We start from the raw sequence: 288,358 nt of genomic DNA on the forward strand, positions 1-288,358 counted from the left end.
CTTTGAACAACGTTATTGTTATGCAAGGGGCCAGGTCTCTGCAATCCCCTCGCCTGATCAGCATCCAAATCTGCTGGTGGAGGATGGATTGCTAGGGGAACAGTAGGATTGCGGACCGGGCTAATAACAGGAGGGATCAGGGATAGAGAGTTGGGGGCTTTTGTAGCACTACCTCCCGTCACTTTAGGGATTGCTAAACTATTTTGAGGGGGTAAGGGATTCACCTGAGAGAATTTAACCAGCTGTTGATCCAGTAGACCTCCAAGTCTTTTAATCTCCGCATTTGCGATGTCCAATTTGACTGTAAGACAGTCAATGGAAGCCTTAAGTTTTAGGTCTACCGCTGCCTCAATACGTTCAATTAGCAAATCAAACTGCTCTGGGCACAGTGTAATATTGGGTTCCTTCGTGATCTCTGCGTTTGGTTTGGATTTGGGGGAAATGTAACTATCCGGCCGGTGATTTTCCACTCTTCTCCTGTGGTTGGTCTTACCCCCCCTCTTGCTTTGTTGCCTTCTGCATGATCTAAAAGGTCTCTTTCCCCTAGTTTCTTCCAGTATTTCTGTCTCTTCCTCAGAGTCAGGGCGTAACGTATCATTCATTGTAGAGACCATTAATGCATTATCATGCTCCTGGTGAATAGGAACTACTGTATTACAAGTTGGTTCAGTAGCGTTATGGTCTTCTGGCGTACAGTCCAAGATTCTATCGCCATCTAGGAAATCCTCCAGTGTAGCAGCTGTAGCTGGGGAGGGGGCATAATCCGGAGCGTCTACTTTGCCCAAGGAAGCTCTTCTATCCTCGTTGATTTTGGTCACCCTCTTCACTAGAAAATTATTCATGGAGCCAACCCCCGTGACCACCTTATTTTTCTTAGGGCCAGACATCATAGAATATGGCCGAAATTGACTGTCCCCTACGGCTAGACCCAGATTACAGCCACAGTACACTAAATCTGAACACCTCCACAGCAACGCTCATGGGACAAGAAAGTAAATGTAACAAACGGCAGCAGTACCTGGAGTGGGGCAGATGTCCTGGAGTCCGATGTCAGGGGGATGGCCCCGCCCTGCCTCCTTCTGCCCCTGACGGCCACAGACGGCCCGCCCTTTGCCCGGGCTTAGCCCGGCGTGTCCCGCACGCGTCCCGCGAAGCGGGTCTCTCTGCAATTTATTGCGCCTCCTGGCGCTTGCGCCGCGTCAGCTCGTCGCGCCGCCGCTGAGGTTGCCGGGAGTTGCAGTCCCGGGGCGGCGACGCGGAAGATGGTGTTTGTTGTGATGCCCCCTGGACTCTTGGCGGTGGCGGCAATGGCGTGTCGGCAATGGCGTGGCTCACAGGTGAGTAGTAGATCTGGCAGCTTCCCCCCGCTCCGCCGGTCTCTCTGCAATTTATTGCGCCTCCTGGCGCTTGCGCCGCGTCAGCTCGTCGCGCCGCCGCTGAGGCTGCCGGGAGTTGCAGTCCCGGGGCGGCGACGCGGAAGATGGTGTTTGTTGTGATGCCCCCTGGACTCTTGGCGGTGGCGGCAATGGCGTGTCGGCAATGGCGTGGCTCACAGGTGAGTAGTAGATCTGGCAGCTTCCCCCCGCTCCGCCGGTCTCTCTGCAATTTATTGCGCCTCCTGGCGCTTGCGCCGCGTCAGCTCGTCGCGCCGCCGCTGAGGCTGCCGGGAGTTGCAGTCCCGGGGCGGCGACGCGGAAGATGGTGTTTGTTGTGATGCCCCCTGGACTCTTGGCGGTGGCGGCAATGGCGTGTCGGCAATGGCGTGGCTCACAGGTGAGTAGTAGATCTGGCATGCAAGACTATAGCATGGCCATGCTGGGCCCGCATAGCACACAGTGCTTAATTTGCAAACGAATAAGTGCCGTGGGCCCAAGGTTTCTCATAGGAGTCCCGCGACGGGGGTGTCGGTGGTGCAGTAGTCACCAAGGCTATGTAGTCGTTATTCCCGCTCGTTGACTCGTCAGTCCACGATCATTGATGTCATTTAACATGACATGATTGATGTAATATGTGAAGTCATAAGCAGTGCATGTCAGGGGCACAAGTAACAGTTAACTCAGTAACTATGGTGATTTTCAGAGGTTTTTAAAATTATTCTTTTATAAATGTGTTTATTCGTTTTATAGAACTTAACAATCAGTAAAAGAAAATCAATATACAATAACGATAGAAGAAAGCTGTAATAAGTCAGCTCTTAGAAAACAAGACAAAAGTAGATATCAAAAAGATCATACGACTGATATGAGTGATTCTGATTTCCCATATCTGATCATGCTTGGCTGGGCACCCTCTGGATTTATAAACATATGTCTCGGTCGTACGTAGCAAAGTCCATTTCTCATAGTATATTTCAGAAAGGGTGGGGCATTTTGGGATCACCAGTGCCGAGCAATGTCACACTTTGAGCCAGTAATGTCCACCGAGACCTGCATGCAGATGCTGTGTTCCCCCCCACATGTACAACATGACTGATCTGTGTATGATGTCAGAAAATGTAGTGCAATGCGTAGCCAGTAGGCTTGTGGGCATTGCCATCTGATAAAAAGAGCCCAATGGGTGCCTGCACCTCCAGCACTGTGGTGCCGTCATGCTCCCCATACCGTGTAGGTGCAATGGGCGGTAGTAGACGTAGTGAAGATACTTTAATTGGATAAGGTGGATCCTCAATGATATCGCCAGGGATCTAAGGGCCATTTTCACTTCCACTCAGTCCTTGTCATCTAAAGGGCCCAGGTCTCCCTTCCAACGCTCCCTCAGAGTACTCATGGGGTCTGGAACATTATTCTCTAATGTGCGATAAAGTCGGGACATGAGTTTCTCAACATAATGTGATTCAAACAGATGAGCCTGTAGGGGATTAGATTGAGGGAGGGGCTTCAAAGGATCTAGCAAGGCCTCAAAGGCATGTTGCATAAGGAAGTTATAAAATTGTGAATTATGCACTGTAAAGGTGGTGGCCGGATGCTGGAACGTGCACATGGCAGAGCCCTGCCACATGTCTCCCAGCGTTGTGATGCCAATAGAGTCCCTTCCCTGAAGCCCTCCAGTGCGGCAGGCTAGGGGAGCCAATGCCAGCCCAAAGTGGCATCATTGTTGTTGGGACCCAAAGCCATCTAACCCACCTTAGGAATTGGTGCTAGGACAGTAGAGTCAAGCAGGTGGCTGGGCTGAGGGATATGGAAAACATATGTCCAAAGAGTAAATTAGGGGTACTCCATGAGTTCTGACACAATAGGGGGATCTCTGCAGCCAGCGAAAAAACAGTTGGTGAAAGGGAGAAGGTGTCTGCCCCAAAAGTATAGTTGAATATTAGAGACCCCAGTCCACCTATATAGGGGCCCAACACACATTTATGGAATGAGATACGCGGGAGGCCTCCCATCCAGATGAAGTGTGGTACCTCAGCTTGTAGTGTGCGGAAGATAGGAGAGGGAATGGGGTGGTGGTAGTTCTGAAAAGTGTAGAGAAATCTCAGCAAATAGATAATTTTGAATAGTGCACCTCTGCCGGCCATGCTAAGGGGGAAAGTGGCCCATTGAGCCATGTCCTTCCCATCTGAGGTGACGAGGGGTGTGATATTGAGATACCATGCTTGTTGTTGTGAAAAGGTGATTTCCATCCCCAGGTAGCGGAAGTGCTACATGGACCACTGAATGGGGCTGTTACTTGTATATCATCGTGGGGGTCCAGGATCCGGATGTACTTAGACTTGGACCAGTTCATCGCCATACCAGAGGCATCAGCATACACCTGTAACATATGTAAGAGACAAACAATCGCGGCCTCAGGGTTGCCCACATAAACAAGCAGATCATCCGTGTATAGTGAGACTTGGACTTCGCAACCGTCAGGCCTACAGAATCTGCGTAGTTGTGCGTCCCATCAGATCCACTCCGCTAAGGGTTCAATAGTGAGTGCAAATTAAAGTAGTGAGAGAGGACAGCTCTGACGTGTGCCCCACTCAAAAGGAATGGTGGGGGAGGTTGACCCATTGATTCGGATGCACGCCCAGGGATTTGAGTAGAGCGTCCGCACCCACGGGCAAAAAGTACTTCCGAAATTCATTTGCATCAACAAACGAAACAGAAAGTGGTAACAGACTGAGTCAAAGGCTGTTTTGAAGTCGATTTATACAAGGGCTCGATGTTCTGCTGTCTCTTCATAGAAGGCGATCACATTATGCACCCTATGAAGGCAGTGCCATGTGCTGCAGTCAGGAAAAATAGCCATTTTGGTCCGGGTGGACAAGAGATGTAATGACCTTTACCAGGCAGTTTGATAAAACTTTCGCCAGTATCTTAACATCCATATTGAGAATGGAGATTGGCCTATATGACCCGCAGTCCCCGGGGTTTTTTCGTGGTTTAACGATGATATTGTAGCACTACGGAGGTCATAGAGGAGCTCGCTCACCTTGAGTGACTCCTCGAACATTGCAAGTAGGGAAGTAGATAACAAGGAGGCATATTTTGAATACACTTCCAATGAAAAGCCATTGGGGCCATGAGTTTTCCTACTTTGAAGCACCCCAATGGTCGAAAAAATGTTGACTGCCATGATGGGTTCGTCCATTACTTCCCTGTCACCACCAGTAAGCTGGGGAAGAATAAGGTCATCCACAATAGGGTGGAGGTGTTCGGCCTCTGGCATTGGGCGGTCTGCATAGAGGTAAGTATAGTAGAGGGCAAATTCCTGTGCTATTGAGTGTGGGTCCTTCACTTCTCTGTCCGCTTCCGTAGTAATGGAGGGGACTAGACAGAGAGCTAGGTTTCGGCTCACCAGCCAATGCAAAGGTTTCCCAACCTTGTTCCGGACTTCGTAATAACGACCTTTTGAGGCAAGGTGGGCAGAGGTTGCGGTGTCCAGTTGTTAATGGCTGATGTTAGGTCTGCGACATGTTTCAGGTGGGCAGGTGTGTTTGAAATGTAGGCCTCATTCGCGGAGCAGAGGTCTCATTCAAGGTCAAGACCTCAGTGAGTCTACAGGAGTGGACTGCTAATTGGTAGGAGATTATATGGCCATAGAGGATGGCCTTCAGGGCCTCCCAGAGCGTGGTTGGGGAACTGGCGCTCTGTGCATTGATTTTGAAATAGTTTGAGATGTGTGCCAGAAGGAAGTCCACATAGTCGGAGTCGGTGAGGCACCAGTGACTGAGATGTTGGTGTGTGGAAGGTCTAAGAGTCAAGGTGATGGGAGCATGGTCTGGTAGTGCCCATGGGAGGATGCATGAAACGAGCAGCCTGGTAACGTCAGTGGATGGCAGATAGAGATAGTCGAGTCTAGTGTGGGATTTATGGGAGTGTGATTAAGAAAGTATATTCCTTGGCCTGGGGATGGATTATGTGTAGGCTCTCCGGATTTTGGTTTAAACCGACTCTGACCGACAGTACCCTACCGGATGAAAATCAGTGACCCCCGGTTTAAACCGACTGTCACTGATTTTCATAGTTGACGGGGGAGAGGAGCTGTTGTGGTCTGCTGTCTGTCTGACTGCGGCCGCACCCGAGTACTTCACAGGTCTTTAAAAAGACCATTTACATAACGAGGCTTTGTTCTTCTTTCGCCCCTTCTCAGAGCCCCTGGGGGCTGGGGCTGAGCGCAGAAACAGTCTTCGTTGCTTGCTAATTAGCAAGGATGGCACCTAGAACCAAACTATCTCTGACATTTCCACATCGCCTACTGGGCTGTCATTTTCCACAGTTCGGCGTCTAAATGTGTCAGAACTAAACAATACCAGAAAGACCAGTCACATTAGTTACAACTAATTTGTAGCCACGTTTCCTGTTTACTGATAAGAAACGGATTCGTGTCCACGGTGCTGTTTTCCTGAAATACCTGTTCAGATAACAACCTCCTCAAATGTCATTCTTCATGAGATAAAACACTTAAATTGTATTTATTTTATCAAATCCCTTTATGCCTCTTCGTTTGACTTAACTAGAGAGCCCTCAGTCGATCTGCATATGCCCTGCCCTTCAAGGGGGTTTCAAAATGTATTTATCCATTGACAAGTTTCCTTTAGGCCGCCTCCTTAAAGTAATCTATTCCAGCGGTAATAAGCAGGGGCGTGGCGATCACTAATGCAGCAGGAGCAGTGGCACCGAGGCCTAGATGGTTCCTGCCTTTCGCTGTCCGAACGGCAGTCAGGGACCGGGGGTTCCCTTGCCGGAACTACGGCGCGTGAGTCGTGACGTGGGTCTTTACGCCACTGGTAACAAACGCATGTCTGCTTGTAGCACACTCACAACGAGAGCTCGGGGCGCACTGCCCATAGGCACGCAGTTCCGTGAAAGGGGAGGGCCCGGGCCTTTGTTTGGTAACACACTGGGGAAGTGTAGGGGGACGGGGAAGGACATTGGGGCATGCCACCAACAGCCGCGAGGTGTTCAGAATACACGCTTGAAAGGGATTAGCAATGGATGCCCCTGGAGGAATGCGTGGCATCGGTCAGTGTATACGTAGCAGCAGGGTGCAGACTAACCTATTCACAGCTTTTCCTCAAGTGCTCAAGTTCAAACGGCCGACCTTGTTCCTTAGGATAATGAATATCACAACAAGTGCAGATTGCAGCCACATCAAAGTGTGACAGTGTGTTCATTGTTTAAATAAAATTAGCTTGGCAACAGAAAGACTTCCTAGGTGTGAAGCTTAAGGAAATGCTGACCTCTCCTCACTGTACAGGTCCTATCGAAAGATGTAAATGCATTTCCTGTGCCCACCACGTGGATTTATAAGAGGCAAATAGAAATATATCAGGATTGATACGTGACAAGGGCCGAAAATTGTTTTCAAAGTTCGACTCTTATTTTGCAGAGCTTCTATTGTATCATTTGAAATATGACTGAGGGTTCCAACTCACTTTTGCATTGCAATGCATTGAACACAATTACCAAGCTAATCTGGCGAACGGTGGTCAGAGTCTCGGTAATGACGCTCAACATCCTGTGATTCTGGGCAACTCATGTAATCTACCCGTCCCTAACAAAAATGAATGTGCCCTTGTGTAACGCAACAGGTGCTCATGTGAAGCGCTTCAATACCTTCAGGTCGAGTTAGCACTATATAAATCTCAGAGTGGAAAAAAAACAGCAGTGAAAACCAGCCTAGCTTTACTCAGAGCCGTGCCATCATGCTACATGATTTGTGAGGAGTGCCCAAAACCATGAACATTTCACCAAGCTCTCACTTTCTTCAAATGACAACAGATTGATTCTAAATGAACTATGAGAACTGCCTGCCTTGCCTACAACGCCCAACACCCCCAGAAATCTCTCATTTCCAAAACGTTCTCTCTGTATCCCGCAGTTCAAGAGGTGTGCCTTGCACAGAGCCACCCTTTTCAGGCAAATTTCAGAAAGTGCTGACTTAACCTTCGAATTGTAAAAATGTATTTGGACCTCATCTACACTGTACGTACACTCTCTATATACCATGCATCAATGATGAAAGCAAGCAATAATAAACGCAAAGCGTTCCATAAACACCTGTAAAACACAGTTTCTGTTGTTTTTTATGGTGCGAAAATGAGTAACCACTGAAAAGCACTGTTTTTTTCAGGTTTGGAAATCACTGGAAAACACTGAAAAAACACCACCAGAATTCACCAAAAATAGAAACTGAACACAGGAAAGCCTAATTATGTGCCAGGAATCAGAGAAGGCCAAAGAGGAGGCCCAGGGAGCCACATTGTATGTTCGGTGAGCTGAAGGGTTGCTTGAGTCCAGGTGCGGGGCCATCACAGAGTTGAAGTTGCCCCTAGAAGGGTAGAGTGGTGGAGGGATTTGTAGGAGGAGGGGAGGGAGGGCCTGTAGTATAGGGGCCACTATCATACAGAGGCAATAAACAGAGGCAACCATCCAATGAACCCCCTTCATGTCCCCTTCCACCAGAACATATCGATTGAGGGCATCACAGTGCGAATGTGTTACATTCAGTAGGAGCAGTTTGTGAAGGAGAATGGGGTCCTCTTTGTAGCATGAGCAGTGGTTAACTAGGAGGTGGGTTTCTTGAAGGAGTATCACTTGTGGAGTTTGGCGTTTGAGGTATTGAAAGACGGCCTGTGCCTAATTTTGTGGTTAAGGCCATTTACATTCCAGGAGAGAGAGGGCAGCAGAGTATTAATGTATGTCATGGGGAGTCAAAAAGGGGATTTGCAGGACAAAGATTTAGAGTGCAGCAGTAAACTGAAATAAGCAAACATACAACAAATAAACGGATATCCATTAAACTTTGACAACAAATGTATCAATTTCATTACACATATGCTGTCTCAATAGACACATTCCTCCCATTTTTTGCCGAAGGGAGTGTTCTTGCTTCAGAATATAAACTGAATTCTGCACCTATCGTTCAGCCACAATATTGAGAAGACTTGGCCATGAGACCGGCGCATGGGGGTATGCGGCATCTGATAAATGGTAATCGTGGCTGAACAAGTCTGAAAGTGTCTATTGAATTGAATGGGTTATATGATTGAGGCATTTGGTGGCCCGTACCTATTGTGGAGAGGAAAAATTACTGAAGAGTGAGGGATGAGCAGTCCGTTTTTTTATCCATGACTTATCCCCCAATGAGAGTGATCTGAGACTTGCTTAAAGACTTGCTTTGTGACACTTATTGCGAAACCAGCATTGAGAAAGGCATTTTTGACGAAATACGTTTGCTTGGTGCAATGAACTGGTATTTGTAACTTGCTTAGTGCGCCGAGATGTTGTTTTGAAATGTAATTAAGTGGGGCCACTCCCACGATCGATGCACCTGTTCTGAAAAGAGTTCAATATCATCAAAGTGGAATTTGAAGTCCGCTCTCTATGACCACATAGCATTCTACAATGGGAGTCAACAAGAGAGCATTTCAAAACCCCAGTGATAACAACCTTTTTCACATGAAGCTGGCATTGAGGAAGGTATTTAGCCAAAACGCGTCTGCCAGGTGTTTTAGAATAAGAACTTTTAATGTGCCAAGGTGGTGGAATAAACCTTACCTGAAGTCAACCCGAGCTATGTCAGACCCGTTTTGATTTTGGAGCTGGAGTGGAAGTTGATGTTTGTCGGGGCAGTCACGTTGGAAAACTGGCACGCCTCTCGGTCTGGTGCACTGCGGTTTGCCGGCAATTCTGGGAGAGTGTACGAAGCTACACACCATGGCGCCCACCGGTGGTGATATATACATTGTTGCAATGGGGAGGGAGCAGCAGATTGACTGCTGAACGGGACGCTTCTGTGTGAGGTAAACCACCATTGAGTCTGCCGCAGCAGTGGAAATGCAGTCTGACAGCTGACGGAAGTCAAGGCATTATCATGTGCAAGAGAGTTTATTTAACCTTCCTCGCGGATTTGGACTGTCTTCATACTTAAGTGGCTGGACATGAGGCGCATTATGCTGTGAGCCCGGGGCAATGAAATCATGCGATTGAGAGGGGACAGTATTTACAGCTGACAGAGATTCTGCAGTCCGCTCTCTATGACCGCATTGTATTGTCCAATGGGAGTCAACAAGAGAACATTTCAAAACCCCGGTGATAAACAACATTTTCACACAAAGCTGGCATTGAGGAAGGCATTTAGCCGAAACGCTTCTGCCAGGTGTTTTAGAACTGCGTTTGAATAAGAACTTTTAATGTGCCAAGGTGGTGGAATAAACTTTACCTGAAGTCAAAACGAGCTGTGTCAGACCCGTTTTGATTTTATAGCATAAAACATCACCTTTTAGACTAAACAAAACACTGAAATTCATCAATAATACTTTACTGAGCTAACTAGAACTTGTGCATCGACCATGCCCATTGCTGTACTGAATGATGTCATTTGAGATGCTATCAGTGATGTCATCAATAATGTCATTGAACATGTCATGAGTGATGCCATCTGTAATGTCATGCACATTGGTGGGGGCATACGTTCTAATTAGCACAGTAAACTATAATTTGTGATTTTCTGTGTTTTTTTATTTCAAATGTTGAATTTTAACTGACTTTTTTACCTAACTATAAATCCACTTTAATCCTTGGTTGATTTTTGCAGTGAATTTATGATTTCTTTTTTTATGTAAAGTTAAATAATATTACCATACCTAACTATAACATCACTTTAACCTTCGTTTTTTCCAGTGGATTTGTACGTTTTTTTAAAGATAAAGTAAGATTTTATCGCCATGCCCACCCACCCCCACCATCTCCTGTGGGCAGCCAACCCCATAGTCCATGTGTGGTACAGTCCTGCACCCATCCATCTGCGGGCTGCCAAGCTCCTGCCGCGCACACCCATTGTCCATGCCAAGTGTGATGTTGGGAAGCTAACCCCAAAGGACACCCACTCCACATGGTTTTGTAGTTCATTTTCCCGGTGACTGAGGAGTCCCACATGATCGCGGTGTCTCCCCCAAATATTTTTTCCGTAATGTTGGGCCCAGGGGAGTCCCTTTAGGATCCCTCCACCATTACGAGGGACTCAGAGTACTCCTACCCTGCCCTCTTATACAGTAACTTTTAAACATATTCAGGACCGGGGACCAGGTCCCCGAGTTCTGTAATGGCCGCCACAACATTTCTGCTCAAAAGAGCCCCTTAGCCAATCAGAATGTTTGAATTTTGGAAAATCAGCCCAACTATCAATATATCTATACATTTTGAAGCTTAATTTCTTCAAAACAGCTGAACTAATTTACACCAAATAACAAAAAGTACACTTTCTGGGTAAAGAACTAGTTTTCTAACAATGTTGGTGTCATTCTGTTCAGCTATTTTGGCAAACTGAATGCCTCAACCTGAAACTATAGAGTGTGGTATATTGCAGAAATTGTGAGTTTGTTTCCATGTGAATAAAGCAACAAGTCCTCTTATACTCACTGTGGTATCGAGAGCCACTCCTGATCTTGTACCATTCATCACTTGCATTCTGGGGCATGCAGTGTTTCTTAAATCATTATGAAATAGAGCTTAAAAATCGCAACATACAAAAGTGTTGCTGGCTAGAAAGCCATACCAAAGGGGATGATGGATGGAGCGTATGAGCAAATCAAACACTCACTCCCAGTCAACTGATCTGGGTTTAATCCATCATCCACCATGTCTGAACTGGGGTGCTGGAGTGAGCTAAAGAATGATGATGGATTAAACCCAGATCAGTTGACTGGGGGTGAGTGTTTGATTTGCTCAAACGCTCCGTCCATCATCCCCTTTGGTATCGCTTTGTTCGCCCTAAGTTGGCAGGGTATGCCCAGACGTGGGTCCCTTGCTCACTTTGCCACTGGATTCAAGATAGCCTGGCTGATGAGGGTTATGAACCCGAAACCGGTCCCAGGATGCTTGTTTCCGGTCCAGGGAAGACATGGCTTGGCAGTTCGGGCTGGACTCTTCCCATCAGGCACAGGGTCAGACTGATTTGCATATGGCCATGTCTGAACTGGGGTGGTGGAGTGAGCTAAAGAATGATGATGGATTAAACCCAGATCAGTTGACTGGGGGTGAGTGTTTGATTTGCTCAAACGCTCCGTCCATCATCCCCTTTGGTATCGGCTAGAAAGCCATGGCGGATGGAGGGTGCCATACATGACCCCAAACCGCTTGGCGGCATTCTTATGGATCGCAACATTCAGTAAATATTTCACATGTGGTAATGCAGTCGAATTTTCTTGACTTCTTCTATTTAACTAAGGGAGAATGTACAGATGGTTGCAGTTTTCCATACATTAATCAGCAGGAAGTTTCACAAAATAATGAGGTGAAATTTGTGATCTTCTGGAGAGGGGTTGTGAACACTTTGCGACAGTGACGCGCATATTTGCTCGCCATGAGCAGCTAGTTCTCATTAGGAACATAATTTAAAAAATGGAGGTCAAAGTCTTCGATCCTTAAACCCCAGTCTGTCAGCATGTAGCAGCCTCGTTAAAAGGGGCTTCTGTGCTAATGTGACTCTTTTTGGCACACGTGAGCTCGATGCCTAGATATGGACTGGACTGCAAATGAAAACCAGGCCTGGCAAAAATGTTCAAACCAGCAAGTCAGGAAGCAGCAGGGTCTTGGGGGCGTGGTTGGGTCATGGAAGCCCCTGGCCTCCATCCTATTTAATAAATGTTAGAGTGGCAATATGGCCAGTCCAGGCATGCCTTGCATCTGTTTGCACTTAACATAAAAGGATTGTATTGTATTGTAATTGCATTTATATAGCGCTTACTACTCCTGATGAGGCGTAGAAGAACTTTTTCGGCGAGTAGCACGCTAATCCACAACCCATAAAGGATTAGTGTTGAATTAGTATAGTGAAATATGAAAGTCATTTGAGTGGTGGGTAGGTTAGTCAGTTATTTGGATTGAGACGGATAGCGGAGGGGTAGAATAGGGAAAAATGTTTGCATTTATATAGCGCTTGTTATCCCTGATGGGGTGTTGAAGAGTTTTTTGGCGGTAGCAAGAAAGAGCTTTTGCCGTTTTTAGTGCAATTCCTAGTTACTTTGGAACTGACCTCATACATATGTTTTGTAATTGTTCTGCACTAGAACGGCGTAGGAATTAGATCAGTAGGTTTTTTGATATCAGGTTAAGAACTAGATTCACCTTAACCCCCTAACTTATTTTAGTGGTCGTACATTGCGATATGGTCCTGAGTCAGCTGTTCACCTTCATTGCCATGGCCGTGCTCCATCTTTGTATTGCACCAGCCTGGCTGGAAAGTAGCCCCCCCACCTTCCACAATGGCTGGCGCATCTACTAGCAATGTTTCATCCCTAAGATGATAAAGAGAACTACACTTGGCACTTTACTATATGGGGTTTCTAAGGTTGATTGGCTCAAGGGGAAAGATGGGGATTACCGATGAGAATAGGAGTGGAAAATGTTTTCTTCTCCCACTCAAGCACTGTACGCACTTTTGGTATGTTTGCATTGTATAATATTACATGAATGGGTTGGGGCTCCCTGATATGATGAAGTCAAAGAAGGCCTCCCCTCTTCTTCCTCTTTTTTTTCTTTCTTTACTCAATTGCACTGTCTTTCTGAACATAATCTTTGGTATCTTTTAATGGTTCTGTCCTCTTGTGTTATTTTTATATTAAAATCTGCAATAAAACATTTTTTTTAAAAGGACTGCTTCCACAGCCCTATCTCAGGTTGCCAGCACATTAGTCTTGTATAGGTATCACATTCCCCTCTCTTTAAGTTCGCCATGTTCATTATTTTCTCTAAGAGGCAGTTGTGCACACTGCATGAATGATCCTTGGCTGGTGTGGAACATGGTATATCTTCTCTGGTTGAATATGTGTTTGGGTGTGTGTTTTTGGGTTCTTAGAGCGTCTACAGGCTTTAACACTCTGTAATAACAATTTACCCTCAACTGCCTATTGGCTTGAACATAACTGCTTTTCACTATGAAATTGTCAAGCTACAGCCCTTGTCATAACTTTTCATAATAAACACATCCAACCTGTGTCATAGTGGTGTCCAACGCACGTAAAGGAAGACTGTATCCTTCACAGATGTTAAAGATAATAATACACAATACATTAACATACTATGAAACAATGAAAATATGTCATGGATCAGCCCTTCCTAGATCTATATTAAATACTCCTAACGTTACAGATCGTTAATATGAGTTCCTGCAGAATTCACTGGTCTACTATACAGGTCGGATCCAGGAGACCTTATTGTATATCTCATTTCATTGCACTTGTTGTTGTGTAATGAGATAAGTTTCTGTTTATGTGCATATGTTCGTCAGTTATGTTATATATATACACAAGGGGTAGGTATATATACACAAGGGGTAGGTACAATTTACCTTTTCGCTTGCAAAGGTTTACGAAGGTTGTAAACTTTGCACTTAGTAAACTTTACAAAACTTTGGTTGCAAGCTAAAATTCTTGTGAAATATGTTATTTTTGCAGTAGACTCCCCCCACTAAAAAAAATGTATTGTGATTTTGCAAAACGTAGTTTTGGGTTATTTTTCTCGCAATTTAAACTTTGCAACCAATTTGAAGGTAGTTAGCCTTGCACATTTTTTTTTTTAGAAAACTTGACAAAATTTGAGCAGGAAAAATGTCATAACTTTGCAGAACCATAATATCCGTATAACTTAAGAGTTTAGAGCAGGGTTGCCCACATAGGCTCTAGTGTTCGAGATCCATTCCGGATTTTCAAGATGGCCGCTGACTAAGCATATAACGCCCAAGTAGATTAACTGCATGGATCCTTGTGTACCAACACTCCTGGTTTAGCGGAATCATAACAATGAGCAACCCTTAAGGGCCGATGACGGAGTGAAGTCCCTCCAGCAGGCTCAGTCCACACCTCTCATTTTACCCTCACAGAGTGTGATCTAGTTGTTGAAGCATGAATGGGAAAGCTTGCGTTTGTTTGCTTGCCTTTCCGTGAATCATCACATACGGTAAATGTGCACGTGCGGTGGGGTGTGGTGTTTGGGGCCCTAGGCCCTCATGCTAGAAATGACTGACGCAGACACATACTTAGATGGTGGGTTAACTGGCCACGAGCACGTGCGCTCAGCCCTTTTATTAGCCTAGTCACCTGACCCAGTGACGTAGGTGGTGGGTGGGTGTAAAGTGTAGAGCATACACTTATGAACACTAGAACGTGTCCATGCTAGGACACTACATTCCTCCCAATCTTTAATAACAAAAACCCGGAGTCAAATGTCCAACCTAGGGGAGAAAAGACATATATATACAGATGTAATACAGTGACTAAACTTCTGCAGAGTCGCTCACGCTTCAGCAGCCTGGAGTCACAGACGATGTTCTTCCTGTCGCGGACGATGTTCTTCCTTTCGCGGGCGATCACCAGTTTACTGTGGCACCAGTCATGGGTGCTCGATGGAGTTAGTCTGTTTGACGGCTCTGCCTTGAAGTTGCTCTCACAGTCTTTCTTCGCTTTACTTTCTTGGCGACAAACGCAGTTGTTGAGTTCTTTTGGTTCAGCGCTAGATGTTGCCATTTATCTTTTTAGTCCAGTCCTTTTCTTTATCTGTGGCGTGTGTTCTGTTTTGCAGAAAGACGGGTTATTCGCAAGACACCCCTCTCACCAGGATGCCCCTCTCACAGGTGTTCCCCTGCCACGGGATATCCTTGAGGCCCTCTTCCTCAGATCTGGCCTGGGTTCAGTGTCCTGTATCGTGTACCTCCCATGCCGATAAGTACGGGTGCGGAGGAGACGGCAGGTCTCACCTCAGATGCCGCAGTCAGACCTGGAGGGTGGCTGTTGGCTCCTGTCTTTAGCACGCGAAGTCTTCGTCCTCCTCAGACCTTTGCTGAAGGGCGGCTGATGACCATCTCTCGTCGCGGGGATACTCTCTCTCACCGGCATCCCTGAGGCCTTTGCCCCTGAGTCACCACGGCTGGCATTGACCAGTGTCCGTGTAACCCCAAAGGTGGGTGTTTCGAATGGTCCGGCCTGCTCACCTCTGCAGATCCCAGGTGTGCTGAAAGCATCATCAAACAGATGGTCTTTTCTCCGTGCCACGGGTGTTCTTTAGGACTTGCGCACTGTGTTCTGACGCTTGTCACCTTCCTTGTCTTTGAGGTGTGAGTAGTCTTGCCACACTCTTCTCCTTGTCCTCTATTTCTTTCTCCGTGAGGCTGTCATGTCACTCTGACTTCTTCTCCTTCTTACAGTGGCAACCGTGCCACTCAGATCTTTCTTTCCCCTTTTTCCTTTAAGTGGCAGACGTGCCACTCTGATATCATCTTCCTTCTTGTAGTGGCAAACGTGCCACTCAGACATCTTCTTTTCTTGTAGTGGCAAACGTGCCACTCAGACATCTTCTTTTCTTGTAGTGGCAAGCGTGCCACTGCGATTTCTTCTTTCTTCGTAGTGGCGGACGTGCCACTCTGGTCTCTTCTTCTCTTCGCTTCACGACCTACTCTGGACCGTTTCTGTTCTCCTCTTATCTGGCCAGGCTTCTCCATGCAGCGCGCGCACTCTGCACGTGTTCCCCCTGGTCTTGTCCTCGTCCGAGAACACTCTCTTCATCTTCCTCAGCATTCCGAGTTAGGGTCGTGACCTTCTCTTCATCTTCTCCTTTCACCAATTACTTTGGTTGAAGTTCGTGGGGCCATGCTCATGGTCCGCTTCGTTCTTCTCCCTTTTCACCAGTTACTTTGGTTCTTCTTGAGCTTCTTGGACCACTTGACGGTCCGCGCTGCCGATCACTGGCAGGATATCTTCGGTCTTGCGTCAGACCTCTTTGTGCAACTCCTTGCGAGTCGGCTTCTTTGGTGCGACCATGTGGCAGGTCGGCTGGGCCTTTGTGGTGCGACCGTTCGGCTGGTCGGCTTGACCTTTGTGGGGCGACCGTTTGGCAGGTCGGCTTGGCCTTTGTGGTGCGACCATTTGGCTGGTCGGCTTGACGGGGTGCATCACGTCGTGTGACTACCTTTGTCCGCTGCCTTGTCAGGCGCTGGTGCGTGCTACTCTTCGTACCGTCGTGGTACATCTCCAGTGTAGCGTTGCTCCTAGTATCATGATCACTTGATGTGGTGGCTTCTTGGCGCCACTGGGTGGGGCTCGGCATCCTTGCCCGCCAGTGTTGGATCCTTGCTGCGCCCATCCTCTTCAGTGGGTTTCTCTTGTGTAGGCGCTGCAGTGTACTGTCCGCGTCCGGGGTACCTCTGCGCTGAGTCCGTTTGTTCTCTCGAGGGTTCGCTCCACTAGATGCGGCGACAGCGCAGTCCTCGCTGGGGTGGATGTGGCTCGACACCGTTCTTCTTTCTTCCTTATTGCTGTGGGATTGCGCTGCATCCCTGTGGCACACCGTCTCTTCTTCCTGCAGTTTTGTCGCATTCCTGTGCCTCTGGCACATTCCTATGCTTCCGTCGCGTGCCTGCGTTTCTGGCACATTCCTGTGCGCCTCCGTCGCACTCCCGTGCGCTCACCATCGCGCCTCCGTCAGACCTTGCGGCACTTGCCTTGCTGCCTCTTCTCCCTTGCGCTGCGAGCCGTCGGTCTCCTGTGGCTGCTGGACTTCCTTGGCTTGCTGTATGCTTGTTGATTTCCTCTTGCTGCAGTACTGCCGGTGGCCACTGGGTGGCAGTGTTGCTTTTCTTTGGCTTCAGCAGCAACCACTCTGTACTGCCAGAACTCTATGCCTTGTTTTCCTTTCCACTCCTCCAGGCTTCACTCGTGCTTAGGAGAGCTGGAGGGGAGCTGGAGCCAGGCAGACCAGTGGAGTCCAGATGGGGCTGGAGCAGTGGAGTCCAGGACATGGCAGCAGGTAAGTCTTTTTACTTTTATTCTAAGGCAGGTGAGGAGGCCACAGGCATTTCAGTCACTGCAGATACAAAGCATTATCCCGTGCGTGTGTGTGTGTGAGTTTGGGGGATACAAAACTCACTTGCCACGCTGTGTGTCCCAGCGCATTCGGGACTTCTGGGGCATGGTGACAGTCAGTCCCATTGTGCCCTCAGTTACAGTTCACGTTTGGCGGCGCTGGCCGCTTGTCTCCCGTGTAGGCGCTGCTGGGGGTCCTCCGAGTTGGGGGTATGCTTCTATGGCCGGCGGGGGCCATTCTACACATTACGATCGCCCTCCCTGCCACAGCTCCGTGCAGTGTTCACGCGGCATGGAGGGGATGGGGTGCGCTCGTTGAGCTCCTTACTGCGGCGGCAATTATCTATTTCTTACCGCGAGCAGCTCTGGCCGCATGCAGTTCTTGGGCAGATTTCCCTCCCTCCCGCGGCAGCCTCGCAGACTTCTCCTGCTGCGGGGGGGGGGGAGTGTGTCGGCATATCTGTCCCTATGCGGGGTAGGCACCCGCGGGTTCCGTGAGACCGGCGCTCCTCTCTGGTGTGGTCCACTTTATGTATTCAACTTCGACCGGGCTTCTTCTCACGCGGGTGGGCTCCGCTTTTACCATTACTTAAGGTCCGCCTCTTCCCACTCGGCCGCCGGGTGGACTCCTGCGGACCGTGACCGTTCCTCCTCGTGCGGGTGGGCTCCGCCTCCGATGCTTAGGCCTCATCGGGCCGCAGGGCTTCGCCACCAGCTGGTGGGTTTCGGCTCGCTTCCGCCCTGCTGGGTTTTGCTCAGCGCGGCTCCTCACCTTTTGGCCGGCGGGCCTTTTCTTCCACGCGGGTGGGCTCCGCGTGGAACACGCCACTCACGGGGTCGCGGCCGATGCGGGTGGGCTCCGCTCGGACCGCTGGTCACCACGGACTCGCTCTTCACAACCCAGGCACCGTGGCTGGTTCGACGGGGTCGGGGTGGCACCCGACCTCCCGCGGCGTCGCGGCCGATGCGGGTGGGCTCCGCACGGCTCGCACTTCTCTTCCTGGGCGCTTCTAGGCACAGCGGCAGGTCGGGGTGGGCACCCGACTGCCACGCTTCTACCCAGGGGCACTGTGCACGCCCGCGGCGGTGCTGAGGGCTCCGACTCGCCCGGCTGACTTCTCGGCGCGTTGCGCCTTCTTGCAGAGGGGGGGTGACCTTAGTGGGAGCACTCCTCTCCCCCTCACGAACGGAAGGGCTGCTGCGGCACGCTGGGGCTCACAACCCTCGTCGCCATTGTGGTGTTTGGGGCCCTAGGCCCTCATGCTAGAAATGACTGACGCAGACACATACTTAGATGGTGGGTTAACTGGCCACGAGCACGTGCGCTCGGCCCTTTTATTAGCCTAGTCACCTGACCCAGTGACGTAGGTGGTGGGTGGGTGTAAAGTGTAGAGCATACACTTATGAACACTAGAACGTGTCCATGCTAGGACACTACAGTGGGGGTGGTTGAACTTGTTTGACTTTGTGTATTTGTCTAAGGGATAAGGTACCGCTGGCTATGATTTACCATGAATGATCAACAGGAGAATTCATAGACTGATGAAGTGAAGTCGATTCACTTTCATTTCTTCAGGAAATGGGGTTTCCCTTCGCAGAGTTGACACTGTCCGAAGTAGCAAGCTTCTTGACGTAAAAACCCACATTTCAGTGCACTAAGGTATACTTTGTGATTCCCTGAGGGAGCTGCAAAGGGAATTCCTCACCATTTCTTTTGACATACAAGGAAATATATCAATGTGTGCCGATTTTTGGACTAAGAAATATTTTCTTTACCTCTACTGTGCATCCTCCACTGAATCAGACATGCCAACCCTCCCGATTCAGGCGGGAGACTACCGATTTCAAGGCTAGTCTCCCGCCTCCCGATTCCTGCAAGCAAAAACCCGATTCCTCGGGGTTTCAGCAGACAGGGGGGCTTGGTATTGTGTAACCTGCTAATTCTTCCAGCAATAGTCATCAGAGTGGCGATGCAGGGGCTCTAGAAGGGGTGAAAAACCAACAAAGCCCCATTCACAAGCAAATGGTCTTTTAAAGACCTGTGAGGTACTGGGGGGGGGGGGGGGGAAGCGGCTGTGTGTGTGCCCGGGCTGCCACACAGGTGGGGGGAGATGGTATATGCACTGCCAGCAACCTGCCAGGCCAGTGAGTGCAGAACACTTGCATCACCCTCTCTCTGCCTGCCATTGCGCTCCATGCTTCTGAAAGGTAAGAAAAAAATGTGCATTTGCGTTTCGAATGTCCGATCCTGCAGCAGCACACTTCCAAGGCCCATGCAGGACAGTAACCCGATTCAAGGCCCCATTCTCCCGATTTTTTTTAAAGATCCTCCCACTTTGCTCTTCTGAAATGTTGGCTTGTATGCTGAATGCAGGGCCGGACTGGGAACACTAGCCGGCCTGGGCAATTAAGTGTGACTAGCCACGGGTAGGGGATGGGGGGGGGGGGGGCGGTGCTGGTGGGAAACACTGCTGCTGCTTTTGGTACAGGAGACCGATATTGCAAAACCAGACCCCTATATCCAAAATGGCCCCCAACGGTCCAAAACCGGCCCCCAGCCTTCCAGCCCACTGGGAAAACTCTCAGTTCCTGCTACCGCCAGTCCGGCCCTGGCTGAATGTTGTCTATCGACTGTTCTGAAAGATTCCCACCAGAAAGTTCCATGTAAGATGGCTCCTTCAACTGTTTCTCCTTGGCTTCTTTGGTGGTGCTCTGTCGTCAACAATGAAAAGACTACTTTTCTTCTTCAGAAGAAAAGGGGTTGTGAATGCTCTGGTGGCTGTAAAAGACTAAGGATACAGACAGCTTATGCTTGGCAGTAATTGTTTGCCTAGGGGAACCCGTCCAAGAGGAATTGTTATGTGTCTGAGGTAGGCCTACATAGAACCAACGCCATCTTTCATCATAAACACATTTTCTTAAGTTGCCTTCCCCTTTACACAATAACCTTTTACACACATTTGCGTGCGTGACAATGTTGGATTAGTTTCTTCGAAACTGCTTTGCTTACAGATTCAGCTTCGCCTAACATTATCACGATTCATTGAACACCACGTACAAAGTCTTGAAGCACATTGTGCAAATGTCGTTCTATTTTTCATCCACGGGGCGACATGGTTATCTATAAACTAAAACAATGCTGGCTTGCACAGGACTTGCAATGATGCTTTTCTTTAAAAATAAACAAGCATTTCTGGGTATCGGCATGGGAGTGCTTGCTAATCTTGGCGAGGTCTCCAGACGCTGATGTTTCAGCCCAGCAAGTTGCTGACTTCTTCTTGCAAGGGTGTCCAGCTCGTGACCAAGACAGAGACTGCATCATGAGTGAAAATTCCATTTGAAATGTGGAATCAATGCAGTCTGGAGAGCTCTTGAGATATGCAGCAACACCGCCAGTCTTTGCTTACTGCGAAGTTCCCAATTTCCGCTCCCTTATTGTGATAGCTGCACTCAAGCAAGTTGTAACAAATGCAGGGGTTCATTGCTGTGACTCTAAAAGGTGCATCACGTGTGAATACCTTTTGCAAACATCATTAGCAACTAGTTCTGTCATGAGAAGGACCTATGGAATAGGACAGCATCTTACACGTCGCACAACATGCATTATTTATGTGATTCAGTGCCAACGCCAAAGCTGTAAAAACCAATATGTAGGCCAAACAGTGAATGACCTCCGTACACAATTCAGGAACCACAAAGCTGCAATAGTCAATAAGAAAATGGACCCGCCTGTAGCCAATCATTTTATCCTTGTGGATCATTTACTATCAGATTGGAATTTTCTTCCCTGTGGAACATGTCTTAAAGGAAGAACTACTGGACTCCAGAGAGAACTTCTGGATGTACCGTTTAAAATCACTGCATCCAGATGGGCTACACATCACTGACAATACCACATGATTGCTGTATATCTCAAGAGCTCTCAAGACTGCATTGATTCCACATTCCAAATGGAATCTTCACTCATGATGCTGTGTCATCTGTGCAGCCACTGAGCAAACCATCTTGTACTACCTGACTGAGGAAGGCGGAAGCTGAAACATTGTAGTGGAAATATATTCTTGTTCTTTGGTGACTCCATCTGGTTGAGTTACTTCTTTCTTGGATATATATATTATCTACTGGCGGTTGCCAGTAGATAGTTATAGTTAGGACCGTGTTTCCATAGGAAATCTTAAAATTCTATTTTGAATAACTTTGGCGCCGGTTGACGAATCTTCGCGAAATTTTCAAAACTAATGAAGCGCTCCGTTCAGCTCCTACCCTGAAAGTCTCGGGGGGATTCGTCAAGCGGGGGCCAAGAAAAAAGGGGAGTCCCAATACGTGTTTTCCCCATGCATTTTCGCATAGGACCTTTAGTCGAAGGTACAGCCCGAACGGCTGAACAGAATTACTTGAAATTTGGCAAAGAGGTAGTCCTCAGGTCAGGGAAGTGCCTTTTGCATATATGGAGTCAATCTGTTCAGTAGTTCCTGAGAAAATTGAGTTAAAAGCACATAAATATCTATAGCCGCGCACCGTGCGCGCACCCTAACGTGCGCGAGCGTAATTCTGATTGGTGGTTAAATGTCAGCCAACGTTCGAATCGGTCGAAATCAGGAAGTGTCAGCCGCCATTTTGTTTGTTTTGAGTGCGAGAGAGAAAAAGGAAGGTGGCGAACGTGAAAAGGGGGCAGTGTAGAGAGTTCCTGACCCCCTAGCCTTTGTCAGGGGGTCCCTGAAGGACCCCGAAGACAGAAAAAAACATTTAAATTTTTTTCAAAAAATCGCGGGGTGCGCGCACGGTGCGCGCACGGTGCACGCACCGTGAAAAACCCTAAAAAAAATAAAATAAACTTTTTAATACGTAGTTTATTGTAAAATAAATATATAAAAAATATAATAATACATACATAACTTAGCATTTAAAAAACCGTACAAATTCACTGAAAAAACCATAGGTTTCACACACGTTATAGTTAGGAATTAGCATTTAAAAAACCTTGCAAATTCACTTAAAAAACCATAGGTTTCACACATGTTATAGTTAGGTGGACATTTCACTTGTAAAAAACCAATGAAATTCCCCCGTTATAGTTAGTTCAGATAACTATAACTCGCGCGACCGCCACTCTATCACAAGGATGATGTCATCAGTGATGTCATGAGTGATGCCACTGACCAAGTCATGAGTGATGTAATATGTGACGTCATGAGCAGTGGATTGCGGGCGCGCGGGTTATAGTTATCTGAACTAACTATAACGGGGGAATTTCATTGTTTTTTTACGAGTGAAATGTCCACCTAACTATAACATGTGTGAAACCTATGGTTTTTTTAGTGAATATATATATATATATATATATATATATATATATATATATAGTTGCGGTTTTCCTATGGAAACAGGGTCCTAACTATAACTACCTACTGGCGACCGCCAGTAGGTAATATATATATATATATAAATATATATATATATAAAATAAAACTTGCTTTCAGAAATGACCATGTAATTAAAGGACTCCTTAATTAAGTGATTCACGGAGCCTGAATGTCGTTTACATCAGCATGCGCAGTGAGTTTGAATCGGCACTAGAATACTAGTCTAAATACATGGTCATTTCTGAAAGCAAGTTTTATTTCCCCATGAGCAAGGCTCGGAAGTAGAGCTGAAATGCGTTGGGACAGATATTTTTACTGGCTACTTAAGGATTATATTGTGTTAAAGCACTTGAACTCCTTGGAATTTCACAAAATACTGCAATGGTAGTGAAACAGTCGCACATCAAATTCTAAACATTCCTCAAGTTCTGTACTATCCTACGAGATTACGGTGCCCATCGGGGTAAGGAGGACATCCCACTACCAAAGATGTAAAATGAACAGGACCTTCCAGGGAGAGCCTGTTACTACAAATGTTTTTTATTAAGATATACACCGGCACTCTAACGTTATAGTTGAAATGTCAACCAGTACTCTTGTACCAATAGATTTATTTTTTGTATAGTTGGTGTTCTGTCCCCTGAGTGAGAGACCATATATATCATAAAAATTCCCTTGAGAGAAAAGGAAAACTGAAAAGAACATCAAAGAGCAGACATTATTTGCATAGTTCGTATCCACACTGTTTAATGTGGTATGTTCAAGGAGTAGTATCAATTACATATAGTTTTGAAGCACAACATGTGCAATTTCAAGGTAATAACGGCACACTCTATGTGGTTCCAAAGTGATTCTACATACACTGTACAAATTTCAGGTACACCATTTCAATGTTCAAATAACTCATTTGCAATGTTCCAATAATGTATTTTTCTTTTTTGATTACACCACAAATATACAAAGTAAAGATCCAATATGGAGATCTAATCCTAAAGGTTTCTCAAGATTGTTGTTTGAGAAAAGGCCAGAGAACAAAAAACCCCGTCGGGGGAAACAGTCCAAATCCGCCACCCCGTCGGGGAAACAATCCAGGACAGCCGACACGTGTTTCGTTACAGTACGTAACTTTATCAAGGCTGTGAACACAAATTCCACAAAGAAAAAACAAATTACCATTCATTGAACATATGGGTCTGAGGTCTGTATATATAAATCCGTGCAGCAAGGCAAAAATAGATTTCTTAAAATCCTAAAAGAATAAGTGCTGAGATGTTCTTTTGAAATGAGTTGGAAAAGTGAAAGTGTTATTATTTCTTTTAATCAACCAGTGAAAGAAGGCAAGAGTTAGGAAGTTTAAAAAGTACCCCAGAAAACCGATACAAGTGTGCGAAGGATATCCTAGAAACAATGTGAGGAAGAGTAAAACTTTTGGCAGAGAATTAGGAACGCAGAGAAAGATGGATAGAGTATCATGTGCAGTAGAGTCATCTCCCTCAGATTTAGTAAGTAAAGAATACCAAAGCTCGGATGAGACAACAAGTACCTTAAATTCTGGGTGAGGCAATTTGTAAGTACATCGAAGTCCATAAATTGATAACAGTTGCCAAATCATTAATCCAATGTGCTTGAACAATCCTGTATATGTAAGAGAAACAGACACATGGTCTGTTTGCATGAAAATTAGTCGCTAGCGAGTCGTGTTATCAATAGTTCGTAAAGTCTCGTAAATGGTTGTCACAGTAATTCATACCTTGATTTTTTCACAAACGGTGGTATGTAAGATTATATTCCGGCATATAGAGTCGTCAAACATATGTCTATAAGAGACAAGGAAGAGACATATGAGATAATGGTACTCTAATTAGTGCCAGAGTAGTCAATATAGGCGATTCTCAGTTATGAACGGGAAGTTAATTAATAGTCCCTCTAGTCATAGGAGATAAACAAAAGAGGAAGATTCATTTTAAACTATGGAAATATCCATCATGAGTTAAAACGAAAGCGTGAGTATAGGGCACACTCTAGCAGTCAATATGAGCACAAGTTATGTCAAAAATTACCCCCAGTAGGAAACTTACTTGGGGGTCTCGTGTGCTATTCATAATTATAGAGGCTAAGTATCTGCCTCTATCGAGAAGAGAAAACAAAGGGAGTTTATGAAATTCTCTTCGAGGACTGTATAAGTCAAGCGATATTTATTGTAGAGTAGCTAACATTATACTCACTTGCAGCAGTTAGATGGGTGTGAAGGCACTAGGTGGACTATGATAGGTCCCTATGAAAGATCGAACGACAATCAATTAGAGAATCGTCCTCAAATTTACATTTCTAAGACCTAACATTAGAAACGGTCTTTCAAAAATCCTCGGAATTTCGCTTCAAAAGCTTTTCTTTGCCCGAGAAGCGTTCTGCAAACTTGGATTTGAAGGCAGGTTGTTCCGTCCCTGCCACTTTGAAGCCGCCCTGCTAGGGTCTGGGGCCCCTTTCACGGAGCAACTTGGTTTGTGATATATATATATATATATATATATATATATATATACATATATACTATTATTGTACTGTGTGACGGGACACTACGGTCAGATCAGGGGGCACAAGGAGGTACGGACTGGTGGACACCGGTATCGCGTGTTCCTAACGTTCTCCCCTCTCAACAGGACGAGTGGGCATCAGATACAGAAGACCGTCTACTAATAGCCAATGCGGTGCCCTTTAACTGGGAAGATCTGGGAACACAAGCCCCGCCCCTAGAGGACGTCACGCAGCCCGGAACACCAAAAAGGGGAGGAACCAGGAAGTGGACGGACGGCGATCCCAGGAGGAAAGACGGAGACGAACGGAGCGGCGAAGGAGACGAAGACACGGACGAGGCAAGAGAGCGAGAGCAGGAGGAGAAAGGAGGAACGAGAGCAGAGAGGACCAGCGGCTACGGACACGGCGAAGCGCCCAGCCACGTTCCCAGGGGAGGAGCGTGGCTTGGACAGGTACGGGACCGGGTAGCGGGTTGGATAGGAAGGCGGGAGTGCCCGCGTTAACCGAACGACCCTTGGTTTAAAGCCATCCCAATATCCTTTAGTTTATGAACCCCTCACCTTTACTGACACTCGAGTAGACGTTTTTGTTGTACACACTGAAGGTGATCCTCACTCCCGGGCCCTGGTGGTAGGCGCGACGCGCCTATATAGAGAGACTAATATCGTCCCTTGTCTTTCTCTTATTCTGGGGAATACCGGGAGCCGACCTCGTGACAGGAGAAAAGGCCGACCGAGGGAACCAGACTACCCAAGAAGCCTATGGAGGTCTAAACACCACGGATCCCGCCACCTTTGCGAGGGAAAGGCTAACCAGCCGGACAAAAAGAAAACTTGGAACAATAAAACCACAGATACCTAGACCTCGTGTAGTGTCCCTCCTTGACAACCCGTCACATACTGTATATATTATTATGCACTGATATGTACTGTTATGCCTTTTTAATTTTGAAAGGGCATAGGATTTTAGTGGCCATGTTTGCGACATTTATGTTTTGTATTAACGGCCATTAGACACAGCAAATTGTCCATATAATTGCTATTGCACTTGCACTTTAAAAAGCAAGCAAAATTGCTGATGAGTTGTCATGTGATCAAGGGCGGTATCGCCCGAAACGCGTAATGGCGGATTTGGCAGAATAAATATATGCACAAGATACCTGGGTCCACGCTCGTTTGTTCTTGAAAGCAGGAGAAGTTGAAGACGAGTTGGGGCAATTTGTGCCGGATTGACCCCCTTCCCGGACGTGGCTCCGGGTGCGGCAAGTCTTGTCCTAGAGTATCCGTGTACAGCCACCGCAGGCTCGTGGTGTTCTTTGGCGGGGACCCCTGGGGCACCTAGCAAAAGTTTCCGAGAACGGAAGAAACGGAGCCTCCTGCTAGCCGAAATTGGAGAGTGTACGGACACGGAAGACGGTGATTGACTGCGGCGGTTTGCCCCATAACCGGTGGAGCTCGGAGGTGGTTGCATCGACAGAGGGAGTAAACGAGGCAGGACATCGTCAAAATCAATATAAGGTACGACACCAACGACATTAACGGCAATCTGCAGGTGGGATGGTGTGCAATGCGGTAGAGACATCTCGGGGTATTCACCGACAGAGAATCATCTACTGCAACACAATATTGGACTGGTCAAATATGTCCGCGGAAATACTTAAGGATCGCAAGCTGGCGGCCGAGGGGATGTTCTCAGATTCCCCGGAGGACACACAAGGGGCCAGTAAAGTGACGAGTGAATAACCCAGTAACAAGGGCAAAGGGCTCAGGGACAGTTTTCGTGTGCTCAAAAAACTGAAGCGCCAGTGGTGGGAGGCAAGATCTCTTCAAAAATATCTGGACGTAGGGAGGATACCTAGGGGCCTCTGAATTATGATTGCCCCCAGTTATGAGACTCCGAATCCACTCATGATGGCGGAGTGGGGGGAGTGTAATTTATAATCATCTCGTCGGCTTGTACAAATATTGGTTAAATATGCTGAAATAGATAGAAGTGCGCTTCAGGAAAAAATAGAGCTTTTAGAAAAATAAATTGAGCCACAAGGGGGTCCACAATTCAAACAAAAAATGGTGGAGGAGATGACTGTTCGTCTTAGCAAGGAGGAGGAAAAAATTAAAAATCAAAAAACCTACAAGTTTAGGCGGGACCGTGATGACTACGCAAACGGACAGATCTTTACGTTCGCAAAAAGATATGACTCAATGCGTGTGGCCACTGCAAACAAACGTATGGATAATGTGAATGATAATAGGGGAAGCCAAAAACCGATTGAATCCCCCACAGCCTCAGACTTGAGTTCCGCTGTGGAAAGTGGCTCGGAATCAGATCATTTGGGAGCAAGGTCGGAGGCCAGTAATATCAAACTAACTTTGAGGGAAGAGCTGGAAATTTCAAAACGCAGTCGGAGGGAGACACTAAGGCCACTCAACAAAGTGCCCATCAGAACAGGGCAACCCGGAGAAGAAGGGGGCGCCGGCAGACAAGGAGAAGGTGCCAAGAAGCGTGGGCGAGGCAGGACCCGCAAATAGAGGTCGATATGCGGTGACATGAGGAATAATGATTCCAGTGCTAGTACCTTGGAAAGTAATACCATTATCAATCTAGCGGGTATTGACCTCACTACTGCGGAGCAGCAGCTCCTATCACTTGGATTGTCGTATTGTCCTGAATCTAATTTTAATTACACCCAGACTAGGGCGGACATATACAGGTTCATACGGAAATTGAAATGAAAAAAGTACCATTACCAACGTGGCAAGCAGGGCGGACTGGATGGGGTGGAAACAGCATCGCAGGTCCCTGAGTTGTTAGGGCTGGTGGGCTCTGATTATGAGTTGCTACATGATCTACAGAATCTAGAAAGAGGAGATGTATTATCAGCTGATGCCTCTACCAACCCACATGAGGGAAATGAAATAGTAGGCCCAAATGTACAGCAGTCACAAATACATGGGACTAATGTTAAGCCACGGACCCCTTTCAAAACGAAATCTAAATTTGTACCTATCATGGCTAGAGACTCCATAGATGTTTTTAATGAACAAGTGGTTGCACAAATAAAGAGATTGAACATCACCACTAATAATGCCAAAAGGAAATTTACCAATCATGAGAGGAAATATCGTCAACTTGTAAATAATCTTAAGGACAACCATCAAATCATAATACGCAATTCCAACAAAGGGGGGAATTTGGTATTATGGCCCTTAAAGGATTATTTGGAAGAAGCGCACAGCCAATTGAACAATATTGAATGTTATAGAAAGGTTTCTCCCACAAAATTTAAGAACACACAGGAGTTATTGTTTTCCCAATTATTAGCCTGGAAAAGTATGGGCCTGTTAAGTTGGGAGGAGTTTAAATACCTCAAGAAGGAGCATGCTACTATCCCGGTGATTTATTTTATACCTAAAGTACATAAAAATATCAATTTAACACCAGGACGGCCCATTAAAGCAGCATGTGATGGCCTGTTGGAGAACCTTTCTGGATACATTGATTTTTCCTTGCGGGACTTTGTTAAAATTCTCAAATCATTTGTGCAGGATACGTGTGACTTTCTGAGGAAGATTCAAAACATCACATGGAAGTCCACGTTTTTGCTGATAGCGCTCAATGTGTCCGGCCTATATACATGTATTAAGAATAAGGACGGAATGAGGGCGGATGAATACTTTTTGATGAATAGGCCAATCGTATTTTCTCAACACACTACTATGCTGCTTAAGATGTTATTATTCTGCTTGGAAAACAACTTATTTTTGTTTGATGGCAAAATGTATCAGCAGACTCAGGGAGTTGCTATGGGGGCCAGCTTCTTCCCCAGCTATGCCTATTTGTTCATGGGATGGTGGGAGGAGCTGGTCCTCATGCAACAACGTGAGCGGATTTTTAATAAGAGTGTGGTAACATGGCTGCGCTATATTGATGATTTATTTATAGTGTGGGATGGAGATGTTGAGAGTGCAACTGCTTTTATTGAGTTATTAAACAATAATACAGTAAACCTACATTTTACTTCTGACATTAGTAAGGATATGGTCACGTTCTTGGATGTAAGAGTCCAAGTAATTAACAACAGTTTATCCACTACCCTTTTTAGGAAACCTACAGCAGGGAACACACTCCTGCATGCCTCCAGCGTGCATCCTCCCCATCTTATTAAGAGCATTCCATATGGGGAGATGCTGCTCATTAGAAGGATATGCAGTGAAGAGGTTGACTGTAACCTTAAACAGGGGAAAGTCGGAATAGGTTTCTAGCTAGGGGGTATGGACCAGATGTTATTGATTCGGCAATTGCCAAATCTAAATCTTTGGCAAGACAGGACTTATTGAAATACAAGGAGAAACATGCCAGCAATGATGCAGGTGATGAACCCACAAGGTTGATTCTAGGTTTTTCGCAACAGGAAAAACAGATAAGGGCAATTGTGAGGAAGAATTGGCCCATTGTAAGGGACGACCCAGTGATTGGAAAGTTGCTACCTCACAATCCAGCAGTAACCTTTAGAAAGGTCGACAGTATGGGTAAGGCACTTGTTAGAAGAAACCTTGAAGTACGAGGCAAGGGCTCATGGCTAATGGCGCGGAAAGGGTTCTACAAATGCTCTGTATGTAAGGCCTGCCAATATGGTGTTAACACTACAACATACACAACTGCATTTAGTTCCAGAACTTGCAATACAGGTCAACATCTTACATGCAAGACTGAGTTTGCGGTCTATGTGTTAACATGCAGCTGCAATTTGAAGTACATAGGCAGCACTAAATTGCCAGCGCATAAAAGGATCCTTCAGCATATCCGGGCAATTCTTAATAATGATGAGAGTTATCCGGTTGCAAGGCATTTTAAGATCAGCCACAATAGTGATCCAAAACACCTGAAGTACTATGTTATAGAGGCCATAACTCCCCAGAAAAGAGGTGGGGACAGGGAATCAAAGTTGAGGAGGCTGGAAACAACTTATATCCTGCAATTTGATTCTAAATACCCCAGGGGCCTTAATGCCAGTGAAGATTTATATACGTTTTTATGAGGATGTAGGTTGACTGAAAGACGATAGGAACTATATGGTAATTGTAGGCATGAGGGTTTTGCAATGAGAGAAATATATACCCTCCAATATGATTTTAGAAATCGTTTTTTTGGAAAGTGTATTTTTATACTTCCATTTATATACCGTGATTTTCTAAGGGATCTACCTATTGTATTTATTGATAATATATATTGCTGTCCTTAAAATGTTTGCACTTTAAAGATTGATGTAGTTTGCACAACTTTATCCGTACACAGTGGATGTTGTTTTGGCAACGTGCATTGTCTAGAACGGAAACTTGGATCTTTCAGTTGACAAACAGGGACCCTTTGGGAATTTTGCTTCAGGGAGGTCACTTTACTGGAACAAGGAACTATAGAGTGTTTGTATTTTGTTTTTAAGGGATTCACATTGAATGTTATTATTGCACTAATGTTGTTAAGCACTATATATGGTTTGACTGGTTGTACTGTATATATTATTAGGCACTGATATGTACTGTTATGCTTTTTTAATTTTGAAAGGGCATAGGATTTTAGTGGCCATGTTGGCGACATTTATGTTTTGTATTTACGGCCATTAGACACAGCAAATTTGGAAGTGTTTCTTCTATGTCCATATAATTGCTATTGCACTTACACTTTAAAAAGCGAGCAAAATTGCTGATAAGTTGTCATGTGATCAAGGGCGCGTAATGGCGGATTTGGCAGAATAAATATATACAAGATACCTGGGTCCACGCTCGTTTGTTCTTGAAGACGAGTTGGGGCAATATATATCTACATATATATATATGAAGAGAAAACGCCTTCAGGTAACCAAATCCTTGGCAAAAGACGAAGCGTACCCAATATGAATTTGTGCCAGCGTTTATTTAGTGCCCAACACCAATGCCGCCATTACGCGTTTCAGCCCTCGTGGGGCCTTGATCACATGACAACGTTTGAGGGCGTGACTGAAGTATTTAAAGTGAAAAAACCTCATTATCAAATGCATCAGGTGTGTAGTTAAGCAATGGACATAGAAAACATCCTCCGATCGCACCACAGCATATCGGTTAATGCATGATAGATCAGAGCATAACATCAATGTAAAATACATGATTTGAAATCACCATAAAATACGGGAAATGGGGTAAAGAACAAAAAACTACACAGATTATATATAAATATATAAATATATAAATATATAAATACATAAAAACAGATGTATTTCAGAATCCTCCACATATTCTAAAAAAACTTCTTTTTTTATAAAAACATATGTGAATTCTAAAATATATAAAAAACACGATATATGCCTAAATAGATATAGATAAATAAATAAATAAATAAATATCATATATAAATATTCGGATATCTGTTTGAAAAGATTAACTGTTGATCATTAGTTACTTCAAAGATAATACATGTGTTCATGTTCTGTGTATGATATCTCAGATGTTATTGGACATTTCGTCGATAATAAGAGACAAATGCCAGTCATTCCCTCCATTAATGTCCTATTGCTATATGTGCAAAGATGCAAAGATAAAACATCATAAATATGTGCAAACCAAGTGTATATATAAAAATACTATAAAAAATAAATCTAATCATAAAAAGACCCTATAGGTCACGGGAGAAGGCAGCCTTACATGTTTAAATACTGAATTTAAAATTTTTAAAATTATTTAGAGACAGGTAAAAAAGTCTTCACTAGCATTAAGTCCATTTGGTGTTTTGCAGTCCATGAGAATAATGTGTCTTGTTTCCAATTTACGAAGTAATGACTCTCGATTACCACCTCTTCTTAGGGGCAGGACTGTGTCTATGGCAAAATATTTAAGGCCTGCTGGGTTTCTATTGTGAACCTCATTGAAGTGCCTGGCAACTGGGTACGTGGCGTCTCCATTGTTAATGGCTCGTAGGTGCTGGAGTATCCGCTTGTGAACCTGCAACTTGGTACTACCCACGTAGCGCAGGCCACACGGACACTCCAGCACATACACCACGTACTCAGTCTTACAAGTAAGTTTGTGCTGAATAGGGACAGGACTCGTACTCAGGGGAGTAATGTATTCTGTTTTGTTGACCCCATTCTTACAGGCCTTACACACTGAACATTTAAAGAAACCTGTGCTGCTGTTAAGCCAGGAACTATTTGTTCTGATTTCTGGGCTACTAGATACTAGGCAATTGCTTAAAGACCTTGCCCTCCTATATGTAATACTAGGGGATCGTGGTAATTGGCTCCCCAATACCGGATCATTCACAATCAGTGCCCAGTTTTTCTTTATGATCTTACGAATAGTCTGATGTTGGCTATTGTACGTCAGAATTAATATTGACTCCGTGTGTTCACCAGAAACCAATTCCTTTCTGCTTGAGAGTGCTATTGCCCTGCCTGGTTCATTGGCTTTGCAAATGGCCTTATCAATGAGTTCCATAGGGTAACCTCTACTCAAAAACCTAGTTTTACACTCTCTTTGTGCAACACTACAGTCCATGTCATTGCTACAAATTCTTCTAATACGAAGCATTTCTCCGTATGGAATACTCCTAATCACATGTGCCGGGTGATGACTAGTAGCGTGTAGTATAGCGTTACCCGCCGTGGGTTTTCTAAACAAACTAGTCTGCAATACATTGAAACAAACCCGAATTTCCACATCCAAGAAACAGATAGATGTATCACTGATCTGCCCAGAGAAGCCAAGATTCAATTCATTGTTATTCAGATTGTCTATAAATTGCTTAGCTTCACTTTCTGGTCCATTCCAAATTATTAAAAGGTCATCAATATACCTATACCACTTTACAACATTTTCAGACATGATTTTGGAGTACGTGGGTATGAGGACATGTTCTTCCCAGTACCCCAAATGTAGGCAAGCGTAACTAGGGGAAAAACATGCCCCCATAGCCACGCCCCTCACCTGCTGGAATACTTGGTTAGAAAACAAGAAAAAATTGTTCTCAAGGCACATGTTGATCATTGATAGTAACATTCTGTTATGTTCATGAAAATGGATGGGTCTCAAATTCAAGTAGTATTCTATGGCTTTCATACCATCCCTGTGATGAATGCTAGTATATAGGGAGGATACATCTAAGGAGATAAGAAGGTACCCTGGTTGCCACATTAAACCCTCCATTTTCTTCAATAGATCACCAGTATCTAGAATGTACGATGGAAGTCTTTTTACAAAATCCTGCAGAAAAAAATCAACATATTTGCTAGTGTTTTCCATGATGTTGTTACAGGCTGAAATGATGGGACGGCCTGGTGGTTTCACGCTGTTCTTGTGAATTTTAGGAATAAAGTAAATTATCGGCATCACCGGATGGTCATGCTTTAGAAATTTGAACTCGTCCATTGTTATTAGACCCATGCTTCTCCAACCCATTAGCTTTGTATGGAATAAATTCCATGCCTGTTTCACCTCAGTCATTGTGGATCTCTTGTAACATTGTCTGTCATTCAATTGGCCCAACGCCTCCTCCATGTACATGTCTCTTGGCCATAGTACCACGTTTCCGCCCTTGTCCGAATGGCGAATAACAATATTAACATTATTCTGCAACTTCTTGACGAGTTGGTGATATGCAAAGTCACGATATCGATGTTTCTTATTAATATTTGTTTGTTTTAGGTGCAGATTCTTTAATTCTTGTGATACTTTGTCTTGAAACATATCAATGTTATCTTTCAACATAAGGGGACAGAATGTTGATTTAGGTTTAAATGGGGTAGGTACTATTATTCCTCCATGTCCCAAACCAAAATTAACTGAATGTGTTGCGGTATCATCCTGCATATGCAGTAGGTCCTGTAGAAGCTCAGCGTCCCCTGCTGTTAATAAGGTGGGACTTAAATTAGGTTGTGCAGGTATTGTTGTTTTGGTAGATTTGTGAGTTGAAAAGAATTTTCGCAGTTTCAATTTACGAACAAATCTAAACACATCGATTTTGGTATTTGCATAATCGAAATTGCTTTTGGCACTAAAAGTTAGTCCTAATGCCAGAATGTTATTTTCTTGTTCACTTAGTACGGTATCAGTGAGATTTATGACAGTCAAAGGGTCGCTCAGTTTACACAATGAGTTTACCTGCGTTGCCACTGCTTGCGGGTTTTGAACCAGAATTTCCAGTATTATGTATTTTATTCTTCATTTGTCTTACTTATCTATTTGCAAGACAACAGGGCCTCATTCACAATGGTATATATATATATATATATTCACTGAAAAAACCAAAGGTTTCAGGGGCGTTATAGTTAGGGATTGGCTTTTAAAAAACCTTAGAAATTCACTGAAAAAAACATAGGTTTCTGTGGTGTTATAGTTAGCTGGACATTTCCCTCGTACAAAACCCTAGAAATTCCCCTGTTATAGTTAGTTCAGCTAACTATAACTCACGCCCCCGCAATGCACTGCTGATGACGTCACATATTACATCACTCATGACATGGTCAGTGACATCACTCATGACATCACTGATGACATCTCCCCTGAACCTATGGTTTTTTTCAGTGAATTTCTAAGGTTTTTTAAATGCCAATTCCTAACTATAACGCCCCTGAAACCATTGGTTTTTTCAGTGAATTTCAAAGGTTTTTTAAATGCCAATTCCTAACTATAACGTGCATGAAACCTATGGTTTTTTCAGTGAATTTCAAAGGTTTTTAAAATGCTAATACCTATCTATAACTTATCTCTGAAGATATCATGAAAACCATTCTTTTTTAAAAGTAGGGTGCACATTTGTTTTGTGGAAAAGCATCTTTGTGATTGGTTAAGAAAAAGCAGTTTCAACGTGGAGTACATATCATAGGATAAAATTTGCTCAGCTCAACCACACCTGCTACTTGCATTTGGAAGGCACTGTTCGAACTTAAAACAATCCTCAACTTTTATCCTGCACATGTCGTTAAATGTTCAAGAAAATGTTACAAAAGAAATCGTAAAGTTTTAAAAAATTTATGAACTTTTAACCTGCACGTATTGTAGAATGTTCTAGAAAGTGTGTTCATAGAATACGTTGCACTTCTGACTTCTATGTGTTGTTAAATATTAAAAAAAACGGTTCATATGGAAAATTAAAAAGAAACCAATAGAGAAGTTTTGAAACCTAAAAGAATCAAGGAACTATTCTAATTTATTCTTTACATGTATTTATGTGTGCAGCAACAAAATTATAGACACAACAGCACTAGGAAAAGGAAGAAGCAGGGAGTGGGGGGAGGAGGGGGGGAGATGGGCAGAATGGCACACATGCACAATTAAGTACAACACACATATAGACTAACAATGGCCAAAATGATACACACCAACAAGGAGCACAAGTCACACAACCTGCCAACATCACACCACTGAACGAGCATAGAAGTGAAAACCACGCTGCATTCATAGAGGATGTGTACAAAGGCCAGTCGTTGGTGTTGTGGGATGTCTGCGACCGTGGTCATCATGGATGAGATGCCCAGCATGTGGCACATGGTCGAGTTCACTGTGTGTTATGTTGCCAAACGGCTGCTCCTCCCTCCCACAAGCCCCACACTTTTGTACGGTGAGCTGTTGTATCTCGTGCACTCGTACGGCACGCCATTGTAATGCCTATTTGCGCATCTCCTGCTACATTCCAACTACAACATCACTGTGCCGTTTGGAGGTGGTGCATGCCACTTTACAACATCGACTGCTGCGGCTCTTGTAACAGGCCACACCAGAACACAGAGACACACTTACCGCACTTCCTGTACACGGACATGTCCGAGACACCCCGTTCCCCTTGCCGGATAGGCACACCCCTGCACTGACCTGTGAACGACAGACCAGCACACGCCAGTTGTGCATGCAGGAGGATGCGTACGTAGCTACACATCCAGGCTCACTGCCAACGCTGAGGTGACAGCACACTGTGATGTTGCAGGGCTCGTGCCTATCATGCTAAGACAATGACCACAGGGACACACTTACTAAGATGTGGGTTTGGGGGGCATTGGCGGTCCTGCAGTTGTTGAGATGAGTCTTCTGGCCCTCATGGGTATCCCTGTATCATGCTCATTGACTCTATGGCACCTGTGGGTGTTCTGGTGTGGCTCTTGGCTGTGTTCCCTTTCATGGTGCAGGTAGTTGTCCTGCTTAACACCAGCAGAAAGCAGGTGTAAAATCCCTGGTGCTAACGTGTCTTATCGCCGGAATTTGTTTCGCATTGCAATTGGTGTGAAAGTTGTGATTTTTTCGTGTGCACAACAATATACGAACTGAGCAGTGTATCTCGTCAAGATCCAGCACCTGGCACACTATTCCCAATCAATATAAATACAATGAGATTTCTTAATAGATTTTGTGTGTACACTGTAAGTGCAGCCAATACCTCAGTGCAATACAATACAGGATTTTAGTATTTAGAATAAATACCAAAGGTGCACCTCGTGTCTTTTTGCACGGGAACGGCTACTCTCCATTTCATTATCAGCACTTTAACGGAAGTAAAGTTGAGATAAATCTAACACACTATTCAGAAGTTGGTGCAAACTGCAGATATCACCAGTATTCCAGCGATAAGTGCCCCAAAATTTAACACCATGGTGGACTCCATCAAATAACAGTAATAAGAACAAGAAAGAGTCACACAGCAGTTAAGAGAACAACCAAAAACATTATTAATTTTTTTCAAACTTTATTTTTTATAATAATAAATATATAAACGATAAATCATTTTCAAACTTTTTTATTAACATAAATATAAACAATAAACTAATAAACAAAATGTAACAACAATAATACAAAACAACAAGGCGGAACACTCCTGTAGGAACCACAGATGTCGACGACAGACCTGGAAAATCAGAAAGATTGTTAAAAAAAAACCAACATGATATTCTCAACAAAATACCGCAAGAAAAAAAATAACAGATATATAAAATGTATACAGCTAACAAAATTGTATAAGTTTAACTGTAAATGTTGCCGCTTTAAAATATTTACAGAATCTGAGGAATTTTTTTTGCAGAAGGCACCACGCCCACAACGTTTTTCTTCAGTGGTGAAGACATTTTTAACTTTTTCCAAGGGGCAAACAAAGACCAATGCCACCTTCTTCATTCGCAAGATTTGCCAAAGAGTTCTGTTACGAGGGGATCCTAACAAAAAATACTCGTGCGGCACAGCAAGTATGATGAAACACCTAAGGACCCTTCATCCAAACAATCTTGCACGGGAAGAGTGCAAACAGATGAGAAACACTCCTGTTCTTTATCTGTAAAAAAGAATCACAAATAAATATATATTAATAACTTTCAAATTTATACTATTCCATTACTGTACAAACACATTTTATATAAAAACTGACTAAGAAACTATAGCCCTGAACCACAAGTGTGACGATCGTTAAAACACTACATGCATAGTGCATACTACTTTGAAGCAGTTCATGCCCTAAAGCCTACCTCACTAAAAGACTACATGCTAACTGACTAAATGATTACAGTACTATAAGGAGACACACTGGGTGAGTGACAGGGTGTTTGCTAGAAGAGTATGAATACTAACGAGGGAATTGAAGGTGTGAAACACAACTGTGTAGGTGATTAGAGAACTGCATCCATACTGCATAGGCATTTAAAGCAGTCCATGTGCTAAGGCCTGGCTCACTGCATGACTACTTGGGTACTGACTGAATGATTAGAGTACAGCAAGGAGAGTGCCTAGGTGAATTTATAAGTGCTAGGCTTTTCGCACAGGGAATGGATTAGTACTTGGTACTGAATGGGTCACTAGAGGAGTGCAAAAGCAGTCACAAGTGCTGGACTGTATGGATACTGACTAGGAAATTTGAAGTGTGAAAGACAAGTGTCTAGGTGGTTAGAAGACTGCATGCATAGTGCATAGGGGTTTGAAACAGTCCATGTGCTAAGGCCTGGCTCAGTGTATGAATACTTGGTAGTGACTGAATGATTAGAGTACTGCAAAGATAGTATCTTGGTGAATTTATAAGTGTTTGGGTTTTAGCACAGTGAATGGATTAGTACATGGTGCTGAATGGGTCACTAGAGGACTGCAAAGGGAGTGACAGGGTATTTCCTGGAAGTGTATGGATACTGACTAGGGAATTGAAGGTGAGAAAGACAATTGTGTAGGTGGTTAGAGGACTGCATGCATAGTGGATAAGGGTTTGAAGCAGTCCATATACTAAGGCCTGGGTCACTGGATGAGTACTTGGTTACTGACTGAATGATTAGAGTACTGCAAGGAGAGTGCCTGGGTGAATTTATTAGGGTTTGGCGCAGTGAATGGATTAGTACATGATGCTGAATGGGTCACTAAAGGAGTGCAAATGGAGTGACAGGGTGTATGCTGGAAGTGAACGGATACTGACTGGGGAATTGAAGGTGTGAAAGACAAGTGTGTAGGTGCTTAGAGGACTGCATGCATAGTGGATAGGGGTTTGAAGAAGTCTATGTGCTAAGACCTGGCTCAGTGCATGAATACTTAGGCAGTGACTGAATCATAAGAGTACTGGAAAGAGAGTGTCTTGGTGAATTTATGAGTGTTTGGGTTTTGGCACAGTGAATGGATTAGTACATACTGTTGAATGGGTCTCTAGAGGACTGCAAAGGAAGTGACAGGATGTTTCCTGGAAGTGTATGGATACTGACTAGGGAATTGAAGGTGAGAAAGACAATTGTGTAGGTGGTTAGAGGACTGCATGCATAGTGGATGAGGGTTTGAAGCAGTCCATATACTAAGGCCTGGGTCACTGGATGAGTACTTGGATACTGACTGAATGATTAGAGTACTGCAAGGAGAGTGCCTGGGTGAATTTATTAGGGTTTGGCGCAGTGAATGGATTAGTACATGATGCTGAATGGGTCACTAGAGGAGTGCAAATGGAGTGACAGGGTGTATGCTGGAAGTGAACGGATACTGACTGGGGAATTGAAGGTGTGAAAGACAAGTGTGTAGGTGCTTAGAGGACTGCATGCATAGTGGATAGGGGTTTGAAGAAGTCTATGTGCTAAGACCTGGCTCAGTGCATGAATACTTAGGCAGTGACTGAATCATAAGAGTACTGGAAAGAGAGTGTCTTGGTGAATTTATAAGTGTTTGGGTTTTGGCACAGTGAATGGATTAGTACATACTGTTGAATGGGTCTCTAGAGGACTGCAAAGGAAGTGACAGGATGTTTCCTGGAAGTGTATGGATATTGACTTGGGAATTGAAGGTGTAAAAGACAAGTCTATAGTATGTTAGAACACTACATGCATACTGCATAGACATTTGAAGCAGTCTATTTGGTACTTAGAAACTGACTAAATAATCAGACTACTTCTAGGACAGTGCATAGGTAAAACTTTAACATTTTCAGTTCTGCCACAGTGAACAGAATAGTACATGGTACTGCACCTTAGTGTCAAACCCTGACTCATTTTATCAATGCAAAAGCAAAGACTAGCTTCTAATGCTACTAAAACTTGACAACATGAGAGGTTTTAAATTAGTTATCTGTCAGCAAATACACGATGTTACCAAATGCTTCTCTCACAGTGGTTCTCAAATGCACACAGACTCACAGAGTAATTCTAGACAACAACCACTATACCTAGGAGTTTACCAAAAATCATTCACTACTGTGGAAGTGGTAAGCGAACTGCACACAATCTTCATATTTCAGGACTGCACTTTTGTGTCAAAGCCTGACTCATTTAATCAAAGCATAAGCAAAGACTGGCTTCTAATGCTACTAAAACTTCACAACATGACCGGTTTTAAAACAGGTATATGTCAGCAAATACACGATGTTACCAAATGCTTCTCTCACAATCCTTACCCAAAGGCACACAGACTCACAGTGTGATTTTAGACAAGGAACACTATCCTAGGAGTTTACCAAAACTCATTCACTACTCTGGAAGAGTTAATGGTACTGTACACAATCTACATATTTAAGTACACCACATCAGTGTCAAAGCATGACTCATTTAATCAACGCATAAGCAAAGACTGGATTCTAATCCTACTAAAACTTCACAACATGACAGGTTTTAAAACAATTATCTGTCAGCAAATACATGATGTTACCAAATAATTCTCTCACAGTGATCCCAAATACACACTAACTCACAGTGTGATTCTAGACAAGCACCACTATCCCTATGAGTTTACCAAAACTCATTCACTACAGTGCAAGTGGTAAAGGAACTGCACACAATCTACATATTTCACGACTACACTTTAATGTCAATGCCTGACTAATTTAATCAACGCATAAGCAAAGACTGGCTTCTAATGCTACTAAAACTTGACAACATGACAGGTTTTAAAACAGTTATCTGTCAGTAAATACACGATGTTACCAAATGCTTCTCTCACAATCCTTACCCAAATGCACACAGACTCACAGTGTGATTTTAGACAATCAACACTATCCTAGGACTTTACCAAAACTCATTCACTACTGTGGAAGGGGTAAGGGGACTGCACACAATCTACATATTTAAGTACAGCACATCAGTGTCAAAGCATGACTCATTTAATCAACATATAAGCAAAGACTGGATTCTAATGCTACTAAAACTTCACAACATGACAGATTTTAAAACAGTTATCTGTCAGCAAATACATGATGTTACCAAATAATTCTCTCACACTGATCCCAAATACACACTAACTCACAGTGTGATTCTAGACAAGCACCACTATCCCTATGAGTTTACCAAAACTCATTCACTACAGTGCAAGTGGTAAGGGAACTGCACACAATCTACATATTTCACGACTGCAATTTACTGTCAATGCCTGACTCATTTAATGAAAGCATAAGCCATAACTGTTTTCTAATGCTACAAAACTTGACAACCTGACTGGTTTTAAAACAGTTATCTGTCAGCAAATACACGATGTTACCAAATGCTTCTCTCACAGTGGTTCCCAAATGCACACAGACTCACTGTGTGTTTCTAGACAAACAACACTATCCCTTGCACTATATCAAAACACATTTCTTCATATAGAAGTAGTACTACATTTTAGTATAGAAACAGAACATAACTCATTTCACAAATTCATAAACAATGACTGGTTTCTAATTCTACCAAAATATAAAAACTGCACAGTTATCTGTCTACAAACACATGAAAAACACAAATGCCAATCACAGAATGGTTTCTACATGCACACACATTGTAGAGAAAAAAAGTACTCCCTACACTTTAGCAGGAAAAATACATTAGTCTGATTAAAATCAAAATAGTCTACATACATCCCCTCACAATTAAATACCTCATCTTTCAAGTTCTTTTGTAGATTAAGGAGTATATCAATCACTTTTCTTTTACAGAATCTCTGCACTGTGCACCTCTCAGCAAAAGCAAAGAATGAAAAAGTTTCCCTTTCATTTTCCACACATATACATGTAAACATCAAATCACAATCCTTCACACATAAACTCAAAAGCAAACACACATTTCTATTGGTTAAACTTTTCAACCCTTTCCCACCGAAATACATTACCAACCCTTCCCCCAATCTGCCTTCTGCCTGTTACCATAGAAACAGGTTATGGAACACTGCACTGAGCTCACAGGTCACAAGTTCAGCACACAATGTTCCTACACAAGACAGGAAGTGTGCTTGACTTTTCAACATATCAGCTTATCATATATAATGTTCCTTACAATCTGTTTTTGTTAACCAATAACAATCATACCTTTAAAAAACAAAAATATACACCCTACCTTTTAGTGTAGAAAGTTGTTATACAACCAATGATTTCTTGTCGTTTTTCAAAAAACGTTGCCGTGGATCCGCGCACCCACCGCGAGAGAATCCGTGCATCTAACGCGATTGGATGCGCGCAACGCGCGCGCATTTCGCCACTTTTTTAAAAAAAATAAAGGGGTGCCACAGGGGGTCCTTCTGGGACCCCCTAAGCATATCTAGAGGGTCAGAGTATTTCCACTCTGCCCCCTTTATATCTTTTACACACTTATTCCCCTTCCATATTCAGCCTCGCTTCTACCTAGGCAGAAAATGGCCGCCAACAGTTCCTGGTTTCGAATGTAGAGAGACGCTCGACAGCCAATTAGCATTCAGTGCACGATCGGGAGGGTGCGCGCTCTGTTCGGGGAGGGTGCGCTTACGGTGCGGGTACAGTCCGCGGATCCTCCGCGGCCATAGATATCACTAACTTTTTTACCCTAATTTTCTCAGGAACTACTGAACAGATTCACACCAAATATGCAATAGGCATGAGTCTGAACTGAGGACTACCTCTTTGCCAAATTTGGTGTCATTCCGTTCAGCGGTTCGGGCTGTAGCTGCGACAACAGATCCTATGGGAAATTGCATGGGGAAAACGTGTTTTGGGACCCCCCTTTTTTCTCGGCCCCCCGCTTCACGGATCACCGCAAAACTTTCAGGGTAGGAGCGGAGCGGAACTGGCCACAAGTTTGGAGAATTTCGCGAAGATTCGTCAATCGGCGTCAAAGATATTCCCAATAAAATGTTGCGGATTTCCTATGGAAAATAAGTCCTAACTATAACTATCTACTGGCGACCGCCAGTAGATAATATATATATATATATATATTGCACTGTGCTAATTAATGTCTCCACCTGTGAACAAGGCAAGACGCCGAAACGCGTAGGGAAATGGAGAGGCTTTTGCGCTGCTAAAACCTGTGAATAAATGCCTTTATTCCGGTATTGGGCCTCATGTGTTGCTGTGACGGATGTTTAAAGACAGGCTGCTCCGTGCACGTTGTTCTGAGGCCACCCTGAAGGGTCAAGGGCTCCTTTGCTCGGAGGCTGTGTCTAAATATTTATCTGGAGCACGACCCACTCGCCAATGTAATCCTAACCAAGGAGCCTATTTGAGCGAAAATACACTGGCTGCAGGAAGGGATTCAGAAAGAGGGATGACGTTTCTCTTTCCGATCGTGCTGGAGCTGAGGCATTTACACAGGCAAATATGGAATAACAGCACCATGCCAGATATCGACGTGACGGTGAGAGTAATAATATCCACTATAATTGAGAAATGCACTGCAACGAATTGAATATTTAAAGAGGAACATAATCTCTAAGATTCTATATACTGGATTATGAATATCAGTGCAAATGCATCATGGGGACTGTATTTCACAAAGACTGTCACGTGATTTTAACCTTTTAAGCGCGCACGTATGCACTGTGCTAATTAATGTCTCCACCTGTGAACAAGGCAAGACGCCGAAACGCGTAGGGAAATGGAGAGGCTTTTGCGCTGCTAAAACCTGTGAATAAATGCCTTTATTCCGGTATTGGGCCTCATGTGTTGCTGTGACGGATGTTTAAAGACGGGCTGCTCCGTGCCCGTTGTTCTAAGGCCACCCTGAAGGGTCAAGGGCTCCTTTGCTCGGAGGCTGTGTCTGAATATATATATATATATATAAAATAAAACTTGCTTTCAGAAATGACCATGTAATTAAAGGACTCCTTAATTAAGTGATTCAAGGAGCCTGAATGTCATTTACATCAGCATGTGCTTTCACGGAGCAACTTGGTTTGTGATATAAATATATATATATTTTTACAATGATTTTTTCGTAACTGCACGATCGATTAATTTTACAATCACTTCCTCCACTTATGCTAGGGAATTATGATTAAATACAACAAATGGAAACAAACAAATAAACAAATATTATTTTGAACTTTATTAATAATTTCAAATGAACAAACACATGTGGTTGTGTAGAAGTATTTCTTTTATGTTCATTTTGCATGCTGCATCGTGTGTGTATACTGCACCTTTAAATATATGTGAAACTCACCTAAGGTCATGTGACCAAGATCTCGGCTGAGATCGAAACGCGTCGTTTGTCTGCCAAATAAACCTGCAATACTGAGAACATAGAACTGGAGTGGCTCATTTTTTCTGCAATATTTGTGGAAATCTCTATGCGCATATTTAGCGGTGGCGTCCGCTTAACGAGCCCCGACTCGCTAGGAAGGGCAGTGCCTGTTACCGCCAACCTGACTTTTGGAACCCGAGAAAACACGCCCGCCGGCGCAACCAAAGGCATTCAACATCAAAGAGCTGAGGCTCAGAATTGTAACGTTTGAACACGGGGAGTCAACGAAAAGCGAGCGAGAAAGCAGGTGAGAGGAGAAAAGATCGAGTATCTATCCTGAATCGCCAGATATGTGCTCGTAATTCCGAAAACGCCCCAGTTGTTATTTGTCCATTCGTACGTTAGTATCAGGTACGAACCGCTATCCGGTTGCGCCAGAGTCCGTGAGTGAACGGAAGCGCAGTTCGGAAGTGTTCCATTGAGGTCTATGTGACCGGATTGACAGCGGAGTTGGGAATGGCAGAAGAGTGGTTAAAAGGGCAGGAAGCGTCTGCCAATCTAATTTTCAAAAGAAGAAATGCCGAAACCAGGGATATTACCGGTACGCAAGGGACAGTGTTGCCTGAGGCTTCAACAATTAAGCAATTGGGAAATCAGCTTGAGAGACTGCGCAAAAAGGAAACGATAAGATGGTGGGAAGCAACTTCCTTACAAAATTACATAGAAGTTGATAGAATCCCACGAGGCCTGAGAATTTTCATCATTCCCACATTGAATCGCCCAAAGCCACAATTACTTAAAGACTGGACTGAGAATACCAACACTTGTTCAAAAAATATGTTACACATGTTGATAAAAAATGCATGGGAGGAACATAAGGAATTGACACAACAAATTCAAATATTGATGGATGAACTAGATAAAATCCCAGACCAGAATGAGGTCAAAAATGTCCTTAAATCAGTGGATTAAAGAATCAAATCGTTTGAAAATGGAGTGATAGAAAGAAAACTAAGATAATTCCAACGTGATGAAAGAGACTATAGACTTGGGCGAATACTAACTTTTGCAAGACAGTTTGACAAAATTAGAGCAGATATGGCAAAAGATAAAGCATTGGGAGTAATTGATAAAGGCACAGATGGCTCAATAACAGATTTGAGTTCTGATCAAGAATCGGTCGACAGTGGCGCATCTAATCAGGGGGAATTATCGTCTTTTTCCGAGGAAATGCGCCTCATATAGAGGAACCACGAACAGTCCTACAGAGGAAAACCGGGGGGAAAAGGAAGAGGCACCAACATAAGATCAAGAAAAGACAGTGCAGGAGAACAAAGGAAAAACAACACTGGTATGGGGACAAGAAGCCAGGACAACAAGAAGAAATAATGGAAGACACCGCTCAACAACTAACGGTAATGAATCTCTCGATTAGACCTATAACAACCACTGAAGAACAGGTCTTAAAATTGGGGTTATCTTTCTGTCCCAATAACCATATAGATTATGCTCAAACTAGAATCGATCTCTATCATTTTGTACGTAAAATCAAATTGTTTAAACTGCATACACTACGTGGTAATGTCACCAATAGCGGTATCAATTTACAAGAGTCTAACCCTAATAATGCACAAGCATTAACAATAGCCAACATTCCAGCTCTTATGACTATGCAGGATTTACAGGATTTGAACAACACTGCCACGAACACACAAAATCCACTAGATCCTAACAGTAACGACATTACTCTACAAACATTGGGAATTGAAACAAGTGCTCCAGGTCTGACCAAATTCAGAGCTCCATCTAAATATGTACCACAGGCACCTAAAGATAATATCGATCTATTTCATTAGACGGTTAACCAGGATTTGCTTAAAATTATTGATACAAATCCCAAACCCACTAATCTGAGTAAAGATCATTGGGAAGCAGTTTCCAATCTACAGAAAGACAACACAATAGTTATCAAGTCATCAGACAAAGGTGGGAACATTGTGGTATTGGATAGGGAAAAATATATACAAGAGGCCCTAAGACAATTGAACAATCCCATTTGCTATGAGAGAGTAGACAAATCATATCTAGACACACTACTGATCAGGTACCATGTCTATCTCAATGATTGGTTTGACCAGAAACTGTTGAACTGGGATGAAAGAAAGTACCTATTGAATGAAACTCCGACCACGCCCACTTTTTATTTGTTACCTAAGGTACATAAAGACCCTGTCAATCCCCCTGGTCGTCCCATTGTATCCTCTAAAAATAGTCTACTAGAGAAGACATCTGAATATATTGACCATTTTTTGTTTCCTTATGTCAAAGATCTCAATTCATACTTAAGAGATACAAAAGATTTCTTACAAAAAATCCAAAACCTACACTGGGAGAACAAATACTGGATGGTCTGCTTAGACGTAGAAAGCTTGTACAGAAGCATAAAACACACAGATGATCTTAAGGCATGCCAATATTTTCTAAAAGCAAGAAATATCGAATTATTGGAACATACACATATGCTCTTGCAAATGATTGAGATCTGCCTAACTGAAAGTGTATTCATGTTCAATGAGAGGTGGTATAAACAACTGCAAGGTACTTCCATGGGTACCTGCTTCGCCCCAAGCTACGCCAATCTTGTGGTGGGCTGGTGGGAGAAGCAGGTACTCTGGAGTGAAGAGGTGGAGCCATGGTCAAATAACATCGGACTGTGGCTCAGATTCATAGATGACATATTGTTTGTGTGGGAAGGCAATGAGTGTGGTCTCCTTGAATTTGTTAACTATTTGAACTGTAACACTATGAATTTAAAATTTACTATGCAATACAGTCAACAGAGTATTGACTTCCTTGACATCCGGCTGACAATAGAAAATGGCGTATTGACCACAGACCTGTACAGAAAAAAGACGGCAGGTAATTCCATTCTCCATTCAGCTAGTTGCCACCTGCCCAACTTCAGATGGAGTGTGCCATACAGTGAGTTTCTGAGACCCAAAAGAAATTGTAGCACAGAAGCACTATATGAAAAAAACAAATGAAGCATGATGACTAGATTAAAAAATAGGGGATACCCTAGCAAGATGCTACAGAGAGGTGCCAGAAAAGCAGATTTAATCAGTACACAATGATGCTCTCTTCTCGCTTCCAAAGACATCCAACAGAAGAGACAATACTGACACACCATTCAGATTTATTACTACTTTCAGCACACAGGCAGGTGAACTGAGAAAAATCATAAAAATAGAGATGGCATATTCTTACACAAGACCCTCTTCTTTTAACTAAGCTAGGACAGTCACCAGCTATTACGTACAGGAAGACCTTATCTTTTTTTTTTCTTTTTTTTTTTTTCTTTTTCTGCTGTGAGCGGCTCCCGCGAAGCGGGGGCCGCGAATCGTTGCCTGAATGATGGTGGGGGTGGAGCAGGAAGAGTGACCAGCTGCGCCGTGAATGGTTGAGGGGGCTGGTCCTTGCAGTCCCGCTACCGCAACTCCAAGGGTAAACTGCTACGCACCCAGCAGCAAGGAATCAGAAAACAGGTGAGGCATCGCAAGTCCAGAAGGCAAAGAACGCTTTTATGCGCTGTGAGCGGCACCCGCGAAGCGGGGGCCGCGAATCGTTGCCTGAATGATGGTGGGGGTGGAGCAGGAAGAGTGACCAGCTGCGCCGTGAATGGTTGAGGGGGCTGGTCCTCGCAGTCCCGCTACCTCAACTCCAAGGGTAAACTGCTACGCACCCAGCAGCAAGGAATCAGAAAACAGGTGAGGCATCGCAAGTCCAGAAGGCAAAGAACGCTTTTATGCGCTGTGAGCGGCACCCGCGAAGCGGGGGCCGCGAATCGTTGCCTGAATGATGGTGGGGGTGGAGCAGGAAGAGTGACCAGCTGCGCCGTGAATGGTTGAGGGGGCTGGTCCTCGCAGTCCCGCTACCGCAACTCCAAGGGTAAACTGCTACGCACCCAGCAGCAAGGAATCAGAAAACAGGTGAGGCATCGCAAGTCCAGAAGGCAAAGAACGCTTTTATGCGCTGTGAGCGGCACCCGCGAAGCGGGGGCCGCGAATCGTTGCCTGAATGATGGTGGGGGTGGAGCAGGAAGAGTGACCAGCTGCGCCGTGAATGGTTGAGGGGGCTGGTCCTCGCAGTCCCGCTACCGCAACTCCAAGGGTAAACTGCTACGCACCCAGCAGCAAGGAATCAGAAAACAGGTGAGGCATCGCAAGTCCAGAAGGCAAAGAACGCTTTTATGCGCTGTGAGCGGCACCCGCGAAGCAGGGGCCGCGAATCGTTGCCTGAATGATGGTGGGGGTGGAGCAGGAAGAGTGACCAGCTGCGCCGTGAATGGTTGAGGGGGCTGGTCCTCGCAGTCCCGCTACCGCAACTCCAAGGGTAAACTGCTACGCACCCAGCAGCAAGGAATCAGAAAACAGGTGAGGCATCGCCTTATCACTTAAAGACAGATTAGTGAATAGTCATTTACAGACTGAAAAGAAAAAAACCTGGCTAGAACAGAGGGTTGGCTTCCACAAATGCAGTAAATCCAAAGCCTGCAGCCATAGTGTAAATGTAAAAGAAGTTACACTGCGTAGGTCAAAAAACAAATGGAAGATTAGTAAATCCATCTCTTGCGGTACTTATTTTGTAGTTTATGCTATCATCTGCCCGTGAGACAAATGGTATGTGGGGTCAACCACGTTTCCAGTTAAAAAAAGAATTCTGAAACACTGGCGGGCCATCACAAACCGTGATTTTAGCTACAGCACATCGAGACACTTCAATGAAATGCATGAGGGTGACTGGACCAAAGGTAAATACGTTGGTCTAGCAACTGTCCCCAAGCATCCCAGAGGAGGTAATCGAATTCAAGCTTTGCGTCGCCTTGAGTCAAGGCTGATCCTGCTTGCCGGTAGTATGTTCCCAACAGGCATGAACAATGATGAAGAGCTATATGTGCATTTGTAAACTTGTTAACGCTTCCCGCAACCAAATCAGGAGTTTCCAGTTTGTATTATTCTAGTTGAATGATACATTTTAAATCACTTATTTTACCTGTGTGTTGTTCTAGTTTTCTTTTCATTCCCTTTTGAATCGTCACCACAGTGGATGTAATATCTGTTAATAAATGCATGATGAGGACTATGTAAATGTTATAGATTGAATTACGAATTGTCATATTGATGGAAATGATATGTATAAGTCATATGCTATATACTTTAATTCTAATGTTATATTTTCTTTATTTTTGACAGATTGATAACGCAAGGAGGATAGCCACTGATTTATAGTTAAGAGCACATGAGATTCAGCAAGTTCAATTGAACTATCGTCTCCACAGCATCACTCTGATTATTTATCATTAGCTTCACAAATCTATCACCTAGTCAATATCCAAAAGAATATCAGTCGATGATGCATTGGATAATGAACAGCTATACAACTATCGAGTGCAATTGATCACAAGGTACTATACCTTTTATTCTCATTGTCACTCTGTGTCTTATCAGTTTTCAGTAATACTTAGACACCACGTCCTCATTAGCGCCCAATGAATCGTGATTAAGTACTATACAATGATTTTTTCGTAACTGCACGATGGATTAATTTTACAATCACTTCCTCCACTTATGCTAGGGAATTATGATTAAGGCTCCCGGTTTTCCGTTTAAACGGATTTTTACATATAAATACAGACGGAAAAACATTATTCTTCCGTCTGTATTTATAAATAGAAGCGGAAAAATACAACCAAATTGGATTCTCAGATTCTGAGAATTGTTTAGCAATCCGTGCTCCAGCCAGGCTTGCCTGCCACAACCCTCTTCCTGATTGCCGTATGGCTGCCCACATTAGCACCTGCAGGGCCATTAATCTCTGGTAGGCGCGGGAAATTCCTTCAGCTGTTCCTTTGACATCTCCGTAGCCCCGGCGCTGAGCCTGCACCCCAGTGAGTTTTAAGTCACAGGTTAATGAAAGGGAGGGAGTGGACTTGTATTTCACTGTTTGCACTACTACAGGTGTTAAAATTTGAGGAGGCGGGGGCGTTGTTGGTAGCGTGAATACTTGGAGCTAATGTAAGACTGGCAGAAATGTGTGACCCAAAGAGGTCAGATAGACCAGCAGAATAAACACATTAAGAAAATTAGGTTGCATTCACTTTCAGGCCTTAAATTGAAACTTTCCTCCGTGACTTGGGGCAGCATGAAGAAACAACATTCCTGAGAGACAGAGACAGCCGGGGCATATCTGTAAGCCCCTTTTCAAGTTAAATTGTTTTTTTTTTCTCCAGGGTGTGAGGAAGAACTGTGGCTGTAACTACACTGTGTGGGATTACAGCATTAAAGTAAATTGTCCAAATACTACGGGGCAGTACAAAGTAAAATAAGGGAAGTGATACACGCCCAATCTCTTAAAAGCGGAGACTGTTTAACTTATGGAAAAAGGGTTTTGCATAAGCGAAGGACCTAGTTTAAAAAATGTAAATCAAAAGCTGCCAGCTCGTGGGTGTTGTTGGATATTTTAGGCTTCATGCTTCAGGATTGTGAGGGGAAATAGAGCCTGGCAGGACTAATGTAAGGGCCTTTATTTTTTTCTGAATTGAGAGCTTGCTGCCGTCTTTGGCTAGGGCACTGAAAGTACACAGGTGCACTTGTCTAAATTCTAAATGCGTTTACATTTAATAAAAATGGCTAGTGACAGTGTTTTCAATATTGTAACACAGCATCAGATCACTAATATTACTGCAAGTAATCTCTGTGACACCACTCCCATTTCTCATATGTGATTTCCTGTTTTGATCTAACAGAAACGTTTTTGGGTGGATGTTGCATGAAACATATGTGGCGCATACATACATATAGCTAAACCTATAACAACCATTTGCACTGTCTATTTAAATAAATGTGGAAAAATACTAGCTGCAACGTCTTTTTTTGCTTGCGACAAAAATAAATACAGATATATACAGATAAAATGACATAAAAATAAATATGGATAAATACAGACGGAAATGTTAAAAAAATAAATACCATAAAACCGGGAGCCCTAATTATGATTAAATACAACAAATGGAAACAAACAGATAAACAAATATTGTTTTGAACTTTATTAATAATTTCAACTGAACAAACACATGTGGTTGTGTACAAGTATTTCTTTTATGTTCATTTTGCACGCTGCGTCGTGTGTGTATACTGCACCTTTAACTATATGTGAAACTCACCTAAGGTCATGTGACCAAGATCTCGGCTGAGATCGAAACGCGTTGTTTGTCTGCCAAATAAACCCGCAATACTGAGAACACAGAACTGAAGCGGCTCGTTTTTTCTGCAATATTTGTGGAAATCTCTATGCGCGTATATATATATATATATATATATATATATATATATATATATATATATATATATATATATATATATATCCAAACATCACAAGTTGCCCTGCATAGAGACGCCAACATGAAAGTAAGTATCACCTTCTTTATTTGCAGGCAGTAGGCAAAATGCGAAGAAGCATTTACAGCAAGACGCCAAACGTTTCGGGCTCCATGCCCTTGTTCACTGGCGTATGTTGAAAGTCCCGGCAGCTGTGTGGACTTATTACCATATAACTCCGCCCATATTGGGACTTCGAATTGCAGAATTGCTTTGTGGGACAGGTAGTCCTACTTAACCTAAGGTGGGTGCTCCGGGACTTTTCAAACACTAAAAATGTCTTTCCCAAGTGAGTGCCAAAAAAGAAAAAACACACTGTGCCTGCCAATGTTCATTCCTGCAAAAATCGGCACTTACTTCCCCTTAAAGCGCCCGTATTGTCAGGCGCTGTAGGCCCGCTGAATATGCGGGGGGGCATCTCTGCGGCGAGGCGCGCCGCTCTTTAAATCCAAACATCACAAGTTGCCCTGCATAGAGACGCCAACACGAAAGTAAGTATCACCTTCTTTATTTGCAGGCAGTAGGCAAAATGCGAAGAAGCATTTCCAGCAAGACGCCAAACGTTTCGGGCTCCATGCCCTTGTTCACTGGCGTATGTTGAAAGTCCCGGCAGCTGTGTGGACTTATTACCATATAACTCCGCCCCTATTGGGACTTCGAATTGCAGAATGGCTTTGTGGGACAGGTAGTCCTACTTAACCTAAGGTGGGTGCTCCGGGACTTTTCAAACACTAAAAATGTCTTTCCCAAGTGGGTGTCAAAAAAGAAAAAACACACTGTGCCTGCCAATGTTCATTCCTGCAAAAATCGGCACTTACTTCCCCTTAAAGCGCCCGTATTGTCAGGCGCTGTAGGCCCGCTGAATATGCGGGGGGGCATCTCTGCGGCAAGGAGCGCTGCTCTTTAAATCCAAACATCACAAGTTGCCCTGCATAGAGACGCCAACACGAAAGTAAGTATCACCTTCTTTATTTGCAGGCAGTAGGCAAAATACGAAGAAGCATTTCCAGCAAGACGCCAAACGTTTCGGGCTCCATGCCCTTGTTCACTGGCGTATGTTGAAAGTCCCGGCAGCTGTGTGGACATATTGCCATATAACTCCGCCCATATTGGGACTTCGAATTGCAGAATTGCTTTGTGGGACAGGTAGTCCTACTTAACCCAAGGTGGGTGCTCCGGGACTTTTCAAACACTAAAAATGTCTTTCCCAAGTGGGTGCCAAAAAAGAAAAAACACACTGTGCCTGCCAATATTCATTCCTGCAAAAATCAGCACTTACTTCCCCTCAAAGCGCCCGTATTGTCAAGCGCTGTTATATATATATATATATATATATAGCAATTGTTCTTCAATCCATTGCTGGAGAAAAAACCTTATATATATATATATATATATATATATATATATATATATTCACTTAAAAAACCATAGGTTTCACACATGTTATAGTTAGGTGGATATTTCACTCGTAAAAAACCAATGAAATTCCCCCGTTATAGTTAGTTCAGATGGAAAAACATAAATGTACTCCAACACAGTCATAGAGAAAAAAAAGTGCATCAAACATGACCAACCACTGGAACTGCAAAGCACTCCAATACAAATCAGTGGAGGCAGGGAATTAAAGGAACACCCCGTAGGAACTAATGTTAGATCCACATTAAAATGTACATCTACACACAGTTTTAGGTGATTACAAAAGATATATAGTGATTATTTTTTTATTTGATATAAACTTAATTAAAAAAGTATTACAATGAAAAAAATAATTGTTTTAATTAATTAACTATATAACTTTTAACCCAGCTTACTAAATATTGAATATAATAAAAAGTTGGTGAGGATGAGTTTTTTTTTTATTATTGTCTAAAAGTCAACATTAATAGATTTCATTTCTAGATGTAATTTATTGTATCTATTTAATACACATTTAATTTTAAAAGTTAGAGTGCTGTATATTTACATTTTATTATTTCAAGGTTAATAATAAATATTGCAAATTAATTTACATTTATATCATACATTAACATCTTTTTATTTATTTTACATAATACATTTTATTACATTTCACTACACGTTCCTTTAAGATTTCCACTTCTGAGGCAGAGTTCTCTGTCCCAATGACAGACATCTCAGCCAACTAGGCAGAACGTAAAATAGAGTTGTAAAGGTAATTGTAGTAACGTTACAGTTGTAAGTACAACCGTAGGATGCTCCACTGCTCATTTAAGGGGCTAGAGATGCGTAAGCCTGCACCTAGGTGCAAATATCCACTTTGAAATCGGAAAAGAAAGAAGAGAATTACAGCTTGGTGCAGTAGTATATGACCACATGAGTAAATATATATATCTATACACACATACACACACACACATGTATATATATAGTTCGTGCTTTCTGACACACCCGATTTATAAATAATTAGGCGCCCTCCGATGGGCTGCTCAAATGAGTAGTTTGCTTGGCCCTCTGGAGGCCACAGGGCTAGGAATCATGGCAAAGCCTGATAAGTGGGATGACAACTACCAGGATTTACAGCTGTACTCTGAGGTCCATCAAAGGGCTTTTGAAAAGGGGGCAAACAGTGAAAATTATGTGCATCCATTAAGGGAGTAAATTATTCTGATGTACACTACAAGGCCCAGAGGGCCAAGCGAACTATTCATTTGAGCAGCCCATCGGAGGGCGCCTAATTAATTATAAATTGGGTGTGTCAGAAAGCACAAACTGAAATGTCGAGCCTCTGAAGAAAGAGCAGGAGCTCTGAAACGCGTCAGGCTCATATCGGCATGCAGGTTGTGGGTGTATTCGGAATTCAGGACTCAGTTGCCGTCTGAGTGCGTCCTTGCCTGGGGCATCTTGGAACTTTGATATATATGGAACAGGAAGAAAGCATAGTAAATACAGACACCACTAATACAGCCGTAAACTTGTCGCCCATGGTTTTAAAGAAAGCTGAAATTCAACTGTTGGAACTTGGTCTGTCATATTATCCAGAGAAGAGCTTCAGTTATGCACAAACTCGTATGGACATATTTAGATTTATCCGCAAACTAAAATTGAAAAAGTATCATGAAACCAATCATAAAGCAAATAACTCAACCATGAACCCAGTGGCAGATCCGCAATCAGGCGATTATAACCTCACTGCAGGGGATGCTGAATTACTGGCAGATCTACAAGTACTAAGACAAGAGAGCAGCAGTGGAAATGTTATGCCGGCCAGACCAAGTATTACATCCTACGCAACAGTAGCTACGAAATTCAAACTAAAATCCAAGTTCCAACCCTCAACAACACAAGACTGTTTAGACATTTTCAGTGAATTAATAAACAGTGAAATTAAAAATCTCAAAATACAATCAAATAGAAGTCGCAAAAAGTACAATTTTCAAAAAAATGCATATCATAGACTCATGAAAAAACTTCAATCTAATGATCAGATAATCTTTAGAAACTCGGACAAAGGAGGCAATCTGGTAATATGGCCAAGGAATATGTACATGGCAGATGCTAATTTACAATTGGATGACAAAAACTGTTATAAAAGGAGCAAACGGTACGGGCATCATGGAATCAATATTATTCTAAATTGAATGTTTGGCGAAGTGCGGGCTTACTCAGTATAGACGAGTTTAAATATTTAATAAATGAACATCCTGTGATGCTCGTCATATATTTTATACCAAAGCTGCACAAAACATTACAACACCTCCAGGTCAGCCAATAACATTGGCTAACGGCAGCCTATTGGAAAATTCATCAAAATATATAGACTTCTTATTACAGGACCATGTCAAAAGCCTACCATCGTTTGTACAGGACACCAGTGACCTTTTAAGACGTATTAATAATTATGTTGGGCAACCGGATGATTTACTAATGCGTTTAGATGTAACATCGCTATACACAAGTATATATCATAAAGATGGCGTACGGGCAGTGGAGCACTACCTGAATTCTAGACCAATACAACTTGCCCAACATAACAAGATGCTAATAACAATGATCATGTACTGTCTGAACAATAATTATTTTCTCTTTCAGAACCAAATCCTACAACAAAGTAGAGGAGTAGCTATGGGGACATGTTTTTCCCCTAGCTACTCCTGCCTCCACATGGGATGGTGGGAAGAGATAGTTCTGAATAAACAGCATAAACAAGTTGTAGACAACCACATAAGACTATGGCTACGCTATATAGATGACTTATTTGTCATATGGCGCGGAACAAAAGAAACAGCAGAAGAGTTTGTCGAAAACATTAACCAAAATGAGCTGAATCTCCAATTTACAGCCACTATAAGTGACTGCTCAGTATACTTCCTTGATTTGGAAGTATACATAGAAAATCAGAGAATTGAAACCTGCCTATATCGTAAACCAACAGCGGGCAATAGTCTTCTGCATGCCTTTAGCCATCATCCTCAGCATTTGATACATAGTATACCATATGGAGAAATGCTATGGATTAGAAGAGCATGGAGCAATGACAAAGATTTGAGGGAAGCCCAACAACAAAGCAAACAACGGTTTATTGAGAGGGGCTGCAAAGCTAATATCATTGATACAGCCAGAGATAAAGCAAATTCATTGAACAGACAAGTATTATTAACAAAGAAAGTCAAAGAACCAAAGGATCAGGATAAGGAGAAAAAAGAAGAAACTAGGCTCATATTGACATATAGCCAACAGCATAACTCGCTGCACAAAATTGTGAACAAAAATTGGTCAATAGTGCGCAGTGACCCGCTAATTGGTAGGATGACGCCAAAACATCCTAGCATCACCTTCAGAAAATCACAATCCATGAAAGATTCTATAGTGAGCAGCAGTCCAGAAATTAAACCATCTGCAAATTGGTTAACTGCTCGCAAAGGGTTTGTGAAGTGCAACATTTGCCGCGCATGCAAATGTGGGATTAATAAGACTGTGTACAATACACCATTTTCACAGCATTCCATCAAGATATCTAAATTCATGACCTGGCGTACGGAGTATGAGGTGTACGTATTGGGTTGCCCTTGTGGGCTTCAGTATGTGGGCAGTACTAAATTACAGGCAAACAAACGTATAATGCAGCACATGAGGGCAATCGCCAACAGTGACCCCACATACCCGGTGGCACGACATTTTAAAGAGAAACATGACAACCAATTGGACTTACTAACGTACTTTTTAATTGATTTTATTCCAGTGTCCAGACGAGGAGGCAACCGAGAGGCTAAACTCTGTCTCTTGGAGACTAAATACATATTAGAGTTAGACACAAAAACTCTGAATGGACACAACTCCAGTGAAGACTTTCATACATGCTTATGAATAAATCAAAGTGGGCAGTATGCTATAAAAAACATTTATATGATAAGTAATATATATAAAATATTTTTCAAACTTCTTCGCCGTAATGACATTAGGTCATGAGAACAGTAAAGAAAACCTTTTAACAGTACACATTTTTTTTAAACACCATCATTTAGTGGTAGCACCGTTTATTTTTAGCCCTTGCACTTTATTTCAGGACGTTCAACATATAGAGAAATGCGAGTATGTGGTGAAAGCAGAGATTAGTATCAATATGCACATCTAAAAAATTTCAAAGAAATCTGTAAAGCAATGTACAATACAACAGAACTAATATGTAGATCCAGTTAAGTGAAATAAATGAGGGATGGTTAGTTAAACATTCTCGAATTGACGGTTAGGTAAAAATAAGAGACCTAATTGAGCAATGAATGGCAGAGGAATAATAACACAACCCGTGGAAAGCATGGAAGGATATTAATCCCAAAATCATGGTATACAGCGGGTTGAGTAATCATATGCCATTTTTGCACTCAATATGTTTGTATATAATCAATGGAGGCCTACAGTTGAGAGGTTTTTTAATATGTTGTATGTACGAAACGCAATTGTCTATAAGAAGGGTTTTTAATATAATGAAGTTGGTATATTGCCTAAATTATTCTATGAAATTAATTTTATTATTTAAATCTGTTTTTAAATAAGTTAAATTCTTATTTATGGCAGTAAGTTGCACATTGAAAATGCGAAATTGCACGAACATCGAGATGCATTCAAAATATGTTGTTTATGTCTATGAAAGTACGACATCCCGTGTGGTTACACTGTCACTTTAAAAACAGCATGGTAACTCCTTAGCACGTATGTGAACAAGGCTGTGAGGCCGAAACGCGTCATGATGGAAAAGGTGGCTGAATAAAAATTAAATTGCAGCACGAAGTTGTGGTCTCGCCGCCCGTTTTTCCCAGAGGAAGGGAAGTGCAGGGAGCGGCGCTGTGTGATATGTGATCGTCCTTACCGTCTATGACACCTTGTGTGGAATAAAGCACTTTTGATTCAATTGCCGGTTGTGGGGCTGCGATCCTTCGCCGAAGCTTTCAGGAGACTGAGAAGATGGTGGAAGGAATTTCAAGCATAGATATATATATATATATATATATATATATATATATATATATATATATATATATATATATATATATATATATATATATATATATACTCACTGAAAAAACATAGGTTTCAGGGACGTTATAGTCAGAAATTAACATTTAAAAAACATTAGAAATTCACTGAAAAAGACACAGGTTTCAGGGACATTATAGTTAGTTGGACATTTCACTCATACAAAACCAGAGAAATTCGGCCGTTATAGTTAGTTCAGCAAAGTATACCTCATACCCCCGCAATGCACTGCTGATGCCGTCACATAATACATCATTCATGACATGGTCAGTGACATCACTGATGACATCTCAAATTACATCACTGATGACATCATCCAGTGACTGTGTGTTTCTATAAAGTTTAAATATGTTTTATATATATATGCCAAGATGTATTGAAATATGAGTGGATGTATAAGTGTCTGGATGGATGATTTAGTAGGTGTGTGACACTGTATAAGTGAGTGATTAAATGTGTCTTACTGAAGGCATGGATTAGTGACTGATACAGACATTCACACAGTTTAGTTTGTCAGTTGGTGTGTAAGCGGTTGCATGGGTTGGTAAGTAGCTAAATGAGGATCTATATGGGTTATTGATTGGTTGTCTGAGTATCTGTATGAGTGCCTGAGTGTCTGTGTGGGTGGGTGAGGATGTGTGACTCTATGCATAGATGTGTGAGTCGATGATTCACTGGGTGTATGGGTTAAAGAGTGCATCTGTGAAGGGCTGTATGGGTGGGTGAGTGTGTGTATGCTTGTGTTAGTGAGTGAATGGATGCCTCAGTGGTACATGTGTAAGTAACTGCATATGTGAAAGGCAGTATATGTGAGTATTGGAGTGTACAAATGACTGTATGTGAGAGTGAGTGATTGTGAGAGTGGCTGTATGGATCAGTGTGTGCTTGTATTAGTTATTGTATAAGAGTGTAAGTATGTGTTAGTATATGTTTGAATAAGTGAGGTGGTGTGTGTATAACTGTATAGGTGAGTAAATGGGAGTATGATTGATTCTTTGCATGACTGACTAGGTGTGTGAGTAACTCTATGGATGAGTGGCGGTGTGTGAGTGTCTGTATAGATATGTGAGTGCATATGATAAAGCCGTATTGATGCGTTGCAGAGTGTTGTAAAAAGGGGCGTGGCCTCTGAACAACTCTCTGCAATGCAGCTCCCTGGCGCATACTGGAGGTACTTGGTGGGCTAGTTGGCCCCCAGGGGACCGCAGGATTGAAGAGGAATTAATTCCCCAACTTAAAACGCGCCACAAGGCATGTTTGCACACGTCACCTCAGGCCCCGCCCCCTTCCTTCATTGTACAAATATTCCTCTTAAATCAGCCGAACTACAAATTCCGATTTACTCACCTGTTATCAGGAGAGAACCCAGTGCTGCATATTTTAGCCCAGCACTGACCCTGAAAAGTAATTCTAAGCGTACTTACCAGTAACTTATATTTCCTTGCATAGGAATCCATTGTGTGGTTTTCACCAGAAAAGTTTCTAAGTGTCCAATTTTGAAATGTACAAATATTCCTCTAAAATCAGCCGAACTACGAATTCCGATTTACTCACCTGTTATCAGGAGAGAACCCAGTGCTGCATCTTTTAGCCCAGCACTGACCCTGAAAAGTAATTCTAAGCGTACTTACTAGTAACTTGTATTTCCTTCCACAGGAATCCATTGTGTGGTTTTCAGCAGAAAAGTTTCTAAGTGTCTATTTTCACAAACTAAAAATATTCCTAAAAAATCGTCTGTATGACTTAAACACATTCTTTCAACTGTTTACAGGAGATTCACCAGTGCTGGATCCAGGATCCACCACTGTGTAAGAAAAAGTAACGATAACACTACTTACCTGCTAAGTGAATTTTCTGCCATAGGATAACATTGGTGATTCTTTGTGAAAAAAGTTCTGTGTCAACTTTTAAAATACAAAAATATTTCTTAAAAATCACTACTGTAACCAAAACGCTTTTACTCCACTGTTTACAGGAGATGTCCAAGGACAGAATCTAGGATCCAGTCCTGTGGTTAGAAAAGTAACCCATAAAGTAACTAATTGCATTTGACTAGAAATTCACATTCAGCTCAATGTTGCATTGTGGTTGAAATTGTACAACTATAACTACTGTACTTAAAAGTCTATTGCCTATTTGCAAAGTATTTAAACTAAAGTAATTCATTCTGAGAAAGTACATTTTGTATTGTAATGTATAATGTAATTATAGTGTAATTTAAAAAAAATATCTAAAAATACATAGTTAAAAAAATGTAGTTAATCAGTATAAAAAAAATCAGTATAACAGTTAATACATTAAAAATTGTCATTTACAAAACCTTTGAAATTCACTGAAAAAACCATAGGTTTCAGGCCTGATATAGTTAGGAATTAGCATTTAAAAAACCTTAGAAATTCACTGAAAAAACAATAGGTTTTAGGGGTGTTAGCTGGACATTTCACTCGAACAAAGCCATTGAAATTCCTCCGATATAGTTAGTTGTACTAACTACATCTCGCGCGCCCGCAATCCACTGCTGATGATGTCACATATTACATCATTCATGACATGGTCAGTGACATCACTGATGACAGCTCAAATGACATCACTGATGACATCACTTTCAAAATTTGTTGGAAAAATTACTAACGTGGCGGCCCTGCTGTAGAAAGGCGAGCCATCTCGCCAATGAAGAGAGGCTGGTGATCGGAACGCTGTCCAGGTCATAACAGTGCAGGAAGCCCAGGCGGTAAAGAGAAAATAAAAGAGAGCCTCATCTGCGGTCATTTGGAACAAGCGAGCCTATGAGGAAGAGGATTTTATACCTCGAAAAGCGTCAAGCCAGGAAAGAATCCTCGAGATGCCATGGGGGAGTTATTAATGTATGGCGGGTGAACTGCTGAGTGCCCTTTCAAGGCCTACGGGCATTTGTTGAAAAAATTACTAACGCGGTGGCCCTGCTGAGGATTGGCGTGCCATCTCGCCAATGAAGAGAGGCTGGTTATCGGAACGGTGTCCAGGTCATAACAGCGCAGGAAGCCCAGGCGGTAAAGAGACTCTCTGTGACATCCCGAATCTTACTAAAGGACAATTGAAAGCTTTTAAATTGCCAAGAGACACAGAACCTACCAAGGTATTATTATATGTTCGAAAAGGGACTACATTTCCCAATGTACAACATTGCAGTCAACTATTGATGGCAACGCCCACTGAGGGTGGAGAAATAAGTAAAATTGAAAATAAAAGAGAGCCTCATCTGCGGTCATTTGGAACAAGCGAGTCTATGAGGAAGAGGATTTTATACCTCCAAACGCGTCAGGCAGGGAAAGAATCATCGAGATGCCATGGTGATTTATTAATGTATGCCGTATGGTGGGTGAACTGCTGAGTGCCCTTTCAAGGCCTACGCGCATTTGTTGGAAAAAAAAAAAAAAAAAAAAAATATATATATATATATATATATATATATATATATATATATTACCTACTGGCGGTCGCCAGTAGGTAGTTATAGTTAGGACCTATTTTCCATGGGAAATCCGCAACATTCTATTCACAATAAGTCTGGCGCCGGATGACGAATCCTCGCGAAATTTTCCAAACTTTTGGCCAGCTTCGCTCCGCTCCTACCCTGAAAGTTTCGTGGTGATTCGTCAAGCAGGGGCCGAGAAAAAAGGGGGGTCCCAAAACGCGTTTTCCCCATGCAATTTCCCATAGGATCTGTTGTCGCAGGTACAGCCCGAACCGCTGAACGTAATGACACCAAATTTGGCAAAGAGGTAGTCCTCAGTTCAGACTCGTGCCTTTTGCATAAATGGTGTGAATCCGTTTAGTAGTTCCTGAGAAAATTAGAGTTAAAAGTACATAAATATCTATGGCCGGGGAGGATCCGCGGACCCTACCCGCACCGTGAGCACACCCTCCCCGAACACAGGGCGCACCCTCCCGATCGCGCGCTGAATGCTAATTGGCTGTCGAGTGTCTGTCTACATTCGAAACCAGGAACTGTTGGCGGCCATTTTCTGCCTCGGTAGAAGCAAGGCTGAAGAAGCAAGGGGAATAAGTGTGTAAAACATATAAAGGGGGCAGAGTGGAAATACTCTGACCCTCTAGAGGTGCTTAGGGGACCCCTGGTGTCCCCTTTTACAAAAAAAACCAGCGGAATGCGCGCACAGTGCGCGCATCCTACTGCGTTGGGTGCACGGATTCTCTCGCGTTGGGTGCGCGGATCCACTGATTTTTTTTTTTAAAAGACAAGAAATCATTGGTTGTATGACTACTTTCTACACTGAAAGGTAGGGTGTATATTTCTGTTTTTTAAAGGTATGATTCTTATTGGTTGACAAAAACAGATTGTAAGGAACATTATATATGATAAGCTGATATGTTGGAAAGTCAAGCACACTTCCTGTCTTGTTTAGCTACATTGTGTGCTGAACTTGTGACCTGTGTGCTCAGTGCAGTGTTCCATGAGCTGTTTCTATGGTAACAGGTATAAGGCAGATTGGGGGAAGGGTTGAAATGTATTTCAGTTGGAAAGGGTTGAAATGTTTAACCAATAGAAATGTGTGTTTGCTTTTGAGTTTATGTGTGAAGGATTGTGATTTGATGTTTACATGTATATGTGTGGAAAATGAAAGAGAAACTTTTCCATTCTTTGTTTTTACTGAGAGGTGCACAGTGCAGAGATTCTGTAAAAGAAAATATGGTGAGTGACTGATATACTTCTTAATCTACAAAACAACTTGAAAGGTGAGTTATTTAATTGTGAGGGGATGTAGGTAGACTATTTTGATTTTAATCAGACTAATGTATTTCTCCTGCTAAAGTGTAGGGAGTACTTTTTCTCTCTACAATCTTATTGACAGTGTGTGTGCATGTAGAAACCATTCTGTGATAATCATTTGTATTTTTCATGTGTTTGCAGACAGATAACTGTGCTGTTTTTTATATTTCGGTAGAATTAGAAACCAGTCATTGTTTATGAATTTGTGAAATGAGTTATGTTATGTATCTATACTAAAATGTAGTACTTCTTCTAGATGAAGAAATGTGTTTTGGTATAGTGCAAGGGATAGTGTTGTTTGTCTAGAATCACACAGTGAGCAAGTGTGCATTTGGGAACCACTGTGAGAGAAGCATTTGGTAACATCGTGTATTTTCTGACAGATAACTTTTTTAAAACCTGTCATGTCGTCAAGTTTTAGTAGAATTAGAAGCCAGTTTTGCTTATGCATTGATAAAATAAGTCATGCTTTGAGACTAATTTGCTGTACTTTAATATGTAGATTGTGTGTAGTCTCCTTACCCCTTGCACAGTAGTGAATGAGTTTTGGTAAGCTGCTAGGGATAGTGTTGCTTGTCTAGAATCACACTGTAAGTCTGTGTGCATTTGGGAACCACTGTGAGAGAAGTATGTGGTAATATCAATCAATCAAAGAGGCTTTATTTCGACAAAGAACATGTCTTAAAAAGCAATACATAAAAGGAGACGATTCATAGCAAAAAATGCATACAATTCATAGTACGAAGGCGCCAATAAATTACATAGAAAAGATACATTGTAAAACCAGGATTAAACAAGATACAAAAGCCTATTTGATCTGATCAGCCATGCCCAGCTTAAAAACTTCGCCAAGCCACAGGCAAAAAGGGGCCGTGAATCCGTTTTCAAAATTCGCAAGGCCTCCCAATGGTGTCTGGTGCCTAATTCTCTACAAAGAGGTTTCAACCACCTGCGACGTGGAGCTTCATAGGCAGGGCATTCGAATAGGAAGTGGGGAACTGACTCTATCCTTGTCATACAATGCGGACAAGAGGGAATCGTCTGGGCCGGTACCTTCCACCTAGCAGTCAATTTCCCCCACGGGAAGTAATCCTACTCTAAATTTAAAATACAATGCCCTGTCTCTGGGTTTTGATATAATATCAAGGTAGGGCTCGCAAAATGGGACCTCCTTCACTAAAAGAAATTCAGCAGGGGACCTACATTGTTTGGGATTAGTGTTTCGCCCATCTAACACCCATCTCCAGTACAGTTTTTTCAAGACAGACTTGGGGGGAGCAGTCCTTAACTGCCAAGCTTCTTCTAGACCCAATTCTACCAGTAGTCGCTTGACTTCCCTCAACCAGCTAATCTTAGGCCAACCAGGCATCGATAGGACCTCTTTCAAACCGTCTGCGTAGCTGGGCAGTTCGGGGACTCTCCAAATGCGAGCCCAAAGAAGGAGAGGACGCAACCTTGCCTGATCACTAATGGGACAACTACCTATGTCAAGCAGTAGTGGTAAGGTTGGAGTGCTGTATGGGAGCCCCATTAAGTCCTTGAAAATTTATTTTCTGAGCAAGACAGCTGGTCCACATTCTGCACACCCCAAAGTTCCGCCCCATAAAGCGCCGCACTCGTGCCTCTTGCCCTATATATATCAAGTACCGGAGCAATTGGTTTAAGGGAGGAGGCCCGTTGTTCTTTAAGTAGTGCCCCCGCCACCCTCTTATGGCTCAACAGCATCTTGTGGAGGTGGCAATTCCATCTCATGGTGTCACAGAGGCGAATTCCTAGATAGTCAAATTCTTTGACCCTTTCTAGGGGGACTGATTTTAGTGTGGGTGGCCTACCAATCTTCTTTGGGGGATTCAGGACCAAATACTTGGTATTTCCAGTATTAATTTCCAATCCCCTCGAATCACAGAAAGACTGGAAGCTAGTTAAAAGGCTCTGTAGCCCTGCCGGGGTCTTGGAGATCAGGAGGGTATCGTCTGCAAACAGAAGGGTGGGTACCCTCCTGCCTGCCAACGATGGGGCATCTGAAGGGATTTGTAAAAGGTGGTCCACCACTCCATTAACATACAATGAAAACAGAGTGGGGGCTAAAACGCATCCCTGACGGACACCTCTGTTTACAGGTATTCGTGGTGTCTTTTGACCCTGGTTTCCCCACCTGATCTGCGCCAAATTTACAGCGTGCAACTTGATTAACAGGGACAATAAATATGGGGGCAAACTTGCCCAGATAACACCCTCCAAAGATGGCTACGGGGGACCAGGTCAAAGGCAGTCCGCAAGTCTATAAATGCAAGGTACAGACTGCCTTTGCCCAGTACAACCACTTTCCAATAGCGCATCATCAACCGGAATGTTTGCTCGATGGTCCCAGTACCTGTTCTAAAGCCTGCCTGGAAATCGGACAGGATACCCTTCTCCTCTGCCCACTGCAAAACCCTCCCCAGGACCACCTTTCCTGCTACCTTCTGCGTGGAGTCTAATAAACTTATGGGGCGATAATTTGCTGGGTCGTCCCGACACCCTTTCTTGAGAATCGGGACGACCTCAGCACCCCTCCAGGATTCTGGGAGAGCTGCATCTGCAAAACTAGCATTTAATAATGAGGCAATAAGTTTTCCCCGTTCTATCGGGTTAATGCGTAACAGGTCCCCTGGTAGGCCATCAGGCCCCGCAGCTTTGTTGGGGACAAGACACTTAATTGCGCCCACCACTTCCTTAACCGTAAACAAAGAGTCTATGCTCAGCTCAAGGTGGTCTAATAAAGGGGCATCAATGGAAACTTCCCCATTACCCGTTACCACATTATATAGATGGGAAAAGTGGTCGAACCACGAGGCCTCAGGGATATTGCATGTTATGAGCGAGTCCACAGGTTTGTCTCTAGCTCTAATCAGTTCCCAAAAGACCTTCGAGTCCCTAGCGGAGCTTGCCAGTTTCAGATCACACCAAAACTGGTTCTCCCACTCTAGCTTTGCCCTAGAGATGGCACCTCTATAACTTTTCCTAGCAGTACTAATCAAACCATCGTCCTTGAGTTTAACTGCATTGATTAAGTCCCTTTTGGCATTACGACAGGCAGGCGAATACCAACCAGGATTGAACTTAGGGCGACATCTGTTGTTGGCCCTCGGGCTGCTTGCATTGCGAACTGAAAAGAGGTCGCCTAGGGCTTTAGTAGTTTGGACAAACAACATGGAGATCTCGTGGGCGCTAATTGTGGCAAGGTCCAAACTGGACAGGACGTTTGCCATGATTGATCTTGCTTCCAGCATCTTGTCCTCATTGCCAACAATATTCCTCCATTTTAGCCGCCTCCCACAATTTGAAGAACATACTTCGCGTGTTGACTTCCAATCATGTGGAATTTGTTCATTAGTCCCTGCCGTCCACAAAGGGGACAGTGACAAGGACAGGGGATTGTGGTCGCTAGCAGTAGAGGGGAGAACCACCATATCCGACCAGTGACCCCAAAGTTTGTAGTTCAACAGGATATAATCAATTCTGGAGGATTGACCTACCCTGTTGAACGTATGTGCCCCGCAAGAATCTGACTTTGTCCTGCCATTTGCAGCCCTAACACCGTGTTCCAAGGAGAGGGCATTAAGATCAATGGCGCTTTGAGTCCATCTCTTAATTGGTGATACTGAGAGATGGGGGATGCCTCTACTAGCGTCGTCCTCCTAGGTGCCCAGTATATCTTCCGCTGCTAGGGGTTCAAAGGTACAATTAAAGTCCCCAGCAAGCATGACGAATGAGTCAGCACCACAAGATCTAAGCTCGTCATCAACGCCCATAAGGGACAATGTCGGCATACCACCCCTAGTACCTCTAACATAAATGTTAAGAATCTCAAGCGCCCTCCCCCCACGTGGCCCTCTAACTGTTAGTCTCTGTAAGTCCAGGGACTTAGTATCTATGCGCCGAATGGAATAGCCCAAGGAGATGTTTACCCAGATTAGTAGGCCGCCGGAAGGGGCGACCTCTCCCTCCGGGCGATGGGATAGCCGGTACAAAGTAACTAGTATAGCCCACTTTGTATCGGGGCTCCAAGCACCAGGTTTCCTGGAACATACATATCCCGAATGATTCAATAAATGAGTTCCATTCGGGTATATCAATGGTGCGTGCCAAACCAGCTATGTTCCAGCTGACAACCTTCAAGGCCCTGTTGCCATCTACAGCCTGCCCCGGTGAAGACCCTTTTACAAAAGAGCTATCCCGAGGGCCAGAGTTAGATGTCACACCTGTAACTAGGCCCTCCCCGCTAGGGACCACCAAGATGGGCGTAGCAGGCTCAGGATGTTCAGTACACTCCCTTTCTGAAAGGCCGACAATAATAACGGGAGGTAAAAGATGGTAAGTAAATGGCCTCACTACTTCCATTCTTGTGGCTAGACTACCGCAATCATCCTCCCCAAGCACTTCGAAAGCCTTCGCTGTTGGTTGGCAGACAGCGTGTCAATAGCCATGCCATGACCAATTGGGCGGTGGACATGGATTATTACGAAACAGGCTAAATTGTGACAGGTTTTGGTGGGCTTGTCTACCGGCCCATCCCTCCCAAATGGGGGTTCCGACTGGCCTAGCAAAGGTTTTTCGGGGATTAAAGGGGCTGAGGTCATACATGCCAATACCTCCGCTACCTCCAATTAAACTGCCCTCTCTAGTGGAAAGACTACACACATAGCTGGCAACCCTAGGATCATCAAAGTTAATTATAATACAGTCCCCCCTTATATCTTTCGGCCTAGTGCCAATCCAGTTGACCCTCCTTACGTGGATGACCCGGCCACCCATCGAACTAGGCAAGGGTCTATTTTCCTTTAGCCAGAATACTGTTTTGTTCTTAAGTTCAGCATAAGTCTCATATTTGCCTGGCTTAAACTGGCACCCCGGTAAGAACTGCCACAAAAGGCTGGCAGTCAGGGGGTAAATTGACAGTAAGGGCCGGCCCTGCGTCAGAATCCATTCCTGGCTGTGGGGTAGAGATTATCATTGGATTGTCTATACTAGCATTATTCGTTTCAGGGCCATTACTATTTCCAGAATTCTTTGAATTGGCTGGACAACTGCTACCAAAGTCCTTTGACCGTGCGGTCCTTTTAGTAGGGATGGTACTAGCCTTAGATGTCTTGGGTCGCACTATGCCATCCGTTTTGGCCAACCCTGACTTCCGGGCGGCCCCAAAGGAAGCCACAGGATGTACAACGGGAACATTTGCCACTACCTCCCCGGGTACTGATACGGCTACAGTGGTGGGGCCTTGTAGGGATGTAGGTGTCGCCCAGGGTACAGATTCCCCCCCTAGACCATCTTCCCTGATTCTTGAATGTAGTTTAATAAGGGATTTTATGGAGAAAAAATTGTCTAGGGTTACCTGTTCAAACCTATCCAACCGCTCTGTGAGCCCCTTAACTCTCTCCAGAACCGGAATCAATAATGAATTCATCATTTTCTCCAAATTGGCAATGGAGAGAGATTCGTGGGATGGAGCCTCAACAGAACCAGCCGTCAGGTCAACACAGGTATTCTCCACTATAACACCTTGGGGTACCTATCCCTTCTCCCCCTGGGGGCAACTAACACCCTGCCCTACTCTCTTAAGGGTCCCGCCCCCCCCTAGCACCTGACCTCCTAGGCTTCTTATAGCGTTTGGCATGACTTCCTTTGCATGGGCCAGTAGTTTTTTTCCTTTTGCTAGGGGCTGGATTGTTTACTGCCAGCGATGCCAATACTGGCTGAGGGAGGGAAACCTCATTGCTAGAAGGAATAACAAGAGGGAGCATGGGGACTAGGGTCTCACTAGGGAGTGGGTCTAATGCAGCACTATCATCATTAAGCTGTACTGTAGCTGTTAAATTTTCCAGCCTGTCCAAGCTGGCCCTTAGAGCTGCAACCCGTGGATGATCTAAAGGGGGTGAAGCAGCCACCAAGGGATCAAGTGGACGTACTAGGGATGGCACTAGAGCCAGCGGACCCAGCGATGACCGTTTGACAGCAAGATGTTCCCGGGAAAGACGCCGCTCTGTCATGGCGATTTCCTTCTCGATAACTGTGACAACACGGGTGATAAACTGGTCCATGGTACCCGTTACACAACCAGGGCCTCCCCCACCACCCCCTCTCAAACTCTTACCCGAGCAGGTAGACATTAGCTTAACCACTCTAAGCAGTATGTATGGAATGTGCCTATAGTAGGGACCTCCTAGCTAGAAGACAACAAAGCACAGAAAATCACTAACTGAACATACAACCGCAAACAGCTTATCAGGGGGGTGGCCCAGCCCAGCCTTGGCCAGCCCCGGACGGCCACAGACGGCCCGCCCTTTGCCCGGGCTTCACCCGGCTCGGCCCGCGTGCATCCCGCGCAGCGGTAAAAGTGAGCTGGTTTATTAGGAAGTGTGGCGGGCTGGGGTTGGGGCTAGCAGGGGGCGCTGACCAGATGTCTAAAGGCCGCGCAGGGACTCCTGGGAAAGTGAGTCCCTGGAGCGCTCTACCCCTGAATCAGCCTCTCACCGCCACAAACACGCAGAGTCCCCAAACAGCATCTCCCAATATCCAGGCCGCGAAGTGGCACCCGCGAAGCGGCACCCGCGAAGCGGGTGCGCAAGAAGCAGCGGCGAATTGAATTTGCCAACACCAGCGGGGCTAAGGAACCAGAGCAGCGTCCCAAGTCCGGTCAGTACCTTCAGTAAAACCACTTATTCACAGCTTCAAGGGTCCCCAGGATACTGCAAAGGCTACTAACAAAAACCTTATGAAGGGGTGGGGGGGACCACACGAAGAAGACATCATGTCTGATCCAGAGGAAGTTGCATGGCGTGGGAACGAAGACAACCACAACATAGACAGAGCATCTCTGGCTCCAGCGCTTTCCCCGTAGCTGATGTGGTAATATCGTGTATTTGCTGACAGATAACTGTTTTAAAACCTGTCTTGTTGTCAAGTTTTAGTAGCATTAGAAGGCAGTTTTTGCTTATGATTTGATTAAATGAGTCAGGCTTTGACATAAAAGTGCAGTCCTGAAATATGTAGATTGTGTGCAGTTCCCTTACCACTTTCACTGTAGTGAATGAATTTTGGTAAACTCCTAGGGATAGTGGTGCTTGTCTAGAATCACACTGTGAGTTAGTGTGTATTTGGGAACCACTGTGAGAGAAGCATTTGGTAACATCGTGTATTTTCTGACAGATAACTTTTTTAAAACCTGTCATGTTGTCAAGTTTTAGTAGAATTAGAAGCCAGTTTTTGATTATGCTTTTATTAACCCCTTCGATGCGCGTGACGGAGTGGATCCGTCACATGCGTCGGTCGCGCGGTGCAAGTGACGGAACCACTCCGTCACGGCCCCGCCCGCGCAAGAACCCTTCAGCACAGCGCGGTAATCCGCACCGCGCTGAAGGGGTTAAATGAGTCAGGCTTTGACAGAAAAGTGCAGTCCTGAAATATGTAGATTGTGTGCAGTTCCCTTATCAGTTCCACAGTAGTGAATGATTTTTGGTAAAGTGCTAGGTATAGTGGTTGTTGTCTAGAATCACACTGTGAGTCTGTGTGCATTTGGGAACCACTGTGAGAGAAGCATTTGGTAACATCGTGTATTTTTTAGCAGATAACTCTTTTAAAACCTGTCATGTTGTCAAGTTTTAGTAGCATTAGAAGCCAGTCTTTGCTTATGCGTTGATTAAATGAGTCGTGCTTTGACACTAATGTGCTGTACTTAAATATGTAGATTGTGTGCAGTACCATTACCTCTTCTAGACTAGTGAATGAGTTTTGGTAAACTGCTAGGGATAGTGTTGCTTGTGTGTAAATTTGGCTAAGGATTGTGAGAGAAGCATTTGGTAACATAGTGTATTTGATGACAGATAACTGTTTTAAAATTGGTCATGTTGTCAAGTTTTAGTAGCTTTAGAAGCTATTCTTTGCTTATGCATTGATAAAATGAGTCAGGATTTGACACTAAAGTGCAGTACAATGTACTATTCTCTTCACTGTGCCAGAACTGAAAATTTAAAAGTTTTACCCAGGCACTAAGCTAGCAGTAGTCTGATGAATTTGTCAGTTTCCAAGTACTCATGTTGTGAACCATGCATTACCACATAGATTGTTTGAAATGTCTATGTAGTATGTATGCAGTCTTCTAGCATACTATACACTTGTCTTTCACATTTTCAATTCGCTAGTCAGTATCCATACACTTCCAGGAAACACCCTGTAACTCCCTTTGCAGTCCTCTAGTGACCCATTCAGCATCATGTACTAATCCATTCACTGTGCCAAAACCCAAACACTTATAAATTCACCAAGATACTATATTTGGAGTACTCTAATCATTCAGTCAGTGCCTAAGTATTCATGCACTGAGCCAGGCCTTAGCACATGGACTGCTTCAAACCCCTATCCACTATGTATGCAGTCGTCTAACCACCTAGACACTTGTCTTTCACGCTTTCAATTCCCTAGTCAGTATCCATACAGTCCAGCAAACATCCTGTCACTCCATTTGCACTCCTCTAGTGACCCATTCAGTACCAAGTACTAATCCATTCACTGTGCGAAAAGCCTACCACTTATAAATTCACATAGGCATTCTCCTTGCTGTACTCTAATCATTCAGTCAGTACCCAAGTAGTCATGCAGTGAGCCAGGCCTTAGCACATGGACTGCTTTAAATGCTATGCAGTATGGATGCAGTCCTCTAATCACCTACACAGTTGTCTTTCACACCTTCAATTCCCTAGTTAGTATTCATACACTTCTAGCAAACACCGTGTCACTCACCCAGTGTGTCTCCTTATAGTACTGTAATCATTTAGTCAGTTAGCATGTAGTCTTTTAGTGAGGTAGGCTTTAGGGCATGTGCTGAGAGAAGTATGTGGTAATATTGTGTATTTGCTGACAGATAACTGTTTTAAAACCTGTCTTGTTGTCAAGTTTTAGTAGCATTAGAAGGCAGTTTTTGCTTATGCTTTGATTAAATGAGTCAGGCTTTGACACAAAAGTGCAATCCTGAAATATGTAGATTGTGTGCAGTTCCCTTACCACTTGCACTGTAGTGAATGAGTTTTGGTAAACTCCTAGGGATAGTGGTGCTTGTCTAGAATCACACTGTGAGTTAGTGTGTATTTGGGAACCACTGTGAGAGAAGCATTTGGTAACATCGTGTATTTTCTGACCGATAACTTTTTTAAAACCTGTCATGTTGTCAAGTTTCAGTAGAAGAAGCCAGTTTTTGATTATGCTTTTATTAAATGAGTCAGGCTTTGACAGAAAAGTGCAATCCTGAAATATGTAGATTGTGTGCAGTTCCCTTATCAGTTCCACAGTAGTGAATGATTTTTGGTAAAGTCCTAGGTATAGTGGTTGTTGTCTAGAATCACACTGTGAGTCTGTGTGCATTTGGGAACCACTGTGAGAGAAGCATTTGGTAACATTGTGTATTTTTTAGCAGATAACTCTTTTAAAACCTGTCATGTTGTCAAGTTTTAGTAGCATTAGAAGCCAGTGTTTGCTTATGCGTTGATTAAATGAGTCATGCTTTGACACTAATGTGCTGTACTTAAATATGTAGATTGTGTGCAGTACCATTACCTCTTCTAGACTAGTGAATGAGTTTTGGTAAACTGCTAGGGATAGTGTTGCTTGTCTAAAATCACACTGTGAGTCTGTGTACATTTGGGTAAGGATTGTGAGAGAAGCATTTGGTAACATAGTGTATTTGATGACAGATACCTGTTTTAAAATCGGTCATGTTGTCAAGTCTTAGTAGCTTTAGAAGCTATTCTTTGCTTATGCATTGATAAAATGAGACAGGGTTTGACACTAAAGTGCAGTACCATGTACTATTCTCTTCACTGTGCCAGAACTGAATATTTAAACGTTTTACCCAGGCACTAAGCTAGCAGTAGGCTGATGATTTAGTCAGTTTCCAAGTACTCATGTTGTGAACCATACATTACCACATAGATTGTTTCAAATGTCTATGTAGTATGCATGCAGTCTTCTAACATACTATACACTTGTCTTTCACATTTTCAATTTGCTAGTCAGTATCCATACACTTCCAGGAAACACCCTGTAACTCCCTTTGCAGACCTCTAGTGACCCATTCAGCATCATGTACTAATCCATTCACTGTGCCAAAACCCAAACTCTTATAAATTCACCAAAGATACTATCTTTGGAGTACTCTAATCATTCAGTCAGTGCCTAAGTATTCATGCACTGAGCCAGGCCTTAGCACATGGACTGCTTCAAACCCCTATCCACTATGTATGCAGTCTTCTAACCACCTAGACACTTGTCTTTCACACTTTCAATTCCCTAGTCAGTATCCATACAGTCCAGCAAACATCCTGTCACTCCCTTTGCACTCCTCTAGTGACCCATTCAGTACCAAGTACTAATCCATTCCCTGTGCGAAAAGCCTACCACTTATAAATTCACCTAGGCACTATCCTTGCTGTACTCTAATCATTCAGTCAGTACCCAAGTAGTCATGCAGTGAGCCAGGCCTTAGCACATGGACTGCTTTAAATGCCTATGCAGTATGGATGCAGTCCTCTAATCACCTACACAGTTGTCTTTCACACCTTCAATTCCCTAGTTGGTATTCATACACTTCTAGCAAACACCCTGTGACTCACCCAGTGTGTCTCCTTATAGTACTGTAATCATTTAGTCAGTTAGCATGTAGTCTTTTAGTGAGGTAGGCTTTAGGGCATGAACTGCTTCAAAGTAGTATGCACTATGCATGTAGTGTTTTAACCATCGTCACACTTGTGGTTCAGGGCTGTAGTTTCTTAGTCAGTTTTTATATAAAATGTGTTTTTACAGTAATGGAATAGTATAAATTTGAAAGTTATTAATATACATTTATTTGCGATTCTTTTTTACAGATACAGAACAGGAGTGTTTCTCATCTGTTTGCACTCTTCTCGTGCAAGATTGTTTGGATGAAGGGTCCTTAGGTGTTTAATCATACTTGCTGTGCCGCACGAGTATTTTTTGTTAGGATCCCCTCGTAACAGAACTCTTTTGCAAATCTTGCGCGTGACAAAGGTGGCATTGGTCTTTGTTTGCCCCTCGAGAAAAGTAGAAAATTTCCACATCACTGAAGGAAAACGTTGTGGGCGTGGTGCATCCTCCAAAAATTCATCCTTAGATTCGGTGAATATTTTAAAGTGACAACATTTACAGTTTTTGTAAGTTAAACTTATAACATTTTGTTAGCTTTATGCATTTTATATATCTGTGATTTGTATCTTGTTTTTGTTTTTGAGAATAGCATGTTGGTTTTTTTTTAACAATCTTTGAGATTGTTTTTTTTTGCCCACTGTTAAGTGATGAGTACGATTGAAATCACTCTTTTTAGTGAAATTTAATATATTCTGAGAACAGCAAAAAAGGCAAAAAAATTACTTGGAAATTATGCTGTGTTGTAAAAAATGTATTATTAAATGTTATAATTTTTTTTTCCTTTTCTTTCACAGATCCAAATTTTAAAATAAGCAATTTTTATGAATTTAGATTGGAATGAAAATGTGAAAAAAATGTGTACCATTTTTTATTCCTATTACAGTGAAGGTAAGTTTAACTAAGTCTCAATATGCAGAATGAGGAGGCCTGCAGGAAGCTACAAAGTTGAAACATGTTTCTAAATACACTCTGTTTATACCTTTGTAGTTTTGAAATCTGACAATAATCAGATATCATGTGACCTGCAAAAAAAGAGATTTGAGGGGTTCATAATATTTCCTATTTTAGCTATTGAAGGACTGCAATTATTTCAATCATTCTTCTTTGAACATCTTTGCAGACAAAACTCTGTGCTTACCTTTTATCATTCGCAAAGAATTTTAAAAATGGAAATATGTCACTTTTTGTAACATAGTTATTGTGTAAGATACTCTTTCATATTTACAAAGAGAGGAAAAGGCACTCTGTGCACTTTTTATACTCCATGTAAATACAACCTCATCATGCAGACCACTTTGTGTTGAAAGGGTGTTCTATAAGTGTTGTTGTGCATGATTGCACTTAATACTCATAGAACAAGACACATGTCTAGATTTATCAGAAACCATAAATCTCGATATGTGTGTGAATAGTGCACCATTCTAAAATTGGTGTAGGAAAGCACAACAAGGAAGGATTGTTTTAATTTCTCCACATTTTTATATCTTCAATGCATGCTGAAATGTTCAGCATACATTGAAGGAGAAAAATGCATTTTCTCATTGTTTTTGTGCAGGAAGGTGTGCCTGTAGAAAAACAAACAGCACATGACACAGATACCCTTGCACTATGGTGCAAGGGTGCCTTTGTCACCACATGGCTGCAGTTTAAGCAGCCGTGCAGACAGAAGCATAGATTTGCAACATATTTATGTACATATGTTGCATCCCTGTGCTTCAGAAGTACTGCAGCACACTGCAGTTAAAGAGGTTACTGTGTGATGCTGCAGCACTTCCTCATAGTTCTGCACTTATACATTCACCATACGCTACTAATGCATTCATTCAGTCAATTACGTACTACACATACATTCATCTAAACTAACACTAACAAAGAAATTTTGCTCTTTTTTTAAACCAGGAAAGTTAGTTCTTACAAGAACAGTTTTTTTCTTCTTTCTTCTTTTATAATTTTTTTGGAGTTTTCTGAACAATTTTTATTTATTTTTTGGTTTTTCTGCAAAAAAAACCCCAAAAAACAAAACAGGAGAAACCAAACAATGAACTTCAGGGAACAATAAAAAAAAACAAAAAAAAAAACCTGGCAAATGTGACTTTCTTGCCGTCGGCAGATCAGATCGATCGACTGCTCACCATAGCACAAAGTCATTGTACTTAGTGCAGAGCACTTTTAAAAATTGAAATTGAGGACGGATGTCCAAGGTTTGGACTGATGGATGCACTCTTGAGGTGCTCGGCTGCGATGAGGTGGATGGCACAGGAGCAGGAGTGTTTCTCATCCGTCAGCACTCTTCTCGTGCAAGATTGTTTGGATGAAGGGTCCTCATGTGCTTCATCATACTTGCCGTGCCGCACGATTATTTCTTGTTAGGATCCCCTCGCGACAGGACTCTTTTGCAAATCTTGCACGTGACCAAGGTGGCATTGGTCTTATTCTGCCCCTCGGGAAAAGTAAAAAATGTCCACACTACTGAAGAAAAACGTTCTTTGGGTGTTGCCTCCTCCAAAAATTCATCCTCAGAAGTATGAGGTGATGCAGGTGATGCCTGCTGCCCTGAAGCCATTTTTGGTTGAAAAAAGTTAGAGCTAAGTGTAAACTTAGTCTAAAAAATCTTCTTCTCTCCAAAGAGATGGTGCTCTAAAGAAGGTCAAAGAAGAATGATTGAAATGAGTGGGGTCTTTCAATAGTTAGAAGAGGAAGTGTAATGAACCAATCAAATCTCTTTTTTTGCAGGTCACATGGGATCCGCGCACCCTGCGCTTACGCAGCACGCACCCAGCGCGCATCCGCGAAATTGAATTAAAAAAAATTATAGGATTAGATGTGAAAATATATTAGTTTTAAGACTAGTTTAGAGTTTGTCTTCAATTAATATTCACATGAAATACATATATATATGTTTTTTTAAATGTTAAATATTTCGTGGGATCCGTGCACCTACCGCGTCATAGACGCATATGACGCATCGCGGAAGCGCGTAAACGTCGCGTTACGTACATCGAACATGTCGCGTATATTCTGGGAGTCGCGTACCGGTCACATTGCAATCGTGCACTAAACACGTACCCAATGCTTACCATGCACGGATGCTATCGCGTAGGGATCGAGAACGGTGCGCTTAGGGTGCGCGGATCCAAAAACATTGAAAATATATATATAAAATAAAGTTTTGAACATATAGTTAAAAAAATATGTTTGAAAAACCCATTAAGTTCAAATAATATTTTTAAATTTTTAAAAGAATTAATTGAAAAAATAAGTTTAAAAAATGGTGATAAAAAAGTATTTTTTTTTAAAAAAACGTAATTAATGAAATTGACACACTGAATTTGAAAAATATACAAATCCAATGAAAATCATTAAACATGATATCTTCAGAGATAAGTTATAGATAGGAATTAGCATTTAAAAAACCTTTGAAATTCACCGAAAAAACCATAGGTTTCATGCACGTTATAGTTAGGAATTGGCATTTAAAAAACCTTTGAAATTCACTGAAAAAAACAAAGGTTTCAGGGGCGTTATAGTTAGGAATTGGCATTTAAAAAAACGTAGAAATTCACTGAAAAAACCATAGGTTTCAGGAGTGTTATAGTTAGCTGGACATTTCCCTCATACAAAACACAAGAAATTCCCCTGTTATAGTTATGTTCAGCTAACTATAACTCGCGTCCCCGCAATGCACTGCTGATGACGTCACATATTACATCACTCATGACATGGTCAGTGACATCACTGATGACATCACTGATGACATCTCAAATGACATCACTGATGACATCACTGATGACATCATCCATGTGATAAATTACTGCATCTTCTCACACCCTAATTTAACAGTTGATACACCAACTCAAAATTTCAGACGTACATTCTGAAAACCATAGATACTCCAATACCAATAACTACATACCCACTCATTAACTCTTAGGTCTACATACACCTCCACTCACTCACCTGTACAGTCACTCATACTTACAGTCACTCCGTACAAGACTATCATATGCATTTATACACCTACATAGACACTCACACACCACCAATCATCCATAGAGGTACTCTCACACCTAGTCAGTCATGCAAATAATTAATCACACTCCCATTTACTCACCTATGCAGTTATACACACTCAAGTTCACTTACTCATAAAAATAGTACCACATTCTTACGCTCTTATACAATCATTGATACAAGCACACACTCATCCATACAGCCACTCTCACAATCACACACTCTCACATATACCCACTTATATACTCTTACACGTATATATACTGCCTTTCACATATGTAGTTACTGACACATGAAAAACTGAGATATACATTCAATCCCTAACACACCCATACATACACTCACTCAACCATACAGTTCATCACAGATGCACTCTTAAAAACATGCACCCATAGAATCACCCAGTCACACATCTATGCACAGTCACACACACCCTACCCACACAAACACTCAGGCACCCATACAGATACTCAGACAACCAATAAATAACCCATATAGACACTCATATAGCTATTCACAAAACCATGCAGCCACTTATACACCAACAGACAGACACATACAGACCTTCACACAGTTTAGTCACTAGTCTGCAGTAAGATATATTTAATGACTCACTTATAGAGTCAGTTACGCACCTAGAAAATCATCCATTCACACACTTGTACACCCACTCATTCTTCCACAGGCCTTTCACTATAAATATATAAAACATATTTAAACTTTTCAGAAAAACACACAGTCACTGGATGACGTCATCAGTGATGTCATCAGTGATGTCATTTGAGATGTCATCAGTGATGTCATCAGTGATGTCACTGACCATGTCATGAGTGATGTAATATGTGATGTCATCAGCAGTGCATTGCGGGGGCGCGAGTTATAGTTAGCTGAACTAACTATAACAGGGGAATTTCTAGGGTTTTGTACGAGGGAAATGTCCAGCTAACTAAAACACCCCTGAAACCTATGTTTTTTTCAGTGAATTCCTACGTTTTTTTAAATGCCAATTCCTAACTATAACGCCCCTGAAACCTTTGGTTTTTTCAGTGAATATATATATATATATATACCATTGTGAATGAGGCCCTGTTGTCTTGCAAATGGATAAGTAAGACAAATGAAGAATAAAATACATAATACTGGAAATTCTGGTGCTAAACTAAAGCGCATGTGGCCTTTTGACTTACATTGCCATCAGAAAGAGGTAGCAGCGATCGATTTCAACATCTGGGAAAAAAAATGGCCTTGTTGTGGAGGGGGAGCACCCAAATAGTAAAATGTAATTTTGACCGTTGCTTTGAAAACCATTGTATAGGAGCCGAACATTTTTTCCTGCTTAAGTAAACTGTTCACAAAGGGCTACTCTAAGTGAGGTGCTAGGACACTATCAATGCGTTTTCAATTGATATTGGTCTGAGACTTTTGGAAGGGGGCCTCTCTTATGATCTTCTTCTGGGCCTGTGATGGGCTCCCAGCAGGAAGGGGAACTGATGCAAGTGTAGGAGCAGACCTATGACAAGGTGCTTGATATTTTGGATACGCTCAGGCATATCGGACCTTCTTGCCTAGTATGTCGTTTTCATAATCAAATTTATGGAAATCAGTTTAATACATTTAATCAAGAAATAACTTTAACATAAAAGGATCTGAAGGATAGGTGTGGCTGAGATTGTATTCAATTAATGTTAATGTAAAAGAAGCTTAATAAGATTCTGAAAGCAGAGGAGGGCGTTTCATTAAAGTATTCCTATCATTTGATTTGATGGCAACGCAGATAGAAGTGGAAAAGGCGGAGATCCAGACTTTTCAAGGCAACATAAAATATGCATTAACTACATTTTCAAATGTTGCATGCTAATGCTGCTAACAGACTACCATAAATATTATAAATTGGGCGACTGGCAATAGCATACATTGTCTGGCAAGGTGATCTCCATTGACAACTCTGGGCCATATTATCAAGGAACGGCGATAACATTATCGCCCCTTTAGCGGCAGGAAACTGCCGCTAAAGCGGCGATAATGGGCTTGATAATATGCCCTGGAGAATTCCCATGGAAGCCCAGGTTCACACCAGAACCTGGGTTTCAATGGGAAGTCACAAGTCATAATGTTATCGCCGTTCCTTGATAATATGGCCCTGTGTTCGTTGTGTTGTTTGTATGTTGTAGACTCGATACGCACAACTGGCATCCTTGGGGAATCATAAAATCAGTGCTTCCGATTTTTTTTTCATTTAATTTAAATTTGCTTCCTAGAGTTTGTTACCGCTTGTAGATAACAGTTTAGTTAGGCCATGTGGACAGGGCACTCCTGTATGTTCTATTAACAACAAATATATAAATAATGAGTTTTTAACATATCCACTGTTGTTTGGAACAGAGGAGAGCAGCCCCAAGGCTATGCCTTTCATGTGTGAAGATGGGCTTGAAGGTCCAAACCACTGGCTTTGATTGGATGGGGGTGGTAGTGGTGGGGTGGGCTCTTAAAACAAGAAACTTAAAATGGTTCTATCATCTGCCATTTCAGAGTTGTGTTTAGCGACAATATGGTACTAATATTTTTTCAATGAAAAATAGAATAGGGTTAGAGCTATAGCCAGTGGTGAAGTGGAGGGTGAGTGGGGCTGCTGTTTTCAGTGAAGTCATGGGTTTGGGAGCCTTCATGATGATATGGCATAATTTCCCCACTCAGTCAACATATTCTTTCTGCACTGTTGGCTCTGTCTTAAAGTGGGGGGTTATACATGGCTATGCATTTTGTTTCCTGATTGCCACCATATCTACCTTTTTTTTTTTGCAGAATTCTATAGCGCGAACTCAACCCGAAGGTATTGGAGCGCTTTACATGAGCACCGGTTACGTTACACAAGGACACATTCATTTTTAGGTCTCGCCTGACCCAGCGCATGCGCTGGTCTGGCAAGACTTTTAGTGTGTGGGTTTTCAAAGGGCTGCCACAGGCTTTTGGTGGCCTAGCGTTTGCGTTCACGCGAGTGTGTCCGCGCGCAGCCGCCATCTGTCTTTGATCGCGATCACTTTCGCGGTCCGCGCAGCCATGTCACTTTCACCGCCGCACGGCCAATGCTTGTTATATGCTTACTTGTGAGAATCCCCTCCTATAATAGTTGACTGGGGGCTTATTTCCGCCAATGTGTTGATTGGCTGTAAATGTGGCAATATTTACTTTCATTGTAATGACAACCAATGTACTGCGCACGATGTAATTAATGGTAGTACACCATAGAAACGTCTCCAGTTTAAGGTTTGAGAGAAAACATGCAGTGTTTTATATGCAGTAAAACAGAAATTACGCTCTCATTTAAACTCTGAATGGTAAAGTCACCTTGTGGAAAGAAGCTAGAGGCAGTGACGTTTTTTCAGAATAAGTGCTTTGGAGTTTTCTCACCGATATCTGTTGTAGGTGGAGTATTCACTAGACTTCATTCATTACAGGATAATTTGCGTTCTGATCAGGTCCTTTTTTGCAACCATGCACTCCTGTGCATATTTATAAATGCTTGGAAAACTCGAGGAATGCACAGAATACTGCATAAAAAACACAACTGCACCCAAGATGTGTGTACTTGCAAACTTCGTAGTTAAAACACAAATCTGCAACACACAGTTAGATACAGCTTCTTGGTTGCGCTGTCCACTTGAAGCAGGCACTGCATTCCATTCCTTGGTTGGGCTTTTGGGAGACTGCTATTAGAACTGCATAGCGCTGTTCAGTGAGCTAAATGACAATAAGGTGATTTCTGGCACATGGCTAAACACTTACAAGGTCCCAAAGGCGAGACCTATTGTCTATGCCAATGCTTGTTTTTGTAGGCACTGAGAGATTGCCCAGAATCACAGGATGTGGACGCGACCCCGAGGCTCGAACCTTGATTTCCCAGACCAAAGTCGGCAATCTAGCCATCCGACCACATCCTCTAGTGGGACCTCTATTATCATTGTGGCCGAGCTCTGCCGTGAGTGAGATCTCTGTGGTCTGGATAGGGGTGGTGGGTAGCAAAGTCATTATTAAACATGACTGTGTGCTCGATGAACATAGTATGGAGGTGAAAGGAGTCCAGGCCATGATTGTGTTAGATATGCCAGGCACTCTTGACACCACTGACCATCACTTCTAATGATATGCCTCTTTAAAGCAGGAATTCAATACCCGACATTGAACCAAGTAGGCTCTTTCAAACCATGCACCAACATTGCCTTTTCCTCCATTCGAGTCTTGGCTAGACCTTGTAAACTTGGGGTCCTTCTGGATTAGGCTACCTCGCACCTCGTGTTTAATTAATGCTGAAGACCGTAGGCTGATACTGTACATGGATTTGTGATGAGGTTCTTTAAGAAAGTTGGTGCCACCCAGCTGAAAGTAAAGATGTGCCCAACAACAACATGAGTGTGGTACTTAATGTCAAACGTTGGTGGATGTCAGAGAACGTTTTAAAACATATTCTGCTGGGAATGCACCTGGTAAAACTGAATGTGTTTCCAAGGCTAAAAGGCACCAAAAAAGGAAGAACATGTAGTGTTTGACCTGATACCTCCTGGGCCCACATGTTATTCAATTTCTAGGACTGAAACCTTGTGATGCTCACTTCTTGACTTGGGTCAAGAAGGACAAGAATGTAATTAGTGACCTTTTTTGGCACAATTTAAGCACAGACTACCTGCAAATCTTTGCATACCCTCCTTTTAGACTAGAAGGCTCACCAAATTGTATCCAAGAACCTCATTGATCTGCTCTTTTGTTAATGCTTTCTCTCTTGTATTCACTGATCAATCTGTAAAGTTAGATCTCTCAATGGAGCACAAGTACCCAAAAAATGTAGCAGAGGGTCCTTAATATCATATCTCAACCCACTGAGAAAATGGGTAGCCAAATCCAGATCATTCTATTCAGAATCTGTAGCAAGATTTGGGAATTTTGCAATGTAAGCAATTTGTCTATACCTCTTGTCAGAGATCAAGTAGTTTGCTTTGGGGGGTGTGGCTGGATTCCGTGCAAGATGGCCGCAGCTCCGTATAACTCTGTGTGGCTTCGGCACTTCATGACTAAATTGTGGGGCTCAAGCTAATCCTCCGACTTGACAGACGGCTCGGTGTGTCAGAACACAGCAGCTTTCCAACCATGCCCACATTGTCCATTTTGAGGAAATATTTACTCTGTTGCAGCTCTGGGGACTACGATTCCTGTTTTGCCACATCCATGCATACACAACGTCCATAGTCCATCTTTCTCTGTCTTTGTTTCTTTCCTTTTGCTATCCTGTTTCTTTCCATTTTCTTTTCTTTTGTAAAATTGATATGCCTGTTTTTTCTTGGTTACAGCAGTTGTATATTAATATTTCTTGTTATGCAACGTAGAACAGTTTCTTGGAACGTCAAGTGGCTCAAACATCCCATTAAACGACAGCGTGTCTTATCTCATATAGCTCATTTGAAATGCCACATAGCTTTGCTGCAAGAGACACATCTTAATGACTCTGAGGCAATTAAGCTTGAAAAAAACAATGGGTGGGTGTCACTTTTTATGCTCCCTCCACCACAAACAAAAACAGGGTAATTATTCTCTGGCATAAATCTTTCTAAATGAACATAATTACACAAGACCAAGATACAGAAGGCTGCTGGATTCTTGTTACACTTACAACTGACAACATTACTTTTACTATCCTTAACCTATATGGCCCCACCCACCGAGATCCGAGTTTCCGGAGGAGTCTTTCACATACTATCTCTGAACATGCCTCGGACAATTTACTAATAGGTGGAGATTGCAATCAAATCCTTGACTTTTATTTTGGCAAATGCTCCACTTCACTTTTTGTTCCACATCCCACCCACAAAGCTTTCAAAATCTTTATTTTACAGCATTCACTGACTGATTCTTGGAAATTATATAATCCTGACCTTTTGGAATACTCTTTTTGCTCCTCCTTGGAGCACTCTCAATCTAGACGTGACTATGTCTTTTTGAATAAAGGCTTATTGCAGCATATGGTCAATTCTGAGATTGGTGCTATTTTGATTTAGGACCATGCACCATAAATCACTGACTTAGACATTCTTACTAGTAGATCTAAAATATCCTCCTGGAGCTTAATAATTCTTTACTTTCAGGTGCTACTTTTATCATCTCATACAATGCGTTTATAGAGTAATACTTCCACATTAATCACACTCATGAATTGCCAAATCATTCTGTTTTGGATTAGTTTAAAGCAGCCTCAAGGGGTTTCATCATAGGCTATGAGCACTCAAAAAACAGAAATTCTGCACAACAAAAATCAGCTTACATTCTCACAAATATAAAATCCCTTGAACATGATTACTATACTCAAAAAACCAGTAAGTCGCATCTCAAATCCTTGGTCTCAGCTAAAATGGAGTTTAACAGATATACAACTGAACAAGAATGTGGTACACTCCTCAAAGTAAATGGCAGGTATTATTGTGGTAAAAATAGAGCAGGATCTCTTCTAGCTGGATACTTGAAACACACAAGAGAAAAATCAAAATCTATTACAGATAATAATGGTGTTCAACACATTAGAGACTAGATATTGCAACATGTTTTGCTTCTTACTATAAGGAGCTATACACTCCAGAACACACACCATCAGTTGAATCGCTTAACAATTATTTTTCTAATCTCAAACCCAGGGAATTGTTGCAGATTGATCTCTCTTCTTTAGATCAACCCCTTCAACTTGCAGAACTCTTTACAGCCTTACAGGCTCTCCCCAAGGGTAAGACACCCAGCCCAGATGGCTTTACAGTTGAATGTTATCTTCAGTTTTCTAAATTTCTCTTATCCAAACTCTTTACGTTACTTAATCATTTTATAACACTAGCCTCTATTTCTAGTTCTTTTACAGAGTCCAGGATATGTCTCATTCTCGAAAAGCATTGGGATCTGACCAAATGTTAAAACTACAGACCCATTTCTTTATTTCACACAGACTGTAAACTTAATGCCAAAGTTTTAGCTCTCTGTTTACTCTCTTACATGTCTGATCTTATCGATCTACATCAATCTGGATTTATTCCTAACAGGAATGTAGCAGACAGCTCTCAAGCTTTTTTAAACATTATTAACAACGCCTCTAAAATTAGGATTCCTCTGGTGGCTTTTATCATTGGACACGGAAAAGGCCTTTGATAAGGTTAACTGGTGTTTCCTATCGAAGGCCTTGGAATGGGATGGACTTGGCTCTAATTTCCATCATCTTATATCCATACTTTACTCCTCACCACGTTCCTCGGTTTTAACAAATGGTATTCGATTTCCTTTCTTTCCTCCTTATAGGGATACTTGCCAAGGTTGCCCACTATCTCCCCTAATATTTGTTTTGTCTCTTCAACCTTTTCTTCATCAATTAAAAACTTCAGAGGATTAAATATCTTTACAAATTTCGGCAAGTACTCGTGCTACGCCATTAATTGTGAAAAGTCAGTGATGTTTGTTCTTCACGGCCCTACGCCTAGGCTACCCAGAGGATATAATGTCGAAGTGACGGTTTTCGATATCTAGGGATATTTATCACACCGGATCCAAAAACTTTTTATGACAAGAACCTCATAGCCCCCCTACATAAACTAAGGGATGATGTCAAGCATTGGAGGTCACTGCCACTAGCGTTGCTAGGTCGGGCGGCCCTATTTAAAATGCTAGCACTGCCACAATTCCTTTAGCTGCTTTAGAACGGTCCATATTGTGTCCCTGACTCATATTTTAACAGTGTCGAGGCAGAGGTTCGTACTCTATTGTGGGACGGTACGGCACCACGGATTGCCCTATCGAAACTGACAAAGTGGTGGTATGACGGAGGCATAGCACTCCCAGACATGTTGCTTTATCATTGGGCGTCCCACCTGGTAGTGGTAAATCATTGGCTCTACAGCCTTCCGACGGACCCGGCGTACAGGTTGGAGCGATATCAGACCAGACGAGAGGGGTATCTGGGAGCCTTATATACTAGATTCCGCAAAGGGAGATATTTGGGACCGATTGCTCACACGACCTCCATCTGGCATAAAGCCACTAAACGCCTGGGTTGGATGGGAAAACTGACGAGGGCGACACCCCTATGGTCTTCTCAACAATTGGGGATGCTCTGCTAACACGCTGGATTTGATAGGTGGGACACCATAGTAATTTCTATTCTTGGCAATCTCCTACAGAAGGGGAAGATTCTCACCTTTAAAGACTTGCAAGTTAAGTATGAATTGATGCAGGGGGAGATGTTTCGCTACCTACAAATCCGCCATGCGCTTAATTCGGCCCTCACAGATCTGACAATCATACCAGATGCGTCCCCCCTGGTGGATCGACTCTTATCAGAACCTCTCTTTACCAAGGCCGTCTCCCTTACATACCGTAAATGATGTAATAACATACCAGACCTCTTTCATATTCTCAGGGACAAATGGCAAACAGACTTGGGGCAGATTGAGGATGAGGACTGGCAAACCGCCCTGATGTCCCCAAGAGAGGCGGCCATAAACCATAATTTTCGGCTGATCCAACTAAAAGTCTTACATAGGACCTACATCACTGGTGTGACCTTAGCCAAGGTAGGAACCAGGCAAGATGCACTTTTCCTGCGTGGATGTAATCAAATAGCCACATTTTACAATATATTATGGGACTGTCCCCTGATTCGACACTTATGGGCGAGGGCCACAGGAAAAATGCAGGACACGCTGGGGAAAAAACTCGTTTTAACACCTTCACGGGGGATTCTGAATATTTGGGAAGCAACCGACTTCACGGATATAGAGCAACAATTCACTACCCTGGGATACAACTTAGTGAAAAGAGCCATAGCTATGAAATGGGGGTCAGTTGATCGCCCACTGACAATAGGGTGGGTGGCAGAAATGGGCAGAAGCATGGTGGCCGAAAAGGAGGTTTACAAATCCAGAGGCTGTCCTAAAAAGTGGGATAAAAATGGGGTGCCTGGAATGCTTATCGGGGAAATCTGTGCATCTCACCAACAGTTGAACTGGAATTGTCCAAAAGGGGCCCATGGAACCGTAATGTTTAATTGCGACATTGTGGACATCATTGTTCATCTTCAAGTCTGTAAAGAAATGTGTGCTACTGTGATTCTGCTAGTGACGACTGTTAAATTAATAATAAACATATTATTTTTTTTTTAAAGTCAGAGGAATTTTCGAGTTTTAAAATTTAAAACACACACATCAAATTTACAGCTTATGCTGATGATATTCTTTTGTTTATGTCACACCCTGACTGATGTCTTCCTGCTTTTCTTCACAAGCTTCATTTATACTCTGCTGTTTCAGGCTACAAGCTTAATATAGAGAAAACTGAGGTTCTACCACTTAATGCTCAGTGTACTGGGTCGGTTTTCACTGACATGGGTCTTTCTTGGATTTCTTCTAAGATTAAGTGTTTGGGTGTATGATATTGCAATATGCTGAAGGACAAATTAAAGGCTGTAAGACCTGGGGTCTCCAGGCCCTAAGGGGGTAACGTGACACGAGCGGCTGGGCACCCAAAGGCTTGTGTGTAAAGCGACCATACAACACACGCATCCTCTGAAGCAAGGATCGCACACAATAAGGGACGCCACACTGTAGAGATTTATGCAAATAACTCAAGTTTATCCAAGCAGTTCGAGATAAATGCAGTTCATGGGATAACAAGGCAATTCATAAGATATAAATGCACTTCATGAGATATAAATGCAGTTAATGAGATGACAATGGCAAGCTTCACTTATATTAGCATTGGGTTCGCCAGCACCATATTCACCGGCATGATATTCACCAGTAGGATATTCACCAGTATGATATTCACCAGTATGATATTCACCAGTATGTTTCCTGAAGGCTCTAGGCCACTCTCGTGTTTCTCACTCCCCGTGGTAGGGTTGGGGAGCGCAGCGCCACTCCTGGGGGCGTGCAGGGACCTAGGGCAGACCTCGCGGGCCTACCGCTACCTTGGTTACCTGTAGCGCCTCAGTGGCGATCACCGCGCTCTACGCGCTAAGCAGGCCTTGTACACCTCCGGACAAATCTGACGAACACAGTACTACTCGCAATAACTGAGCATTTGACTTCTGAGGAGAGCCCACGATCATACGCTCCTCGTAACCTTTAATTAGGGACACCTTCAGAGCAGAGCATTAGAACATAGCGCCACTCGTAACCAGCACGCAGTGCATACTTCAGAGCAGAGCATTAGAACATAGCGCCACTCGTAATCAGTAAGCAGTGAATACTTCAGCACTGAGCATTAGAACATAACGCTACTCGTAATCAGTAAGCAGTGAATACTTCAGCGCAGAGCATTAGAACATAACGCTACTCGTAATCAATAGCAATGAATACTTCAGAAGGGAGCATTTAGAACATAGCGCTACTCGTAATCAATAGCAATGAATACTTCAGGATGGAGCATTTAGATCATAGCGCTACTCGTAATCAATAGCAATGAATACTTCAGAACGGAGCAGTTCACGGAGCACAACGATTCTTACGGAGCGAGCCTCTCGCACTCCGGTGCAGTTCGTGGGGCACAGCGCTCCTTGACAGTCTGCAGAACAGGGGGCAATCCCTCGGAGGGGTCACAGTTCTGGGTTAACGGGGGACTCCCACGGAGGGGGAACCAGGGTCTCAGGGTGCGGTGCTGCTCCCGGTCGATAGGGGGCGCACCGGGGTCCTTCCCAAGCCTCCCGGCTTACCTTGATCACGATGTCTTGAGGCGTCTAACCCAGCTCCGGCCTCCGCAGTTGATCCTTCCACTACGGGGGCAGGCCACGGCCTCACACACCTCTCTCAGCAGCTGCGATGGCAGCAAAGGGGCCCCGGGCTTCTCCGCGGGCCTCGCCTCGATGAGGGGGCACACTTCAGGCTTCCGGGACGCGAACGGGGGGGGGTCAAATTAAGCGGAGAGTTCCGCGCTCAACGGGGCTTGCTGCAGGGGATCCCAGACCAGGACATGGAGCGAGGGGTCACAGCGCTAATACCTGGTCGATCCCCAGCAAATCCACAATCAGCTTGGCATCTGGTTTCAGTGTTCAGTCTTGACACGAAGTCACAGCATTCAGTTTCAGTATTCAGTTGTTCTATAAAGTCTTAATGGCGCAGATGTCTCTGGCGCCCTTGGGGGTTCTGTTCCGGGGGGGTAGGGAATGAGTTGGCGACTAGGTCCTTCCTAGTCAGGCTGGGCAGAGGTTCCCTGGGCCCTCCTACTGCTGGGCAAGATCAGTGGGTTTCACAGGATCCCTCGCTCACTTAAGAGGCAGCACCTAAATCCTGTCACTCTCAGAGGCATAAGTCCCTGGCTAGGCCCTACCGCCTACACTCCTGCGTGGATTCTCCAGCTCTGCTTTACCCCACTGGCCAACTGACTAGAAAAAGTTCCCCCCCTCACTTAAGTAGCCCTAGGTCAGGTGACCTCTAGCCAAGGCGGCAAAAGTAAAACCACACATCCCTTCTAGAAGGTTCCAGCACATTCCAGGAGCTTCCCCATTCTACCTATGGGACAAAAAAGGCGGGCTGGTGTCGCAACATTGTTGTGGGGTTCCAGCCACCACCTGGCAGCTAGGGTGCTACTAATAAAGACCACTCTGCAGTAGCAGGGGTCTGTGGCAGCCATCTTGGGAGAAGGGAGCACCTGCACCTTAACACTGGTTGGCAATGAAAAGGCGCCCGGAGACCTAAGTCCAACATCAAAATGAGGGTGGAAAAAATGAGGCACGATCAAAAATAGATGGGGAGACCACCATAGGGCTGACAGGTCCAGCACGCGTCCCCCCCAGCCGAAAGAGGGGAGAGCTACCCAACCTCTAGGGAGTTCTCATCGCTAAGGCGGAAAAACCTGGAGAGACCGTCAACATTGGCGTGGTCAACTCCGGGCCGATGTTCCACCCGAAAGTCCATCCCCTGTAGGGAAATGGACCACCTCAACAACTTGGGGTTTTCGCCTCTCATCTGCATGAGCCAGCGAAGGGGGCGGTGGTCGGTCTGAATGAGGAAGTGAGTTCCAAAGAGATATGGCCTCAACTTCTTCAGAGCCCAGACCACCGCGAAGGCTTCTCTCTCAATGGTGCTCCATCGCCGTTCCCGAGGGAGGAGTCTTCTGGATATGAAGGCCACTGGTTGATCTTGGCCCTCGGTGTTGAGTTGCGAGAGCACCGCACCTATGCCGTGCTCTGAGGCGTCTGTCTGCACAATGAATTCCTTGCTGAAATCCGGTGTTGCTAGTACTGGAGCGGTACACATCGCATGTTTCAGCGTGTCAAAGGCTTCTTGGCAAGCAGCTGTCCATATGACCTTGGGAGGTTGCTTCTTTGAGGTCAATTCCATCAAGGGGGTTACGATGGTACCATATCCCTTGACGAACCGGCGGTAATACCCAGTGAGGCCGAGGAAAGCTCGGACCTCTGTTTGGGTCTTGGGGGGCTCCCAAGCCAAGATGGTCTCTATTTTGGCCTGGAGGGGATGCACCTTACCTCCGCCCACCAGGTGTCCCAGGTACATGACAGATCCCTGTCCAATCTGGCACTTGCTGGCTTGAATGGTTAGGCCAGCGCGTTGCAGCGCCTGCAATACCTCCTGGAGGTGTTGCAGATGGTCCTTCCAGGTGCTACTGAAGACAGCTATGTCATCCAGGTAGGCCGCTGAGAAGGACTCCAGACCAGATAGTACCTGATTCACTAACCGCTGGAATGTGGCCGGAGCATTTTTGAGCCCAAAGGGCATCACTCGGAACTGGTAGTGGCCCTCGGGGCTGGAGAACGCTGTCTTCTCCCTTGCTCCTTCGGCCATGGCAATCTGCCAATATCCGGATGTCAGATCAATGGTGCTGAGGTATCGGGCTGCTCCCAGCCGGTCCACCAGCTCGTCTGCACGTGGGATGGGGTGAGCATCTGTCTTCGTGACAGAGTTCAACCCCCGGTAGTCCACACAGAACCGAAGTTCCGGCGTCGTACCCGGTGGGGCTGCTTTCGGCACCAACACCACTGGACTAGCCCACGGGCTGCTGGAAGGTTCTATCACCCCCAGCTCCAGCATCTTCTCCACCTCACGCTGGATGCTATCTTTCACTCGGTCAGAGAGCCGGTAAGACTTGTTCTTCACCGGGGGGCTGTCCCCTGTGTCCACATCATGGGTATATAGATGAGTGATTCCAGGCGTGAGGGAGAACAACGAGGCGAACCGTCCCAGGACATGGCGACAGTCCCTCTGTTGCTCTGGGGTCAAGGATGGGGAGAGGACTACACCTTCCACCGAACCATCCTTCTCTTGTGCCGCTAGAAGGTCAGGAAGAGCTTCACTCTCTTCCTCTTCGCTCCCATCCGTCACCATCAGGAGAGCAAGCTCTGACCGCTCATGGTGCGGCTTCAGGCGGTTGACGTGGAACACCCTGAGGGGCTGTCGGGGGGTCTTCAAATCCACTACGTATGTGGTCTGGCCTCGTCGCTCCACAATGTCGTACGGACCAGTCCACCGGTCCTGGAGGGCACAAAGCTCCCCAGGTTCCATGACCCACACCTTCTGTCCAACGTCCAACTCGACCGTCCGAGCGTTGCGGTCATACCATTCCTTCATCACGTCTGGCTGGCCTCCAGCTTCTCTGAGGCCGCCTTCCACAGCTTGGCCATCTGGCTGCGGAACGCCAGCATGTAGCTGACAATGTCAGGGGGAAGCTTCTGCGAAGTCTTCTCCCACCCCTCTTTCACTAAACTGAAGGGACCCCTAACGGGATGGCCATAGAGCAACTCAAACGGGCTGAACCCGACTCCCTTCTGCGGTACCTACCGGTAGGAGAATAGCAAGCAGGGGAGGAGGACGTCCCATTTACGCCTCAAGCCCTCTGGCAGGCTCCGGATCATTCCCTTCAAGGTTTTGTTAAAGCGCTCTACAAGTCCGTTAGTCTGGGGGTGGTAAGGAGTGGAGAACCGGTAGGTCACTCCACACTCCTTCCACATGGCCTGCATGTAGGCCGACATGAAATTCGTGCCCCTGTCCGACACCACGACCTTGGGGAATCCCACTCGGGTAAAAATCCCCAATAGTGCCCGCACCACCACCGGTGCAGTGATGGTCCTCAGAGGAATAGCCTCTGGGTACCTTGTGGCGTGGTCCACTAAGACCAGAATGAACCGGTGTCCCGCTGCGGTCGGAGGGTCCAATGGCCCAACAATATCGATACCGACCCTCTCGAAAGGGGTCCCGACCACGGGGAGCGGTTCCAATGGGACTTTCAATTTAGTCCCAGTCTTGCCACTTGCCCGACAAGACTTACAGGTCTTACAAAAGGTGTCTGAGGCGATTCTCATCCTGGGCCAATAAAAATGAGGGACCAACCGTGCAAAGGTTTTGTCCTGACCCAGATGTCCGGCTAAGGGTATCTCGTGCGCTAACTCCAGCAGGAAGGCCCGGTAACATTGGGGGACCACTATGGCCCTCGAAGATCCATGTACCGGCACCCTGGGCTCACTGTATAGGAGACCATCCTCCCAATACACATGATATCTTCCCATCTCCTGACTGGCCACTTGGGCTTCGGCCTGTCGCCGCATGCCTTCAAGCGTGGGGCACGCCCTTTGTGCCTGACAAAATTCCTCCCGGGTAGGCCCTCCTCCCACATGCCAGTCAGCAAGGGTCGGCAAGTCCTCCACGGGAACGACATCCACCTCCACGGACTCCGGGGGCACCTCTGCGGCCTCCCCATCCATCTCACGGGGCGTGTCCTCTACCACCTTCTTCTTTCCTCTTCTGGGGTTGGGTTGGGCCTTGATTCCAGGCTCCAACCCAGGGTGAGTTCTATGCTGGGCAGCCATGGACCGCGTGACTACGCAAGTCCACCCTGGTAATCCCAGCATCTCGGTGTGAGCTCGAAACTCGACATCTTTCCACTTGGTGTGCTCCAGGTCGTTCCCTAGCAAGCACCCCACAGGCAAGGCAGGGCTCACCGCAACTCTTAGTAGGCCTTTGACTCCTCCCCACTCAAATGGAACACGAGCCACTGGATAGTGACTCACACTGCCGTCAGCCAATACGGCCAGATGGAACTCCTCGGGGACTACTTGGTCTGGGGACACCAGCCGCCTCACTACAGTGGTCATGCTGGCACCTGTGTCCCTCAGAGCCTCCACCTCCTCCCCGTTAATTCTCACCCTCTGCTGATATTTAGCAGTGTTCGGGGGCAGGGACACTATGGGGACCACCTCTCTATCCCCGAGTGAAACCAGGGTCAGGCCTGTCCACTCCCCTTCCCTATCTAAGGGCAGCTCCACCCCAAGCGCTATACTACTCACCCCGGGACTTTTCCCGCCCGTTGGGGCTGGGGGTCGCTGCGACACTTGGGATCTCCCTTGTAGTGTCCAATCTCCCCACATTCGTAGCACCGCACAATCCTTGGCTGCTGACTCCTGTCAGGGTAAGTGGGTCTTGTGGAATTGGCGGGGGTGGGGTTCCTACTCCCTTCCCAAACTTATTTTGGGTTCTTTAGAGAACTCCACCTTTTTATCTCCCCCCTCTTTCTTCTGGGGGAAACCCTGTCCGCCTTTCGAGCCATCTCCCCCGGGGCCCTTGTGAGACACCCGGGTGCTCACCCAAATATCTGCCTCCTCCGCAAGCTCACGGGGATCCATCAACTTGCGGTCCACCAGATGTTGGCGCAGCTCCGGAAAGCACTTATCCAAGAGGTGCTCCCGTAAGAAAAGATTGTACACCCCTTGGTAGTCCTGCACCTAGCTGCCACGCACCCAACCATCTAGTGCCTTTCTCGCATAATCAAAAAAATCCACCCATGTCTGTGTGGACAGCTTATGGCTGCCACGGAACTTCTGCCTGTACCTCTCGGGGTTAAGACCACATTTTTTTAGTAAGGCCTCTTTCATGGGGGCATACCTGACCTGATCCGCCTTAGCCAAATATAGCAGGGTGTCCCTGACATTGGGAGGTATATACCGATATAAACCACCTCCCCAATTACTCTTGGGTACCCATTGGGCAGTCAAGGCTACCTCGTATGCCTCCAACCATTTAGCAATGTCGTCCCCCACTGTGTAATTGGCAATGACTTCCTTAGGTAGGTAGAATTTTGACTCGTGAGACTCTTTAGGTATCCTGCCACCATTGTCCTTATTGGACGCATTCAATTGGAGGGCGCGCAGCTCCAACTCTTTCAGCTGAAGCTCGTGCGCCAGCTTCTTGTCCTCCATTGCCCATCTCTTGTTCTCTCTTTCTCTATCCCTTTCATGTTCCAATTTCGCTAGATCCCACTTTAATTGTCTCTCTTCCCTTCTGTCCTCGTACTCCTCTGGAGACGCGCTCCTCCTAGACCCTGTCCTACTACTGGCCCCAGAACGTCTCCCTGGGGGCACATTTTCAGACATATCCACATTAAGTATGTCTAGTACTTCCTGGGCGCTCTCCTCCTGAGGTGCATCTGGCGCCTCCTGTCCCTCATCCTCTCTCCCTTCTGGGTGGGCCTCTACCCATGCCCTTATGGCGGTACGGAGTTCCGGTCCTTTGGCCCTCCGCACCCCAGGCACCCCCATCCCCTGCCCGAACTCTCTCAGTTGCTTCACCGAGTACCCCTCGAGGTCAGCTAACCGGAATTCCATCTTGACAGGTGGGGACCTAGATACTAAGGAAGAAATTCCTAGGATCTGGGTGACAGTTGCCAGCTAACCAGGATTCTCTTACACTCTCAGCCTGGACAGTGGAATCAATAAATGCAGCAAATAATAGTTGCAGAGCTTTGAAACAACAGGCGTTTAATTGTGGCGCCCTCCGCTTCACGGAAGGGTGCTGTATGGTCACAGGTCCTAATATCCCACCGCTCGCCAACAATGTAAGACCTGGGGTCTCCAGGCCCTAAGGGGGTAACGTGACACGAGCGGCTGGGCACCCAAAGGCTTGTGTGTAAAGCGACCATACAACACACGCATCCTCTGAAGCAAGGAACGCACACAATAAGGGATGCCACACTGTAGAGATTTATGCAAATAACTCAAGTTTATCCAAGCAGTTCGAGATAAATGCAGTTCATGGGATAACAAGGCAATTCATAAGATATAAATGCACTTCATGAGATATAAATTCAGTTAATGAGATGACAATGGCAAGCTTCATTTATATTAGCATTGGGTTCGCCAGCACCATATTCACCAGCATGATATTCACCAGTAGGATATTCACCAGTATGATATTCACCAGTATGATATTCAGCAGTATGTTTCCTGAAGGCTCTAGGCCACCCTCGTGTTTCTCACTCCCCATGGTAGGGTTGGGGAGCGCAGCGCCACTCCTGGGGGCGTGCAGGGACCTAGGGCAGACCTCGCGGGCCTACCGCTACCTTGGTTACCTGTAGCGCCTCAGTGGCGATCACCGCGCTCTACGCGCTAAGCGGGCCTTGTACACCTCGGGACAAATCTGACGAACACAGTACTACTCGTAATAACTGAGCATTTGACTTCTGAGGAGAGCTCACGATCATACGCTCCTCGTAACCTTTAATTAGGGACACCTTCAGAGCAGAGCATTAGAACATAGCGCCACTCGTAACCAGCACGCAGTGCATACTTCAGAGCAGAGCATTAGAACATAGCACCACTCGTAACCAGTAAGCAGTGAATACTTCAGCACTGAGCATTAGAACATAACGCTACTCGTAATCAGTAAGCAGTGAATACTTCAGCACTGAGCATTAGAACATAACGCTACTCGTAATCAGTAAGCAGTGAATACTTCAGCGCAGAGCATTAGAACATAACGCTACTCGTAATCAATAGCAATGAATACTTCAGAACGTAGCATTTAGAACATAGCGCTTCTCGTAATCAATAGCAATGAATACTTCAGAACGGAGCATTTAGAACATAGCGCTTCTCGTAATCAATAGCAATGAATACTTCAGAACGGAGCATTTAGAACATAGCGCTACTCGTAATCAATAGCAATGAATACTTCAGAACGGAGCAGTTCACGGAGCACAACGATTCTTACGGAGCGAGCCTCTCGCACTCCGGTGCAGTTCGTGGGGCACAGCGCTCCTTGACAGTCTGCAGAACAGGGGGCAATCCCTCGGAGGGGTCACAGTTCTGGGTTAACGGGGGACTCCCACGGAGGGGGAACCAGGGTCTCAGGGTGCGGTGCTGCTCCCGGTCGATAGGGGGCGCACCGGGGTCCTTCCCAAGCCTCCCGGCTTACCTTGATCACGACGTCTTGAGGCGTCTAACCCAGCTCCGGCCTCCGCAGTTGATCTTTCCACGATGGGGGCAGGCCACGGCCTCACGCACCTCTCTCAGCAGCTGCGATGGCAGCGACGGGGCCCCGGGCTTCTCCGCGGGCCTCGCCTCGATGAGGGGGCACACTTCAGGCTTCCGGGCCGCGACGGTGAGCGCGCTCTCGCCCCCGCGATGGGGGGGGGGGGCAAATTAAGCGGAGAGTTCCGCGCTCAACGGGGCTTGCTGCAGGGGATCCTAGGCCAGGACATGGAGCGCAGGGGTCACAGCGCTAATACCTGGTCGATCCCCAGCAATTCCACAATCAGCTTGGCATCTGGTTTCAGTGTTCAGTCTTGACACGAAGTCACAGCATTCAGTTTCAGAATTCAGTTGTTCTATAAAGTCTTAATGGCGCAGATGTCTCTGGCGCCCTTGGGGGTTCTGTTCCTGGGGGGTAGGGAATGAGTCGGCGACTAGGTCCTTCCTAGTCAGGCTGGGCAGAGGTTCCCTGGGTCCTCCTACTGCTGGGCAAGGTCAGTGGGTTTCACAGGATCCCTCACTCACTTAAGAGGCAGCACCTAAATCCTGTCACTCTCAGAGGCATAAGTCCCTGGCTAGGCCCTACCGCCTACACTCCTGCGTGGATTCTCCAGCTCTGCTTTACCCCACTGGCCAACTCACTAGAAAAAGTTCCCCTCCTTACTTAAGTAGCCCTGGGTCAGGTGACCTCTGGCCAAGGCGGCAAAAGTAAAACCACACCTCCCTTTTAGAAGGTTCCAGCACATTCCAGGAGCTTCCCCATTCTACCTATGGGACAAAAAAGGCGGGCTGGTGTCGCAACATTGTTGTGGGGTTCCAGCCAGCTCCTGGCAGCTAGGGTGCTACTAATAAAGACCACTCTGCAGTATCAGGGGTCTGTGGCAGCCATCTTGGGAGAAGGGAGCACCTGCACCTTAACACTGGTTGGCAATGAAAAGGCGCCCGGAGACCTAAGTCCAACATCAAAATGAGGGTGGAAAAAATGAGGCACGATCAAAAATAGATGGGGAGACCACCATAGGGCTGACAGGTCCAACAAAGGCTATTTCAGATATCTCATTTGCAAAGCTTGTAGACCTCGCCCAGAAATCGTCTCTGTTATGTCTCTCTTGATGGTGTTGCTTGGACACCATCAAGAATGATGCTTCTCTCGATTATTAACGTCCTTGTTATGATGCTTCCTATTAAGATACCTAAACTCCTAGGTGGAGTCAATTTTCCTGACTTCTCAAGCCATCACAAGGCTTTTGATATTAAGCAAATACAACCCTACATATCTACACTGGCTGATGTTCCCCACAAGGTGTGGTTCTCTATGGAAAAAGCATTTATTGCTTTTCCCATAATCACATTTTTTGTATGCCCACCCCCCCTCCCACCCCCCAAAATTCTGGTTACCTAGAACTGTCTCTCATTCAACCAATAGACTGAAGCCATTTTTTATCTCGCATTTTACCCCCCTTAACCAACTTCCTTAACAGTCCTATCTGGCATAACAATTGTTTTAGGAAACAAAGCAGGGAATACTTATCTCACAATTATATAATTTAAACTCCCTCATCTCTTTTTTCTACTCTCTCATCAACCTACAAACTCCTTATTCACAGTTGACCTCAGTACCAGGTACTTTCCACTCTGGTTCAAGATGCCTCCAATGAACTTATATCTCCTGTTACTCCACATCCTACTTCATCTCCACAGCTGATTGTAACTTCCAGGCACCCTAGAGCAGCTTATAGATATACATTTTTTAGAACGTCTGATAGAATATGGAATAAGATACATTCCACTGCACGCACAGCCAGCCTCACACAGACCGTATATTTCTCTTATACCAGACTTTTCACACTGATGAACGTCTTTTTAAGCGTAAACTCATACAACATGACACTTGTTTGCATTGCCACATCCAGCAGGGTACAGATTTCCACAAGTTTTCATCCTGCCCAGCTTTGTCCACTTTTTGGTCCTTAATATGGGCTTGCATTGGAGCTATTACCCAGATTTACATAGCTATGTCATATGATTTACTATTTTTGGGTGGCTTGCACGAAATTTGGAGTTCACACAAACTCCTTAGGGAAATTGGTTGATCTCTTGTTTTCTGTAGTAATTTGTGTGATTACCTCTAATTGGAAATCCACAGAGAACATTACTCTTAGAAGGTGGTGGAATTCAGTATGTTATCATCATAGACTTGATAGTTAGAAACCTGATATGCTGAAAATCTTCTTTAAGCGGCATCAGCGCTGGATGCCACATTGTAATTATCTGTCAAAACTGTCCTTCCTAAATATTAATTGTATTATCTGTTGTACTTATTATGATATATACTTATTTTATTTTGTAGTTGCTGTACCTATGGTTTTCTTCTTTTTTCCTTCCAAGTCAATCACTTGATATCTCTCCTCTCCTCTCCTCCCCTCCCCTCTCCTCTCCCATCCATTTCTTTTTTTTTCTTCTCTATTCTAAATTCGTGTTTTGATACTACATTGCCATATCTGCTTAACTCATTTATATATTTGATATACATTTATAAGTACAATGTTGATTATCTGTCTGTAGTCACAACTGCCTATCTCTGTTTCCAATCTTATTTTTAATGTTCTTGGACTTGGCTCAATAAAATGTTCTGTTTTAAAGTAATTTTCTTTCAAATGACTCAGAAGTCTGACTTGAAAAGTAAAGCAAAAATATTTTTTCAAAATGTACAAACTGTGACAATAATCATTGCTAGGATTTAGCCTATAGAGAGGTTCCCATAAATCTATATCTCCGTTGAGGTTTCTCGGTACAGGTGACCTTGTCTTGATCCGAAAAGAAAGTCGCATATTTAAAGACAAACTGAATTTGACACAGGTTTGCAAACCCACTTGATTTTTTTTAGTGGTGGCACCAAAACTCATGGGCAGGAGAAACGGGAGGCTGGGACTTGCAATGCACGTCCTTTAGCTTCCTGTTCAATGCATAGTTTTGTAAATCCAGTGCCTCAATATTATTTCTTCAAAGTTCTCTATCTTGTAATTTCCTTGAGGCCGGTCCATCGCAGGCTACTGGAAGAGCAAAGTGCCAGGTCATGGGGCAGCATGCAACAACCTTCACTCCTATGCAGCGTGGAGTGCATCTCCTGGTATGGAACAGGTAGGATGACTTACCTTCTGGATCAGGGCAGTCGGAGTAAACAGTTAATTAGAACCAATGGGGTGTGGCGTGGAGATATTACTCAAAAACTATAAAGTTGTACTGACTTTTCGAGGCAAGGAGTCGTATGCTTAGCATAGCTAGGGGAAATGGATTGAACAAGGGAAATTCAAGCATGCGAATCAGGAGCAGTCAGGTTAACTGAAGAGCATAAGAGGGATGGCTGGGCTAACCCCGGTATTAGTCTGGAGGCCAAGGTGCAAATAAGGCAGACCTCTGAAGAACAAAAGGCAAGAGATGGGATTGCAGATCCCAGTAGACAGACACGGGAAACCTGTGGACACAGTTTCAAAGCTTGTACCAGAGGAGGTGGTCATAGTGGTTGAGAGCTCGTCCATGCACAGTTAGCAGTCTGACTAGCGGTGCTTGGAGGAACTGCTTGTTTCAAAGACTGGGAGTCTGTATCAGGCTCTATTTGAGTATGCCTGAGCAATACTTCAATTTCCAAGAAGGAACAAGATGGCGTCCTCCGCTGTTGCGCATGCGTTTGGTGTTATGGAAGACTTGCCGACTGGCAGGAGCTCGACGATACACACCGAAGAAGTCCACCCACCGAGGAGAAACCTCTGTTCCGCTGTCGTGCACCTCTTAACCAATTGTAAAATCTGGTACGGTTTAGTAACAGTCTGTCATGAGGCACGGGTCTGACACCAAAATACTCTCTGGTGGTGACATGATGCTGAACATTTTAAGTCACATAAAATGTATAGAGTTGAGAGGTCATGATATTCATTCATCGCGTTATAGGTTACTAATTATCCACTCCTAATGGTTAATGGTGGATGTATGTTTTTCAGTTGGACTTTGATCGTCTTTCAGTACTGTTGCATTTATTTTTGTTTTTATGCAGATGTCACTTCCTGTGATGCCACTGCTGTTGACGTTTTTTGTCATGCAAACATAGAATGCTAATTAGTCACCTCAATTTATTTGGGTCTGGACTTCGGATTTTAGCCATTTACATGTGCTGGCTCAACCCTTGTTGTTGTCTGTCTGTACGACAGAATGTGGAAGTTGGATAGAATTTATTTGCAAGATTGTATTTGTTAAATGAAATAGTCACGTTTCCCTGGCTCATATAATGGAAATTATTGCACGAAGCACCACATTGCGTGTCAGCATTTAGTTTTGAAGTAGCCCTGGGTTGGGTAATAAAACAACTCATATCAGGAATGCGCACTGTTATCCAAGTACAGACGAATCCACGCAATATTTGCAGGCAAACCAGTTACTGTGTAAATGATTCACACTTAGCTTTAATATATGTAACTTCCCATGTATACATACTGAAAATTTGGCATGGATAGGTTACTAGCAAACTGATATTAGACCAACATGATGGTGATGGCCTCTCTTGCAAAGCTTGATTTGTGCCGGTGGGTGTGGTTGGTGGGGACTAGCATTACTTGTTTGGGGACCAGGAATCATTTTTCATCAGACTTAGACCCAAAGCACGAAAGAAAAAAGTAGAAAAGGGAAAAAGAAGGAAAACGAGAAAGAGAGAAAAACACTGACAAAGAGTTATATATATATATATATATATATATATATATATATATATATATATATATATATATATATATATATATATATAAGAAACAGGGGTGAAAAATGCCCTGAAAGGGTGAGGTAAACTTAGAGGAAAGGCTGGTGGACGAAAGAAGCATAAGTTGGCACCTGTCGCTGGCCTCGGCATTCAGCAAGGCCAGTGACAGGCTCCTAAGAAAAACTTTGGACACCTGCAATTATGTTTCATGCATATATTGGTTTATTTATTTTACAAATAAAGCACTGTCATGCAAAACACTGCAAAGCTAATATTGATTGATGCCTATTTTCATATTTTTACGTAGCCAACCTGACATAAAGCGACATGGATGGCACGGATTTAAGACTGCAATGACGTTTCTAGAATTTCCACATAATTAGTTATGTGCCTATAATTTGACCTGCAGCGCTTCCCTAAACCCATACAGGTTCATATAAAGAGACTCACCCTTTAGATTAATGTTTCAAACACCACTTAAGGTTCACCTTCCACCCCTTACATAATCCGATGTGGCGTATCCTGTTTTTTGTGATGCGTGGAGCCTCTGGTATGGAACATTTCAACTTTCCAGTGTCACCTCACTTGTTACTGTTGCGCTCCGGGTTCCACAATGTGTTTCATTACATCTTTATTGCTATGTTTATGAGTGCCATAATTGATGTGCTGAACCAGAATCTGTCTGCTATATTTATCCACAGACACATCGTCAGGTATTGTGGAATGGGTGACGCCTTGATTATTTTTTCTGTGCTGGAGTGGTTTGCACATATTACAAGCCGAAGTGGCAGCTTTGATTGCCACGTTCAGCGCAGACTCTCTCGTGGGCTGGGAGAAGAGAAGATTTCACTATTTAAAAACAGATCTCCTTAAAACGTCTTTAAGATCACAGCATGCAGACTTGATTGCACACAGAAATATATGAATATTACCATTCAGCAGGCAAAATTCCCGGAGGACTGCCCCTGCTTTCAAGGTTATTCCTCCCTGGCATGGTTTCCTGGAATCCTCAATTCCACAAATTATCCTATGAAAGTTTTCCACTCTTTGCTGTGCAGGATTCTAGCGAATTGCGTGGAATGTTCAACTCATAGTTTCAATGAATTCCCCCAAGTTCGAAGAAGCGGCGCAGAACCAATACGTCATCCCCTCCCGGCTGCTGGTAAAGTTTATCCCCCAGTTAACCTTGCCCAGGAGTTGAGCTTTCTCATCAACAGTTGTCTGCATATATATCTTGGGAGCAAAATAATGTCTGTGTTTATCACCAAGATACATCAGCAAGCAATATTAAGGTAATGGTTGAGCAGACGGAGGGCATTTGCGTCATTGATGAAGGGCTCAGTCACCAGTGAGGTCCTTTCTCTGATGAAAGTAGGCCTTGGGATATGTGGGGCTGTGTGGTGGACATTTTGTGGCGTTACTGTTGTGACAATGTTTCTAAATAATAGGGATGGCAGGATGACACTAGAAATCCTTTGACACCGATGAGTACGATTAATTGGTGAGGCTCTTGCTACTCCCTTCCCTCGATATTTTTCTCCCCTGTTTTTTTTAGAGAGGTACATGTATTTCAGGAGGGGGTAAAGAATAAATTCATTACCTTTAGTAACAATATTTGTGTTTATTAATATGTCTTCCAGTATATTACTCAGGCTATGAATATTCTTTAAGCATTAGACTGAACCCGGACAACTTTTTTCCCCCAAAATCGATTTCCTGTATGGTGGCGCCATGCAACACCGGTTCTAGCTACACCCACCCTGGATGCATATATACTGTGGGATCATATTATACGCAATACTAACGCATACCCCCGCTTATGCAGTACACGAAGAGCTTGACGTTAATTTCTTATCCAATCAGGTGGCAGTTAAACCCCTGTTGTGCTGGGTAAAAATAGGGTCTAGGGGGTATAAGGACCTAAATCGCCTGACATTTCAGACTGCCTGTTATTAGAGCATGCCTTTAATATTCCCTGGTTACGGTATGTAAAGGAGTCTTTTTTTGCTCTGGGTAGGCCAGATGTTTTTCTTTCATGTGACTCTGTAATGCCTCAGGACCTTCACGCTGTAAAAGAACTGTATTTCAAATATACCTCTGCCCACCGCCAAAACACCGCGCTCCGGAAACCAACAGTGAGGGCGCATGACTTGCTATAGACAGGGCAGGGCAGGAAAAACTGCCTCTCCACCCTTACAAGGGCATCTGACAAGTTTCTAGTCACCTGTTTTAGGCTCAACCTGTTTCACCATCTTTTGGCATCTCCCTCTGATTTTGTTCCCCCAAACATCTCTAGGTCTCCACAGGACACGTTACATTTTGTGCTTTTATGCAAATATTTGATCATCCCAAGAAGGCAGTTCCTTTGCCCCTCTTTAAAGAGCCTGAAGTTTAGGCAAGCCAGAGTGGCGCTTATGCATTTACAGCTGTTGCCTAATGAACTCACACTTTGTGCAATGACAAGTTTCTTGCAGGCCGACTATAGATCAAGACGATCTAGACCCGATTGACCACCGAATGGCTATCCTTGTATTTGCACAAATAGTTTTTACTCCTTTTTAGCCACCAGTGACCAAGAGTAAACTGGAAGTGTTGTGGTTTAACTGGATTTGTAATGACGGTTTTCCTATTGCATGATTGTTTTTTATATGGTTGCTATTACTTCCGAATAATGATTTATAAATAACTCATAAGGGAAAGGAGGGAGTGTGGCAAGAAATCTGCAGTGAGGTGTAGTGTGCACCACAAACATTATTACTATAATTGCGTTACTTTTTTTGACTGATAGATACTTTTCCTGCAGATTCCTCACCTTATGAATGAGTGCTAATTCTACAGAAGAGTAAAAAAGTAACTTAAAAAAACTTACCTGCAGCCGGCTGCGTCGCACTTTTCTGCTCCCATTCTCCAGGCGGCACAGGCTCCCAGAAGGCCTTGCAGGCAATCCTAAAGCTGCTGTCACGCATGAGAGCAGCTTCAGGATTGACCTGAGCGCCCTCAATTTGCGCTCCAGGACAGACTGGGAGTCTCTGCTTGCTCTCTCCCACCTAGCTGCGTTGCTGGGTTGGAGAGAGCTTTCACTGCGCATGACAGTGTGGCAGGCCTGAGATGGCCGGCCAAACTATCATGCACAGTAAAGGGAGTGCACCTACCGCTCCCCTCAGTGCCTGTCACGCACCAGGCCCCGCCCCCAAGACTCGGCACGAAAGGAAAAATAAAACAAGTGTTTATCCTCGTTTTAATTTTTTGGGGGGCAACGCTCTTCCGCCATAGCAGAGAAGCTGCCGCTGACTGTGGCAACAGCTTGCTTACTGTTAAGCAAGGGCAAGTGCAAAATGTAAACTTCAGAAATATGGAATTTACTCCCTCAGTCTCACCCCAAAAAATAAACTTAAACCACTGGCCTGCATAGGCTGACTTGATGGCAAGCTTTTTGACAGCTAGGATGACATCCAATACCTTTGTTGGTAGCAAAAGGATCAACCTCCATGCACGTGGATGAAGTGACTGAGGACTAAGGTGGAGACCTTGATCATCAATGTGGAAACAGATCGGCATTCCAAATCTTCCTTGCCCAATGTGAGGCGATTAGAATCATATGTGCTCAATCTTATTGCAAATTCTGTAGGTAGTTCAATAGTAGAGGGATCAGGTGCAATATAAGGAGCAAACCCTGCCACCAGTTACCACCTAAGAGGGACTGTTTGGAAGAAAGTGCACAGCACAGAACAAGGGCAAAGAGCTCCATATAGGGATGTTCCAATGGTGAGGAGGAAATGTTTATCACTTCGGGACGAAGATCCTATTCATGATCCTTTAGTGAAAGGTGGCACAGAGTATCCACTTTCATATTCAAGATGTCTGCTGGATGGGCTGCAACTGGGAGACTGTCGCATTGCATAGCCCTCGTCCACAGTAGTATGGCTTCCCAGCAAAGGGCCAAATAATGTCTGTTGATATAATGACAGTGTACAACGTTCCCCAAATGGAGAGAAGGAAAGCCTGTAGGGCAAGACAGATCGACTACAACTCCATGATATTTGTGTGCAGGGTTGCTCTGATGTGGAGCAAAGGACTTGTGCTATCATCTCTCCAGATATGCGACCAACCCAATGGTGAGGCATATGTAACTCAGGTGGCCTTTGACTGAGGGTGGTGAAAGAATGACCCACCATGAGTTTGGAGAGGCACATCCACCAAAAGAGGTCTAAAAGGACAAACTGGATAATCTCCACTTGAGTCGAGAGACACCTCTGACTCTGCAGTCAATGTCATCGCTGGCACCACTAAAAGGCCCTGCTATGCAATCTGCAGTGTGACACCAACAGGATGCAAGAAGCCAACAATCCCAACAGGTGGTGAACTTGCAGAATTTGTGTCAGAACTGAATTCAGCAACATCTAAAACATAAAGTGAATATTTATAATCCTCTGAGGAGGAGGGAAATCTTTCATACATAACTGCCCCAATGAAACTCAGCCTTCAAGATTCAGGAATCCAAGGACACCATTCTCTCCCCTCATTGAGGGTTCAGGAGCACCTACCTACAGGGCTGCATTTTGAACTTGTCCTGCTGGATGAAACAGTTGAAGAGCCTCATGTCCAGAACTGGTCTGAGACCCTTGTCCTTCTTGGAAAGTAAGAAGCAAAGGAAGTAAAATCTTGTGCCACTCTCCTCCACGGGCACCAACTCAATGGCTCGACTCCCTTTCTCAGCAGAGCAAATACATCTGCCTCCACGATAAAGGTGTGCTGGGGGATAATGTTCCCTCCATGGTGTACGGTCGTATTCTCCTTCCCTGAATACCTGACCATGTGTATTTAATGTCCTGTTTTTTATTTTAGCCCTGGGATCACGCTAATTTAAGCGTACATGCAGAGGTCTAGGCCTGCTAATTGACATGAGTAAGTTCTTCAACTTTCCTGTGACATGGAGTGCTCCACCAAGTGCACCCTCATTGTTAGACAGTGGACTAAAGTCCCTCTCTTGGATTTAGCACATAGCGCAGTACTGACAGCATACCATATTTTGTGAATCCATCTCTGTGGCCAGATATTTTAGCCCACTGGCCTACTCGTGTAAACTACTACTTCTATGCACTCACCCAACTCCTATTGCTAACATACCAAGTGTATGTTATGTATTTTTGTATGCATAGCCTGTGTATTACATGCATGGTGTGTGTGAGTGTAGCAGAGTTATCGAGGCCTGTGGGATCTATCTTGGTTACACCTGGCCTGGCCTTTTACACAAGTGGAGTTGAGATTGTTTTACTAGACAGTGGATGTGTATTGCTGACATTCTTGAAGCTGGAAGAAGGAGACCAGGGAAATGACATGTGGGAAATCCAATTAGGCTTTTTGCTGAGGCAGGGGCTGCTGATCAGACTTCCTGAAACACTGTCATTTGGTAAATGGTGGGGTGAAGAGTGAGACTGCAGAGTTGTGCAAGGTAAATGGGACATTTTAGGTGTGGTCCAATCCTTATGTCTTCATACTTTTCAGGTGGATGATGACAGCCAGGTACAGAAACGACAAACCTCTTTGTGCCTCTGTTGTGGGTGTTCCATCCTGGAGACAACCCTGCTGTAAGAAGCATCACTCTACACAAAGGCTGTGTCTGGAAAGCAGCTTGGAGAGGGCACTCAAAAGCACCACCCAAAACCAGTTCTGAAAGCACAGACAGTGGATACATGTCTCCTTTCTGCTGTTACTGTATAAAAGTGGGATCGACTGCTCCACTTGTTGTTCCAAAAGACACACAATTGATGGATGGAATGCAGAACAAATCAAAACATTCACCCCCCGTCTAGAGATCTAGGTTAAAACCATCATTCTTTTGCTCACCATGCCACCCCAGTTTAGACCTGGCCATATGCAAATCAGTCTTGACCCTGTGCCTCATGGGAACAGTCCAGCCCGAACTGCCAAGCCAGGTCCTCCCTGGACCAGAAACAAGCAACCTAGGACCAGTTTCGGGGTTTCACCCCTCTTCAGCCAGGATAGTTTGATTCCAGTGGCACAGTGAGCCCAGGACCCACGTCTGGGCATACCTGGTGCACTTAGGGCGAGAAAGCAAAAGGCACTCAATTGATGGACGGAATGCAGAACAAATCAAAACATTCACCACCAGTCAAGAGATCTGGGTTAAATCCATCATTCTTTTGCTCACCATGCCACCCCAGTTTAGACCTGTCTATATGCAAATCAGTCTTGACCCTGTGCTTCATGGGAACATTCCAGCCCAAACTGCCAAGCCAGGTCCTCCTTGAACCAGAAACAAGCATCCTAGGAACGGTTTGGGGGTTTCACCCCTCTTCTGCCAGGATAGCTTGATTCCAGTGCACAGTAAGCCCAGGACTCACGTCTGGGCATACCAGGCGCACTTAGGGCGAGAAAGCGAAAGACACACACTTGATGGATGGAATGCAGAACAAATCTAAACATTCACCCCCAGTCAAGAGATCTGGGTTAAATCCATCATTCTTTTGCTCACCATGCCACCCCAGTTTAGAGCTGGCCATATGCAAACCAGTCTTGACCCTGTGCCTCATGGGAGCAGTCCAGCCCGAACTGCCAAGCCAGGTCCTCCATGGACCGGAAACAAGCATCCTAGGACTGGATTCGGGGTTTCACCCCTCTTCAGCCAGGATAGCTTAATTCCAGTGGCACAGTGAGCCCAGGACACACGTCTGGGCATACCCAGGCGCACTTAGGGCGAGAAAGCAAAAGACACACAATTGATAGACGGAATGCAGAACAAATCAAAACATTCACCCCCAGTCAAGAGATCTGGGTTAAATCCATCATCCTTTTGCTCACCATGCCACCCCAGTTTAGACATCGCCATATGCTAATCAGTCTTGACCCTGTGCCTCATGGGAACAGTCCAGCCCGAACTGCCAAGCCAGGTCCTCCATGGACCAGAAACAAGCATCCTAGACCGGTTTCGGGGTTTCACCCCTCTTCAGCCAGGATAGCTTGATTCCAGTGGCACAGTGAGCTCAGGACCTATGTCTGGGCATACCTGGCGCACTTAGGGTGAGACAGCAAAAGACACACAATTGATGAACAGAATGCAGAACAAATCAAAACAGTCACCCCCAGTCAAGAGATCTGGGTTAAATCCATCATTCTTTTGCTCACCATGCCACCCCAGTTTAGACCTGGCCATGTTCCAGTCACCCGTTCTTTATGACCAAGAAGGGAGGTCTCCAACTGGAGCTGGTTATTGCCTGCCAGGTGAGAGGACGTCACTTGAGTCTACCCCTTGTTAGAATGGCTGTTTACCTGACTTGAAGCAACTGGAAGCCAACCGGCCTGCCTGTTGAGAGGGAGAAGGAGTCTGCCAACTCTGCAGGAGGATTAACTGTTCAGGAGGAGCCTGGTGCTAGTGGAGTCAGCCATAAAGGAGGACTAAGGAGAGTGATATGCGTACCACGGTGTTGGCGGGTGACAGGCTCTCCACCCACAGTCCCTGGAGGGAACTGTGATGACGTGACCTGAATATCACTATAGCACATCTGGGGCTGGGATCCCAGTCGTAGCGACCTGTACCACCATTGTTCCAGGAAAAGAGTGGCGTGTACTTGGACACTGATCCTAGAAGAAAATGTAGCTTGATTTAGCTGCCATGCCAGAAGAAATCTCTGCCTGAACTAAGCCGCTTTTCTCAAGATTACAAAGGCCAGTGAGTGGTCCATTGTGTAATCTGATATCATCCTTTGTGTGGCTGCACTGCCCGTGCAAACTGGCTTGTGCATGGCCAAGATGAGATCACCTGCCCACCTTTTTGGTGTATGATCCAGACTTCTGTGAGGTTCCTGTCTGCAAGACAGCAGTGTGCAGCAATCAGAGATGTAATACAGCCCCCTTGCCGAAGAAGCGTCTACCCCAGGGCCTCCTCTGCGGCTTTGCGCCTCTTCTGAGTATTATTGCCCCTTTTCCTTCTCAGGAGTTAGATGTCATTACGTTCATGACCAGGCGAGCCTACTTTTAGGGTGCACACTTGCATGATCACGTTTCCTTCTCAAACTACGCACAAAACTAGCGTTTTCTCTTTTGCATTTTCCAGTGCATAGAGATCTTCTGCTCACATTTTGACTTAGAGATATGGCTCTCTGAATTTGACAGTAAGTAGTATTTTCATCCTATTCACAAGCATGGACCTCATTGCTTCATGCTTTAAGCACATTTTTTAATCATTTTATAGGATTAGAACACCAGCCCTGGTCCTGAGGAGACCTCAAAAAGATAGAGGTTGAAACGCATCAGCAGTTTCTGGCCACCAGACTTGGACTGTGTTTACTCTCTAGTTAGAGTTTGTTGGATGGGACAAAGGGTTGAATATCTGTTCCCTTCCTGTTGTTCCAGTGCAAATTGGCCTTTCTTCATTGATAACAGTGCTAAGAAGAATTTGTGAATAAATAGCAACCATGTGTACATGGAACTTGTTGGGCTGCTCTTCGCTCTATTTATTTTCGTGATGTACTATGAGCTATTGTTTCACGCAATACACACATTTTGAGTTTTATGTTCACGACTTCCTCACTTGGGTGTATATTAGGAGCAAATACAAACATGTATCCTGACATTAAAATATGAATTTTTACTGATGTTTGTAATTTTTAATGCACATATGTCAGGGTGTGGGAAAAATGTTATGTTCAAAAACGTTGCGAGGTCTGACTGATGCTTGTGGTTGGCCTCATTATCCTTTGTAATTCAATGTATAAACGAGCTGATGAGGCCTTTTGTTTGTGTTTCTCTTCTAATGGCCCAGCCTCCCCCCACTTTACATGGGCCCAACTCTACTCTGGTGATTGATTTTCTCTGGCCCACAGCCACAGAGGAGACCCTGCCAGAGCTGCTCATTTGAGTGCTCCCTCAGAAATGGGAGAAAGAGCATGTGGAGACTTAGCTGGTCAGCTACCCAACCCCACCGAATGCACCACAAAGTGAGTAATCAATCCTCACCCAGTGAGAACTGCAAAATGAATTGTGAAAGAATGAGTGTACTTTGTTATAGAGGGGGTGATCTGTTTCTGAGCCCAATCGCCTATCACTCTATTAATTTGAATCTGGAGTGATCCACCCCGACCAGAAGGCAAGACTGGAGGGAAGTAGCCTTGGACACCAAAACTGCATCTTGCCTGAATTGCAAATCTTGTATTTAGTCCCATTTTGCATTAAAGTACCTTTCTTCTTGCAATTAAAGACCTCGGTTGGAAAAATTGATATTAGGGGTTGTACGTGGCCCAGCTTGCAGAGCCATAGCAGGATGGACCCTAGAATATCAGAAGTAAACAACCCCAAACCACATTGGTGTGGCCCTGTAGCCACTGCTATCCCATGGCCCCCTGAATGGTGTGTCAAACAAGGCGTGTCCTAAAGAAGAGCACTACGGACAGAAAGGGTAAGCCGTCTCCCTTGCAGATCAGCTAGAACACCCAGCAATCCATTGTAAACCTCTCCCAATAGGTGATAAAGTGGGAGATGCTCCTCGTACTGGAAACCGGCGATAGAGGAGGGAGGAGTCAAAGATGTTTTGATGCTAGAGATTCAGCAGGAAATGGGAGACTGCAGCTGCTGCTGTTGCTATTGGCAGCAAAGAGGCTGTGGCATGACTGTCCTTGAAAATCTCATGAATACGGCCTTCTTTCCATAGCTCCTATCTCCTATAAAGGGCATGTCCATCAGTGCTTCCTGGATATCTGCTGAGAACCCTGTCACACGCATCCAGACTTGCATGTGGAGTAGAACGGCCATGGCCATGGATGTAGCAATTGACCTAATCATTGAACAAGTGATTCTGTTGGCATTCCAGGATGTATTTGGATGCACCCAAACCATAGCTAAGCATATCAGAGAATGGCTTATTCATATCGAACAGCCTTGTACCCCATGGTATTTAGACTCATGGTCTCGAGGAGGAGTGGGTGATGCATGAGAAGTCAACTTAGTTGAAGAGTCCTAAAGCACCAAGCTTTCCAGTGATGGATGTATAGACAAGATTTTAGGATCACTGGAGCTGGCCTATGGCCCTGTGAGAGCTAACTGTTGACTGCGGGACCAAAAAGGGTGTCACCAAAGCAGCAACCATAGGCTCCAACATTGTTTTTTCACCAAATAGCAGAAATGGATCCAGCCCATGGTGGAGTATCTCCCTAATACTCAAAGGAGTTGGCCGTCTTTCCACAGAGCCTTTCACCATTCAAGGGCATGTCTATTGGTGCTTCCTGGACATCTGGTGGGAAGCTTCTCAACTGCATCGAGGCATGCCTGTGGAGTATGATGTCCATGGCCATGGACCTAGCAATTGACCTTGTCATGAACCTAGCCATTGTGTTGGCATTTCAGGGCATATTTGGATGCATCCAAACAATAGCTAACAAGATCAGAGAATGGCTTATTCATGTAAAACAGCCTTGCAGACCATAGAGACAAGGCTTTTGGACTCATGGTCTAGAGTATAACTAGGGGGTGTGTGGGAATTCAACTTAGCCAAAGCTAAGGACCAAGGTTTCCAGTGATGGATGCGGAGACAGGAAGTTGTGATTACAAGGAGCTGGCCAATGACCCTGTGAGATTTGTCTGTTGACTAACTGCCCCAAAAGGGTATCTCCCAAGCAACAAATACGGGCTCCAATACAGCTTTTTCAATGAACAGTAGGAAAGGACCCAGAGCAGAACAGGAGACAGCGGAAGAATTTCTGTCATGATGTTGGACTTTGCCTCTTCTGTAGCTAAGGTCAATTCGAGTGCCACCACCGCCTTCCTCTGGAGTTGAGTTAAGGCTATTAGCATTTTGTAAGTCGAGGAAAAGGCCCACATCCGTACAATACAGTAGCAGGAGTTTATCATCCTCCCAGTCATCTTCCTTTGTGCACCATTAATCTATGTTGGGCATTCCAAGGCATCAGAGCTGACCATTCAAGTGAATTTCTGGGCTCTAGGGAGATACTACACAATGGGCGGGTCCTCAAAAGAGGCTTGGCGCTTTCTCTTGTCATTCTAATAGTGTCTGCTGACTTCACAAGCAGCAGAGGCAGTGATGAAAGATTCTGCAAGGACAGGTGCTGGCACCATGATCGGTGATAAAGACAGAGGGTAGGAACCTTGGTAGGCATGGGTTTCCTTAGTTTGGAACCTGTGAAGGCACGGAGTCAGGAGGTGCAGTTGTAGAAGCTGCTAGATTCACCAAACCCTCAGAACCAGGGCTACAGTTAGGGAGTGGCCAAGAGTGATAAGGGCCAATCCTGAATATATGTAGCAGGCCTGTCAAGCAGCCTCAACCTAGGAAGGATGGGTGGATGGCGCCAGAACATCAGTTTAATCTTTTTAAGAACTATAATCAGCTCTGAAGATAAGGAAGAGACCTGTACCAGGGAATGACGTCTCTGAGGCTCCAATGATCTTGTGAGTGGAAACATTTCCTTGAAAAAGAGGAAGGTTTCTCCTTTCTGTGTTATTTCTTGAGTTTCTTGTGGGAGAATGCCTCGGGGAAAGTCTCCTTTTATCACAGATTATGGATTATGATCAGACTCGAGACAACACATTCCTATGTTGTGTGGATCTGATAAAAATATCTTGCAACACTATCTGCAGGGTTTATACCCCAAAACGTTAGGAGGTGACATGACACCTAGTAGCTGTTGAATTTGCTGACAACTTTAGAGGAGCTACTAACCTGAATTGGTAAGGTGTGGAATAAACAGGAACTGATACCTGGGTGCTATATGGTGCTCTGTCACATCCAGGGTAGATGGATCCATGGCTAGAGTCCCACTCCCAATGCATCATATGGTGGTGCTGGAGAGCTATTGACGGGGAAAATGTAATCTCGATCCAATCTGGTACCCAAAGGATATTTATAAGGTGACTAATCAGCAGGAAGAAGTATCCTTCAACCCCTCCCCCCTTGTTCCTACTCCTGTTCCTCCCTCCATACCTTAATTAGACATTACTTCTCCTCCAACCCCCACCATGCCCTTCCAGAGGCCGCTGAGGTCCCCTGTCCGCCCCTTCCCTCCCATTTTTCTAGATGCACGCTTGCTTTTTCCCTCACCCCTTCTCCTACGTACTTTTCAACATTTAACCTTTCTTCTTTTTCCTCTTTATTGTCCAAAGCCATCCGCTTCTGGTCCTTTCTTCCCCAGTTGCAATAGGCACTGCAAAAAGACTATTACAGCCAATTTTGTTTTTCTTTTTCCCTTTGCTTTCTTTCCCCTATTTTTACTTTCCTTTGTTCTTGGGAATTGATTGTGTAAACCATTCTGGATTTTTTTTACATACTGGAGATTCTATCTCAGATCCGATATATGTTTATCCGCAAACATCATTAGATTTCCTCACTTTGGTATTTCTCCAAAATATAGTTTCACTAACCGCGTTGATCAGGTTAGGGTTTTCCATTTTGGATCTTCATCAAGTTGAGGGAGTGCTGTCAGAAAGAGGTGTAATCATTTATCAACTTCATGCTAAAAATTGTTGACCTTACTATATGTCACGCTTGAACTTTGTCAGCCTTTATTCATCCCTTATCAAGCCCATGATCCCCACAACAATCCCTGCTCTCTCGAAGCATTTACCTGAAATTGATGCAAATATGTTTATTTCTTGCTATGTCTTTGACCATGCCTTTTGACTAGGTTCGTACTATAGATATACCATATATATATATACATAAATTCATATATTTCAGAATCATACATGTTAAACCTTTGCAAGAGTCAATTCAGAATCTAAGCTGGACAACGAAATTGCCTTGCTATGCGCCAATTACACCTTCTATAGGTCTTCTAGAACTCAGCAGCCAGACCAGAGCTGGGACTCCCTTCAGAGGACACGTGCCCCCAATATAATGCCTACCTACGAAGAACAGGTTCAAATTCAAATTCCTGATCTTGAAGCACAAGTCAATCTTGGGTAATTCTTCAAAACAGAGGCTACCTCTGCATTACTTTACTTGGTGTTTTTTCTCCGGCACCCAGAATACAGGTGCCAGAGTTGGTAGGCCCAAACTTCAAAATTTCATGTCCTAAAGTACAAATGTTTGCTGTTACCCAACTAAGGTACCTGATGTTGATGCCCAATATTAACCCATAAGTGACTGAAACATGCTTCATAGGTCATCAACCATGAGCTAGCTTCTATCATTTAATATGGCGATGGCCACTAGTAAGGGTATGTAATCAAAGAGGCGATAGAGCGAAGACTGGCAAGGAAAACTTTAATGACCCTAAAACTTGTAGCTAAGTCTTGTTTCCAAGAGGAAAAGAGGTGAACACGTGATTGTGTTGATATCATTGGCATTGCAAGTTGCTAAATGCTGCATCGCAAAGAAGTGGAAATCCAGGGTAACGGCAGCCCTCAGGCACACACTGTAAGTACGATGGTAAAACCTGGTAATGGGTCACACACCATCTGCACCTGCATTGCCTTCTGCGTCTGACCATTCGAAATTTGATTTCTTTGGTTTTATCATATTTCTTTATTGTGTAATATCAGCAGTCAGATGTCTTCTGGGCCGGGATTTGGGTGCAAGAGAGGTGGTAATAATGAGCTGGATAATTTAAAATAAACCAGACAGCTGTTCCTCCCATAGTTCAAAACACATGCCTGCTGATCCACCACCCCAGAAACCAGATAGCATGTTCATTTGATCCAGTGGTTTCGCTGCAGTGTGGTCACAGCCACAGACCTTAGCAGAGGGGCGCTTTATGATTACAAAGGCGCTGTAACCCTCACGTTAAAGCATTTACTCACTGTCTAAATCGCCTGAACCAAATACACTCAACCTTAAATAAAAATACTACAGCTGTAATACTCGTTTCACGTAGGTTCCGTGCTTCTTATCCACATTCAGCTTTTAGCGTCGTGATCCAGCACATACATATCGCCATTAAAAATGTTTACAATAAATCTGGTGTAAAAAAAAACCTGTATCTTTTTTTGTATTTTGATTTTCCTTTGAATAGCATATAACTTTATAGCCGTGTGTATGCTTCCATTAAGCCAGTTTGGCTCGCACTGACGCCGCATGCGCTGTGTTTGTAGACCCTGCATCCAGGGAAGGAAGCAATGGTGATGGGTGACAATACATTCTGGCTGTTTCTCTGGGTCATTGTCATTACATGTACATGGTGCTTTGGTGACACTTGTGTGCAGGTTTTTGTGGGTTTGGGAACGGGAATAGCCTCCCGAAGGAACAGCATGGTCAGCGGACATTGATGAACGTTCAAAGTAGTGGGCCATAAAAGGCAGCCCTGAAGAGTGGTGGCCGGGGAATTTTGAAAATGGTGGGGTGGGGTAAAAACTTGCCCTCAATTGCACTGAGCAAGCAAAGGAAGAGAGCCTGAGCTCCTCCAGGGAGACTTGTGGAGAGAGGGATGTTCTCCTCTGAGGAAATATAAAAATGAAGCCAATAGGCTACGTTTGAATAGTAAATTATAGAATATTACAATGCACCTAAATGGGCTAAAAATCTATCGATTCTGAAGAGGTCCTAGTAACTTGTTCCAGGACTTTCATGCTGTGCTGAGCAAGTTTGCCCACCTTCCATGATGTCCCTAAAGTGACTAGAATCAGCCAGGGGTACTGGAAGCAGTTAAAGAATATGTCTATTCACCTGGCTTTGCATTTTTTAAAATAATGTTTATAACATCTTTCTTAAATTCTACATCCCACTTCCTTTAATTTTTTGGTTTGACACCCTCCAATTAGATTCTAAAATTAATTTTATGGCTGATTATCTTCTTGGAAGGGACAGGGAGATAAGACTAAAAGTAACACAGAGCTCATCCCAGGCCTCTTAGACAACAAAGGTTGGCAGGTTTTAGAGGCTGATACAACAAAACTAACAATCAGGTTAAACAGGCCTTACAGCTGCAGAGGCAGGCGGGTTACACCAATCTTTCAGGCCCACGCAGAAATACTCATAATCTCTTAAACGTCATCACCACTAGAGATGATGAAATGCCTCCATATGAGTCATGAAATAACAGCCTTAATAGATAATGGACTCTGGCAGGAAGGAGACGTAAGCAATGAGTGCTCCAAATTCTGCATGAAGTGGCACTCAAATATCAGCTTTAAATACCCTACCTTCACTTCAGGAAAAAGCTAGGGTTGCCAAGGGTCGCAGATGTGACCCCTGGCTTGTTCCTTGCTACCCCTGCCACTGCCTTTGTGACCCCTGGTCTCACAGGTGACATAATCCGTACCTGGAACACAGGAGGAGCTCACCCTAATGGACGTCGTTTGGAGCTCCATTTTCATGGTTTCTTTCAATTTTTTATTACACAAATAGTGACTAGTATTATTCACTATTAGTGTAATACAAAATGGAGTATAATTAGCTGGACTATGACCCTATTTGACAGCTAAAGCAAGTGCACAATGCTTTTACATGTATGTTGTCTGCATGCCCGCAGGTGTTTGTTTATCTGAGAGTGTGTAAATGTGTGTGAATGTTTAAGAATGTCTGTCTGTGACTCAAGGTAAAGGTGAAATGGTGTGTGATGTCACTTCTGCCATCCCTGGCATTTTGGTGGATTGACGCCCATTAAGTACAAAACACAAGAGTTGAGTTCTGTGCCAGTGTGCCTGGGTGAGGCACTGAGAGGTGGTCGACGTTTGCACTTGTAATGGGAAAGTGAGTTAGAGATAGAAAGGGCAGAGGCTGAATGCAGCTTGGCTGCAGGGGGGCAGCGTTGTGGTTGGAGGCAGGGAGCTCTTGTACAAGGTAAAGGGGTAACAAGAAAGAGTTCGATGGAACAGGGGAAAGGTATAGCTTTGTTTAAGAACTGCTTGCATCAACGGTGTTAGATGGCGAAGGAATATTGCTGAGGAACAGGCTATATTTGGGTAAGTGACAGATGGGAAAAATGTGGAGGCTGGTCAGTGGAGTTCAATGATTGGAGGTTTATAGTGTGATAAGGCATTACTTGAAGACGTGTGTTTTTAGCTTAGGCTCCTCGTACTACTGTGTGCAGTGTTATGTTCCTTTGTAGCCAGGTTTGCATTCTATATTTCTGTACGTCTCATGCATTCATAATCATATTTTGGAAATGGGCGCAAACTGTCCAAGCTCATGAGCGTGTTAGTTTCTGTAAATATGCACATTCTGAAACCGGATACAAACTTTCATTTTGGATTAATAAACTAAAATTCTCTCATGCAGGCATGTCATTTGCATGAAATAAAACAAGCCCTGTCCATAAAAGGTATCAGGTTATTTTTAGAAAGTACTGATATGGCCCCAAACATCATTGTGTCACTTTCATCACATACCCACATACCAATGGATTTTTATGGGTAGATTCTTCCTCATATGTTCCTGTATTACCATCGCATGCAAGGAATGCACACCATGTGCCACGAAGGTTTACCACCGTAATGTCATGGATGGGCACCATCATGAAATGTTTGCCCACAATATGTCAGGAATTACCAAAATGATGTCAGCGCAAGCATTATGCCACACCTGGACCGCAGTGTGCCAAGAATGCCCTCAAAATACCAAGAATTACATTCCTACTGCCAGGGCCAGCCTTACTGCAGCAGTGGACACCATCATGCCATGGATGCTCAGTGGCAGCCAGCACGAATTGGGGTGGCGAATGTGTCTCTCTTTTGCCGTCACCGCATCTCTCCTCCGTAAGTACCGCATCTCTCCTTCGTCTTCTTGCCACGTCTCTCGCAGCCAGGAACAAGAAGCACATCCAGGCTTCCCTGACCAATCACAGATTGGTCTGAGTACCGTGGTTCGGCACTCAGCCAGGGAATGACAGACTGGGCATGGGCTCCACCGAGGCTGTAATGCATCCTGTGTGGAGAACCTGCAAAGTGCGCATGACTGGCTGGCCCGAGATGGCCGGCAAATCAGTCACTGCGCACTTACAGTATGTCCAGCTCTCCTCCCACCTGCTCTGAGAGCAGAGCAGCCCCGCCCCGGAAAGACACCGCAGCAGGAACATCTAAAATGATAATAACAATGAGTTATTATCATTTTATTTTTCCTTTTTTCCACTGCTGAAATCAGCGGGGTGGTGCTCCTCCGCCTTAGCGGAGGAGCCGCCACTGTAGATGCCTGCAGTATATCATGAATTACAACCAGACAGTCTAGATCAGCATTTTGTAAGAGAGTTGGAAATTATCATGCAATTAAGCCCAACACTGTCCCAGGTATGAATGAAACCATTAATGCAAGGCCAGGCTTGTGTCAGGGATGAGTGCAGTGGTGAGCAGACTGGTGAGTGGTGGGTGCAGATGTGACCGTAGACTATAGGTTTATGTAGGTGAAGTTTGTAAGGATCAAAGGTACGCTCCATTTGTGCACAGTGAGTGGATCTAATTCAGTGAGGAATATAATGCATACCTGTATGTTTACACTCAGTCCAGTCGGTGCCATTGAGAGTTCTTGCCATAGGACCCACCGAGAAGGAAACCAGATCTCCTCCTCTTACTGGCCGGCACTATGCTATCAATTGTGTTAGTCCATGCATGTGCAATATTTACAAAAATAGTACAGCTCACGCACCAGACTTTTTTGCCAACTAATGTAAACATGTTACAATATTTTTGCAAGCTCATATATATTTTCTGTCGCTGAAACATTATATCTCCACATTATGCGATGTAAGAAAGTTGCCAAAGGAAAGTTTTATGGTTTCACTGCCTTGTTAAGTATGGTCAGTTCTTAAATGTGCTTGTCGTTCTTGCACTGCCCATGCTAATCTGAGAAATGTTCTTTCGCATTTCCAACGTAAATTCAACTCTTTGCCATCCCTGTAGTGTTTGGTTAACCGAGATCTTTCACCAAACCTTGGCATTCGTCATTTTTTTGTTATTTGTAATTATGTTCATCTGCATTGTGTTGAAAGTGGGGAAATAATCAAGTCTGGTAAACTAAAAAATATCTCTAACTTTTTGTTAAGTGTGGAATACTTTACAAATGTTTATGCCATCCTGGGGTCCTGCTATTCTAATATTGCTGAAGCAAAATATTCTTGCTCTGCACAACATTTCAAATTTGAAACAGAAAATAGAGCATTTGTAGTGTTGCTTTTTCCAACGTACCTGCGGCACATATATATATATATAAATATACTTTTAATTTAATTATACTTGTTTTATACAGCGCGGACTTCAACCTTGCTGGTTTTAGGGCACCCTGCAGCAATTTTCATTTTACAGCATGGTATACAAATTGACAAATATATACACTTAAAATATTTACATAGGCTTATGCCTGGTCACAAATAACAGGAAGTTACCATCAGTGGCATATCAACTGTATCCTACCACAGTACCAAATCCAGATATCGTCAGGGAAAGTATGTATAGATAAGTATGGATTTCTCAATACCGTGGCAGGGTCGGACTGGGCAGAAAATAAGCTTGCGTACTAAATTAAAAGTGTCCACCATTAGCGAATCAGATAACTGAAAAAGTTATCCACATTTGCAAATCAGGGCAGTTTCAAACTTGAAAAGACAAGCTGTATAAGTGTTTTGCAAGGTATGGGAGGCTGCATGCATTTGTGGTTGCAAATGTGGCAATGTTAATAGTAATATCAGAGAAATCAACAGTAAACACTGGGCTACCAGACCATTACATAACCCCCAAACCAGCTCAAAATATGCCATACACTGACCTGTTAGACCAGCCCTGCAGGGTCTGACAGATTGTTCTATTGGCCAGTCCAACCCTGCGTGGTATTCAATATTTTGGCACTCGGTATTGTGGCATTCGATATTGTGACACACATCTCACCACAACATGTGAAAAGCATAGAGGCAGACTTTTGGAGTTATGTAGTCTTAAACTGATGTTTAATGAAGACACTGCTAGACTGAAGAGCAAAGTTATAGTACAAATACCGCAAGTTTGTAGGTTCAATTGTTTGAGTAGTTATAAGGACTTAAAGTGGTCTGGGTCCCGTTGGTTCTCAGATCTTCTAGTAATTAGAAAAGGACATTGAAAATGGGTCCCTATCGGGCTCTATATCATTGTCCTTAGCTTTATTGGTAAAAACACTGATTTATGAACAATGAATGTGAAAATGTTATGGTAATCCATATCAGCGATTTAGTTCCTGTTCATATTTCACATGCTCTACTTAATATTGCATTCCGTAAGAGCCTCCAGGGACTGTATTGTGCATTATGCCCCAGGGGCGCAACAGATATGTGCGCCTGCTTCGTGCTCCCCGGGGCGCAATGGTATTACAGAAGGGGCCTCTTTGCAATACTGATATAGCTGGTGCACATGTAGCTCGCAAACTACATTTCTGTGATTCCCATAGCAAATGGAGAGATTCATTAGTGAAATGTCTGCTGTTTTCGAATTCCCTGCCTCATTGTTAGGGCTGATAAACCAGAAACTTTGGGTCATGGAAGAGAAAAGGAAACAAATGTAAAGGTAAACTTCCTGACTGTGATATTAACTTTCTCTATATAGCTGTAGTTGGGAAGTCTTAAGTGTTCACTGACTAAGTAATTTATCCAGTCTATAATTAAAACACCACACCTTACAGTAATCTGAGGAAAATCTGATAACAAAAGAAAAAGGTATTTAATTAGATCATCCATATTTAGAGACATTTGAGAACTATGTCCTTCTAAACTGCTGAATTCCACGCATCAACAACAGATTTGCTTTACGCAGTTATGCTATAAGCAGGTTTACAGGGAAAGAAGAATTGATGCGTGGGTGGTATACAGAATATTACATGTCTACAACAAAATAACCTGTGGTACTTGGCTTGAATGCCCTATGCCATTTTGCAAGCTAGGGAGATGAAGATATCCGCCAAAACTTTAGAACCCAAAATGTCAATATGAACAAATACTATAATGTCGATTTCGACTTAATATTGACATAAAAAATGAATGGACAGGTGTGGAGTGATGCACTAGGGTACCAGTTGGATATGGTTGAGAGTCTACTGTTTCCCATGGCCAAAATGGTCAGAGTATAAAGTGTTGTACGGTTTCCACTTTTCAGTAGCAACTGTTCATTTGATGGACAACATATACAATGGGATGGCCAGACTGATTCTATGCACCCCCTCAGGATATGTTGGCCTATGGACCTGCTACCTCACAGTGCCACCATAAATACCCCTAAACCTGGCAAGCTAACAAATAGTTTGGGCCACCTCAGAACACGACAACACTGACTCCCCAGGAATCATGGTAATAGATTAAGAACCTTTTCGCTCAGTCACTTGTGCTCACTCTGAAAGATAAAGAAGAAACACACAAATGGATATGTTCAATATTTATTGAACCATTGTGATTCTTGTATAAAATATATGTGCTGCAATGATTAATAGACAGAAGCAGATAAAAGTGATTAGCAATATAAAAACAGTGAAAAGGATAAACAAATCCACCATTGTGCTAAAACAGTGTATATATGCTGGTATATAAGTTCTGGGTATAGTGAACTCCTACTATGCGCTCCCTAACTTAGTTGCCTAAAGCTGGTGCCCTGCCAAAAATCCCCTACTAGATTATATAACTCTCCATTACCTAAAGGTAAGGTATGTAAGTCCCCGTCTTGGTCATAGGATGGACATCCCTCCTCACAGAGGGTAAAGAGGAATCAGCTGGGCTGAGACTCCGACACAGTGACGACCTCGCAATGACAGCAGAGTGCTCCTCCAATTTGAGCACGGAAATGTTCATAATAACAGTATCTTGCTTCTGTGTCGAGGCTTCACCCGGGCTGACATTGTTTCTTGTCTCTGTGATAGCCATGTCGCCTAATGGACAAATAACAAACAACAACATTTGCAGTTTGTATGTCCTGGCCTTGTACTAAATGTTCAAGGTGTCGTGATAGTGTACTTATGAAGTGGAATTATAAGCAATGTGGTTTCAGAGAAATTAATCCTGCGCTGTCAAGCAAGCAAATGTGTGTTAAAAGTCATTGTGTAAAAAAGAAGGCACCTTAAGAAACATGTACATATAAAATGGCAGTGTTTCTTCCCGGGTCTAATCTAGCCACGTGGGAGAATGTGGCCTCTATATGCTAAGTACGTTTTGGGAGGAAACAGGAAATAGGACTAGGAATGGGAGAAATACCAGACCATTTGCCATCTACTGGTCTGGAGTCTGTTAAGAACAAATACATTGATTACACATTAAATATATAGATATAAACACACACACACAGTTATACGTATAATAGATGAATTGGTAACATATAGAAATAGTAATCACCACTCATTGAGATTAGGTATGCAGAGGGCAATGTTCTAGTCTAACTCCTAAGTGTCAAATTTTCAATCACTGAGGCACTTCCTGAAGCTAGGGAACAAGTAATGATGAACCAAAGAACAAAAATAACACCCAAAAGGCACAAGAAAAAGAGTCAAATCCCACACGCAAATGTGACTGTAAAAGAAAGGTGCAAACGAAAGGAGGGCCAGGTATGAACTAAACAAATGCAATTGAAACATACAAGCAAGCCCAGTTGCCAGCACCTCAAGCTCCATACATACCGTCACTTTCAGTGACGACCCAGGATTGGATCCACACTCCCCACCACATTTGCCTTCCTCCCTTATTGGGGAGCCTCGACAAAGAGCTCAGTGCGGTATCTGCCATCTTGGACTGCTTTGCCTTCCAGCAGTGCCTTAACAAAGGCCCCCGCAGTATGGTGGCCCCCTCAGCTCGGTACCCTGGCCTAAAAGCTCCTGACTGAGTCCGGAGGGGGGCCCCCTCTATGTACTTTGCAGGGGGGGGCTCTCAAGTTTCGTTACGTCACTGCTTCCAGGTTTCACAACCACCAGTCCTCCCCGTCTTTCTGTCTGATGGATGGCCTCATAGGTTGCCTAGTGAGCTCAGTGCCTGAAGAAGGCCACAGAGCGCTGCACTGGCTACTAGGACACCCGCGCCTGCTCTTTCTGAACCTGAGCAATGGAACCCCAGAGTCCATCGGAGTGATGCCCCAGGTATGGTAAGATCTGACATAATTGTCAATTATTCTTTACCATAATATTCGTACAGCACCGTCATAATAAGTAAATGACATGAGATTGAGTGTGTGAATCTTTTTAGTGGCGCCTATATACCTATACCCAATACCACGTGCCCAATTTGCTAATATTCGTACATTGGTTTTCAGTGAATGCTGACATTATTGAAGTAGAGGTGTAATTGGCAATATGTTAACATGCTGATATTTTGAGTCAAATATTGACCAAGAACTGAAATGATGCGGTATGACGGGCAGGGAGATTGTTCATTTAGGTGAATGTGTCTCCCACTTCAATATGTCTCATTTACACGCTTTCCACTGCTTACTGCCTTTTACGTATTACCGCAAGTTCATTAGACCCTCAAATCATATAAGCTGTATTTCCTTCAACTTTCAGCTTAACTTTTACAATCTGTAAACCCGAACAGCTATATTGTCATAAGCATATGAAATGTTCCAATGGGATGCCAGAGAGTGCCTTCTTTGCCATCTGAGGAGCATCTGATTGTGCATCCTTCATGTGTTAATCGAGATCTTGCAGAGAGTACCCTAGAAGAGGCTTCTTTGGCGCTCTGTACACATTATAGGAATCTCTCTGATCACCATTGGCTTCCATGGCAACATGAGTCAAGTTCTGCACAGATCTGCCTTGGCCTGAGTGATTCTGGGTAACTTCCAGCGGGCTTCACATTCTCACACAGTTCATCCACAGTCAGAGTATCACAGGTCATTCCTGTCATTAATGTTGGCTGGAACGTGGCTTTCCCATGCCCTGCAAACGAGTTAGTAAAATAACTATATAAAGCATTGGTCTGGGTCCAGTGTGTGTTTATGGAGAAAGTTTACATTTCAGATGTTTTACTATTTTGGTATAGTTGTCTCACACTGTGTTCACTACGCAGCTCTCCAAACACTGGCAGTACCATAAATATTAAAGACATGCACTGGAGCACGCCTGGCTCTATGTTGACGTTTGTTGAGATAACATGAAAGCGTGGCTCACGTTAAACATAATTTAGCCCTGAAAAAATATTTAACAAATAAGCAATGCCATATATAATACATTTCTCTTCAGTTCATTTGTTTTTTTCCCATAAAGGAACATTCCAGTACAATAACAACAGAGAACAGCACACTTCAGTATTTGGCAGTTCTCATTGTGATACATGCACAGGTATTCTTCAATAAATTCGTTATAATGTTTTCTCACCCTGTAAACGTGGAAACCAGCTCAATTATTACAGAGCCCGCCCCAAATTAAGTAACTGCCTGTAACAGCGTCATTGAACAGGTTGACCTTGAGACTGAGGCTCACGAGGCCCAAAGTCATCCAATCAGTAATGACTCCTCCAGGGCACTGATACTTTCCCAAACGTTCGGGGGGCGAGGCAGGGGTGCAAGCCCGTTCTCTCATGTATTACCCTCTCTACTTACACGTATTTACTCCCATACCAGTATGGCGTCTCACTCGTGTCGGGCTCTGTGTCTTGTCGGGCTCTGTGCGTCTCCCCACTCTCTACAATACCCTTTTGTGTAATCATGAGTCTCATGAAGCGAAGGCTGAGCCTACCTCTTGTCAGATCTAGGAATGACATCTGAATTGCATAGTTAATAAATCCCTTAAAAATCGCAATGGGCACACACGTTTAGATATTAAATTACAATAATATAATACAGTTAATACACAGATGTAAAGATTAAAACTGTATCATTTAAAGTATAATTCATTTATGAGCATTGTCTCCAGAGACTTTTGCAAGACAATTGTATTGGGCACACAGAAACTTTTTTATAAGATAAGGTTTCTATATAGATCAAATGGAGTTTTAGAAACGGTTTTTAATTTGGTTGAAACCTGTTTAAAAACTTACTAAAGCCACCTGCTAGCTGCATGTCTGTCGGATTAAAACGTTCCTTAATCGCTAAAGCAAAAACCCTGATGCCTAAACATCAGAAGGATGGAATTGAAAAACATGGCTCGCTCTTATCTGACGCTCTAACAACAGAACGTACTATACTCCAACAACTCTGTTTTGTAATAACACCGCCTGCAGGTATCTGTATGAAAAGTGCCTCTCAATTCTTGTTTAATCTCCCCAACGTCAAACAAGCCGAATCTAAGTCTAACAAAAGACTTTTGCAGGCCAGTGGAAGTACTACAATTAATTAAGGTTTCAGTTTGCCCCGAGTATAAGGATCTGATGAAGAGTCATGGAGCTTAAATCTAGTGCAACAGTTGTTATCCTGATTCAAAGATTGTAGGCGCAGTTATTTTCTTAAAATGGCTTTAAATTGTAGTCGGAGTAAAGGAAGGCCCCAAACCTCACGCATTTGTGCGTGGAGTTAGTGCATTTTCTCCTGATTAATAAAAGAGCTGCCCCTCAATTCTGCCCACAAAATGAAACTTTAAGGTAGTCTGATTTGAGTTTAAAATACGGGATTCCACCTGAAAAGATTGTTTTGTTAAATTGAGCCAGGCGAATCTGAGCCTGTGAATTAGCTGATGGAAGAGAAAAAAGCTGCCTAAGTAAATTGCACTGAGCCGTTTCCATCAAAATATTAATGTGGGTAGGGAGAGCCTCACAGCCCTGGACTAGCAGAGTCATGTCGTTTCTCTAATGACATCAAACAGGCGCTTAGTTGAGAGGTCAGGCGTGTTTTAGCTATTTTTAGCATTGTAAACGTTACATTAATAGCCTTAGATTTAAGATCAGCCTGCTGCTTTAAAAAGCTTCCTACATTTTGGAACCAAACCCTCAGGTATTTGTAAGAGTCAGGCAATTCTATTTGCCCATGATCTAAAAGCCATTTGGTTTTGCCTGGTTTCCTTCCGACAAAAAGAGCATGTTGGATTTTCCGTGATTCACTACTAGGTGGTTATTAGTGCAGAAGTTTTTTTTAGACCTTTAAGGGTTGGTTACAGACCCATACTAGTGGTACCAAATAAAATGGTATCTTCTGCATTCCTAATATTTTTAATGGACTCCCACTAATTTTTCGAGGGCTTGCTCTTGGGTTGACCAATGAGTTGGTGATATCCGAGACATAGAATAACATAAAAGCTAAACATATCTCTGATTGATGAAACAAAGCTCTGAGCACATGCAAATTTGAGTCCAAACAAATTCATCGGACAGTTGTCATTTCCTTCAATCTTTTCTTTAATCAATCAGCACTTCTTGCACCAGCCAACACGTGTTTCGTCTTTTGGGTAAAGTCACCCTACGTCTTCCTCAGGGCTGGTATGTTAAATAGGATTGTCTTCAAATACATCCAATATTTACAGTTGTCTACAAAGACATCTCCCAGGTGCTTTTGGGTGTTATCCCCACACTGTGAAACACCTGAGAAAAAACTGTGGAGAAAAGAAAACATGCTTGCAGATTCATGACAAGTACATCGGAGAAAACCACGCTTATAATCTGAATTCAAGTGCACCCCTGTGGTACTTACAATGCGAGATAGTAATTGTCGCAAGCACACTCAATGAATAGAATCAGTTACATAATTATTCATTGACAAAACATTTTTTGTCCTAGCTTTGAATTGCCACTACCACCGCAGAGTTGGTGAAGAGAGACGTGTATTATAGCATAACTGAGGCACATGCACCACTCATCCCAGTGCAATATTTTCATCCAGTACCCAAGTGCTATTGATGTCACCCTAATAAAAGGTTACTTTTAGTTGGTAAGACTCTTCATTCTAAAGCAGAAAGATGAACAGAGCCCCTCATGTAACCCTCACATAAGACTGTGTTGTGAAATCACGCAAATGTTGAAAATATTGAAAATAATCCCGTCCCTTCGTGATATACGTATCTTTGCACAAAGGCCATGTAGTGTAAGTGTGCAGTAAATTCAGTATTGCGCCTTCTGTGTGGGAATGATAGTAAATGGCCATATAAGTACCCCTGAAAATAAACACCGATCAACCACTACATGTACGCTACTTAAAGCATATTAAAGGCAACAATCTCAAAAGCCTGCACCAAACTCATCTCAGGCTATGAAGATGTAACATTACAAATGTGGAAAGGCTATAATCAGAGGATCCTAGGAAGCCTCAAAAGTAACGCAGAAAATAACGCTCGGGATCGCTACTGATTTATAGGAAAATGCCGCATAGTAATTCTAACTGCCTCATTTCTCGATATTTTCAAAAAATTACTTTTCCGCCAAGTGTTTGATGAGTCAGTTAAAGACTGGTCAAGTATGTTTTGTTAAAAATATGTCAGTAAGTTTGTATATGTTATTTATGTAAAAACAACTGTGGTCCATATATGTTTGCACTAGTGTTTTCACAAAATTTTGTGTTGCCCTTCATGTTGTCATGTTCAAAATGCAACTAATGTTTTGCTGAAAAAGATAAAGAAAAGTGAAATAAATCACAAGGGCCAATGAATGATGGGCATTGGTTCTTTTACTCTTGAAAATATCGAGAAATGAGGCCGCTAGATGCTTTGTTAGTGTATACAATGGAAGTGGTCTAATCTAGCTTGGGCAAAAGACCCAAGCCTCCCTTTAGTAGCATAGTAATTCTAAAGCAGCACTATCGATATAACCAGGTATAAAAACCCGCTGTACAACCTTTGCACATGTTAGCCACATTTATTTTAAAGTGGGGAGGCATATGAACACAACCTTCCATATGGATTCTATAACAATCTGATACTGATTTCTATCGATATAACTGGGTATTTTAACCTGCTGTGCAACCCCAGCGTATGTTAGCCACATATATTTTGACGTTGGGAGGCTTAAGAACACAACCTTCCATACCGCTTCTATAACAATGCTTAGACTACATCAGTGCTCGGGGCCACTGTTACCTAAAACAATAATGCCGCGTTAAAAGTTTCCAAAACAAAATAGCGTTCTAATGAGTTACCAAATAAAGAATCCTATAGGAAATCAATCTAAGGCTAGCTGTCAAATATTGAAACTGATAAGAGCTAAGGTTAACGACTCACCCGAGTACGAGCCGGCGTGGGCATATCCTCTATTTAGTGTGTAGTGCCACATTTGTAGGCAGAGGCGTAGCTAGAGCTTGTGGTGCCCGGGGCTATCCCTCAGATTGCCGCCCATGGGGGGGGGGTGTTTCCTGGGAAAAAAGGACGGCGAGCACTTGAAAGAGGACCGAGAGACACGTAGTATCGCCGCTAATAGTTACCTCGATCATGCAAGTTACATGCACATACATGACACGGTCCAAGGCTACACAGTTGAATACACCGGTGACTGGCAGTGACTGGCAATACAAAAGAGAACACACAGACTGCATGATCTATCTGGGGACTCAGAAAAACCGCATGTGACATCCATCAGAGAGCTGCGTGAACAATTACCTGGTAATCCCCTCAGCACAATGCAAACATGCACATACATGACACTGTTCAGGGATCCATCATCTACAGCTGACATTAAATGACCATTCATCATGGTCCCCCCATTAAAGCAGTGCACTTTGTGATCTGCATGGTATATGTTCTTTGCAGCAGGCACATTAACCCTCTGTGTTACCTTTCCAGGAGTCAACCCTTCCACTAGACAAAACTCGGATCTCTCTCTAGATAGAACATTAATCACCGAAGTTTTCATGACATTTTTATTGTTTCTGAAAAATGCTGGAGGCCAGGAAGGAGGCAGCAAGTTTTTTTTAAACCATAATATACTTGCAAACACTACGCACCCACCCGAAATAGGTACCCAGTGCGGTCACACCGTTCGCACCGCCCTAACCTGCTCAAGGTTCATGTGACCAGAGTGACAGAGTCACAGTGACTGGATCACTGTTGCTCTAGGGTGTGCTGCTTCGTAGGCCTGCCCGCAAGACTGGAGATGAACTTCAGTATGGATTGTGGTGGACAGGCCTTCAAGGTTAACTCACAATTGACACCACTAGGGTACACCTGCTTGTGCTAAGACATCAAGCCTTCTAAGGTCTAGTGGGGCCTTGTAAGGTCTAGCATGGGAATATGCTCCCTCAGTAGAGTGGTCTGGTGGACTGGTCATGAAGGCTGAACCCAGTTCCAAATTCGACTGCTCTGGCCATAGTGCCACATCCTCTCCCCCACTGAACACCATACTGTCCCACTGAGAGAAACTCACACTGCCTTCAGCTACAACCTAATTGTGCCCGCTATAAACACTTGGATGTGGCTCAATTCAAATTATGCACTTGATAAGAGTAATATGCTGCCTAAAAAAAAAGGTAAAGGCAAACACACATGGGGAATGCAAGATTAGGTAAAGCATGTGAAATGTAAGCAGAAATAACATGGTTACCGTAACAATCTCTCACTCACTATTCAGAAATCAGCGAGTGGTTTTACCTGAAAAGTTAAGGACTTGACTACGGGGCCCTGAAGGGAACCTGTTCAATGTCCATTGCTTATATCCTTAATAAACGTAAGCAGTATGATTTAAAATGACCACATCCTTAAACAGAGCCATGGTACACATTTTGTTTTCCAATCCACCCACTAAGCAGGTACTGCAATACATCCAGGAATGGTGCACTTCCCCACCTGGGGACAACAATGCTGTTCAAAGAAAGACGAGAAAACAAAAGTAGGCTTCACTGCAAAGTCTGTAAAGTGAGGCTGATGTGTTTGGATGTGAATAAAACCAATCTGGCCACTTTGCAACCACTCTGTCTTGCTTTATTTAGTTATGTATTTATTTTTCATATTTAAAACCTTCTATTTCTCTCCATCCCGCTGCACTTTGGAATAGAAAAATGTCAGAAAAAGGGCATTTCCCGCAAGAGTGTTTTTCTTTTTTGGATCCATTTCACAGGGAAGCAACTAAATGAAAGAAGGAAAGAGGTTGTGAACTGTTTCTTCAAGTTATGGTTTTCAGTAAGTGAGGAGCAAGACAGAAAGAGAGGGAATAATAGGAAGAGAGGGGGGGGGGGACAGCTGCGAGCACAAAAAAGAAGAGGACATTGCCCGAGTCCTTTTCCTTCTCTGCCTGTCCCCGAACGTCCACGAAAGCAAGCCAAGCCTTATCTGAATAGCTTTGTCCTCCCCCAAAATAGTGCCGCCTGGGGCGGACCGCCCCCACCGCCCCCCTAGCTACGCCACTGTTTGTAGGAAGGATACAGACGCCATGTAAATAGCATGCAGCGTGAGCTTTTAGCATTTGATTTGGTTTTGTCATCCCATCACTTTGATTTTATTTAATTTTCATTTCAGAGCACCTTAGACTTGGTACTCTGAAAGTTTCGTTCAAAGCCTTTTACATATTCATCATTACATGAAGAAATTGTGCGAGTGTATAATATATAAGGCTCCCTGTTTTCCGTTTTTACTGATTTCTACAAATAAATGCCGACATAAAACATTCATTTTCTTGTCTGTATTTATTTTTAAATGCGGATAAAAAGGAAATTGGGTTGCTTTTTGAGTAATTCTAAATACTAGTCCATACACGAGGTAGTGGTGGATAATGAGTCGCACAATCACTTGAGCAATTTGAAACAGATAGTGGGGCAGTTCAACACAATTGGTATATCCAACTGAAACACAATATAAGGAAGGTGGCAATCGAGGTCAGATATCCCACTACCAAGGATATCGATTAAACAGGCCATACATGGCCCGTAATAGAAGCAAAGGGGGAAGACCCCGGCACTCTTCAACTAATTTATAAACAATACACATTCGTTAGAAATTAATCACACACACTATATGTACCACGTTGTAGAGAGAGGAACCAATTTACATGAGGAATATCAGGAAACAAACAAATATATGCTGTGAGTTTAGTTTAATAATTTTTAAACACAGAGCACTTCATCTAGCATATTGCATCAAATATCGGACACAACATCAGACAGAGAAGAATATCTCCCTTGTTTATATGTATGTCCCAAATCTTGCAGTTCTTGTGGATGCTAAGTTTTGACACGTAGAGTGTTCTCTCTGAAACAGCCAACGCGCGTTTCGTCACCACCGTGACTTCCTCAAGGCTTCAGATATGATGGTTGCATAAATGTTGGCAATGGCTATGGTAGGCCCGATCCCCTATATATCTCCGAGGTCCCCAGAGAGTAACTCGATGAATCCAGATATCCACTAGCTCCTAGGGTTGCAAGAGTCGTGGCTTTATTTATCTCCAAGTATGTAGTAAAGCATATTATGCTGTAATGGGGCAGTTTACAACCTCCAAAATCCTGTTGAGTATAGAGATCCCGTAAACCAGACGTGGTGTTGTACGGTTTGGCAAAGAGTGCACATTAGAGTTTAGGAACACCGGTTCTTAGATCTAGAAGTTATAGATGTCTCTTGTCATTTGAGCCAAGTTAAAATACGTGCAGTCACCAGCAAGGTCCTTGCAGGACGATAGGATTCCCAGGACGACAACTTTCCAAAACCGAAGGACCTTATCATGGTTCCTTAAGCAGAATACACGGGATATCTGAAGAATAGCAGAGCTTATGTAGCTTGCTGGTGACTGCACGTATTTTAACTTGGCTCAAATGACAAGAGACATCTATTACTTCTGGATCTAAGAACCGGTGTTCCTAAACTCTAATGTGCACTCTTTGCCAAACCGTACAACACCACGTCTGGTTTACGGGATCTCTATACTCAACAGGATTTTGGAGGTTGTAAACGGCCCCATTACAGCATAATATGCTTTACTACATACTTGGAGATAAATAAAGCCACGACTCTTGCAACCCTAGGAGCTAGTGGATATCTGGATTCATCAAGTTACTCTCTGGGGACCTCGGAGATATATAGGGGATCGGGCCTACCATAGCCATTGCCAACATTTATGCAACCATCATATCTGAAGCCTTGAGGAAGTCACGGTGGTGACGAAACGCGCGTTGGCTGTTTCAGAGAGAACACTCTACGTGTCAAAACTTAGCATTCACAAGAACTGCAAGATTTGGGACATACATATAAACAAGGGAGATATTCTTCTCTGTCTGATGTTGTGTCCGATATTTGATGCAATATGCTAGATGAAGTGCTCTGTGTTTAAAAATTATTAAACTAAACTCACAGCATATATTTGTTTGTTTCCTGATATTCCTCATGTAAATTGGTTCCTCTCTCTACAACGTGGTACATATAGTGTGTGTGATTAATTTCTAACGAATGTGTATTGTTTATAAATTAGTTGAAGAGTGCCGGGGTCTTTCCCCTTTAATTCTAAATACTGTCTGCCATGACTGCCAGGCCAATAGATGTGTGGATTGATAGATAAGGGGGTTAGAAAAGAAAGGAATTTTAGCAAAGAGGCTTTAACAGCAGTAGCTATGCACATGATTGATACTGAAATTTGCACATTTTCATATAAGTGCACTGATTTATCTTCTGTGGGTGTTCACAGCACTGAAACCTGGCAGACATTCAAGCATGAGTGCATATTTATCGGTTAAATAAATGTGGAAATATATTAACTGAGACACAATTAAAATTGGAACTTATGAGGAAGTCATTTTACTATTGGAGTTAAGGAGGGACAGTTTCAAACTCTATCGGGTTGATATACGTTTTGTGTTGACCTAACACAACATCTGGATTAAGAATGAATCCATGTCCATAAATATTAATCTTATTCAGACTATAATCGATTGCCACTACTCATCTTGGATAGATATATTAGAGATCGCGTGAAAAGGTTAACCCTTTCTTTTGGACCCTTTTTGATATTTAGTTTTGGCGGGAAATATACTATAATGCATGCAAACTTGTCATCCTAAGTTTGAGAAACACTGGGGCATGTTTATTAGTGGGAGTTATATACGGCAAAAGAGTAGATTCTTAAATATTTTATATTGTATTCTTAAATTAGGTAATTCAAGATGGCAGCGATTTTTTCATTATGTCAATTTTGTTATTTTGCCAGAACACACAAGCCATGCCGATTAGATTTCCGATTTATACTATGGGGACTTCAACTGCTATGTACTTATTTTAAGTTATACAAACTCTTTGGTTTATTCATGGAGGCAATTTTCAAATGGACACTTGGAGATGGTGCCTCACGTATCCTTTTGGACTGACCACTGGTATAATATTTTGTTGCAGCGAGATTAATATTATTGTTATGCAGAACTCAGGATTAGAGTCAGTTTACACAAATAGGAGGGAATTGCTGCAAGCATTTATAACATTTACTTTTAGATATTATTATGTGAAGATGGCGGTTCCGTTTACGGTACTTTACACGTCATGCGATCTCGTACGTGTCTACGACTCATGAAAAAAGTCTCCCACCATCGTGCGATATCTGAGACACTCCGGTCAAGGGCCTTGGTGAATATGCGAGAGCCTTCTCCCTAAGAGCCATGAGTACAATGTCCATTTTTTATCATCCATCTAGCTGATTTCAGCTCCTATGCCTTTCATGCCTTTCTGACCTTTAGGAAGGTGTGTGAGGAGTTTATAACTAAAGTTTTGTATAGGGAGGATATTTCTCCCTATTGGTAAGCTGGGATATAGCTATGGATATAGATATGCTTCAAGGGAGTTAAATATGGGTAAGTCCTCTAAGGCCAATGGAGTGATTACACGTCGAATTTGCAGATAACAATAGAACTGTGAGTGTATCGGACAACATTTATCCTGGATTACTTAGAAAGACCTCAGGGGGCCAGTGGGCAACATATCGCCCAAAAGGGAGATTCCCATTGGTCCCATCCACCAAAACCATCTTGGGCCACAACATCAGGGAGAGTAGCACCAGACCATAAGAGAGTTTGGCTAATTATCCTTCTGGTACACCCATTAATGCTTCAAATGGCATGATATGGTAGAAAGTGTATAGCATTTAGGAGAATAGCAGTCACAGAAAGATGATGTAGCCCGTCACCCATGCATATGCTCATGGAGATTAAAATAAATAAAGAACTAGTGGATCCGGACCCACACCTTACTACTGTAAAAGAGTACAAATCCCTCCCCTGAGGTCTTTAGAACATATTCTACGTACAACGAGAAGGAGCAGAAGTTATATGCTGTTGGAAAATAATGTGGGTCTCAGAAGAATCTGGTTTGGATGTATTGTCTCACTGTCTCACTGTCCCACGCTCAATAGTTATCTTTCATACAGGCACATGACAAATATTTACCATTCACATGTGATGAAAAATACATGTGTGTACTTTTGATGTTAAAGCGAAACCAAATCAGCTGTTACCTTAAGTAATTGCACCAATAGCAGTAAGAATGGTGCAAGTTCAATACAGGATTCTCAGCTTGAAACATAAGAAAGATAATGAGTCTCTGGGCTCAGGGGTGGCCTGTAAACTGTTGAGCAGCACAGATGGCAAGAAATAGAGGGGTCCTGTATGTCCTGTGGCAGACAGTCTGCCATGAGTCTAATATTTCTATCAACCACGCAGGTTTCTCACGTATTTGCTGAAGTCGTGGGCACTTTCGAAGACATTGACCAACTGGAATAGCTCATGAGCTTCCTTCCAGACCCATCTGTAAAATCTGTGACTTTTTAGGCAGTCTATTTGTAAAAAATTGTTTTGGAATGCTGTGTTTCCTGAAAAATCTTGAGGGAACACAGCCTAGCCACTCTTGGATGAGCCTGGCTTACTTGCAGCTCCGAGTCACGCGATCCATAACTTTGTGTTGTTCACAAACCCTATAATTCCTGAAGGTCACATGGAATGATTGTATGAACTGACACTGTGGCTCCCTTTGAGGTGACCCCTACATTGGTTCTTCAAACATGGAGTTTAAAGATAAACCTTTATGCCTAGGCTTTGACATTATGCTTTACAAAACGACTGGCATTGGTGAGTTTGAAATATTTTCGTTGCTTTCAGTTGCACAAAACATCTGCATTATTCCTGTTCTTTAAATCCACACTGTGCTCATCACTAATTGTGTTTCTTGATGTAGCGTGATAAGTCTCTCCACAGAACCAAGAGTTCTGTCATCCTGGCATACTTGTCTCATTAGCTTCTGCTGTCATGTTTGCATTTCTGGCATCTGATTGACTTTGGAGTATCCCAGTCCAACGCACAATGTACCAGTGTGTCGCCCTGGCTGTGTCTTGCTGCATTCACTTACAGCAAAGAGTTGTGGAGCACTCGACAGTTGGCAAAGTTTGCTTCTTTTCGAGTTTCCTCTGCATTCTTGTATTTTCCTCTCGTCACTTCAGGAATTTTGTAATTGTCTCTGAAAATGATAACTTTTTTTATGGAAGTGATACTAAAAAGGATAACTTTTCGAATAGGGAGAGTCTGTAGTTGATACAAACTGGCCGCCAATTTGCATCATGGTGTATTTTGGAAAGATCCTTTAGTTTGGCCTTTAGGAACACACGCTCCTCAAATGTTGATATGATTATATTTCTAATTTATAGGATTATTTTCACTCTGAAAACAATAACGAATACAAGAACAATTTCTGAAATATTCTCCTTGCATGTCTCGAAATGAGCAACTCTGAGAGTCTGACATAGGCAATGCTCTTTCATCAGGTTGGTCCAAGTTAATGATTGACATTGTGGCATGGAGGATAGTGATTGCAGATGCTGGTGGCTCCTAAAAATCAATATCCGAGTTGTTATCTGCTGAGGAAACGCTTATTGCTGCTTTGTGCTTTTTTCATGTGGTTTCTTCCATCTGCATCACTTCTGCGCCACTAAATGCAGAAACATCAGTTTCAAATACAACATGTGTTTGTTTTACTGACAGTTTTTATCTTCTGTCAATTAATACATCTTCCCATCTATCGTTTTTTAATCTTTTGTGAGAATTTTCTAATTTTGATGTATCCCCATATGGTAATTGCTCTCAATCTTTAAAAAGTAAGAGCAGAGGCGGTGGACAGTAAGTGTAATCTGCAGATTCATTACAACAAGAAAGTTAATATGTAAAAATATATATTTTGTTTTATTTTCCACCAACAAAAAAATCCAAGCTTTTATTTTTGACTTGAGCTGCTTAATCGATTTACATGCCACACTTCCTCTGCCACACTGAAGTAACTTTGTGTTTCATAGATTGGAGGCAGTTTACAAAATAAAGAATAGATGTGCAAGAAAAAACACATAGTAAAATGAAGACTGAGGAAAGGAACTGTTGATCGTCATAGACGTCATGTGTTAAAATATTAATTGTAATGAACAACATATAATTTTTTTCAAAAAAGGCAAATAATTTATCTGTAACTTTTATAAAGCAGTGCAGGCTACTTTAAAGTCATATACATATCGGCTGCATTCCCTTCAAATATCAGACACTCATTTGCAGTTTCATCTCACAACAATGCATTGTGATTTTGAGAAAATGCAGGTAAACATTGAAAAAGTCTAATTTAAAGGCTAGCAGGTGTCCAGCAAGCCTGCCAACTTGGCAGAGCCCCTCGCCTCCACCACTGGCAAAGGATCTCCCATCCATGCCTCCCTGGTGGGGGTCTCATTGTCAAAAGAGCATCCACCTGGAAAGGGCTGCCATGTTGTTGTAGCCAATGCTTGGAATTCTTTTTGCCTTTCAGAAAAAGAATCCAGAAAAGGGGCGTGGGGGGAGGAGTTGTTTTAGCGAAGCAAAAAATGTCTTGAGCTGAAGGTGTTTTCTCCCTCCCCATTGGGGATATTTTGGTATTTTACTGCCTGCGACCATCACATCTCCATGGGAGTCCGCGGTAAGAAATAAAATTAGTATTGAACACCCTGCCCTAAATAGGGCTAGAGTGACACAGCAACACTGTGTCAAATGGACCACCGGTTTAAGGATTTCTAAAGGCGGAGCCAGCTGAATTTCCTCCATTGGAAAATCGGCAAATTCCCCAATTTTGAATGGCGGAGGAACTTATGGGGCATGTTTACAACTAAAGTGGAGGAGCGCGGTGTTAAGCCGAGAAGGCTAACCCCACGCTCCATTACTTTAGAAACGCTGGGCTGCACCGTATTTACAACAATGTGGTGCAGTCCTGCATTACTCCCTGCGCTGACGCAGGGACCCTTTCACCAGAGTGCAAGGGGGCCTGCGTTGTGAAAATGATTGTTTATGTGCAGGAAGGTGTCCCTTCCTGCACATAAACAATCATAAATAGCGATTTGTAACTTCTATGTGTGCTACTTGTGCAGCACAAATAAAAGTGCCAACTCGTCATTTTTAAAACGATTGTTTATGTGCAGGAAGGGGCAACTTCCTGCACATAAACAATCATATATGGCGTTTTGCTGTTTTAATGTGTGTTGCACAATGCAGCACACATAGAAAAAGCAAAAACGAGGAGAAATAAAGCATTTCTCCTCATTTTACCTGTTTAAGAACAGGCTTTCCCTGGTCTTAATTTTGGCGCTGTCCCATATTTACGCCACCCCTGCAAATATGAGGCAGCGTCAAAATCAATGGGTGTTGTGGCGGAATGCCCATCGCAACACCCATTGCCCACCCCTTTCATGCTACGTGATGTTATGTTATTAAAATTTATTAAGCGCATGAATACCCGGAGGTGTCTTGGCGCTAAGACTACGATTAACCCCATACGGAGCATCTAGTTCCGAAATAGCCAAGTTTTTAGCCCTTTTCTAAAGGAGGTGAGTGAGCTTGCTCTTCAGAGCTCCATTGGAGGCGTATTCCATAGTTCTGCCGTGCCATACGAGAGGCGTTGGTCTCCCCAGCTTGCGGTCTGGATTCTTGGAACTTTCATAAGTCTGGCGCCTGTGGACCATAGTTGTCTGACCGGTTCATACCAGGAGAAGAGGTTTCTGAGAAATTGTGGTCCTGTGTTGTTCAGGGCCTTGTATGCTAGACATAACGCCTTGAATTTAATTTGTTGCACCACCGGGAGCCAGTGGAGTTTTTGAATTCACTTTGCTACTGATTCGTGCTTAGGGACATTCAAAATAAGGCTTGGGGCTGCATTTTGGACCGTCTGGAGCTTTTTTTGGTATTGTTTCTGTATGTTCAGATAGAGTATGTTACAGTAATCTAGTTTGGACTGTATTAGTGTAGTTACAACCGGCCTTCTAGAGTCGACGGGGATGTAAGGTAGGATCTACTTAAGTTTCTTAATCAGAAAGTGGTAGGTGGACACGATGGCATTGGTCTGCTGAGATAAGATAAGTTTGTTATCAATCAGCACTCCCAGGTTTTTTGCCTTTTGAACTGGTTTTGGTGGTTCCCCCATCTCCGTCGGCCAGCCAAAGGTCATCCCATCTGGGTTGCAAGTTCGCAAAGATCACTTGCTCGGTCTTCTCAGAATTAAGTTTAAGACAGTGCTTTCCCATCCATCTGTGTATTTCAATCATACAGTTCTGAAACTGTGATGTAGGGGAGGCTTGGTCTTTAAACGCTGCCACCACTATCTGGGTGTCATCGGCGTAAGACGTAAGATTGAAACCAAACTCTCAGATCAGAGGGGCAAGTTCCTGTACATATATGTTAAAAAGAGATGGACTAAGTGATGAGCCCTGTGGAACTCCACATGGGAGGACGTTGGGATCCGATTTAAACTTGTCCAATGTCACTGTTTGTCTCATTTCTTTCAGAAAGGAGGAAAGCAGGGCCAACGTCATAGCCTTGACCCCTAACATTTCCAGTCGTTGTGTGGTAAATAATTTAATTACCGGGACTTAATTTGATGCGGAAAATCTATAATAATAGCTCAGTAAAATAAGAGGCAGAATCCGTGGTATTAGAGGTTCAGAACGGGTTTTATTCCTATACAAAGGAACATAATTCGAATTATGGGCCTTCTATTCCATCACCACGAGAGTTCAGGAAGGAAGGAACATATATTATTGACAGATAAGCAGTTTTATAGAAAATACATTACAATGAAACAGATGCAAGAGGCGTAACAGCTGATAAGAGGTGCATACGTAGCTAATAGAGGGCGTAATTTAATAAACGTCGTCATACATGATGTAATATGTGGGTGGATCCATAAGAGAATCCTGCAATGTCAGCAGAAATAGTTGGCAGAGATGCGCGCGCAGCCGCATGACGTGTGATTGACGTGCAACTAGAGGGAGAATGGGACTTGACATTTAGCTCTATATGTGGAGACAGAAGTCTGGGGTTATGTCAACCTAATCCCAAATCATATCTAATATCCTATGTTTAAAGAACAGTGTTATCCAAAAAGAGGGGTCTCTTAGGATAGAATCTTATTCTATACTGACTATACTGACTGTTAGTGCGTGTACAAGCGTCTAAGTGTCTACACTAGATGCGAGGGGGTAGGAATATTCCATGGTAACAGGGCTATGAATTACTTGCATGAGGGCAGCGAGGCCTGGCCCTTTGCACGGTAGCTGGAGGAATGTTTACCTAAACTACCAGACAGGAATGCATCGGATGAGGAGCGGAGCAGAGCAGATAATCTTGAAGGTGAAATACGGTTTTTGGCAGGCAGATAGGCCGACAGGCCGAGTCAGGCACCGTTAGCCGCGCAGGGAGTAGGACAAAGTTCATGGATACAGATGCGAGCTCAGACTGGAGCTTTCAGAGGCAGAAGGCAGGAAAAGGCTTAATGGCAGAATCAGGGCCTACTCGCCTGGACTGTAAAATGGGATAAGTGAACCATATAAAGCCGGTGGCCTTTCATACTTAGGAATAGAATATCCGGCCCATTCATGGCGGATCTGAAAGAGGACATGTTGACGGTGGACGCACATGTGTTTGCGTCTTCATAACTGGAACTGGAGGGAACATACATGTACTTGTGATTTATACATGAAACCGTTGGGGTCCAAGATAGGGGACATAACCGACCATAAAAATCCATATTTCCACATTCCCTCCTTGTCCCCTACTTGCCCTTAGGAGATATCAATCTTCATCAATCCATCAATCTGTTCATATAACATCATTTGTTCTTCTTTCTTCTTCCGGGATCTTGAACGAAAACTTGGATGTGGGATACACGAGGTGGCACATAGACTACAAATCGCTGGCCCACATTGTAGACATAAGCAGCAACTGAATAGTATGAGAAAGCCAATACCTAGGAAGGATAGTATTCTCCATCCCCAGGCTGACAACACGCCCCAGAACCAACCGGACCAAGTCCAGGTGCCTGGATTCTGGTGTATCTGGCTTACAATCTTATGAAGGCGGGTTATGGCTTTATATACTGACGGCGAATTTTCTGGTATGAAAATGCAACAACTTGATCCGATGACCCTACAAGCTCCGCCCCTATCGGCCAGGATGACGTCAAGGACAAGACGATTTTGAAGCACAACAATCCGCATAGCAGACTGCTCTTCTGTCAAATTGCCTAAGGCGGAAATAGTTTCGTTCACTACTGCTTCAAGGGTTCTGGTTAATCTACGTATCAACTTACTATTAGTGACTGTACCTATATAAGGAAAGAAGCCTTTATTGAAATCTGTGTATTTCTCCCATGCTGTTTCAGTGTAATCGACTATTGGGAGATCTCTCTGCTGTCTATTGTGTACTAAATGAGTATTTCTATGTGTGGCTGAAACAATGTTAGTTCGTAACCGGTGAGTCTTGCTATAGTCAAGTGTTGTGTTTGCGTGCGGTTCAAGAGAACCTCTACTGCGTGTGGTACTTGTACTGTCAATGGATGTCCTAACACTATGGCATCGCTTTGTCTGATTGCTAAAGCTGTCGCTGCCACTGACTTCAGGCACGCAGGCAGAGCCTGAGCTACGGGATCTAGTGTACTAGAAAAATAAGCACATGGTTTGTGTGATCCTGCTTGTTCCTGTGTGAGTACTGACAAAGCAGTACCTTCGCGTTCTGTAACAAAGAGTGTAAACTGTTTACTGTAACATGGTGTTGCTAGGACAGGTGCTTGACATAAAGCTTTCTTTAAACTTTCAAAGGCGTGTGTATGTTCTTGAGTCCAAGGGAGGACAGTCGATGTGGCCGCCTCCTGTGTTGTCAACTGAATAAGTGGTTTTGCTAGAAATGCATACTGAGGGATCCACTGCCTACAATATGAAGTGAGGCCTATAAAAGCCCGCACCTCCTTTTGTGTCTTGGGTACTGACATGTTATCAATTAACTGTATGCGGTCGGGTGTAAGCTGCCTTCCCTCCTTGGACAGCGAGTGACCAAGGTAAACAACTCGCTGGACACAGAATTGCAGCTTAGAAGGGGACACCTTGTGCCCCTTTTCGGCCAAAAAATGTAAAACCGTCAGTGAGGCTTTTTCACATTCAAGTTCGCTTCTAGCGGTGATCAGCAGATCATCGACATATTGAAGCAGGGCAGTGTTGACTGGCATGTGGATACTGTCAAGTTCTCGTTTCAGTGCTTGGCTATAGATGCTGGGGCTTTCTGTGAATCCTTGAGGTGCGCGTGTGAATTTAAAGCTTCGTCCATTTAAACTAAATCCGAACAAGTATTGGCTTTCCGGATCTATTGGGACGCTAAAAAAGGCATTCTTGAGATCAATTACAGTAAAGAATGTTGCTTCGGAATCAATGGCTGTCAGTAATGAAGAAATGTCTGGAACTACGGGGTATTGTGGTACAATACATTTATTTAATTCGCGCAGATCAATAACCAATCGATATACTGGCGGGGCTTTTGGATCAGTTCGTTTAAGAATCGGAATTATCGGGGAATTACATACATTGGAGTCGGTTTCCACAACCACTCCTTGGGTAATAAGCTCGTCAATGATTTGCAGTAAAGCCACTACAGCATCTGGGGGTAACTTGTATTGTCGCATTCGTGGTAGTACCACTCCTGTCTTTAGTGTGACTCGATATGGTGTAATGTTCATGCAACCAACATCTGTAGGGCCTTGTGCCCATAAATGTGTGGGTAAAGTCTGCAGTCGGTGATCCATGTCTCGGGACACATAGTGCCCTTTGAAATCACGTAAAAACAATCTTACTCCTTCCGGAGAACAACATATTATAGCTCCTAGAGCTTTCAATGTTTTTATACCTAACAGGTTTTCTGGACATGATTTAGTAAGCAATAAATCTGTAGTTCGTGTCAAAGGACCAATCGTAAGGGGAAGAGGCTGTGATACTTCGTTAATGATAGGTTTTCCTGAAAAACCAAGGGAAATATTCTGTGAGCCTGAGAGGGGTGCCCCTGGAACTTCACTACGTTTTATGGTTGTTCGGCTTGCCCCTGTATCAAGTAAAAATTTTCTATCCTGGCCTAATAGTTCACTGTATACATAAGGTCCTTCTTGATCTACAGGGACCTCGATAAGGGGTAAGCCAACCTCCCTCTCTAGGCTGTTTCATGAGTATCGTTGATAATCAGGGTAGTCATACTGTGCAGTCTGGTACATCTGTCGTGTCGTTGTTGGTGTGGCAGCAATAGGCTGCGGTGGTGGAGCTGGCATAGACTGTTGCGGAGCTGGCATGGCCTGTGCATGCTGTGGAGCTCCTAGTTGGTTCTGATCCTGTCTAAGTGGCCGCGGTCTTTCTTTTGTATTACCTATGGCGATATTATGTTTTAAAACTGGACAATCGTGTACATAATGACCTGGCTGTTTACAATAGTTGCATGTCCCTTTTACAGAAACTGCTGAAACACTGGACTGTGTCATACCCTTTTTATGACCGTCAGCTGGAACTGTCTGGGAAACTAGCATTTTCATTTTCGTGTCTTTCATGCGTCTTTGTTCATGTTCTTGTTCCTCTCTAATTCTATCGTGATGGTACTGTAGCATTTGTAACATTTGTGACGGAGTGTTACCTTGCCAGGTACTCTCGAATTTCAATACTCTATTCTTAACTTGGGGCAGGGCATTTTCAACTAATTTTGTCACAAACAGATGTGGATAAGATTCGCTACTTGCTTTTATTCCACTATTTATACCAAAACATTTTTCGAATCGGGCATAAAAGTCACTAGTGTCTTCATCTGGCTTTTGTTTACAGGCTGAGATTGCACCCCAGTCTTCCTTTTTCGTAGTTAATAAACGTGGCAGTACCTGTACTAGTAAACCTGGTAGTATTTTGGTCTTCTCCCCAAGCCCTAGACCTGGACCTCGAGCTGTTTCTTCGTTTTCTAATGCTGTCCAATCTATCTTTTGGTCTCCCACCTCCCAATCCTTTTCTTTGAGTTTTTCATAAATGCCCGCAGGCATTAATACCTTTAATATTTTCATAATGTCGGGATAGGTATACTCTCCCATGAGCAACATGTCTTTAATTTCACGGTGGAAACCCGCTGGGTCTTTGTCATGACTGGGTACCACTTTCTTCATTTCTAATAGTTCCATTTTAGATATGGGTGTGTATACAAACACACGTTTAAACTGGTTGTCATCACCTTTTATCGGGTGCACTTCGCGTAAGGGATTCTGTCTATCCATATAATACGTCGTTCTTTCCTTGATGGGCAGTGAGACATGTTCGGGGCATACAAAAAGAATGTACTGCTTTCTGGATTCTAGTATTTCTCTAATTAACTCAGTACCTGAACCTCTCCATTTATTCGTGAGTAATTCAGTCAATATATCAGGTAAGGGACCAGGATCGGAGTGTTGGCTTTTATATAATACGAGGAGTTGTTGAATCATGTAGATACCAGCTAAACGCTGTTCATCTGGGTTGAGGTTCAAAAACGTGTGTGCTAGTGTATCATCACTATATTTTCCGGGACTGTCAACCCAGTGAACGGCTGACCTGGCTAATTCTTGTTCGTCCATAGAATCGAGTATATGATAACCCCTTCGTTCTCGGAGTAATTTGTCAGCGGCTTGGAACGAATGTTCGGGGGACCTTATATTTATTATAGGGGTTTGGAAATTTCTGTTATTTTCTGGACGTATTGGACGTATCGGATCAGTAAAGCATCTAGTATTATTACAAGATCTTCCTCTACCTACATAGGCCATAGTTTCTAACTGTCCTGGGGGCAGTTCTATTTCTTCCTCCTCTTCGGTTTGTTCAGGCTGGTCTACTGCTAATCTTTCTTCATGTATTCGTTCTACTTCTTTGCGGATCTTTCGGCACATAGCTATTATACTTAATCGTTTATCATGTCTCCCTTCTGATATATTCCGACTCCATGTGGTAAGAATTTGCATTTCTTCCGGATTTACCCCTGGTCGGTCTTGATTTCTGACCACACAATTTATGAGGAAACGTAACAGTTCTCCCTGTATCTCCACTTTCTGGTACTCCATGGCTCTATTAATACTTTCAGAATCTCGCCCTGACTGGACAAAATGATATATATTTTCTAAATGTGTAGTCATTCCTGGTAGCCTCCCTAAATATATTGCAGCTCGTCGGATACGTAATGATGCCAGCAGCATTTCATCCTTTTTGCCGGGCACAGGATCATATCTACAATCTATTAGAAGTTCCTTAAGCGTGTCGGGAGTTACTAGTTTGGGCGTACGTTGGTGGGCTAATTCTTGAAAGGAAAGTTTGAAAGTTTATTTACTCTGGGTGGCGTGGAAAAAATGTTTGTTGTACCTCCTGTAGCACCGCCTGGGGTGCTGGGTGTGAAAGGATTCGTTGAACGTGATATAGCAACCATAGGTGTGGGTACAGCTGTAGAAACAGATGTGCTGGCCGGAACTTGTGTCGGAGTTTGTTGTTGCGGAGGTACAGACGGAGGGTCTTGGCGTTGAACCCCCTCGGCAGGCGGTCTATGTGGTGCAGTATTAGCATACTCGGGAGCTGCGTCATCTAAATAAGAGGAAAGGAACACGTCTTCTGCGGTTCTGGGATGTCCTTTGGGATGTGATTTTATCGGAAACAACGGAGGTGGCAAGTCTTTTGGTATCTCCAGAGTAGCCTTAGGTAACCCTTCGGCCAGAAGAGGATACATACCATTCATAAGGGCATTTCTTTGTCTGTCTACTTGTTCTGCTTTTGCTCGGGTACCTTCTTCAATTAATAGATTTTCTCGGACTTTATTTGAATTCTCCTTACTCTTCTCTTCCTGTCTGCGTGCTTTTTCTGTACGTCTATACGATTCTTTACGCCATAATTCAATGGCATCTTTCTGTGATTGTCTAGCTTTCTTTTTCCATAATTCTTCCTCCACTTTCATGATGCAATCTGCATCCCAGGTCCCAGTTGCGGGCCACCTCTGACTTTCTGGTAATTCCTTGGTGTAGTCTACCCATAAATCAAGAAATAATATGGCGTCTAGGCCATGTTTATGATACATGAAGTACCCTGGAGTGTCCCTAGGAGGAATGGGAACAGCTTCTTCGAGTACCCCTTTTCTAGTTTTGATCTGTCTTAATTTCGAAAAGAGCGGCATATTGAGAACTGATCTGATACCTAATTTTGAACACGTTTAATACAACAAAACACAATAATGAACAGTCATTCACACCACAATATGCAGAACGTATTTAAAACATTTAACATTTAATATTTAATGAACAACAATGATGGCCATTTAGGGATCTAGTCACTAAGCATAATACTCGACACTAACTAGGTAATTCTGAATTATATACTAGACATACTTGATATACTGCTGAACAGTACAGATACACTGCTGAAACAGTGCAGACCGGATTTGTGTACCCAAACCCGTCTTGACCGGCACAACCTATGTGCACGTCAGAACGCCTCCCCGATAATGGTACTCACCGGGTAGCTCGGAACGGAAGGCCTCGGAACTGAGCTGAACTGGACTCGGACTCGGACCGGACTGGACTCGACTCGAAACTTCGGAACTTCGGAACCTGGTGGGCCTCTGTATACCTCGGATCTTGCTCTCTCAGCTAGGCTCTGGTCGGGATACTTCGCACTTCTCACCGCCTCGTCTGGGTGTTGATCGCAGCCTCAGTTACCCCCGCTCGGCAGGAGGGAGATACAGGAAATCCTGTGGGTACGCGTTGTTGTCCGTCCAGCTGTGACAGGAGACCGGGCCTGCAACGCACCTCCGGCGCGTGAGATGAGAAAGTGTCCCTGTTCGGGCGCCATTTATGTGGTAAATAATTTAATTACCGGGACTTAATTTGATGCGGAAAATCTATAATAATAGCTCAGTAAAATAAGAGGCAGAATCCGTGGTATTAGAGGTTCAGAACGGGTTTTATTCCTATACAAAGGAACATAATTCGAATTATGGGCCTTCTATTCCATCACCACGAGAGTTCAGGAAGAAAGGAACATATATTATTGACAGATAAGCAGTTTTATAGAAAATACATTACAATGAAACAGATGCAAGAGGCGTAACAGCTGATAAGAGGTGCATACGTAGCTAATAGAGGGCGTAATTTAATAAACGTCGTCATACATGATGTAATATGTGGGTGGATCCATAAGAGAATCCTGCAATGTCAGCAGAAATAGTTGGCAGAGATGCGCGCGCAGCCGCATGACGTGTGATTGACGTGCAACTAGAGGGAGAATGGGACTTGACATTTAGCTCTATATGTGGAGACAGAAGTCTGGGGTTATGTCAACCTAATCCCAAATCATATCTAATATCCTATGTTTAAAGAACAGTGTTATCCAAAAAGAGGGGTCTCTTAGGATAGAATCTTATTCTATACTGACTATACTGACTGTTAGTGCGTGTACAAGCGTCTAAGTGTCTACACTAGATGCGAGGGGGTAGGAATATTCCATGGTAACAGGGCTATGAATTACTTGCATGAGGGCAGCGAGGCCTGGCCCTTTGCACGGTAGCTGGAGGAATGTTTACCTAAACTACCAGACAGGAATGCATCGGATGAGGAGCGGAGCAGAGCAGATAATCTTGAAGGTGAAATACGGTTTTTGGCAGGCAGATAGGCCGACAGGCCGAGTCAGGCACCGTTAGCCGCGCAGGGAGTAGGACAAAGTTCATGGATACAGATGCGAGCTCAGACTGGAGCTTTCAGAGGCAGAAGGCAGGAAAAGGCTTAATGGCAGAATCAGGGCCTACTCGCCTGGACTGTAAAATGGGATAAGTGAACCATATAAAGCCGGTGGCCTTTCATACTTAGGAATAGAATATCCGGCCCATTCATGGCGGATCTGAAAGAGGACATGTTGACGGTGGACGCACATGTGTTTGCGTCTTCATAACTGGAACTGGAGGGAACATACATGTACTTGTGATTTATACATGAAACCGTTGGGGTCCAAGATAGGGGACATAACCGACCATAAAAATCCATATTTCCACATTCCCTCCTTGTCCCCTACTTGCCCTTAGGAGATATCAATCTTCATCAATCCATCAATCTGTTCATATAACATCATTTGTTCTTCTTTCTTCTTCCGGGATCTTGAACGAAAACTTGGATGTGGGATACACGAGGTGGCACATAGACTACAAATCGCTGGCCCACATTGTAGACATAAGCAGCAACTGAATAGTATGAGAAAGCCAATACCTAGGAAGGATAGTATTCTCCATCCCCAGGCTGACAACACGCCCCAGAACCAACCGGACCAAGTCCAGGTGCCTGGATTCTGGTGTATCTGGCTTACAATCTTATGAAGGCGGGTTATGGCTTTATATACTGACGGCGAATTTTCTGGTATGAAAATGCAACAACTTGATCCGATGACCCTACAAGCTCCGCCCCTATCGGCCAGGATGACGTCAAGGACAAGACGATTTTGAAGCACAACAATCCGCATAGCAGACTGCTCTTCTGTCAAATTGCCTAAGGCGGAAATAGTTTCGTTCACTACTGCTTCAAGGGTTCTGGTTAATCTACGTATCAACTTACTATTAGTGACTGTACCTATATAAGGAAAGAAGCCTTTATTGAAATCTGTGTATTTCTCCCATGCTGTTTCAGTGTAATCGACTATTGGGAGATCTCTCTGCTGTCTATTGTGTACTAAATGAGTATTTCTATGTGTGGCTGAAACAATGTTAGTTCGTAACCGGTGAGTCTTGCTATAGTCAAGTGTTGTGTTTGCGTGCGGTTCAAGAGAACCTCTACTGCGTGTGGTACTTGTACTGTCAATGGATGTCCTAACACTATGGCATCGCTTTGTCTGATTGCTAAAGCTGTCGCTGCCACTGACTTCAGGCACGCAGGCAGAGCCTGAGCTACGGGATCTAGTGTACTAGAAAAATAAGCACATGGTTTGTGTGATCCTGCTTGTTCCTGTGTGAGTACTGACAAAGCAGTACCTTCGCGTTCTGTAACAAAGAGTGTAAACTGTTTACTGTAACATGGTGTTGCTAGGACAGGTGCTTGACATAAAGCTTTCTTTAAACTTTCAAAGGCGTGTGTATGTTCTTGAGTCCAAGGGAGGACAGTCGATGTGGCCGCCTCCTGTGTTGTCAACTGAATAAGTGGTTTTGCTAGAAATGCATACTGAGGGATCCACTGCCTACAATATGAAGTGAGGCCTATAAAAGCCCGCACCTCCTTTTGTGTCTTGGGTACTGACATGTTATCAATTAACTGTATGCGGTCGGGTGTAAGCTGCCTTCCCTCCTTGGACAGCGAGTGACCAAGGTAAACAACTCGCTGGACACAGAATTGCAGCTTAGAAGGGGACACCTTGTGCCCCTTTTCGGCCAAAAAATGTAAAACCGTCAGTGAGGCTTTTTCACATTCAAGTTCGCTTCTAGCGGTGATCAGCAGATCATCGACATATTGAAGCAGGGCAGTGTTGACTGGCATGTGGATACTGTCAAGTTCTCGTTTCAGTGCTTGGCTATAGATGCTGGGGCTTTCTGTGAATCCTTGAGGTGCGCGTGTGAATTTAAAGCTTCGTCCATTTAAACTAAATCCGAACAAGTATTGGCTTTCCGGATCTATTGGGACGCTAAAAAAGGCATTCTTGAGATCAATTACAGTAAAGAATGTTGCTTCGGAATCAATGGCTGTCAGTAATGAAGAAATGTCTGGAACTACGGGGTATTGTGGTACAATACATTTATTTAATTCGCGCAGATCAATAACCAATCGATATACTGGCGGGGCTTTTGGATCAGTTCGTTTAAGAATCGGAATTATCGGGGAATTACATACATTGGAGTCGGTTTCCACAACCACTCCTTGGGTAATAAGCTCGTCAATGATTTGCAGTAAAGCCACTACAGCATCTGGGGGTAACTTGTATTGTCGCATTCGTGGTAGTACCACTCCTGTCTTTAGTGTGACTCGATATGGTGTAATGTTCATGCAACCAACATCTGTAGGGCCTTGTGCCCATAAATGTGTGGGTAAAGTCTGCAGTCGGTGATCCATGTCTCGGGACACATAGTGCCCTTTGAAATCACGTAAAAACAATCTTACTCCTTCCGGAGAACAACATATTATAGCTCCTAGAGCTTTCAATGTTTTTATACCTAACAGGTTTTCTGGACATGATTTAGTAAGCAATAAATCTGTAGTTCGTGTCAAAGGACCAATCGTAAGGGGAAGAGGCTGTGATACTTCGTTAATGATAGGTTTTCCTGAAAAACCAAGGGAAATATTCTGTGAGCCTGAGAGGGGTGCCCCTGGAACTTCACTACGTTTTATGGTTGTTCGGCTTGCCCCTGTATCAAGTAAAAATTTTCTATCCTGGCCTAATAGTTCACTGTATACATAAGGTCCTTCTTGATCTACAGGGACCTCGATAAGGGGTAAGCCAACCTCCCTCTCTAGGCTGTTTCATGAGTATCGTTGATAATCAGGGTAGTCATACTGTGCAGTCTGGTACATCTGTCGTGTCGTTGTTGGTGTGGCAGCAATAGGCTGCGGTGGTGGAGCTGGCATAGACTGTTGCGGAGCTGGCATGGCCTGTGCATGCTGTGGAGCTCCTAGTTGGTTCTGATCCTGTCTAAGTGGCCGCGGTCTTTCTTTTGTATTACCTATGGCGATATTATGTTTTAAAACTGGACAATCGTGTACATAATGACCTGGCTGTTTACAATAGTTGCATGTCCCTTTTACAGAAACTGCTGAAACACTGGACTGTGTCATACCCTTTTTATGACCGTCAGCTGGAACTGTCTGGGAAACTAGCATTTTCATTTTCGTGTCTTTCATGCGTCTTTGTTCATGTTCTTGTTCCTCTCTAATTCTATCGTGATGGTACTGTAGCATTTGTAACATTTGTGACGGAGTGTTACCTTGCCAGGTACTCTCGAATTTCAATACTCTATTCTTAACTTGGGGCAGGGCATTTTCAACTAATTTTGTCACAAACAGATGTGGATAAGATTCGCTACTTGCTTTTATTCCACTATTTATACCAAAACATTTTTCGAATCGGGCATAAAAGTCACTAGTGTCTTCATCTGGCTTTTGTTTACAGGCTGAGATTGCACCCCAGTCTTCCTTTTTCGTAGTTAATAAACGTGGCAGTACCTGTACTAGTAAACCTGGTAGTATTTTGGTCTTCTCCCCAAGCCCTAGACCTGGACCTCGAGCTGTTTCTTCGTTTTCTAATGCTGTCCAATCTATCTTTTGGTCTCCCACCTCCCAATCCTTTTCTTTGAGTTTTTCATAAATGCCCGCAGGCATTAATACCTTTAATATTTTCATAATGTCGGGATAGGTATACTCTCCCATGAGCAACATGTCTTTAATTTCACGGTGGAAACCCGCTGGGTCTTTGTCATGACTGGGTACCACTTTCTTCATTTCTAATAGTTCCATTTTAGATATGGGTGTGTATACAAACACACGTTTAAACTGGTTGTCATCACCTTTTATCGGGTGCACTTCGCGTAAGGGATTCTGTCTATCCATATAATACGTCGTTCTTTCCTTGATGGGCAGTGAGACATGTTCGGGGCATACAAAAAGAATGTACTGCTTTCTGGATTCTAGTATTTCTCTAATTAACTCAGTACCTGAACCTCTCCATTTATTCGTGAGTAATTCAGTCAATATATCAGGTAAGGGACCAGGATCGGAGTGTTGGCTTTTATATAATACGAGGAGTTGTTGAATCATGTAGATACCAGCTAAACGCTGTTCATCTGGGTTGAGGTTCAAAAACGTGTGTGCTAGTGTATCATCACTATATTTTCCGGGACTGTCAACCCAGTGAACGGCTGACCTGGCTAATTCTTGTTCGTCCATAGAATCGAGTATATGATAACCCCTTCGTTCTCGGAGTAATTTGTCAGCGGCTTGGAACGAATGTTCGGGGGACCTTATATTTATTATAGGGGTTTGGAAATTTCTGTTATTTTCTGGACGTATTGGACGTATCGGATCAGTAAAGCATCTAGTATTATTACAAGATCTTCCTCTACCTACATAGGCCATAGTTTCTAACTGTCCTGGGGGCAGTTCTATTTCTTCCTCCTCTTCGGTTTGTTCAGGCTGGTCTACTGCTAATCTTTCTTCGTGTATTCGTTCTACTTCTTTGCGGATCTTTCGGCACATAGCTATTATACTTAATCGTTTATCATGTCTCCCTTCTGATATATTCCGACTCCATGTGGTAAGAATTTGCATTTCTTCCGGATTTACCCCTGGTCGGTCTTGATTTCTGACCACACAATTTATGAGGAAACGTAACAGTTCTCCCTGTATCTCCACTTTCTGGTACTCCATGGCTCTATTAATACTTTCAGAATCTCGCCCTGACTGGACAAAATGATATATATTTTCTAAATGTGTAGTCATTCCTGGTAGCCTCCCTAAATATATTGCAGCTCGTCGGATACGTAATGATGCCAGCAGCATTTCATCCTTTTTGCCGGGCACAGGATCATATCTACAATCTATTAGAAGTTCCTTAAGCGTGTCGGGAGTTACTAGTTTGGGCGTACGTTGGTGGGCTAATTCTTGAAAGGAAAGTTTGAAAGTTTATTTACTCTGGGTGGCGTGGAAAAAATGTTTGTTGTACCTCCTGTAGCACCGCCTGGGGTGCTGGGTGTGAAAGGATTCGTTGAACGTGATATAGCAACCATAGGTGTGGGTACAGCTGTAGAAACAGATGTGCTGGCCGGAACTTGTGTCGGAGTTTGTTGTTGCGGAGGTACAGACGGAGGGTCTTGGCGTTGAACCCCCTCGGCAGGCGGTCTATGTGGTGCAGTATTAGCATACTCGGGAGCTGCGTCATCTAAATAAGAGGAAAGGAACACGTCTTCTGCGGTTCTGGGATGTCCTTTGGGATGTGATTTTATCGGAAACAACGGAGGTGGCAAGTCTTTTGGTATCTCCAGAGTAGCCTTAGGTAACCCTTCGGCCAGAAGAGGATACATACCATTCATAAGGGCATTTCTTTGTCTGTCTACTTGTTCTGCTTTTGCTCGGGTACCTTCTTCAATTAATAGATTTTCTCGGACTTTATTTGAATTCTCCTTACTCTTCTCTTCCTGTCTGCGTGCTTTTTCTGTACGTCTATACGATTCTTTACGCCATAATTCAATGGCATCTTTCTGTGATTGTCTAGCTTTCTTTTTCCATAATTCTTCCTCCACTTTCATGATGCAATCTGCATCCCAGGTCCCAGTTGCGGGCCACCTCTGACTTTCTGGTAATTCCTTGGTGTAGTCTACCCATAAATCAAGAAATAATATGGCGTCTAGGCCATGTTTATGATACATGAAGTACCCTGGAGTGTCCCTAGGAGGAATGGGAACAGCTTCTTCGAGTACCCCTTTTCTAGTTTTGATCTGTCTTAATTTCGAAAAGAGCGGCATATTGAGAACTGATCTGATACCTAATTTTGAACACGTTTAATACAACAAAACACAATAATGAACAGTCATTCACACCACAATATGCAGAACGTATTTAAAACATTTAACATTTAATATTTAATGAACAACAATGATGGCCATTTAGGGATCTAGTCACTAAGCATAATACTCGACACTAACTAGGTAATTCTGAATTATATACTAGACATACTTGATATACTGCTGAACAGTACAGATACACTGCTGAAACAGTGCAGACCGGATTTGTGTACCCAAACCCGTCTTGACCGGCACAACCTATGTGCACGTCAGAACGCCTCCCCGATAATGGTACTCACCGGGTAGCTCGGAACGGAAGGCCTCGGAACTGAGCTGAACTGGACTCGGACTCGGACCGGACTGGACTCGACTCGAAACTTCGGAACTTCGGAACCTGGTGGGCCTCTGTATACCTCGGATCTTGCTCTCTCAGCTAGGCTCTGGTCGGGATACTTCGCACTTCTCACCGCCTCGTCTGGGTGTTGATCGCAGCCTCAGTTACCCCCGCTCGGCAGGAGGGAGATACAGGAAATCCTGTGGGTACGCGTTGTTGTCCGTCCAGCTGTGACAGGAGACCGGGCCTGCAACGCACCTCCGGCGCGTGAGATGAGAAAGTGTCCCTGTTCGGGCGCCATTTATGTGGTAAATAATTTAATTACCGGGACTTAATTTGATGCGGAAAATCTATAATAATAGCTCAGTAAAATAAGAGGCAGAATCCGTGGTATTAGAGGTTCAGAACGGGTTTTATTCCTATACAAAGGAACATAATTCGAATTATGGGCCTTCTATTCCATCACCACGAGAGTTCAGGAAGAAAGGAACATATATTATTGACAGATAAGCAGTTTTATAGAAAATACATTACAATGAAACAGATGCAAGAGGCGTAACAGCTGATAAGAGGTGCATACGTAGCTAATAGAGGGCGTAATTTAATAAACGTCGTCATACATGATGTAATATGTGGGTGGATCCATAAGAGAATCCTGCAATGTCAGCAGAAATAGTTGGCAGAGATGCGCGCGCAGCCGCATGACGTGTGATTGACGTGCAACTAGAGGGAGAATGGGACTTGACATTTAGCTCTATATGTGGAGACAGAAGTCTGGGGTTATGTCAACCTAATCCCAAATCATATCTAATATCCTATGTTTAAAGAACAGTGTTATCCAAAAAGAGGGGTCTCTTAGGATAGAATCTTATTCTATACTGACTATACTGACTGTTAGTGCGTGTACAAGCGTCTAAGTGTCTACACTAGATGCGAGGGGGTAGGAATATTCCATGGTAACAGGGCTATGAATTACTTGCATGAGGGCAGCGAGGCCTGGCCCTTTGCACGGTAGCTGGAGGAATGTTTACCTAAACTACCAGACAGGAATGCATCGGATGAGGAGCGGAGCAGAGCAGATAATCTTGAAGGTGAAATACGGTTTTTGGCAGGCAGATAGGCCGACAGGCCGAGTCAGGCACCGTTAGCCGCGCAGGGAGTAGGACAAAGTTCATGGATACAGATGCGAGCTCAGACTGGAGCTTTCAGAGGCAGAAGGCAGGAAAAGGCTTAATGGCAGAATCAGGGCCTACTCGCCTGGACTGTAAAATGGGATAAGTGAACCATATAAAGCCGGTGGCCTTTCATACTTAGGAATAGAATATCCGGCCCATTCATGGCGGATCTGAAAGAGGACATGTTGACGGTGGACGCACATGTGTTTGCGTCTTCATAACTGGAACTGGAGGGAACATACATGTACTTGTGATTTATACATGAAACCGTTGGGGTCCAAGATAGGGGACATAACCGACCATAAAAATCCATATTTCCACAGTTGCTGCAGTAGGTTATGATCCACAGTATCAAACGTCTCTTACATCGAGGAGGACGAGGGCGGCAGTGCCCTCTCTGTTCATCACAGTCCTGATCTCCTCGGTGGCCTTAATTAATGCAGTTTCTGTGCTGTGCTCGAGTCGGAACCCAAACTGTGAGTGATCAAGTAAGTCGTTTTCCTGCATGAAGTGTGCTAATTGTTTGTTCATAATTGTCTCCACTATTGTGGCTGGGAGGGGCAGCCGAGCTATCAGGCAGTAGTTATTAGGGTTAGACGAATCCAAATTGGGGTTTTTGTATCAGAGGAAGTATAGAAGTATTTTTCCATGGAGTTGAGAAAGTCCCGGAAGAGAACGTGTTTTTGAAAATTTCTGTGAGCACAGGGCTCACCTCCTCTGCTACATCTTTCAGAAATGAGGGTGGGCAGGGGTCTAGTGGGGATCCAGATTTAACTTCTCTGACATGTTTTTCCACTACCTCTGGAAATCTGTGAGAAGCAGTGAAAGCTATTTCCCTTGAGTTCTAAAAATGGAGATATATCAGTGGGACTACGAGTTGACGTGGCTTCAAAGGAATCATAGATATTGACTTTATTTTTAAAAGCTGCTGCAATGCTATCGCAAAAACTTTGGTTAGTCTTAATGCATTTTTTCTTAGGTAAGCATAGCATGAAAGGGTGTCTTATTCACAAGGAGGCGTTAAGCCACTTAATGGCATTAAGCCACGTTAAGTGGCTTAATGCCACCTTGTGAATAAGGCAAAGCCATTGCCACAGGAACATCGATAAAAGTGACGTTCCTGTGCGATAGGGGCTTATAAATGTGTATTAAACAAAAAGAGGGGGGGACCTAGGAGCTATTAAAGGTCCAGTGTCCATGCTCCTGATACATGTATTTATAACCCAACGAAGGACTCTGTTCCTACAGTAGGATGCAATAAGTCACCCATACTTAAGGGTGCAAAAAGTCACCCATGCATTTTACAAGAAAAATTGTGAGCAAGAAAACAAAAACAAAACAAAAGAACCTTAGGTATGAAGGGCCCATAAGTGAGGGGAAAAAAACTTTTTTGTCCTCTGATGCCCTCACACACCCCAAGGGGTGTCATGCTTCATCATCGGGCAGTTGCTCCTCGTAGGGCCGGCGCTGCAATTCCCTACGGGTCCCCCGAAGGGTCGCTTTGTCGGAGATCTTTTTAGGACTGCCGGATGGTGCATGCGGGTGTGTGGGGAGTGGGTTCAAAAAGAGGGTAAATCAACGGAGAATTGTGCGTGCAAAATAATCAATGAATTAAAAAGGGTCAACATGCAGCGACAGTGTAATTGTTGTACCCTTCGCAGTCCGAAAACCGCTCAATAAAAAACAATGCCCCAAAGGCTCACTATGCCTGGGTGTCATAGGTCATAGGTCGACATGTTTCGCGCTACTCTTGCCCAACCAGGGTCATTTGCGCTTCTTCAGCACCATAAAACGATTCAGTGAAGTGCACGTGAACAGTGTCAATAAGATAAAAATACCCTCTATCTCAATCAGGGCGGAACAGCAACTTATATACCCACAGTATGGCAACAGCTGTATGATGGATGCCGCTCATGATTAATACAGTATGGCAACAGCTGTATGATGGATGCCGCTCATGATTAATACCTGGCCCTGATGAGACAATCCCTCTAAAGGCAAAAGCAACGGGTCCCCACACAAAGCCGGGGCGTTAAAGCGCGGGCTACTTCCTCCACACCTACCCCTCCATTGCGTTCACCGGTCGCAATGGAGGGGTAGGTGTGGAGGAAGTAGCCCGCGCTTTAACGCCCCGGCTTTGTGTGGGGACCCATTGCTTTTGCCTTTAGAGGGATTGTCTCATCAGGGCCAGGTATTAATCATGAGCGGCATCCATCATACAGCTGTTGCCATACTGTATTAATCATGAGCGGCATCCATCATACAGCTGTTGCCATACTGTGGGTATATAAGTTGCTGTTCCGCCCTGATTGAGATAGAGGGTATTTTTATCTTATTGACACTGTTCACGTGCACTTCACTGAATCGTTTTATGGTCCTGAAGAAGCGCAAATGACCCTGGTTGGGCAAGAGTAGCGCGAAACATGTCGACCTATGACCTATGACACCCAGGCATAGTGAGCCTTTGGGGCATTGTTTTTTATTGAGCGGTTTTCGGACTGCGAAGGGTACAACAATTACACTGTCGCTGCATGTTGACCCTTTTTAATTCATTGATTATTTTGCACGCACAATTCTCCGTTGATTTACCCTCTTTTTGAACCCACTCCCCACACACCCGCATGCACCATCCGGCAGTCCTAAAAAGATCTCTGACAAAGCGACCCTTCGGGGGACCCGTAGGGAATTGCAGCGCCGGCCCTACGAGGAGCAACTGCCCGATGATGAAGCATGACACCCCTTGGGGTGTGTGAGGGCATCAGAGGACAACAAAGTTTTTTTCCCCTCACTTATGGGCCCTTCATACCTAAGGTTCTTTTGTTTTGTTTTTGTTTTCTTGCTCACAATTTTTCTTGTAAAATGCACGGGTGACTTTTTGCACCCTTAAGTATGGGTGACTTATTGCTTATAAATGTGTCCCAATGTGTTTGATGGGACAGAAGCCCTGAAGATTGTTGATGGGGCTGTTATACATCATTTCCTAAAAGAGGATTACAATGTTATTTCATACCCATGGTTAGCTCTTGGTAAAAAAAAAAATATAGTAGTATTCAAATAATAAAGAATTTAAAAAATAAAGAAACTTAAAATAGCATTTCAAAAGTAGCACAATGTCTATATAATATGCACACAAAAAACTTTCTGAAAATTCGATTTATAGAGAAAGAAGTAGATGTAAAGCATACAAAAGATAATATTGGATATTAGAGTCAAGACTGACAGGTTGTTACCCAAGCCCAAAAAGTTTCAACTGCGCTGATCAAAATGGTTTTCAAAATATTTTTTAACCACATGCGCTTTGGTTCGAATCTCAAGTTCGGGCTGAGGACATTGATTGTATGCCTACTGGTCAGCTTGTGTTTCATCATCTTGACTGCTCGCTGGTTGCGATTCACAAACATTAAGAGATGAACTCTGGTTGGGGCTTAGTGAGCGGTCAGACTTTGCAGGTATATAGCGCCTGTCCCCCAATATGCTTTATAGATTTTACACATGATCTTGGATTTGACCTGATGACAACAGGGAGTTAGTGTAGTGATTTAAGTGCTGATCTGTCGTGCTTTAACTTGCAAGGTTAAAGCTGAGTCTGGCTGTCTGATTTTGAGGTTTTTGGAACCTGGCAACGAGCCACTACTCAATGTAGAAGAAGGTGAATTGCGAAAATGTCCAATAATTACCTTTCGTACAAATAGTCTAGATAATCCCCTAGAAGTCCTGGTGGATCTGCTGGTCACAACAGTATTATGTCATTTATGAAAAGTAACACTTCAACTAGATTAATGTCTCCACTCTGTTTTATGAACCTCTGAGATGTGGAATTTCCATGACACCTTAGGGAATCTGCTAGACTTGGGAAATCCCAGGTAGCAGCTGAATGCAGACTTTTAACGATCATCCACTCCAACTGCTATTTGAAAGTAGCTTCTCAGATCGAGAACCAAAAACTAGTAACCCATGGGATAGCATTGAAACTTAACATCCACCTTTTGCACGGTTACTGGTTCAGCAGAGTTAATTTGTTATGCTTTTGATAGTTCACACACATACACTCAAATACCCATTCCTACTGCATCCCACCACTACGAGGGGTGCTTTGATTTAATTCTTCGCTCTACTTGGAGTCTAAGGAGTGCCTTCATAGCCGGTCTCACATGATCTCCCTAAAAGACATTATTGCAAAGCATGGCTGCCTGATATTGCATTCTTTGTAATTTACCACTGTTGGTCTTGGGAAGATCTGTATAGATGACGCTGCAGTGATAGTTCTTTGTTCCAGTGTGAACCAGGAGTTTGGTAGAAACAAATGGGCAAGTTGAGTGTTCTGGGTAAGGTGACAAACTGTTCTGAAAATGTATCCATTGGTACAGATAATGCACTCTTAGTTCTACTTTCCATAGTGACAAGGATCATCCTCATTGGTCAGTTCGAGAGGTTTCATTAATGCAGTTTTGTGCAGACGCTTTGTCACTCTGGTGATACCTGGTACATGTCCTTCCTCTTAAGACAACTTCTGATGTATGGTCATTTAATCATGATGGTGCTTCCCACCAAGGGTTCTGGGAACTAGGAACCTTCTGTGCATGGGTTTCTGTACCTATTCCTGATGGTGAGGGATGGGAGTAAAGCTGTGACCTGATTGTACAAGGCCTTAAGATTCACAGACACTGCTGTCATGGATGAGGTCAAAACAAAGTGGGAAAATGACATAAGTAGTGACTTTTCCTAAGGAAACTGGGACAGTATCAGGGAACATGTTGCCAGAATATCTGGAAACACGTGGGTCAATCTCATATTAATCAGTTCTTTACACCAGATGTATTTGACACTTACGAGGATGGGTGGGATAACCCTGAATGCAAGACACAGGTGACCCAGCTATGATCATTATGAGAATAGCTTTTACCAAATGGTCTGGAGCTGCGCAGTAATAGCCTCTTTCTGGAACATGATAAAGGTATTTTTGAGGTGACCAACAGAAGGGGATCACATGGTACTGATGCTTTCCTTCTTGGTATCGCTATGAGCTCCAAGAAGGCACAAGCAGAATGCAAATTTATAGATTTAGTACTAATGCTTGCCAAGCACAGAAATGCAGTGACCTGGAAGTCCAGCATGGATCTATCTATAATAGGCTGGATGGCTGAGGTGACTAGATGGATGGAAGCTGAAGAAATTGCAATGAGGGCTAAAGGTGCTAAAACAGGGAGCAAGGATCAGGTGCAAGCTTTGGATGAGTTGCTACTACACTGGCCAGCGAATGATGATAACCTCACAGAGAATGCTTTCCTCAATGGCAGAGGTGCCCCCAGATCCTGTTCTGTCGAGTTAACTGTAGTCTATGGTTAGAACTGGATGCTGATCTACATGGCAGGCGCGGCCGGCACAGGTAAGAGCGGTGAGGCGGGCCGGTTGGGAGGGGCATTCGTGAGACGACAGCATAGTTAAAATTAAATAAAAAATTTATAAAACCACTTACCTTGCACTCGCATTGCAGAGTTCAAGTTCCCCCACCCAGTCCCCGGCTTGCCTCACCGCTCTTACCTGTGCCGGCCGAGCCTGCTACATAACCCCTGTTGTCCTAAAGAATAGTAAGAATTTTAGGAACTGGCAATGAATATCACCCTTTTGCATATATTTTTTAAGTTGTTTATGTCTGATGACATATGAGCTGCACCTTCTCCTCTCATTAAGCAACATTACTAGGGGCTTATGACTACAGTCCACTGGCCCCATGTGCTATGCTAATTATTGCTATATTTTGTTAGAATCTTTCATTTTTTTTAATGGTTTATTATTATGGCTCCCGTTTTAATGTCATTCTTTTTTCAACTTTTCTAGCTGTATTTATCCATATTTATGTTTTTCTCATTTGTTTCTCTATTTATTCATATTTATTTTCTCTTGAGTGTAAAAATGGAGCTGCAATGGGTACAGTTCCATATTTATTTAACCGATAAAAATACATAATTGAATGGCCAACAGGTTTTAGCCATTTATATTACAGTAATCTGAAAACATTTGTTTTTTAGAACAGCTTAAACAGTTGTACATTTGCAGTTATTTAGGCTTTATTAGGAAATCTTTTCTTTAGCTTCCCTATCTGTCAATCTGCTACTGACCAGGCACTCATGACTGACAGTAATGTGAATCACTCTAAGGTGACCCACTGTCTGAATTTTTCTATGTTAAAAAATAAATATAGATGGCAAAATAGATTTTTTACTGTGTTTATTTATCTGTAAGAAAATCAGTAAATATGAAAAACTGGGACCCTTATTTCTTATTATTATTATTATCCTATTTCACTTGAATAAGTTGATATGCTATAGTGCCACAACCAGCAGAACATATCGAGTGATGACGGCTGTTCATATTATTGCATTACAAATCAATAAAACAGATTTAAAACATTTTTCTGGTTTTACATAACTGATCTGCAAAGCAATCTCTTTTATTAGCTCAGTTTCTGCTGCTATCAAATGAGCTTGCCCATTAAGATAACAAGTCCTCATATTGCTCTAGTACTACAAATGTTTAATATTTTTAGATTTCCCCCATAACATTAATATATACCAGATAAGTGAATGGCTCTCTCCCTTTCCAAGTAAAGGTTATCTCTTTAGCTGCTTGTAGGAAATGACCATCTTTTGTGTGGTGTACAATCCGATGTATGCTCTTTGTTTTTGCCAGCTGTAGAACTCTGTACATTTTACCCATGCTAGCCAGTAGTTAAGCGCATGTGCTCCCTCAGTTGAACATGGTTGAATTAGCATAATCTTAAACTTGCCTATAAGCCCCTATTATTTGGTACAAAGTGTACCCAGGACCTGGAAGTTAAATGCCACTAATGGACTGCAGCACCTATTGTGCCATCCACTATAGTGACAGTGCAAACATGGCTTCAGGCCAACCATTGTAGCCTGACTGGAGCAATGTAATAAGTGCAATTCAAACCGTCAAGATAAACCCTAGGTCTAAACCCTTCTTTTACATATTAATAAGTCGCCACTAGGTAAGCCTTATAGCCCACAAGATAGGGAGCATGGTATTTAAAAGTAGGATATGTAGAAATGTAATGTTAACATATTCTTATAGTGATTAGCACCAGAATGCTTTTTTCACCTTAGGTAGGCTGGCTGGCCCATAGAGAAACATTTGAAAACAATATTAAATATTGATTTTGCTGTCTCTATTTAGGGAACAGCAAGAAATATGATTCAAAAACTCTTTTTAATGTTTATTAAAAGCTCAACACAATGGTGAAGTCGGATTTGTAATAAATAGTAAGGAAAAGTAACCTGTACAAAATTACATTTTACCTACCTGAAACTGATGAAGGCTAATTTACATGAGTCTTTCAACTGTCAACTAGCTGGTGAATGGGCCAGAACGAGGTGTGTAAACTGTTCCCAGAGCGCAGAAAAAGGCCTGATTGTGTGGAGGTGTTTTTTTCCCCTGGCAGGATGACCATTTGGGTTGTGCCCAGGAACTATATACAGTGGGGGTGGGGCAGCAGCCCTGAACTGGTCTAGAGTGACCACCAAGGAGGGGCTGCTCATTAACCTGGCCACACCTCTGAATGTGTACACAGGCTCTGCACAAGGAGAGAAAGGTTTCAACATTTTGGATTTTAGGAGCAAGGGGCACTGTGGAATTATTTAGAATGGGGCAGACAGGAACTGCTGCAAAAGTGGGTAGGTAACGTTTATCCAGTTGGTTAGGTAGAGCCAGGTGTCAACCCCACCCACCAGCTTGTGCCAGGCATAAATGTGGCAACCCCTGGCATCCTTCTCAGAACACTACTGGATATGAGAAAGCTCAGAGGAGCACTAAACCATCTGTCTATGTCTTGAGAGTAGCACTGAAGGACTGGGCCTGCTCCCTCTTGTATCAAGGTCAAAGAAGTGAAGAAGTGAACTCCAAAGGTCAAATGGCTGACCTCCTGTTCAAGGTAGAAAGACACAAGACGCTTAAAGAAGCCTTTTCCTGCAACTGCTCACCTGACCAGTTCCAAATGGTCCTGCCCTGGGCCCTGCAGTTGACTTCTGCTGGAGTGAGTCCTGATCCCTAAGTCTTGTTTCTGAGGCCCTGGAATCCTTGGCTGTGTCTGGCTGGACTTCTCCTACCACCTGTGAAAATGTGGTACCTCCATAGGACCAGGACAAACCTGTCAAGCTAATATGCACGAGGTGCATTGCTGCTGGGCTAAATATTCAAGTTTCTCTTGCTCAGAGCTTCTCTGAGGCAGCTACTCCATTTCAGCAGGACCCAGCGGAGAGGTTATCTCGCCTCATAGCCCTCTTTGGCTCTAGCTTACATCTTTGACTGACTGAATGACAGTGGTGGCTGGCAGGTAATGGGGCGGTGAGGCGGGGGAGACAAGAAAAAAACACTTACCCTTTGCTGGCTGCCACCTCTCCATAACTTCAGTCCCTTCCCATGCCACCTTCTCTTCAGCTTCGGTGGAAGCAGAAAGCACACAGACTCCCTCCCCTGAGCCAATCACAATGCTACAATGCAGCGTTGTCTGAGCGCCATAGTTCAGCGCTCAGATGGGGAATGGGAGCCTGGGCATGTTCCTCACCAGGCTGTGTAATGCAGCCTGTTGGGTAACATGCAAAGTGCGCATGACTGTTTGGCCAACCCAAGACGGCTGGCCAAACAGTGAAGCGCACTTAGAGTGTGCCACCAGTCCTTAGCCTGTGGGCCCAGCCTTGCCCTGCCCAACCTAGCCCCGTAGTGAAAAATAAAATGATAATAACAAGGTTATTATTATTATTTTTTTCCTGTCTCCTGCTCTGATAGCAGTGAGGGTGGTGCTCCTCCGCCTCATTTGAGGAGCCGCCCCTGCTGAACGATCCTGTGCTCTGAAAAAGTGACTAACAGTGTGAATGTAGACAGCTTGAATGGGCAAGATGCCAAAATTATCTGGCCAATGAGAGGACATCCCTGGGCACGAAATTAGAATTTCTCCAACTCAGAGTTTTACCAGTCAAAACTAGGACCACATCCAATGGCTGTGCGACCTTATGAAGCCCCTTCCTCTACAGCCTGCTGCCTTGCCCTCCTCAAATTGCAACAAGGTCTTGGTCCCTCATTACCAGTTGACCCTGCATTTTTATTATTTATTTATTTTCTAGTTTTGCATTAACATTGTTTATCTGGACTCAATAACTGAGTTTAATCAAAAACAGAAACACAACCATAATCAATGTCCTTTTCGACCCACATACCAGTTTTCTATCCTGGCATGCAGAGAAATCCCTAGTGCTTCTGTTTGAAGCAGGTTGCACCGTGTTTGATTAATCAGTCTGGCTGTACTTAGTTAATGAGTGATTATTCCTGAAGGGAACAGAAACTAATGCCTACCATCCGTGCCTTGACCTTAATCAGATATACTATACCACAAATCAATGTCTGTAATTCCATTACTGGTCTCCTGATTGCCTGCTGTGCCGCCCTCCGCCTCATCACACATGACTCTTTAGAAAAAGAACTGTCAGAAATGCTCCATTTCTTCAGGGTCAACCGGATATTTAACCTTTTTGCTGGACCCTGTATTTTTGCTGGCTGTAGAACTCTGTGCACTTTAAACCTGCTAATCAGTGATGAAGTGCCTGTGCTCCCGCGTCAACACAGTGAAATTGGCATAGCCCTTATTGGCATGTTTAACTTACCTATAAGTCTCTAGTATATGGTACAAAGAGTATCCAGGGCCTTCAAGTTAAATGTCACTAGTGGACTGCAGCACCCATTGAGCCATCCACTACTGTGGTAGTGTAAAAAAGACTCCCAGCCTACCATTTGTAGCCTAGCTGTTGTAGTTTTAAGCTGCAAATTCAACCTGTTAAAATAATCCCTTTTGACAGGTCAAAACCTTCCTTTTAAATCACCCCTATGGTCAACTTATTGCCCATAAAGCAGGGTGCATGGTATTTAAAAGTAGGAACTTTAGGGGCCGATTATGATTTAGGGGTGATTACGATGGCGGTCCGACCAACGCATTACAATGCGTGCGGTTGGAGGCAGCAGGTGGAGGGACCATCCAACGGTTTCCGACGGGCTCAAGGAGTCTGTCAGTGCATTGGAACACACCATAATCCCCTTATGATGGTGGAGCCAGGCTCAGCTCCACCATCGGGATTATGAAGACATTTTCCGACAGCCCTTTCATGTCGGCCTTTCCGACATGGAAAGGCTGTCTGGAAGTGTTTTGGGGGGCCCCTAGCAGGGCTCCCTTACCCCCTAGTCCTCCACAATGGGAGCTGGGAGGGCACCTGTGGTGCCCACCTTAACATCGCTACCCCATGTGGTAGGCACCATGAGGTACCTGCCACACAGTGCAGTAATGTTTCCAAACATGCATTTTACAATGGAAGCTTGTGCTGTGGGCCGTTTCTGCCCGCTGCACAAGCTTCAATTGTAAAATGTATGTTTGCGACCGCCTCGTAATACCGAGGTTGGAACCACCGACCTAAGGTCAGAAGGTTTCCAGACTGCTACGGTGTCAGGCGGACGAAAGTCCACCTGACATTGTAATCAGGGCCTTTGTGTTAGACATTTCTCACAGTGATAAAGGCCGAAAAGCAATTTGCACTGTAGAAAGTCTGTTTGGTGGCTATTCCATATGAAAACACAGGGTTACTCTATGACATGTAAAAATCCTTATTTCATTTGTATGTCTTAGGAAACTTTCCCTATCCTATCCCCCATAAGTGCTTTCAGTCCTTAACTTTTAAACTTAAGACATTTGTATCGGCTGGTATACATCATAGGGTGGCCTTCCACAACGCAAATCACCCTTTGATGGAGGCCTTGGCTGTCCGATATCTATATATATTACCTGAAGGCACACTTGGTACCCATCAATGACTGGTTCACCATGGGCTGGGACGACCCTGCCTACCATCTGGAACTTTAACTACTAGGTTTCCCAGCCTTCTTTTCAGGACACAGTTTCCCTTGACGTTACTGTCATGAACCCAAGTGTTGTTTCTTTGGTGGAAGGCAGCCTTGGGTCTTATACGGTAGGACCACTGCCTGACTGAGATGACTCCTCGGTGGCAGGGTACATGGCTCCAACATCTTTCCACCCTTGAGGGTTTCTCCCAATGGAACCATATCAGCATTGTATATTTAGGGGATGTATACAAAGGGGAGAATTAGATGTCCGTTCTTCTGCTTTCTTCAACTGCAGCATGCTCTGCAATCACACATTCCCCCTAACACTTCGCTTCCTGAATACAATTCACTAGAGGCTTAGATCACCCTAGAGCACATGTTGAAAGGACACATTTCTATGATTTATCGATCTTTAGTCATTCATGCCCCCAATGGTTTTGATCTGCTCAGGCAGAAATGAGTGAATTGGGTGGGTGACCTTGATGAGTACAACTGGAGGGAGTCCTGCCTTGCACTTCATGAACTGGCAAGCTCCTCCCATATGCATATGATTCAAGAAAACTATCTCCATGCGACCTATCTCTCACTCCCCCCCCCACCGCCTGCACCGAATATCACCTAATGCCCTGGCCGCTTGTATGCGATGCGCACTTCCTGCTCCTGATTTCTTCCATATGTTCTGGGACTGCCCGGCGAGCATTCCTTTTGGGATGGAGTGGGTCGGGAACTTTCAGCAGTTCTTGGGCAGCCCCTTGAATTGACTCCCTGTATTGTCCAGCCGGGGCTGGTGGAGGAACTGGGGGAGCCCTTGTGCTGAGCGAACTCTCCTTGGGGTAACCTGCCTGGTGACCAAGAGAGATGTGGCCCATGCATGGAAACAACCAACACCTCCCTCGACCCCATACTGGTTCAGGGGGGTAGATTGGTGTGCGCAACAGGAAAAACCTAATAATGCTGCTTGTGGATGCCCTCATAACCATGAAAGGGTGTGGGAGAAATGGTGCTCATTTGATGGATTATCGATGTAAAGCAATTGATTCTTCTTGCTGAGAATATGAAATGGTTTGGGATGTTTCTCAATGCACAGCTTCTGTTATTTACATGATAAATGTACTTGCTGTAAAACATAAAGTTGGTTATAACAAACAAATTATGTGTATTTCAGTTACGAAACAGCTAGAAAAACTAATGTAAAAATAATTAAACAACCATTTTTATAAGTTATTAAAAATCCAATTTAAGGGTGAAGTCAGATTTTTGATAAATATTAAGGAAAATGTACTTTTCTCTGCCTATAGCCTCCAGAGGCCCATATGCATTTGGTCTCTGAAGGATAGTACTCCTTTTGGCATTGTTACCCCCCAGTCTTTGCCTGACTCTGAATGCAACTTTGACTAAATGTGAACTGGGTTCCTGCTAATCAGGCTCCCAGGGCATGTGTTCTTTCCCAAAACTGTACTTTTGTTTCCACAATTAGCACACCTCTGTACTATTTATAAGTCCTGTGTAAAAGGTACCAGTGGTACCAAGTGTATCGTGACTAGACAGGTCCTCTAAGGGCTGCAGCATGTATTATGCCACCCTAAGAGACCCCTCACCAAACACATGCACACTTGCACTGCAGCCAGTGTGCCAGGACTGCCAGCACTGCAAGAGACATAGGTAAGTCACCCCTCCAGCAGGCCTTACAGCCCTAAGGCAGGTTGCACTATACCTCTTGAGAGGGGATAACTGAATGAGCAGATATACCCCTATAGTGTCTAAGTCTATTCTTAGGCATTATAAGTGCATAATGAAGCCATACTGAGTACATGGGATGGGAGCTTGTCAATACGAGTTCCACAGCTCCATAATGGCTTCACCAAATCCCAAGATGCTTGGTACCAAACATGTCAGATTAATGAGCCCGCACTGATGCCAGTGTTGGATTCATAAATAAATGCCTGCACCAGCCTGCCACTACCAGACATGTTTCTGATCTCTCGAGGTGGGAGCCTTTCGCTCTTTTGAGTCAGAAACTAAGCCTGCTCTGAGTGGAGGTGCTTCACACTTACCCCCAAGCAGGAACAGCATTCAAGGTCAGTGAGCTTCAAAGGTTTCCTGCCCTTTGTTATGCTAGCCAGGGCCTCTCCAGCTAGTGGAGATGCTCACCATCGACCAAGCCCCACTTTTGGCAGCAAGGTTGGCGGGAAAATTATTAAGCAGGAAAGGTGTGTCCCCTCTCCCTCAGGACCAACCCTAAGGTGTATATATAAGGATATTTTTTAAAGAAATACCACAGTGATGAGAGGCACGGCGATTTTATATTGACAGGATTGAGTGAGTGTGAATGACACGCTTGTTTCATTAATGTTGAAAACACAAACCAGTGAGTGAAAGGAGACAGGATGCGGCAATTTGCTGCCACTACACGGGTAATACACAAAATTGAATGTGTGATAGACAAATGCAAGTGCATCACACGCATTACTGCATTTGTCACCTTCGTACCATTACAACACGGGGTAATAGCACAAACGCATGATAATTCGATCATTTTTTAACAAAAATATAATGGTGGTTTGTGTTGTCTTTTTCTTTTCCTTCCTCAGATGGAGTGACCCAAAAAGCAAAAGTCCAAGTTCAACTAAGGAGCAGCTATCTGCCCTTATTCAAAATAGTATAGGGAAATTCTCTTACTATTCCTCGTTCCAGGGGGTAACCATTCCCGCCCTGAAGAAAGTCCAGCACCCTTTATGGGGCAGCAGCGGACTGAAACATGTTGGCAATAGGGTCTTAGGAACATAATATCCCTTTTGACCCACACTTTCCGTTTTTAATGTCCCTGGCAGATCCAAGAATAAAGGGAAACTGGGATCTGGCAGTGGATTTTTAAATCTTTATCCCCCTGGCCAAACACATCTCACTAAGTGCTCCCTGAAATATGGTTGAGCCCACCCTTACTTTTAGGCGTCAGGGTGTCCCAATGATGAAGCATGACACCACTAGGGTATGTGAGGGAATATAAAACAAAAGGACGTGCCTCCTTTCCCACTTCATTGTGGTGGAATATTCATAGCTTCACATAGGATTCTCCACCAGTGTTAGTTCAGGAATTGTCCTAAAAACGTAATATTATCAACGGTTAAATAATCAGGGGAGTACTCTTTGTGAAATAGTGCTACAACACGGGAGGGTGCACTCCCCTCTTGAATTCCTCTCGGCCCTTCACCAAGAGAGTAATCTCTCTCGCTTGATTTGTGTACCACCCCTAAGGTGTCCTGAGATGAAGTGCCCCCCTCCTTTGAAAATCCTCCAAATTGTTTGTGAGGATTTCAGCCAATAGGATTAGGGGTATGTGCCCTCCCCAAGGGGAGTAGACATGCAAAGGGTGTAGTCAGCCTAAAGATAAGTAGCCCATTGGCTACTACCTGGTAGCACCTGTAACAACCCTAAGTTGAGTGTTTAGGGGCACACCTGAATCTTGATCCTTAGATTCCTGGTGATTTAAAGAAAAAGAAGGACCAAAGAGCCGTGTAGGCAGTGAAAACTCCAGATGACAACTGACTTGGCCCCAGCCCTACTGGTCTGTCTGCAGCCCTCAAAGAAACCTGCTCCACAAAGCGACTAATCCTGCATTCCCAGCAACTTCTAAAACCTTGGGAGGACTGCCCGCCTTCCCCAAAGACCAAGAACTCCTGGGGACAGCGGCCCTGTCCACAAAGAAACCAACAACAAGCACTCAAGTGCCCTGCTGGACCGCACAACCAGATCTCCAGACCCACCTCTGCACCTGACGCCTCCGGCCTGGGTCAAAGTGGGCTACCGGTCCAAAGATGGTTCACCAACAGTCCTGAACTTGAGCCCACCCCAGAGTGACCTCTCCTCGACTCCACAACAATGCCTGCAGCCTCAACACGAAGGACCCCCTAACAGCGACCAGCTCGGGTAAGGATCTTCCAACCTCAAAAGACACTCCTGCACCCACAGCCCCAGGTCTTGGGGAGTCTGACCGAGGGCACCCAACTGTCCTTCAACATCCCAGCTCACCTCCAGAGCCACAGGTTCCCTTCGTCCATATACCTGGTTCGAACCTGCAGCCTTTGTTCTAAATCTTCATTCTCCATTAATTTGTAATGGGGCCTGACGCTGTGTAGGCCCTCAGCACCCAGCCACCTCTGTGCCGCTGTGGGTGTGTGTTTGGTGCTGCCTCATGGCCTCCCCAGTGCTGGTCTAAAGCCTTGGAGATTGACCCCCAACTCCGATTTTACCTACCATCAACTGGCACCTCTTTGAGTGGCCCCATCGCTATTGATTAACATCGGGAGCCAGTGACCGTGTTTGACCTCTGTTCCAGGCCACCCCAGTGCTGCTGGGGTTGTCTCTACACTTACCTGACCCTTGCCCAGTGTTGATCCTAAAACCCAAAGACTGGAATTGTAAGTCAAGTACTTACCTGTGAAATTGCATTATTAGTTTCCTGCCATAGGTTAACAATGTACTGTGTCCACTTTTTACCATGAAATCTGTGATATTGCAAAAACTTATTCAAATGCAACAAAGTATCTTTGGTTCAAAGTAATAAACATACAAAAAATCATATTTTTACAAACAATTGGTCTCAGATTTAGCCTTTGAGTGTGTGTAATCATTTTTTGCCTATGTGTGTACAACAAATGCTTAAAACAGCCCTCTGATAAGCCTAACTACTCATCCACACTACCACAAAAGACAGCATTAGTATTATCTACTTTAGCCTCTGTAAAGCCTCTGGGTATCTACTGGACTCTGTAAACACTATACCTTACTTTGGTATATTATATACAGAGCCAGCTTCCTGAAGTCTCCCACTTCTGCCAGCCAGTAGTTAGCATTTGAAGAAGTGTGAGAACTGCTCCCAGAGCAGAGCTCGAAGACCTGGGAGTAAGGTTTGTGTTTCCTTGACAGGATCACCAGTAGGGTTGGGTCCAGAAACTGGAGTAACTTTATTGAGGCTTCCCCTGTCACAGCTGACACCTGGGCAGGGCATTTCTTTTGTCCCCGCCAGCCAGGCAGACTCCAATCACAGTGGGTCTCTTTTTTACCATTACAGGGTCAAATCATTCTTGATAGGTCTACTGGGCGTTTTACATATACCACTTGGGGTTTACTTGAAAGGGCAGAAACAGGATGTCAAAACTATTCTTCCATAACCACTGTTGCTGAAAACCCCTTCTTCGCTTCACCGGACCTCTGTCTCTTAGTTCATTGGGGGTAGACTGACTTTCCTAAACTGGATCTTGGTGTTAGATGTGGAAGGATACAATGATTACCATGGTACACTCCTCACAAACACGGCTCTAAGAACCCATGTACAGTGTGGCCATCTTCAAAATGCCCAATGTGGTAGGACTGGCTGCAGAAACCTTTACCCCATTGGTTAGGACGTGCCCAGAAGGCATTTCCACCCACTGACTTGTGCCTGGCATAAATGTGGCACTTCCAGGCACTCACTTCAGAAAACACCATGACCTGAGGAAGATCAGAAGAGGACTGAACCTGCTGTCTGTGACCTGAGATGAGCACTGGAGGACTGGGCCTGCTCTCTCTTGTACCCAGGACAAAGGTTGGGACCACAAGGGTCAAAACGTTGACCTCCTGCTAAAGCTACAGGGACAGAACAAGCTACAATAGGCTTCTTCCTGCAAATACCCAGCTGGCCGGTGGCAAGTGGACTTGACCCTGCTGTTTGGCCTTTGCTTGATACTGTGTGAGTATCTAAGTGGCCCCCCTGAGATCCCGGAGGGCTCTAGAAGTGCACTCCTGTGGTGTATTGGCACTTAAATAACTAAAGTCAGAAGGTAAAATCTTTGACCAGGACAAACCTGGTTGGTATATTCGACCCCCGATCCATCACAATCAACTTCAAATTGTGCCTAGGTCCCAGTCTACTGCCGTCATTGACACTTTGTGCTTCTTGCTGCTATTTTCATTTAAAACTTTAATACTTAATGTCTCCGGTTCCCTTTATTGGAATTTTGAAATTTGTGTGTCACTTTTACTCTATTTTTCTATTTTGTTTTGAGATTTTGATTGTTTTGCTTTTCAAATGTATTACTGTTTTAATATTGCATAATTAATGTAACATTGCCCTAACTTAAGCTTGTCTGCTCTGTGCCATAGCTACAAAGGGGTTGAGTTCAGGTTAATTTAATGACTTTGAGGATTCACCCTGCCAAGGGTTGCGATTATTCCTTGAGGTTGGCACTTACCCCTCCCCCAAATAGTCTCAACAGTCATGATGGCAGCAGCAGGAGAGGAAAGTAAGCAGCATTGTGTTTACTTTCTGTAGTTGCCACTCCTCCACCTTTTGCTCCTAGGGAAAAACACACGCTGTTGAGGGGCAAGGTTTTATACAAAAGCTCAACCCATTGATATCACTAAGGGGTCCAAAAATGCATCATGTCACTTTCAGCATACCTGGCATCTTGAGAAAGTGTTTTCCATGTAACTATTGCGGCCGCCCCCAGACATAATTAGGGGTGTGCAAAATGGTGTCTTTTTGGTGAAATTTTGATTATGATTGTGGTTTGCCAATATCTCAGATGAACTTATTTACATGAGTGTTCCCCTTGCATAAAACAGTTTTTCAGGAGACCATCAGGAGACTAGTTCCAGTCAAAAATGCATTTCAGCAAGACATTTTCTGTACGAATCAGTCTTTTGCCGGAAATAATTATGCAAAACTGCATGACACAAAATTTCAATAATTGTGTTTATTGTACAAATTAAGAATTTTGCTGTTGTAATTATAATTTCACCAAGACCTAGAAATACCCCTATGTATGGCTTACTTTGATTGTTAGCTATTGTGTTTAAGGTTAGCAATTCCATGAGTTACTCTTCCTGTATCTTTCTGGTAGATGTTAAATCACCTATTTAACCTCAAATTCTTTTTGCAAATAAAATGTAACTATGAGGAAAAAGCAAATTTAGTTCTGAGACACAGTATATTAATGCAAATCATTGAACTCTCACCACCTCCCTCAATCTTAGAAAATCAAATCCCACAAAGACCCTTGATGCATCTGGTTTGAAAGCACAGCTGTTGGCAGACTCAGTGTTACCCATTCTTTAAAATATACATTGAGTCAGGCGCGGTGCGTCCATTGGGGCGTTGGGGCATTGACCCCCCGCCCGCCCGTTCCCGCCGCTCCCTCGGCGTCTCTGAACTTAAGTAAACTGACTCAGTTTACTTAAGTTTAGAGACAGCGAGGGAGAACTGACAAAGCATGACGTCGGACCGCCCACCCCCTTCAGAGTCGGAAGGGGGTGGGCGGTCCGGCATCATGTTGACTGACATGCATTGTCAGACCAGCCAGGGACAGGCAGCAGCACAAGTGCGCATGAGTGGGGAAGGTGAGCTAATTTTTCGCCCGTGCCCAGTCATGCGCACTTGTGTTTGCACTGGCTTGCGCATGCCCATTAGGAGCCCCTCGGTCTCCTAATGGGCAGGTGGCAGGCAAAGAGTAACCTTGCCCTAAGCCAATCCTGGCACTGCAGCAGCGCCAGGATTGGCTGAGGGGTTGCCACTCCAGTGCGTTCCTGTTTGAAGAGGCGCCAACGCAGACCAGGAGCAGAGGCGGTCAGGTAAGTTTTCTCCATTTTATGCTCCCTCGGCCCCCCACCTCGCGACCCCCCTGCGAGTACTGCGAGCTGCGACTGACCACTTCCTGCAGCGCCACATTTTCCTGACAAGAAAAGTCTTGTAATGCTGATTAGGCCGCGCGGGGCTTATCTTCAGAGCCTGCATGTGATTGTGCCCAAAGGGACTTAGCTGGAGGCAAGAAATGCCGGATGCAGCCTATAATCCTATTATTGAAGACGTACAAATCAGGGGGAAAAAACTTTAAATTGATTTCCGTTTCATTATGGTAATTTATTGAAAGGCATATTTTAGAGCTCGCGCGCGCATTGGCAGGCTTCAGACGATTGTACAGGGAGCAAGGAAGGGGTCATGAGTGCCAGATACATACATGGGCACAACAGAGATCTTTTGTAAGTAAAATTCTCTTCACAAAACTGTACTTGTCTGGCATACAGGGATTTTAGGGAGAGCAGAGGAGGTGGGGTTAGGATACGTGAAAGGAGAGACTGAGGTGGAGTGATTCTGTAATACAAACCTTCCCCAGCACCTTTCGATATCAGGAAACCGCCAGTAGTTTAAATTCTGCAACCTGCTAGTGCGTAATGACCTGTGCAGTTTTGTTTATTTGTGTAATGATTATTCAGCGTGTAATGTTTGTTTTAGAAATTCCGAATTTGCCTATCACCAAGCCACAGTAGTCCTCATTTGAAGATAGGCTAATGAGCGGGAACTTGATTGATGATGGAATGAGGAAAAGCCTCTAAGTGCCGTGGTGCGCAGCTGGGGTGATGATATGTGTGTCGCTGTTGAGCTGCTGGCCAGCCTCTTCTCTGGCTCCTGTCGAGTATCTGCAGTGTGCATGGAGACGTCAGGCAGTTGGATGGGGGTTATTTAGTAGATTAACAGTGATATTATTAGAAGGCAGTGGTACTTGTTTTCTTGACTTACAAAATGATGAAATGCGGAGTTGGATTGGACGGGGTTTCAATCTGAGACAGCAACATTTCGCCTACGTCTTTAAGGATATATATTTGAAGACCTCGCTCTTATCACAGCTAGCTAGAAATGTTTCATTCTGATTGTTGTTTGTTATATTTCACACTATTAAAGAAAATATTACCGTGGTATTGTGCAGCATGTTCCCCTGCTCGATGTCTGCCTTTGACCTGATTCAGTCGTCTGAGTCATGGCGCCATGGAAGCATGCTTATGTAAGTGCTTCATTTTGTTGCCACCAGTTCACGCACAACAACCTTAGCTGAGACGTCTGTGGCCCTGGTTGTCTCAATGCTTCGGTACAAATATACACTTGGATGTCTCCGTACCTGGAGACCAGTACACAATGCAAATCATGCCAGTGCTGCTTGTAGAAGGGCTGTAGACACTTCAGTATTAGTACAGAAACATGTGAAGCAGGACAGGATGAGAGGCCTATGGGGGTTCATTGGTGGATTGTACAGAACAAACAAGGGTACTTTCACAATTGCTTTGTTAACCTTCTTGCTTCTCAAATTTGCTTGAAAATGCACCATTTACCCACTCTTGTTTCAAAATTTTCTAGGGGGAAAACCCCCCCGAGCCCCCCTTAGGATGTTCAGGCTCACTCACTGCACTCGCACGCCACGGTGCACTCTGACGGAAAGTTTACGCCTCACCACTTTCAAATCTCACCAGCCACCACTGCCTCAAGGAGCCGCTACTGGAAATGCAGACACAGGTCCGCAGTCACTTGCAGGCCAAATTTGCTGTGTTAGTAGCCAATCAATGGAGGTTGCAAATTGTGGCCCACCTAATAATCATTCGGCAAGTCATTCTGTGACCCCCCACAGAATAGTTCAGTTCTCATAAGCAGATACTAGTCACAATAGGTTGTTGTGCAATTTGCTATCACTTTTCAAATATACTTTTTATTAGTATAGTATTACATTTGGCCGTATGTGACATGACCCCTTCTTTTGGCCTATGTCAGCAGTGTCGCCGTCCAATTGTCCTCGGGGTCGCACGATGCTGTAAGGGGTCCACCTCCCGATAGCCCCTTGGTCTGGTATATAAATATGACAGACACAGAAGGGTGATCAGGCGAGTGAAGGAAAGGAAGGGGACTGCGGGGAGGGAGACCTGAAAGAGAAATAAACAGTATGCTATGGTTAGAACAACCCTAGGTCCCTGGGCACATTGTTTTCCCCTAACTCCCCTGCAGTACCTGTAAAGGAAATAACGAGCTCCTGATTTGGGAGACTTGGATAACCGGGAAGCTGGTGTTCGTGAGTCCTACAGAGAAGGCATGGATTAGAATGCGTGTCAACACCCTCTCTACTCCCACACTTGCTTTAGCTCCCTTGGCTTAGGTACCTACCACCCATCCGGGTTTTCTGTCATTACAGGGGGGGGAGGACGTTTGCCAGAAGTCACCTCACCGCCCCTGTATGAAGTACAAAATAAACAAATGACGTGCAGATGGGTTTAGAACCAATGGTAATTCCTATAACCCCTGTCACGGAGTCAACACGAACCCCTTAGCACTGCTCCAATGAATCTTGCGCAGTGCCAGCAAGTAACAAGATACGAGCCCCACAAGGTATCGATGATGTCTCTCTATCACAATGTTCTGATAGAAGGCAATGAGAGCTCTGGAAGACCTCACTTGGTCTTTACAAATAAGAACCAGCCTTGTGCCTGGTCTAATACGGACTCTCTCAAAAGAATTGTCTCCAGAACCAAACACAAGCAATACGTGACCCCGCAATGCCCAGGAAGGCATCCAACGGGATCGACAACGTTCTCTCCAGAAACGGACACAAATAATTCACGATCCCGCAATGCCTAGGAAGGCGTCCAACGGGATCTACAACGTTCCGTATCACTAACTGTGTATGGCCTTGGGAGTTGGCCAGACCGGTAATACTAAGATATCGCAAGTAAACGAATCAGCGAGGAAAATGTAAGTCGGTGCAGAGCACCCCTACCAGTACGCCGCACTCCTTCTTTCACGAACCAGGAAACCAAAATAACCGGCACCTTATTTCCGCCGGATGTTCCTTTTGTTCTTGGTTGCGCCGGGCGCGCTGACGTTATGAGCGTCTGCCCGCATTGCGCCTTGGGAACTGTAGTTCCCCTTTCCCCCGTCTACCGCAGGTGTTTCTCCCGGTGACCTGCAGTGCTCTTCGGCGCCGTCTGTGGGCCGCGACAGTACATCCCTCCCCCGAAGAGCACTGACATAAGCAAGCCTTCTTGGGATGGGTCTTGTGGAACTGCGCTATCAGATCGGGAGCATGAACGTTGGAAGCAGGTTCCCAAGAGTTCTCCCCCTCCCCGTATCCCTCCCATGCCAGCAGGTACCACAACCGGCTGCGATAGATCTTAGAGTCCAGTACTCCCCTCACCTCGTATTCGACCTCGCTATCTATGATGTTTGGTGCAGGGGTCTTACTGGGCCCTCCCACGGCTGGCTTCACGAGGGACACGTGAAATGCAGGATGGATTCGCAGCGTGGAAGGCAAGGAAAGCTTCACCACTACAGGGTTTAGTAATTGAACCACTCGATAGGGACCGATGTATTTGGGATTAAAGATGCTATAGCGCTTGAACCGTATGTTTTTTGTGGACAACCACACGTAGTCTCCCACCTTATAGACAGGTCCCTGCCTTCTACGCCTGTCAGCCGAAGCCTTGTATCTGCCCTTAGCTGCTCGCAAATTGGTCTTGGCTACCTGTAAGGTTGTCTGGATGCATTTTATCCTACTCTGCGCCTCTGGCACCTTTGTAACATGTACGGGATTAAGGAAGGGGGAAAACCAGGGGTGGAAACCATACGAGCAATAAAAAGGAGTAAGCCTGGTGGATGTGTGTGAAGCGCTGTTATAGGCCACCTCCGCCAACCAGAGTAAGTCCAACCACTCGTTCTTAGATGCGCTGGAGTAACATCTAAGGTATCGTTTCAGGGTTTGGTTAACCCGTTCGGTTTGACCATCCGTCTGTGGGTGGAAGCTGGTGGAGATGTTGGACTCGATCCCCAATGCCGAACACCAGGCCTTCCAGAAATGGGCAGTGAACTGGCCACCTCGATCCGAAACAATCTTTCTTGGCAATCCGTGCAAACGTACCACGTTCTCTAAAAGCAGGTGCGCTAACTGTCCCGAAGTGGGTAGTGTCTTACAAGCTACGAAGTGTGCCATTTTCGTTAAATAGTCCACTATGACCGTGATCACGGTACATCCTTTATCACGAGGCATTCCCACTATGAAGTCTACTGAAATGTTTTCCCAGGGGAGGTCGGGTGTGGGAAGAGGTTGCAATAGTCCTGCTTGTTTAGTATGTGACGTTTTCATTTGACTGCACACTCGACATCCCTTTACCCAGGTGTCGACGTCTTTGTGTACCGAAGGCCACCAGAATTGTCGCAAAATCCTGTCTAGAGTTTTCTCCTTGCCGTTGTGACCTGCACTAGGTAGTTGATGGCACCATTTAAACGCTTGCAGGCGTAGAGGTCGGATTGGAAGGAGCAACTGCTTTCCCCGTATCGGCAGGCCTTGCACTAGCTTCCACTCAGTATTACTTCTCAGCCAGTCCTTCCACCTGGGAGTTCCTACGTTCTGAGCTATACTCCGTAAAAATGGATCCGTGCAGATTGCCCCAATCACGTGCTCCGAGCCGATGATGGCTCCTTTCGGAACTGCTGAGGGGATGCCCTGGGATGCTTGCCGGGATAACGCGTCTGCTATTTTATTCTCTCTCCCGGGTCTGTAAGTGACAAGAAAGTTGTACCCCGCAAAAAAGAGAGTCCACCTCAGTTGACGGGGTGTGAGGTGTCTAGCTGCCGTCATGAACTGTAAATTTCTGTGGTCCGTGTAAACCGTAACCACGTGTCTGGCGCCCATCAAGTGATGCCTCCATTCGCTGAAAGCATCCTTGATGGCAAGCAGCTCTTTTTCTGCGATGTTATAATTGCAGTCCGCGGGATTTAACTTTCTGGACATGTAAGCCACTGGATGCAATCTTCCTGTCTCGACGTGTCTCTGTGACAACACAGCTCCCAAGGCCGTGTCAGAGGCATCTGCTTCCACGATGAATGGGTATTCCGGGTGAGCATGAGCCAAGACTGGGGCCTTCGAAAACGCCTCCTTCAGCTCTTCGAATCCTTTCTGGGCACTTGCTGTCCACCAAAACACTGCTTTCTTGCGCAATAGTTGAGTGAGAGGGTTTGCCATGTCTGAGAATCGATCGATAAAACAACGATAAAAATTGGCAAACCCCAGGAAACACTGAACATCTCGAAGGTTGTGAGGGGTTGGCCAATTCTTAACTGCCAATATCTTCCTCTCCGACATTTCTTGGCCCCAGGGGGTGAGGTTCACCCCTAGGAATTCCACCGATGTTACCCCAAACTCACACTTACTGATCTTACAAAATAAGTGGTGTTTTCGCAAAGTGTGTAGAATGGTCTTTACATGGTGCGTATGATCCCTGGTGTCGTTAGAGTAGATTAAAATATCGTCTATGTATACTATGACGAAGTGATCAAGGTATTCACGAAGGACGTCATTTAGGAAGAATTGAAAGGCCGCCGGGGCGTTGCACAGCCCGAACGGCATAACCAAATACTCGTATAGGCCGAAGCGCGTTTTGAACGCTGTCTTCCATTCGTCTCCTCTCCTCATACGGACCAAATGGTATGCTCCCTTTAGGTCCAGGCGCGAGTATATCACAGCCTCTTTTACCTGCTCCAGCAGAACATTTATTAATGGTAGAGGATACCGGTTCTTCACCGTAATGGCGTTTAATGCCCTGAAGTCCACACACGCGCGAAGCTCGCCATTTGCTTTAGGGATAAAAAAGAGAGGCGACGCCGCGGGAGACTTAGACACCCTGATAAATCCCAGGCCCAAGTATTTATCCAAGTATTCCCTAAGGTATTTATGTTCGGGCTCCGTTAGGGCATACACCCGTCCAGCGGGAATGACCGCTCCGGGTATCAGATCTATTTGGCAATCGTACGCCCTGTGCGGAGGTAAGACTTCGGCCTTGTCTTCATTAAAGACGTCTTTGAATTCGTTATAGGCGTCCGGCAATGAAACCGCGTGTTCCACCGCAGTCGCCACTTGTTATCCAATCGCCAACGATGTGGCTGGGTTCCTTGGGGAAACGGTGCAATTAGCCAGGCAGTACTCCGAGGCGAACTGTAGTGTTTTGCTGTGCCAGTTGATGAGCGGATTGTGGAGGCGTAACCACGGCAACCCCAAAATCACTCTGTAATGGGGGGCCGGAATAACATTAAAGGAAAGAATTTCCTGGTGCTCATTTCCCTGCCGCACCGACAAGGGTCCCGTATGGAATCTCACCGGACCGAAATCCAACTTCTTCACATCCACCGCAAACACCATCTCTGGCCTGCTCTTCTCCTGTAAGGTTATTCCTAGACGTACCACCTGGTCTTGATCAATAAAGCACCCTGTGGCCCCGGAATCCAATAACGCGTGGACTGGAAGCCACTCCTTTTCTACAAGAATGTGCATCTCCACATAGAAGTGATTTCTGTTCGGGGTTTTCAGCTCCTCCAAAGAAGGGATATACAATGTGCTCAAAGAATTCCCTTCCTTCTCCTTTAAGCCGAGTCGTTTCCCGCCGAGGGGAAGCTGGTTCTGGTTACTGCTGCCTTTTGATCGGGACAGGGAAATTTCGGCCTCATACTGCATTCCCGTATGAAATGTCCCTTCCGCCCGCAATACAGACACAGACCTTTCTTCCTCCGGTATTCTCTTTCTTCGGCGGTGAGCGGGGAACGAACCGCTCCGATTTCCATGGGCTCTGTTTTATTGGGCGCCGCATTGTGGGTAGACCGCGTATTCTCCATGCTAGGTACCGGTATCTCTCTCCTTCGGTGCTCCCCTTTTCTCTCGCTCATCCGATGGTCCAGCCGCAGTACCAAGCTTATGAGAGCCTCACAGGAAGCGGGTTGTGGGTCGATCTGTGCCAAGACGTCCTTTATCTCGTCACTTAATCCCTGATGGAATATTGCAGCATGCTTCCCTTCTGGCCATTCAGTTTCAGCGATCAGTCTCCTGAAGTCATTGAGGTAGGAGATGACATCCCTATTGCCTTGTCGCAACTCCAGCAACTGCCGAGAGCGTGGCTGCTCTGCGATTGAATGTTTTCTCAAATTCTACCAGAAAGGCTGTCCAATCATACAGGAGCTGGTCATCCCTCCTCACTAATGGAACTGCCCATTGGGCTGCGTCCCCTGATAAATAGGAGAGAAGAAAAGCGACCTTCGAATGGTTGGTGTTAAATGCCCTGGCCTTACAGGTAAAATGTAACATTACTTGTGCGAGGAAGACTTGCAATTTCCCACTTTCCCCGCTGAACCTTTCTGGGGTGGCTAAAGGAACTGGCGTGGGGATTTCTACCACTACAGGGGCCACTGGGTTAAGGCGTTGGGAGCCTGCATCAAAGGGGTTCCGCTCCAAGCGGTCTACCTGCGCCTGTAGTGTGGCAGTTTCTGTTCTGGAAGCAACTACCTCAGCCTGTAACAGGGCCAAAGCAGCTAAGACGTCCTCTAAGGTGGCCATCCCACCGTGCGACTGGGAGGACAGCTATTCGTGGGCCGGTTATTTTGTCGCCGTCCAATTGTCCTCGGGGTCGCACGATGCTGTAAGGGGTCCACCTCCCGATAGCCCCTTGGTCTGGTATATAAATATGACAGACACAGAAGGGTGATCAGGCGAGGGAAGGAAAGGAAGGGGACTGCGGGGAGGGAGACCTGAAAGAGAAATAAACAGTATGCTATGGTTAGAACAACCCTAGGTCCCTGGGCACATTGTTTTCCCCTAACTCCCCTGCAGTACCTGTAAAGGAAATAACGAGCTCCTGATTTGGGAGACTTGGATAACCGGGAAGTTGGTGTTCGTGAGTCCTACAGAGAAGACATGGATTAGAATGCGTGTCAACACCCTCTCTACTCCCACACTTGCTTTAGCTCCCTTGGTTTAGGTACCTACCACCCATCCGGGTTTTCTGTCATTACAGGGGGGGGAGGACGTTTGCCAGAAGTCACCTCACCGCCCCTGTATGAAGTACAAAATAAACAAATGACGTGCAGATGGGTTTAGAACCAATGGTAATTCCTATAACCCCTGTCACGGAGTCAACACGAACCCCTTAGCACTGCTCCAATGAATCTTGCGCAGTGCCAGCAAGTAACAAGATACGAGCCCCACAAGGTATCGATGATGTCTCTCTATCACAATGTTCTGATAGAGGGCAATGAGAGCTCTGGATGACCTCACTTGGTCTTTACAAATAAGAACCAGCCTTGTGCCTGGTCTAATACGGACTCTCTCAAAAGAATTGTCTCCAGAACCGAACACAAGCAATTCGCGACCCCGCAATGCCCAGGAAGGCGTCCAACGGGATCGACAACGTTCTCTCCAGAAACGGACACAAATAATTCACGATCCCGCAATGCCTAGGAAGGCGTCCAACGGGATCGACAACATTCCGTATCACTAATTGTGTATGGCCTTGGGAGTTGGCCAGACCGGTAATACTAAGATATCGCAAGTAAACGAGTCAGCGAGGAAAATGTAAGTCGGTGCAGAGCACCCCTACCAGTACGCCGCACTCCTTCTTTCACGAACCAGGAAACCAAAATAACCGGCACCTGATTTCCGCCGGATGTTCCTTTTGTTCTTGGTTGCGCCGGGCGCGCTGACGTTATGAGCGTCTGCCCGCATTGCGCCTTGGGAACTGTAGTTCCCCTTACCCCCGTCTACCGCGGGTGTTTCTCCTGGTGACCTGCAGTGCTCTTCGACGCCGTCTGTGGGCCGCGACAAGCAGGTGAGCATTACCATTCTGTCTCCACAGAAATATGTGGAGCAACCAAAGTAGAACAAAATAAATTAGTGTTGTTAAGGAGAAATTATGGCATCGTCTGGCAAGAAGGTCAGAAAAAGAAGGACTTCTTGCCAAAAAGCAGTCATTGCGTATGGCTTATGTCTAAGGTAAAATGAATAAATCGACATAAAGAACGGAGTCCAGATCCCTCCCTGATGTCATAGGGATCCGGCAGGAGAGAGCTCTCCAGACCACAGCAGTGCTTTGACGCCAAATAGAAGGACCTTCGGCTCGCAGGGTTACATCAAGTCATTTCTTTTTCATTCAAGTGTGGATGGATAAAGACAAAATCAAATTTGCCGGTATTACCTTAGGAATGCGAACTTAGAATGTGGTCAGTGCAACGGAAAGCTAAAAACATCTGACGAGGGGTGATAATTTACACAGATGTATGTTAACAGTAACAGGAAAAGTGAAATAACCTAGAGGACGCAAAGGGAAGTAAAAGTGAAGTTTTACTTTCAAGGTACAATTTAGTTTTTATAATCCTGGTAGGGGTGTAAAGCCAGGGGCGCAACTAGACCCGAACTTCGGGGGGGCTAAGGCTCCCAGCCAGGGAAGGCCGTAACACTGGTCGTGCACAGTGTGACAGTCTTTTTTGGTGCCCCCTCCACCATTTCCCTCTTCTCCATGAAGTCCCTCACTACCAATTACCAACAATGCACCTCATCTCTCTACAGCCCCTTTCTGACAAACATTTCATTTTTTTATAGGGCTACCCGTAGTTTACTCACACTCAGTTCTCAGGTGCGGCCCCTCCATTAGGGCGGGTGAGCATCGCCCCACAGCTTTCTCGCAGTGCGAGAAGCAGAAACATAAAATGGTAAAACTACCATTTTATGTTTCTGCTTCTCGCACTGCAAGAAAGCAAAAGGGTTTGGTTAGTTTGTGTCTGCTCAAGGGCAGAGGAGGAGTGGCTTGCCCACTGCTGAGAGCGCTGACTGTTTGGTTGGCCCTCTGGAGCCAACCACACCAGTCATGCACACTCTGCCTGTTCTCAATGCAGGCTGCATGCAGCTTACATGGAGAAAATGGCCTCCCCATAGATGCCTGGCTGGTCGGCGTCCTGACTAATCACAACTCTGCCATTGCAGTGTTGTGATTGGCTTAGGGGAGGGGAGGAAGGCTGCCTGCTTCCTGTTTCTGCTGGAGGCAGGAGAGCTGGAAAACGCGGGACCCGACCCACTGGCGGACAGGTATGTTTTTTAAAATGTATTAACTCCCCTCCCCACGTGACCCTCTCATACAACCCCCTGTTGGACTTGTTGGTGGTTTTAGGACTCTGGGCACTTTAGCACTGCTGTCCAGTGTAAAGTGCGTGTGCTCTCTGTGAAAAATATGGTAAGATTGGTCTACACCTGTTTGGCCTATTTAATTTACCTGTCAGTCCCTCGCAAAGTGGTATCTCATATACCCAGGGCTGGTAAATTAAATGCTACTGGTGGGCTTGCAGCGCTGATTGCGCCACACACCAAAGTAGCCTTTCAAACCTGTCTCAGGCCTCTGCCATTGCAGGGCCTGTGCACGCAGTGTGACTGACGCTGTGACGTGGCACCTAAAGTGTGTGCCATGTCTGAGACCCCCTTTTTACTACATGTCAGTCACCCCTAAGGTAAGCCCTAGCTAGCCCTATGGGCAGGGTGCATTGTAGGTGAAAGATAGGACATGTACCTTAAGTGTGTGACATGTCCTGGTAGTGACAAACAGCCATTTTGGTTTTTCACTGCTGTGGGGCTGCGCTCCGATAGGAATGCATTGGCCTCCCTGTGCCCAGCTATACCCCATGAATCCTGAAGGACTTATTGCGACCCCTGAGCGCTATACTTTTATTTGCTGGTGCCCCAGAGAGGGGGACTCCAGCCTTGCCAAAGAAAAAGGCGCACAAGGGCTCTGCAGCACTGAGCTGCGAGATGGCGAGAGGAAATTCCAACGTGGGGATTCCCCCTAATTGAGGGGCGAGAAGTGGGAGCCCACCACGCATACCTGCTTGAAAACCGAGCGGGAGCCCACCCCGCCTTGGTAACTTTAAGGCGGGTGCCCACACCGCAGTGGTGATTTTACTTTGCTATCGGCGGGTGCCCACCCCGCTTATGGCGCCGACGAGCGGGTGCCCACCCCGCATTTACTTTGGTGAAGGCGGGTGCCCACCCCGCTTGAATAAGTATTGTTAAGGTGGGTGCTCACCCCGCACTTTGCCGCCACCACAGAAGTCACTGCCGCGGCCCCAGCATTCAGGCAACTCGCCTGGTTGGGGGCGGAGCCTCCCTCAGCCGAGACCCGGAAGCAGGAAGTCCGGAGCCTCGCGGGCTCCACATCGAAGAACCGGGTCCCAGGAGGGGGCCCCGGTGAAGTGAGGAGAGGTCTGGTGCAAAAATTCTACTCCGAAGACCGGTATGTTGGGGAGAGCCTTGTATGTCCCCGGGTTGGAGCGGCTGTACCGCGAGGCCACGGACCACTGCAGTTCAGGAATTGCCATCGGAGGCGTGGTGCCTCCACAGGAATCTCGGGGGCCTCGTGACAGTGGGTGAGTGCTTTTGAGGACGGAGTGTCCCGGGCCGTGCGGTGGGTTTTACGGCCCGGGGGAGGAGGGGTATTGTTCAGTTTTCCACATGGATGCCAAAGTGGCCCCAACTCTTCTCCCCGCATTTTTACCCAGAGGAAAGAGCCCTGACTTTTGGACACGGGCATTACGGGGACGCCCAGGACGGGCCCCTTAGGGTAAGGCCAGACAGCCTGAGGTTAGCCCCTATGTTTAGGTGGGACAGAAGGCCATGAGGTGCTGTGTGTACCTGGTTAATGACTAAGGTGCACCAATAATGTGATTCATGCCTAATGTTTTGTCCTAAGGTGATCCCTGAAGAGTGGATATGTTAGTGCCCTGTTGTTGATTAGGAGGTATGGTTACAGGACTATGCAAAATATGCTTATGCTAGGTGTACCTATACCAGTAGTGACTGGTTGTTTTACTGGAATGTGCTGTGACGTATGTCCAGTGTTTAGGCATAATGTGTTTAGGCCTAATGTGATGTTGCATAGTGTATCTATGGTGATGCCTATGACATAATGTGTTTATGTTTAGGATGTTTATGCATAATGTGTTTATGCCGGTGAGGCCTAATGCATAATGTGTTTATGCTAGTGCGGTGTGGGCCTAATGTGATTTATTGCCTAATGTCATGTTATCATATTTTAGGATGGTGTCTAATGCTAATGTGATAATGCTTGGGTCATTATGGTACCAGTAGTTACTGGTTGTGTTTGGCATTTACTTACCTGTTCTGAAGGTTCTGGCCATGGCCCGATTGGCCTGGTCCTGTATATAATCCCCTGTGAATATTGCCTAATGCCAGTTGGCACATTATGTTTTTAATGTGTTTATGAGAATACAAAGGCTATTTTTTTTATAACCTTGTGTGGAGTTCCTTTTGTGGTGTGCCTAGTGTGTTGCTGCTGGGTGTGTGTGTTGCGAAAATGCTTTACACATTGCCTCTGGGATAAGCCTGACTGCTCGTGCCAAGCTACCAAGGGGGTGAGCAGGGGTTATCTTCAGCATGTAACTCCCTTGCCCTGACTAGAGTGGTGGTTTCTGCCTGGCTTTGGTGCAAGCCTTAGCCAACCATAAATCCCAATTCTAACACCCCCCCACCCGCGATTAATGCCGGCCACGATTGTCAGTTCTGTGATATGCATGGTACACATTCTTTGTAGCAGGCACATTAACCCTCTGCGCTGTATGGGTGACAGGAGTGCCCATGTTAGTGCACGGTGAGTGATGCGACAGTGTGAGAGCAGTGAGTGAGGTGACCATGTGAATTTGGGTGCAGATGTAAGCGCAGAGTGGGACAAATTAATGTATGGTTAGTGATGGGCTTGTTTGAGTGAGTTTGCATAGTGAGCAGTTAAGGGGACAGGTGAGTGAAGTGTTGCATGAGTGAAGGGTGAGTAGTGTGCTCCTGTGACTGCAGGGGGACGTACGGGGTGAACAGTGCAAGTGCATTGTGAGTGCAGAGTGATCACTGTGAGTGCAGAGTGAGCAAGGTGCTCGTGTGACCGCAGGGTAAGTAGAGGGAGAACGGTGTGAGTTCATGGCGAGTGGCATAAGTGCAGTGTGGTCACTGTGAGTGCAGGGTGAGCGGGTGATCAGTATGAGTACATTGTGATCTCTGTGAGTGCAGGGTGAGTGTGAAAGTGAAGGGCGAGAATGAGGAGTGAGTTGTCTGAATGCAGGGTGCATTCCCAGACATTTAAAGTAACTCAGCATGTTATTGAGGGCGGGCGTAGGGTTTAAGATATATGTTAAATTATTGCTATTATGGCATTATTCAGGTTCCAAGGAATGAGGCTGGAGGAAATAAATAATGTGCTGATCCTTCAACAAACTCCCAGTCTTGTGATTAGGGTTACCAGCTCATTATATTGATGTCCCAGATAGTTAAAAAAAAAAAGCAGCTACCTAAAGCCTATTTTCAGCACTTACCTGTGCATACTTGGAAAAGCAAATATAAATAGAATGCATTTTTAATTGTGTTCTAGGACTGCCTGAATGATCCATGACTGATGATTAAAGGGAACAAAGACAGAAAAGTCACATTACAAATGAATACATACAATTTTATGTATAACCCGATAGAGGTGCCGATTCCGATCCTGTAAAACCCGGGTACGAATGGTCGTACGGAGCGTATTCTCCGTCCGACTCGTACCCGGAAAAACCACCTTACAAACCCGCAAGTACGATTCGTACAGAAATGCCATTTCCGTACAAGTCGTACAAAACACCGACCGGCTAAAAAATACCCACAATTCCGATCCGGGACATCGCGTACGTGACGTCCGGACGGAGTCAGGCAGCGTTTTATGAACCAGCAAGTACGATTCGTGCCTACGTCACTCCGCACGTAGCATTTTTTAGGGGAGCCAAAAACTGCCAGGAAATTGAGGACGAAGCGAAGAAGGAGCACCGGTACGTGACGGCCAGCCATTGACCCCATCCTATGTGTCATCCTGGCCCTCCTAGCCTATGACCTGGTGCACCGAAACCGACGCAGACGCCGCAGAAGGTCAGAACAACACCCAGGGGCAAAGGGGTGGGGGTATGCATGTGTCATTTGTCATCGCACCCACATGTGGTAGGTCATGCAGTGGGGGAATGACATCCATCCTCATGGGAGTGGGACACTGCTGTCACTGAGGTTTTGATATGGCACTCTCAACATAGTCGCACCTTGGGGATGCGTTCATGGACCCATGGAGTTGTGGTCATCTGAGGATGATGCACCCACCCCTCATATGTCTGGGCACTGCTGGGAGTCCTCTGCACCCACCCCTCATATGTCTGGGCACTGCTGGGAGTCCTCTGCACCCACCCCTCATATGTCTGGGCACTGCTGGGAGTCCTCTGCACCCACCCCTCATATGTCTGGGCACTGCTGGGAGGCCTCTGCACCCACCCCTCATATGTCTGGGCACTGCTGGGAGTCCTCTGCACCCACCCCTCATATGTCTGGGCACTGCTGGGAGGCCTCTTCACCCACCCCTCAGATGTCTGGGCACTGCTGGTTGTCCTCTGCACCCACCCCTCATATGTCTGGGCACTGCTGGGAGTCCTCTGCACACATGCAGGTCCACGACAACATCCGTGTCAAATACTGCCCTGCCCTCTACGGGGCAGCCACATCCAAACTCCCAGGACACTTGTCCACATCCAGGCTGCATCTGCACATCTCAGCTGCAACATCCCGTGCCCCAGCCACATCACCGTCCAGCAGAGATAGCTGCAATGGATCACTGTGTGCTGCAGGATGACCTTCAGACTCCCCACCCACACTCAGGAGCCAGGCCACAACCCCGACCCAACACCAACCTTGTACCACTGTCATCCGAGACCCCGTAGTGCCATCTCCGTGCATCCAACCTTGACCTGGCCACCATTCTTCCGATCCACCGTACTCCAGCATGCAGGACATAGTTCTCCCACCTGGGAACACATACCTGAGACTCCCTCCCCGGGAACATCCGAATGAGGCATGACCTCTACGCCTTAATGGTACTCTTCCAAATAGGTCTGTCGGCACAGTATTGCATGCACCCCCTCAGCAGCTTGAGGCCATCACAGGTGAGTATTGTGCTTCATGTCTGCATTGAATGATACATTGTGACCCATGTGTGTCCTGTACCAGACTCCGATCCCAGGGTATGGATGTGTGGAGTTAGTTCAACACTCAGGCATAGTTTGACATTTACACACACATATGTTGGTGAATAACGCCAAATGACAGCAACATCTCATGACAAAATAAAGTATTTATTTTTGGTGGGGTAAGTCTTTTGGTGGATGAAGTAAGGTGCTCTACCGGGTGCATAGAATCCAAAGTTCACAGGGGGAGATGTCATCCTTGTCAGTTGGAGTCATCAGATTCCAGACCACAGTGTTGGTCATCATTGGTCAGACTGTGACCAGCAAGTCCATGTGGCAGAGAATGTCATTGGGTGAGGTGGTGCTGTTGCGCCAGAGGGCCAGGTGCCAGGCCAGGTGACCTGGGAGATGTGGATGGTCCGCTGACTCTCACGGTCTTTTCCGTGGACGACCCACCTTCCTCCGGGGACCCTCAGATGCAGGCCTTGACGATGTCTGTGATGCTCCGTCGGACGAATCCTCCTCCTCCTCCTCCCTCCCTGTGGCTGGTGCTGGTCTTCGCCTGGTGTCACAGGGAGGGTTGCCCATGTTGTAGGCAATCCGACGGAGTGAACGGCTCATGTCCGTTTGCACCGCCAGGAGCTCAGCCAGTCTTGCCTCCATCCGTCCTTGGTGTTGTTGTTGACTGGCATGTTGCTCGACCTGCAAGTTCTTCATCTCGTCGATGGTCCCCTTCATCTCTGTGAGGCTCGACACTACCTGGCTGATGCCCCTGGTGTCACGCCGGTATGTGTCCAGGATGTGGCGTATGTGTGACATACCGGTTCCCTCAGCTGGCTGGTCAGGTTTGCGCCTCCGCCGGCCTCCACTCCCACCACCCCTGCCCACACGAACCTGGCCTGCCGTTGTGGGCACATCGGGTCTACGGGACCCCTGAGGGATTGCATTATCGGGGTTGTCTGCCTCCTCCTGGGTGCCTGGAGAACCTTGTCCCTCCTGGTCAGACTGGCTGTGTTGTTCAGTGCGAGCAGGGCTCCTGGGTGTCTCCTGGGATGTGGCAGGAATGGGGGTGGTGGTTGGCACAGATGTACCTGACGCAGGTGCTGCAGGGGCTTGGGCACCAGAGGGGTCAGGTTGGTCGGGGTCATCCACGGAGTGGTGAGAGTCGTCGCTGCCGGTGGGATCATCTTCATGCTGAGCCTGGGGAGGTCGATGACGTTGCCCTGTGTGTGAGAGAGAGACAATGTTAATGCTGTTTCATGCCACATCCATGTTTCATACATATTCAAGTTGTCACAGATCCTCCAGGTAGTTGGATGTGCCTAGCATTCCTCTCAATGTCCACTTGGGGATGGGTATGTTGCGGGGGACAGTTTGGTATGTTCTCCTGAGTGTTTGACCAGTAGAATTTTAGCTCGGATGCTTATTTGGTAATGGATTGGTCTTGTTGTGTCACATGTCCATTGTGAGAGTGGGTAAATCCGTTGCCTGCCCCGGGGGTGTGTGCTTGTGTGAGGGGGGGTGTGTGACCGGGCCTGCTGTTGGGTGTAGTGTGATTTGTCATTGGGTCTCCCAGGTGATGTGTCTGTCCCCTCATGGTGCATGCTGGCATGACAGTGAGTTTGAGTGCCTGTGCTAGATATCTGAGCTTGTGTAGTAGGTGTTTGAGTGTACAGTGGTCACAGAAGGGCCTTGTGCTGCATACAGCAGGGCCAAGTGTCAGCTACCTTGTCAGTACTTTGCCAGTCCCTGTGCATTGGGCATGGTGCATGGGTATGTACCTAGGCCATATGGGCTGAGGGCATTGGTGTCTGCTTCGGAGTTGCACAATGTGTTGTGTGAGCCCCACCCTCCCAGCATCTCGGACATCCAGTCTTGGGTTTGTGGTTGGTGTGGCCTGGGACATGGCATTGCCTTTATTTGTGAATGGGGCATGGAGACGTTAGTGGCATGAGCGTGGTTTTAGAGTGTGGTTGTGTGCGGTGAGGGCTTGGGGAAGTTGCGTGCATTTGGTGTATTTGTGGTGTGGATGGCATTCCCCCCATGTTACGTGAGTTGTTTGTGTACTCACCAGGCTCTGCGACTCCTTCAACTCCGTGTACTCCCACCGGCAGTAGCATGGCCATCACCTTCTCCTCCCAGGGATGGTAATGTACGGGTCTGCGGGGCAGCCCGCCTCCAGTGATGTTACTCTGGGCGTATTCCTCATTCATCTTCCTCTTGACTGCCCTGCGCAGATCGTACCACCTGGCTTGGCATTCATGCCTGGTCCTTCGGATGGGCGCAACAGCATTCACCTTGTCGACGATACTCTGCCACAGGCTTGTTTTTTGGGCTATGCTGGTCTGTCTGACCAATTTTCCAAACAGCTGTGGCTCGACTCTGATGACTTCGTTGACGAGGAGGTCCAGCTCCGCCCTTGTGAACTTTGGATTCTTGTCTGTGGGCATGGTGTGGGGTGTGGGTGTGGATGGTTGTGGGTGTGTGGGTGTGAAGGTGTAGGTATGTGTGTGAATGTGAAGAGGGGGTGTTTGTGAATGAGGTTGTGTGAAGGTGTGTAAGTGAAGGTGTAGTTAAGGTGTAAGTAAGGTGCAGTTGTTTGTCTGTGGGGTCTGGCAGCAGTGAGTCTGTTGCAAAGGCTCATAGGTTGTGTGTGTGGGCCCTTTTTATTGGTCCATTTGTGGGTGTGGCTGGGTTTGAATTTGTGGTGGGTGTGTTATAAGAGGTGGTTGTGATTTAGGGCCTCTATTTGCCTGTTTGGATGTGCCAGGTCAGTCATAGAGATGTATTTTGTCATGTTGACGTGTTTTGTGGTGTTGTGCGAGTCGAATTGATCCTCCTTGTGCTGTTTTACAGTGTCCTGGTTCTGTACGAGTCTTTTTCGCGTAGATAAGGTCCGTACATACGCGATGCTGGGTGAGGGTGCTGGGGTACGGTGTTGGGGTACGGTGCGTACAAGTGCGGGGATGTGCTAGGGTGTTGGGGTATGGTGCGTACAGGTGCGGGGCTGGGCTACGGTGTTGGAGTACGGTGCGTACAGGTGCGGGGATGTGCTAGAGTGTTGGGGTACGGTGCGTACAGGTGCGGGGCTGGGCTACGGTGTTGGGGTACGGTGCGTACAGGTACGGGGCTGGGCCACGGTGTTGGGGTATGGTGCGTACAGGTACGGGGCTGGGCTACGGTGTTGGGGTACGGTGCATACAGGTATGGGGCTGGGGGATGGGCCTGGGGTGCAGCGCGTACAGGTGGGGGGCTGGGGTATGGTCCTGGGGTACGGGGCGTACAGGTGTGGGGCTGGGGTATGAGCCTGGGGTGCGTCGCGTACAGGTGGGGGGCTGTGCTAAGGTGTTGGGGTACGGTGCGTACAGGTGCGGGGCTGTGCTACGGTGTTGGGGTACGGTGCGTATAGGTACGGGGCTGGGCTACGGTGTTGGGGTACAGTGAGTACAGGTACGGGGCTGGGCTACGGTGTTGGGGTACGGTGCATACAGGTATGGGGCTGGGAGACGGACCTGAGGTGCGGCGCGTACAGGTGGGGGGCTGGGGTACGGTCCTGGGGTACGGGGCGTACAGGTGCGGGGCCGGGCTAGGGTGTTGGGGTACGGTGCGTACAGGTATGGGGCTGGGCTATGGTGTTGGGGTACGGTGCGTACAGGTACGGGGCTGGGCTACGGTGTTGGGGTACGGTGCGTACAGGTACGGGGCTGGGAGACGGGCCTGGGGTGCGGTGCGTACAGGTGGGGGGCTCACTCGACCTGATTGTTTGAATCCCTTCTTCCCATTGCCCATCTGCTTTCTGCATATTTCACAATGCACATTCCTGTCGCTCCAAATCAAACATACTGTTGTGGAGTATATTGTGTTGTGCTAACAACAGTATGTGAGAGAGATCTGTGAACTGATAGGCAATGAATTTCATGGGATGTGTCTCACAGTTTAGCGTGTGCCCATGCCCCAAAGTTTCTGCATTAAGGGAGGTTCACTAAGTATTTTTGGGGGGTTCAGGGATGGGGTAGTAAGGGGTATTTACCTTTCAAATATGGGTAGTGAAAAGGAATAGTAAGGGTTTCAGGGAAGGGTAGAGTAAAGGGGTAGTAAAATAAAAATTAAGTTATATAAATTTAAATAAATTAATTTACATAAAAAGAAACATATTCAATTAAATATATTTAATATTAATTCAAATTAAATTACTTTATAGTGGTTTTAGATTAAATAATTTACAAAATATTTATAAAAAATACATTTACTAAGAACAATTTTTAATTAACTATAAGGGGCTAGAAGCAATAGCTACCAAATGGTCTGTGACAAAGTGAAGTACTCCCGAAGTAGAGTACTGTGATGAAATAGTACTCCAGATGTAAACATCCACAAAGTGACAACTGATATTTACCCTTGGTATGGAGAGCTTAGGATAAGTTCACTGTAGTAAGCAGGCGTGCAACACTCATTGGACTCAAAGGGCTTCAGCCCCCCCCCCCCGTCGTGTGTGGCAGCCCGGGATGAGACAGCTTCCCGGGCACACACACAGCCACACCCGAGCACTTTGCAGGTCTTTAAAAGACCATTTACATGTTAATGAGGCCTTGCTGTTGTTTCACCCCTTCTAAGACCCCTGCAGCTCCACTCTGCCTATTGCTTAAAGATTCAGCACCCCCGAAATGTTTTCTTTGCCCCCCCCCAAAAATGTGGCTCTAGTTGTGCCTCTGGTAGTAGCCCATGACCCTAGAATGGCTTGTCCCATCAGGGCCACATCAGTAATCTCTCTCTGCAGGTATTTCCATAAGGCTCAATTCTTGCATCAACACTTTTTAACCAGTCTGTGGAGACTCTGGGCTTTTCTTCACAAGCTTTGCATTTCAAACCATTATTATGCTCTCAACATTCGGTTTTGCATGAACATTCCTTCCGTGAAGATATTTTTTGTCTAACTCAGACATCAAAAGCCTGCAGGCTTGGATGAACCGCCAACCTTTTAAACCAAACCTTGTTAATCACGATTCCACACAACAAGATACAAGTCACATCCTGGCTTGTCTCTAGAGGTTTGGTGAATGGTGAATTGTAAACCTTCTATCATCGAATATGCTGAATCACTTGGATTAATCCTTGACACCAGACTACATCTTGAAGCTCACATAAATAGCCTATTCAGAAATGCTCAGTTGCAGTGGAGAATATTTTCAGCGAACAAATGTTAAACTCCTAAATCTAAATTGTAGTGCAGTGTCTTGTACTTTCAAAACTAGACTCTGACAAATTTCTTATTGATGGCTTCCAAAACTCATTTTGGTCCTCTGAGCCAAACTTCTCTGTAGCAGCAACTCTTGTTTCAAAAAGCAAAAAATGAGACTAAATCACATCTGTTCAGGAGCGTGCCTATGCAGATAAGAGCGGTGGGCTGGGTGCAGGGCCTGGACTGGCTTCGCTGGGCACCGGGCATTTCCCCTGGAGGCTGGAAGGGTGGGGGGGGGGGGCAGTTTGACATGGTGGGTGCCTGTTTTGTTACTGGGGCCTGTTTTTGTTGAATTATTTATTTAATTTTCCCTCTGCATCATCTGGCGAACCCTTCCCCCACCCCATCTTACCACTCTTACCTGCACAGGCCGCTCCTGCGTCTGTTCTGATCTCAATAGCTTCACAAGTCAAATGTGCATCAAAATTGGCATGCATCATTTAGACTTCCAATTGTGCTCACCAATTATCTGACCTAGAAAACTATTTTGCAGCTCTGACAGCTTTCTGCTTGAGGCAAACATGTTTACCCTTTTTTAGTCCTTCACAAGGAAGCACTTAAGATCTGGAACTCAGTAACAGCCCAATTTAAGGCTTGGTTGAGAGGGTACACTGTTGCAACAGCGATAAGGTAACCTGTCAGCCAAAATCTCGGTTCACCCGCCAACTTTTGAGTCGGGTGGACCGCCAGGTTTACGCCAGTGGAGTAAAACTTACTCTGCGAGCATAAACTCACCACTGCTAGCCCATGGGAGTATGGGCCATTGGAAGTAAGCCATCCAACCATCCGCCGTATTTAGAGTTGTTGGTCGGATGGCTTGTTATTTTATTGCATCTCACCTTCAGAAATATCCTGATCATGAGAGACAGTAAAACTGGATGACTGACTCTGTGTTAGGGCCATTAGCTTTAACTTTTCCAAAAGCAATCTCCAGCTTTGGCAGTTTGTCTTTAGAAAAGTAAAAACTTTAAAAAGTTTGGTGTAAGCATATGTCACCAATGTCAGACACAGGAATGTTGGTGTGATGGGCTTGAATGGAATGTTTGGGTGCCTGGATGCTTGAGTGTGACAGTTGGAGTATAGGCTGAGCAGCAGGCAGACTGCTCCTGGTGGGGCTGCATCTCTACAACTACTTGTAACTGAACGTAATAAATCTACATGAAACTACATCTTGGCTACGGACCTCATCACTACAGATTTTTGGTGACAAGGATGGGATAACGAAACTACGCATGTTTTAAAAAGGTCTTACTGAAGCAAGACATCTTTAAAGGAAAGCAACAGAAACTAAGAAGAAACCTCCAGTCTGAAGTACAAGGCATGCCAGCCCCACCAGTGTATCTTTCATCAGACAGCCCCAATCTGCTTGTACTTCATTGGGTTATACATTTGGCATATCTGCTACTGTGACATCCTGTGTGACCCTGAGCACTTCACCAGTGTCCTTTACTTTGGCGGATGGATTTATTACAACAAGTAGATGGATTTATTATCTCGCTGTGTCTATGTTAAAGTACTATCACCGTCTGTTGCCAGATCCTGGCAGCAGCCTTTTGGAGTCAATCTGGACTGAACTTGCGTTACTGACAGTGTGGGGAACTGCCATCTTCAATAGTAACAAGAGCATGCTTAAATACTGACACGTGACCGACAGCTAGTTGGGGATGTGTCCTGGCATGCCTGTAGCGTTTTTGTGTTCGGTAAACATAGTACACACTGTTTTGCGGGGACCAGTTATGCGTGAACTGTGAGTACTCCTTATTCTAAATAGAATTTGACTCCATGTGGCAATCTACAAGAACAGGTGGAATTTTAAAAGCAATGTTTTATGACCTGAGGATTTTTACATGCAAGCAACTCTTGCTGCCGACATTGCCAGCGTAACATCCACTCGATCTCGCATAGTACATTTTGGGAATTTGGACTCAGTACCGGCGAACGCAGGGGGCTATTTGAACCTTTGCTGCTGTATGCAGTGGTTAGTTTCCCCTTTTACAAAGTATTCTCTACTACAAGGCCGCATGTTCGGTTAAACTGCTACGCTGCGATTTACATTTGGAATAGTGCACACGCACCTTATCTCACCGTGCTATGGAGTCGTCCAGTGTTGCTTTGGGTTCCTCTGTGACGTCTTTGTTTCTACACAGCTTAGGGCTGCTGAGGGACGCCCTGCTGCACGGACGCGCTGTGAGCCATCCTGCGCAGCGTCGTATGCGTGCCGCCACAGATTATTTATGTGCAGGAAGGGACACCTTCCTGCACATGAACAATCAATGGCGTTTTGCATGTGTGCACAACGCAGCACACATGGAAACAGCAACATTTTGGAGAAATTAAACATTTCCCTGGTCCTAATTTTGGTGCTGCCCCATATTTATGCCACCCTTGTAAATATGGGGCAGCGTCAAAATCAATGGGTGTTGCGGTGGACGCCCACCACAACACCCATTGCCTGCCCCTTTCACACTATAGTGTGAAAGGGTGCCTTATTCACAAGGTGGCGTTAAGCCATGTTATGTGGCTTAACACTGCCTTGTGAATAAGGCGAAGCCCCTATTGCCACCACAACGTCGAGAAAAGTGAAGATATGGTGGCGATAGGGGCTTGTAAATATGCCCCCTGGTCTTACCCTGGCGCAACGAGGAGAAATGTTTAATTTCTTCTCTTTTTTGCTGTTACCATGTGTGCTGCGTTGTGCAGCACACATTGAAACAGCAAAATGCAATTGATTGTTTATGTGCAGGAAGGCGTCCCTTCCGCACATAAACAATCATTTTCAAAATTACATTTTGCAACTTCTATGTGTGCTGCATCCAATAGCACACATAGAAGTTACAAAACGTCATTTCAGATTGTTGATGTGCAGGAAGGCTCACCTTCCTGCACATAAACATTCCCTCAACGCAGGCACCCTTGCACTATGGTGCAAGGGTGCCTGCATTGGCACTAGGCAGGTAGATTAGCGCCAGTGCAGAGGGGAATTCTTGTTAATACGGTGCAGCCCTGCATTTCAGAAGTGGCGGAGTGCAGTGTTAAGCCAAGAAGGCTAACCCTGGCTCCGACACTCTGTGGTAAATATGCCCCTAAATTGGGTGGGCAGAGTAAAGGCAAGGTAGTGGAAGTAAAGTTCTCTGCCACCTTGACTGCCTTTACTCCATCCACCAAACTCTAAGTGGGGCCATAAGAACCTCCCTCAGGACCACCACTTGCTATCTAGCCTTCCAAAAATCTTTTTAAAGTTAGAGCATAATATTCTTTCCTAAGGACACACAAAAAATGGTCACAATTTATGACTGGATTCTTCTAGGCCAGCATCTAATTTTGCTAATCAACATGTGTACTGTTTGGTTTGCAGAATTCCATATCAGAGGGGTTCACAGAACATCCTGCCTAGTTATTATTCATTAGACAGGTCACAATTTGCAACAGCATTCTACTGGCTGCAAAGGTGGAATGGTAGCCTATAAGCATCAGAAAACCACCAGAATTGTCTCAGCATTTCAAAACTCCTAACAGTTTTTTTAAAGCAGGACATTTTTCCGTAAAGAAAACAGGTCTGCTTAAAAAACAAATTAGCTTGGAAAAACTTCAGTGAGATTTGGCAAAGGGCATCTGAACTGCCAAAAATGAGTCACCACCATAGCGGGGGAGTCAGTTGCTTATCAATGCTTTGCGACCAGCATTACGGTTGCAAGCCCTTGATACATACACTACCAATTTGGTATTTCAAAGAGATGTCAAAAGCCCTTCCCTTCCAAATACTGAATCAGTAATCATTTCAAAACCCATTTTATTAGACATAAAAAAACTTTACTCATAAAATGGGTTTATTCAAAAAGCAAATGCTCTTACTGGTCACGTACACTCTGACTTAGCAAATCAGAGAGTTCGAGATTGGTAAAACATTTAAAACATATGGCCCAATATCTCATAATACCAAGGTTCGTGGACTAACAGCCATTAATAGATTCTTTGTTATTACAGTATGTGTATTTTATCTCAACTGCTGTCCTCTGACATTGAGTAATATCTTACACCTATTTGACCATTTGTATATGGCTCTCTTTGTCATTCTGTGCTGCACTACTTGTTGTATTTTTCTGTCATATTTATACAATAAATGTCCCCATATATTTTGCTATTATAGTGTTGTCATTCAGGTTTTAATGCAATTTTTATTGTTTATGTAAAGCGCTCTGATGAATATCGCCCTTGCATGCGCTCTATAAAGCTGTAAAAGTAAAAATAATTCAGTAATCACAAAGATGTCCTCTCTAATGAAGCAACTCAGGCATATGGGTAATCGTGCAATAGGAACAAGGTCTCTTAGGGAAACAATGATTCTCGATGACATAGCAACTGAAGAGACCTGATTAGATTACCTAATCTTTACCAGGCCAATAAATTCAAATTATATTTGCCACTAGCATGAAATGGCAAATTTTATCTCTGAATTTAAGGAAGTCGTGACAAAAGACGTTCTATTGTGTGATGTGGCCTCGAGCCCAGTGGATGTCAGCGAGTGAAGAGGTTTTTAAAGATTCCTGGTATCACATTTTTCTGCCTATCTCAAATTGGGTTCTTTACCAGAACTTGATATCACATCCGGTAATAGGTCTAGGAGCCCTTCCAGGATTCTGATGATAAGGGCAGCTGCAAATCCTCACCATAAAATTCGTACATGAAATAGCTTTTTTAACATGTTGTGAACAAGTGATAAAAAAAGCACCCTACACTTTGTTGACTGTTCCAAGCCTATTTCTTTAAATATATAAAAACCTGAAAAGTCCAAACCCTGTATATATTTACTCGTTGACATTATTTAGTGTTAAATAAAAAAATTAAAAAATATTGAGATAGAAACATTTTAGGAACTAGGTACATTTTCTTGGGAATATTATAACCAGTTCAATTATAGTTTATAAATTAAATCTGCGGTCTTGGATTAGGCCCTTTCTAAATACAAGTTACTTAATGTAGGCCCAAGATTGCTAATGCTCTATCTACAGAATAACTACTCACTATGTCCATAATTTCCATTTTAATTGGATATAAATTTATCTTATGTGGATATCGCAAAAACACTGCATCAACCCAGCACACTGAACCTAAGTTGGACACCCTTACACTAGTAAAAGCTTTTTCTTTCCCAAGAGAGCTGCTGATGAAGGGGGAAAATTTTAAGCTCAGCATGGTAACTGGAACTCTAGGTGTTTTAGATGATAATTGCTTAAAAAATCGAACGGGAAAACATTGAATTTAATAATAGTATTAAAGCTTTAATAATGTTTTACATTTTACTTAATAAGCATGAAAATATGAATCAGTGTGAGGGCCTGCATTAGTGGCTCTTGACTGATACTCAAGAAATATGTGAACTTCTTTATTAGTTGACTGTATTAACCTCAACATTTGGTTAGTTTGTTTATTTGTTACTCTAGCTTGAGAAGAAAAACATGAATCCCGAGATTTTACTTTGTTTGCCAGGGTTGTGGGGATTTCTGCAGTGTAAAACAGACAATACAGTGGACTAGGATGTAGCCCTGAGTTACTGAGAATAATTTTAACATTTGACTCATCACCTTTTTGTTTTCATTGGTGCCTATTGGCATCAACTCACTTATGTTCAGCGTAAGGTAGCTATCCCTAATCAAGGTATTGATGTTTTCTATCAAGTGATTTAATATTCAGAGTTCCCATCACCCGAAAAAAGAAAGAGCTGGATGTTACCTGTATGAATGTGAAATCTACTCAGCCCATTACAGCCTGCTGTTATGTTATGTTATGTTATGTTATATAGCATTTCTATAGCGCACGGCTACTCCGACAGAGTGTCCCGGCGCTTTTCACTTGCAGCTCAGCGAGAATAACATAACAACATGGAAACAAAACAGAAAAAGACAGAAGAAAAGAAACCTAAAGATTAAAAAGCCAGGTCTTAAGGCTCTTCCTAAACAGAAGCAAATTAGACGTGCTGCGTAGAACCAGAGGCAGCGAGTTCCAAAGCTGGGGGGCTTTCAAACTAAAAGAACGCCCCCCAATACGGGCTTTCATTACACGTGGCACCAAGGCCAGGTATAAAGCTTCTGATCGTAAAGAGCGGGCTGGGCGATAAAAAGTCAACCTCCGCTGCAGGTACTTTGCCCCTGTGCCAAACAGAGCTTTATGCATAAGGGTCAAGGTTTTAAACATGATCCGTTTCCGGATGGGCAACCAATGCAGCGCCTGCAACAGCCCAGAAGCCCCCACTCGCCTATGGAGCCCAAAAATAGCGCGAGCCACAGCATTCTGCGCCACCTGCAGGCGCTGGACCAAGTAGTCCGGGAGCCCCAGAAAGAGGGCGTTGGCGTAGTCCAGTCTAGAGCCTATTAGAGCCTGAACAGTGATCCGCCTGTGCTCCTCAGAGAGCAATGGTAGAAATTTGCGGAGCATCTTCAAAATGCCAAAACAGGTGCCAACCAAACCAAGGATATGTGATCTTAACGTAAGCTTGTTGTCCAGCTTAACTCCCAGGTTTTTGGCGACCAAAGAAGACTGAGCAGGGGGACACATATCCATAGGCCACCAGACCTGCCATTCAGGGTCGGCGGTGCATCCGAAGAACAGGACCTCTGACTTGCTGGAGTTGGCCTTGAGGCTGTTCCGCTGGAACCAGTCAAAGACCATCCCCAGACAGCCCCGAATACACTCTCCATCGAATGCCTGATCTTTCCCGCACGTGAAGAGCAGTTGAGTGTCATCTGCGTAGGATACAATCTGGGCCCCGAAAGCCTCCACCAATGCCGCCAGAGGGGCCATAAAGATATTGAAAAGAGTCGGGCTCAACACAGATCCCTGTGGAACTCCGACTCCCAATGGCGGCATTTCTGAGGTGCTTTGGGAAACCCAGACTGTTTGGCGGCGGCCCTCGAGAAAAGATGTAAACCATTTAAACACCGTCCCCCTAAGACCGATGTCATACAGCCTGGCGAGAAGCGCCTCATGGGGGACGGTGTCAAAGGCCGCCGACAGGTCTAGCATGACAAGCATGGCCTTGCTGCCTACATCCAGCGTCTCCCGGATGACCTCCGAGACTTCCAGCAGTGCCATCTCAGTACTTAAACTGGGACGGAACCCAGATTGTGATGGATGCAGGAGATGGTTGGTTTCTAAGAAACCAGACAGGATGCCATGGACATGCTTCTCCGTGATCTTAGCTAGGGCCGGGAGAAGGGAGATTGGCCTATAGTTGGCCAACACCTCGGCATCTAGTCCAGGCTTCTTCAGGAGGGGGATCACCATCGCCCTCTTCCAGGCGCATGGGACCCTTCCCTCCCTCAAGGAGGCGTTAAGGAGAGGATTAACCAACAAAGTATGTAGATGCAGCATAGAAATGTTCAAGAGGAGAGGGGCCGTGGGCCATGTCAGAAAGCACAAATCTTATAGGGTGATCCAACAGGACCAACAAATGTTTCTGCAACTTGCTTAATTCAAAGCCAACTATACACAAGATAATATGCTCGTAAGCAGTAGATCCAGGTAAAGGGGAATGTGTTAAGAGAGTAAACAAAGACAATAGACATCAAAATTCAGCTGGGCATTGCCTTCGACTGGTAATGTGCAGAGATCTAAAGACAAGAAAAGACACTAAAAATATGTTTTTGCTACAGCATCTAAAACTTTCTATTACACGTGCTATAGCTAAGGACAGGAACATATATTTCATATATTATTTTGCTACAGTATCTAGGGCTTTCTAGGTGATACATACATGATATACTTTCATAAAAGCCCTGTGTTTTCAACTCGCTATGGACTGATATAACTCTAAATTTCCTAACAACATAAAGATTATCTACAAAACAGATGTCAGAAGTATTCAGAAATATTCTACTTCATTAACTGTATATAGATATCTTTTTTATGAGAACATGTTTTCTGATTTGAAAATATCATCAAGGACTTCTACTCAAAACTGCAATGTAACACATTCATTAGAATGTATACATTTTACAAGATCAACAAACACCTTCTCAACTACTATTGCTAACTTAGTACAATATGTACTGCAAAAGAGAAATATATCAAATTCAAATTCAGTTTTATTCGATTTTTTTGTAAAATAAAAATCATAAAAGCACAGTCAAAATACACATTCACTTATATTACAGAGTAGATTCAATAAATATATGTCAGGCAAACAAGAGTTACATAGCTTATTTCTTTACATTTTATTCCTGTACCTAATAACACTCTTTAAAATAAAGAAATAGCCATTATAATCAACTGATTTTCTAAGGATTGTAACTTCAAGTAAGCTATTCTACATTGTTTTAAATCCATACTCTTCAAGATTGGTATTAAAAACCTTTTCCTAGGTAGTGTATAAAATGTACAAAAGAAAATGCTATGCATTGTGGTTTGGGTTGAAATGTCATCACATGGACATGGGAGTAGGTTTCTCGACAAGTTATTAACTGCTGGAAAGGTGATCAATCAATGGAAAGTCCCACAACGAAAGCGAGTTAAAAGCATGCGTTCAAAACTTCCCTGTACCTGTTCCAAATAGGGTTGTATACCTGGGCATATTATCATCAAATGGTTATCCATGACGTTTTTTTATCTCTTTCTTTAAGCCATTGCTTATTCTCTAGGTAGGTCAAACAATTGGTTTTTAAGGTTTTTCTAGGGATTGTAACCATGGTCTCCGGTGTTTCAAAGAATTCAGGATGGCCAATTTAATTCGCCATGTCTTTAACATAACCAAGCCAAGGTATAGTAGCAACCCTATCGGATTTTAAACAATCCATAATGACATCACGATTAAAACCAGTCTCAGTTGATGCCTAAACCTTGTGCTAAAGTAAAAGAGGGTTAATTCTCATAATATCAGTAATAAAAGGCAGACCAAGTTCCGAATGGCAATTAAAATTAGCAGATGAACTAGGTACCACCAGCAGATAAAGCGTAAATGCTATTTCACAGTATTGTAGATGTTGAACATCCGTAAATCCCCATATGCCTGCCCCACACATAGCTGTTGATAGACATTTGGATTTGTAAATAGCTAGTAACTCAGAGACAGGTCTGCAGCCTAGTTCCCTAGAAAAAATAATCACCACACCTATTGCTCTGGAAAACATTAATTTTCTTGCCTGAATAGCGGCAGTCCAAGACCCTGTCTGATCAAAGTTAATCCCCAGATAGGAGAATTTATCATTGCTTTCAATTTTCTTATTATTAACAAAAATGTCACATTTTTTAGTCATTTTTTTTCCACAATTCATTTTGTAAGTCTTATTGATATTCACATTTAGACCCCTATCTTGCATAAAATTAACAAAATTAGTGACAGTTCTTTGCAACCCTATTTGCGTCCGCGCCATTATGACTGCGTCGTCCGCATAGAGTAAAATGTGGACAGGTGTATTTTTAATGATCGGATAGTCCTGCCGATGCTTAATCAAATATTGGCCAAGACTATTAATATCTAATGAGAAAAGAAAAGGGGCAAGTACACAGCCTTGCCTCACTCCCTTTCTCATTTGAAATTCAGCTGAACACTCCCCCCTGCCTCCCAAATCAATCTCTTGCCCCTGGCTCCCTGTACAATCTGTTTATAAATAAAAGCAAAGGAAGATCAACTTCCATCCCTTTAAAAACACCCCATAACTTTTCATGTTTTACACAGTCAAATGCTGAACTAAGGGCAACGAATGACAAGAATAGTTTTCCCTCCTTTGCTAATGTATATTTACTTATAATCAGGGTTAAATTGAGTCCTTGCTCTATCGTGCCAAGCCCCGCTCGGAACCCATATTTCAGATTAGATAACACTCCTGTCTCATCAGCCCATAATTGTAATTTATTTAAAATTAACCTCCCTACTACTTTCAAGAGGGAATCTAACAGGGAAATTGGACAATAGCACTTTGGTTAGTTTCTGTCTCCCTTTTTAACAAGCATTTGCAATGCAATAGGTCTCGCATTAACACCACTTTGAGCTATTGACATTGTAAATGACAATGCCTTTTATTTGTGATTTTTTTTAAAAAACATAAATAAAAGTCATTGTTATTTATAATGCTAATAGCTTAAACTCTTGTATACTGAACATGTTGGAACTATCTAGCTGCAGTGATAGTGATCTTATACCTATATCTGCAGTGATGTTGATTTCACACCCATATCTACAGATAGTGATCTCACACCTATATTTGCAGTGATAGTAATTTCACACTTATATGTGATGTTGGCGATCTCACACTTATATATGTTTAGTGATAGTGATTTCATACCTATATCAGCAGTAATGGTTATTTTACACCTATATGTGCAGCAATGGTGAACTCGCATATATTTCTACAGTGATAGTGACCTTACACCTATATGTGCAGTATTGGTGACCTCACACCAATATCTACAGTGATAGAGATCTTACACTTATATCTGCAGTGAAAGTGATCTATCACTGCATATCTGCAGTTGGTGATCCTATACCAATATGTACAGTGATAGAGATCTCACACCTATATGTGCTGTTTAGAGGTGTCACACCTATATCGGAAGTGCTAGTGATGTCACACCAATATTTGCAGTGATGGTGATCTCACACTTATATCTGCAGATAGTTTCTTTGACACCTATACCTGCAGTGTAGGTGATCAAGGTTGTTTCTTTCTGTTTAAGTAGACGAGTAGGAAATAAAAAGATAGCTATCTACTTGGAATAATAAAGGAGTACGACAAGTGGTGTTGCGGAAATGCGTGGAGTAAAGGAGTACGACAAGTGGTGTTGCGGAAATGCGTGGAGTACAGGAGTACGACAAGTGGTGTTGCGGAAATGCGTGGAGATGGTGTGAAGTGCGTGGAGATGGTGTGGTGATGTCCAGTTGTATGTAAATGTGCTGCGAAAGCTTTGTTGTGAGGATAAAAGGGATGTATAGGAGTGGGATGCATGAGCCATTAGAAGGTATATGTGAGTAATGTTGAACGGTATGCTATAGTAAAGTAAACATACGCTCGTGTGCGCGCACCTTGAAAAACTTACCTGAAAACAAAGTGCTGTGAAAAGCTCTGCAGTGTCCAGCGGTACCTAAACAGTGAAAACAACATATGCTCAAATGTGCGCATCTGTAAAAACCTACGAGAAAACGAAGCGCTGTAAAAAGTTGAGCAGTGTAAAAAACATATGCTTGTGTATGTGCTTTTAAAAGGGCAGACCTACCGGAAAAGAAATGTTTGTGGATAGCTTTGTACTGTCCGGTAAATATATCGCCACACACAACATATATTACATCTTTAAACATACAACCCCAATCGTATACCGCTGCAGCTGCGCACTGAAAAACAAAGCACCGTAAAAGCTAAGCACTGTGCAGCGGCACCTAAACAATTTCAAAAACATACGCTTGTGCCTGCCCCTCAAAAAGGAAAAGCTACTGCAGAACAAAGCGCAGTGAAAAGCGCAGCAGTGTCCGATGCGATGCAAGCGCTGCACAGATTGGGCCACTGTTTATTACAAAGATTACACATTGAAACAAAAAGGAGGAGAGTAAAGTAAGTGGGGGATTAAGTTTGAAATAAATATATCTATTGTGCCTATCTTGACACTGACAGGCTGATACAATGAGCGGACTCCCATGTATATAATCCTGTGCGAGCTGATCTCCGTTTGTTCCTTACTTCCCCACATTGCAATTTGTTTTTCATAAGTGTGTTTCTATGTTGTATTAAGGTGCCTGGCAACGGGGCCTTGGCCGGCGCAGTTATCAATTAATGTGCGAATATACATAAAAGGAGCTGTTGTTAAGTGCGCCCCAACTTTTAGTGCGGAAAGTAGAGAGCTTGCATCCAGCGAGCCTGCGTGGGCCTGCTGCTTGTTGTCAATAGCCAACAATGCTGGAGTCGAACTTTCTGGAGCACCACAAATTGCCCCATTAATCCATGTGCGTGCAATGCGGCAGGAAGTGCAATGGAGCAGCAAGGGCTGTGTCGTTAACCAATGGCCAATGATGCTACAGTGGAACTCCAAGTGTCCAAAATGTGTTGTATTACGAAGCATTTTGCCTTTCCTTGCAGCAAAATGTACTCAACCTTGCAGCATAATTGGCTAGACCTGCCGCATAATTCCAGTGGCTCTAAGTACACCAACAATACCGAATAACAACAAACACCAACTGAAAGGTGGCAGTTTACCACTTGTAGCGCATCTTTTTATTACATTTTTCTATTCATTAGATCGAGAGGCAATTGTTTTTCTGGAAATGATAAAGCAGAAGGTGGGAAATAGCACAATCCCATTTGTGGGTGGGGGTTATATATGTGCCAAGCGAACATGAGCAGCGTCATCCCAACAATTAACACACTCATGTGTGCATAAAAAAGGTTAACCTACCGGAGAATAAAGCGACATAAGAAAGGTACTTAATGATCAAAAAAGCTCCTGCCAATAAAAAGCTCAGCAGTGTCGAATGTATAAGTGTTGTGTTTGATTAAGTTCAATAATTGTATCAACATTGAGAGTCTGGGGAATGGAGCAAAATTGCACTGTATCGTGTCTATAACCAATTTATGTAACACATATCGCTGCAGTTCATATACACATTGCTTTGCTTATCCATGATACCTATGGGAGATCGAAGAAGTAAACAAGCGGCCGTGATCGCGATCAAACATCAAAGCGGCCGCGAAAGTGAAAGTAACCTCGGTCAAGCGCGGCGCGCGTGCCCGCGCACATGCACTGTAGCTCTAGGCTGGCCTGGTAGCACTTTTTGGAGCCCTCACAAAATGTCTCGCCAGACCAGTGCATGCACTCGGTCAGGCGAGACCTAAAAATGGGGATCACTATTGCATTCGACCATGTGGGAATGTTCCTGTTGATGTATACAAAACTAATATTGAGCTGTGGGCCCCACTTTTATCCAATATTTTAGCTAGATTTAGTCGACACGGTTTCATTCCCACATAGTCGGACGCAATAGTGATCCCCATTTTTAAAAAGGGAGACAGAAACGAACCAAGGTGCTATAGTCCAATTTCCCAGTTAGATTCCCTCTTGAAAAGTAGTAGGGAGGGTAATTTTAAATAAATTACAATTATGGGCTGATGAGACAGGAGTGTTATCTAATCTGCAATATGGGTTCCGAGCGGGGCTTGGCACAATAGAGAAATATATCCAAATCTCTGAAGTGATGAGTAGCATTCCTGCTCCTCATGTAGTTAAAGAAGATATGCAAGAAAATACTCTTTTATAATCTTTAAAGGATCGTTCTGAAACAGTACTTTAGGAAAAAGAACTTGTACAAACGCATGTGAATTCTTAAGAATACTTTTTTGTATATAGTTTAAATATTGATTCATAAGATGATCAAAAACAGTTTCCACAGGTTACCATAACCCTGTTAACAAGGTTCTGGGTGCAGCAACAAATGTGTCTCGATTGCCTTACAACAGCACTCTGGACCGCAAGGACCATATAATCCATAGCTTCAAAACAGGGCCGGACTGGCTACCGGGCGTTTTGGTGTGCTGCCAAGCTGGGGGCTGATTTCGTTTACGGGGACCTGCGTGTGCTTAAAACTATTTGTTTTGCTTTGCTTATTTAGGAGCACACGCAGGTCCTGATCAATGAAATCAGCCCCCACCGCAGTGAAATCAGCCCCAGCTCGGCAGCACACCAAAACGCCCCATAGCCAGTCCGCCCCTGCTTCAAAATGCCAGTCGCAAACCTTCTGAGAGTCTGGTGTCATCATGGAAATTGTAGTTTTCTTGACTGTACTCAAGCCTCTCACATGGTGCATTCTGTAAAGAGACAAAGCCTCTCTCCAAGAGGTGGTCACTCTCCTTGCATATCATCAGGGTTTCCTACCTCTTAATGCCTGGCCCACCTGGCAGTTCACAGTATCATGCACACATGCTTGTTAAGTGAAAAAAGGTGAGGACCAGGCGCAGATCATGACAGTGTCCCCCCTAAATATCACCACCTCGGCGGTGGAGCTCCTGGTTTATTCAAATTCTTTTCATTGAATTAATGCAGCAAACAGTTGTCATGAAGATTGGAGGCATGTACTCATGATTGCTCGTCAGGGCTGAACTCTTTCTAGTCTGCATGCTATTGCAACTGTTTCTAACAGTTCTTGCATCACAATCTTTTGTATTTTTTATTCTTTCCTGCACTCACCTCAACTGGCGTGGGGTTTGGAGCAAGCCGTGGTTTTGCAGCACATGGTTTCAACAAGGAGAGGTGGAATGCAGGATGAATTTGTATGAACTGGGATAATTGTAACGATATGGTGGGATCAGGATTCACAATTTGTTCAATGGAAAATGGACCAATGTACTTTGATTATAACTTTTGTAACAGATTTATTCCAAATGTATATTTTTTGTGAGCAGCCATACTTTCTTACCTACTGTACATTAACATGCAGGGGTTCTTTTATATCTGCATATTACTTACACCTAGCCGTAGCTTATTCTAATACTTCTTGTGCTGATCTCTGAATTTTCTTGTAGCCTGTTAAATGCTCTTGTACTGAAGGAAATGATGAGGAAAAAAGCTACATATAATAACAATGGGCTTGATTGGGATGGCAGTCATCCCTTCGAAAACGGAAACGAACGACTAGCCGTCGGCGCTCTGCCAAAGGGATTACGATGCAACCGCACCGTGTATTCTTTGTAATGCAGCAGGTGCTGCGAGCTGCAGTACAAAAAAATGCACCCTGTACATATCCCTGCACTATGTGGCAGGCACCATGCAGTGCATGCCACATGGTGCAGGGACATGTTGGGGGGAAACCCAGAACTGAGGGCCAAGGGGAAAGGGTGGCTCGCTACGGGCCCTGAATGTCCCTTTGCACCAGCCTTTTCATAGCGGGTAAACCTTCGTGAAACGGCTGGCGGGGAGGGACATCATAATCCCTACGGTGGGCCTGGCAGGCACCGCCAACATTGTAGGCATTCAAGATCCCTCTGACAGCAAGGAGCCCGTCAGATCCGTGGTGGTGGGTCTCTCCGACCACCACCCATCCGCCTGCCATCCTAATGTGGCAGGAGGGAATCATCATTAATATGGCGGTGGGACTGCCACCGACGGGCTGTCAGTGGCAGTCCCACCGTCATCGTAATGTGGCCCAATATTCTTGGAAAATTTCCATACATACAAAATAAAGGTGATATCCCCATGGCTCACTGTTTGGTATAGTTATATGTTAATTCTGCTTATCACAAGCCTTACTCATCTTCTTGCTGCAAAGCTTGAGATCTCAAATATTGTTCAATACATTGGCTTAATCTCTCAGTTTAGACAGACAGATAGACTTCCATATCTAATTATTTATACAAAGCAGACAACAATTTTGAGGTGAATTGTTAACACCTGTTTGGTGAGGCTGGTGAAACATACTCAATCACAATGTAACCACCTAGACACCACCTGATTTACCTTACGCCTTTTCGGGGGTGTCAATTGAATGTGTTATGAAATATGCAGGCTAGACAGCACTTGATTCCTTGCATGTACATTGGGGTGGTCCATCAGGACAGACAGTATTTCACCCATTGTTGGTACACTGGGGGGAGGGGGGGCTCTCACTTCTTACTGGTGTGGTTCAAGAATTCAGAATGAACCAGTCAATGAACCAGTTAGAAACAGCACTTTAGTTACATCCAGAAGTTTTTTAATGGGGTTTAACACCCTATGTATGTGAAGCTCATGTTTGGATTTGCAGTACTCAGTCATCAATAACACTGTAAATATTGTACGCACTTTGAGGGACTGCTCTCCCAATTAGCAAGGCATAGGTCCAGACCTGTATGCACTGACTTCCATGTTTTGACCCCAATGTTATAATATGCAAGTAGCAGAATGCGTGTTTTTATCGGCTCATGATCAGTTTGGACCAAAGCCGTAGCAGCATCACTAGCAATGTATTGATTTCACGCACATTCAGGCCAGTTCTCCCACTTAGCGAAGTATAGGTCCAGACCAGTATGTACTGCTGTGTATGTTTTGATGCTCATGGTTTAATATGTGTGCCAAAATGTGTGTTTTAATTGGATTATGTTCAGCTTTTATTCTTAGACATTTGCAAAACTTATATAAAGAATCTCAAGGAAGTCATAGAAAGCTTTATCTTGACTGCCATTGACAGCTTCCTCGTGCAGTCTCTAAGGGACACATAATCAGCTCTCTCGCTACTCAATGTCTTTTTTAGAAGTTATGTAATGATTTGTATTAATTGCAGGGGTACGTTTTTTTCACTACATTTTAGGCTAAGTATTGAAGGAGAAGCAAAATGAAATGCAACGTGATTTGTTATCAATATGAATAGTATCCTTTTATTTTCATTGCTTTTACCGTAAATCTATTTTTAAATGGATTTTATATATTTTTCATTGCGTTTACCTGTTTTTAATTTATATCAGCTGAAATATATTTTCGGTGAATTGTGGAAATGCTATCCAGTGTATGATGTATATTAAGGGGCCAATTTCAATGTGGTCGGAAATCCCTCCAACCGTTGGTTGGAGCTGTTCTGACCGCATCAAAATGTCCTGTTTGGATTCCTTTCCGACCGATCCATTTTGATGAGATCGGTCGGTAAGGAATCTGACCCGGATTTCCGAATGACCTCTGACGGGCTCAGAGAGCCCGGCTGCCATTCGGAAATCCCCCGTCAATCCCTCGGGCGACTCTTTCAGGCCAAGGGATTACGATGGAAGATTCCCACAGCCTTTCTGTGCCAGCCTTTCTGACACAGAAAGGCTATAGGACTCTGACTTTCAGGGCCCCCAGCAGGGCCCCCATGTGTGCAAGGCATCTGGATGGCAGACTAGGGGGCACCTATGGTGCCCCTCTGTTTATCCCTGCACCCTGTGGTAGGCACCTCAAGGGGTGCAGGGATGAACTGCACATCTGCTCTTTACAATAAGAGCCATTTGGAATGCATGCTCCCATTGTAAAGAATATGATTGAGACCAAACAGTGTTCAGTCGCATCCTACTTGCTGGGCTGGAACCAACGAAAGGAGGTCGTTCGGTTCCAGTTTCCAAAAGATGTCGGACAGACTCCGACCCGTCTGACATCGTAATCCGGCCCATAGATGTATTTTGTGTGCTTTTATGGTTTGCATTTAAACCGAATAAAGATGATTGACTGACTATTAATTGTACAAATAAAATAAATTTGAATTTGTTAACCCCAGTGAGTTATAAAAACTTGTGGTATTCAAATGATAAAATTAAGTACAACAATATGTTCTAACGCCTTTAAATTGAGCACCCAAAGTAATGTTGTTAAATGCCGAATCTTTGTGAAAGGATCCACAACTACCAAAATTACAGTACAGCTTTGACAATCTTAAGCTATCTTTCTGGCTTTCAATTTGATTCCTATCTTTCATGAAATTCCAGTCTTCGGTTCACAGATAAAATCCACAGATACCTTGTGACAGAATTTGAGTACCAGCCCCAAAAGAACATGGGATGGGTTTAGTATATTGTTTTACATTGACAAATTAAGTTGGCCACAAAAAATGGTTCTTAACCTCTGCTAATATTCTATCTAATGAGGAAGTTCAGACGCGTTAAAATCATGAAACCACCTCATTGGTGGTTTTCTTATCTGATTACCTCAACTGAAGGCAGGCATAGACCCACCCTTACCATGTCACCTTTCCTGTTACTTTACCCAAGTGTCTTTATCAATGAACAGTAGTTCTGCATATACTTTGGCTACAAATGCTGGTACATAAATTCAAGCTATAGAGTGAGTTTTCCGAGTCTCAGGCGACATCAATAATGGGCGATAATTAATCGGTTATTTTCATTATTATATTCACTTTGCAGGAGATAGTGATAGCTTTACCATTATTTGGACCTAGATCGTAGCTAATCACAAAATCATAATCAGCAAAAAACATAATGTCTGAATTAGCTGTCTGAGAGTCAGTGCACTGAGTTAAAAAAAAACTGTTAATTCCTGCGATCAGTATATAATTCTACGGTGTTTTTGGCTCCTGCTCTGTAATGTCTCCACTCTTCAAAGGATCTCTTAATTGTAAAAAGCACTTTGCCAACAATACATGGATACGTTATAAGGTAGGGAAAAAAAGGTTATCAGGTGACAAGGAGACTCCTAGACCACCTAAAGACAATGACCTTCGTCCTCTGCCAAGCAATGTACAAAAAAGGAATAAAAGGCTCCACAGCTACCGGGAAATCAGTGACGTACAATGGGTATCATGGGACACAGGGCAAGCAATGAAAATGCCCCCTCACTGCTGGATAGGTAGTAAAATACACCAACAATCAGGCTTTCATGGGTTGCTCAGACCTCTGGGCCCCAGTGCCACTGCACTTGCTGCACCAGTGATAGGTACGCCATTTCTGACATATCAGTGATCTGTGCTCAGTAGCATGTTCTCCTTTTTCACCACTCTGTGTTTGCAGGCATATAAATAGGGCACACATTGCTAAAAGTTGTAGATTGGGGTCCCCCATTAAAGGCAATTTACCCCACTGGAAAAGGAAAGCATTGTGAAAGCAAGCATGTAAGACGGGTTGAGATACCTGTTTTATGCACAATTCTTGCACAAGCACAGGGCACAAACCTATTCTGCGCACATCTAACACATGACAAGCAAAACATAGCTAGGTTGCTTAAATGTTTTAAGGGTATTCACAAAGTTAGGGTGTTGCTTTTAATACATTTAACATAATGATTGCAATTGTTTATTAAAAAGCCAAAAGACGTTATGAATGAAGGTTAAGAAATTATTTTCTTTACTACAATAACAGCTATGTGGGAGTTTAATACATTTAGAATTTCTCGACAAAATGTTAAGACCAACTTTTTCTAATTGTTCAAACAGTTGGCGCTGTTGTATAAAAAGTTATGAAATATATTACTTATTTCAAAAAGGCTTTTTGCAGAATTACTTTTAAGCTTAAAAGTCATGAAAAATATTTTCTAACTTTAACTAAGTTTGTTTTCTTTACTAAACCATGAAAAAGCTTATCTACAAAATGTAACAAACAAGGACATTTGTTTTGAAATAATACAAAAAGGTATTTAACAAACACTGGTACCTTTTTAAATGCCTTAAATATATTTTAGAATATATAGCTCTACAATCAGCCTAATAACAAAAAAGTGGACATTTTTAAACACAGGAAATTTTCCTACCAGCTGTTAATTGTTCAGGATCACACCTTCAGTGGATTTAAATGGGACGCAATTTTTATTTGTTCACTCATACCCCTATTATCAAAGCAATTAAATGGATCCCTGCCTTCTTTAGGCCTGATTTAGAGTTTAAGTGGTGGATTTTGAAGCTACCATTGTAGGGAATTTCCCTGCGTCACTAAGGCAGCAGAGGAAAACCTCCCAAATTCTAGAGTTCTACGCCACACCAGCAATAGTTTCCCAACCAATGTAGCTTGTTCTATACTTAGAAATGACAGAGTTGACAAAGTTGGGGGAGGTGTTGCAGTCATCTTTAGAAACTCCCTTCAACTTAAGGCTCTTCCTAGCAGCTCTTTCCACACTTTTGAATGCCTATCTCTTGAGCTTCAATAGCACCACCGCTCACCTCTCAGATTCCATGTTATCTACCACCCGCCTGGTAGCAGCCCTTCATTTATGGAGGAACTCACGGACTGCATCAGCGACCAATACTCGCAAAGTGACAATCAGATCTTCGTGGGTGACTTCAATGTCCACTGGGGCTCGCCTCAAGACACCTATGCGAATTTGCTGGCCACCTTCCTCTCTGCACACAATCTTATCCAACACTGCACTGAAACAACACACTCTAAGGGCTCAACCCTGGACCTTGTTATCTCTAAAGCAGGCTTGCTGACCATCGCTACCCCTATTCATGTAGACTGGTCTGACCACATCCTCATCCCATTCTCTCTTCACCTATCACACTCTAAGAGGGCTACTTCCTGGTTCCGTGACACTAAAAATATTGACCCCAGTACCCTCTGTGATTCTGCTTTGCTATCACTTCCAAGGCTAGACTCGGACATAGATGTTAACAAACTCACCTCCCAATGCCTCACAGTCCTTGCAGTCGAAATCAATAATGTCGCTCCTCTCCAAAGCAAAAAGAAAAGGCCCACTCCCTCAGCACCTTGGTTCAACAAATCCCTCTATGAAGAAAGGAAGTACCTAAGAGTCCTTGAGAAACAATGGAGACAAGCGCCCTCCACCGAAAATTTGGCCACGCTTCGTTCAGCAAGATCCAAGTACCACAAGCACATCTTCCTTGGAAAAGCGATGCGCTTCAAATCCCTCCTTGACTCAGCCAAAAATAGACCCAAAAATCTATTCGACCTCATCAAGAACCCAAACAGCTCTCCCCCAACCTCCAAATTGGAGGATTCCACAAAGAAAGCAGGGGAATTCGCTATATTCTTTGACGAAAAGGTGAAATATCTTGTAAATCAGGTCATTCATCCTACAGAGGAGCGCAAATCCTTAACCATTTGGCAAAACTTTGACCCCATCTCTGATGATGCCCTCCTTAAATGCATCCTCGATACAAAGCCCTCTAACCATTCTCTTGACCCCCTCCCTAGTGCCATTGCCATTGACTTCTATACCCATTCTCTTTCCTATTGGACCACTCTGGTCAACCTCTCCCTCAGTCAAGGCTCCCTTCCTGTTTCCTTCAAAACTGGGCAGGTCACCCTTCTGCTTAAAAAACCCACCGCTGATGCGAACGACCCCAACAACTACCGTCCCATCACTAACCTACCCTTTCTTGCGAAAATCACAGAAAAATGTGTAGCGAAACAACTCTCTCGCCATATCGAGGACAATGATCTTCTTGACAATTTCCAGTCCGGCTTCATTAAAAAATGCAGCACTGAAACAGCCCTGTTGCTAGTGATTGATGACGCGCTGCAGATACTCGATTCAGGGGAGTCTTGTCTTCTAATTCTTCTTGACCTTTCTGCAGCCTTTGACACTGTCAATCACAACACTCTCCTTAACACTCTTCAACAGAGAATGGGCATGGAGGGCACTGTGCTCAAATGGTTTGCCTCCTTCCTCTCTGATAGATCCCAAATGATCAAAATAGCGAACAGTCTTTCATCTGCTTTAGCGGTCGGTCAAGGTGTTCCTCAAGGCTCTATACTTGCACCCACACTGTTCAATCTCTATTTAGAACCGTTGGGAAATCTCCTGAGTAAATCCGGGATCCACTATCATCTATATGCGGACAACACTCAAATCTACCTTAAGGTGGCCTCCACTCACGATCTTTACTTCCTAAGCTCTACTCTTGACTCCATTCAAAACTGGATGTTAACTCATCAACTGATCCTGAATCCCTTCAAAACTGAATTCCTCCTCCTCTCCTCCTCACTTTCCCCTCCCCCAGTGCAATCATGGATGGATCAGATTAACCTACTGAACAATAAACCCATCATTGTCGAGAGCGCAAAATCCCTTGGTGTAATACTCGACAAAAAACTCAATCTACTCTCCCACATCGATTCCATTGCAAAGTCTGCTAGATACCAACTGCGCCTTCTTTGGAGGATTCTTCGCTTCTTCCCGGAGCACAACCTTAAAACCCTGGTCCAATCGCTGGTTCTCTCCAGATTGGACTACTGCAATTCTCTTCTTACTGGCCTCCCCAAATCCCACCTGTCCCCCCTAAAGTCTGTTCTCCATTCAGCAGCTCGTTTCATATATGGGGCCAAAAGAAGCGACCACATCACACCCATTTTATCCACCCTCCGTTGGCTTCCCATGGAGGCAAGATCTATCTACAAGACTGCCTGTATCACCCACAAAGCCTTGCACTCCTCCTTCCCTCGCTACCTGGCGAATAAACTGAAACTCTCTGGAGGCTCCAGACCATCACATAATGCAGAAAATGTATTGCTTGAACCTCCCACTTTCAAGAAGGAAAGATCGATGGCCCAATCCTTTTCAGGCAACGCGGTGAGAATCTGGAACTCACTTCCGCCTCAGCTCCGGACCACCACCTCTTCCCAGGCCTTCAAAACTGACCTCAAAGCTCTCCTCCTTCAAAGACACTTCCAAATTTAATTCACGCCCTCTATTTTCTGAAGGAAGTCCTTCCATTATAGGAAATTCTGTTCTCCATGCCTATAGATGTGCCTTCCCAGTGTGTTTTTGTGTTTTGAGTGTCTGCCATTTAGTGCAGTATTATACCTCTACTTGTACTTTGTACTCTTTTGTAACATGCACACGTCACCTTTCCTTTTGTAACGTATCGTTTGCTACCTCTTGTATTTTGTTTGCTTTTGATACATGCACAAGGCCACCACTGCCTCATGTAACGTAACCTCTGTTTTAGTGTTTTGAGTGTCTGCCATTTATTGCAAAAAAATTTTTTACCTCTACGTGTACTTTGTATGCTCTTGTAACCTGCACACGTCACTTTTTCCTTTGCAACGTATCGTTTGCTACCTCTTGTATTTTGTTTGCTCTTGATACTTGCACAATTGTCACTATTGTCTCATGTAACGTACCGTTTGATTCTGTAACATGCTCACTTGTAATTTTTCTCCTTATGTATCATTACTGTTCCTATTGTGAAGCGCTCTGACACCTTCGGGTAAAGTCTGCGCTATATAAAAACGCATCAAATAAAATAAAATAAATAAAAAGTAGCTGTGTTCGCAATAGGGAGAGCTGATTTTGAGGCGTCTCCTCCAGAAGAAATGCTACCTGTGACTCCAGTTGGATACTGGAATGAATACCATCAATTGTGTACACAAGTCATGTACCCACAAAATTGACATGCTTAGTAGTGAGGCTATACCAACCGCACACTGGAATGTTCACTGCCCTGTCCATAACTGTCTGTCTCGAGGATCTCCTCCAGGCAATGTGTTGAATCAGGCACTCTAGATGATCTGCCATAATTTTGAGCAGTAACCATCTAGTAATGCACGCTACAATAAAGCTTGAGGAGAAAATAATAGTTATTCCTCACAGGAAGATTGGCATCGCACACTGGCATAACTGTCAAAGATAGAACTGTTCATCGTCAACATTCAACATGCTGGGACTGAACCATTTACAGTACGGGGGCAAAAGGAGGTTGAACGAGATCAGGAAGGGAAAAAGGTAAGGGGCAGGGATAATGATATTTGTTGGCATATAATATATTAAACGTGTTTCCCATTGTATCGTATTTAAATGTAAATATAACACATTCCTGTATGTCATAGAAAATGTAAGAACAACGAACAAAATATATTAATAATTCTGAACAGTTTTCCATGACGGTAGCCTCATTCTTGATGAGTATTTCACACATTCTGCAACAAACTCACTCTCCACACCCACATTGTTATTCTTCGAGGCCCTGTCAATAGTACCATCAGAACTGTCCTGACTGCCGAATAACAGAGCTTCTGACCTTTTTCTTCTGGAAGTAGAAGTATGTTGTGACGGGAATGGGGAAGACCTAAAGTAAAGCTGCCACTACATTTAGACAACCTCTTGAAACTCCAACATTTCCCATCTTAGGTGATCACACTACTTTTATTGACCTTCAAAACTTTCATGGGATTGTAGAATTTAGAGTTCCCTCTCTATAACATTCTGGGAATGCTGATACAGACAATATCTCCTACATTGACTGTAGCCTCTACAGATTTGTGAGTTTAATCATATTGTCATTTGGATCTCATCTGGTAATGCTGTACTTTCTCCTCAACATCAGAAAAGCTATTCCTACTCACATGATTAGAAATACCAGTGAATGTGGATTGAATCCACCAGGGACAAATGGCTCAAGTGGGTGTTTGGCCTCCTAAAAAGAATAATTGAGATTTCCCAGTGACTGGATTGAGAGTCATCCTATATGCCCATAATCTTCTCCTGATAGCAGCAAGGAAAGGAGCATTTTTCAGCAGTGCTAAATGTACACTATCTTTAAAAACCTGTTGAAGCGTTCCAACTGACCATTGCCTCGAGGCTCATAAAGTGCTGTGTGTATGTGTCTTACTTTGTTTGTTATCAGAAACTCAGACATTTCCTATGAGGTGAATTGCACCCCTTTATACATAACTATCTGTTCAGTGTAGCTCTCATGTCTAACAATTTCCATAGGAAATTCAAGAACAGTGGTAGAAGAGATATTATCCGTGAACATCACTTCTGGCCATTTAGGTTGATAATTGATTACCTCAACTGCAAACCTCATGTGATCTGGCAATTTCTTATGAGTCTGACATATCCAGTCCTACTTACTGCCAGGGGTAATTTGCCCATGGCACATTGTACACAAGAGGGCATGTGGTCCTGCAAGATTTGTCTGCAAAAGAACATGTGATACAATTTCTAACATATCTTTCTGGTTTGCGGTCCATGTTGGGCCACCAAAGATAATTCCTCAATAAGTTTTTGAGATATGACATTTACATGTGCCAGTATGACATTCTTTGACCAGAACTTCTCTCATCCCTTCAGGAGGAACACATTTCTCAAAATAGAAAATAAAACTTCCTTCAACACTCCGATCATCCGCCACTTGTGCAAAATAATTAATTGATCCTTTCAGAAGGTTCAAAGGGACCCATTCCTGATAAATAAACTTTTAACTTGAGCTAGAACAGTCTTTTTCATGCTCGTCCAAACATTTGTTTCACTCATGTGTTCACTGACAATCATGCATACCTCACCAATTTGCGCTAGCACCTCATCATCCTCATCCACTATTTTTTCCCAATCAGTTTTGTCATAAAGTAGTCTGGACAAACAATCAATCCGCTGGTTGGTCACATAGCCTGGAACATGAACAATATCAAAGTTATATTCTTTAGGTTTCGACTAAAGTCTAGCCACTCGGGTTGTACTATTTGCACCACCTCCCTGTGACAATATCTTAGTCAGTGGTTTATGATCAGTATACAGGCTGAACCTGTGTCCCCTTATAAAATGACACAAATGTTCTATTGCTCACACATAAGCAAGTAGTTCTCATTCTATAACAGAATACCTACTTTCTATTTCATTCAACATTTTAGAGGCATAAGCTACAGTCCGTTTATTTTTTCCATCTTGCTTATTAAGTACTGCTCCAAGCCCATAAACACTGGCATCAACAGAAATTGCATAGTGTTTACCACTTACATAAGGCTGGCTGTAGGCACATCAGTAATTTGTTTTTTACTAGTTCAAAGGCTTCCTCTTGTACTTTCTCCATTTAAATTCAATATCTTTCCTAAGAAGCTTCCAAAGGAATTCCATAAGAGTGGCAAAATTCTTCACAAACTTCCCATAATACTCACAGAGACCATTGAATGACCTTAACTTGTCTTTATTGTCTAGAGCTGGTACCTTCTTTATAGAATCAACCAACAATTCTTTTGGTGTCACTCCCTTTTCTGAATTAGTGTGTCCCGGGTAATGAACCTGGTCTTTATACAGTTCACATTTGTTAGGACTCAGTACCAGACCTTTAATGGACAGCCTTTTTCAAACTTCATTCAGAATGACTATATGCTCTTTGGTGTCTCTGGTCAAAATCAAAATGTCATCCTGGAAACACCTGACATGTTCTCCCATATCTTTGAAAATATAATAAATTACTCTTTTGAACACAGACGCTATCTAAGCAGGTCCAAATGGTATTCTTCTGTTGTTAGGAACCGTTCCGTGGGTTCGTCGTCAGGATCGAACGGCGGAAATGCGGAAGGAAAAACTACATTACCCAGTAGGCTGTGCGTCGCGCCCGGGACGTGCCTTCGCTCTTCCGGCACGTGATGACGTTTGCAGTGCGGCGCATAGGTGAAGAAGGGAGCGGACGCGCAAGGCTGCGCCGGATATTCCTAACGGTTCCTGAGGAAGACTACATTCTGGCGTGAGGCTGTCGCGGTGGGGTAAGGGTGCTTGGCGCACCGAGATGTTTGTTTGCGGAAACCTCTGAGTAATACTCGATACAGGGTGGGGTCCTGTTATACGTTGTTGCATTGCTCCTGTTGCTGCCACAGTCTTTGGAACTTACAAACACTATCACTCTAGGCCATAATGACTAAGGGTGTGCCGAGTGAATGAGAGAGAGAGAGAGAGAATTCCCGCTGATAGGGAAATAGGATTAACTATTTGCGCCTTGCGCAAAAACTTCTGAGCTTTGAGGCGATTCATGCTGTATATAAATTGGGGAGCACAGAGTGACGAAGCCGGGTTGCGAACCGGCAACTATGTGCCTGAATCTTCCGTGGGCGAAGCCGTGTTGAGAAACGGTGGATGTGAAGGAAGAAACAAAGGGGGATGTATCATAACTTTCATGGATGTATTAGTCCTTTTTGGTAATTTGGCAGGTTCTTAGTTGAGGAAAGTTACCTCCGAACCTCATCTCTGTTCATGACTTTCAATGAAATTCCTGGTTCTTTTCTTTTACAGGTAGTTGACCAAACTCCAGGCATTTTACATGTTCCATGTGTACTGTCTCCATTACTCATAGATCTAGTGTATAACCTTGTGCTTACATTTTTACAGGTCACCCTCCCCGCTGTCCCCATCCTTTCCTTCCCTCACTTGATCCGATCTGTCTCTTGTGCTATTATAGCTATCAGAGAGGAAACGATCAAGGGGTGGAACCCTTTTGAGCAACGAACCAATCCTGAAGAGGTCCACGGATTCCACTCGAGGCTATAAGAGCTGACAGAATATCCGGCCTTTACCTAGGATTACTTCCCGGTTGGTTCGGGGCACAATGGCCACCCTAGAAGAGGTTATAGCCGCTTTACAAATAGTGCAAAACGAGGTAGCAGCCTCTAGAGTAGAAACCGCGGCGTTGCATGAGCGCGTAGAACGATTACAGCGTAATCCGTTTGACGCAGTAGGGAGTAGAGCTCAGGGTGGAGGTGCATGGGGAGGAGGCTCGTCCTCAATGCAGCCCACTCCTGTTACTGTTGAAGTACCCACGCCCATTCCCTTAGCAGCCCCTGAAAGATTTCATGGGGATGAAAAGAAGGTCCAGGTATTTTTAACACAAATCATGATGCATTTCACCTGTCGTCCCAAGGTCTTTAATACAAATCAAGCGAGAGTCGCCTTCCTGATCTCATATTTGGCAGGGGATGCAGCGCAATGGGCGGTTCCTTTGGTAAGGAAAGACGATCCTTTTTTGTACGACTGGGATGGGTTTCGGGAGGAGTTTGAACGAGTATTTGATCAACGAACTCAGTCGTATTCGGTAGATAGGGAATTGTTGGAATTAAGACAAGGGAATCGGGAATTATTAGTGTATGTGAACGCTTTTCAGCGTTTAGTGGCCGAAACAAACTGGCCCGAAGATAAACAAGCAGCTATCTTTCACCATGGTCTGAGGGAAGAGTTGAAGGACGTAATCGCCCAAATAGACCCGCAACCCCGATCCTGTATCGAACTCATTAACCTAGCGAGACGGTTGGATCATCGTCTGTCAGAAAGACGGGGGGATAGAAAGAAATATGACCGTCCGTTTGTGAGGAGCGATAAACCCCGCGTACCGGTGGGGGGATCTGGTTCAGTAACGGAACCTATGGAAATAGGGTCCGTAAGGGCGACCCTTACCCAGGAAGAAAGGGAACAGAGGAGAAAGCAAGGCCTATGTATGTATTGTGGGAAGAAAGGGCACTACGTAAAAGACTGCTTGGCTAAACCCAAGGCTAGAGAAGGAGGGTATGCGAAGGCCACTTCCCCGATCGTACCAAAGGCGGAAAACTAATAGGCCCAGGGATTGGGGGAGGAAATGCCAGGGGCCTGTATGAAATTCCTTCTGTGATAGGTGAGAAAGAACATTTTTATGTGAGTCTGCACTTCCGTCTCAAAGGAGAAAAAGTAGAAGTGAGCGCTCTTTTGGATTCTGGTGCGACAGGCATCTTCATGGATGAAGACGTTGTGCAGAAGTTAGAGATCCCCAAGGTAGCTAAAGAACATTTGGAAACCGTCCTGACCGTAGACGGTAGGAACCTGGTTTCAGGACCCATTGGTTTTTGTACCCCCTCTCTTGAGGTTTGCTGTGGAGAAAACCACATTGAATGGCTAACCTTTAATATCATCAAGACCCCCACGTATGGGGTGATACTAGGACTACCCTGGTTAAAGAAACATAACCCTACCATACAGTGGGCAGATCACAGCATAGTTTTTGATTCCCCGTTCTGTGACCATAATTGTCTTCCGGAACACAGATCCGTAGACAGGTCAGTAGGAAAGGAATACATGATCGCCACCGCTGCCGAAAAGGATGTGGTGTTACCTGAAAGATACGGAGAATATGTAGACGTCTTTAATGAAAGACAGGCGAACAAGCTTCCTCCGCACCGCCCATACGATTGTCAGATAGATCTTGTTCCGGGGGCGGTAGTGCCTTGTGGGAGGATTTATGCACTGTCAGAGAAAGAAAACGAGCATTTGCGAAACTATTTGGAGGAATACCAAGAGAATGGGTTTATTAGGCCCTCCAAATCCCCAGCTGCGTCACCCCTTTTTTTTATACCAAAAGCTAATGGAGAGTTGAGAACTTGTATTGACTTTCGCGCCTTAAACAAGGTGACCATCAAAAATAGCTACCCCCTTCCGCTGATATCAGTCCTGTTGGACCAGGTAAAAAAGGCGGTAATCTACACCAAACTCGATCTCCGAGGGGCATACCACCTCGTTCGCATGAGAAGGGGTGATGAATGGAAAACGGCTTTTCGCACCCGATACGGATTATTTGAATATCAAGTAATGCCGTTCGGGTTGTGCAATGCGCCTGCCGCATTTCAGTATTTTCTAAACGAGGTGTTAAGGGAGTATTTAGACAGATTCGCTATAGTGTACATTGATGACATTTTAATATACTCAGAAGATGTCAATCAGCATGAACAACATGTGGGGAAGGTGTTAGGTGCCTTGAGAGCCAATGCACTTTATTGTAAACTCAGTAAATGTGAGTTTCACGTTGACCAGGTGGAATTTTTGGGGGTTATGTTGTCAGCACAAGGACAAACCATGGCCGACAGAAAGATCAAGGCAGTGCAGAGGTGGCCTACCCCTACGAATGTCAAGGATGTCCAATCCTTTCTTGGATTTGCCAACTTTTACAGAAGGTTTATCCTTCACTTTTCGGATATAGTGGCCCCAATCACGCAACTCCTCCGGAAAAAGATCAAATTCGCATGGACTTCAGAAGCCCAACAAGCGTTTGACCAGCTCCGAGAGGCATTTACAACGGCCCCAGTGCTGGCCCACCCTGATCCGGAAAGGCCATACCTGGTGGAAGCAGATGCCTCAGAAGTAGCAATAGGGGCGGTGTTATCCCAGAGGGATCCCCAGAACGGCCTGTTGCACCCCATCGCCTTCATGTCACGAAAGCTCAGTGGAGCAGAAATAAACTACACAATAGCGGAAAAAGAACTGCTCGCTATACGAGACGCATTTAAGGAATGGCGACACTATTTAATGGGGGCCAAACATACCACTACAGTATATTCCGATCATCGGAATTTGCAATATATGACCTCTGCTCGCCTCCTATCCCCCCGACAACTCAGGTGGATGTTGTTTTTTGAGGAATTTCGGTTTATACTCACCTACAGGCCGGGGAGTGCGAACAAAAAAGCGGATGCCCTCTCAAGACAAGAAAGCACTCCAGCGCCTCTGGAACCTATAGCACGATCCATTATACCGCCAGAGCAAGCAATCTGTGTGGTGAAGTCCGAACAATTCCTCAATAAAGTAAAGACCGAAATGGATAGGCCAAAATGGAAAAAGTGGTTAGTGGACCACCCAGATTGGAAAATCCGGGAAGGCCTCCCTATGAAAGGGAAACAGTTATTCATACCTACCCCGAGCTTAAGGCAGGAAGCTCTTCAATGGTGTCATACTTCACCCACCGCAGGACACAACGGAAGAGAAAAGACACAAGAAAGGCTCTTACGACAATTCTGGTGGCCAACAATGACCAAGGATGTGCACTCCCTGATACAGACATGCCTCGTATGTATGCAAACCAAACCCGATCGGGGGAAGCCCTACGGGCTGCTCCGCCCGTTACCCACACCTGAGCTGCCTTGGGAACAGATAACGTTGGACTTCATTGTGGGGTTGCCGAAAGACCAAGGATGTACCACGATATTGGTGGTGATTGATAGTTTGACCAAGATGGGCCACTTCATAGCATGCCCTCGAATACCTACTGCTGGACAGGTAGCACAACTCCTGCTCACACATATAGTGCGGCTGCATGGCCTTCCAAAGACGATTGTCACAGACAGAGGCACGCAATTCACGTCGCAGTTCTGGAAAGTGTGGTGCGCCGCATTACGTATTGATTCAAATCTGTCTACAAGCTTCCACCCCCAGACGGATGGACAAACAGAAAGGCTAAACCAAACCTTGAAACAATATCTAAGATCTTACGTACACGGTGATACCGAAGCGTGGGTTGAATGGTTATGGCTCGCCGAAATAGCCTACAATAGCGCACAACACAGCACAACGAAATATGCCCCGTTTTTTGTCACCTATGGCTTCCATCCCCGGTTTCTACCCTTTATCCTCCCAAGAGAGGCCACAAAGGTGCCAGAAGTACAAACGAGGGTCAAAAAGATCCAAAGGGTTCTAAAACACACGCAAAGAAACATCCAGAAGGCCAAGACCGCATACAAACGACAAGCCGATAAACATCGAAGACCTGAACCAAGGTACAAAGAAGGAGAGGTGGTGTGGTTATCCACCCGAAACATACGTTTTCGGCGCTACAGTATCTTCAATCCTCGCTATATTGGTCCTTTTAAGATCATTAAAGTCATCAACCCGGTAGCAGTGAAGCTGGCATTACCGAATCATATGCACATACATCCAGTTTTTCACGTCTCGTTGTTAAAACCCGCTCACAATCCAGTACCCAGACACCCAAAACCCATCCTGATTAACAATGAACCAGAGTACGAAGTACGTACAGTGGTGGACTCCAAGCAGAGAGGGAGGAAGGTGTGGTATTTGATATCCTGGAAAGGATATGGCCCGGAGGAAGACTCTTGGGAACCCGCGGAAGCAGTCCACGCTCCGCGACTAGTGCAACGGTTTCATCAGCTGCATCCGGACAAGCCCAAGCCCTGACGACGTCCCTCGGGGGAGGGATGTACTGTTAGGAACCGTTCCGTGGGTTCGTCGTCAGGATCGAACGGCGGAAATGCGGAAGGAAAAACTACATTACCCAGTAGGCTGTGCGTCGCGCCCGGGACGTGCCTTCGCTCTTCCGGCACGTGATGACGTTTGCAGTGCGGCGCATAGGTGAAGAAGGGAGCGGACGCGCAAGGCTGCGCCGGATATTCCTAACGGTTCCTGAGGAAGACTACATTCTGGCGTGAGGCTGTCGCGGTGGGGTAAGGGTGCTTGGCGCACCGAGATGTTTGTTTGCGGAAACCTCTGAGTAATACTCGATACAGGGTGGGGTCCTGTTATACGTTGTTGCATTGCTCCTGTTGCTGCCACTGTCTTTGGAACTTACAAACACTATCACTCTAGGCCATAATGACTAAGGGTGTGCCGAGTGAATGAGAGAGAGAGAGAGAGAATTCCCGCTGATAGGGAAATAGGATTAACTATTTGCGCCTTGCGCAAAAACTTCTGAGCTTTGAGGCGATTCATGCTGTATATAAATTGGGGAGCACAGAGTGACGAAGCCGGGTTGCGAACCGGCAACTATGTGCCTGAATCTTCCGTGGGCGAAGCCGTGTTGAGAAACGGTGGATGTGAAGGAAGAAACAAAGGGGGATGTATCATAACTTTCATGGATGTATTAGTCCTTTTTGGTAATTTGGCAGGTTCTTAGTTGAGGAAAGTTACCTCCGAACCTCATCTCTGTTCATGACTTTCAATGAAATTCCTGGTTCTTTTCTTTTACAGGTAGTTGACCAAACTCCAGGCATTTTACATGTTCCATGTGTACTGTCTCCATTACTCATAGATCTAGTGTATAACCTTGTGCTTACATTTTTACAGGTCTCCCTCCCCGCTGTCCCCATCCTTTCCTTCCCTCACTTGATCCGATCTGTCTCTTGTGCTATTATAGCTATCAGAGAGGAAACGATCAAGGGGTGGAACCCTTTTGAGCAACGAACCAATCCTGAAGAGGTCCACGGATTCCACTCGAGGCTATAAGAGCTGACATCTGTATTGATAAACCCCAAACAGCATGATAAAAGCTGTTAAAGGTTTTGACTCCTCTGCTAATTCAACTTGGTTGTGTGCACTGCGTAAATCTAAGGTTGAGGAGATTGTGGTACCATTCAGCATAGTCAGCAAGTCATTAACCTTTGGAAGTAGGTGACTGTCTACTGTCATGTTATTGTTTATGGTAAGAAGATCTCCACAAATCTGCACTGCCCTTTTTTTTATTATGACTATTGGGGATAACCAGTCAGACAACTCAGTTTCCTCAATGGTACCTTCCTTTTGTTGATTATCCAACCCTGCTTGTAAGTCGTTTTGCACACTAAAAGGTACAGTCCTCAATTTCTGTTTGACTGATATTGCATCTTTCTTTAGCTTTACACAGTGAGAAAACTCTTTTCAATTTTCCTATTTTGTTGTTGTAAACCTCTGAAAACTTGGCGTTCATTTGATCACCCTGGCTGACTTCTGAAACACTCAGCACTGAGTCAACAACATAGGGATCCAGTTTTATTCTGAGTAGTCTCTTTTCACTCCTCGTTTTGACATGTAGATCTTAATTCATGCTGATCTTGTTTTGAATTTTACTGTTGAGATGAAGAATCCTTCTAGGGGCAACACATTTTCATCATACGTTACTGCCCTTACATCAGAAGTTTGCAAAACTGGACCTCTATGTGAAAATGTTTTTCCAAAAGGGTCTATAGAAATTATGGTAAATGGTGATCCTGAATCCACTAAAAAGTCCAATGCTCTTCCTTGAACATTCAGGACACACCTTGGTGGTTCATATAATTTAGAATGAATATGGTTTTCCTCCGCCTCCACAACCAACATCATCATTTTAACTCCTTCATCTTCTCATCTTATGTTCGATGACAAACTTTCATCTTCTTGAGATATCTGAGCTACAGATGTCTTCCCAGTTTTGTTTCTGCCTTTACACATTCTCACAAAATGTCCTTGGCATTTACAAATGCTGCAGTCCTTCTTAATAGCAGAGCATCCTCGAAAGTAAGCTAAGTGTGATTCACTTCCACACTGGTATGTGGATTCATGTTTCCTCGGTTTATACACTTTCCCTTGTCAAGATATATCACTCGTATAACAAGTTTCATCTTGTTTATCTTCATTTATTTCTTAGACCCATGACATGGATTGTTCCATTGTATTTGCTGATTTTATAGCTTCTTCCAAAGTGGGGTCTCCCATTACTCAAAGGTGCTCTTGAATTCATTTGTTATTGCTATTTACCATTAGTTGGTCTCTAATCGTCTCATTAGACGTGGCACCAGTGCATGAACATGATAGGCTTCATAGCACTGAGAGGAACTTGGCAAACTCTCATTCTCTCTTTGATGCCAAGTATAGAAAATGTATCTTTCTAAAGACTCACTAATAGTGGGTTTGAAACAAACTTCTAGTCTTGCCATTGCTTCCTCAAACTCTTCCATATCTTCTTGGTTGTGGGCCATTTCTACTTTTGGTAAGGATTTGAATACCTTCTATCGTTCAGATTCCAGCAAATGCATATATAGTGGTTAAGTATGTGAGAAATTCCTCTTTCCATTTTTTCCATTTGTGTGGAGATTCCCTTTTGTTCTGTACAAACTCATTGGGAGGATCAAATTGCATTGTGAATTATCACAAACTGTATGTACATATACAGTGCACCACAATTAAACACTAACCTCCTTTTAGCTGGAGAAGGTAGGTGCACATAATAACACGCCAATTCCAGCTAATCAGCATGCAGCGCACTGGTGACAAGTCGAGGAAGAAAGAAGACTCCGTCAGCGATTCAGCATGGATCTCTTACATAGTGATGTTGTCACTTCCAAATCTTCCGAAATGATGTCGACAATGGTGAATTCCTTCAATTGTTGCCAAATTACGTTGTGGCATGAGGAGAAAATAATACTTATTCCTCACAGGAAGATCAGCATCGAACACTGGCATAACTGTCAAAGATAGAACTTTTCATCGTCAACATTCCACGTGGTGGGACTGAAATATTTACAGTGAGGTGGAGAAGGGAGGTTGAAAGTGAGCAGGGAGGGGAAAGGAAAAATGGTAAGAAACAAGGATAATGATAGTTGTTGACATATAATAAATATATTAAACATGTTTTTCACATTGTATCATACTAAGGGGCCGATTCCGATCGCAAATTGTAACGACCGTCACGGACCCGGACCGGATACCGACCGACACGGACCAGCACCATACGACACGTGCAGTATGATGCAACGCGTGTGAATTACAACCGACACGTACGGAATACAAGCCGTACGACCGAGCCGCAGGGAAAATAGGGAACCGTCCGGAAAACCGGCGTGATTTTCACGACCGACACGAACCTGGAATGAACCCGACCGACCCATACCCACGATGTCCGATCCGCGCAGTACGATGCAATGTGTGTAAACCCAGACCGACTCGCACGGAGAGCAAGCCGCACGACCAACACACACGGAAAACCGGGACCACAAGTAATAGAGATCTCCGCAACCGACGCGTATGAAACACATAAGATAGGCAGCGTGAACGAGGTGGAGAAGCCCGCACGAGCCAACATCAGGGTCCGTTTCCGTCAGAAGAACGTCTCCTTCATGCCTACAAAACCCAAAACAAAAAAGACAAAAAAAGGACCAAACAAGCAATGACAAAGCCAATAAATAACAAATTTAAAAAACCTGGGACAAAGACACACCCACAACTCCAAATATATAAAGGACTACAATCACTACCATGATCCCTTGCAAACAGGAGACACAGCCAGCAGCAAACACCATTACACAGCAACCACAGACACACTCACAACTCACCCATCACACAACTCACACACCATCAGCACCTCATCCAAAAGCACACACATATACAGCCAGCAAAACCAACACCAACCCACCCTCACTTGCACCCTCACACACACATCACTCACCACCACCACCCAACACCATGCCCCCAAAGAAGAATCCAAAGTTCACAGATAGTGAGTTAGAAGTGCTGGTAGATGAGATCATCAGAGTAGAGCCACATTTGTTTGGTACATTGGTCCAAAGGACCCCCATGTCACAGAAAACCAAGATGTGGGCGAGGATTGTGGACAAGGTGAACGCTCAAGCACCAGCAAGGCGCACAAAGAAAGATATCCAGAACAGGTGGTATGACGTGCGCAGGAGGGTCAAAAAAATCATCGAAAAAGATCACGCCCTGAGTCAGTGCACCGGCGGTAGCCCTCCTGACAAACCAGTCTACTTCAGGACCGGGAGGAGACGGTGCGGGACATCCTACCACAAGAGAGCGTCCATGGTCTAACAGACATACCAGAGCCTGGTGAGTACACAAACAAAATACCCAAGATTGTGTGGCAAGGAGACAGTGAAACCATGCACTGCAAGCAAAGCTACAGTAACCAATAGATAATCATCCCAAGATGTGTATGCCAGTCAGACAAACACAATACCTGCCATCTCATAGTGACTTGGAACTGTGTCATGACATGCACCAACCTACAAACAAATAGAGCAAGGCAGTGGCACACAGCTAAATAAACCCTGCCAGACAGTTTGCCACCACACACACAGTACCTCACAGTGCAGCTGACTGACAGGAAGGAATAGTGGGGATGCAGGTGAAGTGAGTGTATCCAAAAGCATGATGGGGTTTGTAGTCACAGATAATGCTCCCCCTCCTTATTGGCCCATCAAGACCTCTCTGAAACATGCCCACATCACAGGGAGTGGAAAATGACTTACAAGATGGGTGACACTGGGTCCTGCTGTGGGGAGCACAAGGCCCTGGTAGGGCATGTGCGCAAATCAGAAGCAGGACACCACTGACTGACATCCTGAAAGACAACTTGCACGCCCTCCAATGGAAGCACGTTTCATGGTGGGATGTCTGGCCGGGTAGGAAGGAGAACTGACAGCTCTGACCATACTTACCAGCATGTGGAGACACCCCCCCCCCTCAACACAAACTCCACACAACTCACCGGGTAGAATGCATTGACCCACACCTCAGTGAAATATCAGCAAAAGATACCCCGTACTGGGTGCTGCTGTGTGAAGCACAGGGGCTCTCTTTGGACTTGTAGCCAAACACCAGGATTTCACAGTCAGCCATCTTGCCATTGCTGTCACACCCCTCACAGGGAAGCAGTCAAGAGGAAGGAAGTATAGGCATGCTGGGAAGGGGGGTGTAGCCAAGAGTATGATGGGAATTGCAGTCACAGACAATCCACACCCACCCACATGGCCCAGCAAGCTCACACTGAACCATGCTCGCCTCACAGGGAGTGGGAAGGGACTGACAAGATATCTGACACTGGGCTCTGTTGTGGGGAGCACAAGGCCCTGCTGGGAAATGGGCAACAACAACCACCAGGATTTCACAGTCAGCTATCTTGCCATTGCTGTCACACCCCCTCACAGGGAAGCAGAGTCAAGAGGGAGGAAGTATTGGCATGCTGGGAAGGGGGGTGTAGCCAAGAGTATGATGGGAGTTGCAGTCACAGACAATCCACACTCACCCACATGGCCCAGCAAGCTCACACTGAACCATGCTCGCCTCACAGGGAGTGGGAAGGGACTGACACGATGTCTGACACTGGGCTATGTTGTGGGGAGCACAAGGCCCTGCTGGGAAATGGGCAACAACAAACACCAGGACTTCACAGTCAGCCATCTTACCATTGCTGTCACACCAGGAAGCAGAGTCAAGAGGGAGAAAGTATGGGCATGCGGGGAAGGGGGGTGTAGCCAAGAGTATGATGGGAGTTGCAGTCACAGACATTCCACACCCACCCACATGGCCTAGCAAGCTCATACTGAACCATGCTCGCCTCACAGGGAGTAGGAAGGGACTGACAAGATGTCTGACAATGGGCTCTGTTGTGGGGAGCACAAGGCCCTGCTGGGAAATGGGCAACAACAATATCAATCTCTGTCCGTGACAAGCTGGAAAAAAGCAGTGTACAGGCAGGCATCTGTTCGTACAGTAGAAAATGTCATGTTTGTGAACCATTGATGCCTGTAGAAACATAACTCACATTGTGTGTCTCTTCCAAACACAGGTGGTGCTGGGGACCCAGCACCAAATGAAGAGGATTCCCAGTCCCAGACTCTGGTGGACACTGAGCTCTCTGGTTTGACTCTGTCTCTGGCCCCTCCGGTGTGAGTCATCATGCAGCACCAGCAGCATCAACATCTGCATCCCATGTACCCACGCCTCCAGGATCTGGAAACCGACAGGGCACCCCCGCCAACACGGACAGACCAAGGCCACTGAACACCCACAGCACAGGGACACAGGACCCCCCAGAAGCTACAGCAAACACCACCAGCAACACCACCCAAGGGGTCCCAGTGTCACCTGTGTGGCACGCCGCTGGTCCTGCCCGTATGGATAGGGGTGCTGGGAGGGGTGGGAGGCAGAGGGCGCGCCTTGCAGAGGGGTCTGGACTGCATGATGACCCCCAACTGGCACGCATCATAGATGCGTACCAGGATAGCACCGGAGGATTTGGCCAGGTAGTGGGGATCCTCAAGGACATGCAACAGGAGCAGGCTGCCCACCATGCCCGCATGGAGGCAAAGTGGGATGTCCTTACTGCGGTGCATCGGGACATACTCCAATGCCTCCGCCAGATCAACACAAACCTGTCCACACCTCCCTGTGTGGCCACAATATCTGTTGCAACACCATCTGCCAGCGCTACAGGGAGGGAGGAGGACACTGGCGGAGAGTCTCCTACACCGCAGAGGCCTGCACCTGAGGATCCCCCCCCAGGAAGAAGATGGGTCATCCTAAGAAGGACATGTGAGAGGCAGATGTCCCAGCACATGCCCCAGGGCCTCTAAATCTGTTCTGGACAATGTTCTTTGTGCGCAACCCATTCACCTTGTTCAATCACACACAACTCGCCCACATGACATGGAGGGTTCATGTTGGGCCAATGTAGCAGATGACTGTGGACTTTACTCTGGATATTTCATCTACCAGCAATTCCAACTCTAATTTGAACTTTGCATTCCATAACCAATGTACAGCACCCACCATTCTGTGCACTTTCCTCACACATGTTCGAAAATAAACTCACCAGTACACCATACTTGCCTCTGTTGTGATTCCAACTTGTCATGTGTCATGGAGATGTCGATCTGCTACACAACATAGTGCATGCCAAATACTGCAACAATGTGACCAACGTTAGGTGAGTCATGGTGATGTGACACATGTGAGTGAACACACAAAAAGTCTCCACTGGATCTGTGGAAGGGGGGAACTAGAGGCATAGGGGTACTAGGAGCTGGCAGCCTCCACTATAACTGTTTACCACAAGAAGCCGCTCCTAGTGTGATAACCCAAACGAGTTACAGGAATGTCATAGGTGTGAGCATCTCACAAAAAGTTACGGACTGGTCTCACACACCACCTGGTGTCATGCTTCATCATTGACCAGTCCTCGTCCTCTAAAACCTTCGTTTGATAGAGGGTGGGCATACACTTGACGACAAGGATGCACTTTCTAAATGGCTGAGTGGGGGCCCGTGAAACTGTGAGTGGGGTTAAAAATCATTATAGTGGTCAAAAGTGATTTTTAATGTGATTGACAACTATATGATATTAAAAGTTATGTGTGACGGTGCATGGGGTAGTTAGTGTCCCCTAACCGTCTTATGTGTGGTCAACATGTTTCTGCCGGAATGGCCCTGTTGGGTCCGTGGCATTCATCAGGACCAAATTATGAATGAGGGCTCCGTTCTTACCAGGTGTTTGGTAAGACGCTACCACTGTGTGAGTGTAGCATAGGCCACACTTCACTTCCTATGGTGCTTCCAAAGGTGAAGCCCTAATTGGTTGGACAACTCGATCGCAATCGGGAGGATCGAGTGGACGCCTAGGACACAGGAACATTCGGCTTCGTGTCACAAAGTGACAAAACGGTGGATTACCCCCGTCCCTCCTCCCCCCTTGGGACAAGTTGTCCAACCAATTAGGGCTTCACCTTTGGAAGCACCATAGGAAGTGAAGTGTGGCCCATGCTACACTCACACAGTGGTAGCGTCTTACCAAACACCTGGTAAGAACGGAGCCCTCATTCATAATTTGGTCCTGATGAATGCCACGGACCCAACAGGGCCATTCCGGCAGAAGCATGTTGACCACACATAAGACGGTTAGGGGACACTAACTACCCCATGCACCGTCACACATAACTTTTAATATCATATAGTTGTCAATCACATTAAAAATCACTTTTGACCACTATAATGATTTTTAACCCCACTCACAGTTTCACGGGCCCCCACTCAGCCATTTAGAAAGTGCATCCTTGTCGTCAAGTGTATGCCCGCCCTCTATCAAACGAAGGATTTAGAGGGCGAGGACTGGTCAATGATGAAGCATGACACCAGGTGGTGTGTGAGACCAGTCCGTAACTTTTTGTGAGATGCCCACACCTACGACGTTCCTGTAACTCGTTTGGGTTATCACACTAGGAGCGGCTTCTTGTGGTAAACACGTGAGTGAGACACACCACTATGGCAACACAACACATACTCACCATGGCCATGTTACTAATCCCACACAATGATGTTGACCTGAAACACATAGGTATGAACAAACACAACACCTATCCACAGTCAGTGGTAACAAGTCCACAGGTGATGTAAGCAAATGTCACTCAGATGTGGGAAGACAGACAAGTTCATTACACATCAGCAACATGTTTATACAAAGATAGTTGCAAGGCAATTGTACGTTACGGTGGACACACGGTCACAGAGTGTCTGAGAATTGGAGTCCAGGAGTGTGTGGCACATCACTTGATATCAATTGACTACTCCCACACTGGTGTCGGATTCTGGGTGTTGGGGGTCAGTGTTGAACAAACAACAGGCAAATTACCCTGTGAAGGACAGACACAAGACACAGTCAAAAGCACAGCAGAACACAAGAGAAATGCAATACACATGCATAAAACATGTCACAAGAAACCTACACAAAAACAAGTTAGCAGTACTACCCTATTGTGGAGTGCACACCACCTGAATGGACACATGACTGCACATATCCAGTCAAGTGGCACACAGACACACTCATACAGCAACGAAGCAGCCACAACATATTCCAGGCAAACTCCATACATTGACATAACAACCCTGAAAACTCACATTCAGGTGAAGAAGTTGTTGATGAGCTGTGAGCGGATGTCACCCTCATCCTCATCATCACTGGCATCTTGGCCCAGGCCGGGATCCTCCACAGGTGCCGGAGGTTGGTCATCGTCATCCTGGATGAGAGGCACCTTCTTCCGCACTGCCATGTTGTGTAGCATGCAGCATACAATGATTATGTTACACACCTTTGCAGGTTCATATGGGAGGGCCCCTCCGGTCTTGTCCAGGCAGCGAAAGCGGCTTTTCAGGAGGCCAAATGTCCGCTCAATAACCTTCCTTGTAGCGTATCTCGGCTGGTGTCACAGGGTTCCTGAGAGGTGTAAGCAACCACGGCATGTTGGGGTATCCGGAGTCACCTACACACACACAAAAATGAACAAGTAGCTGAGTTTTGTAGGAGTGCGGAATACAACATTGACAAACACACACAATGATAAACAGTCAGTACACACCGACAAGCCAGGCATGCTGAGCTGGCATCTGTGACATCAGCGTTGCAATGCGACTACTCCTCATTATGTAGGCATTGTACGCAGAACCAGGGAACCGTGCACACACATGTGTGATACACATGTCTGCAAGACATACCACCAGAGCATTGATCGAGTGGAAATGTTTCCTGTTACGGTATGCCTGCTCATGTGCCTGTGTTGGTATCAGGGCCACATGTGTCCCATCAATAGATCCGATGACGTTCGGCATCCTCCCCAGTGTATAAAAGGCATCCTTTATTTCAGGGAGTTCGGCTGGGCTAGGGAACTTGATGTACAGGTCAAGGAAATGCAACATCCCCTCCAAGACATCTTGTAGCACACAACTAAACCTGCTATAGCCACAGTGTACTGGAAGGTACCAGTAGCAAAGAAGTGCAGGGCTGCCATCACCTTCACCTCTGGGGTCAGTGCTGTAGGGTATGTCCGGTCAGGTAGCAGATGTGGCGCCAACTGCTCCGCCAACTCCTCAATCAGTGGCCTGGTGAAGCGGTACCGTCGGATGCAGTCACGTTCCTGCATGGTTTCAAGGTCTGGGAATGGTCGATGGACAGCTGGTGCCCTGCAGAACAGAGATGAACAAAGGAAGATTGTTGGTTCATCCACCCATGTGGCCATGACCAGGCTCAATATCACATGATACATCATGACATTACACAATGTACTGGGGTGTGTGCTGTTGGGCATGGACACATATGTCACCTACATGACCATCACCTCATATCTCAATTCCACATGTCCACATGAGTCCCATGTAGTGCAATGGCCAATCATCTGGCTGTGTCACCTGACCTATGTACTGCTGTGACGTTACAAACACACACCACAGTGACAAGTGAGGCCTGATGTCTCCCAGGCATCACAGATCTTTGCCATGCAGATACCCAGGGCCCCGGTATTGCCACATCGACACTGGCATGGACATGGCGCATCTCGTACACACCACAAGGCAAGCGTGAGTCCCACAGGTAGTGGCCACTGTTGTCCCTGCAGGCCCTACATGTACATCTCTAAGACACACACACACCATAAAGGTTAATGCATATACCACATGGATGTGGAGACTGTCTCCCATTGGGCACATTTGATCAGACACATCTGAGACACAACATGCACACAGACTGTATGTGCACATCTGAATTGTGGCTACAGGTCTCACTGTGACGTACATGCCATCACCCCCAGGACTCAGGGCTTATGTGACATGTCCTAAACATATCCAACATGAAACTGTGTCCGTGACTCATGCCCATTACTGTACATTTGCACATCACAGTGGTAATGTGCACAACACATAAAGGATTCTGCCCCCATGTACACGTGCACAGCCTGGGAGTGGCTGAACAAAAGTGTCACCCAACAAACCAAATGTGGCCCCCCAACACACAGGGAATGCAGCCTTACATGCCATGGGACACTGTGTGGCCAATGCTGTAGTGTGGTAGGTGTGCACAGGTGTCCCTGGCAAGTAATTGTGTGTTGAATCCGTTGAATAGTCACACCAATGAGGTCCGACGCGGGTGACAATGCACACGCATTGCACGGTTCATGACCGAGCTGTGCGTACGCTTTGCCATTGACTGCAATGAGGTCCGACGCGGGTGACAATGCATATGCATTACACGGTTCGAAACCGAGCCGTGCGTACGCTTTGCCATTGACTGCAATGAGGTCCGACGTGGGTGACAATACATACGCATTGCACGGTTCATGACCGAGCCGTGCGTACGCTTTGCCATTGACTGCAATGAGGTCCGACACGGGTGACAATGCGTACGCATTGCACAGTTCATGACCGAACCGTGCGTACGTTTTGCCATTGACTGCAATGAGGCCTGACGCGGATGACTATCATGCATGCGCGTCGGGCAGGCCTGGTCCGAGACAGGCGTACACCTTGGCCATTGAATCGTATGGAGACGGGTGCATGTCTATTTTCAAAAATATATGTTGTACAGTCAGTTGACCGAGCCGGGCGCACACATTGGCACAGGACTGTCATGGAGACGGATGCGGATTCAAAAGTTGTACAAGTTGTGCGCTGGAAATTCAGTTGGATGCCTACAACAATGTTGCAATTCCTAGTGTTTCACGAAGGTGAAGATTTGAATGATGCGGAAGGCGTGTACGAGTCGTACATTTCCATGGATTGGCCGTGTTGGACCTATCACTTGGGACACATGGCACAGATTCTGCCTCTGCAGCACAGATATAAGGCTTGCTGGCCCCCAGGGAGCTCACTTGCCTACACTACATGCTCCTGGACCACATCCCTGCTACCACTGCTGCTGTCTCTTCATCCTCTGGCTCCTGCTATGGCACATACTATGGAGAGGGCCCCAGCCTTCACTGAGGAGGAGAACCAGGCCCTGCGAGACGGGCTCCTTCCACAGTACAGCAAGCTGTATGGGAAACCAGGGGAGCAGGTGAGTGTGCAGTCCACTGCCTTCCTAATTGTGCATGTTGTCTGACTAGCAGTACTAGCAGTGTGTACACCAGTGGCAAGCATTCTCACTGACTACTTTCATCCCCCAAAGTGTGTAGGTACATGTAATGAACAGGTGTTCTGCTGCTAAAGTGCATTAGTGCAAGCTTAAACTTCCCAGGCCTTGTTAACATGTCAGACATGCAGGTGATTTGTCATTCCCCATGGTTGCACTACTGTGTAACTCATTTCCCTTTGTGATGATGACATGTATATCCAAATGTGTGCAGCACAAATATGGGGCATGTGTGTTAATGGACTTTTAACTTTGTCATCCTCACAGGTTGATGCCCACCAGAAGCAGGAGATATGGCTGACAATTGCCCGGGCAGTTCGTTCGGTGGGGGTCTACAAGCGCCGGATCCGCAACTGCCAGAAGAGGTGGCAGGACCTTCGGGGCTGGACCCGGAGGATCGCTAGAGTCCAGCTCAAGCTGTCACCTCCACGCAGGAGGGGCGGACACCGGACCCTGACCCCTCACATGCTCCGGATCCTGGCGGTGGTCTTCCTGGACCTGGATAGGCAGCTGAAGGCCAGACAACAGCAAGAAGGTGGTAAGTCCATGCCGAATCTGTGTACTATGTCTGACATGCTAATTGCAGTCATTTGGCCTGGTCACACTTCCACATTATGTAGGTCTTGTAGTCCAATACTCAGGTCCCTCAATTGTGTGATGCACCCTCCTCATCTGTTCCACAGGTGTGGCCCCTACAGTCTGTTGCTTGTGTCACTAGGGCACTGTGTCCCTGCAGTCAGCTATGCTTCAGCTAACGGACAGCATCTGTTCCCGTGACTCTGTTGTGTGTGCCCCTCACACCCGGACACCCTCCCCTAGGCGCAGTCAGAATGATGCCCCCACCCGCAAGTACCCCCGGAGCCGGAAGAGCAAGACCCCACCACCGCCACGCAGCTCCAAGGCAAAATCTCCGTCCTCCATCCCCCAGGCCACCACTCCAGAGGTTCCCCCGCAACACCCTGTCCGGGGTTCCCCCACCCACAGATACACCATCCCCAAAATGCTGAGGCCCTCCCCCCCTACCACTTGCTCCTCCACACCCGGTCAGACGGTTAGTGCCACTGATGTGGGGACCGTGTGTCCCCCCCTGTCCTGCCGACCTCACCTGCACCCCATTCCGCTCCCATGGATTTAGGCACTGCAGTGGAGTCCACGACCACCCCGGTCTGACTTGGGCACTTCAGTGGGGACCCAATCCACTCCATCTGACCAGCCCACTGAAGTTGTGCCGGCACCCACCCCATCTGACTTGTGCCCCACAGTTGTGACTGCACCCACCCCTTCAGTCAGCTCCACTGCAGTTGCAAGTGACTCTCCTGCATCCACCACCCCTTCACTGCCTCCTTCTGCTGCGCCCTGATCCTCTCCCTGTGATGCCTGGCCTGCCCCCATGTATGCCCCTCCGAGGTGATGTCCCCTGTCCTTCCAGTGCAGGCAAGCAACGTGTGACAGTTGTCACTCAAGTTCACTTCTTGTAATTTGATAATGGACTGGCCATTGGCCATTTGTTTTAATGGACGTTTCAATTGTCATATGCTGAATAAAGCTTCTTTCTTTATCCTTGTGAACTTGATTTAGCTGTACATTAGGTTGATGATGTTTACCATGCCCTTGCACCTGTAATGCTTGGTTTCCAATGTTGAATACTGAGGTGTTGATGTGAGGTACTCCATGTGGTCCATGAGATATGTATACTATTCTGGTCGGTATCCATGTCATCCTTTGCAGCTAACTGGGTGTGTCATGATCAACAATTTGTGGACATCTCTGTGAACATTTCATTTGCATGGTCACATCTGTGGCTTGTACCCTTGCACATATGATATGCTTCCCATTGTCCAATTTGTTTATTTCCCTGACTTTATGCACATCTCCAATGGACCTACAGGTGTGGGCATCATTGGTATAGGAGCAACTGAGTCCTCTGTGCAACTTGCTGTACATATGTGTTGAGTATGTGCAGATGACTTAGGGGAGACTCACGTACCCAGGCTGTTGTGACCAGAGCCTTCATTGTGTGGTAACTGATGGCTGACTGACCAAGTGTTCTGCTGACATGAGTGAGACGTGCTGTGACTGTGTTTGGCACAGCTGGGCTTCCACAGGAGTTGGGTACCCTCAGGCTATGTCACGGATACGTTGTTCCGTGACATACAAAACACACAAGATGATGGACGGAAGTTGCACATTGGCAAAACATTCACCCCCAGTCACAGATCTGGGTTTAATCCATAGTTATTTTGCTCACCACGCCACCCCAGTTCAGAGACATAGCCTGGGCCCATGTTGTGTGTTGTGTGGGCATGTGTGTGTGTGTGTCCACAACCCTTTTCATACACAGGCAGTGTTCCCTCGATATGTTCCTGTTGTTGATGCTTGCTGAGTGGTACTGTGTTCATCCCACAACTTTGCCATGAGCTACCAGATGTGTGGGTGCATGACACACTACTGTTAATTGGTGTTTCATCATTGGGATTTGTCTGTTCTGAGTGGTGATGACGTAGTCAGACGCAGATGGGACACAGTCAGGGGTCCCCAAGGCACTTGTTTGTTCGCAATATCATGTAGTTGTCCCTAGGTGGTACCTTTCAGTGATTGAGACATGTGTATGTGTGCGTGACTGATCTCACTTGTCCAGTTCAGGGCTGCAATGTTTGCAGGTGTCAGCATGTGTGCCTTGTGGTTCTCCTTGGGTTCTGCATTGTCCTGGGACTGTGGCAAGTATTCGGAAGGTTACGTGAGCTTTGACATCATGGTTATGTACCGCATACTGTGCAGTATGTCTGTCATTCACCAGGGTTGTAAACTGTCCTTGTGTGATGAGTCTGTGCACCTTAGTTCCTCCCAACATTCCTGTGTTTGTAATGGGTGCATGAGCAATGTCACCTGTCCATGTGGGCTTCACAGATGCACATTGGTGCAGTTAATGTTGTGTGATGTTGAGGATGGACTGATGTAAATGTTTGCATGGATGGGCCCCTAGCTCCAGTTTGTCCAGGGATGATGGGCAATGCTGTGTGATTTGTGTTTGTGTAGGTGTGATGTGCGTTTGTGGCACAGGACACGTGTCTGGGTTTCCCAGTTTGTACGACATCTACCTTTGTCAGCACAGTGGAGGTGTCATGCATGCTTGTGTCACCCCAATGTCTGGTCCCTGGGGGTTGTGCTGTTGTGTGTCAGTCTCTTGCTGTGTTAGTTTGTGTTCATTCCAGCTTGTGTCACATGTGTCTGTTGTGCTCCCTCTCATCTCACAATGCCTGATTGCCCACTAAGGGTGTCCCAATGATGGTTTACTTTTGTATGGCACTGTGTCCACATGTGTGTCACTGTGGTTCAGCCCCCCTCATGTGTTGTGTAGTTGCTTGGGGATACTGAGACACACACACACACATGTTGTGTCAGATGTGCAGTGTGAGGTTGCCTGTTTCTGTTTGTGCATCTGCATTAGTGCATTGGTATTGCTGTTGTGGGCCATTGTCTGGATGCTGTTTCTGTGATTTTCCCTGCTGTCCCTGTGAGTCATATCACATCATTCTGCACATTCATCCTGGTTGTTAGGTGCCATTGCTGGCATGGAATGGGAGTTTGTGACCTGACACCTACAGTCTACACAGGTTGTTTTGATTAGTGTGTCTATTTTCGAGATGTGCGTATGCTTTGTGATGGTCACTCCTGCTCTTGTGTCATTGCACACTGTATGCATTGTTAGCCCCCATGTGTGGTGCTTGTCTGCACATGGCCGAGAGTATGTTTTGTTTTCACTGCACTGTTAGCCTCACCACATCTCTGTGGGTATGGGACACAACCACTAGTTTGCCCCAAAAGTGTTTCATGTGTTGGTAGCAGGAATCATACATGCTGTTTGGCATTTGCAGCTTTGACCATGATGACACTTACCTTTCGGTCACTGTGATGAGGGGGTTTTAGACCCCATCACCACAATGCTCAGCATTTGCTGCAGTTGGAACCCCACACTTAACTTTTGTTCTACACAGTGAGGGGGTGTTAGTTTTACATGGATACAGTGCTATAGTGATGTTTGCCTTGTGTAGGCCACACTCATTTGTTGGTCACACATGTGCTGTTAATTACATTGTATGTTCGAAATCATAATCACTGTTGTGGGAATTTGTCACAGACTACACACTGTTGTCATGATGTTAGGGGGGATGTATTTTGCTGACATACCTAATGTTGGAGTATGATGGATGTGTGGCGCGTCACCCATCCTATGGGTGGGGGTGGCAGGGGTGATGGGCAACAGGTCCCCTATGATTGGGGGTGGCAGTAGTGATGGGCAACATGAGCCCTATGGGTGGGGGTGGTAGGGGTGATGGGCAACAGGTCCCCTATGGGTGGGGGTGGCAGGAGTGATGGGCAACAGGTCCCCTATGAGGGGGGGTGGCAGGGGTGATGGGCAACATAAGCCCTATGAGTGGGGGTGGCAGTAGTGCTGGGCAACAGGTCCCCTATGGGTGGGGGTGTCAGTGGTGATGGGCAACAGGTCCCCTATGAGTGGGGGTGGCAGGGGTGATGGGCAACATAAGCACTATGGGTGGGGGTGGCAGTAGTGCTGGGCAACAGGTCCCCTATGAGTGGGGGTGGCAGGGGTGATGGGCAACATAAACCCTATGGGTGGGGGTTGCAGTAGTGCTGGACAACAGGTCCCCTATGAGTGAGGGTGGCAGGGGTGATGGGCAACATAAGCCCTATGGGTGGGGGTAGCAGTAGTGCTGGGCAACAGGTCCCCTATGAGTAGGGGTGGCAGGGGTGATGGGCCACATAAGCCCTATGGGTGGGGGTGGCAGTAGTGCTGGGCAACAGGTCCCCTATGAGTGGGGGTGGCAGGGGTGATGGTCAACATAAGCCCTATGGGTGGGGGTGATGGGCAACAGGTCCCCTATGAGTGGGGGTGGCAGTAGTGATGGGCAACAGGTCCCCTATGAGTGGGGGTGGCAGGGGTGATGGGCAACAGGTCTCCTATGAGTGGGGATGGCAGTAGTGATGGGCAACAGGTCCCCTATGAGTGGGGGTGGCAGGGGTGATGGGCAACAGGTCCCCTATGTGTGGGGGTGGCAGGGGTGATGGGCAACAGGTCCCCTATGAGTGGGGGTGGCAGTAGTGATGGGCAACAGGTCCCCTATGAGTGGGGGTGGCAGGGGCGATGGGCAACATAAGCCCTATGGGTGGGGGTGGCAGTATTGCTGGGCAACAGGTCCCCTATGAGTGGGGATGGCAGGGGTGATGGGCAACATAAGCCCTATGGGTGGGGGTGGCAGTGTTGCTGGGCAACAGGTCCTCTATGAGTAGGGGTGGCAGGGATGATGGGCAGCATAAGCCCTATGCGTGGGGGTGGCAGTAGTGCTGAGCAACAGGTCCCCTATGAGTGGGGTGGCAGGGGTGATGGGCAACATAAGCCCTATGGGTGGGGGTGGCAGGGGTGATGGGCAACAGGTCCCCTATGAGTGGGGGTGGCAGTATTGATGGACAACTGGTCCCCTATGAGTGGGGGTGGCAGGGGTGATGGGCAACATAAGCCCTATGGGTGGGGGTGGCAGTAGTGCTGGGCAACAGGTCCCCTATGAGTGGGGGTGGCAGGGGTGATGGGCAACAGGTCCCCTATGAGTGGGGGTGGCAGTAGTGATGGGCAACAGGTCCTCTATGAGTGGGGGTGGCAGGGGTGATGGGCAACATAAGTCCTAAGGGTGGGTGTGGCAGGGGTGATGGGCAACATGAGCCCTGTGGGTGGGGGTGGCAATAGTGATGGGCAACATGAGCCCTATGGGTGGGGGTGGTAGTGGTGCTGGCCATACAACCCCTATGGTGGCCTGTTGTTAGTGGCCAGGATATGGATCCCCTGTGTGCGTGTGCCATTTTGCGGGTACATGCCGTTTGTTTGTGTGGTAGGTGTCTGACTTACCGTCTGCGCCGTCGGCATCTGTTCCTGATCCGGTCATAGATGTAGAGTACTGGCATGACCTGCGCGAAAGGATTCATGATGTGTTCGTCTCGTACACGCTGCTTGTTGCTCCATCTCGTATCCGTTGCAAGCTGGTCCGTCTCGTAACCGTGGATTGAGTTGTCGCGCGAATCGTAGCTGATATGCTTCTTTTCCGGATGCTGTGACGTGCCTTACATGGCGACCTGTCCGGCAATCGTAGCTGATATGCTTCTTTTCCGGATGCTGTGACGTGCCGTACATGGCGACCCGTCCGGCACGTAGGAGGTGCGCATCGTACTTTTCAGGGCGGAAACTGCTATGGATACTGCTTCCAGGCGACTCGGTTCGGCGTTAGCAGTTACGGCTCGGACGGAGAATGAAGCTTGAATCACAGTCTACGTGTCAGTCGGGTTTTTGGCAGTTATGCGCATCATACTTCAGCTACAGGACTAACCGGCTACGGGTATGTGTCGGTCGCACAGTAAGGCTACGGACAGCTCTTGGAGAGCTGTCCGACCCAGATCGGAATCGACCCCTAAGATGTAAATATAACAAACCTCCACACTTTGTCCAACATATTGCCAAAGTTTGAGGAATCTACTTCGCTTACAAGTAGCTCCTGATCCTGGATCGCTTTACATTATTACTGCTAAAAAGATTTGGGACACTGAGATCATTTGACAAACTGATTTGCATTTAAATCCAACTGACTTCAAACCTGAAAACCATTGAAGATTCCATTAAAATGAAGAATTTCTGACACCAAGAATTAAGTTGCAGTCTGACACCAAGGCTAAATGCACAAAGTTCGCAATATTTCTTTCATTGTAAGAGATGAAGTCAAATTTGAAATCTTTTATTTAGCGTGAACAGCCTTCAAAGACCGAGCACACTTTTTGAATCACCCACTCTCTCCCTAACCGCCTGTCAACCAAATGCACCAATTCTTCTAAAACAAATGTGTCTAGAATGCCATGAATTCATATGATTACAACGGAAGGCATAGACTGCACTGCCGTTACTGTCCTCTTTTAAATGTGGCATTAATGTCCACAGTGCAATAGAGCAGTGAGCACTCAAGAGAAAAGCCAAAGTAACAACTGCTTACAGGCCAAACACCTGCCAATGTACTCTTTATCTGAGTGGGACAGCGTGTAACTTCCTCAACGGCCTGTGCCTTACTTTGTCATGTTTTGAACTGTAAAAACCAACAGGAGAGGAAGGGATCAACACGGCTAGTCCCCTCGGTTAAATATCAATAAACAACGAAGCCAGTGTACAATAAGGGGGCACTCAAATCAATGTGGTACATTAATCAATCGAGCCACAAGCCTCAGATTCCCTGTGAACCGTTATGTTCATTGGAAATATGCTTGGCAACATCAGAACAATACCCAGTGGGTATGAAAAGCCCTCACTCACCAACCTGGTTGGTGACATGCTTCATCATTGGGCTTCCACTGGGACGACCGAATGTCATCCCAGTGTGCTGCGACGCCAGGTTACTGCGGAGCTGGGTTGGTTGTGTGGGGAAAGTGAATTTAAAATAACCAATTAAGTCAAAAAAGAAACTTTATTAATTTTGCTTAAAAGGCAAGAAATAAAAAGGAGTGAGGGTCAAAAAATAAAAGACCTGGTTCACTCCGTGGCGGTCAACATGTTTCTGCCTCAGAGATTGTTAATCGGGCATTCGTCAGGACCAGAGGGGGATGTGCGTAGACCCGGTGGTGTGCACGCTCTAAGGTACACCCAACCGTGGGCTAATGTGTGAAAAAATCAACAAAAAACACACTAAATAGTGTGACCTCCGCCAGAAAGGTTAATATGGGGAGAGGAACGAGTTTACTAACGAGGCCTGTCCGTTGGAAGCCTCATGGGTCCCGGTAGGGGGGTAGGAGCAAAATGGCACACCGCCCTTGCTGCTCTCAACCCGCGTTATGCCTAAACAGCCTCTTGCTGCCGGGCCCGGAGAGCCTATCTGCCAAGGGGGTAAAGCTAAAAGATACCTGCATGTAAAATTTGGTGAGGTACCCCCCTAAATTTTGTCTTAGGTGGGCCATCTCCCAGTAAGGTGCTGGACTGAACCAGGGACGCTGAGCAGGGTCCTACCTGAGCCGCAAAGATATCAAGGGCAGATGTCTAAAGTAGTCAGGATCTGGGGGGGGGGGGGCAATGTGTCCCTATTTTTTAGGTTGAGCATTTGAGACCTCTTGTATATACTTTAGTATACACTTATTATATACTTATATGTATATGTACTTTGTGGGCTCTGGAGATCATCCCTAGGACTTGTCTGCTTCCGCTTAGGGACTTTTTTTCTGTTCAACTGCCTCTATTTAACTGTCTTGATAGAAAACGACCAGCAGAGGTCAGTACAATATCAGAATTGCTTTCTGCTGAGGAACTTTCCTTTTTTATTTTTCTGGCAACTGCCTCTGTTTAACTTTCTTGATAGGAAACGACGGGCAGAGGTCAGTAAAATACCAATCACTTTAGGATTCTCTAGATTCCAGTCCATAGAAATTGTCTTCCACGAGCACCTGTAGACAATAATATATTTTTTTAATCTTTTATTTTCAGTGATATGACCATCGAAGGCCCTGATTTAATATTAAAAACAGAGCTTTGAACTATACCATTTCCAGCTGAAAGGCAATATTTCACTCCATGTTTTCCCATACCTGGCGTGCCACGCTGTTTGGTGCTTACCTTCCCTCCATGTTAAAAAAACAGTAGATGTTTCAGCACCAAGGCTAATGTGCTGCATAGCTAAATACATATAATGTCCCAAATGCGAGACCGATTGCATTGCAAATGCTTGTTTAATTTGCCTCAGTTTAAGTGGAAGGGAAGAGAGTCTCCAATGCTTTGCAGCAGAGGGAGGGGCAAACAGAAGAAACAAGCCTTTTTACCAGGGTGCTTGCTGTCTGAAAGAAATGTGAGTTTGTGTGTTTGGTTAATCTGCAAATGTAAAGGCTGCTTGGAAGCTGGCATTGGATTTAATTGATGGAGTCACATGAAGAGCATTACTTTTGACAGGTACTGTGACCTGATGAGCTGTGGAGAGCATACTTTTAAGTGACTTAGAATTTTTTTTTGCAGTTGGTACAGTCTGCATATTACTCAGATCTATATTTTGGAAGCACTTTTTTTATCTTAAACATAAATCTTTTTGTGCCTCTCTTATAGTGTATGTAATGTCGTACATAATCACGGTGCTTTCTATCACAAGCTGGGACCTCGTAACATAAAAAAAAAATCAGAAGTCACTATTTCCCACTGCACCAACCTTAGCTTAGTTCTGTGGCTCTCAGGTTACAAACACACATATCTGCAGCGATCACATTAACCAACAGATGTTTCACAACATAAAAAAGTGCATGTCACACTGATTCGTTCAACTTGCACTTATTTTGTATTTAAGGTGTGTGTTATTTTATATACAGTTACTTGTAGGAGAAAGACCAACAAAATAGTGACAGAATATCCTGTCCTTTTCAGTCATGCCTTTGATTCCGTCCCCCGCGCTCACTGACCCTGCCGCCATCGCACAATAACTCACAATCCACCACTTCTTTATTAGCAAAAAAGGCCACTTTATTAAGACAGGTGCCAAATTATAATTTTCTCAAAACACCATTTTTCCATTATCTGATAATCAAATCCCCAAATTTTCTCTGACATCTATAAAAACCTAACCCCCAAGGTAGAACCCAAGCAAAAACAACTCAATGACTCCTGTTGATAGATCCCCCTCATTCTCATTTCCCGTCCCCGTGACTGCGTCCCCCACTTCCCCCGTTGGAGGATGGGCAATCCCGCTCCAGTCTGCCCATCCCCCCAGCAAAAACCCGCCTACCAGAAAAACTAGCTAACCGAAAAAACCTGTCTTATCGTGGCAAAAGAAAAAACCCAGGCCTGGCCCTAGCCAAGCCTGGAAGAAAAAACCCCATAGAGGGAAAGGGAAAACACAAAAGGAAACAAAACAAAAAAGGGGAAGGGTGGGTGGGGCCAATTCAAAACCCTTCCTCCCCACTCCCTCGATCGCAATGAATTTCCCGCCCCACATGCCTCTACTTAAAACCTCGCCTCTTGCCTCGCGCCTCCCTAATTAACCCTACCCCGCACCTGGGTGGCCGCTCCCTTGTGCGAAACCACCCAGGGGGAGACTGGCTCGCGCTCCGCTCCCCCTGGGTCCCCTCTCGCACAATAACTCACAATCCACCACTTCTTTATTAGCAAAAAAGGCCACTTTATTAAGACAGGTGCCAAATTATAATTTTCTCAAAACACCATTTTTCCATTATCTGATAATCAAATCCCCAAATTTTCTCTGACATCTATAAAAACCTAACCCCCAAGGTAGAACCCAAGCAAAAACAACTCAATGACTCCTGTTGATAGATCCCCCTCATTCTCATTTCCCGTCCCCGTGACTGCGTCCCCCACTTCCCCCGTTGGAGGATGGGCAATCCCGCTCCAGTCTGCCCATCCCCCCAGCAAAAACCCGCCAACCAGGAAAACCCAGAGAGTTTTCCTGCCCCACCCAACAGAAAAGTGTTACCATCTTGCAGATGCGCACTAAATGCTCTCTTTCCGAATTCGAGCAATCCTGACCCTCAACTCCAGCAAATAAAAATAAAAACGTGCCCCATGGTAGACAAAAGTACCCCATCCTACCAGCAAAGATGCCCTTCAGAGCCCCGTATAAGGGAATAAGAAAAACTGTATTCCCATCTACACAAAATATTCTCAGGGGTCTGATAAGCTTCCGTGCGCGCTTTCTCAATGGCTACATGGCTCCATGCTCCCTTCCAGTGCATCCTCGTTATGAACTCAGTCCCAAACTACCCTGGTGCCTGTCCAATTAGACTCGATGGTCGCTATAAATTGCTTTATGAGTGTCGGCCCAAAACAGGGCCGCGAGATCCTTCTCCCCAAATGAATAATCAGCCAGCCTGACGGGCCCTTGTTGGAACAACTCAGTACTAAATAAGGAAAATTAACCCCAACGCATACCCCGTTACCCTAACAACCACTTCATGTGTTACACCTTGTAGTCCCAGCGATTTCCCACAAAACTGTTGCTCAGCATAAATGTCGGCCCACTTTACGAAGGAGCGTCCTATTATCCATGATGACTGTTTCACCTTTACCAGCCCCGAAGACGTACCTAGGTAGAAAAACAAACGTTAACCAAAAGGAAACACAGCAGAAATAAAAACTTATTTTCAAACATAGGTCTCGCACCCCCATGGAGTTCCAGCTCCCAACCCGACGTATGGTAGGCCATGACTATCCCAATCTCGCCGCCTCTGTTGCAGCCCTATACAAAAACGAATGTGTTCCCAAAATTAAAGGGTCTCCCCCCACAAGAACCAGCACTTCCTCATTACTGCCAACAATTGTGCAACTGACCTCTGACTCCCTGCTACCATGGCAAAAATGTCCCCAGGAGAAAAGGAACTAAAAAACGCCCTAAAACCCTCCCCATTCCTTTACTGGACCGCATTGGCCCACTCCACACCTGTGTAGGCAAAACCCAGGTACCCATACACAACTGAACCATTTTTAGAGACCCTCAACAAAAATCCCCCCCTGTGTTCTTCTCAAGAAAACCTCCTCGCTGTTAATCCCCACCCTATGACGCAAACCTAGCAGCTCGAATGCCCTAAATGCCCCAAAATGAACCATACCAAAAAACATCGCCTAAACCGGCCGCATTCGTTCTCATTAGAACAGCAAAGTGGCAGCCGCCCAGGCATCCTTTGCAACAAATCAAATGTCACCGGTCGGCGTGACTGCGTGTTCCCAGCCCAAAGTCTACTGAAACCTTTGAGAACTCTCAACACCATCACCCCCCCCCCTACCAGGTCCTTCCCCCACCTCAAGTGTCCGTAAAACGAACTCCCAGCCATTTTACCGAAAAAATTGACATTGTGGGAAAAACCTTGAACCAACAGGTGTAAATCCAAAACCCAAAAAAACTACCTGTTCAGCAGCCATCCTACCCCTCCTGGGAGCACCCGTGTACCCATAACAGAGGAAGTCGCTCCATGCTTGCTGCTAGCTCGGTCTCGTAGCGTCCGCTACAACGTACCCCATCAATTCTACCATTCTTAGGCCCCCCACACCCAGACACACAGTGGGACCGAAAACTTGGGAAGTGCGGCCCCAGGAGCCAGCCGGCGAAATTTCTCCCAATGCCACCGAGACCGAGAGTCCGCTATAAACTTGTTGACACCTGAAATAGGACGTGCCTTAAAAACAATGATAAGCTGTAAACTTATTGAACAGGCCATCACTCAGCAAATGTAACAACTCTCAAACCCTGGGTCTTCTGTCGATTGCTCAACTCTACCACCGCTAGATCGGCGACCTTAAACACACTGAACAATCCTGAAACTGAAACTGAAACCCCAGACATACAATGCCACTAGTAAAGTGAAGAAGTCTAAAATTGTGATACTGCGCCCTTGCCTTAATCAAAGCACTGGCCAACTCGCGGCTCACCAAAACGCCCTTTCCAAATACTCTAAAACCCTTTGCTCCCACCGCAGCTGAGGAAAACCTGAACCAGCCAGACCATACGTTGGACCGCAAAACAAAGACACTTCTTTGAAGTCCTGCAAGAGAATCAGCCACACTCTCAAATCCGCCCTATTGGCTGCAGACATCCCTACGCACTGATGCGGAAGAAACAACCCCAGACATAGCCAACCCCAAACCCCTGCATAAAGATCTCCCAGCCCGCACCACCCTACATGCACACATGAGGTATCACAATAATGTCTGCCCTCTCCTGAGCTCCGCTTCGGGCTCCCCGATCACTGATGACAAATAAAGAAATCTCCTGCACCTTAGCCCCCGGCAGCCGAGCTACCATGTTCACTGTGTCAATTGCAATACCCAAGAAAACCGTGTAGACCTGAGGCCCTCCGTTACGTCCCAGGCCAACAGCACCGATCCCCTGTGCCGTACTCTGAAAAGCAGACAAAGCCGCATGAAACAGCCCCGAGTTCTGAGCACCAATGAACAAAAATCATCCACATACTGGCATACGAGGGGGTGACCAGAGATGGGAATAAAAAACGCCACTGTAAAAAGTGCTAAATGTGTCAAATATTGCACACGAGATAGTAACAACCCCTTTGGCAGCATCGTATCTACTGAAACGCCCCCGAAATGCATGCCTAACAGTGTAAAATCGCATGGATGGATGGGGAGGAAAACGAAAACAGACTGTATAGCACTTTTACCCAATTGCACGTTCCACCCTGCAGAGCGTTCCAAACCCAGTGCACCCTCCACTGAAGCGTAAGACATGCAAGAGTCCGCTGGCTAATAGGAAAATCGGTCATAGAGGCACCCTCAGGCCACGACAGATGGAGCATCAGGCGAAAAAACCCCAGCTCTCCGTTTTGGGCCCACCACCAATGGAGAGACAATCAAAATGCGTATGTGACATTGACCGAAAGGGCCAGCCACCCTACCCGCTGCACCTTGCACTGCAACGTATGCTGGACCACCTGCGGGAACCCCTTAGCAGAGTTCGGGTTATCCGAACACGTACCCCGACTCGGGCCCTGGATCCTAACCGGAAAACCCCCTTTGAGAAACCCTCTTTGACCAGAATAACCTGATGCAGCACTTTAAAACAGCCACAAATTCATATGTCAAAATTCTGCTTTTGATCTTAACCAAGCAATGTGATCCTAAAAATCATACCAAACCCCATATACGGCAATTGTTGTGTATATTCTCGTCGTCCTCCACTGAAACCTAAACCTCCTTACCCTTCTCAGCGACCGTGCATTGCCAACAACATCGACGCCCCCCAACCTTACAGCATCTAGCAAATTCCCAGGGCGCACAACCCCAGCATGAGCATTAACCCCCACCAACTCATCCCCCACCAAAATGGACCGTATCGCTTTGTGCATTGAACCCCCCTGTTGCCAAACCGACCACCATTCTGCCGTACCTTTTGGCAACTGGGCCGCTCTGTTCCGTACATCCCGCTGTACCTCCTGTAGTTGAGTGACAGTGACCTGGTCCAACTGCTTGCTTGGTCCGCTCAAGACGCCTGCAAAAAACTAAGCATACTTTGTTGCCCCAGCACTCCCCTCTTACCCTTCATTGACGTCACAACTGTGCCTCAAAAATTCCCCCACCAGCTCCCTCACGCAATACCCCTTCAATCCAAATCATCACTGTCAGTGACCAAATACCCACGCCATCACGGCAACCCCACACAAATGCCCCACGCCGCATTGTATAAATGGACGTTCCTCCCGTAGGTGGGTGTCAGTATCATGCTCCCGCTGTTTGCGTGGTCCGCTCGAGACGTCTGCAAAAGAAGCATACTGGGTAGCCCCGACAAACCCCTCAAACCCCTCATACCCCTCCATGATGTCACATTTCGTTTCCGGTCATCTCCAAAACTAAACACACTGTGTTGCCCCGGCACACCCCTCATACCCTTACATGCTGTTCCATACTGTTTCCGATCATCCCCAACATTCCCCTCACGCAGGTCCCCTTCTTCCAATTCATCGCTGTCCGTTTCCAAAAATACCCCTTCAGTGCCAATGTCACCACACCATAACCCACTGTCCCTTTTCATATCCATAATTCCCCTGCCGCCAGAAAACCAAATTACCCGCAACCTTCGTCCCCACAGCTGGGGTGCTTGTGCTAGAAGGGAAATCCGCTCTAGATCTCCCTCCCTCCACATGTCCCCCCGTGCTTGTACTAGAAGGGGAATCCGCTCTAGATCTCCCTCCCTCCACATGTCCCCCAAAAAGAGCCGCAGAGTGCTCTTTCCGCAGTGTTGGCCTGCCTGCCGCAGACCGTGTGGCCGAAACAGGCAGCGTGGAACTCAAGCCGCTCTGACTATTCTCCTCCAGAACGTCTGATGGGCCCCCTTGTACCCGCCACTCACTAACCCAGCGCCTTGCCCGGGGTGCCACCCCCGCTCACCCAGACCCACTGTCCCTCAGCGCGCCCGCACTCCACTGCCCTGGATGTATACCGCAAGCAACCTCGCTGCTGCCCCACACCTGACAGTTGGCTGCCAAGCCTCCTGCTTGCTCCCAACCTCAGTGACGCCTGACTGCTCTGCAACCTGTGACTGAGAAAACCGGGCTGCCACCTGCGCCTCCTCTGTAACGCCCAAGGACCCGGCTTGACTAGAAAACTCTGCCTCCTGAGATGTTGGGCCTAATAACAAGGCTCCCTGTGGCCAGCTAGTGCCCACGTTTGGCGGCAAACCCGACGGTCCAGCCTGATCACACTCAAAAAACAATGGGGGGGGGGACGGGGACACACGACACCTGTGGGGCAGGGCTGATAACATAAATGCCGCCCATTTAGTTCCCAATACTGAGGCCCCCCATGCCCTCCCATGCCGGTCTGCAACGAAGCAAGCGACTGAAAATGCCCACTGCAGACGTCCTGAAAAGTGCTCGCCTCAGCGCTTCCCACGCGCTTTGCCGGCCTGACACACGGAGCGCTAGAAACTGCCCGGCTCCCCATGCCCTCCCGCGACTCCCGGCCACACTCAACGACCGCCCCCTCCTGCCTCCCCATGCAGCGCGCCGCCCGCCTACAGTGCCACGGGCGGCCGCACGTACCTGGGACTCTTGGGCCAGCTCACCGGGGGACACAGCCGACGCGTGCGAAAGCACAGTCCCGGACTCCAGGGCCCCCTCCTGACCCGCCGCAGTGCCCGCGCTGTCTCCTTCACGCTGGGGCGACAAACAAGCCGCCACCGCCCGTGCAACGCCTCCTGCAGCTTTCCTGGGCCGACGCTCCAGCCCCAGCCACGCCTGCACCGGGACCGGGTCAGCAATTTGTCCCTGCCTGCCTCACAGAGCACCCGGACGGCAGCGCGCGCTTCCTCCCGTGACGCCATAGGCCCGCCCCCAGAGCTACGGAGTCAGACGTAATACACGAAGGGCAAAGCCAATTCAAAACCCTTCCTCCCCACTCCCTCGATCGCAATGAATTTCCCGCCCCACATGCCTCTACTTAAAACCTCGCCTCTTGCCTCGCGCCTCCCTAATTAACCCTACCCCGCACCTGGGTGGCCGCTCCCTTGTGCGAAACCACCCAGGGGGAGACTGGCTCGCGCTCCGCTTCCCCTGGGTCCCCTCTTGCACTCAGCAGCACAGTTCCTATACCTTTTTTTTAAGGCACTTTCGACCACTGCTTACTTTATGCCCCTGGAAGAAAGAGAGAAATGTATTCCAGACATGATGTGCTGTGTTACGTCTGAAATCAGTTATAGAGTGGGGATAGGGACCCAGTTCCTTCACCATCACACTGCAGTGTGTGTCCGATACTCAGGAAACAGTTAAAAGTATCGTAAAGGATATATGTTTGACGAGTAATAAACCAAAGCCAAAGCAGCAGAGTAACTCATTCCTGTCAAGCTGTTTCCAAAGCTTTTGTGTACACAACATCCTCAACAACATTACACCTGCGTCATGTTTCATATCTCTGCCGCGCCTCGGGCTAATGTTCTAGTTTTAATTACAGCGATTAAGGAAGCTCTTGTGGAACCATCTTTTGAGCAGTTTCAGTAAGTGGGACAAGTGTTTCGCTGCGGCTTCGGGATTGGTGGAGCGCCCATGGAAGAAGAACGGCCTGCCCTCCAGTCACAGAATGAAATGAGGCCTCGCGGCAGACGAGGAGGTCAGCGTCACCGGAAGGGCGCGCCGCCATTCATCATTATCAGCAGCACCGCGACACCTGTGCTGTTGGACCTTGAACAGCCCGCCTGGCGTGGGAGGCATTTCAGTCACAGCGGGGAATGCAGAAGTGAACACGATAGACTCCCGTGTCATAGTAACCAAGGGAACAATACATTCCGAAGGCCCTGGGATATGTTGTTGTCACATTAAAGTTCAGTGTTAGTATTATTTAAGACTTGTTTATGGAATTAAACATAATTACGTTTTGCTTATTAGCAATGCCTTGAAATGGAAATGAAAAAGTGCCTGTACTCAGGCTTTAGGCTCGGCTTTAGCGCTGGTGATTAGATGAGCAATTCCACCATGTGGAGACTGTCATAGTGCGGTAAACCAATTAAGTGCAGTGGCCGAGCACCGGTAACCACTGGCTCAAATTAAGCACTGGTTGGCATCCCCCCCCCAATGACCACCTCTGCCATGCATGCCCTCACTTCCACCCTTTAGCATTGCCCCTCAAGTCTCCATAACCACTCTGTCTCAGATGCATTTAATTCGTTTTTTTGCGCCACTCATACCAGTGTGGGGTGTCAGAGCACTTTACATAACACACACATTACACAGAGACAATCAAGCATAGTTGTGTAAAGCAGTGTTTAGGAAATGTTACATAAGACAGAGGACTATAGGGTGTAGGAGGCACGTGCCATCCATACTGGTAGGCATACTGGTAGGCAGTATAGTTTAATAGCTCACTGTTCTATATTAGGATTTTAACTTATAAACTATATTAGGATTTTGACTTATAACTTATAAACTGCAATTAACAAAAGGATCTCTCTGACAAAAGCAGTAACCCATTGACCTATTTACATTATATGCACTTTGTGATCTGCATGGAATATTAACCCTCTGCGCTACCTTACATTGAGTCAAAACTTCCATTTGACAAAACTCCAATCTCTCTCCAGGAAGAACATTTATCACAGGAGTTATCTTGACATTTTTATAGTTACCTGAAAATTGCTAGAGGCCATTAGCGTGCCAGCAGGTGCTTTTAACGCCATAATATACTGACAAAAACAGGGCCTCCACCCAAAGTCAGCACCCGGTGCAGTGGCACCGGTCACATCGCACTAGAGCCGACCCTGCGTGTACTCACTATCTCACAGTACATGTTTCTACTAAGAAGTGACAGGACTGTTCTAATAAACGTTTTGCACCGCTACTAGATGTGCTTGTACCCCCCCTGTCTACTAAAGAAGAGCAGGTACTGAGTGCCTGACAGTACTTGGCCATTTAAAGCACTGTATATCATTTAAAGCCATTGCACATCTTCTTCATAAGCCAATAAATGCATTTTCTGATCAATTCTTTTCTTTCTTGAGTGGATCACAAATGTGTCTAATCAACAAATTTTACTACTTAGGAAAACATGTTGAGGCATGAGATTTTTGCGAGTACAAAGCTTGTAAATATGTTAGCGGTATGTGTCAAAACAATTTTTGTGTCACCTGCTCTGATGTCAATAGTTTCGTTTTCAATAGTGTCTACCTAATGGCTGTAACCACAGAGCTGCCAAGGTTTCAGATTGATATGTGTGACATTGCCATAATTTCAGTGTAATTGTGAGTGACATTTCAGCGACTATGAGTGACAATTTCTTGCGAGCAAAATCAAGCAATGAGGATGCGGGATACATTTAAATATCAGATATTGCACCCATTTGAGCAACGTGAAACTCTAAGAGGACCTTAAAACTGCTGCAAAGCATCAGAAATAGAAGGACACTAACCAGAGACAGACTGCGTGGCTGTAGTTCTCAGTAATAGAGGGCAGGGAGGCACTTCAGCTGCTCAGAAGATGATCTCACTGATCTGATAATTCATGGGCATGCTCTAGCCTAAAAAAGCAAAGTTTACTGCAAATGCGACTAAGAGATTATACCGTCACTCAGTCTCAGGCAGCTGCTTCTTTGCAAGCCTGGTATTTCATAAATGTTACAATACAAAATAAATGAAAGAATTAGCCATAGTATTTTTTAATGTGTGTCAAAGTTCAACAATCAGGGAAATGTTGTGAAGATACTGCAAATGTACCCACTGCTTCAGTGCCACCCTGCCAAGAAATATGAGGGAGACCTTGCAGGTGTTAAAGACAAACCTAGCACTTTATGCCATCTATAGCAAACAAAACATGTCTGATAATCAGTTGCCACTTACCAGGGGTGTGTTAGTTTCACATTTTCCAACAATCACGCTGACATATCATGGTAATCATTGTATGGGAAGCAACACATGAGGGGGGCTAAAGTGCCAGTGGAAAGGGAAAGTAGTGCGGATTTTGTGTGGATGGGTACTTAAAACACAGTATTTTGTAAGATAACCATGTTTTAAGACGTTCAAAACATAGACGAGTATGTGTGTGTTTGTGTCTGGGTGTGTTAGTCTGACTATTAAAAATCCCAATGCAAATTGTAAAGACGTCTTACCATACCTGACTGAAATCTCCTGTACCTAACTATTTATTAAATAGTACATTTATTAGGGGGTTGTAACGCCCCAAACAAGCCTCTGAAGCTACGCCCATGTCAGTTACCAGTCATCACTAAGCAGTTTAACTACCGTAGGGTCTGTTTAAGTCCCTGTCAGGGCCGGACTGGCCGTAGCGGGCAACGGGCAATCCCCCAGTGCACCGCATGGCAGGGGGCCGGTTTTGTGACCCTGGGGACCGTTTTTGTTACAGGGCCGTTTTTGCAGCTGCAAAAGCGGCCCTGTAACAAAATCGGCCGAAAACCAGCCCTGGCAAAGAGCTCGACGGTACCCCCAAACCCTGCAGGGGGGGGGGGGGGGGGTGGAGGCGTGCAAGAACTTCGCCAGAATCGGTTTTGGCTCCCAGTCCGGCCATGGTCCCTTTAACACTTTTACACATGCTGCAATGTGCACGTCTGAGTTAGAAAGGCGTCAGGGTACCATGCATTCGACTGAAAAGCTTGGAGCATTACTGAAACTAAGAACAGACTGCTCATTTTAAAACAACCTTTGTGGTACAGCCTCTGTGACAGCAGTGGCGTGGTCTCAGATAATTAATGCAGTCAGCTGTGTCCAGTCCGCGGCATGCCATGGAGACAACTTAAAATTAATATACAGAGTTTCAAATTAATACATTAACTCTAATACTACTGACACGCAGAGACCTAGCGTAGAGTGCACACCACTCGCCATGCTGCTTCTGTTAATGTGTGTAGGCAGCGTATAAATACACACCACACAAGTTTATACTTGGGAAAAACTGCTGCAAGTTTATTACACACAACGTTATGTAATCTGGTGGGTTAGTTTATGGGCGATCCAAGGGCAGGCAGCCTTCTCGCCACCTGCCCGCCTGATGGGCCTAGCAGCACCGTGGCAAACCACCTTTGTACTGCACCTTCTGGTGATCCCCGTCCCGGATCACCTGACCCTTTGTCCCTTATACTCACGCCCCTTTCAGGGCAGAGCATAGCTAGGCAAGCCCCCAGTTGCTCAGGCCCACAACCGCCCGAAGGACTAACGGGGCGCCGACACAGATTCCATGAACCTCCCATGAGACTCCTGGGGTTCGGCTCTGGCACCCCTATGTGCCGCGCAGAGGTACCCTTCTGTATCCATTTGCTTCCAGATCGCCCTATAACTCCGCCACAGCCCTGGAGGCGGCCACCCGTCGCCGCCAGGGCCCCCCACCAACCGCTCTTGTCTTTACCTGCAACCCTTTTGTGCTAATGCCTCTTGCAAGTCTAACAAGAACAAGTCCATCTCTACTGGTGTGAGGTGTACCAGTCTGCCTCAAAGTATCCCTTGACCCTCTCTTGAATCATTTCGTGTCTAATGAATCCCAGGCCCCTCTGCTGAGTGAACTTTAGCATGGAGCTGTTCACCCGTCTCCTGGACCGCTCCACCGCCTCGCAAGACTTCGCCGCCTGCCATACTCTCCGTGGCACAATCTCTGACCACCAGAGCTCGCACTGACCCAAGCGCTTGCTAAGTTCCCCCAAGTCAGTTTTCATGACATGCAGGAGCAAAGTCCTCCCAGAGGTAGTGAGGTCTTTGCCCCCCAGATGGATCACCAAAAAATTGGGCGGGCACCCAGCGCCGCTAGCGAGTGCTCCAGTCTGTTCATGAGGCTGCTCCATCTCATTCCATGGAAACCCAACCACTCAAACTTTGTCTGTGAGAATCCACGCATCCAGTTCCTGATCGATGCCCAACGGGCCAACCGGGAGATGGCAGAGTGCCCAATGACCCATACTCGTGACCCTGATAAAACAAAGGACACATTTCAACTCAGTATTTTTATTATTCAAAGACATGATGCCATTGCACTTAGACACTACAAAACACATCAAACCCTGTGGCACACAATACTGCAACACTACAACACTATTTTCCACTACACAGACCCCTTCAAGGGCGGATATAGCGTTTGTAACACTGGGACTCCCAGCGTCCCACTTTTTTCACACGTTCAGGTTCCATGCCTGATGAAAATGCAGTGGTGGCTGCCCCAATCCTGAAAGAATGGCTGGAATATTTCTTATCTGCCTGGAGGAGGCCGGCCCTGTACAAGCAAGCCCCCATTAAACGCTCCACCTGGTATTTGGTTAGAGGCACCAGGTCGGCATGGATCAATAAGTAACAAGGTGCCACTGAGCGAAGTGATACATACTCCCTGACTTTGGAAACCGGGCAGTATCTGGGGTCTCCCAACGGCATCAACTCCACCTCCACCCCCTTCCCTTTCTAGTCTGTTTTCGACCTCCTGAGGTGGATGGTCAACTTACCCTTCAACCCAATATCCAATATGCCCAATGCGTCCCCTTACCTGTCTGTTTTGGACCGAGCCACTAACTCACTAATGCAGAACGCTCCAAAAAACGCCAAGCAGAAAGCAGCTGCAAAGAGGGAAGCCTCACAGGGCGAGTGGGTAACTCCTCCTAGGACGTCTAACATGGCCTGCAGAATGGGAAAGTTTGATGGGAGACCTGCTGTCTGGAACCCTGGGTTCCTCTCTGGCCCACCCTTTCAGTGCCGCCCTAATGACAAAGGACTTAGCTGGGTCCTGGCCTTCCCTCAACTTAACATCATGGCTGACATCCGCCAAATGTCCACAAACCCAGGAGTGGCTCTACCCCTGTTTTTGGGCCCATACCACAAACGCTTGTACTTTGCCCTCCATGGGTTGCCCGGTCAGTCCCAAGGCATCCGCCACTTTGTTGAAGGAGGCCTGATGGGCAGGTATTGTTTCCTAGTACCTGGGCCCAGTACTCTCAACTGTTGTTCCACTCCAAGATCCTCCAGAGGGTTGCCGAGAAGGGGGTCATCTTCGCTCTCGCCTGCGGTCAGTCCTCCCGGAAATGGAGCCACTGAAAATGAGAGAGAGCGTCAGCTGCCACGTTCTTGACCCCTTCGATATGTCTAGCCCTACACTCCAAGTTGCAGCGCAGGCTCCCTATGGCTAGTTCCCTGAGCAAGCAGAGCACCAGCGGGCACTTGGCTGTCTGCCCATTGATGGCCTGCACCACAGCCATGTTGTCCGACCATAATAGGACCTTTCTGTCTGACAGGATCTTTGGCCACAGATGGAGTGCAATGACGATGGGGAACAGCCCCAGAACTGTGATCTTGGGAGTGATGCCGCGCTTGCGCCAGGCGTTGGGCCATTCCTGTGTACACCACTCCTCGCCCGGGATTGCCCCAAAGCCCTCCCCCCCTGATGCAGGGAGCCCTCCAGATCACCGTGCCATTGAAGTGAGACAGGAACTCCCCCCACATGGCCAGGTCCTTTTTCAAGCCTACTGCCAACTTAACAAGGTGGTGTTTCTTAGACACTTTTGCTGTGGCCCTGGCTAATCTTCTAGCGAACACCCTCCCCACAGGTATGACTCTAGCTGCAAAGTTGAGCTTGCCCAAGATGTTTTGGATGACACCCAAAGGGCCTTATCTTTCCGCAGCAGTGACTGGATGTCCTGTCGCAAAGCCTGCACCTTCTCAGCAGGGAGTCTAGACACGCCCATCACCGTGTCCAGCTCGATGCCCAAAAAAGTGAGAACCTGCGCAGGGCCTTCCGTCTTACCAGGTGCTAACAGCACCCCAAGGTGTCGGCCCATTTCCAGAAAGCATTGTAGCCCCCTGCTGCACTCCTGCGTACCAACACCCCCGATGAACAAGAAATCATTAAGGTAGTGGGTCACCCCTTCCACGTTAAATCTTCCTGAGAGTGCCCACTGCAGGAATGAGCTGAAGGCCTCAAAGTAGGCACAAGACACGGCACACCCCATGGGCATGCACTTGTCGTAAAAGAATTCCCCTTGCCACTTGAACCCAAGAAGGTGCTGGCTCTCCGGGTAGACTGGTAGTAGGCGGAATGCTGACTCGATGTCAGCCTTGGCCAACCACGCTCCCCTGCCCGCCCTCCTGACCATGTCCACCGCCATGTCGAGAGAACAGTATGAGACCGAGCAGGAACCCTCCTCCAGCCAGTAGTTCACCGAATCCCCATCCGAGTACGACAGGTGTTGAATAAACCTGAATGCCCCTGGCTCCATCTTAGTAACCACTCCCAAGGGAGAGACCACAAAGTTCGGGAGAGGAGGATGCTGAAAGGGGCCCGCCATCCTCCCCAGGGCCGCTTCCTTCTTAATCTTTGCCCCTACGACTTTGGGATGATCCCTGGAGGACCTACGGTTCTCAGAATCCCTGCAAACCAGGGGCCCCTGATAAGGAATTCTGAAGCCTTCCAATAACCCGTGGGCTAGTAACATTCTGTCCTTAGCGTTAGGATAATCCCTTAACAGAGGTAGCAAGTTGGAAATGACAATGGGGGACGGACCTTTGTCCCGGCGCTCCCCAGTAGGGGCACCCGAGGGGGGACGTGCTGGGCTATCCAGGGAGGAGGGGGAGGGGAGGACTTAGCCAGGGAAGGCCGGGCCAGAGGCCTACTTGTCGTGTCGGGCAGGCACCGAAGCAGGCTCGCGCTAGTCGCAAGAGGTGGCCGAGTGTGTGGAGCCACAGTTGCTACAGGTGTGGGAGAATATACAGGCCTTGCCCCAGGAGCATGCCCCCGCGTTACACAGCCTGCATGTCCCACTAAAGACTCTTCTGGGTTCCTGCTTCTGCCCCCCACCACGGCCTCCCCGAAAGGGCTGCCTAAACTGACCCTTCCTCTCCTGCCTCTGGCCCTTGCTCTTCTCCCCCTTCTTCTCGTTAGTGCTTGACTTCTCGCCGGCCTCAACCCTGCCCATGCCCATGTGCTGAACCCAAAGACGCACCTCCAACTGGTCCCACCCCAGTTCCGGGCATATGGCCATCTTTTTTCTAAACTAACAGTCGTACTTGTACCAGCCCATCCCGCCGTTAGTCTCCGCCTCATCGGTGATGATGCCAGCATATTGAAACAAACCAGGCCCTTGTTCGGTGTATCGCTCCATCACTACCGCTGCCAGGATTGCAAAGGCCTGCCCCCATCTCTTAATTGTTTTCTCCGGCCATGCCTGGAAGCGAACCTTCTTGTCCTCTTCCTTGCCACCCATTCTCCTGGTGTCCACCCCCTCAGCCCCATGCATCAGCAGGGTAAAGATATCGATGAAGTCCCTCCTCCATATTCCTTCTTTAGCGGCAAGTGGCCCCTCCCACGCTAAGGAGCACCGGCCTGACATCAGGGGGGCCAATGTGACTAGTGGCACGGGCACAGGAAGCGCGGTGGGCATCGCAGCGGGAGGGGTGGGAGTACCTGCTGCTGAGGGCGTGTGTGGCGTGGTCGCAGCGGAGGCAGTTACCGGGGGGGGAGCATATTGCTGTGGACGGAGGGGCTGGCTCTGCCCGTTGCTGGCTGCCTAAATCGAGTGTGGTCCCCCCTACTGCTTCGGCCCCCGTAGGGGTGCTGTGTGTACTCAACTGCCCCGGGCTCTGGCTCAGGCCCTGTAACCCCCTGCTACAGGCTCCCACGTGGCAAACTTAACTGCACCCACGCTTCCCCCCCAAACATGCATGATCGATGGGCAACCCTGTACCTGAGCAGGTGGTGCTGTCCTAGCTACCCCCAAGCCACTGTTCGTGTTGGTGACCATGCTGGGGTTGCTAGCAGCCAGGAGGCCAGCTCTGACCTCCGCCATGAAGTTCGATAATGTGTCCGTGAGCTTACCCAGGTCGTCACATGTGGCAAAGCTCAGCAACGGCGTTGCGTTGACCCGGGGTACCACCGGTCCGACTGCGAGGGGCAGTGGGGCATCAGCCACCAGCATGGCCACCGTCCGTGCATTGCCCGTGGTCCGGCTCTTAGCTGGCTGCGAGTCTGCTGGGAAGTCCTTTACTGTGGGCCTGCGAACCCTCTTTGATCTGGTGGGGCCTGTCTCCTCAGCGGGCTCCTGCCCCGTGTGTGGGACAGACATGGCGATATCGCAGTCATCCGGACTGTTTGCCATCAATAGCTCGGTGGCCCAAGCCACTCCTTTAACCCTGACCATCTCCATAACGGCTGCCAGCTGCGCATCTTGGGAGGTTCCTGGCTGGGAATCCTCCACCTGGGACATCTGAGAGAAAAGTGGGGGGGATCCCTGGCTACTTTCATACTGGTCAGTTCGGAAACAGCTCACCTGGAAAAGAAATAGAACTGTAAGCCATAGACCTAGCTGGTGGTGTCAATTTGACCTTCCTGTCCCGGCCCTCGAGCGCTCGGTCCCCAGCCCCCGATCCCGTACTTACTTCCACTGTTAGTTGCTACGATCTTATCCTGACAACCCTGGGGTTGTAGGGGGGGTGGGGAGGATCTTGATGAACCCTGCGTGCGGAGGATGAAGACAAATTATTATCCATTCAACATCTACCGACTACCGGGCACTGGCACGGCTCAAATTCCCTGCCAGCCCGTCCTGTCACCCTCCCCCCCTCACTGGTGAAACTCTTGCATCCCACCCCACCTTGCACCCTCGGACGTGCTCGCCCCACGTGTGTTACCTCAGAATACGCCTCTTGTGAATGTGCCTGTGCTGCACCCTACACTTCGACGAGCATCCCAGAGCGCGGGTCGTGGTTGAAAAACAAAACAGCGCGGCGTGAGAAAGAAGGTTAAACATATTCCACATTATCACGTGCGTCCACCAAGTATGACCGATTTGATGACAACTGGCCAGGTGTTGTCATGCAAAACTCTATCCACCTTCTCACCGAACCAGTGTCACTTCCCCACCTAAAATGTCACCTCTACTGCCTGGAGGCGCCAGTAAGATCCAACATCGGATCAGGCCAAACACTTGACATGTTGAGGACACACACACCGCGTGCGCCGCACTGAGTGGTGTCGGGGAACGCCCTTCGCGATAACTTTCCCATCGCGGCTCTTACCCTTTACCTGCTGGTGCGTGTCCTAGCCAATCCTTAGGAAGGGGGGGGAATTGCCATCTGTCCCTTGCCTGCATAGATAAAAAAAATCAACATTATATACATTGGCACCCCATCTGTGCTGTCGCATTCAAGTCATTAAGGCAACATCATCTGCAAGGGCCCCTGGATTTCCCGCTTCCAAAAGCTCTCAGCATGTCCTGCATATGCACGCGCGTTGCTGGATGAACTTAATTTATGCCTTCGCCATGCCTATTTATGGTAGGTAGGAGGAATGGGCTGAAACCCCCGGGGGAGACTACTTAGCTGACTGGTTTGCCCCTTTCCTATCATGCATTACTCACCTACTAGCTTAGCGAACGTGTTCACCGTTCACCCTATGCCCCCTCCCCGGTTGGCCATATGCTGACCACGCCAGGGGGAGGGGGGGCGCTGCCCTGCGCACCTCTGGAGCTGCCCTGCTCCCCCAGGTGGACCGCAGCCACGGGAATGACCGGGCTATGCGGTTGTCCCTGAGAACAAAAGGGGGTGGCAGTGGAACACTCACTGTGGCACAGCACCTGGGCGTCCACTAAAACGTCAGAGTGGCATTCCCTGATTTTAGACAAATTAGACATCCCCGCCTCGGCCTCCACGCACGCGCGTCGCGCTGTTGCCGCCGCGAGAAACACACGCGTGGGCCTCAGTGAACCCAAACCAGCACCCCCTCCGGGCCCGACCGCGCAGCGCGGCAGGACAGCATAGCGCTCCACGTTGAGGCACCGTGATCTTACACTGGCAAGCACGGTTCGATCCCCGGGGTTTATCGGCTTATAGAGGGTGCAAGGGTCATGTCTGCTAAATGCTCATGTAACTTTGAAATCTATTTTCCCTACCAACTGAAGCAAACGTGACACATACAATTCAGGCCCTGTAAACTTTAATTGAATTTCGACCTCTGCACCCTACGGCACATTGCCCAATCAGGGAGACGACCATGACCCTGCCCCACCACAGCTCACGCAACCCATCGCCCGCGCCGGCACCGGAGCCAACGCGACACGTGCACACAACGGCCTGAGGCGAAAACATCTAGGCTGCCCAAAACCACCGCAGCAAACTCTACCCATACTCATTAAGGCCCTGGGAAATATAGTTGATTCGCCCAGACACGCGACACCCGCTGTCCGGAATCGAAGCTGCGACAGTGAAAATAATGTTCGGTGCCGAGACCCGACCCCCCGTCCGGGGGTCACTGGGGCGTGATTACACCCGATACGTCAGGCAGAACGCGAGCCTGGCGCCCGGCTGGCCAGGGGAGCACGATGCGCACTGTGATTCTACACCACAGGCTATGCGTGGGAATGTACGTGATGCTAGGGAGGGGGTCGCTACACCATACCCCCCCAGGCCCCGAAACCTATGGCCTACTAACGCTGCCGCCAGGAAAGTAACTAGCAGCGACTGGAGCCTAAATCCAGCACCACAGACCAATCAGCCACGCTACCACGTGGTAGCTGGATGTCCCCCGGAGTAGCGGGGAGCTGGCCGCTCGAGCCCGGGAAAGCCCCAGGATTCCTTACCGCACAACCACCCCGACCCCGGGCTGCCCTTGCAGACTCGGACTGCAGCACACCCAGCTGAGCCCGGGACCGTGGCCACGCGAGCATAACCCCGCCGGGGTAGGGAGCACTCACCAGCAATACGGCGAGCGCATCGACGAGGACCCGGTTCCGACAGCGAGCCCGACAGCGTGTACACAACGTGTCCATTGTTGTGGTGTCCGCGGCGCGTCCGGTGCACAAGAGGCAAAAAACATGGTGAGGGGGGACTTATGTACTCCTCACCCTGCACGGCGCACTGGACATGAGGCGGCACGCCTGCGACCCTGGTGGGGACTCCTCCCCAAGCTAACCCCCCCCGAGTATGGCGGAAAGGTGGGGGGAAGCCCGATGCCACTAGAGGGCCGCCCTCCTGAGTGGCCCCCTGCGGAGGCCTCGGGCAGCTGCAGAGAGCTGGTGGAGTGAGAGGGTAAGATTTTGAGTACAGGCCAGCCAGTAGAAAGATGTATCTGTAGCGTGGGTGATCACCAACCCCTCTCCCTCTCCCTGGAGGTCGGTAATGGATGAACCAGGCCCCTAGATGCCAGTGAGCAGCCGCCCAACACTTCCCCGCCATTCCAGGCTGCGACAGGAAGCTGAGCAACGCACAGAATCTCTGTAAACTCATAACAATGTGTCAATGTATGTCCCACCAGTTCAGGAGAAAACAAACTGTGTGCAGATAAGGACACTATTTATAGACCAACAGAAGAAATAAACAGATGTGAAAGTGGTGTATTCAACTTCCGCTTCAGATATACACCCAAAACCTGCTCATTCTTAAGAACCATTATATACGGGACACAGTACCCCATTTGTAGGTCTTAAAAATATTGCACGTCACCGAGGTCATTTCCTGGGCAATCAGAGGAATCAACAGCCACCCCCTCAATGGCGCTTCAAATTAATCAGGAAAAAACAAAGGGGGGGAGTAAAGAGGTACTGCTAGTCACAAGCAGTGGAGGTGGATACGTCCTCCTTCAGTCTATAGATACTTAACCAAAAAGATCCACCCTCAGATAGTTTCAAAAGCCATGCCCTCCAGATTGAGTATGTTTCCTACAGTGGTGGGAAAAACACACAGTTTGTTTAAATACCCCTCACACACCAAAAGGGCCCTTGGTGTCATGCTTCATCATAGGGGTCTTCCCGCCCCTCTACGGGACGGGACGTGCTACAACCAATGAAATACACGGGAGCACTGTTGTTATGAGATGACTATGTGTCATGTAGGAGTGTGAGTGGAAGGGTCAGGAGTGAATGGAAAGGTGAGGTTTTAAAAAATACCTGGCTCGTTGGTTCAGAAAATGTTAATATACCTTTGAGCTGGTATTGTTAAAAAGATGTGAGGGGGAGGTTTGTTTGCCTCAATGAGTTATACCCCCTCTGTCAGTCAACATGTTTCGAAGACCCCCTGGCTTCTTCTTCAGGACCACGCAGATCCCTTCTACACTCACTAATTATGTGGTGTGTTCATTAAACTCAATTACATTACTGAAAAAGTGTTCGTGTGGTTAATTATAGAGTGCGCTGAGAATTGTCAAAGCACATATATACGATACCTAAATAGGTATCTGTCATTGTTTATCTGGAAGTAAAAATGGCATAATATGTATAAAATACGAGATAAAGACATCATCCATGGTGATAATTAAGTGACCTGAAAAAGAAGTGCAACATGAGTGAATATATACTCCTTATCTTTAATCACAGTGCAGATTGATGGTGATGTGTCCCGCTGTTTATGGGAGAAAAAATAGACATTGACAAGAACTAACACACATGAAACATAAAACACACACACTATGCAAAAGGACTCGGTCATTTCAGTCTGTTAGGTTTCTGTCACATTTATCTGTTAAAGTTTATATATACAAAGGTGTATCCGGGAGCAGGTTCAACTCTGTGATGAATAAGTAACCTACTTAATTTTAAAAGGAAAAACGCCCCATGAGCCTGTTACGGGTGAGAGGGCTGTCTATGGTTGCAACCTAAAGAAAAAGATAGGCAAATCGTTTCAGAGTGATTGTCAGTTCAGACAAACACTCAATGTCATTAGATGTCCCCGGCTATACCGTATTCACTGCTCCTGGAACACTGCCCCACCGTGTCTGGCCTCCCCGCGGCTCCGCTGGACAATGAAATAGATTGTGGGCGGTTATTATATAGGGCTCTTAATTGTAGTTCCCGCTCCAAGTTAAGAGCGTAAGTAATCGCACCTGTGTGTGGCCGGAGGACCTTTAATGCTAGAGCGCTAACCTATGGTGAGCACCAGACGAAGTTCCGGTGACGTCAGGAGAGCGCTGTACTGCTGCGTATGGTGGTGTCTGTTCATTAGTTGCCGGATGTGATTGTGGAGAACGGGAAGTTAATACATTTTCATGAAATCGAAAACACTAGACTGCCAGAATTCTTAATTCGTTATAAACGCAATCCCGGATGCTATTAAATGAAACAAGTGGGTGGTACAAAACGGCCATATGAATGTGAAATACTGGCACCTTGATACCCACATATAAGTTGATGGCATAAAAACTACTGCAAGAGAGACACTACGGGGGTTCGCATTGAAGCTATGATAGGAACCCTTGTCTTTCATGGTGACATGTACTCGATCCACTATCCTAGAATGCCTTGCTCCGTAAGTTTACGGTGTAGACTCCAGATTTGTAGACTCAGAGTTCATTGTGTAGGCTCAGCGTATAATAGTTCTATATGATAGTAAGAGATTTTAGAATGGAAGTTGGTGCCCAGGGACACCAATATGGGAGATTTGTACGTGCATGCATCTACAGATGCTAGGGACCCAGTAGGGTTCCCAAGAGCGGTTGCAGTACCTGTCAGGGGCCTGTAGGGCAGATACGTTATACTGGTCCTGTTTAAAGAGAGGAGGATGCAAAAGTCACACCAGGGGACACTACTCATGTAAACTGGTTCCACGGTATTTCATCATTGAGCCCATATCTGTGTGTGTCCCGAGACGGAACAACCACCGCTGTTCGTTCTCAAACAAGTCATTTTCGCTATTCAATTGTTCAATCGCGGTCCACCTCAAGTCCCCCATTCCATGATTGTGTGTCAGATAGTTGGTCGACATCTTAGTAGTACTTCTCCCACAACGTATGTTGCTCCTATGCTCCCCAATACAAACTTTGACGGGTCTGGTGGTCATTCCTACGTATTCCAGACCGCATGGGCAGGTAATCATATATACAACATTCTTGCTGTTGCAATTAGTGAAACCTCTTTGCTCCCACTCACTACCATTCCTAAATTTCAAGTGCCTACTCCTGCAGGTCAGGTTACATGTGCTGCAGTTGCCGCACGGATTATGCCCTTGTACGGGTGGTAGTAGTAAGCCCATTTGTCTTGTCGGTGGGGGTTTCCATGGTCTCGTGTGGACAAGCATGTCCCTCAAATTTTTCCCTCTTTTGTGGGCGAACATAGGTTTAGGGAAGTTCAATTGGCAACTGTTGAGGAGTCTCCAATGTTTATTAACAATCTTGGTGATCTGGTTCGAATGGGTGCTCTAGGTGGTGGCACAAATGGGTCGTTCCTCTTGTTCCGCTATGACCCTGTCCTCCAAAAGAGACTCCCTGTTATTGTTTCTTGCCCTCTTCCTAGCTTTGTCAATGATTTTCTTGGGGTAATTCCGTTTCAAGAGTTTCGTTTGTAAGTCAGATACCTGACTTTTGAAATCATGTAGTTCTGTACAATTTCTCCGAAGCTTCAAGTTAATCTGCATACCTGCCGCAGACTGGCTTCCATAGGTACTGAAGCAGGTACCGGTGACCTCCAGAGCCTGGTAACTCAGCACCACATAGCTAAGATTGATGCCCTCCCCTCAGGTCACTGGTGCACTGATTACGCTCTTGTAGCACTTGTCCCTCCAAGGGCCACTGAAAACTGAAAGATGCATCACAAGAGAAATGTCTGAATGATATGTGATGGTGTCTACTCAGTACACACCTTACCCATCTCCCAAGATCAATACACGATTCAATGAATCTTCGGACTGGCAGGACATCTCACACCTTGGGTACATACCACATGGGTTCTAGTGTGTGTGCACGCGTGTGAAAGCACATTAGGACCTCCAACTTTGAAATCATGATATCTCAGGGGCTAGGCTTGGCACTTACTTTTATCCAGCTTGCCTGCGTCAAGGGCCAGCGAGAGCCAACCTGGTGGTGGCTGGGCACCGCAACCCGACTTGGACTTCGCCTGTGGCAATGCCAGCCACTAGGCATGATTGAGACTCTCGGCTTGGTTCAGCTACATAGCTGCACAGTCAGGCAGGTGTTCTGGACAGCTTCACACCACTCCGGCCATCAGTCCGTGGTTTAGTCAGCCGCTGGTGGGTTCGTGTTGTTAATGTCGCTGCATCATGATTTTTACTGGCTGCAGCGAGCTGCACTGGCCTATGTGATTGCCACCAGCTGCCAAACATTCTGATTCAACTGCTGCCTCTTTTGCTGCGGGCGGCTGATGCAGGACCCACCCGCCTCTTACTGTGTGTCCCAAAAACTCACGCCTGACCTCACAGGCTGACTGTACACTGTCCGTCTCTCTGTAGTAGCCATTGGGCACTCACTGACTCCTCCTGACATCAGTGAAATGTATCAGTAATGCCGCAGCTGTGCGGTGAATTGAATCCTAATCGTGTCTGTTACACTGTGGCAGCAGCAGCTGAGCTAGAGCTCATGCAAGCCTCCAAGCCTATCGGGAGCAGTGCGCAGCGTGCGCTGCCACTTTGAGCTTTTAGTCAAAAGTGGTGTATTAGCAGCCAGCACTCCAGGCCGCTTGACAGCTGAGGAGGTACTAAATATGTGTTACTTTGCATTTCAGTGCAGTGATGAGGACCATCACACTGAAATGTGTTAATCTAACGCCTGATGCGTGGTACTTGGCAAGGCTGTAATCAGTAATTACTCCAAATTCCACAACTCCCTAGCTGTGGTTTCAAGGAAAATGGCACACCTCAGCTGCTCTTCTCTGGTACACAGGAAGAAGGCCCAGCCTGGTTTACCAACCTGACTAGATGTCCATCTGAAATGTCTTAGGTCCTTTGAAGTCGCTCAGTTGCCAGGCCATCTTTGGGGTTTCGAGGCATTAGGGCATGTATATATCAACAAATTTCACCATAGATACAAAAGGGGTAAAACCCTTTGATACATCGGGCCCTTATTTCTCTCTGCAGGAGGCAAACCGTGCTGTTAAAATAAAGCAAAATACATCAGGAAGTCTAAAAATCTAACATGCATTTAATGCAAAAATAGAAAGCAGCACAGCAAATAATCAGGAGACAATTATCATTTCAACCGACCAAAGCTCAGACTCAAATGTCAGTTGGAACATGTAATGCTTAAATTCAAGCAGTTTTGGGCACTTTTCATACACTTTTCCATCTATACAAGTCTATGGAGCCTACACACGTGATAGAAAGTTGTTACTTGAGTGAAAACTTCCCAATGAGAAGGTGGCAGGATCTTCTCAAGGAGATAAATGCAAGACGTCCTTGAAACTAAGGGGCTGAGTTAGAGTTCGGAGGATGGGTTGCTTAGTCACAACATGACGGATATCCCATTTGCCTTATTACAAGAGCCACAGGAAATAATGCACTAGTTATAAGGCAGACGGGCTATTCATCACGTTTATGTTGGAAACCCATCCGCCAAACTCCAAATCAGGCCCTAAAATAAAAATGCATGAACACACTCCTGAGGCCATTCATTTCCTAAAATCACGCTTCTGTTGCCAATATTACAAATGACATTACGCTTTGCTATGAGATGCAGGACATGTGCAAATGCACTACGCCAAATAAAATGACTTCTCAACCTACTGGAGTCATGAAACATAGGATGCATATTGAGGCTAATGAATACTTCAAGTTAATATAAAACAATATCTAATTTTGTTTACTAAATATATCAGTGCATATTGTGATATACATATGCCAGTAGGCTTGAACGTTAAAGTAATAGGAATACCCTATTATGTTTTCACAACCCCACTGTTTTGCCTGGAGGCAGCATTTCCTTTTAATAACTCCTTTGCAAATAATCTTGAAACTTCTTTTACACTCAAAAGTATCAAGTGGAAGAGCATTCACAGTACCTTTATTGGTGCAAGTTGCATAGGATCGTGCACACAATTAACGTTGTTAGCACATACCGAACAATTATAAAAAAAATCACTGCAGTGCTTATTTCAAGACATTTTCATTCCTCACCCATCCACATCCAGATGCCACTGAGATTAAAATCTAGCCCGTTCCATAACTTGTGTAGTTGCTTAGAGCTATCCTTATTGTGGTCTATTTGTTCACATATCCTGAGTGAGGTGTTCAGGAGATGAATGCAACATTCAGAACCTACAATAGCTCCCACCCCCTTCGCTGCTAATTTGAAATCTAATGGTATCCTATTTTGAAGCAGAATTCTGGCATGGGAGTCTAATGGTGGAACCATTAATCCTAGAACTAATGCGGTGTAGGTAGCAGTGTAGTTAACAATCTCTTCCATGATCTCTGCAAATCTTATCTCTTTATCTTAAGCAATGGTTATACCATACAGAGTGGCGACTCCATGCAAGGACAACTTCAGTACAGTTAGGCTTTGCAAATATTCTCCATTTGGCAGCGAGGATATATCCCAACACCAACCAGACACTCAAGACAATATCAAATATTGCAGGCGAGAGTCTACAAGGGATCTGGTATCCAGGATGGGGTTGCGTACCTCTGACGGAGGTGGTAACAATGACAGGCTGTAGGGGCAGCATTGGAGGTAGTGGTGGAGCAGGCAGATAAGATGAGCAGGAGGACTTGGCCCAGAGATGGCAGGATAGAAGCGGAAATAATTACAGCAGGGGTTCCAGATTTGGGACAAGGCACATGTCCAGAAGCAGGCATCTTGTCTATAGGAGGAGCACCTCGCTTGCAGTGAGATAAGTAGAACAAAGTCAGCAGACCGCGGCATTTAAAGGTTGTGTTGGTGAGGAGTAGGACCTGATAAGGTCCCTGCCATTGCTTGAACTTGAGAACAGAAAGGGACCATTTTGCTAGAGGAAGGAAATCAGGCCATTTCAACTGAGTTTCCGAGCCTATCGTATCTATCTTGTTCTTGAGAGTACCATTGTTCCTTTCTATCATGCCTGCTGATTTTACGTGATATCCACAATGGAAATGTTGGTCTATCCCTCGAGCCGTTGACACTGCCTGTAGTATTGCTGACAGTGAGTGTGTTCCGCGGTCACCTGAAATCCGGCACAGTGCCCTACTACTGAGTAACCGCTTAGCTACTAATGTGCCACGCAGGCACAGAGGTATGCTTCCACTTATGCTGAAATATAGGCACAATAACTAAAAGTAGTTAGCAAACTTTGATATCTGAATAAAGTCCATCTGGAGGTGCACAAAGGGACTCTAAATGAGATAGGGAGCATCAGGAGTGATCTTAATACTATTTCCTGCATTGTGTGACAGGTAGATGGCATAGCAAATGGCAATAATTCTGGGCTATTGAAGAAAAGAAGGACGCATACCAATGGGTTGCTGTTGCATGTATCATGCCATCCCTACAAACATGGGGTTCTCTGTTATACAATCTAGCGAGGATGTGGTGCAGTGCAACCACATGCCCTATGCTGTCTCTGCACACCCCCTCTGTGTATTCTTACTTTTCTGCTTGATTGATTCCAAACTGTTTTTTTAATCTTCAGAGGCTTTCTCCTGCAATTGAGACAAATTGTTTAGTGTTGGTAGGGAAAGCACATCCGTTCTCATAACATACATAGCAACATCAGCAGTTTTAGAGAAGGTAGCATTTTTAGCAGCCGAATCACTATGGTGTTACACCTTGAAACATCATGGTGAGGGTGCTGGTGGGTGGCACACTTCACCACTGACACCTTCTTAGGTAATTGTAAGACATTTAAAAGGTGTTGAACATACTATACATTCTTAACAGTGGTTCCTTCCAATGTTAAGAAATGTTCTTGCTTCCATATGAGCCTAAAGTCATGCGTTACTCCAAACACATACTTTGAGTCCATGTACACAGTCACAATAATTTCTTTGGCTCGAATGCAGGCTCTGGTGAGAGCAAAAAGTTCTGCAACCTGAGCAGATCTAACATTTGACAAATGACAACTTTCCACAAGTTGATACAATCTACATACAACCTAACGAGCAACCAGACACCATCATTGTGATTCATGATTAGGCTTTCCTGTTTTCAGTTTCTATTTTTGGTCAATTCTGTTGGTTTTTTTTCCGTGTTTTCAATACCTTAAAAAAACAGTGGCTATCAGTGGTTACAAATTTTCGAGCCATTAAAAACAACAGAAACAGTGTTTTTCCGGTGTTTATGGAATGTTTCACTTTTAATTATTGCTTGCTTTCTGCACTGATAGTACATGTGTATAGACAGCGTGTATACAGGGTATATGAGGTCCAAATATATTTCTAAAAATTAAACTTATTGTAGTACACCATACAATACTTCTTTAGTGAGTCTTTGGTCATGCACGCTTGCTCTGGCCTTCCAATGTGAACGTTTATCTATGAAAAGGCCCTCTCAACATTGGCACTTGAAACAGGCAATGTCAAACCAGCCAGTACACAATGACATAGCCTTCCATGCCAATACTGGTGCACCTGAAGATTGTGATTCTCTAGGACATGTTCTGCAACATATGCATTGAATTGGGCACATATGCCCTCAGTTATTGAAGCAGTCAAAAATGAAGCAGAACTTTTCAAAGTTTGGAGACAATTCAGAAGGGATTAGATCTTGTGCAGAGTACCTCAGTGAGGCTCCATTAACTTAAAATGCCATGGTTGGTGAAGGGACCTTTCTATACATCATAGCAAGCCATTTCCTATGGACTGTAAAATAAAATTTCCTGAATTGCTCCTCAACATTTCTTTGCTTACCAAGTGGCAAGAATTCTAGCATGTTGCAGTGCCAAACTCACTAAAAGTGTCGCCCAGCCTACTCTCAAGGAGATGTTTCACATCCACACCAATTACACTGAACACTTGGTAGACAAGGGTGTTTTCAGGCTCTAGTATTTTGATTATGTCCACTACAGCAGTCATTTTTTCCTATAAAAACCTAAGTATGCAGTAGACTGTACTTTTTCACATCACTATCAATATGTAACCAAAGATCATCACTTTTTTGCCTTTGGCATCATCACTAAGCAAAAAGTCTGTAAACCGTCGCCACATGGATAATATAGCATTCACAGCCTCTAGGACTGAGAACCACCGGCTAAATGACACAGTTAGGATGATTCTCTCTTTGATGCCACACAAAGCACAAAATGAGAAATATTAGCATTTTAGTTCCTGGGCATTGCGAAACAGTGCACCATAATGGACTACAAAGTCAATAGCATTCTTCATTAACTCTAAAGATTGTAAAGATGCCATCATCTAGCAAGTGACAAGGATCTTTTACAGGGAAGCACTTCAGCGCAGGTATCGATTTTGACAGGTCATCATACAACTTTTCCATACAAGTAGCTGAACTACTGCAAATACAAACAGTATCAGTTCAATCTATTTTGAACTTGGTAGGAACGTTTTGCAGCAGCATTCCAAGTGACACTGCGTTCCATGTTTAACAAACATCTGGTGTCATGTTTTCACCACTATTTCAGATGCTTGGTGGCAACACTCTTTTCACAAATACCTGTCCCCACACCTTGCATGGAATTTTTAAAGCCTGGGATGTTTGGGAATTCACCTACAATCAATACTGACTCACTAGAAAAGGGGGCAAGTGTATCCAAGGATTTCACCAATTCTCTGTCCGTGGTAAACGTGATGGTACATATTGGGAAAAGTTCTTATGAAACCAGCCATTTTACCGATCAGTGAAAATCAAATGTAGCCAAAATATCAAATATGATTTTGATATATCCTGATTCTCTACAGTTTATAAAATAACTAAATAAGACCTAAAACAAGGTTCTAAACACTGCATCTTTAGACCAAACACCACAAAACTGAAAAAACAGAAGGAAGAAGAAACAATAATTTTGTAATATTCCTAAACAACAAAATTCAAGCAGAATGTTATCCCAGTCTTTCTTGCTGCTGCCTTGTATAACAAAATTACATTGTATTGGCCACTTCAGGAAGAAATACAAATTACTCTTTCACTTAGCTTTTTCTTTGTTTAAATGGCACTTATTTTTTGGTTGTGAAGGTGTTTTTTCAGTGTTTATATGTTTACACTGGTGATGGCTATTTTCCTTTCCGTGGGATTTTATCAGTTATTATAGGTTTAAATCTAAAACCAGATAGCCTATTCATGATCCAGCCACAAAATACGTTAACTAACAGGTAAGAATGGGCACATCAGATCATTCAGCACAAGGTTTAGTTGCATGGACATTAACGAGAATGCAATCTCAGGAACCCCCTTCCTCAAGGGTGGTAACTTAAGCACCATTCAGTGTCGGACACCAGGTCAAGAAGATATGAGAAGCAGACAACAGTAGATACCAGCACAATTGGCTGTATAGAGGTGCTGTTTTTTGTAGTGAGGAGGGGTGCAACCATGGAATGAGACACAATCACAATAAAGGAGATCTTAACACATTATTTTCAGATGCTTGAACAAGATTTATGACAGCCTCCACAGACTGTAAACATGGTGGGAGCCCAGCTGCGACCACAACTAGGATTGAAAAATAATAAGCTACTGGCTTTTTCTAATCCCCATGACTCTGCACCAGTACTACAAGTGCAAATCCATTACATTCATGACAATACAAACTAAAACATTTGATATACTCAGAGAGCCCTAAAGCAGGTGCAGAAGCCAATGCCTGCCTAATTATCAGAAAAACAGTATCGGCTTCACTAAATCATTGCAAGGTTTCAGAGGTGCCTTTTCTGACATAATCCTGTAAAGGTTAAAAGTTACACCATTGCAGCCTAACCCAGGATCCACTGGCTGCAATAAACAGCAATGGCCAGAAAGGGATGTACCTGGGAGACAGTTACAGGCTGGGACAAAATAAGAATGTTTTTCATTCATTCAAAGAATAGATGGTGCTTGCCAGCAGAGATTTTATGACTAAGGTATCATACTCGGGGAAGGTAGACCTGCAATTTCTTCTTTGATGTAATTTGCCCTTTACTAGCCAATTCGGTAAGGCGACAGATAGAGTCCACCGGGCAGTGATCTAGAATAACAGATGGCAAAAGCAAATCATCAACATAGTAGACTAAAGTGGCAACCTGAGGGAAAATCAGTGTTTTCAGATCCTTTTTTAGCACTTGTGAAAAGATTGAAGGGGACTCCATAAATCCTTGAGGAAGTCAGGCCCATGAAAGTTGAGATCCTTAGACCATGAATGAGAACAGATACAGACTCTCTCATGTATGGGGATGGAGAAGAAGGCAGAACAGATCAACCACAATAAACAATTGGACATTTGCAGAGATGCAAGAAAGGATGTTGGCAAAGGCAGGAACCACAGGGAAGCTTGGGATAACCACAATATTGATGGCCCTAAGACCCTGAATGAAACTTTACGCATTGGTATTCCTGCCTTGTGTATCGGGAGAATACCGGTTTTACATCTACTAACAATAGGCACTAAAAGTCCTTGCTTAAATAAATCTGCTATTATAGGGCAGATCCCTTCCTTTGCCTCAGATTTTAAAGGGTACTGGGGTATTCTATGTAGCTTCTTCTAAGGTTTGATCTTCATCTTCACTGGTTCCATTGATTAGATGAACCCCACATCGTTGGACCCTGTGAACCACATTATGGATGGTTCCTGTAAAAGCAAACCAGGAAACATGGCAATTTTATTTGCATCACTTTGACAAATTATGCTCTCACACAAATATAGATGTAGTTCACTTTCATGTTGACAGGGTTTATTTAAGAACACTGCTTTCAAAGTGCCTAATATAGTACAGTTTAATTTGCAAAGAATATATATGCCTAGCAGAACAGCTGGGAAAGTTGGGCTAAGCAAAAATAAATGTTTATCAGTAGTGGGTGTTAGGTAGATGGATACAGGGTTAAAAATGTGGTGAGACACTCATTGATTAGAAAGACCCACTGCATCGTTGGACACCCCCAATATGGGTAAATTGAGGAATTACTCTTTTTATAGAGCTTAACAACTAGAGTCAATGTCAGTATGACAGGTAGTCCATTTACCATCCACACTATCTACATAGGAACACTTTTGATCTAATAGGATTAAGGTAAACATGGTATTGTCAGAACCTCTGTCTGTCCTAAAATTAAGGACAACTGTTTTTAGTAATCTGATGTAATCCAGACTCATGCTGGAGAAATGGTACTTTAGACACAATTTTGGGACAGTTGTGTTCCACTATCCGCAAGCAAAACATGATCCTCCCAGTCCTGGGGCCTCTCTCCTGTACCTTTGTTTGCCCCATCCAGGTATCCCTCCTCCTCTTCCCTCTTTGTTCCTCCTTTTGCAGGGATCCACTTCATTCAACATGTACCTTGCATATTCTGTAACTTCAGCAAAATCAGTTTTGATACTGCATTTCCATTCTTTCTCTCCTTCAAAGCTACGCACTGGGTAGGGACTATCACTAACTCGGCCAGCTTCTTAGTCTGCCATCTTATACAGATGGTCATTAACTGGTTTATAACATTCAGTACCAATTCCTGTACAAAACCCCGATGGGGAGTTTTGACCCTAGCCCAAAATCGACCAACCAATGTGCGTCAAGCAACAGACTCATAACCCTATAAACCCTAGGCTTTCTCCTATGATAACTCCCTGACTGCCCCAGACCTGACTGACTTCAATATGAATGTTCAGGTTTCTACAAACCACTGAGGGGGTTGGCCAGAAAGCCAACTCAGCATTCAGGTTGTGCAAAACTGATGCCTCATCAATGTTGGAGTCATAGACAGAGCAAATAGTGAATATTACCCCATCAATTATACATTCCACAATCACCCACCTCCCTTGCTTAGCTACCAAAGATCGCTTGTCTACAATCATATCATTGTGGGCCAAGATGGCAACCCCCTTCAAAGCAAATCCCTACATTGTACAGGCCATCAAAGAATATCCCCTTATTCCTAGCCAGGCTTTCCTGTCCCGGGGAATATGTGTCTCCTGTTCACAAATGATAACAGGCTTTAAAGATCTAAATACCTCAGCAACCTCCTGTCTTTTGGACCTATCATTAAGGCCATACACATTAGCCGTGCATATAGAGATTGTCTTAGCTTGCATCATTCGTCATACTGAAAAAGCTATTAACCACCCAGGTTTGTGGAAGATCTTTACATCTGCCAACTCGTGATAGCCAGTAAAACTGTTTTGATGATATGATCGTCTTCATTAATCTTGCACTATCACTTCAATCTTTTGATTTAGCAAACACCCCTCTCTCCCCTCCCCGGTCCACCCTCTGCTGTCCACCCTCCCCTGGTACCTCCTCCACCTCTGCCCACACCCCTCCCACCTCAGTGAAGCTTTTCAGACCTATACCTGTCCGGTTGATGGAAACATGCACCCTCGTGCCAAATCTTGCAAATAGCCATCACCATAATAACAGTGTAACAAGTGTAGGTCAGATAACCTGACAACTCAATCAACCCACCACTTCATAGCCAAAAACAACCAGAAGGTAAGAAAGCATAAGAAAAAAAGAGAGACACCCAAAAAAACCGGAAGGAGAAGGACAGGCATCAAACTTGAGACTAAACCGAGTCCCCATTAGATCAACTAAAAAAAGTCCTATCTTCTGAAACCCGGCACACCCCAGTTCAACGCCCAGTCATTCTGACCTCCACTGCAACTAAAGCAACCCTCAGGACATTTTGCTTCAGGAATTATTTGGCCTTAACCTTAGAGTAAAAAGAATTAGCCTTATCATTCCTGATAACTTTAAGTTTTGCTGGGTTTATCAAATAAGCTTGTGACCCTATATCTTCAAACAGCTTGATCAGCTGTCTCAGCCTCCAACATCTCTCGACCGTGGTGTGACAAAAGTCTGTTCTGGTGAAAAATGAGCAGCCATCAACTAACAGCTTAGTATCAGGCCAAGCCTTCTTGAAGACAGCCTGTCTTAACAGATAGTTTCCAAGGAAACCCTGTAGGACTTGGCCCTTTTTGGTTAAAGTCCCTAAACTTTTTGCTTTCCCCCTAGACCTTTTGTCTGACATGGTGTTGCCAACTTAGATACTTTGGACACTTTGCCACTGCTAATCAGTGTCAAAGTGCAAGTGCTCCCTGTACAAAGTGTAATGGTAATTGGTTGTCCATAATTGGTATGTTTGCCTTACTATTAAAGTCCCAAGTAAAGTGCACTATGTGTGCCAGGGCTGGTAATGCAAATGCTACTAGTGGGCCTGCAGCACTATTTGTGCCCCCCACACAAGTAGCCTTAAAAAGGGAACTCAGGCCTGCCATTGCAGTGCCTGCGCGCAGTTTGTTAAACTGCCAAGTTGTTCTGACAAGTGCACTTACTTGCCAGACCTTACCCTTCCCTCTCTATGCACATCAGACACCCCTATGGTAGGTCTAGGGTACCCCCTGTACAGGGTGCAGTGCATGTGAAAGGTAGGACATGCACTAAGGTGTCTATCATGTCCTGATAGTGAAATAATCTCCATTTAGTTTTTCACTGTTGAAAGGCCATCTTGCCCATAGGACAGAATGGGGAGGCTGTGTCATATGTTTTCCAGCCTATCTTCCCAAAGGTTTAAGATGGAAAGGTGAAGTTCAGTATGCCTGAACTCACAATGTAATAACACATCTTTTTATGAAGGTGGTTTTTGCATTGTGTGTCTAGAAGCCACTCTTTTAGAAGTGGCTGAGTTTTTGTGCTCTAGCATTTCTGTGTGTCACTGTCTGGCTGTGGATTGACTGTCTGGATTTGAAAGCGATAGGATCTGGGGAATGTATTGACCCAGGGGAGGAGGTGAGACAGCAACAGGCTGACCTGCATATGAAGTGTAGGGGGAGGAGAAACCCCTAGAGGTGAAGAGGCCTGGGTTGCTGCCAGGGGCGGTGGGTGAGATTTGAAAGTGGTGGGGCGCAACCGAATTAGCATACAGCACCGTAGCGTGCGAGCGCAGCGAGCGCGCCCGAACCCCAAAAGGGGGGTTTGGGGGGGTTACCCCCCCCAAGAAAATTTTGGAAAAAAAGAAGAAAAATCGTGCATTTTCAAGCAAATTTGAGAAAGCAGGAAGGTTAAAGCAGCAATTGTGAAAGTGCAGTTATTACATTAATAGATGGCATAACATAGGTAGCTGCTTATTCAGTATTACCACAGAGCTTCATACTTTCTGTCCTATTTTGCTCAGGTGCTGAATTCAGACTATAAGACTCATGGAAATCTCAGCTCTAAGAGTAGAAGAAGTTGCACAGCAGTGTAATGGTTGCCAGGCTCGTTCCGCAGGAGCGTCAGGAACTTGAAGAAAAGTCCACAGTCTTCCCCTACGGCCTTCCGACTCTATTAGAATAGACTCTAGAGTAACGAATGGCACGCAAGGGGAAAACAGGGAAACAAAACAAGGAAAGGCGGGGGAAGAAAAACAGTCTTACAACATACTGAATATTAGACTCTAGAGTAACGAATGGCAAGCAAGGGGAAAACAGGGAAACAAAACAAGGAAAGGCGGGGGAAGAAAAACAGTCTTACAATATACTGAATATAAAAGAGGCAGCGCAATGCGCTGTTACCGTGATTCTGGTTGAGCTGAACTTTGTACACACACTTCACATAGGTCCACGCAAGTACCCCAAATATAAATGGTATAAAGCAGTGTTTCCCAAACTGTGGTCACATTCCCAGGGGGGTCCTCAGGCAGTAATTTTAAAAGCACAAAAAAGTTCCTTGTAGAATCAGCAGTTTTCCAGCAACAATAAAAGTGTCAAGATTACGTCGGTGATTAATGTACCTGCTGGAGAGAGATGAGAGTTGTGTCAAGTGGCAGCTTTGACTTATCTAATGTAGCACAGAGGGTTAATATGCCTACTGCAAAGAACGTGTACCATGCATTTTGAAAAACATTTTTTATGTGCCTAGGTTAGTGGGTTACTGCTTTAGTCACAGATTCTTTTGTTACTGTGCAGTTCATAAGTGACAATAGTAATCTAGCACAGTGACCTATAAACTGTCATCAAAGAGCTGCTTGCAAGCTGCATGATACAAGTTAGAAACATATGTTTGTTTCAAGTCTTTCATTATCCTAATCCTGCTAAAAAGGTTTATTTGGGTGGAAATACATTTTTATTGTTAAAGTCAATGCTAACCAGTGTTATGTTCTGAATCCTGAGTTTGTGCTTCTCCAGACCAAGCACTCTTTAAAAATGCCTACCAGTATGAATAACATGTGAATCCTACACCCTGTAGTCGCATTTGCCTTATGTAACATTTTCTATACACTGATTTACACGTATGAATCATTGTCTCCATGGGGCAGATTTGCAAGAAAATTGACTGTGTGTGTCGCAAGCCATTTGGCTGCGCCGCACTGAGTCACTTTCGAAGCACAGGGATGCGACATATTTACAACAATATGTTGCATCTCTGTGCTTCCCCCTGTGCTGGCGCACAAACTGCTGCCATACGCCTGCACAGGCACATTTGCACCATGGTGCAAGGATGCCTGTGTCGTGGGGAGATTGTTTATGTGCAGGAAGTAACCCTTCCTGCATGTAAACAATCAGAAATGGCGTTTTTCAACTTCTAAGTGTGCTGCATTAGCACACATAGAACTTGCAAAACGTCATTGTTTTACTGATTGTTTATGTGCAGGAAGGGACACCTTCCTGTACATAAACAATCACCAGAGGTAATATCCTGTTTCTATGCGTGCTGCAGAATGCAACATGCATAGAAAGAGGAGAAATTAATAAATTTCTCCAAGTTGCCCCTCCCTACGCCTCCCCTGGGGTGGCGTAGCATTCAGACACATTTCCAGATGTACGATTCCTCGTAAATCTGGAAATGTGTCTGGTTCCATGGGTTATGCGTGGGAACACCCACAGCAACACTCATGGAACGTCCCTTTCACGTAAAGTGCTGTGTGCAATTGGGCCATATTTACAAGACCAGTAAAAGTCACGCAGGGTTGCTTTTCCTGCCTTGGAAATATGGGGCACTAAAATGCGTCACTGGTGCATCACTTTTTGTGACGCACCTGTGGCGCAAGGGGCTTGTAAATCAGCCCCTATATGTGTGTGATTTAAGGTGCTCTGACATCCTTCAATGGTATGAGAGATGTTATAAAACAAATTAAATACATGTGACAGAGGGGCTATGGAGAGATGAGAGGCACTGTTGGAGGAGGATAATATGGGAATCATTGAAGAACCCCAACAAAGATTGTCATATCCTGGTGCATAGTAAGGTCATCATTTACTACTCTTTAAAAGCTGATACAATTCAATATATAATGATACATTTGTTGTAGACTGCACCATTATTTCCTAAATTGTCTTGGGGGGAGAGCCTCCCAAAGCCCCCTTTGTAGTGGTCAGGCGCACTCACTGCACTAGGTGTGCACTGTATGGGGACTGGTCTGAAAACATTTGCCTGGGCTGCTTTGGGTTTCCAGTCTGGCCCTGGCAGGAGTCTCATACTGCGAAATAAAACCAACCATTTAAAAGTTAGTCATGGAGATGCAGCGCTAACCCTCCTGTTTTTTGCAAATTCTTTCAATATAAAATACTAAAATCCTTAGTAATTCGAGTATCCGTTTTGTGTGCACACGTGTGTTTATTGTTTTCGAATTACTGTTTTAATGTTTGAAATTTAAGTCATACAAATTGCTTGGGGGTCCCCGGCTTCCAGTGGTGACTCAATTGGGGTCCTCAGGAGTAAACAGTTTGGGAACCACTGGTATAAAGGTTTTCGCAAATTGCCAAGGGGAAAGGTTTGATAGGCAACACAAGCAACGAATCGTTCACCCTGCGGGAGACAGGTCCGGCCAGTGAACAAAGGTGAGCAAATCTGTGTAGTCTCCAAATAGAACAAACACTACAAAACTTTTAAAAACAGAGATAACAATGCATTTCTTACCTCAATCAGAATTTTTGGTATTCAAACAAGTAGCAGCATTCACTTTTTGTAGATGAAATCCGCACGTCTCTCTTTCAGTGTAGCAAACTTGTCAATTACTTTCATGTTGAAGTCCGGTATCTTTTGGACTAGCTTGCTCTCTACAGATAGCATCGCCAAAGCATTTAGTCTTTCCTCTAGCATGGTGTTCCTGAGGAATGTCTTTATGCGCTTTAAGGCTGAAAAACATCGTTCAGCTTCTACTGTTGTCATTGGAGTCGTAATCACAATTTTTAGTAAAGTCACTGTCTCTGTAAGTGAGTTTTCCATATGCAGTTTATGAATTAAACTCAGCAAAGTCAAGGCGCTTGTGGCCTTCCGGTACACAGGCATTCCGTAGAGTACAGTTAACTCAGTTCTCAGCTGCTCTTTTTTGAGCATAGGATACGCTTCCACAGCCTGATTCAGAGCACGCTCAGGGAAGGATTCATCATATTGTGCAAACTCTTTACCTTGCAATAAAGTCGCACTCACCAAATGTTTTGTGAACGAAAAGCGTTCTTTCGCCTGCACAATTACAATGTCACATATCTCCTTTCCAATTCGAACCAGAGAGGTGATGTTTTGTCTGCGGTTTGCAAAAACAGAATGCTGCGGCAGTTTGCTCTCTAAATCTTCAACCCCATCTCTCACTTTCATAATCTGTTGTACAAATGCAGATGTATTGGCTTTCACAGAGACAGTATCTAGGTCTTTTCTTTGCAACTGATCGTATAACACATCAACAGGAATCATTATGTCATGAAATAAAAACAGTAAGAACTGAAACTCTTTGTCTTGTAGTGTTCTAATAAAGCCATGGGCTTCATTCTGACTTGTGTGATCAAAGTCTGCTCTGGATGCTATGGCGACAAAACATTTCTCAAGGCCCTCCCTCTGTTCAAAGATTAAGTTGACTGTACGAATGTGAAAGTTCCAACGAGTTGAGGATCCCCTTGGTACGCTTTTGTCCACAATCTCATGAAGGGCTTCTGTTCTTTTGGGGGAACGTGTGAAGAATGCTGCTATGCCTCCGATATCCTGAAAGAAGACTCGTGTCTCTCTGATCTTTGATACCGCCTGTTGCATAAGAAGATTGAGTTGGTGGGCGTAACAGTGCACAAAATGAGCATTAGGGTACACATCTCGAATTCTCTTCTGAACTCCACTAAGGCTCCCACTCATTACGGATGCACCGTCATAGCTTTGTGCGATAAGCTTTTGTTTTTGAGGCAGGTCCGGGAAAATTAAGTCCAGTTGACACAGTATTGCTTCAGTGATGGTTGCTGCACTAGAGTCACTTAAATGCGTGAAGCCATAAAATCTTTCCACAATGTTTCTGTCACTGTCAAGGTACCGAAACACTAACACGGACTGTGTTTGAGTGGACACATCAGTGGTGTCATCAGCCTGAATAGCCACAAAGTCTGTGTTTCGCAACTCTTGCACAATATGGCTTCTTATAATTTCGAGCATACAGTCAAGGAGTTCATTTTGTATTGTATTAGAGGTGCCCTTAAAGACTGTAGCATGTGCTAAATGTCTTTCCAAATCCTGGTCTATGGTTGACATTAAATCCACTAGGCCTCGGAAGATCCCAGGTTTTGAGGAAGTTTCCGATTCATCATGGCCTCGCAATGCCAGTTCGAAAGCACCACAGAAACGAATGCAATCAATGATCTTGGATAGATTTTGTCTGTTCTTATCCACAGCTTCATTGTGTTTTTGAATGGATTTGCGATACGCATCATTTATCTGCTGCTCAATTGGTGCGTCTTCCCCCAACATTCCCAGTCTTGTCAGGTTTTCCAGATGATTTCTTGTGAGCGCATGCTTCTTTATTTTTTCAGCGATGTGCTTCAGGTCGACCATTCCTTGCCGTGTCCAAGAAAAGTCACCGCCAAACAGCAAGCAGGGGAAGCAGAACAGAGAATTGCGTATAGGGCAGCCTGTAAGCCAATCAGCTTTTGTGTACCAGGCATTTGAGAATGTACGTTTTGACATTTTTCCTCTGTCCTGGGTAGTTTGCTGTAGGTTTATTTCAGGCTGATGAGGTCCCAATTCTTTTAACTTCAGTTTTTGTTCAAGTGGCCGTGACTGGAATGACTTTGTAATCAGCTCTTGTACTGTATTCATGATGGGGTGTCGGGTGTTGCTGGCCTTACCAATATATATATATATATATATATTAAAGAAACCTGTCAATAATCAAAGTACAACGTATAAGGTGCAGTGCAATAATATCAAATTTCAGTATAAATACATTATACATATATATTGTGCATTATCCTAATACATCTCAAATGACTGCTAAAAATAGAGCCGTACTGCCTCCTGCCTCTCTGTGCCATAGTGTTGCTGGAGGCACTGAAAGACACTGCTTGAGGGCCTTGAGAGTGACCACATGACATACATGCTCTAACTACGATGTAAAAAAATATATAGCATCAGTTGCCTTACCTTTAACACTGGTGTTTGCTGGGTTGTAGCCGGGGTCGGGTGAGAGAGCAGCAAAGGAGGTTGGGGTCCTCTTGTTGAGAGAGCAGCAAAGGAGGTTGGGGTCCTCTTGTTGTTTGCTGGAAAATTGCCCCAAAATGCGGTAATGTTTCAGGTTGTCAGGTGCTGAAAATGAAAAGATAACAATTTATTTTTGAAACAGTAGGGTAATGAAACAAAGACTGTGGGGAAAAAATATAACGCTCCAATAAGCATTAATATTAACAATACCCATTACAATTCACAAAACAATAAAGGCAGGCTCGCAACGCACTGGGAAATTCACAGATTTCATTTGAATCAGATTAAATATTCACCAGTGTACATTCAAAAGTTAAAACTTTTATTTAGCTATCCGCATGTTTTTGGACGTCAGCACACGGTGGTGAATTAATGAGCCTTGACATTTCCCTGCCTACGATCTGCTTGTTTGAAGTTTTGAGAGCGGCTCCTGAATTATTAATGAAAGAGCTGGTAAAAGGCACTTTGTGCCGTGTAAAAGTCGTGCTTGCGCTCTTCATCTCCTGCTCTATGAATTTGTCCTCGAATTGTTGGACACTTTCTAAAAGCCGCAGTCTCTATACGGGGCATACTAAGTTTGATGCATGTGGCCCCTAATGACTCAAATGGGACTTTCTGTAACATGGGAATGAGAAAAATAGGCTATCATTTAGGGTGAAAATCAAATGAAGACTTTTATAAAGGCGTTTGTGCAGGCCTTTTTTAATCCATTTCAAAGTCCACCTTCCCTTCTCGGCCCCATATTCACCTCCCTTCTACCAGACACTTAGCACAACTAACCTCTCCAACTAATGATTTATCTATATGCTGCATTTCAATTCACACCTCTTCCAAATGGAGACGGTTCAACTTCCCTGACACCTGCAGGCACTTAGAGCAGAGATACAGCCCGCTCTCGTCCTCTTGACAACTGCTTTGCATCTCAGTGGACGCCATATTGATCCCGTGGATGTCAGCTTCAATTCCATCAAACACTGCAACGCGAACCACAATGCAGTCATGCCTGCGGCAACATTATGTCATGTATGTGCTTTGGAGGTGTGCTGCTGCAGGATCAGAAATTTGAAACGCAAATTCACGTTTTTTTCTTACCTTTCAGAAGCATGGAGCGCAATGGCAGGCAGAGAGAGGGTGATGCAAGTGTTGTGCACTGGCCTGCCAGGTTGCTGGCAGTGCATACACCACCCCCGCCCCCCCTCCCCTGTGTGGCAGCCCGGGCTGAAATAGCTTCCAGGGCGCACACACACACACACACGCAGCCGCCCCCCCACCCCGTTAATTCGCCTGTTAATTGGGCTTTGTTGGTTTTTCACCCCTTCTGGAGCCCCTGCATCGCCACTGACTATTGCTGGAGGAATTAGCACGTTACACAATACCAAGCCCTGTCAGCTGAAACCCCCGAGGAATCGGGTTTTTGCTTGCAGGAATCGGGAGGCGGGAGACTAGCCTTGAAATCGGTAGTCTCCCGCCTGAATCGGGAGAGTTGGCATGTCTGCTTGAACCCCAATCCTTCATGGACACTGGAGGCCTGTGCTTGCTATGATAAAATATTCCCCGTCCCACCTGTATTCTTTAATGCTGTCTACGTGACCTCTCCCTCTGGTGCTCATGAGTGCAATGCTGGGGTTGCCTGGTTACCAGCCTTGTATACCACGTTCCATTCACAGGATTCTGCTTCTGGTGCCGCTGGGACGGCACGCGCCTTTCAAATCAATATAAAATGCAGGCTTTTCTAAGTCTTTATTTTAAATAAATGAAACTTTTTATCATAGGCCTCATTACCATCCCTTGCTCAAACAGCGCTCCTTCATTGTACAAATTAAATGATTTTTACTGGGCCACATCACCGTCTCCAAGAGGGGAGAGGATGTGGTTTAACGGCTAGAGCGGCCGACCTTGAAGTTCGGGACGAGGTTCCAGTCTGACAGGGGGCTCAAACGCCCTGAAAGTTTTGGGCAAATCTCCCCCTGCCTTAAGAATTAATGTGTTCCTCTGTCATGTAACTGGTGTTCAAGTAAAGCGCTCTGATAGCTTCGGGTCGATTTAGCGCTATAAAAAACTGCAACAACAAAATCTCCCCGTCTGGCCTGCTCCCCCCCCTCGAGTACTGTCCAGTAATGCACTCTTTCCTGTGTTACGAGTTACTACAGCTGTTAGACACTTCTGAGAAATTACCTATTTCCATTTTATGAATTGTTTGAAGAATACTTACATTTGACACTTTCTACTGTTTTAAATCCGTTGTATACAAATTGAACGGGATTAAAAAGCCATTCCACTCATTAACACGTAGAGAAGCCCTTCCCGTCCCCCTGCATGTCCCGGCACATTAATACATTCGCCCTGAAAGTTTTGGGCAAATCTCCCCCTGCCTTAAGAATTAATGTGTTCCTCTGTCATGTAACTGGTGTTCAAGTAAAGCGCTCTGATAGCTTCGGGTCGATTTAGCGCTATAAAAAACTGCAACAACAAAATCTCCCCGTCTGGCCTGCTCCCCCCCCTCGAGTGCTGTCCAGTTATCCACTCCTTCCTGTGTTACGAGTTACGACAGCTGTTAGACACTTCTGAGAAATTACCTATTTCCATTTTATGAATTGTTTGAAGAATACTTACATTTGACACTTTCTACTGTTTTAAATCCGTTGTATACAAATTGAACGGGATTAAAAAGCCATTCCACTCATTAACACGTAGAGAAGCCCTTCCCGTCCCCCTGCATGTCCCGGCACATTAATACATTCGCCCTGAAAGTTTTGGGCAAATCTCCCCCTGCCTTAAGAATTAATGTGTTCCTCTGTCATGTAACTGGTGTTCAAGTAAAGCGCTCTGATAGCTTCGGGTCGATTTAGCGCTATAAAAAACTGCAACAACAAAATCTCCCCGTCTTGCCTGCTCCCCCCCCTCGAGTGCTGTCCAGTTATCCACTCCTTCCTGTGTTACGAGTTACTTACGACAGCTGTTAGACACTTCGGAGAAATTACCTATTTCCATTTAATGAATTGTTCGAAGAATACTTACATTTGACACTTTCTACTGTTTTAAATCCGTTGTATACAAATTGAACGGGATTAAAAAGCCATTCCACTCATTAACACGTAGAGAAGCCCTTCCCGTCCCCCTGCATGTCCCGGCACATTAATACATTCGCCCTGAAAGTTTTGGGCAAATCTCCCCCTGCCTTAAGAATTAATGTGTTCCTCTGTCATGTAACTGGTGTTCAAGTAAAGCGCTCTGATAGCTTCGGGTCGATTTAGCGCTATAAAAAAAAAACTGCAACAACAAAATCTCCCCGTCTGGCCTGCTCCCCCCCCTCGAGTGCTGTCCAGTTATCCACTCCTTCCTGTGTTACGAGTTACTTACGACAGCTGTTAGACACTTCGGAGAAATTACCTATTTCCATTTAATGAATTGTTCGAAGAATACTTACATTTGACACTTTCTACTGTTTTAAATCCGTTGTATACAAATTGAACGGGATTAAAAAGCCATTCCACTCATTAACACGTAGAGAAGCCCTTCCCGTCCCCCTGCATGTCCCGGCACATTAATACATTCGCCCTGAAAGTTTTGGGCAAATCTCCCCCTGCCTTAAGAATTAATGTGTTCCTCTGTCATGTAACTGGTGTTCAAGTAAAGCGCTCTGATAGCTTCGGGTCGATTTAGCGCTATAAAAAAAAAACTGCAACAACAAAATCTCCCCGTCTGGCCTGCTCCCCCCCCTCGAGTGCTGTCCAGTTATCCACTCCTTCCTGTGTTACGAGTTACTTACGACAGCTGTTAGACACTTCGGAGAAATTACCTATTTCCATTTAATGAATTGTTCGAAGAATACTTACATTTGACACTTTCTACTGTTTTAAATCCGTTGTATACAAATTGAACGGGATTAAAAAGCCATTCCACTCATTAACACGTAGAGAAGCCCTTCCCGTCCCCCTGCATGTCCCGGCACATTAATACATTCGCCCTGAAAGTTTTGGGCAAATCTCCCCCTGCCTTAAGAATTAATGTGTTCCTCTGTCATGTAACTGGTGTTCAAGTAAAGCGCTCTGATAGCTTCGGGTCGATTTAGCGCTATAAAAAACTGCAACAACAAAATCTCCCCGTCTGGCCTGCTCCCCCCCTCGAGTGCTGTCCAGTTATCCACTCCTTCCTGTGTTACGAGTTACTTACGACAGCTGTTAGACACTTCGGAGAAATTACCTATTTCCATTTAATGAATTGTTCGAAGAATACTTACATTTGACACTTTCTACTGTTTTAAATCCGTTCAGGCTGGGCTCAGGCAGCGACGCGCACGAGTCAGTCGAGACAGAGTGAAGAAGTGAACCCGACCGTTACTTACGTCACGCGCTCGGCATCCAATATGGATTGCCCGCCCCTGCGGTGACCGGCCAATCCTGGCGCAGTGGCGCTGCATGCAGCACCAGGATTGGCTTAGAGGGCACAGTGACTCCTCGCCCTGTCGCCCTTTTGCTGCCAGCGCTGCCGCCAGCAGGTCCTGCACTCCCCCCCCCCCCCTACTAGCTAATGGGGCCGGCCTGGGTGCGCATGCTCGGGCAAGTTGCTGCCCGAAGCATACATGCGGGGATAAACGTTTTTTTAAACAAAGACACC

At 45.1% G+C, this 288,358-nt stretch overlaps 1 long non-coding RNA gene across 1 annotated transcript; it reads left to right on the top strand.

Moving 5' to 3' along the window:
- Positions 1–16,844: 16,844 nt before the first annotated feature.
- LOC146857343 (uncharacterized) lies at positions 16,845–168,940 on the top strand. The gene is made up of 3 exons (XR_014979565.1): positions 16,845–17,225; positions 109,238–109,412; positions 166,962–168,940. It is a non-coding gene; the product is annotated as an uncharacterized LOC146857343 (long non-coding RNA).
- Positions 168,941–288,358: the final 119,418 nt, after the last annotated feature.

Source organism: Triturus cristatus, chromosome 3_2, assembly GCF_964204655.1.
Source record: "Triturus cristatus chromosome 3_2, aTriCri1.1, whole genome shotgun sequence".
NCBI classification, from domain to species: Eukaryota; Metazoa; Chordata; class Amphibia; order Caudata; family Salamandridae; genus Triturus; species Triturus cristatus.